At 44.1% G+C, this 258,120-nt stretch overlaps 1 protein-coding gene across 4 annotated transcripts; it reads left to right on the top strand.

The window, feature by feature from the left end:
• Positions 1 to 7,034: 7,034 nt before the first annotated feature.
• Positions 7,035 to 208,415, top strand: PALD1 (phosphatase domain containing paladin 1). 4 transcript variants are annotated; one of them, XM_030570349.1, is made up of 20 exons: positions 7,035 to 7,206; positions 79,837 to 80,031; positions 80,746 to 80,848; positions 81,724 to 81,903; positions 83,780 to 83,944; positions 84,740 to 84,900; positions 85,681 to 85,756; positions 94,266 to 94,417; positions 96,018 to 96,114; positions 97,549 to 97,653; positions 106,669 to 106,764; positions 107,528 to 107,662; positions 108,175 to 108,291; positions 108,429 to 108,608; positions 113,131 to 113,328; positions 115,178 to 115,318; positions 119,330 to 119,401; positions 124,794 to 124,934; positions 186,081 to 186,236; positions 207,652 to 208,415. In XM_030570349.1, the coding sequence occupies exons 1-20, from the start codon at positions 7,193 to 7,195 to the stop codon at positions 207,799 to 207,801; spliced, it is 2,634 nt and encodes an 877-aa protein (XP_030426209.1). In that variant the 5' UTR covers positions 7,035 to 7,192; the 3' UTR covers positions 207,802 to 208,415. The 4 variants fall into 4 exon arrangements, with proteins under 4 accessions (XP_030426209.1, XP_030426212.1, XP_030426211.1 ...); XM_030570352.1 differs by lacking the exon at positions 7,035 to 7,206 and adding an exon at positions 22,046 to 22,419; XM_030570351.1 differs by lacking the exon at positions 7,035 to 7,206 and adding an exon at positions 22,046 to 22,397.
• The last annotated feature ends 49,705 nt before the right edge of the window (positions 208,416 to 258,120 follow it).

Here is a 258,120-nt window from a genome sequence, read left to right on the forward strand (position 1 = left end):
CTAAGAAACCTTGAAGTTGTTTCTTGGTGTTCGGTAGAGGGCAGTTTTGAATAGTCTTTATGCGGGCTGGGTCCATCTGTCTTCCCTCTGGGGTTAACAGGAAGCCCAGATATCGGACCTTCTGTGAGACCCACTGAATCTTTTTAGGGTCTACCTTGTGGCCTCTGGTGTGTAGGTATAATAAAAGTGCCTTACCATCGATGCGGAGGGCAGCTTCTTCGCGATTACCTAATAGGATGTCATCTACGTATAGGACCAATGTGGATCCCTGCGGACTGGTGAAACCTTCCAAGTCGTGGCGGAGGCACTGGCTGAAAATCGTGGGGCTGTCTTTGTAGCCTTGAGGAAGTCGTTGCCAGACATAACTTTGTCCCTCCCAGGTGAAACCAAAGAGATACTGAGAGTCTGGGTGCACAGGAATGCTGAAAAAAGCTGATTTTAAGTCAATAACAGTGAACCACTCAGCATCCCAGGGGATTTGGCTGATGATAGTAGCTGGGTCAGGGACTACTGCATGAAGAGGGACCACATACTGATTAACAACTCGTAGATCCTGTACAAAGCGCCAACGAACAGGGTCTTCGTCCTTTTTAGGAGGCTTTTTGACAGGCAGTATAGGGGTGTTACAGGGAGTGCGCTGAGGGCGGACTAGCTTTTGTGCAATTAATCCCTCGATAATGGGGCGGATGCCCTCCTGGGCTTCCAGAGACAGGGGGTATTGAGGGACTGACGGGGGGGTTAAGGAAGGCTTCACCTGAATCCTTACGGGTTCTGCCGAAAGGAGCAGGCCAACATCAGTGTCAGAAATTCCCCAGAGGGTTGAAGGCAAGTCAGTGAGGTCAGGGGAGAGAGAGGGGGGTGTTTCCCAATTAGCCTGAGTAGGGGCCGAATCTCCTAACACTGTCATCAATAATCCTACCCCTTCAGGAGTGCAGGTTAAAGTAGCCTCAAGCTTACAGAGTAAATCCCGGCCCATCAAAGGGATCGGACAAGCTGGGGAAAAAAGAAAACGGTGAGGAAAACATTTATCAGCATAAACAACATTCAAAGGCAAAGTGAGTTCCAGAGACTGTGGGTTGCCCTCCACCCCAGTCGCAGTTTTAACCTCAGAGGATAGCCAGGGAGAGGGGGCATGATTTAAAAGAGAGAAAGTAGCCCTAGTATCAATGAGGAAAGAGACAGGCAGTCCCTGGACTGAAAGGGTTAAACGAGGCTCTTTGCTGGGAGGGGAGAAAGTGAGAAAGGAGCCGGCTAAAGACATTAAGGAAATAAGACCATCACATTGTTTGCCTTCGCCCCCGGAGTACCGTCATTGAGGAGGCTGAGTTTGCTGCAGCTGCTGCTGTTTCCCGTAGTTGATCCAGGCCTGGGGGATGGGCTGAGCTGGTGGTGCAGGGGTGTATTCCTCACTTGTATAAGCATCTGCGGATGCAACCAGACCCTCTGGGCGTCCCCAGGGGCATTCACGTTTAAAGTGACCAGGCTGTCCGCACTGAAAACAATTTCCTGATGGCTGGGGTCGCCAGGACCCTCTTCCTCGGGCACCCTGGAATCCCCTGCCACGGCCACGGCCTTTGCCTCGAATACCGCCGTGAAAAGCTAAAGCCATCAGCTTATATTCTTCCTTTTTCTCTCTACTTAACAACTGATCCACATCCGTATAAGTAGGATTATAACTTAAAAACAATCTTTCTAGAAGTTCTATGATCTTTCGGGGATTCTCCCCAAAAGACCCTGACAACTGTCCCCACTCTTTCAAGTCCCATTCTAGCCATCCTTTATATTCCACAATACTAGCATGTTGCAACCGTCCATCATTGCCCATATAAGGTTGATCATGCACCTGTAAAGGCATTTCTCTAACTATACTTTCCTCAGGGGGGGGGGCATGCACCCTGCCGTACCTGCTTGGACATAAGCCTAGTAACTACTCCTCCCGAGGTTTGCCCCTCCATTTCCTTCTCATCCTTCTGCACAAATTCCAATCTGGTATCCTGCAGATTCCCCTCTGCTACAAGGAGAGAGTCCCCCTGCGGAGGAATAGGGGCAGGTGCAGAGGGGACCAGCTGACGAGTCAAAACACGCCGTGGTCTACACCCTTCATCGAAATAACCTGGAGGGGGTTCACTCTCGGGAGAGTACCTGACTGCCATAATTTTTAAAGATTTCCACAGCTCTGCTGCTGTGTCCCAACAAAACCAGTAACATAACTGTCCCGGATGGTCTTTTTCGATCTGGCTCTTTACTCCTCTTAAGGCAGCCTGTTCGAAAGAGCCATACGAAGGCCACCTTATCTCCGGGTCGGCCAATACCGCGGTATACCCAGTCCAATTCCTTACACATAGTGTGTACAATTTCTTCCTAGACATTCCTGTCTGTACTGGGAGTTTCCCTTCGTTCCATAACTTATTTACAATCCCCAACGGACTCTCAAGAGGCACGCTAGTCCCTTGACCCATGGTGTCTGACAGGAGCCCTCCAACTGGCATTTACCCTGCTGTCCAATACACGACCTCTCAATATTGAATTGGCTGGGAGAAATCTCCTGTGGCGCCTTGCCAATTCATATATGAGTGGTCTGACCACTGGACAGAGGTACCGCACCAGAAGGTATCCCGGACGAGCCCCCAAATTGTTAGGTAATAAAGCAAGTCCTTACTCACCTCTCCAGCACCCGAGTTCGTGCGGGAGGCTATGGGCACACAATTCTGTCAGAGACCAGACACAAATGCGTTGATCAACGGGCTCACACTAACCCAAAAGCTTTAGAATAAGTGTGGCCCCTTTATTAGGGGTGAGCATCAATATTTATACACAGAAGTAAACAAAGTGATTAATAAAAGATAATGGTCATGCATAATCAATCAAGATTTTACAGGAAAAGCAAGTTTAACAAGTAAATGCATAGAGATAAAGGCTAATGGCTACTTGATAAAGGGGGTGTCATGAGTAGTTTGCAGGTCAGTGCTTTGTTCGATAAAGGGTTCAGAAAGGATTATGCAGAGACGGCCAGTCTGGGTGTGTTTTGGCTCCAAAGTTCACCAAAAGTTTAGACCCAACATCTGTATACAATGCTTTGGAATCTTTTAGGATGAAATATGTCATGTACATGTAAGAATTACATATACTTTTAGTTATAGATAAATATAGGGTGGGAGGGGAAATGCCATTCAAGAAATACATCTTGGAGTTTCACCTTTTCTGATGGATTTCTCTGGGCTTATGCTATGAAGTCCATAATTTTCCTGCTAGCAGGCAGCAACTAAGAGAAATTAGAGGCAAGATCACCACGCACTCCCATGAAGAAACCTACAGGAAGGGGCCACCTCTCAAGAGGGAGCGGTTTGGGCAGTTGTGGAGTGGGCAGAGGATGGTGCCTCCTAACACCATGAATCCTAAGGTTCCAGAGGGAAATGGAAAGATTCCCTGCTCCCCCTGCCCCATGCCCAATCCAGAGAGAGAAGAGACAGCTATGTGTGTGCATACTGTACCCGGACTCCTTCCACTAGCAGCATAACTCCTTCAGCAGCCATTCTGCTATTGATGGGGTACTCCTTGGTCCCCAACCTTTTTGTGGCCAGTAGCACATTCATGTTTTCAGAAGAGTGTGGCAGGCATCAACAATTTTTCAAGACTTATTTTGTATTTGTACATTAAATAATATGAAAAACATCATATTTAATATTCCTCCCACTCTGGGTTGAAATAACACATACGTTGTCTCTTACATGAACCACTCATTTTGGAGCAAAATGTTAAAAAAATAATAAATTTCAAAGCACAGGAAAACAGTAGTATCAGTGCAGGAAGAATACTCACATAAAGGCCTGGCTCCAGGCACCAGTGGAGCAAGCAGGTGCCTGTGTCAGCACATGCAACGAGGCAGCATTCGGTCCATTCTGCAGAGGCAGAGCGTTTTTTTGTTGGTTTTTTTTTTTGGAGGCAGTTCTGGGCAGTGCAGGGAGAAGACTGAGAGAAGCTGCGCAGCCTGCAACCCCAGAGTACTCTGTCCCCAGCAGACGAGGGGCCTGGCATCTTTCCCCTGCTGGGCACTAGGCAGGCCCCGCGCCTGCTGGGGACAGAGAACACCGGTGCCCGCAGCCCTGGAGTTCTCTGTTCCTGGCAACCGCAGGGCCGCGTCTTCTTTCCCCTGCTGAGCACTAGGTGGGCGCACATAAATGCCCCGGTGGGCACCATGGCACCCGCAGGCACCGCATTGGGGACCACCCGGTACTCCCACTGCAGCACAGCAGCAGCTTCTGAGGAAACACAGAGTAAATGCTGCTATAAGCAATTTTCTTTTTAGTCATAATTCTCTCTTTACTCCATGAGAGAGGAAAACACTCACACTCTCTAGTTATTAAGCTATTATTTCAATATTTGGGTGTTTCTGTTGCACTTGCTATTAATGTATATACTCCTCTCTGCTGTACAATACTTAAATGTCAGTAAAATAAATGATGATGTAAAGTACATAGTCAATAGCATGCTTTAGAAAGGAACAGCTGCTTACAGATTTTGGTCCAAGTCTCTTGGCAGCTCTAGACGGGTGGACCCTTGCACCAGTGACTTCATTTAAGACTGCATGGAGGCAGAGATCCATTTGAATGGATATTTTGCACTCCTGGGGCCTCCAACATTGTATGAGGGAAAAGGTATTAAAGGCATCTAGCAGAAATGAATATGTAGAAAATCAAGGCTCAGGACTCATATTTTGTCATTTGCATTTGCAATAAGAAAACTAAACAGAACAAGCCTGTTTCTTTACTACAAACTCACACTTTGGATAGTGCAGAATGGAAGAATATTGCAATATTTTCAAAATCTGTGAAAGATCTCTCAGGCAGAGTACATATGGAGAACAAAAAAGTACTGGTATTCATTAAAATTAAACTATGTGTATATCTAAGAAAGGACAAAATAATAATCTTCCTCTTCCATAAAGAATTTTAATAAAAATACTCTAGGTGTTTTTGTGCCACGAACAGTATTATATGGATTTTCACTGACTACATTCCTAGATACGTTTAATATCAATGAACGGTATGAAAATATGTAGAGAAATAGCTGATAAACCTATAGATTTGGCTCCATGGGTTTCATTTTAGAGTTTTTTGTTCCCTGACACACAGTCCTTCATAGGGGCCTTTGTTTTCAGTTTTAATTTTATTTAAATTTTCCTGGGAATGTATTGGTGTTTATTACTACAACAACAAAAGCAGGTGAAAATAGGTGGAAAAATATTAATAATTTATCCGGGTTTGTTTTGGTGCATGGAAGGATGGGGGGGGAAAGTCAGTAGATTAATACTTTGATGAATGGAATTCAATGCGGTTTGCTGTAAAACTAAAATGGAAATCAAAACAGAGTGCTACCTCTGAGTTTAAGAAAACAATATAGCTCTAATCCCCAAATACAATTTTTCATTTGAATAAACAGTTTACTGTTATAGATTTAAAATTATTAGCCTTTAAATATTTACATTTAATAATTGGGCCACACCATTTGCAGTGCATACACTAAATGTAATCCTTTTCTCCTGATTTTTTTTAATAATTCAAATACTTTCTTGTGTTCTGAAATGTATTCTGATACTGATTTTAATTTTCCTCCCATTTTAGTGTGTCAGATCTTCAAACCATTACCTGCTAACAGCTTGAAATGTGTACTTAGTGTTGAAGATCTATCTCTATCAGTGCAGGACTGTTAGCATACCTTCAGTACTTTGTGCAGTATAGTGCTAAGGGCCTCAAGTGATGAGACTTTCTGCCATTTCTTTTTGGGGGACTATTCCACCATCTTATTCATATTGCACTTAAGAACTTGAGCCTAAATTTATCTTTGCTTATTATCACCCCATTCCTCCTTGTTGTTTACAGCTCGAAAATGTACATAATAGCTTTCCCCCCAAGGAAGGCAAAACCACAGAGAATGCAGTTCACAAGGTATGTGCCAAACATAGAGCAACTTTGCCTTTATCTCATCCCTGCACCTTTGCTTGATGACATGTAGATTGTAAACTCTTTTGAGAAGAGGGGTGTTTTCTTTATGTATGTCTGTAAAGCAGCAAGCACATCTTTGGAACTACATATGTAAATAATAAGTATAATCAAATAATAGCACTTTTCAAAAGTAAACTATATGCCAGATTCTTGCTTGGCCCTTCCATGAGTGTACAATGGAGGCTGGGGGATGTGGGAGAGGGAGAGTACGAGCAGCTTTCCTCTCTCACAGGCTTCTGTAAGGACCAGGCAGAATTGTATCATCTGCACTCAGGAGAAATCAAGGGCTGTTCTCTTTTCCTTCCCCACCGGCACAGTGGCCCAAAGGAGGGGTGGGGGGCAATAGATATGATTCCAAAGGACCCCAGGGAAATTCATTAATATTCTGTGGCCTTTATTTAACTTAACGGGCCACTTTCAGGCTAAACACCCTATATTAGAAAAATAAATCTTCACAGTTATTACTAACACCTGAGCTAAAGGTGGTTTAGACTCCCAAAATAATAAACTAACAATTGTTCACTGCTTAATTGCTTTTGCACTTGTCTCATCTTAGACGACACAAACGGGATGCTGTGCATTTTCTGGTTCCCAAACAGCACCCGGCGGAACCACATTTGAGTGGAAAATATCGCAGGGGGTTGTTTGTCGGAATAATAAAAATATCATCACTAATAAAATAAATGATTATCAGGGAGAATACTAAACGGAATCATGCCATCACACATGGAAACATTTCCGTAGATAAGAACTTTGTGGTGCTTTTTGGTACTGGTGTTTCTCTTTCTTTTAAAAAACACTTTAATGTTGGGTCAGATAGAAGCGGATCGGGTCGGTTCACTTCTTTCCGTTGTAAAGAAGGAAAGAAGGGTGTGTGTGTAAAGGTGGTTGTAGAAGGAGGGGGTGGGCAGCGCTCTCCGCCCGGGTGCTGGAGTACAGCTGTTGCAGCTGTGGCTGGGAGGCGGCGCATGCTCGGGAGGCGGCTGGCGCCGGGGGCTGTCTCCCTGCGGTGTGGCACCCGCCTTGCAGAGCTCGGTTCCCCTCGGAAGGCAGGCGGTGAGAGCACCGCCGGGCGGCCGGCTCCCAGCACGCTGGGAAGAGGCCAGAAAGAAAGTTAATGAATCGGAGACAAAGGCTGCTGCAGCGTGCCCGGCTGGTGCGCTCTGCCCCCGGCCCGGTGAGTGCGGGGGATGCTGCCGCCCCGGTGAGTACCCAACGCGTCTCCGGGACGCCCCTTCGTGCTGCCGCTTCTTAGCGCACCGAGTGCCGGAGAGGAGCAGCAGCTGACCTGGGTTAGATGCACAAGCTTCCTAGAGCCCCGGAGAGGAGCGTCGTTGCTCTAGCTGCTGCACCGGGACCAGTGCCTCGTTCTTCCCTGGCTCTGCGACCGGTTGGGGGTTTCTCTCGCCGCCCCTGGGAGGAGGCAGGGTTGAGCAGCATGGGGTATTTGCGGGAGACTGGGTGGGCAGGGGGAGCTCTCGTAGGCAGCAGATTCCACGCTGCAAACTTTCCTCCAGCAAAAACCCAGCTTTGAGGAAGGTTCCTGTGTGTGTGCTCCTCCTATCGGGCAGTCTCTGGTATGCTCTCTTCCCCCTCCTGCAACACCACATCCTTCTGGTCAGACAGTGTGTTGATTGTCCTCTTTCTTGCCCCCTCAAAACGGTAATTCGATAGGGCCCTAGCTGGGTGATCATCTTCTTCCCCAAATTATTAAGTGTCAGTCTTGTTCCTTTCACATGTAATATTCTTTTCACTAAATATATTAGGAAAAATATTCCAAGCCTCTCTTGGGAATGGCTGATAAAATCAAACCACCCATACTTACTTTGAAACTTTTGCAGCAGAGGGAAATGAATCTGATTAGTGGGGTTGGCATTTGTGTTATATTTGGAGATACACGCAGGGGCACAACATTTTGCATTTAAGATCCTTTCTGAAAGAGTTACCTCTGCACCAGTCCCCAATGTGTATTCTTCCTTCCCATCACTCTACTGGACCAGAAGGATAGTTCAATTTTTGTGCCCCTTCAGTTGTTGGCCACTCAGTTATCAATGCCATCATGGACGTCAGTGATGTGTGGCAGAGTGTTTATGACAGGGGTGGGCAAACTACGGCCTACGAGTTGGATCCTGCCTGTGAGCTATTTTAAGCCAACCTATAAGCTCCGGCTGGGCAGGGCCGGCGCTTCCATTTAGGCGACCTAGGGCGCCAGGATTTGGGAGGATGGCAGGCTGCTCCGGTGGACCTGCCGCAGGCGTGCCTGCAGGGGGTCCGCTGGTCCCACGGCTCTGGTGGAGCATCTGCAGACACGCCTGCGGCAGGTCCACTGGAGCCGCGGGACCAGCGGACCCTCTGCAGGGACGCTTGCAGCAGGTCCACCGGAGCCGCGGGACCGGCAAGCGGCAGAGCGCCCCCCCACGGCGTGCCACCGTGCTTGGAGCAGCGAAATGGCTAGAGCCAGCCCTGTGCCTAGGGCATCAAAAACCCTGGCGCTGCTCCTGCTGCTGGGAAGCAGGGGCTGAGGCTTGCCCTGTTCTGGTGCTCCAGCCAAGGCAATGGGTCGGGGGCCACACCATGTGGCTCCTGGAAGCCGCGACATGGCCCCGCTCCAGCTCCCACATGCTCCAATGGGAGCTGCAGGGGTGATGCCTGTGGATGGAACAGTGTGCAGAGCTGCCTGGCCGAGCCTCTGCATAAGAGATGGAGAAGGGACATGACACTGCTTCTGGGAGCTACTTGAGGTAAGTGCCGCTTGGAGCCTGTACCCCGGAGCTTCTCCCCACGCCCTAACCCTCTGTCCCTCCCCTGATTCCCTTCCCGCTCTCCAAACTCCTTGATCTCAGCCTGGAAAGCCCTCCTGCACCCCAAACCTCTCATCTCCAACCCCACCCCAGAGCCCACACTCCCAACCAGAGTTCTCACTCCCTTCTGCACCCCAACCCCAATTTTGTGAGCATTCATGGCCTGCCATACAATTTCTATTCCCAGATGTGGCCCTCAGGCCAAAAAGTATGCCCACCCCTGGTTTATGATGTGCACTATTGTCCACTAGGAACTGGACCAATACCAGGTTTTTAAGGTGGTCTTACTGTTTCTGCTGGTCACTGGCCCACACTTAAGTGGCATATACAGTAGACAACTAGCTGGATACAGTCAGTAACTAAGAGCACCCAGAAACTTCTGACAGTGCATGAGGTTTCATCTTATTCTTGGTTCAAGCAGGATGTACAGTAAACATATTGCACTCTGAGGAGGGAGCAGGATCAGACAGTCTCATCCCTGCAAATAAAACTGGCACAGCCTCTTGTCATCTTGATACTACTACAACTTCCTCCTTTTTTGACTCCCAAGTCACTCCCTTCACACACACACATTCAGCTGCTAAGATTTTCTTCCTTGTCCATTACTCTGACCACTTCTCTTTCCTTTGAATTCCTCTGTTGGCATCCCATTTTCCACTGTCGCATTAAAGCATTGTGTCCTGAATCTACAAACCCCTTTAGTCTCTTAGGGTTAGATCCACAGATATATTGTGCTCTTACACACGGATTTCAATGGAAGTTATCCCTCCTGTTTTCTTCAGTAGAAGCACTTGTGCCACCATCCAGAAAGGCAGAGCACCACACTTAATCTTTGATTCTGGATTCTGCATGTGTTTAAACAGAGTTGTATTTAATGGTTAACATTATACATAATCCTTACACAGTTTTAGAACAAACCCTAAAATCTGATTATATTGATTTAAGAGGACACAGTCTAAAAATTGCTCATTTTGTTAATGACGTTCCCCTCCATCTTGAACACATTTCCACTGGTGTACTTACTGAATTATTGTACAATACATTTTCGGAGGAGAAATACCTATGTAAATATCTGAAGTGTGCTTTATGGGGAATGGCCTTACTTTAACTTTCCAACAGGGGTCACTATAGGGCAAACAACATTCATAGAGGTTATAGTGTAAAAACAACTATTGCAGACAAAGGCCTGAATAGAATATTTTTAAACAAGATTGCAAGTTAAAGCATTATGTTTTAAATTTATGAACTACAAGTTTTAAGTGGTGTAACAAAAAAGTTTAGAGAAACACTGTCAAGTGTATTCTATAATTTGTAACTGAAGCAAGCCTGGAAGTATCATGCACTGTGCTTCAATAACAACTTCAATATTATTAATGAAGTGGTTGTTTTCTGAGTTGTTTTGATGTTGAGAAATCTCTGTCATTGGAGGTTTTTAAGAACAGGTTAGATAAACATCTGTCAGAAATCATAATTATCACTTAGTCCTGTCTTGAGTGCAGGGGACTAGACTGGATGACCTATTGAGGTCCCTTCCAGTCGTACACTTCTATGAGTCTATGATATCTTTAGGAATGCTAGCTGGCATAGTAGTGTAGCCTTTTGGTGGCTTAGCACTTCTGGCTGTCAGGCACAGTTCTCAGAGGATTTAAATTTGTAATCTGAGAGTCCATGCACAGATGGATGTAATCTTAATCTGACCCCTAGTGGACACTTGTGCACATTGCAGAACCATCACTCCCTTTGTCATGACTATTAATCTATTTAGGGGAAAGCCAAATCTGAAATGGCAACAGGAGGAGGCTTTTCAGGTCAAGACTGATGTATGTTAGCAGAACTGTGTGGGTTCCTTGGAGAGGAAAGGCAATGGTCCTACTGATAAGTATTGAGGTGCCCTGGAAGTGCTCCCTGAGTGTGTGGAAACTGTCTTGATGTCTACACTAGCCCTGACTCTAGTCAATGCTTATTGGCCTCTTACTTTATATAGTAGTACAGGTCTGTCTCATCTTACACAGGGGTTCCATTCTGCGGTTAGCGCGTAAAGTGAAAACTGTGTATAGTCAAAATTACATTGAGTTGAATGGCGGGCAGAATCGCCCACACTACAGAAACAGTATTTAAATTGTTATTTTTCTCTTTTTTTTTCTTTTTTGCCAACCGCATAAAGCTGAAATCGCGCATGTTAAATGTGTGTAAGATGCGACAGACCTGTAAACTCAACAATCTCTCTAAGATGAACTGAGAGCACTCAAGCTGTCTCGCCTCACAGCTGCCTATGACTTCCTTGTAATCCACAGTCTGGAAGCCTTAGATTTCTCTGTAGAGATAGTGCTGTGCCTGGGCTGTTTTCATTATACATTTTGGCTAATAGAATTGATGGGATCAGCTGCCATAATTTCATACAGAGATACATGTCCCTTATGCAGTGGGCTAAATAGAGAATGGCAACTTCAGCCTTGAACTTCTGGCTTCTCTCCTTTTTCTGAAAGAAACTCCACCATGAATAAGCAAAGCCCCAATTACAAAACCATCTTTACTGCTCCTGATGGAAAAAAATCAATGTTCAAATTAAAGCAGGAGTCAAATGAATTTACATCAGCCATCTGAATCTGGAACTGCTCGTTGTTATTGAACAGTTAATATTTTGGAAAGTTCCTGAATGAATGTGATGCAATTACACATTCTTCTTGCTGTGAAAATGGCAGCTTTATGCTAAGACTACAGTACCACTTATGTCAGCAAAATTTATGTTGCTCATGGGTGTGAATATTCCACTGCTCTGAGTGACGTAAATTATGCCAGCGTAAGTGTTAGTTTGCACAGCCCTCTGTCGACGTGAGAGCTTCTCCTGTTGGCATAGAGCATCTTCACCACACGTGCTGTAGCAGTGCAGCTGTGCCGCTGCAGCACTCTAAGTGTAGACATGCCCTGTGTCAAATGATGAATAGCAGTTTAAGGAAACAGGTGCATGGTCTGAGAAGGAGAAACCTTTTGGAATGAGACCAAATGTATTATTTTGAAAGAGACAGTCCTTTGCATTCTTGATAGAGCTCCGACGACCCTGCTTACACTGCACCCTTGAGTTTTCATATTGCATCCCCTGTCACTCTGTTGTAGAATCTTTGTGGAATGTATTAATTCAGTTGTTCAAACAGACAGAGGAAACGTTGACTGGCTCCCTCAGCTGCTAGAAGCTTGGAATGTTGTTAGGTCCAGCTAGGGTGACCAGATGTCCTAATTTTATAGGGACAGTCCTGATTTTTGGGTCTTTTTCTTAATAGGCTCCTATTACCCCCCTACCCCGTCCTGATTTTTCACATTTGCTGTCTGGTCACACTAGTTCCAGTTCCTGCTGGCCTTGGGAATGGAAGATTGGGAATTGAACCCAAATCTGCTGCTTGGCCATGCAGTGCACTGGGGTTGTCTACAGGTAACTTACAGTCAGTGATGCCTCTGAAATACTCAAATCCACACACTTGTAGCATCATAGAGCTACTCATTGTGCATCTCATGCTGGCTGCAGGGAATTATGATCCTTGATTTATTGACTACTGCTCAGTTTCCTTGGAGTTGCTTGCTACTGCATGAGTCTGCTAAAAAGATGTACAAAATCCAGGACAAGCTGATCTTGTGGTCTTCAGCAATAAGCTATGTTGTCTGCATTCTATTCTTTTAAATTTAGTCTCCTTGTTCACTTTCTCCTCTCATGTTGAGGGCTGATATTGAGGATAAAGAGTTTCTGGGGCTACTGCAGTATTTATTATAAACCATGGAAATAACATGGATGGGTGATAGCCAGTCATTATATACCTGCCTCACCTGGATGAATTTCACTTCTGAAGTTTGTTGTTTTGGCAATGCCTTTGGCAGAATTTTACGCATTATCTATATGTTATCTTTTATAGCATTCAAGTCCTTTAAAGGAACATTATCAATATGAAAATCACATTTCCACCTGAAAATATTGTTCCTACAAGTTCTTGTTGTGAGTAGCCCCATAGATAATGAGGACAGAGCAGAACTGGAGAAAAAGTGTACATTTCTCTCTTCTCTGTGCATTTGGTGGCACACTGTTCCATTGAGGACTATGCAGTGCTCTGTGCACCGGCGTAGCGCTAATGTGCATGCTCCACTCCTCTGCAATTATGTTTTCAGCAGTAAGAGCATCAGCAAAGCTGGCCTTTCGGTGCAACTGTTAATCAAATAATAATAATAAAAAAAGTAGTAACACGCATTCCAGTAAAAAAAAGACAAAGTTATATTATGTAGAAAATAGTGTGGTGTGCACATCAGCATGATCAAATGGGTTGAGTCCAGGCATGTTTAATATTTAAGACTCCCCATTCTTAATAGTTTTGGATTCTATTGGACCCTTTATAATTTGCAGCTGCTTTAGTTATAGATAGGACTCCCTGCTCAGTCCTTGTCAATAATGGATTTTTATGGATTGGTTTTAAAATCATTGCCTAGAGGATTGAAGAATAATAACAAAACCTCGGGGGTTCAGAGGATGGGGGAAATATCAAATTCAAAATAGATGTTGCTAAATGGCAGATAAAACACACATTTGGTTTGCTGACTAAACCTTTTTATAGAACTTTAACTTCACATATCCCCTATCTTCCACTTTAAAATATTTGAATATGAAGATTTATTTTCATATATAAAGTTTATGCTCAGCTCTTCTCTTTTCTCAGCACTTGAGCTTCATAAATAGTATCATGGCACAAAATCTATGAGAGGAAAGCTCTGTTGCTAAGAAACAGTCTGGCAACAGACCCAATTTAAAAAAAACAGAGAGAAAAAAGGGAAAACACAAACACTCTCCCTCCTCCGCTAAAAGGAACTGGTTGAAAAAATTCTGAAATGTTAGCAAAAATTTTGGGAATGAACAAACAGGAAAAATGTTGGTGATATTCTTGCAATTTCTCTTCTTTCTCTACTCCCTGCCCATTTTTCAGCCAGCTATCGGATTTGTCATTTTTTTTTCTAAATTTGAAGGCAAAAGGGAAATATTGCAATTTCCCCTGTTTCTTTCTCAACCAATTCTACTGCTAAAGTTTCTCCAGGGATTGATATTTTCTATAGTGTAATAAACCAATGATCTATTTTGGTTAGCTCAGACTTTGCAAACTGGGTGTAAATTAGAAGGAGGAGAGCCAGTGACAACTCAACACTTTCTTGTGATTCTTAAAAAAGAAATGATGACAAATGATTTTGAAGCTGAAAGGCTAAAATGTCCAGTGTTTCTTCTTGGATTGTAAACTCTTGTGGGGGGCGGAGGACAACTTCTTGTTCTCTTTACAGCATCTAGCACAATAGGGTCCTTGGTCTATGATAGGGACTTCTAGATGCTACCACAACATAAGTAACAAATGAGAGAGAAGCACATTAGGTTTATTTTGGTTTTGCTCATTTTTTTACATTTATATTTTTTATGTTATCTTAACATTATGTGATCCTTGTTAAGACAGTGGAAATATAAATACAGGTGTGCGAGAGAGAGACATTATCACAAAGAGCTTTACAAACTGTAGAAATTTCCTTCCCCTTCTCCCTGAAAAGCAGTTAGATCTGGGATACAATGCAGCAGCTATTTAATGTGTATATTATTTATATACTATGTCTTTCTTCCTTTGAAACTTCTTCAAAATTCTATTGCATTCCTAGCAATCTGCTCTTGTTGTTATGCTGCTGTAGTTCCCACCAGCAGATTAAAATTTAATATTTTTCCTCACTTCTGTTACATTCTTACACCTTCCTGTTGGTAGTTTTCCCTGTTGCGCTTGCATGTAATGTACACCTTTGTTTACATCACAACTGAATTTGGCCTATACGTCTAATTCTTGTCCATCACTTATTTTTAAAAGGAGGATTGTAAATGTTTTGACTTATCAGTGAGTGTGTATTCCCTGTGGAGAACTTAATGAAAGCTCTTTTTTTTAAAATTATATCTTTCCTCTTTTTTCTTCTTGTTTGTTTCCCCATGGAAGCTCGGTTTAGAAGCAGCACTTGGTTTTGCAGGGGAGAATCTTGCTTTCTAATCCATTCTCTAACTGGGGCACTATACATCTGTGGGGTTCAATTTTTTTTTCTGAGGACCCAGATGAAGAAAATTGTTGATGCCTGTGACCCAACAGAGCTGGGGATGAGGGGTTTGGGGTGTGGAAGGGGCTCAGGGCTGGGGCAGAGGGTTGGGGTGTGGGGTGGGGCCAGGAATGAGGGGTTCAGGGTGTGGGAGTGAGCTCTGGGCTGGGGTGGGGGAGTGGGGTGCAGGAGGGGGTCAGGGCTCTGGGCTGGGTGTGCAGGCTTTGGGGTGGGGTCAGGTATGAGGGGTTTGGGGTGCAGGAAGGGGTTCTGGGTTTGTCGGGGGCTCAGGGCTGAGGCAGGGGATTGGGGTGTGGACTTATCTCCAGCGGTTCCCAGTCAGCTGCAGAGGCAGGCTTCCAAGCGGTTCTGTGCGGCTCTCACCTGCAGGCACCCCCCGCCCCCAGCTCCCATTGGCTGAGAACTGGCCACTGGGAGTGTGGAGTGGGTGCTTGGGGCGGGGGCAGCGTGCTGAGCCCTGTGGCCTCGCCTGCCTAGAAGCTGGACCCACTGCTGGCTGCTTCTGGGGTGCAGCACAGTGTTGGAACAGGTAGGCACTAGCCTGCCTTAGCTGGGCATCACTGCCGACGGGACTTTTAATGTACTAGGGTGCTTGGGTGCTGAGCAAGACAACCTAGTGCCTGACATGCCAACCTGAACTTTGAAAAACACTGCTATAGATGATTTGCCTCCAGTCATACAGAGGGTCAAAGGCCTGGCAGAGAATCCAGATTTGAACCCTGAGTTCTGTTAGCTCCATCCCTTTGCTTCTAAACAAGGCCACATGGTCTAATTGGCTTGACTGGAGTTGTTGTTATTGGCTTTGCTATGACAATGAAACTGTTGCTGTGGTCAATGTGCTCTTATGGCCCAGCAAGGAGTTTTCATCCCTGCTTAAAGTAAACCAATTCCTAGAGCAGCCGGCAAGGTAGAGAGTCTGGTTATTATCTAGTGGCCTTGGCACATGCATCATATTAACAAACTTTCAAGCCCTGTCTTCCAGCCTTACCATTTTCGGATTGCATCTGGGCTCCGTTTACATTCCTTTCCCTCACTCCTACTGACATCTAATGTGTTAATTCTATTTTTCTTTTCCTTTAGCCTGTGGTAGTCTATAAATATTTATTTGGCTTCTGCTGGGCAGCTGTAGTGTGAACTGACAGTGTCTTCAAAGGAGGCATAATATCCACAAAGGATATTCAGTATATTCTTAATTTGGAGGCTCTGAAATTACCCATAAAATTTCCTAAAATTAAAAATCTCTGACATGGTTGGGGCAGGGAGGGGGGGGAGAGAGAGAGAGAGAACTTTAAATTAGCACCATATGCTGATAGAATGGACCTCAGCATTTAATCATGTCTAGATCAATCTAGAAGATCTTGGGATTGGTTTTAGCTCTCTGTGCCCCAGTTTAAGAATGCTGCCCAGGAAATGTCAGTGTGCAGCAGCTACTCTGGATGATTTAGGAGCAGCAGTGATTGGCTTCAGAGGGAGCTGTGTCTTGTTCTTGTCTTTGTGACTGAGGATTTAAATCTGTGTGGTCAAGTAAAACTAAGCAGGATAATAGATGGGAATCCTTGTGTGTCTGATCTAGGATGACCAGACAGCAAGTATGAAAAATTGGGATGGGGTGGGGGGTAAAGGGCACCTATATAAGATAAAGCCCCCCAAAACTGGGACTGTCCGGATAAAATCGGGACATCTGGTCACCCTAGTCTGATATGAGCTGAAATGACCCTCTTCCGTCCCTTCAATTCTGGTTGAATTTTCTCTTTTCATCAGTCTGTACTCCAGCAAAAATTGGCTGCCTCGCTTGAGGTTTCTGATGAGGGACTGAGATGGAAACAGGTTTCAGAGTGGTAGCAGTGTTAGTCTGTATCAGCAAAAGGAATGAGGAGTATTTGTGGCACCTTAGAGCCTAACAAATTTATTTGGGCATAAGGTTTCGTGGGCTAAAACCCACTTCATCGGATGCATGCAGTGGAGAATACAGTAGGAAGATATATGTACACAGAGAACATGGAAAAATGGGTGTTGCCATACCAACTCTAACGAGACTAATCAATTAATGTGGGCTATTATCAGCAGGAGAAAAAAGACCTCTGTAGTGATAATCAGGATGGCCCATCCTGGATGCAAAGGCATTGTCTCCTCTGGCAGTTCTGATCTTACTCTAATTGTTTCCAAAGCTTTAAGAATGTTCATAGTACTTTCCATTTCCAGTAGTTGCGTCTTCTCTGGAGAACTCAAAGTGCTCTACAACAGCCTCACAACAGACCAGGGTGGATTGATTTAAATCAAAAATGATGTAAATCACTAATTTTAATTAGAATTTAAATCAGCTAGCAGGAAACCTCGATTTAAATTATTGACTTGAGTTGTGCTTGTACTTTTTAGTTATGAACCTAAAAGAGAGCTTAATTCTCATTAGTTGGTAACAGTTAAAACATGTTGATTTGCAACCAAAAAAGCCTTCACACTAAATTTGGTGCTTCTTTACACTAACCAAAAGGGTAAGTTATTTATACATATTTATTTAAGCAATTAAAAATTAAAAAAATAACCAATTTAAATACAAAACTAATTTTGATGTAAAAACCCCCCAGTTTTTAGCCATTCGTCACCAGTCCCATGCAGTGGATAAATAGCAGTATACCTATCTAACGGGGTTTAGTGACTTGTTCAGACTGATACCGTCTGTAAATGTCAGAGTCATGAACAAAAAGCAGAAGGTCCCAAGTCTTTTGATCTCATTATGAGATCATATTGTCTTTCGTAGGTCAGGATCATAAGAATAGATGGAGATGTGGAGTGTTTGAATACTTCACTTGCTGTTGTTCATTAGAAGAAACTCTGCCTGGCCATGCTGAGGTTCTTGTTGGTTAGTGCTCATTCCTATTTGTTGTCTCTTGCAGCACTGACCCTTCCTGCCTGTGGCTCACCAGTGTTTGCCATTACTGAAATAATATTTTTCCATTTAAGTGATGATGGTTATTATTTATATAACACCAGTGCTAGACACTTTACAGATAAGAAGACTAGATCATCAAGGTGTGAGGTACAGCCAGCAAGGATTAAACATCGTGCAAAATAAATGACTCAAATTCAAATCTTAAAGACATGTGGGGAGATAACTTTTATGTTTTTACATATGTTTGGGTAGTGGTCAACAATGTAATCAACCATCACTGTCTGTAGTGTATTCTGATCATTCAAAGATCAAAAGAACATCCTAGCATTTAAATGAAGTGTAAACACGGGATATCTCTGTATTCATCTGTTTTGAAATGTATAGCAAATCATCCGTGAATGGTGAAGGAATAGGTGATTATCTTATGTTAATTCGTATAGCTAAGTACCGGTGATAGACTGCCTTATGGATAAATTGCCTTAATTAATCTGTGTGAATAATTATAATGATGGATGCTTAGGAAATAAGTGCGTATTGTTCCCTGAGGGACTCCACTTGTCAAAGAAGACCTGAAATTGTATTAAAGATTCTTGGGTCCTGATCCTTTTAATCTCAGATCTGCGTAAGCTTCGTCAGGGGAAGTTTGAGTCGCAGGATGAGATCCCAGTTAAGCTGGTACACCCTAGATATAATATTGGACATGGACTTTAACCTATGAACTACATTCTAAAAGAAATCTTTGCAGCTACAAAGCTCACCATCTCTGCTATGAATCTGAACCTCAAGAATTGAACTCATATCTCTATGTATATTGATCTTTTAACCATACTCTTCTTTTGTTTTTTAATAAATTTTAGTTTACTTAATAAGAATTGGCTGCATGCGTGTATTTGGGTAAGATCTGGAATATCCATTAACCTGGGAGGTAATGTGGCTGATCCTTTGGGATTGGTAGAACCTTTTCCTTTATATGATAAAATCAGATTTTCAGAAATCTTCACTATATTTGATTTGGGTATCTGGATGGAGGCCTGAGGCTGGGTTACTTCAAGGGAACTGTGTTGTTGACTTCTGGACAACCAGTGAGGTAATAAAGAAGCTGTTTTATGCTGGCTTGGTAAATCTAAGTATTGAAAATATCCACCAGCTTTGGGGATTATCTGCCCCATTCTTTGCAGTTCACCCTAATTGTGTGACCTCAGCTGGCCCCCACTGGGACCCCGATCACACAGGGGCAGGAGTAAAAGCAAGAAGAAAACCCTAAATGAGAACAAACAAAACTTAAAGATTTTGTTTCTTTTGTGTGAATCAACTATAATTGGTGATAGTAAGCTGCAGCAAGGTACAAGTGGCATGGTGCTAGGACTTTGTAAGATACAGGGGAAAAACCTGGTTCCATAGGAATGTGACTTCCCTCTATTGTGCAAGATAGGGACAGCCTTGCTATTTGCCTTTCTATTAAATGGGAAGCATAGAGGAAGGAGAGCAGGGAAGCTAGAGTACTGCAGTTGGGCATGGTGAGGAGAGAAGAGATGGCTACCTGGCTCCTCTGTGCAAAGGTTCCCTAACACCATGCAGTATGCTCCCTGTATAGGCACACAGGAACTCAGGAGTTGTAGGGAATGTGTGTGTGTGTGTGTATGGTGATTGCCTTCAACCACTGAAATATTCTTTCAGTACAACTAAATCTAGTCCAGACAGAATCCTGAGGTTCTATCCACCTATTTTCACTTTGAGAGAACCATCACTCTGCTTCTCTTACAATATTTTTGCCCGTAGGTGGTGCTAGCCCATTGGAGGCCCATCCACAAACAACACATATTAAAAAAAAGGGAATGGTGCCCACTTTTGCTGCTTGGGGCCCTAAGCAATTTGCCTTCAGTCTGCTTATGCCTAGCTCTGGCTCTGTTTTTGCCTTTAGGCAACCACCATTGTAGCAGGTGAGCATTCTCCTTCCCACGCTGTAGCATCTTTTGATCAGCTAGCAGAAGCTGTTCACATAGCAGCTGTCAGTATTGACTCTGTAGAAGCAATGTATTGTGCACCCACCAAACCAGGGAGCGGGAGACTTAACATTGTATTGGAACCTAGGTTTCCTGCAGTCACCAACCATTGAGTTAGCTGATCTGAGACACTGGAGATACAAAGTGTGTGTGTAGTAGACTTCCAGGGTGTTGAAAGGAAAACAGAGAACTATGCAATGGTGAACAGATTAGTGAGCAATCGTCTCTATTTGCAGCCCTAAGTAACATACACAGCACCATTCAAAAATTGAGTTTGACCACAGGTTCCATCTTGGCATGAAGTGGACAGTACTAGTAGGAAATGGATCTCTAAATTTGATCCAAAATTATTTTTTTTGTTAATGTAGTCTCATTGAGTACAGTTACAATGTGCAAACTCAATGAAAAAAAGTGAGAGACTGTAGGGGGACTGCGTCCCTTTAGGGGTATTGCCCTATCCTGGACAAATAGCTCCTCCCTTTGAGAGAGAGTGGAGCACGCTGTATGGCTCATGCTTTGGCATTATTCATATAGTTTGTCATGTAAGTGAAGTATTATTGAATTGAAATGAATGTGTGTGGGTGTCTGGCTGGCTGGGGACACTAAAAACTACAAGGAAGCATAGAAACAAGGGGTAGGTGAGACATCCAGCAGGAAGGGATGTGGTTGCAGTGAATGATGCAGCGGAAGAGGGGCCTGATTTATCCTGGACCCTGTAAATCTCAGTTAGATGCATTTTGCGTTGAATTCATTGTAATAAAATGTCTTTCCTGGTTGCAGTAAATTGACTTTGTGGTCAAATGCCCTGGTATACATGAAAGGAGTTAGGGTGAAAAATGTAAATACTTAAAAAAAAGAAATTCACAGCTCCTATATGGGAGGAGTTCAGAGATCAACCAAGATCTGGGCCCTACTGTGCTTGATGCTATAGAAAGAATGAGAGTCAGTCCCTGCCCTGAGGAGCTAGCAGTAAAAATAGACAAGGGGTGGGGGAAAGGAATATAGCATACAAGTAGAGTGAACAGCATGGTGGTTTCCACAGAGCATGATAGTTCCATGATTGTTTACCTTTTTAAAAAGGTATGTATTTATCTATTTTTTAGGTGTCAATTTGTTAGAGGAAGATTAGATAAATGGGTAGGAAGGGAGGTGAGATGTTAAAGGACGAGAGGCATGGAGGGAAGGAAAGCAAGTGTGGAGGGTGGGTCAAGTGAGGCTGAAGTGAAGTCACTGTGTGGTGTAAAATTTATCCATGTGTGGTAAGCATGACACTTCTAGCTTCAGCAAATCGATCCAGCAGGACCTAAACAAATGCTCTAAAAGGTAATAAAAAGTGGCCAATTTGAAAGCTTCTAACTGTTAACGCCATCAATAAGCTCACTTCAGACATTCTGAGAAATTCCAGCTGTGCACATGTGTGCATTTGGGGAAGGAATAGTTTTGTTTTTCTAATACAATCACTGGGGTAGCTCCCCACTCAAAACAGCAATTTCACACTGTGAGGTTGAGACCAGTGCCTGGATTGTGTATGTCACGTGCTCTGATCACTGTCCTCTCATTTTTTATGCTTAAATGGGTAAGAAATTGCAGTTTGTAACTCAAGTGTGCAGCTGCCAGGTAGTGCCTTTGACATTGCAGGAGTGAAAAAATGTATGACCCTTTCCTCCCCTTTCCCTCTTTTTTACCATTCACAGAGTCTGGTTTTAGGCTGGACACACTGATCCTGCTCTGTCCACCCTGGGACTGCTGCTCTGGGCAAGTCATAGATTCCAAGCACTTGGAAGATCCAGATGGAGAGACAAATAACTATTGCTCCCCACCCCTGCTACCCTTGTTCTCTCCCCTTTCCAATCCAAGGGCAGCTGAGGGCCCCTTGAAATGGACAGTATAAAAAGAAGGTAACATCAAACAGCTTAAATATCAAACATTAACGGCTCTACACTTTAACTGAGACTAAAATCGCTCGACAGCTGTTCTTGTCAGTAAGGTGCAGTGCTGTCTTGCCCGGTAGATGGGGGTAGGGGTTGGGGTGGGAAGAAGACCTCCTGCCTTTGAGCCTTTCTTTCATCATTGCCTGCATTGAACATGGACTGCTGCAGCAGTCCCCATGTACTGCACTCATTTAGATTCTGTGCTGCTGTTGCCAGGAGTCCTAGGCCTTTGATTGGCAGAGAGAGGCCCACGGAGTTGGCCCTCTTTAAAGTCCGCCCCCACATCCTCCAGCTCACAGACAGTCAAGGCTGTTCTGCTCACAGAGTGAGAGAGCGGGCGAATGAGCCAGCGCCTGTTGCTTGGCTGGTGCTGTTTTTGCTGGCAGTGGATAGAGTTTGATCACTGACAACAAACTATTACAGATTTTTCTTCTCCTGCTGGCTCCTCGATCAGCCCAGAATGATGGGTTTAACTGCTTCGTCGCCATAGTAGCCCTCAATGGATTGTTCTGAGAAGTTATAAGGAGAGCGAGAGGATCTGTTTAAACCTGTGCGGGGAAACTGCTTTCTGAAGCTCTGAGCTTTACAGGATTTTTTGGTTTTTTTGCACCCCTCCAGCACAGCAAAGAGGAAACTGAATGACCTCCGGAGCTGCTAGAATCCAGGTACTGTAGCAGATCCATGCAGGTTCGTTTTCTCCTTTTGGATGAGTTCGAACCCCCTACCACCACCCATTGGGAATTTTGTGCATGTACTATTTTCTGTGATGCTGTTGTGCTACTTTCATAGAGATTAGTTGGGACTTAACTAGGTCTTGTTTGCCAACTTCAGATGGACTCGGCTTTCTTACTGTGTTTGGTCTTTGTCAACAAAATTCTCTCTCTCTCTCTCCCCTTACCTCTCCATTGTCCGTGGTATTATTTCTATAGGCTCTGATGATGGAATGTTTTTCTTCCTTGCTTTCTCAGCAAGGGTGAGCTATGCCAAGCACAGGGCTTCCATATCTTCTATCTTCACGTGTGAGACTGAGAAAGTTTTCCTGTCTTGTCTTTCTGAGATCTTAGTTATTCGTCTACTGCTTGTGGAAATATTTAGATTTCTGACCCTCTCTTTTGCAGGGGCAGGAAAGCACCCAGGTAACTAGTGCTTCTTTGAGAAGGTGGCCTAATAATACAATATAAGGCTCTAATGTCTGTCTTTGCCTGCACTGGGGACCATCAGGTTTATAATGTGCTTCTGCCTATGTAAAAAACAAAATGCTGCTGTGGAGACAGCAGACTTTACTCCTTGGAGTGAGGAGTGGAAAAGGAGTTCCCTCTGTTGCCCAAAAGTGACTTCCTGAATGTTTTACGGGGCAGCTTTGATAGGCTCTGAAGGGAAGTGTATCCTTTCCTTATTAGAAGGATAGTGGTGGCTATAATATGTGTCCTTGGGAATGGAGCAGAGAGATTAAAATCAGAATGATAGACAGTAGGGATCTGGGGAGAGGATCTTTACAGGTTTGAGATGCAGAAAACAAAAGTGTAGAAATTCAGAATTGACAGAAAGAGAGGTGTGTGTGTGTGTGTGTGTGTGTGTGTGTGTGTGTGTGTGTGTGTGTGTGTGTGTGTGTACACTTACGTAGCTAGTTGTATATGTTGATGAAAAATGCTGTGGAAATGTAAATTATTAATTATTCTGTGTTCCATTTACCTTTGATTACTTTTTAAAGTTTGTAAACATTTCAGTCTAAAACAGATGTTACGTTAGCATGTGTTTTTAGCTATATACACTGGTCTTTCTGTGGGCTGCAGTGTCCCTTGGGGGTAGATATACAACACAAGCTACCCAGTTTCATTCCTGGTACTGTACAATTGGTGAGGCCTGGCCTTCTCATAATTCAAGTCCTTCAGCCTGGTACAAGTTCTTTGTGCCTAAGGCACCTGTTACTTCCATTAATGTTAATAGAGCTGACATATGTGCAGATTGGCTAGAAAATAGATTCTTTTTATTTTCTGTTTACAGCATGAATTTAAGATACCTAAATCAAAGGGCTTGTCTTGGGCTTGATTTTTCAGGAGTGTTAAGCACCCACAACTGCAGTTGAAAGTCAGTGGGTGCTGTAGATGTTCAGCACTTCTGTGTTGATACTTTAAAGCAGTCGCGTGATAACAGTTGCATTACAGGATAGGAAATGTGGTTTTTCTTAACTTCTACAGTTGGCACACAGACATTCACCTATGTTTGCAGCACTGCACATCCATGTATACATGTGCTGGTCTCAAGGCTTCAGTTCTGTAAAAATTTATACTTTATAAAGTTGCTTTTAGGTCACAAACATCATGACCGCACTTTAGGAACTTTTGCCTTGGTGATGAAATTGTCTGTCTGTTCAGGCTGATTTCTTACATACTAAATTAAACGCAACCCAGCCAGTCCCCAGAAGAAAACTCTTCCCTGTACAGCAGACACTGTTGTAAATCTGCATGGTATTTAATGACACTATCCCTGGTCATAACTATGCTTTACAGAAGCCCACTCCAAATATGACCTGCTCTAACACACTTCTTGCAATAACACACGCACATACTTTTGCATTCCAGTGCTCCCAAGTCTACCAGTTTTTTTGTCCTCATCCAATGCAGCAAGAATTACCAGAAAATATTTTTAGCTTTTGAGGATGATGATAAGTTCCATCTGTCTGGACAAAAAATGTCCATGTGTTGGAGAGAGAAGGGGACTAGTCCCTCATGTAGGCTAAAAATGAGTGCTGCTGTTACCAAAAAAAGGGCATCAAATCAAAATATTATACTGTATGTGTATACATTTGACTTTCTCTTTCTTTAGCATGACATTGCCTTATATCTGCTTGATTTCAGTGAGAACATGCAGAAACCAGTTTGACTCTGTGATGTATAGACCTTCATTGCTGCACATCTTGTAAAATCAACACGTGCACAAATAGTTGATTTTTTTTTCTTTTTTTTAACAATGTATGTGATAGCATGGGCAACACGTCCACATTTCTGAGAGTAGAACCAGGCCTTTAGGAGGTTAGTGGTACAGGTGGTTGTGGTGCTGAAGCATCCTGCATGTTGAGTTAAGAATGGACCACTTTGTGATGTTAGTTGCCACGGATGTCTGTGACTGTAAGGTGAAGAAACAAAGTCAGCCATTGAAATTTATTCATGTCCAGTTTAATTTCATCATGCTGGCTTTGATTCCTCCCAGAGAGGTTCTTAACATTTAATGGGAATCAACCTGTGACCCTTGTTTGACTCTATAGAGCGTGGCATGCAGCTCTCTTTCTCTGCAGGTCTGCTGTTGGTAATAGTTTGCACTTCTCCAATGCCTCCCATCCATTAATATTAGAGCATTTTTCCAGCTCTAGTAAATTAAGCTTCACAATATCCCTAAGAGATGGAAGTAATATTAATGCTCATTTTGCAAAGGAGTAAATGAAGACTGAGAAAAATAGCTTGTTTTTTAACCCCAGCAAAGCCAGTGGGGGCTGTTGGTATTCAGAACTTCTGAAAAACCAGATCCTAAATAATATCTAGCTCTTAGTTAGTGTATTTTCTCCATAAAAGAGCTGTATGCATGTGTGTGTGTCAGTCATTATCCCCATGATTTGCTCAGGGTTGTGCAGGATGCCTGTTACAGAACCGGGAGTCACACCCAGATCTCCTGAGATTAGTTTGGTGCTTTAAAGGGACACCGTCAATATGAAATCGTGTCAGTTTTTAAAAACTGAAATATAGGTCCTACATCTCTCTTCCCCCCCCCCCCGACCCTTGCCAACTTTGTGGCTTTGGAATCACATGTTTTTGTTTTAAAGTAGTTTTTCTCTCTCCTGTTGCTGTGTGAAAACCTCACACAAAGAAAAGAGGAAACTCACCTTACAGGGGAAATGGTGAAAATGGCTATACACAAAGTACTGTCTCATGCACACAATAACACCAAGAAACAGAGAAAAATATTTTCTCCACTTGACCTTGTACTTGCACTTGTTTCAGCAGTAGCTAAGAAATTTCCAGACAGAAGTGTGCTATTAACCAGCATTCTTGCCTGACTCACACGAAGCAGTGCAGGAGTGCTCTGTGTACATCCATCCCGTCACAGAAATGAGAAGCTGCTGCAGGGCTGCCCCGAGGATTCAGGGGGCCTGGGGCAAAGCAATTTCGGGGGCCCCTTCCATTTAAAAAAAAAAGTTCCAATACTATAGATTACTATATTCTCATGGGCCCAGGGCCTGTAGGGCCCAGGGCCTGGGGCAAATTGCCCCACTTCCCCCCCCCCCGGGCAGCCCTGAGCTGCTGGAATCTCCCCTTACTTAAATAATGAAGAAAGATAGAGGAAGAAGAAAGAGAGGACACAATCCCCACTTCCTCCTGTCAAAATGGGTGGGGAGGAAGGCAAGAAAATTGGGGGGTATTAAACTTAGTGAAAGAAAGTTATAAAATAAACCAAATGTAGTGTTTTGATACTGTGATATAGCATCAGTTCCATACCTGTGGTGTGAAGAGAAAGTTAATTGCACTCAAGTCACAAAATGCCAGTCAAGACTGTATGCACAACCTTAATTCTGCCCCTTAATACATATGTATTACGTTAGTCTTTAGTTGTGCGATCACATACTATTTCTCAGAAATGCAATAGAATATTATATTAGTTTTTCTAGAACTCTAGGTACATATGTATGGCAGAGAGTCTTAAATTCATGTATGTGGAAAGGATATGGTAACTTATTGCACAACATATCACAGATTAAGCATAACACAGCAGGTGCACAGAAAGCTTTCTGGAGCGGGGAGAAACAAGGCTTGGCATGCAATTAGGAGTGCAGTTTGCAGTACTTTTGTACATGCTTCGTTATATAGCTGGAAACCACCAGAAGCTGCCACAAGTCGAATCTTGGAGCTGTTTTCTGTGGCAGCCTGTATGCAGTGGGACACCAGCATTTCAGAGGAGCATAACTGCAACTAGACTTGGCTGCAACTAGACTTATGCATCCCCTGATGTGTGAGGAACATGAGGCACTGAGGTACCCAAATGATTCTTACATGGAATGTCTCGTTTAACCAATCCCAAATTCCTCACAAAGGCAAATCTCCTATGGAAATCTTAAGTGATTTTCATTGGCGTCAAATCCTGCTTTTTTCATACATGCATGTAAGTCCCATTGAAATCAGATGGAATTAAGTGAACCCCTCTGAGGGACAGAATGGAGCATCCTGTATTAAAAGGGATATCGTGAACTCAGTCTTGGGGGACAGGGAGAAGAGGGCAGGGGGAGAACTGATTTATTTAAAAATAAATAAATTTTCCATAGAGCATGGTTTTATTGTTTTTATTTAAAGAATTAAAATGTTCAGAAGGCTTTTTCTGCCCCCAAACTGTGCTCATAAAGTTCTTCTGGGTACCCCTCTCCATTGTACATCCTCTGCCCCATCCCCCGCACCTCTTTCCTTTCTCTCTGTACACATGCCTGCTTGCTGCTGCTTCAGTTTCAGCTCTGGTGCTGCTGGTGGTGGTGGTGAACACCCTTTTGCAGAGCATGTGGCTTGGTGTGCAAAGGAGCACCTTCCAGTGTAGCGCGTGAGTCTGGCACCAACAAATCAGTGAAGTGTACACCAGATGTTATCTAATGCACAAAGTAAACAAATTGGGGGCAGGGGAACTTCAGGAAAATAACTTTGTTTTCAGTTATAAAGATCTTATGGGTAAATAAGAGGTACAAAGTTTTGGATGAAACTATAGTTTTTCAGGTTGAGGGTGTTCTTTTAATGCCCCTGGCTGTAGCCTGGGGTGGGAGTGACATGGTAGTGGGGAACCTTCCTCCAGGAAACTGTTGTCTAGGGATCTTGGACTATTCAGGCCTGGTCTGCATTTAAAATGTAAGTCAACATAACTACAGCACGTGGGTGTGAAAAATCCACGCAGGAGCATTATAGTATGCAAACCTAACACCTGGTGGGGATGCAGCTAGGTTGACAGAAGAATGCTTCCATTGACCTAGTTATCATCGATCGGAGAGGTGGAGTTCCTACAATGATTCAAAACCCCCTTCTGTTGCTGTAGTCTGCATCTATGTTACGAACTTACAATGGCAATAGATAGGGCACTGCTACAGCGCTTGAAGTGTGGAAATGGCCTCAGTCTCAGAGACATTCATGCAAAGTAATTTCACTGTTTTGAATACACCTAAACAACTTGTTATGAAAGTGCTGAGAGAGAGAGAGAGAGACACACACACACACACACACACACACACACACGGTCAGTTTTCATTGTCCCCCATATTGAATTCAAAGATGTGGAAGGGAGGAAAGGAAACTTTTTTGTTTTGCAAAAGGTGTGGCTTGTAAGAACCCGATTTTAAAACAACTGTCTCTTGTGTGCGCTGCAGCAATGTGGAAAGACCATGCGTGGCTTGTAAACTGATCCACCTTGTTGCTTTCAGAACTTTCTAATCAGGAGGGGAGATGGTGGTTAGCTATGAATAGAACAAAATCATAGCTTTCAGTTTCCAAATATGCATCTTCTCATACGCAGTGTGCTCTCTGAGCTGAATATTATGTACACAAACTTTTCATGTTGCCTTAGCTGGCACTTAGCACTTGGGTTTGCTTGGGTGTTTCCTCTTCTCTAGGTCAAAAACCCCACTCATTTTAATGGAGGGTTGTTCCTGTCATCTAGCTGCTTATTTTGGCCTGTGCTATTGGTCTCCATGTAGGAAGAACCAGGGCCATACTGTGGCATGATCTTCTGTAAAATGGTCTGCTTTATCCACAAAAGGAAACTAGTCTCTGTTGCTTTCCCTTGCCGGCTAGTGCAGTGTTGCTTTTGGAAGAGTAGGGATATTTGTTGTCATTCACTAATGATTGCTGTTAAGAAGTTAAGTAGCATTTTACTGGAGGAAATGTGTTTCACTTTGAGGACACCTGTAAAAGAGCAGAGAGACTGCTGCCAGGCACAGCAGGGGTTAAAGAAAACCTCAGGGCTCAGGTAGCCCCACCTCATTATACCTGCTGCCAAGCCTGGAGTGGGGAGAAAAGAAGGGAGCCTGGTTCAGTGAAGGGCTGACTGGCGAAGAGGCAGGAGCTATCTGTATGCTTGCTTGAAGGCACAGACTAGCAACCTACCTGCCAACGCAGCCACTGGAGGCAAGTGAGTCTTCCCCTGCCGAGGGGAACCTACAGATAAGCCCCAACTGTGGGGCAACTGAACTAAGCGGTACCATGCCCCAAACTGAAGGACTTGCATAGGGAGCGGGCCAGGAGAACAGGCCCTGAACCCCTTCCCCCCAACACACAGCTGTGAGAAAGCTCCATCTCCCCTGTTTAGGGGTTGAGCGACACAGGACTGTGGGCTAGGTCCTGAGGGAGGAGGAGGGGTCAGGTTCCCCCCATGGCCCCTGTAACCAAGGATCTAGCCACTAGGCTGCCTGGCTACTGAAGACCATATAGTGCTGCCATCTAAGTAATGATTGGGAGTGGTGGGTGCTTTGACCAGTGGCTTGCAAAATCTGCACATGCTCCCCAGCAGCTGCTGTCTTGGATTGCCTCTGACAAAAGGGAGTTCTTGGCAGCATAGCTAAACTGGTAGACATGCAGCTTTTTACATGATTCACTCTCCCAAAACCCTGATGGGATCCCATGGATTGGAAATATTATTGGGCCACAAATTCTGAAGGGGCAGTGGAATTTGGAGTTCCCATTATGGGGACTGGAAATAGATTTAAACTTTCTGAAGTTATGTTGGCAGGAAGAATGAACAAATGACTTGGTTTAAAGAAATGCAGATGGAGTTGGATGTTACAGGGTGTCATTTTTGACAGAAGGTTTTCTCTTTGGAGTCTAGACTATTTCTAGTGTCCTATCCTGGAGTTTTATATCCTTTCTTAGATGTCTTGGGATGGTAACACTCAAATGTGAATGCGTTGCATAAGCATGATGTGTGTGTCTTTAGATTTCATTCATAAAGTACTAAAAGCTTACCTCAAATATGGGGGCTTGCTCCTGCTCTCATTGAAGTAGTTGTTAGTAAAACATTCATTGACTTAATAGAGGCAAGATCAGGATTCCAAATGTCCGACATCTGTCTCCTTAAAAAAACAGTGAAGATGAGGTATGTGTGTCTGACCTAGCCCTTGCTGCTTTAGAATCCTGCAAAGTAGTATGAGTCTTTTAAAAACTTTCTCCTCAGAATACAAGACAATGGCTGGAGGATTTGATGGGCTGGAAAGACACTACATATTCTTGCAGCTTTTCTCATGAGACTACTGTATCTTTCAGCTGACTGGACAGTGAATATGAGACTTCTTTTCAATCTATCTGTTTACAGTTTCCTATTTAAAGGCAGATCCAACAATAAATATGTTGTGTAGGGAAAGTTGCTCTGTATCCAAAGGATTTAATACATAAAAAATACAGTAAAAGGACAAAAATAGTAGAGGCTTGCTTGCTCTTGCCCAAGCTTGTATAACATAAGTTGCACTGTTCAGGGAGCATGTGTCTGTTTGTTGCCTAACACAATGGAGCCCCAGTTGTGGTTGGGTCTGCTGAGTGCTGCCATTATTATAAATAAAAACAGTATCTTCAAATGTCTGTTGCACCAGTAATTTTTTTTTTATTGGTTTCAGGTGACTAGAATCCATTAAACAGCAAAGTCTGATAACTATCTGAAGACTGTTTGCCATAATATCTGGTCAAATTATGTTTGATATCTATAGTGGTCTGGTTGGTAGAATTCTGAACTGTTTCAGTGGATCAATTTGATATTTGCAGACATAAAGATTTAATTTAATCCTCCCATGATGCCTACAGGAAAAGAAGAGGGTCAGTGGTGTTTGATTATATATCTTTATTTAATTTCTTTCTCTCTCAAAAATTCCTTGGAACTATCAAGTTGTGTACACAGCTAGCCATTAGTAACTCTGTGATTTTGTAACTGTTGTCCTTATCTCTGTTCTCCTATTGTTTTTACATCTACCAGTTTTGTCTTGTCTTCATTTAATGTAGAAGTTCTTGCAGGCAAGGGCCAGTCTTCCTATGGGTCTGTACAGCGCCTAGCAAAATAAGACCCTGATTTTCATGGGGGTAGTCGGGCGCTACCATAATACCAATAGTAATAATTGTTGCACATTAATAGCTTGCTTCTATTGGATGTACCCTTCTCTAAGGGAGAGCTCCCAAGGATGTACAGCTACTTTTTTCTGACTTAATACAACAAAGCCCCGCAGAAATATTTTTGAAACCAGAACGACAACTGGACATCTGTCCAACATCAAATAGATTGCAGTTCATGTACCACTGTTGTTATTACTGCAGTGTACCAAGAAAAAACCCCCCAACCCATTAAGAGCAGCAGCCAAGTGTGGCTGGATACTGATAGTTGGGTACAGTTCACATGGGGGAAGACAATGGAAAGCAAAGTTCATTGGGGATGTTGCACTCTGTGGTTCTGAAGTGATTTTGAAAGAGACTGATTTATTTCCTGCAGACGAGAACTGGAGACAGACAGACTTACTGAGGCAAGCAAACTGTTATGAAAGCTGGTTTTCACTTGTCAAGGACCAGACAGTTTGTTTTGTCTCTAATGAAAACAATTTAGGATTTTGCATGTATTTTATTCCTTCCCCTCCCCACCCTCCTTAATAGTTAACATTGACCCTCCTATCCATGAATGGTATTCCTTTTGGCTTCTCAGAGCCCATTTTCATAGAATATTAGGGTTGGAAGGGACCTCAGGAGGTCATCTAGTCCAACCCCCTGCTCAAAGCAGGACCAATTCCCAGACAGATTTTTGCCCCAGATCCCTAAATGGCCCCCTCACGGATTGAACTTACAACTCACAACCCTGGGTTTAGCAGGCCAATGCTCAAACCACTGAGCTATCCCTCCCCCACTTCCTACATGGAGACCATTGAGTTGTTCCAATGGAACAGAGTTCCTGGGAGGCCATGGTTGTGGAGGGAAGGATGATTTTTCAGGTAGTTTTCTAAGCTCTGGGATATCAGAGCATTGATTACAGACTGGACTATGTATTTGATAGGAAACCAGAACAGAGGGTTTGAGAGGTAACATATTGGATCCTGATGTAGTGATGTGGTTGGAGAGGCACCATAGAAAGCAGACTTGGAAAATAACCTTTCTTTTCTTTCTTTCTTTCTTCAAATTGATCTTGTGTAGAGCTCAGGTGACCAGATGTTAAGGGGAAAATATTGGGACCTCTGCAGGGGGGACTTTTTTTTTTTTTTTTTTTAAAAACACCCATCCGGGAGTTCAGCGGCGATTCGACAGAGAGTCCTTCAGTCGTGGATGGTCTTCGGCGGTATTTCAGCGGCTGATAGTACCCGCTGTTGAAATACCGCTGAAGACTGTCTGCAACTAAAGGACTCTCCGCTGAATTGCTGCCGAAGACCAGGAAACAAAATATCAGAACAAATAGTGTCCCAACCGTATTCTAGTCGGGACTTGGGACAAACTCCTTAAAATCAGGACAGTCCTGTTTTTACTCTGACGTCTGGTCACCCTATGTAGAGTTGATTTTCATCCTGCATAATATTGTACAGCAAAACAATGTATGGTAGTTGCCAGTAGCCCTGAACATTGTGGATTTTCATCAGGTAGATAATCACTGTGGCAGATAAGATGCATCTGTGGAGTCCCCAGCAAAATCATTCAAATTATTAGGAATTTGTATCTGAATGTTTAATGTGCAGTAAAGATAAACAAGGAGCTAACAGACTGGTTTAATATGACCACTGGTGTTAGACAAGGTTGTATCTTGTCCCTCATCTTGTTTGTAGATGCTATTGACTTTATGTGACAGACTCTCAACATGATTACCAACACTGCCAGTCTGATGCCCTTCAATCTCTGCTAAGCAGTAGGTATTATCTATAAATCAAAGATGGAAATTATGAAAATTAATTTAGGTTCTCCATAGATTGAACTGTTTTGAAAACTAAATCTAAAGCACCACAGAAATGTTTCTATGTACATTTGGTTTATAATACCAATGGAAAAAGTGGGTTTTTAAAAGAAGCCAATTCCCTACCAGGCTGATAAAGGAGGTGCTGTTGTCATCATGAACAGGTCTGACTACCAAAAGGAGGCCGCCAGACAACTCTCCAATACCAAATTCTACAGGCCACTTCCCTCAGATCCCACTGAGGAATACACTAAGAAACTACAGCATCTACTCAGGATACTCCCTACACTAACACCAGAAGAAATCAACATACCCCTAGAGCCCCGACCAGGGTTATTCTATCTACTACCCAAGATCCACAAACCCGGAAATCCTGGACGCCCCATCATCTCGGGCATTGGCACTCTCACTGAAGGACTGTCTGGATATATGGACTCTCTACTCAGACCCTATGCCGCCAGCACTCCCAGCTATCTCCGTGACACCACTGATTTCCTGAGGAAACTACAATGCATTGGTCACTTCCCAGAAAACACCATCCTAGCCACCATGGATGTAGAGGCTCTCTACACAAACATCCCACATACAGATGGAATACAAGCTGTCAGGAACACTATCCCTGATGATGCCACAGCACAACTGACTGCTGAGCTCTGTGCCTTTATACTTACACACAACTATTTCAAATTTGATGACAATATATATCTCCAGATCAGTGGCACTGCTATGGGCACCCGCATGGCCCCACAATATGCCAATATCTTTATGGCCGACCTGGAACAACGCTTCCTCAGCTCTCGTCCACTCACGCCCCTTCTCTACCTACGCTACATTGATGACATCTTCATCATCTGGAACCATGGGAAGGAGACTCTGGAAAAATTCCACCATGATTTCAACAGCTTCCACCCCACCATCAGCCTCAGCCTGGACCAATCTACACGGGAGGTCCACTTTCTTGATACCACGGTGCAAATAAGTGATGGTCACATTAACACCACCCTATATCGAAAACCTACCGACCGCTATGCCTACCTTCATGCCTCCAGCTTCCATCCCGGACACATCACATGATCCATTGTCTACAGCCAAGCACTGAGGTACAACCGCATCTGCTCTAACCCCTCAGACAGAGACCAACACCTACAAAATCTCCAGCAAGCATTCTCAAAACTACAATACCCGCACGAGGAAATAAGGAAACAGATCAACAGAGCCAGACGTGTACCCAGAAGCCTCCTACTGCAAGACAAACCCAAGAAAGAAACCAACAGGACTCCACTGGCCATCACATACCGCCCCCAGCTAAAACCCCTCCAACGCATCATCAAGGATCTACAACCCATCCTGGACAATGATCCCACACTTTCACAGGCCTTGGGTGGCAGGCCAGTCCTTGCCCACAGACAACCTGCCAACCTGAAACATATTCTCACCAGTAACCGCACACCGCACCATAATAACTCTAGCTCAGGAACCAATCCATGCAACAAACCTCGATGCCAACTCTGCCCACATATCTACACCAGCGACACCATCACAGGACCTAACCAGATCAGCCACACCATCACTGGTTCATTCACCTGCACATCCACCAATGTAATATACGCCATCATATGCCAGCAATGCCCCTCTGCTATGTACATCGGCCAAACTGGACAGTCTCTACGGAAAAGGATAAATGGACACAAATCAGACATTAGGAATGGCAATATACAAAAACCTGTAGGAGAGCACTTCAACCTCCCTGGCCACACTATAGCAGACCTTAAGGTGGCCATCCTGCAGCAAAAAAACTTCAGGACCAGACTTCAAAGAGAAACTGCTGAGCTTCAGTTCATCTGCAAATTTGACACCATCAGCTCAGGACTGAACAAAGACTGTGAATGGCTTGCCAACTACAGAACCAGTTTCTCCTCTCTTGGTTTTCACACCTCAACTGCTAGAACAGGGCCTCATCCTCCCTGATTGAACTGACCTCGTTATCTCTAGCTTGCTTGCTAGCATATATATACCTGCCCCTGGATATTTCCACCACATGCATCTGAAGAAGTGGGTATTCACCCATGAAAGCTCATGCTCCAAAACGTCTGTTAGTCTATAAGGTGCCACAGGATTCTTTGCTGCTTCTACTAGACTCTGCAACTCAAGTACTGCAGCACTTTACTAGAAGCTGAGTGGCTAGAAATTGCGCAGTGTATTTTTACTGTGCAAATAAGCAAACAGTGTTAATGGCAGATAATTAAATTAGTGTCCTTTCTAAGCCTTGTTATAGAAAGAGGAGGGTCTGGAAGAAGAAAAGAGTTTTAAAAGACCAGTATGAAATTAGGTTTTATGTCATTTTATATTACCTCCTTTTTCATTGAAAAGTGGTAAAATGATGTTAGGGACTCTGATCTTATTAGTTGTCATTAGTGATGTTTTATTGATCTCTTTTCTTAAGAGTATGAAGTGGTTCAGCAACTAAAAGTAGGTCTTGCCCAAGTTCTGTTGCCAGGATATTCAAGTTTTGTTCCTAAAACATCTTTTTTTTTACCATATCTGGCATAGTGCCAGACCTTTGCTTAAAAAGGAAGATTTGGAATAGGCGATAAATGCTTTACAAAAGGGCAGCCTGGAAAAAGCATCTTAGTCAGAGGAGGTGCCTCTGATTATATATTGTCCAGAATGTGGCATACTCTGAATACTGGAGCACAAGGGTGAGATTCACCCCTTGTATGGAGGGGCCCAGGTTCTATGTAGGAAGAGTGAATTTCACTCATAAATCTCAAGATGGCTTTATGGGTACCGCCCCTGTTCTAATATCGCTGTGCTGATTTCCTGCTATACTTTGATGTCAATTCTGAATTTTTTTTACTAAAGTAAAGCACAGAGGAACTGTGGTCATGTGTACTTGATAGACCTTTTATTACCATATGTTGTTAGTTGTGCAGGGAAGTCTGAATCAACAAACCATTTTCAATATCTGAGATACAACTTCAGGTCTGATTCTGACCTCACTTAAACTGGTTTAATTTAAGAGTAATTCCTCTAAAATTAGTGGAGTTACGTAAATATAGCAGGAGAATCAAGCCCTTACCCTCTGAAACTATGTTTACACTAGCACTTTTGTCGATTGGGGGTGTGGAAAAAAACACCCCTCACACTGACATAAGTTTCACCGACAGAAGCACCGATGTGGACAGTCTCCCGCCGACATAGCTACCGCTGCTCGTTGGGGATGGTTTAATTATGCCGATGGCAGAGCTTTCTCCTGTTGGCATAGAGCAGCTACACGGGAGACCTTACACTGGTGCAGCTGCAGCGGTACAGTTGTGCTGCTATAGGGTGTGTAGTGTTGACATAGCCTGAGAGAGACGGCCTATAGTAATTGTGTCTATTGGGGACACTCTCATTACTCTGCTTTCTCTGTAGCATCTCATCAGTCACTGTTACATTAAGACTGTGCTAGAGAGAACCTGTTTGTTGTAGCCTTTGCTTTCAAAATTTTAGAAATGCTAGTGCTTTATTGGGCAGTGGTTTATGTATCTCCCTGGACAAAAGAAGCTGTGTGTGAACACATTCTGTTCTGGCTATCACCATGGCTATTGAAAAATGTCCTAATGTAACTTTTATTGCATGTATATAGACGTACATGCAATGTATGTGTGTATTTGTTGGTTTGCAATTGCTGGGTTGAAACTGATCAGGGGTGTTCCTGGAGCATTACCTTGCTTTAATCACTGTTAATAAAAAAGGACCAGCTGGCAGGTCAAGGTCCCTCTAGGTACTAGTGATAACAATTATTCTATAATAATGATTGATGCAATAATTATAATAATAGTAAAAACCCTTTTTCAGACAGGGGGTTATGTGCACATAACCTTACAGTTTTAACCCTTTCTGTAGTTTTTTTAGACCCTTCTTTAATTATGGTTCCTCATGGTAGTTTCTAGGCCTCATCTGTGCCCCCCTCCTTTTTGATACCCATCTTTCCTCATTAACAATAGTGGTGGCAGCAAAAAACAAAATGTCTTGCCTTGATTAGTCTATTGGGCTCCTCATACCCCATCCCGATGTATATGTCAGGGAATTGTAGGGTTATTACACTTCATATATTAGAAAATAAATAATACCATATCTATTGTTATCTCTAGATGCAGGCACAGCAAGCATAAAACTACAATTAAACCAGAACAAATTGACCAAATCTTAACTCAAAAGAATCCTTCCTCAAGCCATAATGAAAGTACAGCATGCATACCCTCCAGTCCACACTAAGGCAAAATCCTGAGTGAATAGGTAAGTTCTATAACAAGCGCAGACTCTGTGAGAACAAGTGGGAAGCAAATTCCTAAGCTGAGGGTCCTGTACTGAAAAAACCTATTCCTCCAGGGCCCAGAATTCAAATCTAGGATCTATAAATTAGAGCATTTCAGCTGATGTCCGTTGTTAACCTGAAATATGATCTCCAAGGTATCCAGAACTGAAACTAAATAGACTTTATTGATCAAAACCTACCCCTTGAATCGCATCCAGAAACAAATGTTTAATTTAGTGCAAACTGTGGAGCACATGTATGGTATATTTTGAGTGTGAAACACTAAGTAAGCAGGCTGCCACTTTCAGCATTAGCTGAAGTTTGAGTGGGCTTAAGTGTAACCCCATGTAGAGAGCATTAAATGAATCCATTGTGGAGTTGATAAAAGCATGGATAACTCTGAGGAAGTCAATATGCAGTAGAAGGGGTCACGGACTCCTCAACAAGCAAAGATGGGGAGAAATGTGTTCTTGGCTGGCGATGTTTCCTGGAAATCCAAGAGCAGGTACAGACACAGCAGGATCCTTATATTGTGAACCTTATTAATGCAAGGAGTTGATTCGCTGCAGTTGAGGGACCAGATATTGCTTCTCCAGATGTTGGCTGGGTGGAAGAAATCTTATCCACATTGAACTTTAACCAAGTAACAAGCCCAAATCTCAGCTAGGACACAGAAAGAAAAGGATATGTCTATGCTGCAATAAAGGCCCCTCAATATGGCCACTGCTGGCCCAGGTCAGATGACTCAGGCTTGTGAGGCTCAGGCTGCAGCACTATAAAATAGTTTAAGCATTCAGGCTTGGGCTGGAGCCTGGGCTTTGAGATCCTGCAAGGCATGGGAGGGTCTCAACGCCTGGGCTCCAGCCTGAGTCTGAGTGTCTAACACTGCTGTTTTTAGCCCTGTGAGCCAGAGTTGGCTGGTCTGGGCTCTGAGGTTGGGTCCCAGAGGTTTTTTTCATTGCAGTGTTTGCATACCCAAAGAAGTTATGCCACCTGGGTCTGATGAAAGAACACCTGCCATTTGTCTATCATCAAGAGGAGATCATCATCATCGAGACACACACCTTCTTTCTGAGGATGCTATATAATAGTAGAGCTGACTGAGTACAACCTTCTCAAAACAAAACGATTAGAATCAGACTGATGACCCTTAAGTCTGTAAGCATCAAGAGGTGATTTCTTGAGCATGGGCCTACCAGTCGCTTGCTTTTGTGGGGCTATCACCTTGTCCTCTTAAAGGAAGGCATCGTCAGTTTATATTGGGGTGAGCAAGCTTTTTGGTCCAAGGACCACATCTGGGTATGCAATTATATGGCGGGCCATGAATACTCATGAAATTGGGGTTGGAGTATAGGAGGGGGTGAGGGCTCTGGCTGGGGGTGCGGGCTCTGTGGTGGGTCCAGAAATGAGGAGGTCAGTGTATGGGAAGGGGCTCCAGGCTGCGGCAGGTGGCTGGGGTGGGGGTGTGGGCTATGGGGTGGGGCTGAAGATGAGGGTTTGGGGTGCAGGAGGGTGCTCCAGACTGGGACCCAAGGGATTCAGAGGCGGGAGGGGGATTGGGGCTGGGGCAGGGGGTTGGGGCATGAGAGGGGGTCAGGGGTGCAGGCTCTGGGTGGCACTTACCTCACGCAGCTCCCAGAAGCAGCGACATGTCCCCCATCTGGCTCCTATGCGGAGGCGTGGCCCAGCAGCTCTGCACACTGCCCCGTCCACAGGTGCTGCCCCTGCAGCTCCAATTGGCCATGGTTGCTGGCCAATGGGAGCTGCGGGGCAGCGCATGGGGCAGAGGCAGCGTGTGAAGCCTGTTGGCTGTCCCTGCGTGTAGGAGCTAGAGGAGGGACATACTGGTGCTTCCACAAGCTGCATGGAGTGGGGGAAACCCCTGACCCCGCTCCCCAACTGGAGTGCAGAACGGCACAAGCCCTGGATCCTGCTCCCTGGCGGGAGCTCAAGGGCCAGATTAAGATGTCTGAAGGGCTGGATGCGGCCCCTAGGCCATAGTTTGCCCACCCCTGGTTTATACCAATAAAGGTCCCAGTGTCCCTCTGCTAGATTAGGCCAGCTATGATTAGCATGACCCCAAATTATGTAGGTGACAGCCCAAATATTCCACAGCAGTTTAGAACCTCAGCGAGAGTGGCTGAAACTCAGGCTCTGCTTTTTCCCAGGCAAGGGTTTATCACCCTGGAGGTAGCCAAGCCATTCTGAATATGATAAATCTTGTCCTCAAAGCAAAGAGAAATCCATGCAATGGGAAAACTTTTCTTTGCTTGTGAATGATGGCAGGCAGGCTTTACAGGAGGTTGTGTCACTGTCGGGAAGACTGTGAGTCGTCTTAACAACGAACTGTTTTGCTTAGAGTAGGCTGAGAAAATAGTAATAAAAAATGACTGACTGAGCTCTATTTATAGTCCAGCTTCTATCACTGCTATCATCACTGAAGCTGCACCAGTGTTGAATGGTGGGTCCCATCTATTCTAGCATAGATAGCCTAAGATTTAGTGTACCCAGGATACATTATTAGTATTTAGTATGGTAATTTATTTGAATTATGGTAGCACCGAGACACTCCAAGCAAGGATCAGGGCCTCATTCTAGGCATTGTACATACAAACAAGACTGTGTCTGCTGGAGAGGGCTCACAATTTACATGTTTGACAACATAACAGGTGGACAAAATAGACATGGGTGCAGTGGGTATGAGGTAACCAAACAGAGTTTAGCAGAAAAACATTTTCCTTGCCCGTCTTCAACATGTTTTCTCTAAACACTCCACAGGAAATAATTTTGTGAAGCTTGGGCCAGGAATATAATGCAGGTGTCACGTTCTGGGATGCAATCCGGACTGGTGAGGAGTTGTGTCACTGCCTGCCCTGAATGCCCCAAGTGTGTCTGCTGCTGTGGTTCTCTTGTCTCATCACTCCCAGCCAGTATACAAGCCTGCACTGAGCATCTGTGTCTAGCTCTGACTCAGCTTTTCTGATTCCAGCAGTCTGCTTGTCACGTCCCAGCCACACTCTGATTATACCAGGCAAGATGACCCTAACACACTCCTCAATTTTCTCAAAACCTTGTGGTCCAAAGCTTGGAACACTCAGAAATAATAAGGTTTGTTTGCTCCTTTGAAGAGAGAGAGCCCAACAACTTGCCACATTAACTGCAGTTAAACATTCACTTTAAATCAAACACAGCACTGGTCAGTTTATATTAAAAGTAAAAAAGTTTATTAAGAAAAGGAGATAGGACTTTAAGTGAGTTCAAGTATAAAGGACAAAGTTATAAATGGTTACAAGCAAATCAAAGTGATAAATGCATCTAGTCGTAACCAAACAAGCTGCAGCCTTTGTTCAGAGTAGTTTTCTTACCACTCTTCCTTTCATCAGAGTGACTGAACAACCCCTCTGGTTGGGATCTGCCACAAAGTCCAAAGTGCTCAGTTCCTTTGTCGTCTTACGTGAAAGATAACTTGAGGTTCTTCACTCCTTTCATTGGTAGTCTAGTCCAGTGGCTCTCACCGTTTTCAAACTACTGTATCCCTTTCAGGAGTCTGCTTTGTCTTGTGTACCCCCAAATTTCACCTTATTTAAAAACGACTTGCTTACAAAATCTGGCACAAAAATACAGACATGTCACAGCACACTGTTACTGAAAAGTTGCTTACCTTCTCATTTTATAATTATATGGTAAAAATCAACTGGAATATAAATACTGTACTTACATTTAAGTGTATAGTATATAGACCAGTATAAATAAATCATTGTCTGTATGAAGTTTTAGTTTGTACTGACTTTGCTAGTGCTTTTTATGGGGACTGTTGTAAAACTTGGGAAATATCTAGTTGAGTTGATGTACTCTATGGAAGACCTCTGTGTGCTCCGAGGGGTACATGTATCCCTGGCTGAGAACCACTGGTCTAATCAACCTTTGAAATGGATTCTTCTGATTCTTACTCTACACAGTAAAGCTTGTTCAAGCTCTGAGGAAGGCAGCATGGAGTCTTGTGGTGAAGGAAGCTCCATGCTGATTTCTTCTCCTGTGGGTGTCTGCTAAAGTGCAAATTATTCTGTTTCCTGCAATGTCGTCCCTCTGCAGTGATGCTGAGTGGTTACCTCCTCCCCTTGTTAGCTTGATGGTCCTGTTTATCTTCTATGTAAATTGCACTCCCATTGTCTTCTCTTAATGTACCGTTTAGGTGGCACAAACATCTTCCTTCGTCTAGGGTGGGGTAACTTTAGGGCTTGTTTCCACTGGCACTTTACCGTGCTGCTACTTTCTCGCCAGCACTGTAAAGCGCCAGTGTAGACAGTGCACCAGTACCGGTAGCTACGTCCCTCGTGGAGGTGAGTTTTTTTTAGAGTGCTGTGCTGCGACTACACAAGCCACATTAAAGTGCTGCCGCAGTGTAGACTAACCCTTAGTTCTGCCTGGCAGGCACATTTTGGTAACAATTCCCAATATGTTTGTAATTTTGCATTTGCCCTCCGTACTTACAGCACACAATAAAATTAATAATCAGTATGTTGTTAGCTTTCCATTGAAATCTTGCATGATACCTGTTAGATACAGGTTATGACATTACTTGAGATACAGTGAACTGGTCAGGCCAGCTGACACTTACCACCAGATATCAGGGAGCCCTCTTGCCCTCTTTCATTGGGATGCTGTTAGGGTCACAACAGCATAAGTTGTTTGTTTTCTTTTGTTTTTGTTTTTTTAAACTGGGTTTTATTAAGTACAGGGCCTATTTGTGTCCTCCCAGAGGGAGCGGGAATCTAGGTGTAGCATATCCGTTTTGCAGTGCTGTTATGCTGCGCCACTGAAGAGACTGGAAAAATAATCAGCCATAGAGGATTCTCTTCTGTCAGAGGTGGAAAGGTATCTGTGAAGTCTTATAAGTGTTGCTGCTTGAACTTACTGGACAACATTGTAGCAGAGGACACACAGGCACTTGATAAATATACAAATAAAAAAAATATTTTAAAATCTAAATGGTTTCAGTTCACTTTTCATGGCGTTTGAAATACTAATAAACACTGAGAACATATGTAGTCTGCATCCAGAGTATTTAAATACACTAAAGCTACAGTAAAACAAGTACAAGCCTTTGTTTAGCTCTTGCCAGTGATTGTTCCTCTTGCATATACATAATGAAAGCGATTTGTTTATCGAGTTTTTCCAACTCTGCTTCCTATGCTGACATTAGGTATTGTTTGGTCAGTGTCTTCATCTGTAGCTGTCTCCATTAAATTACCAGCTCTCTCAGTGGAGGTAGGATATCAAGGTATAATGTAATTATTAAAGATGTTTGTGTGTAAATCCAATTCTTAATCAATAGATTAAATCTTAATAAATCCATAAACCCAATGTTAAGGTGGAACAGACCTATCTTAGATTGGGTGCTTTTGAGGTGACATGCAGGGAGCCTGAGTTTGAGTTCTGGTTTTGGGTGTGCTGGGGTGGGCCTGATGGTGGTGGTGAGTGAAGAGGATTGCTTGATTCCATTACTCATGAAGGACTGATAGCCATATGTATAAACCTTAATTTTACTATGTCCATAGCAACATTCATTTTAAAATTAACATAATAGCACTCAGTTGCTGCTACCATGGTAGTCAGTGCACATGCTTGGGAGCTGCTTGTGCAGTTAGCAGTCAGGAGATGTGGGTTCCGTTGCCAGTTCTGCCCCTGAATTGTAGGGCAAGTTCCTCCTCCTGTCCCTTTGGCTGTTTTGTCTAGTTAGGTTGTAAGTTCTGAGGCAAGGGCTGTTTACTATATGATTATCCTGCCATGAGGGCAGGGGACTGGACTCGATGACCTCTCGAGGTCCCTTCCAGTCCTAAAGTCTATGAATCTATACAGTGGGGTTCCAATCTTGGTGCATCCTGGGTGATACTGTAATACAAATAATAGTAATCACCCCGACCCTAGCGCAAACAGGGAGAATGCAAGGAGCCTTCTCCATCACCTGTGTAAGGGCCAGGGACAGTTGCAGCAACACTTGGGGTGTGCGTATGTGTGTGAGAGAGATGTTTCTGTTTTTGTTTTTGTTTTTTTTTAAACAAATGACTGCTTGACATGGTCAGTATTGACTGACTTTGGCATCTGTCCTCTTTACTTTGCTATGATGGTATCAGCAGTTTCAAGTGATTAACAAGTAAAGCGCAACATTCTCAAACAAGTATAGTTAGACGAGACTCAGTGTTTATTCTATAAATAAAATCCCTATTTCTAAAAGAGCTGTACAGTTCCTCTTCCCCCACCTCCTTTCTAGTTAATCCAGTTGCCACCCTTTATAAACAACCTGTTAAGTGGACATTTTTGTTATAACATCAGCTCTCTAGAGAACTGGTCTTATTGTGTTCTTTTGCGTGGTGGTTTTCCTGCAGTATTGTGTAGAGCATTTTAGAAAAATGGCCTAAAAATGAATGTACTTTATTCGGCCGCTGTGTTCATCAGTTGTTTTCAAGAAGGGCAGATTGAAGCCTCTCTTGAAGCCTGAAACTGAGCCATTCAAGAATCTTCAAGCTACTCCAACCCCTGAGGAACATGTCAGTGGAATAGAAGTGAAGATCAACACTGCAGTGCAGCCTGCATTCCTCTGTAAAACATTGTACTGGGCTGTCAAGACAGATATAAGTTCAGATATAAGAATCAGATATAAGATATAACTTTCAAGTGAAAGTTCAGATATAGGAATCCTTTTCGTGGTTCTGGAGAGTATTCTTATCACTGTAAGAGATGCTGGCCATTGTAGTGTTGATTTCTGAAAGGCACGAATAGTTCCTTTCTCATTTTTTTTAAGTATATGCTTTTAGTTTGTGTTTCAAAATTGCCAGCCCCTTATGACCATAAGTCTCTGACTTTTTGAAATAAAGTGAAATGTTTCCATTCAAAATTATTTAAAATAATCCTGTTCCTATAAACACTCATTATGGTTGGTTCCTTCCAGAAATGAGCCTCACCACTTGGGAAAAATGTGGAAATCCCCTACTTCCGTTTCCCACCTGATACTCCTTATCTACTGGAATTTAGTCAAACACTGTGTTATCCTGGGAAAAATAAGATCTATGGCTTGGTTGCTAGCAGCTGATATATATATTTATTTGACTTTTGCTAGTTTGTTTTCAGACACACAGTCAGTTCATGCCCTTGTATGTCATTAGCCAGGTAGGGTAAAATTCTAAAAGGAAAACTCCATGATCTTGAGGCTACAGAGTTTCCATTGCTTTGTGCTCTCAATGAGGCTGGGCACGTCCCCTCGTGTGGGGCAGGGTGGTGTGTCCCTTCAGACTCTCAGATATCCTAGCTTCTTTAGGGGAAACTTGCAATGCTCCTTGGTGTCCTGTTTTCATGGCAACTTGCCCCTCTTAGGTTTCAGGTCAGGATTAATTTCCATTGGTATTTCCTTGCAGATTTTCTGGGAATATTTACCACAGGTTTCTTCCCTTCATTCACCACAAAATGCATGGAAGGCTTAATGCACAAAGTATGCCTAGAGGGACTTCCATGAGGTGGAGGGAATGTGGAAGTTGAATACACTTAGTCGACTACTGTTCTCCAGACGTTTGCCTGTTTGAGTGGGTTTTTTGCTCCTTTCCTCCCCATCATGGTGCCTGTCACAAAACAACCATACAGCACAGTGCAACAAGGCTTCTCTGCTCAAGAGATTCTTGGAAATATTAAGGTTTCCGTCATTTTGAATTGAGAGAACTGTGGTGAGGAGGGAACTTGTGATGCCAGGGTTCATAGGAGGTCAGGATTAGGGGTGATCCTTGGCAGCTTCCACTTGTGCAATTTGTTCTGTGCACAAATAATGAGCTCAGCTTTCATGAGTCTTAAACTAACTTCAAATCAAGCAAAGTGCTGAATGTTCTCTGTGTAGGAAATGCATGCAGACCTGAAGTATTCCGGTCTGAAGTGATATGGTAACAAATGGTCCTAGGGAAGTTGGAAGAGTTGCTGGAGCTGTCACATGTTACTACAGCTGTCCTGCTACACAGGATGTCTCTTGGCTCTGATCGGCCTTAACTCCACAGCTATCAAGGGTTACTGTTCTGACTTAGGGGAAAAAAAGTCCTTTCCATCTTCCTGTTTTTCTCTTAAGGGCTGCATGCTTAATGTTCTGTCCCCTCCCTTTCCCACTTTTACAAAGCTTATCGCCACTGCTATAATGTTCCTTGGTTTCTGTCATCATTTAAATGGTTAAAGTCAAGATGTTAGTGCTGGTGAAAGGAGCCAAACTGATCGCTTTGATGAACCTTGGCTACAAAACAAACACAATAGGGACAATGCCTTCTTCCCTTACACTGTCCTTTCAGTGCGGTCCTGACATGGAGGGATTACATCAAGTGGTTATAGGAGAATTCACTCTGTTGTCATTCATGTCTCAGACTCCAGGATGGCCACTTCTGCCAACTGGTACTGACTGACGTGATCTTTTATAATGTGGCCATCAACCCACTAGAAACCATTGGGCTGAAATCATCAACTCATTTCACCTAAGTGACCGGGTATAAGATGCCAGCTACTTTCTCTTATTACTGATACAGTGCTCCAGTGGTAAAGGGCTCTGTATCCTATAACAAGTCTCTTCTGCTATCCAGTTTCCCTTTTTATAATCCTGGAGCCACATATGCACAGAGGAGAAATGACTGAGGTTTCTTAGTCTCATTTAATTGCTCTTTCCTGACTTTTTTTTTTTAATCCACCACAACCTTCTGCAGAGAAAGATGAGGGCAGCATGTCCACCAAAGGATCTTTATTTACAGTGACATGGGAAGAATATAATGCACAAGGTAGCAGATCTGGGTGTGTTTTGCCTTAGTTTAATATTAAAAGGATTCTGTGGTATAATGAAGGGAACAGGTCTAACAATTGTTAATAGCTGTAATTAAAGAGAGCAGGGTCCTGCTGTTTTTAGGTCCCTCCCCTCCTTTCACTCACTGATCTTACCCTACCATGTATTTATAAGCTGTTTGCCTAGCACTGTTCAGAGCAAGAAGTGCAGTGTGATGGCTGGGAATGCAAAGATAAGAAGCCATCCAAATCCCCTCTGCTGGAAAGAGGATACATTGTAGGTTTTAAGAGGCTGTTGCTTTGTGAAACAGGGTTAAAGAGGCGTGCATAGGATGCATAGGATGTTCAGTGGGAAATAACAGAGGACAGAATGCTTGATTAAGTAACTTCCTTCCAGGTTCAGTCCTCTGACTGCTACTGTCTTCCACAATAACATATTTCCGTTTTTACTGCCACACATTTCCCATCCCATTTGTTCCAATGGCCCAGTTCACAAGCAGATGTGTGCCTCTCAATTAACATATTGCCCTCTGACAGAAAATGTCTTTGTCCATTTGCGTGATCACTTCCTATCAAAGTAAGCCAGCACTTCCTGCTTGGGTATTTATTTATTTTTGGTTATTATTGCCTAGGCTGTCCTAGTAAGAGTACAGTATCTGCTGAGACTGGTGCTTATTTTCTCTTTAGTAGGCTGACCTCCAAAAGGGGCAAAGTTTAGAAAACCTTAAAGAGTGATGCAATTGCAATTTGTGGGCCTGTTTCTCATTTACCACTGCCAGAGAGGAGTAAAGGGGCCTTAGTGTAAATCTGAATCAGGGCCTTTGTGCTTTGATTTTATCTTAAATTAAAAATACTGGGAAGGACAGAGAGCACCTCTTTTCATCCATTCTCTACCAAACTTTTAGAACTTTGGAAGAAACCCTAGTATGTGAAGTAAGCCTTTGATATTTACTATTGTTTTGGTGAATATAGATGTTCAGGGTTTACCATTCCACCACCATGATTTGGTGGACTTAGCATAAAGTAGGAATCAGGAATCCTGTTTGTTTTTTTTAAATATTTATCATCTTTATTTTTATGCTGCTGGTATTATGACATGACCTGATTGACCTAGGATAAACTTGAAAAAAAGGTAATCAATGATATAAGGAACTGATTTGGAGAAGGCGGATTTGGCACTTAAATTTCAACCCAACCTAATTAATTTTTATTCTAGTTACATGATTACAAATAATTATTTTTTTTCTAATTTTGTTGAAAATAATTAATTTTGTTTCTAATCCAGTTCCACCGCTCAGTTAGGAACCAGTCCTTCAATCCGATTCTTGCAAAATCTGGGCCCACCTCTGCATCTTTTGAGCAAGTCACATAATCCCTGTCTCTTTCTCTATTTGTAAAACAGAGATGATTATTTACCTACCTACCTACTTACGTACATTAGGTGCTGTGTTGATTGATAGGTTAGTGTTTGTAGAACACATTGGAAACATAAAACACTAAAGTGCTGTGTATTATTTTTATATTTATCATCACCAAGATAATTAGAGTGGATTCTGTAAACCTTTTTTTCAATTTCCCTCTAAATACCTCTAGTCAAGCTGTATGCCACAAATCATTGAACTCCTGTCCTATTCCTAAACAGACTAAAGGCTTCATCATGTGAGGTGATTGTCACTCCCATCTTGATCCACTTAAGTACATGGGTAGTCCTGTTGATTTCAGTGGGACTACTGGTGCTTATTTGCTCTGCTGGATTGGGGCCAGACATGCTCAGCACCTGGCGGGATCGAGCCCTATATGATGATGCCAGGAATTAGAATACAGCAGCACTTCAAAGATACGAACACAAGAGTTATGGACTGACTGGTCAACTGGACACCATGTGAAACTGGAAGTAACCAATCAGGCAGCAGCGGGAGGGGGAGGCAGCAAGTACTGTACTGTGCCTGTATTGTGTCTTAAAGATAGGGCCATGTGGGCTATCTGTCCGCACCTGCACTCACAGGGCAGCCACTTACAGCAAGATGTTGGGGCTGCCAGCCCAAGGCTGCTGGAGACAGTAGAGCAGGAGCAATGCTGGGGTCTATGCAGCTTTTATCCCTCCCTGACCCCACCTGCTGTGTGGGGAGAACATGCTGTTTTTACCCCTCCTCCCCATGCCGGGATGGGGATATGGTGTTCACACACACTCCTCTGCCGGGAGGGAGGCAAGCTTGCAAACTCATGCTGTGGCTACGTAGGGAGCTCAGCTGCTGCTGAATCCTGCCCTGGAGTGTCAGCTGGAGCCTGAACTGCACTTTGTTCAGAGTTGTGACCTTTTCAGAGTTATGGACAACCTCTATTCCCAAGGTGTCTATAACTCTGAGGTTCTTCTGAATCGCTGTTACTTTGAACTCTGCACATGGTTGGGGAAGAGCTGTGATTCCAGGTTTGGAAGTGTCACAGGTGGAAAAGAGACACTTGCAGTATTGCTGCATGTATGCAAGGCCACATCAACATACTTAACACACACAAATGCACATTGCTAGTCTTTGTTCAGGAGAAAAGTGGGACTAGAATATCTGGGAGTGTTGTAGATTAAGAATGAAGTGCATTGGCACTGTTGAATGCAGTGGCAGGAAATCCCGCAAATTAGGACTGAAAGCAGTTTATAAGAAATAGCAGGAAAAAAACTATGAAATCCAACGTTGCTTGAACATCATCCCCTCACTGAGAATTCTGCATTTGAATAATTTAACTTTCTATGTAATAAGTTTTTAATGTGCTGATCTGGTGCCGTATGCAAGTGGGTCAGACTAGTGCTTTATGTACAGTACAACTGGAGATGTCAGTGGAGTAGGAACGAAGAGCTAACGTTTTGTTGTATGATACCGTACACAATGCTTTTCATGGAGGGCATTTGTTTGTTTATAGGAATTCTACGGACCTCACCACTGTAATGTTTGTGCAAATCCCAAGCTGAGTAAATGAGCATTGAGGCCTGCGACAGTGATGGGCAACAGCAGCTCAGCCAGCAATCTGATCACTGCAACTTCTATTACTTGCATTAATGCACACCTGACCTTGGGATCTTCTCCCAAGTGATAGCCTTTTAACTGCTCCACCCCATCCCAGTTCTAACAAACTCGTCAGCCCAGATGGTACAAAAGGCACCGGAAGTGCAAATGGAGAGGTGGGAAGAGAGAGGTGGATGATGGCAAGCAGAGTTAGAGCCATGAGAGAGATTCCTCTCCTTGCCTGAGAAGCTGAGGACTCCATCTTACTGTTGGTATGTGGTGGCATAGTCTGTAAAGGTGGTGAAGTACTCTGTAAATGAACTGCATGAGGTACTTTTACCTGAAGGTCTCTGAGCCATTTGTGGAGTTAGAAGGTAGGTAGGAGAGAGTCTGCCTTTTCCCCGATGTCCTGAATAACAACTTGCCATACTTCATAATTATGAGCAATGCTAACTATTACCAAGGGTCTTGACGACGTGCTACAGTACATCTGTAGATAGATGAGAGTTTAAAATATTTGATCAAAGATGCCCATTTACTACTAGGCTGTTCTTGGTTGTTTTGGGAGGTCACCCATCTGTGAAATAAGAGAGCCCTCCAGAGTAAAATCTAAAAGTTCTGTACTTCATGGTTCTGTATGCAGTGCATCTTACGAAATATATGCCTCTGACTCTGACAACTTGATGCATAATTATATTTTGAGTATTCAGTTAGATGGAAATGGGATACTGTATAAAACATATGGAGACTTACCATTGTTGAATTTTTATCTGTAGACATAGGTATAGTAGACATATCTGCAATGCAAAGCCAGTGACCTCAGTAGTGAACCAGGAACATGTCCCTTTCTCAACCCCACAAGTTCATTTATCTGTCTTCCCTGGAACAGAGATGTAAACTACTCATACTGTTCCCTTGTAAAGGGACACTGCCTATTTATTTTTTTTTAAACTGATGTCAGGGAGTGTGGGGGAGTCAGGGCTCTGCACCCCCCACTTCCTGCAGTTCACTGTGACTCTCAGCCAGCCAGTAAACCAGAAGGTTTATTAGAGAACAGGAACACAGTCCCAAGCAGGGCTTGTAGGTACAACCAAGACCTCTCAGCCAGGTCCCTCTGGGGGGGCAAGGATCTTAGACCCCAGATTTGGGGTTCCTCGCCTCTTCCCAGCCAGCCCAAAACTGAAACCAAAAACCACTCCAGCAGGCTCTCTCCCCCTCTCCCTTTGTCCAGTTTTGACTCCCCCACCCCCCTTGCTGGCTCTGGTTACATGTTCAAGTACCGTCCCTCACCGAAAGTCATCCCCTGCTCTCCCATCCCCCATGCAGACAGTACCAGTAAAACTAAATGACATTCCCAGGTCAATCCACCCCACTCCCTACTGCGTCACAATTGACTAATTAAAAAAAATTCTGACTGCTCTCTAAATGGGATGTTCTAATACAGGGGTCGGCAACCTTTCAGAAGTGATGTGCCGAGTCTTCATTTATTCACTGTAATTTAAGGTTTCACTTGCCAGTAATACATTTTAACGTTCTTAGAAGGTCTCTTTCTATAAGTCTATAATATATAACTAAACTATTGTTGTATGTAAAGTAAATAAGGTTTTTAAAATGTTTAAGAAGCTTCATTTAAAATTAAATTAAAATGCAGAGCCCCCCTCCGGACTGGTGGCCAGGACCTGGGCAGTGTGAGTGCCACTGAAAATCAGCTTGCGTGCCGCCTTCGGCACCCGTGCCATAGGGTGCCTACTCTTGTTCTAATATATTTTAAATAATTCCTTTTGAAATAATTTATAGTTTGTTAATAAGGGTTTTTTGCTCCTTTGTTGATGTTTGCAAGGGAGAAACTGACTATGGAGGGGAACAGTGCTGTCAAACACACAAAGTAAACAAACAAAGGTGTTTTTGTTTTGTTACTGAATTTAAGTTCTAGTAATCTCAGTTGTTCTTTGTGCCTTCTGTAGGCCCAGCATTTCCGCTCAGAAATGTGAATTTTTTTTTTCTTCCCCAAGTTGAAAATGTTCCTTTTAAATCTCAGTCTGGGATCCTGGAGCTGAGATGGTACTCTCTGCAGAATTGTTCTGTGGTATGAATTTTAAACTAGCTGGCATAATCAAATAGCATCAGACAAAGCCATTGACACATGTGCATAACAGAACCCAGTTCTGGTATATAACACTTTTAAGCAGGATAAGAGCCATACTTGGCTGATTGATTGGCTTGTGTGTGTGCACTCTGTCCTGTGTTGGGTCAGGTGTCTGATTAAACCTTGGGCAATAGTGTTGTGTAAAGATAGCTACAGAAGTAAAGGGAAAGCAAAGTCTGTATTGCTTATCTGCTGTCAGACCAAGAAATCTGCATGGGGATGCAAGGTGTGGGATTTGGTTGCTGAAAAGCCAGTGCATAAGATATGGCAATGTTGTATCGAGGGCTTCTGCTTTAAACTGATATTTGTAGTCAGCCTGGCAATCATGCTACCACATGTCCCCTGCTTTTTCCGGCCGGACAGGCTGACAGCACTGGGAGGCAGCCTTGCTTGTTGAGCCACCTTTGGTTGGTTGGTATGTGTCTGCAGTGTGTAGGGTGTTCGGCCTGGGTGGTAGATGGAGAAAGCGAGAAGGTAAAATATAAAAGTGTAAATGAGTTGGAGCTCAGAGATCCTGAATCCCCTGATATTAAAGGCTGATTAAATCCTAAACAAGTTCTGTTGTTGGTATTATTAGTTTAACAGCAGAGATCTCTGCTCCTAGTCAGGTTAAATTAGGAAATGGTGTCTGGTGGCAGCTGACCAGGAAAGTGTAGTGGAAATACTCAGAATGAAGTCCCCCACGCACCTAAATTGGTCCCTTTTGGCTGAACATTTATTCCCCTCTCACTCCACAAATCCTGCTCACCATACTCAAACATCAGTAGTCATAGTGACTTGTGTGGGATTAGTCACACGAGTTTAGGTGAGCAGGATTTCACTTTCTACCTATTGACCTAGATGACAACTAAAGGCATTTTAAAACTTAAGTGTTTCAAGATCAGTTAGTCTCTCACCTACACGCCCAAATGGATAAGAAAAGTGTTTTCTCCAGGACAGCAAATGAGCCTCAATAGACTTAGAGTTGGCCTTACCAAGGGAGACTTGGGGGGCCTTCCCAGAGCTCCAAAAAAATAGGAAGCACATTTCATGCATGCTGTATGTTACAGAGGGTACTCCTGAGGGGATACTGCACCAAAAAATTAAAAATTCTGTGCTAAAAATATAATTTTTTTGCGCACAATGTTTTATAATTCTGCAAATGTTATTTGTCAAATAAATGTGGAGGCTCCAGCATGGCATTGGGGAGCACAGGCCACTGGCTGCACAGAGGCGGGAGATCACTGTGCAGCTCTCCCTGGGACATGGACTCAGCAGTGAGGCTGAATCCAACCCTGACATAGTGCAAGGGCCGGGCCTTCCCCAGAAGCACTCCAGGGCTGGCCCCTCTGTGCCAGGTGTGGGCAGGCTCAATATGGCATCACCCAAGTGTGCAGGGGCTTAGTGTGGGGGAATCCAGATGTGGGTTGGGAGAGTTCTGTGTGGGCCAATCTGGATGTGGGCAGCTCAATGGGGGATCCGGGTGCCGGGGTGATTTGGATGTACAGGAGCTTGTTAAGGGATTCTGGGTGCAACAGTAATGGGACTCTGCAGAGAGGTCCAGGTGAAGGTGGTTGGGGCTCAGTGGTGGGGGCAGGGGAGGCTGGGTATGGCAGGGAATAGAGCTCAGCGGGGGGTATGTGTGTGCGAGGCTCAGTGGAGGGTCCAGATGCAGCTGGTTGGGGCTCAGTGGGGTAGGGATCTGGGTGTGGGTGGCTCATTGGGGTGGTGCATGGGGAGTAAGGCTCCTCAGGGAGGCGGTTCTGAGTTCAGAGGTGTGAAGCTCAGTTGGAGGATCTGAGTCTGAGCAGATCTGGACGCGCAGTGGTTGGGTGGATTGGGGAGCAGCTCCCTGTACAGGGATACCACCCCCTGCAGCTGAGGAGTGATGGGTGCAGGAAGCGAGGGGTGGGGGAAAGAGTTTGCAGAGCTTCCTTCAGCTGGGGGAGAAATCTGGGGGTGGCTATGACCCAGCCCCAGATGCCATGTAAGGAAAGAGGAAGTCCTGTCCTCCCCAGCCCAGTCTAGACTAGCAGCTGAGCTGGCGCAGGGTAGGAGCCACCAGCTGAGTCTTCCCCAGTCCCACCTGCTGCCTCACATTGGTTTACCTCTCTGCTAGTTGCCCTGGGCCCCTGAAACATATTGCTAGGGAGAGTCACATGACCACTCTTGTGGCTTCCCTTTGCTTCCCTGTCAGAAAGTCATTTTTCTGCAGGGAAGCAAAGGTATCTGTGGGGGACATAAATCATGTGCATGTGCAGTGGTGTAGAATTCCCCCAGGAATAAGAAGGATAAAGTGTGCTTCTGAAGTTTAGAATTATCATGCTAGCTATGGAGGTGGGTTATGAAAATCTGGCTTACACAGGCACTGTTTATCCATGTGTGGAACCAATTATGTTAGCAAACAAGGAAATTAAGGTGCTTCTGCCTCAGGAGAAAAAAGGGACGATAGCCCTCCAGTGTGGTGTTTGACAGGTATATCTGCTGTGACTCCCTGAGGAGCACTGTGGTAAGAAGCTAAAAAGGGCACCTGGGAACTCAGAAATTATGCAATCTTTGCATTTTTCTCTCAGTGCTTTTGCAGTTCCTGTTCAGGACAGGTGAAAATATTCTAAATAGGGAACAGATAACATTCATTTAAATCCAGAGCACGTTAATAGCTGAAAACTTAAAAGAAACGTGCCTAATTGTTTCCAAAATGTACAAAAATACACCTGTTCTCCAAGAGCATCCTCCTTTGAAGCCCTTCTGAAATAGTGCAGCTAAATCATGAGGAGCCCTGGCAAAGCTGCGTGACGGAAAGTTTGCATGGCTCCTGCCTATGGTATGATGAGGACCAATTAGTGCTGCGAGTCCTTTGTTTGAAGAGAATCCATATTGACTCTCATCTTTTAACATTCAAATCTCTCTAACTGTGCTATCTATAGCAACGCTTTTGTCATTTGTGTAGTCACTTCGCAGCATAAAGACTGAAATCTAATGGAGCCTGACTGAATCTTGTTGGTTACTGTAAATGTAGTAGCTTTATTCACAAAGCAAAACCTTAGCTAGTACATTGCTCCCAGAACTGGTTCAGATGACTCAATAGCACTACTTACTATGTTTGGTTTGGAACATCTCCCATTTGGTAGAGTTTATATGCTTTGTCGGAGGCATTGCACTTAAGACAGGAGAACCAAATGCTGGCTACTATTCACAAGAGTTCCTCCGGCTGTGCATGTTGGGATTGACTTTGGCCTCTGAATGGTTGGTTGTGTGCATATCTTCTGTGGCTAGAAAGTGAGAGAGGTCTCTGGGGAGAGGGCTTGGGGCAGAAGAAGAGAAGAAAAAAGGTGGGAAGACAGTGGTTCCTGCATTCAGGACTGGCCCTAGACCAAATGGTACCCCAGATGAGAAGCGTCTTCCCCCTCCCCCAATCTTCACATAGAGTCGGTCAGGGTGAAGATTTGGGAAAGGGTCTTACAACCAGAAAAGTGTGTGTGGGGGAGGTTAGGGGGTGGGGGGAGAACGAACAGAGACATACTTGTGTTGATTCCTCAGGCTCACAATGAGAAAGCCAGGCAAGTATACGCTTCCTTCTAATTAGTGCCGTCCTAGACAGATGCATCCTGCAGCTGCGGGGCTCTTCCTCCTCCCAGATAGACACACTGTCTATATTTAGTCCTTTTGTTAAGTCTGTCTTTGAATCGGTGCCAAGTTCCCTACTCTGGTGGAATGTAAATTCAAGATGTATGAATAATTGTGGTGCTGGACAGTGGGGGGAAAGGAGTGAGTCTGAAATATGTAGAGTTGGCAGAAAATTACCTTGTTGTCATTCTGTTTCTAGGGTCAGAGAAAAGAGATGCTGCTTTGGGATGCTGAGGGATTTTTTGTTTTGCCTGCTGAAGAAAATGGTCAGTGTTTTCGACTGGGAATCAGATTCAAGAATTCAGGTTCCTACATTTGGACCCCCAATTCACAGTTAAGATTGCCAGGTGTCTGGTTTTCAACTGGAACGCCCAATTGAAAAAGAACCCTGGCGGCTCTGGTCAGCATGGCTGACCAGGCTGCTAAAAGTCTGGTTGGCAGCGCAGCAGGGCTAAGGCAGGCTCCCTGCCCACCCTGGCTCCATGAGGCTCCTAGAAGCGGCTAGCATGTCCCAGCTCGTAGGCGCAGAGGACGGGGCTCTGCGCTCTGCTCCCACCCCGAGTGCTGGCTTCACAGCTCCCATTGGCTGGGAACCACGACCAGTGGAAGCTGTGGGGGCGGTGCATGCAGACGCGGGCAGCACACAGAGCCACCTGGCCACCAGCCTAGGAGCTAGGCATGCTGGCCACTTCCGGAGCTGCCTCAGGTAAGCACTGAGGGGCCAGAGCCTGCACCCTGAGCCCCCTCCCACACATCAACCCCCTGTCCCAGGTTGGAACTCCCTCCCACACTCAAACTCCCTCCCAGAGCCTGCATCCTACACCCTCTCCCACACCCCAACCCCCTCGCCCCATCCCGGAGCTCCCTTCTGCATGCCAAACCTCTCATCCCTGGCCTCACCCCAGAGCCTGCATCACCATACAGAGCCTGCACCCTAGTCCTCTGCCCCAGCCCAGTGAAAGTGAGTGATGGTGGGGAAGAACAATGGGGGATGGGGTGAGCAGGGGGTGGGAACTCGGAGAAAGGGTGGGGCAGGGGCGGAGTAAGAGTATTTGGTTTTGTGTGATTAGAAAGTTGAATACCTTAACCACAGCGCAATATGATTTATTGTATCCTTTAAACTCTGATACCATATGGTAAAAATAGATTTTTCCTGGAAGGTACAGGACAGTATTAGCATAGACATAGAATTAGATCCACAACCCAGCAGAAGTTGGAGGTTCCTCAAGATTATCTCAAGGATCTATAGCCAGGGTTTTGTGTCTGCTTCACATAATCTCTGAGCATTATAAAATATTTGTATTTGAAAATGTTTGTCAATCTAGGCAGGATTTTTTCCAAATTTTATTTAGCACAGAAGAGGTAGATTTTAAAAAACAAAACAGAACCCCCAACCCATTTAACGTAATGAAGAGTACATCAAAAGTGCAGATTCAGCAGTGTGTGTGTGTTGAGGGTAACACTGCATCTTGATGGCTCTTTTGTATTTTACAGTGAGGGTGGAAGAAATTGATGAAAAGATGTTTTATAAGAAAAATTCTTAATAGAAGCTTGATTTAGAAATAGCAGTGAATGCTTCTGTGAAGCCCTTCCTGGGATTTGCTGTGCAAATGGCATGTTTATTCCTTTAATTGTAAACAAGCAAACATTTTAGTCTTCTGCTCTTTTCTCTCATGTTTTTCTTCTGCTTTCTCTTGCTCTTTGTTTCTGCTTTTACTGTCACTCCCTCTTCCCTTGCTGCCGTCCCTTTTTTGTTTACAACCCCAGGACGCTTGTAGGAGAACTGCCTGCCTCTCTAGCCTGTAAGCCCTTGCTTTCTATGAAAAAGATGAAAGACCCCAGTCAGGCTTTCAGGGAATTCATTGCAGCATTCTTGAAGCAGGTTGGCCCTTTCTTACATCATCTTATTGCTTTGTGCCAAAGTAAATGTTTTGAACTTATAGCTCTGTTCTCAAATCAAGCCTGAGAGTGCCTGGTTTTCAGAGGCTCTAAGCCCCTGCAGTTCCCATAGACTTCATATGGGGTGATGGGCGTTCAGCATGTCTGTAAATTGGGCCTGGTACTGTGCCATGGCTTCTTTGCAGAGGACTGCAGTGCAGATGGGTGATTTTAATAGAGCACAGGTAGGCGTGCTTCATAGTTCATGTTGCCATCTATTTCTAGTCCGTTTTACCTTCCAGTAAAGTGCTTATTAATCACAGAAAATGATGACATCTCAGGGGGAGAGAATAAGAGAGACTTTCACCTGAAGCAAATGTTAGCTCAAACTGAGCCAATGGTTAATTTTCTCAGCTGGGCCTGGTTTCTGATCCCTCACTCGCCTGGCTGGGAGCATAGTGAAGAAAATACACTTAGCACCTAAGAAGAGTATTTCAAATCACTTGAGCAATCACAGCGGCCAGTTAATAACCGCAATACTAAATTACAGCACACAGTGGCATTGACAGGCCATGAAGGGACGTGTGATTAATCCTCATTTCTGGAAGGATGGTGGCTGCTGTGGTGGGAAACACAGGGGATCCTTGGGCCTATACAAGGGATATGGATAGTGGGAAGGGAAACCGCAGTCCCAATTGACACAAACAGACTTTGCTTTTGTTGGACTTTCCATTTAGAACGCAGGAATTAAAAGCTGGCAAACTGTTCGAGCCCACCTACCAGGAAAGCTGTACTGGACTGATTTATTGGAGTAAATGTACTCGAAGGGTACGTTTTAGCCATAGGCTATTGGGGAAAACAAAAATTAATTCTTGCCAGTCCTGCATAATTTTCTTATTTGTGGGGGATGAATGGAGACGTACACTTGCTATTAAACCTCACTGTGCTCCATGCAATACAATTTATTGTTCATTTAAATTCATAGCCTCATTTTAAATTTTAAGTAAACCACCTTGCAAGTTAAACTAGCCATTTTGGTTCAGTTAGGCATAACACCTCCAAAAATGTCAGGCCTTTCTACCTATGATCTGAAAATATTATTGTCCTCAGACCATGGTAGCTGATTGGTTGCTGGTGTCAAGAGGCTGCTCTGTGAGAAGGTGCTCAGATGCTATGACAATGAGCATGGACCAGAACTGACCTTGTGTGATTCCTAGAATCCCACTTTCTGGATGTGAAAGAACTGGGCGTTCCTCAAAAGCAGCACATCCAGCCCTTTGAGAGAGAGCAGAGAGGAGAGGTGCTTTGTGTTGCCCAAAAGTGAGCCATCCTGTTGATTACGGGGAGGAGTTGAGAGGCTACAGAGGGAATTGTATATGTTCCTCCTCATCTCAAAGAAAAGTGAGTGGGTGTGATACAAGGCCTTAAGCTTGCGGCCGATGGTAAGAATGGTCGGATTACCATGTTTCAGGTTCCCAAAAAGAGGACACTGCCAAAGGGGCGGGGATACAGTGATGGGTGCTGGAAGTGTGTGTACTGGGAGAGGGAATTTGTGGGTGTTGGAGGGGAAAGTTGGTGTGTGTGTGTATGTGCTGGAGGGAGGACCTGGGACCTCACTTGTTTCCTGTCTCAATGACTGCATGGCTGGTGCAGACCCAGGACACAGCGACAGCTAGCAGTCAGTGCTCCCACGGGGTGCTCCCCCTCCCCAGGACTGGGATCCAAGACTTGGGTGGGTGGGATCTGGCAGCTGTGAGGGACCAATCAGATGTGGATGCAGGGGAAGGGCCAATTGGGAAGTAGACCAATCGGGGCTCTTTCTGAGCGGCAACGTTTGCTCACAAAAATCTCGGACATTGCCTCTTATTTGAAAAATCTGCCTAGACAGAGGGTAGAGGATCTAAAAAGAGGCAATGTCTGGGGAAAGCTGGATGTAGGGTAACCCTAGTATGAGAACAGAGAAATCCTTGTGGGTTATGGAGGTAGTCAGGTGCCAGATATCCTTACAATAACTGCTTAGTGTCTTCACTTTTAAGAAAGCCAGAGAATGCTACACTGAAATCTCAGCAGAGCACTTTGATTCTTGGTTTTAAGTTCATACACTGTTTTCCTCCTCTTTTTTCATCAACCACAAGAACTACAGGCCACAGACACATTCCTGAGAATTGTTTCTTCCATAGCCATGGCTGGAGGAGAAACCATATTAGACATTTTCAGATCTCGTGATGCCCCTGGTATTACAGGAATCTATTCTAATTGTACACAGAAACAGTAAAATAATGCACCTTTTTGGGTAAGTGGAGAGAGGGAGTATGTGGCTGTAGACATTATAAACTGTTAGAACTGGCAGAATAATATGTCGGAGATTTGAATTTTGAGATAGTCTTTGACATTCCCTTCATATCCACCTCAGAGGGATATACCTTAATCAATTGCCAACTGTGAAGCTCTTTGAAGTCCTTGGGTGGAAAGTACAATAGCAGTGCTAGATGCTATTGTAGGCTGAGCATCTGACATCTATATAGTGTAGAATAGAGGAATGTCAGGATATGAGGGAAGAGAGTGGAATCTTGCTTCCCAGGCCTCAGTTCAGGCCCCAACGGTTCAGATTGTAGGGAATTTCTGTATACCATACACCCCTTGTGAGCAGGGTGCACTGCCATCACATTGTTCCCAGCTCCTGCCAGGAATTCTTTCAGCTTATCTTGGAAGAAAGAAATGTTACTCTGCTCCTCTTCTGTATCACAGCACTTAGTGAAGTGAAAGTGATGAGGAAGACTTGCCCAGAGACAGCGTTGGCACTGCACAGCATTCCAGCAAGAGAGAGGTTTTATCGCCTAGACTTCTAGTCACTGGAAAGAGACAAAGTGTTGGCAGGGCCATTATTTTAATAGGGGTATTTTGTGTCTGCGTCATTTCTGGTACATAAAGAGAAACCATAAATACTAGTTTGTACAAAGAAGGCAAAGCATGAAACTCAGCAAAACATTCAGGCTAATGATTAACTTGTGTATTTCTACAGTTTATTTCCCTCTCCCCCTACTCCCCACAAAATGATTTGCTTTTCTTCAGTGTAAACACAGGCTTTTAGTATGTTCTCCCAAACTGACAAAACTCTCTTCTCATGCAAATGTTTCTGTGTCTTTTGCATTTCTGATTACAAAGGCAAATATTCAGCACTCCAACAGTACGCCCTTCCAGTGTGGCTTGTTGTTTAGCCCTTGCAAGCTGGTGCATGTGGCTGGAAAATCCTATGTGGTGTGGTGATATATCTAATTGTAACAACTTTTCATAGCAATGGGCATGTATAATAATGCAAAGTTCCTGGTAGCTAGAGTCCACTGTAAAGAAACAGTCCTGTTTAAAGGAATCACTTTTTTTATACCTCATACTGAAACACAGACAAAAATAGCGAGCCCCTTTGAAACAAATGTTAGGTAAAATAATAACTTTATTATAAAGACTAAATTGCTGGGAGGAACTCATGCATTGGCTTATTACCACTGTTTTAAAAAAGGTTAAATATAGCAGCAGCCAGGGTTGGATTAAGGCAGTCCAGGGCTTTAGGCACTCTGACACAGGGCTTCCAGCAGCCCCATTGTATCCTGGGCCGTGGTGTTGTCTCGCATTTGGACTGACAGTGACAGAGGTCCCCTTTTCTTCAAGAGAGGCCAGGACAATGGAATGGGTCCCTCACTATTTACCCCAGTAGTAGAGCATATCCGCTTGGATGGATGAGGCCTGCTGCACTGTTACCCTGCCATACACACAGTGTGCTTGCTCTAGTGGGCCCATCAGGGCAGTGGGTGTTAACTTCAGCACCCCATTGAGATGAATGGGGCAGTTCTTTCTCTCAGAAACTGTCTCTGGTTGCCTGCAGACTCAGGTAAACAGTGCTGCATCACCTACACTTGGTCACATTTTCATGGTTTTCTTCACAACCATGAGAGGTGGAAACTCGCTTCTCATTGAAAGCTGAGATTCTGATGTACTCGTGTGACTGTAGGAGCAGAGGCTCTATGCATGGACCTATAATGCTATGCTCAGTTCAGCCCTGTATAAGCAGCTATTTGGGTAGGAGAGGTTCCGAGTGCAAACCATTCCAATGAACTAGTGCACAGCAGGTTATTCCATTTCTAGAGTGCCAGTTCAGGTTTGTGCCAAAATTCCTTAGTTACTTTAAGTTCACATGGCTTCACACCCCAGGAGTTTTTCCTTTCAACTTTCAAGTTCATTCAAAGTCAAACTGGCAATGACAACGCTCAAATGGAAACAGGAAGGCTAGATAAGTCCTGGTCGTTGCATATGCATTTTTGAGGGTTGGTTTGACTAGAAGACTTGTCAGGTGACCAGCTCTCTTGCTTTGGAACCAAAATGATGCCTCAACATTCCGAATTTAAAAATCTGTGCCTGTCCAAAGATTGCAAAAAGTTTTACTTTGAGCTTTGATGAATGATGTGTGCGTCAAAAAAGTTCAGCGTAAACCTGCAGGGCCTGTTTCCATTTTCAACCCCAGCCCTAGCTGAATTTTGCATAAATTCAGGATGCAGTATGGTAGTTTCAAATGGCTCTTAAATCCTTTCTGTTGCAAGTTTTTTTTCTTGTAAATGTCAAAGGTAATGAATACATTCAGGGTATGTCTACACTGCAATTAGATTCCCATGTCTGGTCCACACCAGTTGACGTAGGCTTCCTGTGCTCAGGCTAACGGGCTGTTTAATTGTGGTGTAGATATTTGGGGTCAGGCTGCAGCCTGAGCTCTGGGACTCTCCCACCTTGCAAGGTCCTAGAGATCAGGATGCAGCCTGAGCCCCAAGTATCTGCTCTGCAGTAAAACAGCCCTTTAGCCTGAACCCCACAGGCCTGAGTCAGCTGGGATGGACCAGCCGTGGGTTTTTAATTGCAGTATAGACACATTCTTAGAAGACAGAAGAGGTACTTTTTCATGGCTTTTAAAATATTTCCTCTCTACTCCCTTGGAAATTTGAAATCAAAATCTCTGTCCTGATTAAAAACTCCTCTATTGTATCTGCACACATTGGTAGAGCCCCACAAATCTGCAGATAGCCACAGACTGTGTTTGCGGATTCAATGCGGGTACACGTTTTGTATCTGCGCAGGGCTCTACGCATTGGTTACTTGTTGTTGGTTGAGTAGTGAGTGGCTGGTTGCTCCCACTTCTTTGGGGATAGGTGTGTGTGTGTGTGTGTGTGTGTTAAAGAGCTCTTTGGAGTGTGGGACAGCTCTGAGGCCTCTCACTATGCTTGGTCTGCTCTCACGATGAGGCTTGTAGCAAACTGGGAGAGGGAGGGCAAGATGCATGTGCATTCTGGTGTCATTGTGTAGGTGTTGTAAGTAGAGCTGGTCTGAAAAACTGTGAACATTTTTGTGTTGAATGTTTTTTGTCTTCCTTTTTGTTGAAATTGAAATCTTTCAGAATCTTTCACAATCAGTTCTTGTCCCAAGTGCAAGAGTCCTGCCAACCTTGGGTTTGCTGTGTTTGGGGCAGCAAGTCTAGGAACAAAACTGTTTTCAGAGTGGCTTTATAATTAAGCTAAAAGAGATTAAGACTTGCTCTGCTCTGTTACTCTGGTGTAAATGACTTTGGTTTCTGTTATGGTAGCTTACAAATAATTAAAAATACATTACATGTGTCTGACAAAGTGAGTATTCACCCATGAAAGCTTATGCTCCAATATATCTGTTAGTCTTCAAGGTGTCACAGGACCCATTGCTGTTTTTTTACAGATCCAGACTAACATGGCTACCCCTCTGATACCTTACAAATAATTGTTCACCAAAAAATAAGAAATCTCAGTTCTTGTGGGAGACTTATAAAGCATGCTGAGTTCTTATGTGCCCCCTATTGCCACTCTTCAACGCTTCTCTGAAAACTGTATCAAAAATGATTTTATTAATAAACCCAGTTGAGAGGGAAATTGAATGCTCCTGGTTAGAATGGGTGTGCGTTGGAGAGCAAGGAGGCAGAGGAGCTCCTTTGGGCTTGCCATGTTGCCCAGTGTGGTCTGGAAGGTTAGAGCAAATATCAGCTGTACTTTCAGAAACTGCTGAACGTGGTTTGACCCTCCTTTGAAGTTGTAGCCTTTCCTGACAACTACAGTCAGCCGGGGCAAATATCCTAGGAAAGACAAAGTGGAGTAGTCATTACGTTCCCCAGGGTCTTAATGGTGCTGGGATCAGGATACTGGACCAAATGGACTGCTGGCCTGATCTATTATGGCAATTCCAGTGTTTCATTGACAGGAATCTGGTTATTAAATCAGAATATTATAGCGCTCTTGACGTGTCATTGTTGGAGCATAATTTTGGGGGGAATGGTACATGGAGAGCATCTGTTTTCTATTGTAACCCTTCTGCCCCTCTGAGTTGGCAGCAACAAGGGCCGGGTTCAGTATCCAGGGGTTCCGTTTTTTACCACACCCCCCTGGGCACCTCTAGGAGGCAATACTTCCCCTCTCGCAAGCATGGAGTTTGAGCAAAATCCTTTTAATCAAGGAAGGAAACAATGCGGCATCCCATTGGAGAAACACCACAAACAGGATTATAACACAAACCGTAAACAAAAACCCACCTCCAAGTATGTTTGGCAATGTCCTTTCCCCCTTAGGATCTTAAGTCCAATCACCCCAAAGTCCAACAACCCAAAAGTCTGTGGTCAGTGCCACCCCCGGAATTCAAGAGTTTATCTGCAGAGTTTTACCCTCACAACCTGGGTGGAAACGGGGGGGACATCCACACAGGGTGTTAAGGGGCACCTTACGTGGGCCAGGGCCAACTGCTCCACCTCTCCATGGAGTTCTGCTGCAGCCTTCACCATGACCAGCTCCACCACACAAGCTGTCCCTGCAAACCACTTCACTCCACTCACTGTTCCATGGGCTGCACCAACACACTACAAACTGCTCTGCTCTGCCAGTTCCTTAACAATAGGTCTTCAGGCTCCCCCACTAGTTAACACAGCACTCCATGATCTCAATTCAGCTCTTTCAGCTCTTAGTAGGGAGGCCTGGTGTTGGTTCACCATTGGTCCAACATGAATTCAGCTCAGCAGTCTCTAGATGGACTCCTAATGAAATCAAAATTAGCTCTACTATTTAACAGTGGAGGAAGGAGGATGTGCAATTGGTGTTCCAGGCCCTCAAAAGGGCCCCTAGCATCAAGTACACACACCAGTCCCCAACCTCTCTCAATTCACTGGGTATTGGAACCTATGTCCCTTGTTTAGCAAGTGTCACTTATGTTATATTGAGACATCTCTGTCATAAAGCAGTCTCGTAGTTACTCATTCACATAATCAGTTGGCAACAGTTTATTTATCCTGCCCCAATAACAAAGAAATTGGGGAGCCCAGAGCTGTCAAAATAACCATCCCAGGCTGCATTGGGCTATGCTGGGCGTGCCCATGCAAATATCTGAGAATTCACACTTTCTGAAATTCTTTCCACACTTCCCATAATTCACCACCAGATGTCAGGGTAGAGCTCATCCTGACTCTGCTTACACTATAATATTAGACATGGGCCCCAGCTACAGTTGCATTCCTGAGCCAAACTGTCCCACAGGCTATGTCTACACTACAGCATAAAATCGAAATAACTAAAACCGGTTTTATAAAACCGATATTATAAAATCGATTTTATGCATCCACACTAGGGCATATTAATTCGGTGGTGTGCGTCCATGGTCCGAGGCTAGCATCGATTTCTGGAGCGGTGCACTGTGGGTAGCTACTGTAAAATGATGAGGCCAATAACTTGATTTCCGTCCACACTAACCCTAAATCGATATAGTAATATTGATTTTAGCGTTACTCCTCTCTTTGGGGAGGAGTACAGAAATCGATTTTAAGAGCCCTTAAAATCTATTTAAAGTGTGTTGTAGTGTGGACGGGTACAGCGTTAAATCGATTTAACGCTGTTTAAATCGATTTAACTGCGTAGTGTGGACCAGGCCTTAGTTCAAGAGTGTCTGAATCTATGGTTTTGATTCAGTACACTGCAGAGAGGGAGGGAGGGTCCAGATGTAAAATCAGAGGCTGGATTAAAATCTTTTCAGAATCTGGAAGTGTCCAGATGCAGGGTTTGCAGTCCAATTCTAGTATGTATGTATTAGTTATAAAAGAAGAAGAAAGACCCTAGAAAATGGCGAGATCCGCAGTCAAGTTCAGAATATTTATAGATAACAAAACTGAGTCTATAATGGGGGAGGGGAGAACCTATTTTCTCCCCTCTCTCTTACCCCGCCTATCCTTTTTTCTTGTTAATGACCTACAACAGAAGTTTATGCCTGTTTTGGGAGCTGTTTCTTGGCTATCCCCTCTCAGCACAGATAACATAAACACTTCCCTATTATGGGGGTTTTCTTCAGAGTTTTCGTGGCCACACAAGATGCCACTGTCAAGATGCAAGGCCTTGATAGTGACTAGAAAGTACTACATCTTCCCTTATTATAACCTCTTCTCCCTCCTGGTAGAGTTTTGTATGTTCTGTGCGTACGTATGCACTTGTGTGGTGGTGAGCAGCACTGAAATAGTTTATATTTCTTCCTTGATTTTCACTGTGCGTTCAATGTGGTTTTAAAGAACATTTCAAAATCTGTCAGTTTCTTTTTTCAGGCAATTCATTGTTGTTTGCTGCTGTGGTTGCTTTAAAAAAATACTCCTTGGTAGGTTTGCACTGAAATACCAAGATTTCTAGGGCCGGAATGGGGAGACATTTATAAGGACAGAAGGGACCATTGTGATAATCTATTTTGATCTCCTGCATAATGCAGGGCATAGGAATTCCCTGAATTAATTCCTGTTTTGGAAAAACATCAAAGATCTGCTCTATTTCAATCTTGATTTAAAACAGTAGCACCCTCCCGTACACATGCAAGTATAGGGCATTCAGTATTCCTTGGGGTCAGGGAGACCCTGCACCCAGAACATGCATATTTGCAGTGAAGATGGCAAAGTTGTCTGGGCATGTTGGATAATTGTAGTCCAGTGAGTTGTGTTTGCTGTTTGAAAAGCTCCGCTGAATCTGAATGAAACAAAATTTTGCAGAAAACAATTCTGGCTAAATGCTTTTCTCCTTCTGAAGTCCTTGAACTTTTAAAACCAGCTGAGGGCTGCTACAAATTTTGAAGTCTTTTTGATGTAAAATTTTTCTCTTTATGTTAATATGGGAGTGGTAGAGGCCAAGACAGTGAAGGCTCAAATTCTACTTCTACTATAGCCCCCATTTTTATTTTTTCAGTTGCCCAATACTTTCTCAAACAAACTTGGCATGGAGTTTAGCATCCTTGGACTCTTCCCAGAATTGACTTGTTCAGAAAGCATCAGTAAAATCAAAGTATTCATAAAGTGAGTGTGCGCGTGTGCACATATATACACTCCCTCCTAAAATTGTGTGTGTCTCAATTTCTTAATCAGTTTTTTTCAAGTTAGTTTGTTTCCATGTAGATGTGACAGGAAATTAGGTTTCTTATGGCTTCGAACATTGATGGCACACATGCATAGCAGACTGCACAGCTAGGCCTGGAGTGAGATCACTAGTTGTTGCTGTTGAGATGATGAAGTTCCAGAAGATTATTTCAATCAAAGAATAATCACCAGGAGCCAAGGTTTCTCAGAAGTAATTTATTTGTATGCAACTACCTTTAGTAATAAGGAGCAAGAGACAAGAATAGGGGGAAAAACTACTACAGAAAGTAAAATAGTCTCTAAATAGGACATTTTCCCAAAGTTTTCTGTGAAGTGTCAGCATCTGTGTAAGGACATCATGTTTCCCCAGGGGGACCTTTTCTGTAGATGCTCCTAGTGTCCATGTGCATAGATTTAAGTGGTTTTGGTTTCTTCCAGTCTGATTGATATGAAGAGAGGGCTTGCTGCTTTCAGCTGCCTTCCAGAGGTTTTGCCAGGTTGGTCCCAGGATATTAGAGAGGAAAGGTGGGTGAAGTAATGTCTTTTATTGGATCAACTTCTGATGGTGAGAGAGACAAGCTTTCAAGCTACGCACAGCTCTTCTTCAGGTCTGGGGGAAGTACTCAGAGGGTACATCTGCACTGAGATAAAACACCCACAACACCGAGTCTTATAGCCCAGGTCAGCTGACTTGGGATGCAGGGCTGTTTCATTGCTGTGTAGACTTCTGGACTCTGGGTGGGAGGGTCCCAGAGCTCGGACTCCAGCCTGAGTCTAGAATTCCACAAAGCACACTTTCAAAAGACAAGCCTAGACACTAAAAATTATGGTCGTAATACAGACACCAGATTTATGTCTTATTACAATAGTCTGTAACTCACTAACTCCCCTTTTTTGTCCATGACTGTAGAGGTATTAAAAGGCCACTTCACCTTGAATGGTCTCTTAAAATATGTGTTAACTGCTTATGCTAAAATATCTGTTCCACCTTGTATTTAGCTACGACGCTCCTGAGGCTAAGGGGTTGTCTACACTTGAAATGCTCTGTTGGCGTAGTGTAGACCCTATATGCAAGTGGGAGGGGTTCTCCCTTCGCCATAGGTAATCCACCTCCCTGAGTCCTGGTCTACACTACAAAGTTAGGTGGACATAAGCCACTTTGCGTCAACATGGTTGTCTGTGTCTGCACTTACATTTGTCTTCCATTGATGTAAGCATCCTGTTATACCAACCTCCCCGAGAGTTGAGCTGCATTGAGCCATGATTGATGTACTGTTAGTGTAAACATGGCGTTGCTTATGTCAACCTTAACAGTGCTCCAGCAGCTGGCCCACAATGCTAGACACTGACCGCTCTGGTCTCAGTTGTGAACTCCATTGTTCAGGGATCACAGAGACCAGAAGGCTCCCCTACTCTCTAAAGCACCACAGATTTTTGAAATGCCTTTTCCTGATTAGCTAGCTTGGTGAGCAAACCTAGCAGCTCTCCATTGTTGTGCACAAGTGCCCAGCTGACCATGCTGGCTACATGCTCCAGATGTGCTGTGGCTTGGAGTAGATGGGAGATATTGGATCTCCTGGGCCTGTGGGAAGAAGAGGCTGTGCACGCACAGCTATGGACCAGCTGTAGAAACATTGATATCCAAGAATAGATTTCATGGTGGATGCAAGAGAAGAGGTAGGACAAGGACCAGCAGCAGGGCCAGGTGAAGTGAAGGGAGGCCAACAGTCGATCCGGTACTGAGCAGCAGACCTGTTGCATTTACAAAGAGCTGCATACCGTACTTGGCGGTGACCCCACAACCACCCTGCATATCACCATGGAGCTTCCAAGGAGCCCAAGCCACAGGCCTTGGCCTGAAAAGAGAGGACGAGGAGAAGGATGGGAGGATGTGACTGAGGGGTCCAGCTAAGCCCCTTGCCAGGAGCTGTTTGAGACTCCACCCAGACAAGTCAGTCCTGACAGTGGAGCACAGATGAACCCAATGCAGGGAAGGATCCTTGGGTAAGTGTAAATGTATTTCCCATTACAGTGATGGCAACTTAACAAGACACAGCTATCCACTTTGCATTAGTTTACTTGTACTGGAAGTGGACAAGAGGTGGTAGTGTTATCTGCTTTTCATTCCTCCGTAGGTTTAGGTGGGGAAGGGCATGTGGAGCAGTTTGTTTATATACACAGAGATGTCCCTTGAATCCTCCTGAGAGATCTCAATGAAATTTTCATGGAGGTACTCTGCAGTCCTCTCTTGAAGGTTTCTAGTGACAGCAGCCTTATTTCTTCCTCAGCCGTAGAACACTTTACTTAGGCAGGCAGTATATGGGCATGGGTATCTTCGGGATGCCGGAAGCAGCTGTGCTCTCTCTGCCTTTGTTACCCTCAGGAGTGAGAAAGCAGCTAAAATCACCGCTCCCTGTGGAAAATAGTGCCAGTATTCAATGCCATTGACCTATATTCATAGTTTCATGCAACCGAGCTATTCCCTCCTCATTTCCCTCTGCCCCCCCATGGGTCATACTCACCATTGCTGGTGCTGTGAGTGGCGCCAGGCACAAGGACTTGGAAGCAGAAGTGTCAATAAGCACATCTTGTTTAAAAAGTTGGGGGAGGGGGCAAAGGAAAGCAGTTCAGAACCTTAAGTTTCGCTTGCCATTGTGACTGTACCAACAACAATAGTACCTCCTGTGTATTGTATCTGCAGCTGTTGCCATTGCATCCTGGAGGGGTTCCCCCTTCCACAGTTGCAGAGTGTCTGAGCCAGATAGAGGAGAAAGAAGAGGACTTGGGGTGACATGTTCAAGGGGATCCTGCAAGCCACTGCTGCATCAGACCGTGAGCACAGGGCCTCAGGGGTGAACATTGTAGACAGCCTGGCGAAGGAAGGAGTGGAGATGAAAAGCACCAGGACAAAATGGGGCTTCTCTAGCTGCAAATACAAGTGCTGCAGACTCTTGTGAATGTACAGATTTAACAAGCCCAGGCTCACCTCCCTTTTCAGTCCATTGTGGCACCTCCCTACGTCCCCTTCAGCATTCCATGTTGCGTCAGGGGCCACATCCCTACCCCCACCCGTGGGACATTAAGGACAACTACAGCTTCACATACACTGACCTGTGAAAGCCATTGCAGCTGTATGTGTAGCTAAAATGCATATGAATGTTCTTGCCTTTTGATAAATTCTGGTACATTAAAAACCTAAAATTAATAGATTTGCTTTTAAACTGCACAGATTTTTCTTTTCACTGGTTTGTTACTGAATACAATTCTATTATTTGAAACATAATTTGTCATTATTAGTTCACGTTATATACTGCAGGGTGCCTAGCAGTTCTGAAAGCACCCACATACTTGTTACTGTACAGTGTCACACAACTCATAGGATCAGTGAAAAACACACACAGTGTAGTAATCATAAATGTACAGCAAGTGCTGCAGAATTAATAGGCGCATTAACAGTATTATATTAATACATGTACACCAACCACCACACAATTCCTAACAGGCCCTGAAACAGCAGGGCTAGGCAGAGCACGTTATACCACAATGCATTACTGTAGCTCACAATTTAAGTGCTCCTTCAGCACCTCCTTGAGCCGTATACTTTGCGTCTGGCTCTTCAAACTCAGCAGACATCCGCTCCATTTCCATCCCCGCAGCAAGTTTCCCCCCATTGCTATGCAGATATTACGCAGGTCACAGCAGGCAGCTATAACCATTGGGATATTTTTTTTCCACTGAGATCCAATCTTGTGAGTGAACAATGCCAGCATCCTTTTGATCTACCAAAAGCACATTCAACTGTCAGTCTGCACCTGCTGAGCTGGTAGTTGAATCTTTCCTTGTTGCTGCTCAGGTGGCTAGCGAACGGCCTCCTGAGCTGGGGGAGCAAGGCATAGGCTGAGGCCCCAAGGATCACTGCTGGCATTTCAGCTTTGCCAGTGGTGATCCACCGGTCAAGGAATAAAAGACCCTGCTTGGAGCTTTCTGAAAAGTCCTGTGTTCTTAAAGATGTGAGCATCATGCTCCTTCCCTGACCAGCCCACAGTGATGTCAGTGAACCGTCCACGTTGATCCACAACCATAGAAAAGTAGCCCTTTCTGTTGATGTTGTCTGTGGCAAGGAGGTCGGCTGCCAAAAGGGGGATAAATGTGCCATCTGTTACTTTGCAGTTTGGGAACCCCACTGCTGCAAATCCATCCCCTGTATCCTGCACATTGCTGAGAGTCACAGTTCTGCATAGCAGGCCCTGCACACTTGCATGACAACAGCCTTGACAGTGGAGTTTCCAACTCCAAACTGATTTCCACTTCTTAGTGTATGTGCAACATGTCTCAGGTGGCACGTGACCAGGATTCATCACTGAATTTTGGTCCACTGGTTGGATCATTAGCTTTCCTGACCCATGCTGGATACAGAGGGGGAGTGCGACGTGAACGTTGATCCATGGCCCCCATTTCCCACTAGCTGGTAGCAATCCGGCATTGCAAGTTTCCATAGTGCGATTGCCACTTACTTCTCCACTGTCAGTGCAGTTCTCGTTTTGGTGTTTTTGTGCTGGACATCAGGGGTGAGCTCAGTACACGGATCCAGGATGTGGCCTTGTGCGTCCAAAAGTTCTGTAGCTTGTCATCCCAAGCTTGTATTATGATGCAATGCCACCAGTCAGTGCTTATTTCTCAGTCCCAGAAGTGGTGCTCCACCATCTGCAGCTGCAACATTGAACTGGTTCTCGCTATGTCCCACAGCAGTCTACCCGCCAAGAAATCATCATGTTCCCTGCTGATTTGGTTATTCTTGGAGCTCTACAAATAATGGAGGGTCAATGGTCCTATGCTTGCAATGCTTATGACAATAATGGAGCCTGCACAGCTCTGCCTGCTTCTGTCAGAGATGGCGAATAGCAAGGAGGGACATACGGGTTCATGGGATTTTTTAAAAAGGCGTGAAAAATTTGGGATATAGATGACATTGTGGGATGGAGACACACTGGGAAGCTGACCTTTTGTTCCCAGTCACCCCTGCATGACTCATTTTGGACCCACCAAGCATTGCCAAAACTTCCCAAAAGTGCACTGCATTGTGCATTGATGCAAGCACTTTTGGTGAGTATGCTCAGCGCCAAAACAAGGAGACAAGTATGCATACGCACAAGCGATATACTAATTATGGCAGCTTAATGCTGACTTAAACTTGCGATGACCAAAATTTGTAGTGTAGAAATGGCCTGAGAGGCAATAGCTAGGTTGATAGAAGAATTCTTCCATTGACCTAGTGTTGTCTATACCGGGGGGGAGGGGGTAAGTTGGCTTAACTGTGTCGGTCAGGGATGTGGATTTTTCAGACACCTGAGAGACATTACTATGCTGATGTAAATTTTCAGTGTAGACTAGCCTTATGTTTCCACTAGAAATGCTACAGCAGCAATGTTTCAGTATAGATACTCTCTAGACTCCTGACAGTTAATCCACCTCCCTGAGAGGCAGTAGTGAGGTCGACAGAAGAATTCTTCTTCTACCTAGTGCTGTGTACACGGGGGGTTGAGTCGGCTTAATAGGTCATTCAGGGAACCTAACTTTATAGTGTAGACCTGGCCTGAATACCTTTCCAGACCTGAAGAAGAGCTCTGTGTAGCACAAAACCCTGTCTCTTTCACCAACAGAAGTTGGTCCAATAAAAGATTTTTCCCTCATTCCCATTGCCTTTCCCAGAGGTTTTGTAAGTTGTTTTGGGGCTCACAGCCATACAGAAAATTCTCTGCCACCAGAAAGGAAATCTCCACAATAAACTTCTTCAGTCTCAAGCCAACCTCCTGTATTGAAAGTTATTCATCTTCGGACTGTTGACTCTTGTCTGCTAGCATAAAGATATTGTCCTGGCAGCCAAGCTCCCCCACCAGTGCCTCCACCACTGGCGGCCCCACTGATAAACTCCTCTCCCTCCCTAGTGCACCTCCTGCTTGCCATGATCAGCTGTTCCACGGCGTGCAGGAGGCACTGGGAAGGAGAGGGAGGAGCGAGGATGGGGCGCGCTTGAGGGAGGGGGTGGAACTGGGTGGGAAAGGGTGGAGTAGGGGCTGGAAGAGGGGGGTGGGAGTTTTAGGGGAAAGGGTCAGATGGCGGTGGAGTGTGGGGTTGAGCACCCCTGGGTGAATTGTTTCAGAAACAAACAAGCAAACAAACAAACAGAGCTTGCTTAGTTGAAACAAAAAAATTAATTTTGTCACATCTATGTTAATTCATAAGGGCGGATTGCAGAATGCAGTAGAAGACCCATCATAACTCACCCCTCAGTTACAAACAGTCCTTTTTCTTTCAACATCTGAAGGAAGAGACAGTTGAGGTTTTTGTGGTCCGGAAGTTGTCTTGCTTTAAGAAACGATTTCTTATCACTAAGTGCTCAAGTTCTCTTGATGTATCACTACTTCCTTCTAAGTGATCAGGAATTAGAAAAATATCTTAACATCGTGACTTACGATATATAGTTCTAAAGCTGCACAGTAGCATCATGTGCATCCAAACAGATTTGTTCTTAGAATTATTTATCTGCAGTGTAAAAAAAAAAAAAAAAAAAAAAAAAAGCTGCTTGTAGGGTTTTTTTTTTTTTCGTTTAAAGTCAAGGTGTTAAATACAACAGGAAAGAGTGACATTTCAAACTAGACATTGGAGAAGGATACTGGGCATCAGGAGTCCTGGGGTCTATTCCTTTTTCTGCCACTAAATTGCGGTGTGACCATAGGCAGGTCACTTCACCTGTCTGCCTCAGTTTGCCCATTTGCAACTCTGGGAGGTAGTTAATTCATTGAGATTTTTAAAGAGTGAGGAGATCTCCGATTTAAAGATGCTGTGTACACCAAATGAGTACCACTGTATACTTCTGGGTCTGAAACCTTGACAAGCTTCCCTTTAAGTCTAAGATGTAAACTACCAGGGTGGATTTCCTGATGTGATCTCTTCTGCAATGCCATGTTAGTAGTCAAAACTGTAACTCTGTTCAGTTCTTTCTGTATTGTTTTTGATGGGTATGAATCCTCTAGAATTCATCTCACTTCCCCTCCATCCCGAACCTGGCTCATACTTTTCTTCTATCTTCCATGCTGAGACCTCCAGTTACAACAGTCTTTTTTTTTTGGTTTGGTTGATAAGATCTAGGCATGGCCCCCTCCAGTGCCCATCAGTGACAGCCGACTTATTGTTCTAAAGGAGTCAAGTGATGCAAGATGCTCTTAGCTGGTGCCAATTCAGGGAAGGATCCTCCTGCTTAACTGTTTGCTTTTGCCTGGATTTTAGAGTGTTGGTCTTGTGAAGTAGGACAAATGGAGTTTCATAAGAGCACTAAATTGATGCAGTGTCAGAGCTCTGAACTGGATTTGATTCTTTGTACTATTCATTTTATGGGTGTGTCTTTGCCACAAACTCAAGGAGGAATCTTTGGCCAAAGCAGAATTTGAGGGAGAGGAGGAGGTAGGTCCTGCCACTGTTTTTCTATAGAGGTTGAATTACAGAGATGCTTTTATAGTGAAGGAGGGAAATCCCCGATGATAGTGGCTGTCTAGTAGCCAGCTGCTGGATGCATGACTGCAAACATCCGTCTTGTCTGGGTTCTGCTGCGTGGAAGGAAGCCAGCTGTGTGGAGCAGCTGGAACTTGTCACCAGCAGCATGTTTTCCTGTAGACTTGAGTGAGAGGGCTACAGGCGACTAAAGGGAAGCATTGCCTTTCCACTAAACCTCCGATGTTGCTCAAAATAATTCTCCCAGCTCAGTAGCTACAGCAGCTTTATTCCGCAGCAGGTAACTTACTGTAATTGTTTCACTCTTCTGTTCAGAGCCATGTTGCATGGTAAATTCTATCCATCGTGCCTAGATCCCATTTCAGTGTATCCCAACTAGTTGCTGCAGATTGTCCCTTGTCTTGTACCCTCTTAGGGTCTGATCCTTCTCCTTCTGAAGTCCTTGACAAAACTCCTATTGATTCAGTGGTGCAGGATCAGTCCCTGGAATTGTTTCCTTTCTTGTTTCAAAGGCTTGGATCTGACTGTGTTTAACTGCAGTGTTGCTTGGTGGTGGGGTGTTGTTTTTTTTTGTTTTTGTTTGGTTTTTTTGGTATGCTGTGGAGAAACATTACTAGATAATTATTATTTATTTCTTGTAGCATGCCTAAGTGGTATTTTACAAACATTGGAAGGCTGGATGCACCTCAACAGCAGTGTTGGAAACAATCCATGGATACAGCTGCTGCACGTGAGCCTGTGTTTAAAGGCGCCTGAGATGCCGGCACACGGCTGCTATATTTTCAGTACACGCAAATCTCCCAGTGATTAGCAATGATGGGAAGGTAAAAGGAAATGCTAATATTTTCCCATACTCTAATTAAACTTTTGTGCATTTTCTTTAATCTGTCAATATTGCCTATGGGGCAAGTCCAGGGGAGGAGAATGTGCATGGCTGAAGAGGCTGGGTTGGATTAGTAGAGACCTTCTGAAAAGGCTTTGACGAATCGGAGGATATGCACTACTTGCCTGGAGGTTGCCAGTAAGCCTGCAAAGAAGCCACTAGGCAATTCCATTAATGATGAGAACAGGAGCGTAACCAATAAAAATCTACCTCATCCCCACCCTCCTTGAAGAGAGCAATGCCACATGAATGTGAGCAGTCAGCTAGCTTGATGTCGTCTTCCCACTCCACACATATTCCAAATGTAGGCTGGAGCAAGAAAAATTGGCATTCCTTGAACAGAATGGAATAATCCCGAAGTCAAACAACAGTTGCACAATGTTTGCATCAAGATTTCCCAAAGAGACCAGAATTAATCATGAAGTAGTTAACAATCAATACACCACCTGTTATTTAAGCACCAAATCCATGTAAACAGCAGCCAAGACCACTTCAGATTACTTAACCACAGTATCCAGAGTAGACAGTATTTATATTTGCATAATGCTTAGTCACTTATCATCTACAAAGTCACAAATGCCAGTTGTAATCAGGGCAGCTGGGGTAGCAGTTGACCCAATCTGTTAGCAGGTGCTGAAAACCTTTAGGGAATGGCTGACTGACTTCTCCTGATTTATTGTGGTAGGTTTGGCTTGTTAATGCCATCCTGAATGTAAGTGAGATGGGAGTGGTTATAGAATAGAGGAACCTAGGATTTGAGACAGAGGAGTCTATAGGGAAGCCTTACGAACAACCAAGTTTATAAATAAAGGCAAACCCCAGGAAGGGAATGTTTGCATGAAATGAAATCCATATAGACTCTCTCCGGAACAGCTAGGGAGCTGCACCCGCTTATGCCTTAGTTTACTTTTCTCTCTCTCTCTCTCTATTCCATGCAGAACATGGGGCATTCAACATTGCCTCCCATCTTTGACAGTTTCTTGCTGCTGTCTTAGCTTCTTGTTGTCATGTTGTCTTAGCTTCATGTTGTTTGGTAGCATTCAGTTCCACTTCTGTTGTGTGCTTCCATCTATCTCATCACCTCTTGATCTGGGGATTCCAGTCCAGTGCCTGCATAATTATGTTATTTGGGTCTTTCTTCCATGTATGTCCTAGCCTTCTTCATTTTTGTTCTGTAATTTCCAGTCTTATCTGTTTTGTTTTCCTCCAGAGTTCCTTTTTTTGTGATCCCCCCCTCCCCCGACCATCTAATATTGAGAACTTCTCTAAGGCGGTTGTTTATGAAAACATGGTGTCTGGGTAGTAAGGTCTTAATAAGTCTCCGCGTTTCATATAGTAAGACTGACGTTTACAATGGTGTTAAATATTCAAAGGTCAGTTTGGAGGACAAATTTTGTTTCTCCAGATTGGCTTTAGAGTTAGGCAGGCATGTCTGGCTTTCACTATTCTGGATTTAATGCCTTCGTCTGTTCCTCCTGTTGTACTTACAATGCTGCCAAGATGGGAAATATCTGACCTCTTAGGTGTCAGTCCTAGAAAGTGTTATTGGTGTTTCTTGTTGTGTGCTAATTCTCATAGTTTTAGTTTCTCAGTCTGTCTTGTTTTTCAACCCTACTAATTGTGCGTAGGCCTGGATATATTTATTTTGGCTTGCATGACTCTGTGGATATAGGATAGCAAGTTGATGTCATCCGCGAAGTTAAGGTCTTCTAACTTCTGTGTGAAAGTCCATTGTATGCAACTTGGTTGTTCTGTGGTCTTTCTTATTACCAGGTCTGCTATCAGTAAAATGATTGTCTGTGACATAAGATATCCTTGTTGGACACCATTTAATAACCTGGAATGGCTTAGTCACTTCACTGTTGTAGATTACTTGGCCTGTTATATTTTCATAGATGCTCTGAATGATGTTCACAAAATTTCTGTTCTAAACTGTTTTATTCACTGTATCAAAAGTTTTTTTGAAACCTATAAAATTCGTGTAAATTTGTGGTTGCCATTCCATCAACAGTTCTGTGATATGTAGAGTTATTTGATCTATACATGACTTCTCCTGTCTGAACCCTACCTGTTCTTGTCATAACCTTAAACCTACTGCATTCTTTATTCTGTCTAGAATGATGCATGTAAAAACCTTACTTGGGATAGACAGCAATTGAATATCCCTTCGTTTTTGAACTGACTGCTATCTCCTTTCTTTTCGTTATATGACCCTTTCCCAACTCCTTTAGCATTTCTTCTTCTTCCCTCTCATCTTTTGTAAGATGACCATCAAAATGTCTATTGTTCTTTTCACGTCTGCCTTAAGAACCTCTGTTGGGATCTTATCTGCACCTGGTGCCTTTCCATTTTTTAATCATGCTTATACCAAGGGGAAAATAGCGTTCCTTGCCTTTAACTTCCACTGTCTTGAATTTGGATGAGAGACTGCTATATCCCTGACATTTTATTTACTGTCAGAAGTGAAAGTCACGCTGGCTGAAGTATTAGGCATGAAAATAAATGCTTGATTGTGGCTGGGGAGGCAGAATGGAGTTCTTAGCTCCAGGGAAACCAAGTCAGATGGAGGCTTAAAATGTCTTTACTACAAAGGCAACGTTACCTAACTACAGATGAGAAAGGTGTTTCAATTTGTATCAGCCACAATCAATATTCGGTGAACTAAGTCATGTTTTTTAAAAAACCTGAACATTTATATTAGGAGGCAGAATTACCATATTAGCTAGGCATCTTAACATAAAATAAAGAAACAAGGGCAGAAATTTTAATCAAACTTGGAAATGAGGTGAGAGGCTTAGAAAAAAATTCACTTGGATATTCAAAATAAATATTTATTAATAAAAACAACAAGGAGTCTGGTTTGTTTATTATATTTATTAATATTTACTCTTTAAAGCATCTTAAGTCTGGGGCAGGGACCTTGTCTGTAGAGTAATTAACACACTGGCACTGTACAAATAAACAATAATGCTAATCTTCCTTCTCAGAGGCAGAAGACACTGGGAGTACTTTGTGCTTTTTGCTACTGGGAAAGCCTCATATCATGTAATCGTGGCACCTGCTGGCTGATATGGGTGACATAAATTTAGATATTGAAGAATATATGACAGTGGATCCATGGTAGTTATTGTCCTATTCTGTTCACCTTGCCCTCCCTCCCCCAAATCTTAAAGCAAAATGTCCCTCTGGTAGGTTCTCTTGGTAGAATGGAGTTTAAAGGTGCATATTTTTCCCTCACCAGATGTCCCTATGTTAGCAGGTAGACAAAGGGAGTTCCCTACAACCCCTTCTAGCTAGGGGGATTCATAACAATAGGAGTGAAGAGTTTTATATGAAGGGGGAGGAAATAAGAACCTCAGGAAGGGGCTGATTTGATCTGAATTGCACCTCTTCTCCCATCACAGTTCCCATAACTTAACCAGGTTGAGGTGGGGTGCAGTCGTTCTGCTGGAGTATTGCCCAATGGCAACAGTGTAGAATGGGTGCTTCCTAGTACTGAAAAGTAATCGTCCATGAGAAAATAAAAGGAAAAAATATAGGCACCCAACCTTTCTGTAAAACCCACTGCTGAAGCACAACTATCTTCAGAGCTAGAATGTTTCCCTTATGGCCTGAGAGCCAGTGACAGCCAGCAGGGAGCGACTGAAGCATTTGTCCCTGTTCTTCCAGCCCGGTTCCTCAGCTGGAATACAGTCTGAGCCTTTGCAGCACGTCCCTTGGATCCTGTACTGCTCTCCCTGCAGCTTCCTCATATCCCTTGAAATTAGTCTGAGAGATCAGTATTTCTATCGAGGAAAAACAGTTTTCATTTTCCTCTTGCAAGCCTCTCACCTAATTTCCAGCCTCCATCACCATTAGTTTAGTCTCATGCTCTCTATTTAGTTATCACTGGAAAGATGCTCATGTGTATTTGTCTGCTGTGTTACTCCCAGGTGGTGGCTGAACTCAGTTCATCCCATCCTTCCTTCCCCCGACTCCTTTGAACTATGTTTAAAAATGAGGTGAAAACCAAGAGGAGCAATGTGGCTGCTGGGACTGAATACTAAGGATTGAGTAAGAGGCCAGGCCCTGTTCTGCGTCATATCCCTTTTTCTAAAGTTAAAAGGGTCTTGCTGTGAGGAAGAGCTCTCATTCCCCTCCAGAACTTTAGTGAGGACATTGGCAATATTTAGAGTGCCGTTCAGTACGTCTACACTGCAATTAGACACCCATTACTGGCCTGTGCCAACTGACTTGGGCTCCTGGGACTGGAGCTAAAGGACTGGTCTCTAGGACCCTGCAAGGCATGAAGGTCCCAGAGCTTGGGCTGCAGACCAGGCTGGAATGTCTACACTGCAATGAAACAGCCCCTTAGCCCGAGGCCTGTGAGCCCGAGTCAGCTGGCCTGGGCCAGCCACAGGTATCTAATTACAGTGTAGACATAACCTTTCATCAGTAGCTTTCAAAGCCCTGTGCAAAGGGGAAAGCAGATGGAGAAAGTGAGGCACACGGAAGCTGTGTTTTGCCCAAAGCCACTATAAGGGTACTTCTAAACAGTGAGTGACAGCCCGGGGCAGTGAGTCTTCAAACCTGAGTTGGCTGACTTGGGCTTGCAGAGCTCATGCTACAAACAGCTGTGTGGATGTCACAACTCGGGCTGGAGCTAAAGCTCTGAAGCCCATGGGCTTTCAGAAAGGAGGGGCTGGGCTTCAGAGCCCTAGCTGCCATGACTACACAGACATTTTTAGTGCAGTAACACAAGCCCTGCCTGCCCGAGCCTGTTGACCTAGGCTCTGAGACTCACTGCCCTGGGTTGCAGTTCACTGTGTAGACGTACCCTCTCCAACTCAATGGCAGAGTGAGGCATAGCACCTAGGTCTGCTGGGACAGCATGAGAGACTGCAGTGGCACATGCTTATGTATTCCTTGAACTGGAGGGACAGAGACCCCACCTTAAACCATGAGAGGGGAGTTCAGCCTACCTTTAAACAGCAAGATAGCTTAGCATTCATGACCAAGGGGACAATGTGTGTCCGTATTCTGAAATGCCAGATTAATTCCACATATTCTTTGGAGGCCATTATTACTTCTTTGCAGTTTTATTTTATGTTTTGAAAATTGGGAATAGATGAGTTAAACCTCCTGGGTTCAGTTTCATGTATCTCACTCACCAATGAAACATGGAGATGTGTGTGTTTGGTTGTCTGTCTGATGCCTGGTCAGAGTCCCTACAGGCTGTCATGCATCTGCTCAGGAGAGGCTGTAGTCCTGCAATAGCAGGGTTGGAATGAGGGATGGCCAGCCCCATGTTTGTTTGTGTGATCGGGGTGTTGCTGTGAGAGCTGAAGGATATAACTGAGGTGCACTGGCAGAGTGATGTGTGTGAACGGAGGTGGAATCTGCCCAGGCATCTGCCCACACTCTCTCTGGCTCTACTCACGCTTTCATGATTATTAAAACCAACCAATTATGTTTAACCTTTAAAGGGGGAGACATGGTCAACAATTGTCTGTACAGTGTCAGATCTGAGCCTGTTTAAGTGCAGCATCTGGTAATTCTGCAGTGATGTTTGGTTGGCGTTAAGTCCTCTTTGGATCAGCCCTAATGTTTTGTCTCCTTGTTTCTCCTCCCTTTCCTACTGCCTGTTCTCCTGGCTGTTTTATGAAGCTGCCTGTGGATTATGGGTACAACTGCCAGCACAGCTCAGCAAACAGTCTCAGCAGCTACATTTGAGAACGTTCACAGCAACGAGACCATGGAGGACCGCCACTCGCTTAGCATCCATTCCTGCCAGACGATTGGCCTCCACAACAACAAAGCCAAGTCCATCATCACCAACAAGGTGGCACCTGTTGTCATCACGTGAGTAGCTTCAGGCTGGAGTGTTTCTGTAAATCATGTAACCATCCGGAGTTTCTCTTCTGCTAACGTTCTAGGAACATTGCCCTACTGGTTTTGTTGAAGACTAGGAATTCTCCTCCTTTCATTCCCTCAACCTTCCCAACTCTCTGTGCTGAGAGAACAGACCTTCCCACAATTAATTTCCAGGAGAGAAGTAGTGAGTTCTACAGCCTGCCTCTGCCTCCTGCTTCCCCTGCAGGAACAGCCTTCAGGAGATCAGGTTCCTCTTTCCCTCCCCTCTCCTGCATCCCCAGATGAGCAGACTATTTGGTGGGTGCAGGATTCAGGACCATCCTTTTCCCCGACTCCACTTTCTCCACCCTGTCCCATAGGAGCAATCTGTCTCTGGCTTGTTGAAGCCTCTGCCAGTCATCTCTGTGCTGCCAGCAACTGTTCTGCCCCACAGCCTGTGTAGCATATCTGTGGTGGTGATTACCATGTATAGCACACAATTTAATTTTGGTCACATGATAACATTTCAACCAGTGGTCTTAGTTATAGACAATATATCTTACTAGAAGTTTACCAAGTGAATAGGATAGGGGCGGGTGGCTTTTTCACAGCATGTGTCCCTGAGCTTCAATCCCTTGACCTTCTTGGTCAATAAGCCCCATGCTGACTGGAGAAAAAGCCTTTGTCTTAAATGCTGTATGTTTTTATGTCTGGCTTTCACAGCTACAACTGCAAAGAGGAATTTCAGATTCATGACGACTTGCTGAAGGCCAACTACACAGTGGGGCGGATTTCAGAGACCACGTCGGAACACTACCTTGTACAGGTAGAAGCTGCTAACCCTGTTCTGCCATGGGCATGCTTTGTCACAGTATATCTAGAGCAAGCAAGTCATATTACCTGAGGTGAAAATTATACTGTGCATTGTATGAGCTAAGGGAAGGGTAACACAGCTGTGCAGATGCAGTGGGATTCATTTCACAAACCCTGCAAGCATTGTTATTGGGGGCAGGGAGTGAGGTTTCCTTGGAGGCTTTGGATCACCTAATTCGATCCCAGAAAGGGGTCCCTGTGCTTGTGGGGATGGAGGTGGGTAGCTGTTTGGGAATGGAGGAGGAAAGGGGAGAGAGAGAGAGGCAGCTGAGGTTAATGTGCTGTTATGTGAACAATTTCACCCCAGGCAGCTTTGCAGTCTCTCTGAGCAGGCAGGCTGATGTTTACAAACATGTGGAAACCTTCATTTCTAGGCTGTGTTCATGTGGGGTCTAAGCTTCATATGGGTATTTCACTCAGCTTTGAAATGGAATCAGACTTGCTGCTTCAATGTATAAACTAATCACCTTCACGGGAAAGACCTGAAGAAATTTTCCTTCATTGCACATTTGGCTAAGTGAATTCTGAAGTTGTTTTGCATTTCTTAGAACGAGCAGACGCTATGAGCTGGTAAGATGCTGTTTCTGCTTGCTGGTACTCTGCTTTCCCATTCTGCTATGTGCTTGTGATCAGGGATGATGGGGGTATGGGTATATTGAACATATGTCTAGGAAGAGTTTCTTTTGAGTGAAGTGGTTGAAATACACTTCTTGGTCATCTCTTGCCCCTCTGCTTCCTGCTCAGTTCTACGTAGATGCTTAGTTTTATACAAAATGCTTGTTAATTCACACTCAAATTGTTGTCTTTTCTCCACCACTTATTTTGCAGGGGAAATATTTTATGGTCAGAGATGTATACAGTAAATTAGATGTCTTGAACACTACAGGGAGTTGTGGAGCTCCAAATTTCCGACAGGCCAAAGAAGGGTACGAAGTGTTTGGAATGGGACAGCCCAGTCTGAATGGATTCAAGCAGGTGCTGCAGAAACTCCAGAACGATGGGCACAAGGTAGGGGCGTGTATGTGTGTGAGAGAGAAAACAAAATGCACAACTAGCTAGGTGATAAAAATTACGATGTTCCATATTACATGAGCTATTCACCTCTTAATGTGCATACATACTCCCATCCATCAGTGAGAATGGGAGTCACAAAATTTATTCCCAGGTACCAACTGAATCTTTGTAGAGTGAACTCAGATGCACTGAAAAGCTGTTTCTGATAAAGTAGAATGTAATCTTCAAATGGTTTAAAAGCCCTGTGAAGTATGTATAACGATTTTGCCTAGAGCAGGGGTTCTCAAACGGGGTCGTAAGATGCTTACATGGGGGTGGCAAGCTGTCAGCTCCAGAGGGCTGACAGCCCCAAGTCCCCATTAAATTAAACCCCCTTGTTTTTAATTTATAAGGGCGGGGGGGGGGTTGCACTCAGAGGCTTGCTGTGTGAAAGAGGTCACCAATATAAAACGTTTGAAAACCACTGGCCTAGAGTGAAAAAAATGCATTCTGTGAGTTTTCCACTGTATTTCTTAATGTGGCTCTTGTGAAGAGGAGTGTGACAAAGTTCCCAGGGTGCAGTCTGGACTGTGGGGCCACTCACCGCAGGCTGGTGGGACAGAGGGCTATCCCTCACACTGTGATCCTGTTGGCAAGCTACAAACGTCTGTCAGGTACTGCACTTACACAGACATCCGCAGGCAGGGACACACCTAACTGAGTTACATCAATGCTTGTCCTAGCCACTCTTGAGTGTGAATTAAACTGTTTGAGTTGTTTGGATGTAATGGCTCCTTTTAGAGTTCTGCAGCTCCTGATTTTCATTGATATATTGGGCCTGTGGGTAACTGTGGACAGTATGAAGTGAAAGGAGCTGTACAGTCTCCACAGGCTGCTGCTGTTGTGAGTACACTGTAGCTGTGAATTAAGTCAAAATATAAACAGCTCATTGCTGGTAAATTGTAGTTTTAGACAAAAACCTGTTGATGTGTGATATAACTACTTCCAGACAGCAGTGGAAGGGACCCAGGAACCTCACTCTGGGCGCTGGTGGATGGGGGATCCTAGAAGTGTAAGGCTCCTGTGGATGTTGTTAGCTGCAGTCCTCCTGTGGAATATCCCAGCTGGTAGCATTAGCCTTGAAAGAAGCTGCTCTGCTCACTTGGACGTGGATGGAAGTAGAGTGATGCTCTGCTGGTGTTGCCCCTTACTGATTTATTTTTAATCCTTCTTATTCCCCTTTTCCTGAGATGGGTAGCTGAGAAGCGCTGTCCGTGGCAATGAGAGTGGCATGAAAGAGAAGGTTTGCCTTCTACAATTCACACCAGTCATAAAATGGTTCTGCCTTAAGAGCTGTGACTGAAATAATTACCTATAAAAATAAGGCAGCCTTCCAAAATGTTATGCCCCTCACTCATCCAGGACAAACGCTTGATGATGATGACGATGATTATCATCTTCATCGTGGCACCAGGATGTAAGTAATGCAAATATTAGTGAATGTTAATGACACCTTTTTAAGGCTGTCATAAGCACATGTGGTGACGGGATTAAAACTCAAGGTCTTAAGTTCCTCCGAACACACAAAACAAATAATGAAAAATAACAATCATGTCTCTCTAATATCTTCCTTGCACTGTCCCCTTGTTGGACACGGAGACCTTCACTCCCTGAGCTTGACTGGGGAAAAAATTGCACAGCAGTATCTATCTGTCTAAGTTAGTATATCAGGCCTGCCACTATATGCCTCACAAGCTTTTAAAAACCAGAATAACAGTCTCTCTAGTCTAGTCTCTCCCTCTAGATGCTGAGCTCAGCTAGGCATTCATCAACCATTCACAAAGCTGGAGCAGTGGAGCATGTTGGCTGGCATGTACCTGTGTCTTTGCAGGAGTGCATCTTCTTCTGTGTTCGTGAGGAGCCTGTTCTGTTTCTACGCATGGAAAATGACTTTGTGCCCTACACGCCAAGAGGAAAGGAGAACTTGCATGAAAACCTGCACAACCTGAAGAGAGGGGTCAAAGTGGACGACATAGAACTTGCAATTCGGAAAGAGGTTATTGGGAGCCATAAGGAAGCTGTTCCACTGTATGAAATAGCAGGGCCTAGGATGTCTGTCAGTTTTGGTTTGGGGACTGGGGTGAACTGAGATGAGTGTTTGGCAGAGGATGGGGACAACTGATTGGAACCCTCTGATAATTCTGATACACTGTATTGTGGAGGAATTTTTCACTGTCCAGTGGGAAGTGACCCTTGGGAGGGGCCATGATTTTATATATAAACCCATATGTATATAAAAATCATTTATCAGTTTTACCTAGTGACTTTTAATGGTCAAGAAATAGAGGCTAAAACCTCACAGAATCTTACATTGCACTTTGTTCCTGACCTGAAAAATCCCTGCTCTGGGCCCTCACCCAGCTTTGCAAGTAAACCAAAGTCCTGACCCACAAGCATCCATGCTATTCCACCTTTGAACACCTGCACAGCTCTGCCATTGGGTCTCCACTTAGACCTGCAGCTGCTCTCATGCCTGCTACTTCAGTTCGAGGTCTGCACATAATTTTACCAATTCACCTCAATCCTTATGTGCAACATCCTCCTTCCTGTTCCGGTCCTGAGCCTCTTGTGAGCAGGCACTGTCTGTTGTGCCAGATTGTGTAGCATGAACAAACTTCTAGTGACCAATATGTTGAGCCCAGTCAATTTGTATGTTTCCTTTGTCTAAAACAGCACATGCTGTATATAAGAACTGCGATTCCCATGTGCTGCTGTGTTGGAGTTGAAAATGGGGATCAAACAGTAAAACAGTTTGTTTTAAACATGCTTCTGTTGCATTTGTTTACTGAAGATACATGATTTTGCTCAGCTGAGTGAGAACACATACTACATCTATAATGACATTGAACACTTCAAAGATGAGCCACACTCCGTGACCATCCAGCGTGAAGAGGACATCCATGTGATGGAGGAGGTGTACAAGAGGCCTGTCTTCCTGCTGCCATTTTACAGGTAATCCACAGACACATATGACATTCCTTGCCTTTAAATCACCCATGTAGTTTGGCAGCCTCTTCTTTGTCTTTTCTGCTCTTTCTTCTCTCTTCTTCTGCATGTTTATTCAAAAGAGTTTTATTTATGCCATGCCAAGGGAACCAATCAAAAATTCAATCTTATCAATATTTTCCCCAAAGTCCCAGAACTGTAACATAGACCGGGTGTTCTCATAAATGTACTTCTTGGTCATGCTCCCAATCTCTCAGAAGTCACAGATTCTGTAGTTTCAACATGTGTGCTTGGACTCTGGTTAGAGGAAAGGAAGGAAGAGCCCTTCTGTCCAGCTGGAGAGCAACACTGATGGGAAGTTCTGTCCAGGCCACCCTATTGGAAGAAGGGGAACTGTAATGCAGCCTCAAGGCTGAGAGGTGTGAAAGGAGGGAAGGAGACTCACAGAACCCCCAGCATGGATGTGCATTTCTCCTTCCCCCATAAAACCAGGCTGTTCTCCACCCAAAGGATGAATGGTAGAAGCACTCTACTTTTATAACCATGAAAGATCCCCCAAAACATGTTGATAATCCTCTTCTAAATTTAGAACCGCAGTGACAATTACTGAATGCGTCGTTCTTTTTACATCATTTCTTCTTTTAAGTGAGGCCCTCACACACATCAGAAAGCAGCATTTCCAGTTGTCTATGTTCTAGAACTTTAATAAAGTGGAAAATCTGCTTATTTTTGATGACTGGTGTTTTGCTCACATCCTGATGAATGTTGTTTCACTGTGTTTGGCAGGTACCATCGGCTGCCATTGCCTGTGGATGGGGCACCTCTAGAAGCACAGTTTGATGCTTTCACCAATTTCCTCAGGGTAAGGACTGCAGACTGTGGAACCTATAAGGTGTCTCACATTAGCAGTGTGGAGGCAGTTAGAGTTAAAATATCAGATTGCTGCTAGTCTTTCTGGTCATGCTAGCAGAAATCCCTTCACTAACTGCCATCTGCTTGTTCCTTATTTGCCCCCAGAGAAGCTACTTGGATCAGATGCAACATCTAATTTTTAGTGCGGTTCTTGTTTTATTTTATTTTTTTTTAAGCTAGGTTCCCTCCTGAGATAAAGCTGAAGGGGGAGGCAAATGACTTGGTGAAGGGCACATGATGGGCCAGTGGCTGAGCCTGGGTTAGGGCAAAGGTCTCCCTGAGGTCAAATGTGTTAAGCAGAAGCCCAATGGCCTGCTTAATGTGCACTTATTGAATGGGTTTAACGTTAATTGCCACAACTCCAGATCCGCATCCCAACCTGTTGGCAAGCATGTGTGTCTATTTTTAAACTTCTTTCGAAGCTTCTAGCTTTGTGGTAGCTGGCCAGAAATACAGTGCTGAACCCTTGTGGTTCAGGAAGGAGCACCTGTCATGATGAGCAACAGTATGGCACAGCTGGATCGAATCCAGTCCCAAAGTGGTTTCCGTAGTTACTGGTGGGATTGATCCAAGTTCTGACACACAAGTGCAGCATGTGAGAGATGCCAAGAGCACAGCGCTCTGGCTCTTTATCGCAAAGTTCTCAGGAGTGGTTGTTTGCCTCTGGAGCTCTTACAATGCTTAAAATAACTTGGGGTATGAAAATCATGTTTGAGATACTTTCCATTACTGATGCACATCTGGCTTGGATTCATAGTGGTCTTGTGGCTGTTCATTGGCCTCTGAATTGAGTTGGAGGCCTTGTTCTGTTCCTGGTTAACAATGGCCTGTGTTATATTTGGCACTATGGTGGGGGGAGTGATCCTTAGAGATGGTCTCTTCAAGTGAAGGTGAGGTATGTTGGTGGGACATTGCAGGGGAAGCTAGCTGGTATTGCTTGTGCTGTACCTGTTCCATGGATAAACTGAGGGATTGAGTCTTCAGGGCTGCTGTTCTGGCACTTCTCACCAGAGAACTCTCACACACAAATAACCACTCATCTTTTGCCAGGCCCAACCCCTGTGTGTGGCTATACAGAGCACTGGCCCCTAGGAAAAAGTGTATATTTTGTGTTAATTTCAAATAAGAATTTTTTATTTCAGTAGGATTTAAGGAGAGTGGAACAAAGCGTTTTTCTGGGAGCCAATGATAATGTCACTAATGCTTTCTTGTTACCAAAATCTGCTTAAGAGTGAGATTTTTTTTTTGTTGAGACTCGAATTGTCTCAATCCTAAATGATAAACAGTTGCTTTGAATTCATTTTGCTTCAGATGTAGTCATATGTTCTTACTCTGATGCAGTGTATTAGAAAAACTGCAACCTGTGTTTATCTTAGCTCCTTCCTGTTTGAGGTGCATGCTGAGGGCTTGTATTCTTCCAAAACTCCTGCTTCATGTTCTTTCACACATTCTCCTTTTTGCTCTGTCTTTTTTGGAGCTGGATGTAGCAGAGGGCATGCTCAACTTGTTGGAAACCTCACCGTTTTTGTATGCAGAGAGCTCTAAGTGCTTCTTGTTCCCATAAGACCAAATGAAATACAAAATTTATTTTCTCTTTTCCTCTACCACCTCCCACTCTGCCTTTTTTTTCTCCCTAGACCATTTACTTTAGCTATTAATTTCTCTGCTGTTTGTAATTTGGATAGAATGTCTCCAGATGTCTTGACCGAGGTATGGTAGCTTCTTTTGGACTAAAGCTCACTTAATCACTAACTCCGGCTTAATTCTCATCAGTCCTGTAAATTAGGAGCTGTTGTACTCAGTATGACATTCTGTATGGTGCAATCAAGACCAGTGAGGGGCTGTCTCACCCATGCCTGGCAAATTTGGGTGTCTCTCAATGCTTTCTATATCCCCCCTTGGCCACTCATAAACAGCATTCCAGCATGCAGGTAACACCCTCAGTGTCTGTGTATAGCTGCAGATTGCCAGCCACACATCAGACACACACTAGCTTCCACCTGCCTGGGTTACCACTTGTAGGGTGACCCGAACACACTCCCAGTCTCGGATTTTCCTCCAAATTGTGTGTATTGCACTGTCCAGCCTCACTTGGACAGTCCAGATATATTAGGTCCATTACCCCTCTAAAGATAGAACAGTTTGCCACCCTAAATGGAATTCTCCACCCAGTTCACAACCCTGGATTAGCCTTGATTAGAGAATAAAAAAAAGTATTTAACTACAAGAAGATAGGTTTTAAGTGAGAACAAATGTAAAGCATTAAAATCAGAAAAAGTTACAAGAGAAATACAGGGAAAATGCTTCCTACTACTAAAACTTAACAAATTAGACTTGGTTCAAGGTGAACTCCCTTACCACACGTTCCCAGTAACATTGCTGATTGAATTCTCAGGCAAGGATCTGCTTGCAAAGTCAAAAGGCTGTTTCTTTTGTTTTCTTAGGTGAAAGAGAGAGCGGGAGAGACTTTGGAGTGTTTTTGTCCCTCACTGGTTATAGTCCAGTCCCCCTTAGAATTGCATTTTCCTAACTTAGGTAAAGTTCATTCCCGGTGTGAAGTTGGAGTTATGGAGACTCGTGGTGAAAGAGATTTCATGCTGCTGTTTGCTAAGATGCAGATCTATTTGTTCCTTACCCCCCCAACCACCACCAAAGAATGGCTGCTTGATAGGTGGTTGCCCATCAACTTTGATGACACCTGGCTAGAGGCATCATCTTCTTTTGTCTTTGAGAAGCTGGTTTATCTAGGCTTGTTTGGTAAACAAACACATTTCAGACTTAATTTCAGTTTATGTTTAACTTTATATATAGTATTACGACATACATTTCAACATCATGTTATTGTTCAATGAATTATTAGGCTTCAAATGATATCTCACAAAGCATATCTTGTACAAAGATTATTACAATACTGTGTAGGATGTGAATAAAAGGGTGTATTCTGTCACACACTGTCAGACGAATCTAACCCTGAATCCTATTTCCAACAGTGGGCATTGGGGCAGATTAGGGCTTTGTGGGGCCTTGGGTCAGAGTCAGTGGGGGCCCCTCCCCAACTCCTTTCACCTGCAGCTCTCCCCACCCCTCCACTCCTGCCGGAGAGCAGGGTCGGAGTGTGGGGGCTTGCTCCACTCTGTCCGCCCGGTGCGGAGGAGTGCCAGGCAGGGAGGGGCAAGCCAGGTGTGGGGGGTGCCTATTTTTTTCAGGGCTCTCCAATTGGCTGGGGCTCCTGGGCATGGGCATTGGCTAATCCACCACTGGTGGGCACAGCTAGAGCTTCAGGGTGAGCATACGGACCTGGGCAATTTTGGAGTGATCCACCCCTGAAATCTCAGGGTTGACCTGAGGTCGGATCTCACTGAGAGCACATCATAATTCCATGGTAATGAGCAGCACAAAACAGATGAAGAATTGAGCGCTCTCATTTGCTTTAATTACTTCACAGGCTAATTAGAGAGTGTGAAGAGGCCGAAAGGCAGGAACAGGGATATGCAAGTTTCAAGACGGTTTGGGGAATTTGCTTTTTCTCTTCGGAAATGATTTTTGGTCCCAGTGAAGACATTCCCTACTTGAGACCCAGAGCACAAGATGACTACTTTACTTGGTAGAAATGCTATTTCTGCACTTCCAAGTTCAGCTGATTTACTTTGAGTGTATTTATTTTTTATTAATCTAATTTATAAAATGCACCTAATAATAACAATTCAATGTGCAGACATCAGCTGTGACGCAGAGAGGACCTAATTTCTGCAGCTTTTGTAATAATTAAAACAAACAAACAAACCCACCCCCCCAACATTCTCCCAAACAGCATCTATGACAAAAGGTTGAGAACTGAGATGGGCCTTATGCTCTGCCCTGAAAATCAGGAGACTTGTGCTAGAGGAGTTCCAAAGATCAACACTCTGACTTGCTTTGTTTTTGTTTTATGCTCATCATAGAGAGACTGTGACTGTCAGCGTGACTATGTCATAAAGCAGGGGCTAAGATAGGGAGGGGCGTGAATGCTCACATGCCCCTCCCCAGATGGCTGGTAGGGGGCACATTCCAGAGGGGGTGGAGAGTTACAGCTGTGCTCAGGTAGTGCCCTGCTCTGGTGAGTGTCTTTCTTGCAGTGATGGGGCAAAATTGGAGGCCTCAGGGGAGGGCTCAGGGAGGAAGTGGGGTGGCTGCTGAGGACACGGGGGATGATTGTGGGGATCATGGGCAGCATAGGCCAGGGCTGGGAGTCTGGTAGGGTGAGGTGGCAGTAGCAAGGAAACAGCCATGTGGCCTGGATGGATGGGAGACATCTGACTGAATCAAAGAGAAGCACTGAGCACCCCTCTGGCTTGTAGGAAAAGAGTGGAGTAGAGTCTGTGTACCTAGTGGTGGCTCAGGGGTGAATGCTTGCTCACTCCATTGTCATCCCAGAATCCATGTCAGAATTAAAATACTCTGGATTTCCTCCCTTACATGATCAATCCCTTAGGATTAAATATGGTAGGACCACAGTTCCCAGGGATTTTCTGTTCATGCCATCGTGTCTGCAGACAAGTGAACTTCATCTTGCTAAAGCCCCTACTATTGGGGTTAACAAGAGCAGCTCAAGGCCATGGGCCAGATGAGTTCTCTGGGATGGGGTGTAACTGCTTGAGCTCTCTGGTTGGATGCTCAAGTGGTTTGAACTGGGACTTTCTAACATGCCCAATGCCCCTTCCTTGTTTCCTTGGCCCTCTTCTGAACGGGCAGGTCTAAACTTGGAAAATAGGCAGTGTTTAAAAACGTGTTTGCGAACATGCTTGAATTATCACGTTTTTCAATACAATCTATTTCCTAGTCTAGACAGGAATGTCATATCCCCACATTCTAGTCTTCCCTCAGGTATAGGCTTTAAAGAGGGAAATTGCTCTATTGTATAGCAAGTAGGGCTATGGATGTGTTTTCCAGCAATGTGTCTTTTGGTTTTCATTATTCACCCTCTCTCCTAGCCTTGAGACAGAAGCAGTTGCTGACTCTCAGAGGAGCCACAAATCCCTCTCCTGTTTTTGCTGGGAGTGTGATTTGTATCTAGTGCTGCAAGAGCTGTACAGCATGTTTAGCTGATGGCCTCCTTTCACGTTATGCCCTTAGCAGCACGGTCCGAGGTGGCACCTTATTTCGTGTGTAAAGTCTTTTCATTGAAGAAGTTTGGATAGGTCAGATGGTTTTGTTTGCTTTAGCACTCTGGTTTCTGTAGGTCTACAGCGTATGCGCCCTATTCCTATAGTAGCATTTTGGTGGTCTTGCTATGTAACAAGAGAGCCACTTCCAGCTCACATTGGAAATACAGAAAGTAGCATTGATGGTAATGTTTTCACTGCAAAGAGTTTGCCAAGAAAGGACAAGGACAAAGTGGTGTTAGCTGCTCTCTCCCCAGGTGTGCAGAGATCCTGGGTCACCTTACTGCACCCACCCCGGCAGTAGCTGAGTGTTACATGGATGGATACATCAATATTATTTCTATTACAATACATGGATACTTAATAGGGGCTTATAAATTACAAGCTTTGAAAATACTGTATACAGAGTGGGGCATTAGACGGTATTAGATGGTTTGGAAGCTATGCATATTGTGTACAGTGGGTATTGGAAGGTATGCTATACTATATTGTATACAGTGAGGTATTGAAAGGTATAGAATATTTGTTGCACTTTAAAAGCTAGGGGTACAATTAATCTGTTGTAATTCCACTGACTCCAGTGAAATTACCCCAGGGGCAAAATTGGCCTGGTAGATTTAATTATTTTTCTGTACTGCGGCAAAAATATCATATGGCTTACATTGTTCCAGAAATCCTCAACAAACATTCAGTTAGTTATTGTTTGTTCCCTGCACTTTAGTGTAACAAAAACTAAAATGAAAAAAGAAATTGAAGGCTTAAACCATAAAGCAAGCAGGTCAAGTATAATTGAAGTGACTGAGCAACACAATAGGTGTCCAAAAATTGGGCTGCTAAGGAGAACCTGGTGTCTGGTGGAGAGATGCAATAGATCTGCTCTGCTCCCAAAGCCAAACAGAAAGTAGCAGGTCATTGGTGATAGAGAAGATAAACCTGGCCTAAGATGATCACACCACTATCTGTCCCTGGTATTACAGACCTAAGGGACAGCTCTCTGCTTGTGCATCCAGTGTGCTAATATAAATCATTTGTTATCTTAGTGTTTGGGAATGTGAACGAGGGATAGGACTTCACTCCAAACAGTGTTTTTATTCAAATAAAGATGGATGATTTTTCTATCAAAACCTCACTTGGTTTGGTTGTAATTATAATTACATATAATTATGCAGTTGTGTTGGGGTTATATTTATTCACAAGACTGATTCTGGCACTTTATTCTAAGGTAATAGTGAGCACACCAAAGAAGCAAATGACAGAATGCATAAGAATTTCTGAGAGTGCTCTTTTTTTTTCCCCTGCATCTGAAGAAGTGAGGTTTTTTATCCACAAAAGCTTCTGCCCAAATAAATCTGTTAGTCTTTAAGATGCCACCGGACTCCTTGTTGTTTCTGTGGATACAGACTAACACGGCTACTTCCTGATACATTTTTTAAAAAATAATTTCAAGTGTCAGCAACATACAAATTAGCCTTAATGCTAGCCATATACCAGGAAAACTTTCTTAAGATTTTTAATGCACGTGCGAGACATAGAATCTCAGTTCTTGTCATACGTAGCTCTCTTTTAGAACAGTCTCCATCTGCTATTTCATAGTATTGTAAAACATGACATCAAAAGTAGCGCTAGAAACCAACAACGCCTTTGTCTCATGAGTACCTGCCTTGAATCCTGCTGCATACCACCATAATCTTTAAATTGTGCCCTCTTGCTATCAGCAGTTACTAGTCGCCCATGTCGTAAAGGATTTTTCTACATTTCACAATTGACCATTACACGTACACTGCACTGGAATCCTGCCCAGAGTATCCTAAGCTCTTTTTTTTTTTAAGAGGCTACATTAGTTTGAAACTTTCCTAGCCAACCCATCTATCCCATTTGTTCCTCCTTTGCTTCCTTGCTCCTTTATAAGCTAAATCAAATTCCAAGGGGAGCTTCCTTCTGGGATTTGCCATGGAAATGTTTGGGAAACAGTTCATTGCCATTTACTTCAGTGAGGCCAGGATTTCACCCCTTAAGTTTAATAATGTGAGCATCAGTAGGAAGGGAGAAGCAGTGGGTGCCCAGTCAAATAGCATCAAAAGGGAGCAGTTCACATCTCATGGCAAAACTCTACCTCTGTCATTTAACATTTCTCTCAAAGCACATTTCTGTATTATGTGCCCGGCAAAGCCACTGATTTTGTTTTCTGATTTTCTTCAATGCAGTCTTAGGTATGTGTCTTATTTTTGGTGAAGTTACATGCTAGATAATACTTTGTCCAGCCTTGAGTGCAGGGGACTGGACTAGATGACCTCTCGAGGTCTCTTCCAGTTCTATGATTCTGTGTTCATAGATTTTGATGCCAGAAGGCACCATCCTATGTTTGTGAGCAGTCCTGATGCGCTGTCTCATTCCCTCATGGAAGTACTTGACCATGCAAAATAAGCAGCTAAAATGGCAAAACATCCTCTGTGGTTAACCTTGTGCCTTTCTATTTGTCATTCTGTGCTTTAGTGACTTCCCACCTGCTCAGATCCCATTTCAGGAATCCTCTGGTGATTGGTATTTGTCCCCAGATGTACTTTCAGGGAACAAATAGATCCTTTTTGGTCTCTACCATCCCAGTTTTCATCCACTCAGTTGCTGTCTGCAAAACTTGGCTTTTGAGCTCCTCTTTAATTCAAGCTCTGAGAGCTACAGAGTCCAGGAAGGTGACGTGGTCAAAGCACAAGACTGAGTCAGGCAATCTGAGGATACATCTATCTATGAGCAGGGAGGTGTGATTTCCAGCTCATGTAGATGTACCCACGCTAGCTGTGCTTAAGCTAGTGCCTAGAAATAGCCATGTCTGTGACGGCATGGGCTAGTCACCAGAATACAGTCCCCTGGGTATGTACTTGGGCAGATATTCCAAGAAGTTGCCTGTGTGGCTGCAGACATGCTGCTGATTTAGGCACTAACTCGAGCAGAACTGGCAGGGGTATGTCTATGCAAGCTGGGAATCCCACCTCCCAGCTTAAAAGTAGACATACCCTGAGTTCTGGTCCCAGCTCTGACACTGACCCACCCAGAGTGTGAGTGTGACCCAAGTCATTTAATTTCTGCATCCCCTTGTTTCCCTATGTGAAAATGATGACGATGATATTGAACTCCCTTTGTAATGATCTTTGAGATCTCGAGATGGAACTATGGAAGCACCAAGTAATATTATTTTAATGTTTGTCTTATAAATACTGAGCTGCGTACTGTAGTCTCCTTGCTGCTTGAATGTATTCACTGTGAAGCATTTTATGATGTTCTGTGTGAGAGATGATACATTTGTCTCTTTCTCATTTATAGGAGAGTCCAAACCTGCTACTGCTCCAGGACCCCAGCAGACTGCCTCCTGCTTTACTCTTCAGCTGTCAGACTGGCGTTGGCAGGACCAACCTCGCCATGGTCTTAGGCACTCTGGTGCTTTATCATCGCAAGGGGGCAGCACAGAAACAAGAGTAAGCATGCCTTCACCCCTCCCCTTTTAGATAGCTGGTGGAAAGAAATGGGGAGGAGAGTGCTGAGGGCTTCCTTTAGTACCAGAGCTTCTTAAATAATGAACTTGTATTTAAGAACAACCCTCGCGTGTTAATTGCTAAAGGTGCATGTATTGAGGGTGCTTTTTATAGGAAGGATTGAATTACTGTAGACATTTTCATCAATTCTTTTTAAAAAAATTTTTTTTGCAAGGGGCAGGGCCCTTTTCAAACCTTTGTGATTTTGATTGTGTGACAGTGTGAGGGCAGGTCTACACTCAGTGTTGCGGCTGCACAGGTGTAGCATTTTCGTGAAGACGCTCTGTGCCAACAGGATAGAGTTAACTCATCAGCGCAGTTAATCCACCCTTGCAAGATGCGGTAGCTACATCCACGGGAGAACCCTCCCACTGACATCGTGCTGTCTGCGTCGGTGCTTAGGTTGGTATAACTGTGTTGCTTGGGTGTGTGGGGATTTTTCACATCCCTGAGCGGTGTAGTTATACTGAAGTAATTCCATAGTGTAGACCTGGCTATAGTGTGATCTCTCCGAAAAGAGACAGGCTGACTACAAGCTCAGTTCAGCCACTGCACCACAGCTATTCCATTCCTGGTCTCTCTCCCGACATGACCTGCTCCAGAAGCCAGGCACAGTCTGTCTCATTCACTCTATCCACAGAGAGTGCACGAGGAGAGCTGGTGCTCTGGTCTCTGTATTAGAGACCGGAATGTGAGTAAAGGTATTGATGATTTCATTATATTCCCATTAAGTGTCATTTTGGGCGTGGGGCTCCCTTCATTAACATATTTGGGAGGGTAGAGAGCGTGCCCAGCAGTAGCACTCTTGTGGGGGTGTGGAGGGCTATTCCCAACAACATCACCTTCTGTCCAATGCCTCATTTACTCTTGTGTTCTAACCACTTATACATAACAGTGAATAGGAGCTCCCGGGCCATTTACAATACACTCCCCTCTCTTGGCCACTCCTGAGAAAGCCGCTTTAGGGTTGAACATCACCATACCCTTATCTGTAGCTTCCCCAGGAGCAGTTTCTCCTGTCTTTCTGAGGAAGGCTTTCAGACTCTGAGGCTATGCTATCTGTGTAGACTCTGACAGCTGTCTTCAAAATAGCCTAGGATGATTACCTGTCAACAGCACACATCCTGGAGGAAAACAAAAATGAAGACTATGGACCCCATGCTCATGGGAAAGGGATTCTAAATATACCTAATATAAAAATAGTACAATCAAATGGATGGATCATATCTCTTTAATCCAAAGACGTTTGAAATACAAAATGCAGTTGTTCTGGAATCAGAACTCTCTCTCTCTCTCTCAGCATTTCCCTATTTTCAACATAGAGCAAACTATTAGAACCTTTCAAAATGGAAGACACTTGTAAGCTCAGCTACTGTCCACTATCTTGCCTACTGGATACTAGGATGAATTATGTGAAACAGGATAGTTTCCTCTAAGATTTTAAACTGGCATAAATGTAAAAGAAAAGCAAAAGGAGGGACAGAAGAGATGAAGGTTACTGTAACTTCAAACTTACTCTGTTTCTTTCCTTCCTTATTTACAGCCTTCCACATCCTGCTAATACTTTGTCAAGGGACCGATTTCAGGTTATTCAGAACTTTATTGACATGGTACCAAAAGGCCAACAAATCGTTGAGGAGGTAAGTGTGTGTCTGTGGCTATGGTTACATATGTAGGTATATCTCATGCTGGTGGCCCTCAGGCAGGTATGCATCCCTTGTGTGAAAGGGATGCGTCCTGCAGCACAAAATCTTGGATTTCCCCCTGCATGTTTCCTATGTGTTCAGCTTCATAAAAAGATGTCAGCAACAATTAGGATTTAAAATTTACCTCTATTGAGTGGCCAGGGGCTCTGGTATAGTACTGAGTGTAAAACAATCCCATGGTGGGACACTTATGGCAAAGACAAAGGGGTCACTGATGACTTCAGCTGCCAGTCCCAGCACAATATGGATCTCCTGGAGTTTGAGATGCTTATGTCACTATTTCATCCTTTACTTGTGCTCTTTAGCTATAGACAACTAGTATCATGCGTTCCTCTTCAGACAATATGGGGCAGTGCTGTGTTATAGGTGCTATGTGGGGAGGAGTCTGCTGGCATTCCCTAGTTCCTCAGCCCCCTCATAGGCTTTATGCCAATGGTTTATTTCTTCTGTGTGGAAGTCAGGGCATAGCTTTCATCAGAGCCTATAAACATTTCTCCTTGAGGAACCACCTAATATTTCAGTAGACATCCATGTATCGCAACATGGTTTGTTGTGGACCCAGAGGTGGGAGTTAAGGTTTGTTGGCATGTCAAAGATTTGTTGCTTTAACTGTACCGGTACAGTTAGAACAGTACAACCCCCATAGTATCAGTATAAAAGTGTTTATACTGACATTGCTTGTTCAGTTTTGGGAACAGCAATAAGCTATACTAGTATAAGGCACCTCACCACCACCACCACCACCAGTGAGGTGGTGTGACAATACTAATGGGGTTGTGCTGCTCTAACTGTACCATGCTCTGACAGTGCTGGCAAAAATCACACCCCTAATTGACATAGCCAGTAAAACTTTCAAGGGTGGGCCAGGCCTTAGGCTATGTCTACACGAGGAGCGCTGTACCAGTGTAAGAATATGGGGATCGTATGCCAGCGAAACACTCCTAGTGTAAATGCAGCTTATGCCAGTAAAACTGCAGTTTTACTGTCATAGCTTATTCCTGCATGCCCCCCCCCAACCCCTTCTTGGGTGAAACAAGCTATACTAGCAAAAGTGCAGCTTTGCTGGTATAGCTGCGTCTGCATGAGCGGATTTTGCCTGCATGCTTGTCTGTCACAGATCACACCTCCTTGCAGCACTGACTGACATAGCAATGCTGGCAAAAGTCTGTAGTGTAGCCCTGGCCTTAGTCACAGTTTCTTTCTCATAAGGTCAGAAGTAGTGACCATGGATTAGAGCAAGGAATTGTGGGTTCTGATACAACTGTGGCCAATAAAAAGAATCTTGTTGACTTAAGTAGGAACAGCTGGGAGAGGGTGAAATCTCATCTCTTACCTTCAGTTACTGAATTCCCTTTTGATCTCTCCAAGGTGGACAGTGCCATTTCCTGCTGCTCTGAAATGCATGACATGAAGGAAGCCATCTATGAGTATAAGAAGAAATTGGAAGGGATTGGAGAAGATTACCAGATTCAGGTAATGGAGGGAGCCAAACTACAGAAACATGGTGCCTATTGAAGAGAATAATTCATATTTTGTTAACAAAAAACAAAAAATCTAGTACTAAGAGAATAGGCACTTTTTTGGGGTGAAATACAAATAGGATAGTGCAGGTGATGTACTTATTTTTAAAAAAATTGGAGTGAATTTTGTGCTGATGAAAATCACCAGATTGACAGCTCTCCTCGCTTCATTTAGCATTTTAAACAGTAGCTTGGTTATTTGCAGAAGAAGAATTTCCTGCCCTCTAATTTAGGAAGGGTGTCAGCTCGTCCAGTGGATATTGACCTCTCTGGGTGATATCTGTATCACACTCGTGTTCATGCTGACAGCTGTGCCTCTAGGAGCAAGGCCGGCTTTAGGAAGTGCGGGACCCAATTCGAACATTTTCGGCGGGGCCCTGGCAAGGATGACTTAAAAAAAAAAGGAAAAAAAACCCTTTCATTTCTTTCATATATTATTTACTTTCCATAACTGTATAAATAATAAAATTATAAATTATGTACATTGCATCATATATGCTGCTGTTTGGTTTTTAATGATTGCTGTTTCACATGTGTGAGTCCCAGCTGCTCCATGCCCACCTCATTGAAGCAGGTGTGCAGGGTTGCTGTCCTGGAACTGCAGGGCAGCAGTGGATATGGGGCTGGCTGGAGGCAGGGCAAGGGGTGCGGGGTTGGTTGGAGATAGGGGGTGTGTGGGGCGGGCTGGCTTCAGGCAGGGCCGCGAGGGGGTGCAGCAGGGGTTGGCAGGGCTGGAGACAGAGGCAGAGACTGGCTGGCTTCAGGCAGAGGGGTGCAGCAGGGGTTGGCTGGAGACAGGGCAGGGTGTGCAGGGCTGGTGCGGGCAGCAGTGTGTGTGGGGCTGGCTGGCTTTGGACAGGGCCACGGGTGGGTGGCAGGGGTTGACTGGAGACACGGCAGGGGGTTTGACAGGGACTGGCTGTGGGCACGGGGGGCAGAGCTGGCTGCAGGCAGGGGGAGCGGGGCTGGTGTGGGCAAGGCAGAGGGTGCAGCAGAGGCAGCTGGAGCCCCAGCCCTTTAAATAGCCCCCAAGCTCCCTGCTATCCCAGGGCTTTGGGGGCCATTTAAAGGGCCCCGAGCTCCCCAGCTTCTGCCCTGCCCTGGACCTTTTAAATAGCCGTGGGAGCCCTGGGGAATGCATGGGGGTGGTGGGGCTCTGGCGGCTATTTAAAGGACTGGGGTGGCAGAGGCAGGCAGCCGGAGCCCTGACCCTTTAAATAGCCCTCAGAGCCCCTCACTACCCCAGGACTCTGGAGACTGTTTAAAGGCCCGGAGCTCCAGCCGGGAGACCAGGGCATCGGGGCTTGCCGCGCTCTGGCTGGAGCTCCAGCCGGGAGAGCGGGGCCTCGGGGCTTACCGCGCTCTGGCTGGAGCTCCAGCCGGGAGAGCGGGGCCTCGGGGCTTACCGCGCTCTGGCTGGAGCTCCAGCCGGGAGAGCGGGGCCTCGGGGCTTGCCGCGCTCTGGCTGGAGCTCCAGCCGGGAGAGCGGGGCCTCGGGGCTTGCCGCGCTCTGGCTGGAGCTCCAGCCGGGAGAGCGGGGCCTCGGGGCTTGCCGCGCTCTGGCTGGAGCTCCAGCCGGGAGAGCGGGGCCTCGGGGCTTGCCGCGCTCTGGCTGGAGCTCCAGCCGGGAGAGCGGGGCTTGCCGCGCTCTGGCTGGAGCTCCAGCCGGGAGAGCGGGGCTTGCCGCGCTCCGGCCGGGACTCCAGCCGGGAAAGTGGGGATTGCCACGCTCCCACCTGCACTTTGCTCAAGGGAGTGGGACCACGAAAGACCTCTGAGCAGATCGCAGCCAGGGACCTGGGGTAAGTTTAAAAAAAAAAATGTCTATGGCGCGGGGCCCTCTTAGGTGTGGGGCCCGATTCCTGGGAATCAGGCGAATCGGCCTAAAGCCGGCCCTGTCTAGGAGTGAGAAGGACTGACAAATTTGTCTTTTGTAAACATCTACTTTTGCTTGTAAATTGAGCACCTATTTTTCCATGTAAACTGAATACCTATCATCTAGAAATTACTGATAGCTAATAAACATGGAAGCGTATGATTTTTATTACTAAGTTACTTTTTAGAGGAGAGCCAGGCTTTTAAATCCACACACAGGGTGGCTTAGGGGATAAAGGCACTAGACTGGGACTCAGGAGACCTGGATTCAGTTCCTTGCTCTACCATTGCCTTGCTGAGTGATCTTAGGCAAGTCACTTACCTTCCCTGTGCCTCATTTTCCCATCTGTAATGTGTGTAACAAAACTGACCTCTCTCATAGAGCACTTGGAAATCCTTGGATGAAAAGTGGTGTATGTGAACGAAGTGTTGTCGATTTCTAGTAATTCCGACAGACTATTTTATAGGAGTTCTTGGCAGTGTCATAGTGAGAGTTCTGTCCTTCAGCATGATTTGGGGGCAGGAGTGGCAGTGGTGGTGGAGCAGCTCTTACATCGGATTTCTGTCTTATTCTAGTTTACAAACAAAATACTACGGTTCCTTCAAAAAATGTGAATGAGAATACAGTGCTTGTGTTAACTTCTCCCACGTAGTTCTGGTAGTGCTTGTCTTTTTCCAATCCTGGAATTCTCTTGAGCAGAGGCTGCCACTTGTGCCAAATGGTGTGGCTCTTTTTGTAGTATGGGCATTTGAGACAACCATACTCATTTTACCTGTGGCCTTGGAGTCTTTAATGTACATCCCCTGATAGTGAACTTGTCATTTATAAGAAGCAATTTACAGGGTGAGTGAAGAATTGAAGAAGGATGGAAAGATGGAAATACTGTCATTTTTCCTTTTGAAGTCTCCTGTGCTTGAAGATATAAACAGGATGTACTGTGGAATTCAGGTGTAAACGAGACACTATAAACATGGATGATAGATGCTATTAGATTATGCTAAAGCCAGAAGACCGTTTCTTTGCCAAAGGTTTATGCTGAAAAGAGAAGGAATGTTCCTTTCTTCCAAGAGAACACTTTGGGAAGGAAAATTCTCATTCCTGCTGATGAGGTGTTGATGTAGTTGTCTGAGGTGAGGTATTGTGTCAAAATACACAGGTGTGATTTTTATTCCTGTCAAAAAGTGAGGTGCGTCTGAGGGAGGAGGATTTCATGACTTTATAATGTAAATGACATGCTCTTTACTTTATTTCCAGTTAATAACACTGACTTGCTTATGCCCTGAGGAAATAGTTGTGATTTCTTTATTGTTGCTGGGTTATCCTTAGCTGATGGGTGACTGCAGGAGTGGTTCCTTTTACAGTTGTGTGTTTGAAAGTTGTCAGGAGTACCTAAAGCCAGGGATGAGAGCTCCTGTTGTTGGTTGGATAGAGCATAATGAATCAATAATGTCGTAACAATAACAGTGTTCAGGATTAAGCTGCCACTCTGCTTGAACTCCTGCTGCTGCACCTCTGAAGACGAAGAATGGGATAAAGCTTTTTTTCTGCTTCCCTTCCAATCTTGGATGAAGTCAGAACTATAATATTATTTCATTAATTTGTTGTTGTACTGAATTTATGGGTGTGCTTTATAATTTACAGTATTCGGAATAAGCTGTTTCTGCTACCTTTTGATTGGGACTGATATCTTACCATCTCCTCCCACTCCAATGCAATTCTGAGTGAACCCTAGATAATGCAAATAAAAAGAAAAAGCATCCTATTTTTCCTCTTGCTGAAATATTCCGATCAATTGACAAGAAATGGGCAATGTTAGTACTTGCTGGAGGCAAATACCATGTGAGTGCACAATCAGAGCCATATAGCACCTTAGTGTAAAACCAGTGTTACTCCATTGACTTCAGAGGTGTTATTGCTGGTTTACACCAACATATGAGGAGACTCACCATCACATATACCACCACTTAAGACTTCCTCTCTTCAGCAAACTACATGTTCTATCCTTCTTGGGAAGGCTTTATAGAAGACTATCATTTTATAAGGCTGTCCCCTGAAGACCTTGGCTGCTACCTCTGTAGGATCACCTTCCTAGATGGGGTGGATAGAATAGGCTGTTTGTTTTCATTCTTCCCACCAAGGAGTAGGAGCTAGAACCTGACCGGGCAAGTAACCTCTCAAACCGCCAGGCCAAATGATTGGTAAAATGGAATCTGACTGTATCTAGTTGGGGTTCAGTTATCACTGAAACTACTGTCTGCCAGTCATCCCATTCTTGATCCAGTGGACAACCAAACTTGGCGGGAGGGTTAGCTCAGTGGTTTGAGCATTGGCCTGCTAAACCCAGGGTTGTGAGTTCAATCCTTGAGGGTGCCATTTAGGGATCTGGAACAAAGAGGCCCTAGGGAATTATAGGCAGACTAACTTTGATACCTCAAAAGATACCAGAACAAATGATTAAACAATCAGTTTGTAAGCACCTCAAGGATAATAGGGTGATTAAGCAATAGTCAGCATGGATTTGTGCAGAAAAAAATCATGCACACCAACTTAATTTCCTTCTCTGACAGTGTTACTGTCCTATTGGATGTGGGAAGCAGTAGACGTGATATATCTTGATTTTTAGTGAGGCATTCTTATAAGCAAACTAGGGAAATGTGGTCTAGATGAAAGTACTATGAGGTGGATGTGCAACTGGTTGAAAAAACATACTTAAAGAGTAGTTCTCAATGGTTTACTGTTAAACTGGGAGGATGTCTAGTGAGGTCCTGCAGGGGTCTGTTCTGGGTCTGGTACTTTTCAATATTTTCATTAATGACTTAGATAATGGTAGGGTATGCTTATATAGTTTGTGGATGACACCAAGCTGAGAGGGTCTTCAAGCACTTTGGAGAACAGTATTCAAATTCAAAATAACCTTGATAAATTGAGGAATTGGTCTAAAATCAACAAGATGAAATTCAATAAAGACAAGTGCAAAGTACTACAATTCGGAAGTTAAAATCAAATGCACAACTACAAAATAGGAAATAACTGGCTAGGTAGTCATACTGCTGAAAAGGATCCAGGAGGATAGTGGATCATGAATATAAGTCAACAATGTGACGCAGTTACAAAAAAGGCTAACGTTATTCTAAGGAGTATTAACAAGCGTCATATATAAAACATGGCAGGTAATTGTCACACTCTGCTTGGCAGTGGTGAGGCCTCAGCTGAACTATTGTGTCCCATTTTGGGCAGTACACTAAAAAAAAATGGACAAAGAGCAACAAAAATGATAAATGGTCTAGAGAACTTGATCTGTGAGAGAACGTTAAAAAAACTGGGCATGTTTAGTCTTGAGAAAAGAAAACTGAGGGGGGAACCTGATAAGTCTTGAAATATGTTAAGGGCTATCATAAAGAGAAGAGTGATCAATTGTTCTTCCTGTCCACTAGAGGTAGGACAAGAAGTAATGGCCTTAATCTGCAGCAGGGAAGATTGAGGTTAGATTTCAGGAAAAAGTTGCTAACTATAGTTAAGCTCTGGATTGGCTTCCAAGGGAGGCTGTGGAATCCCCATCGTTGGAGGTTTTTAAGAACAGGTTAGGCAAATGTAAGGATTCTGTCTCGGCATGGGGGGATGGACTAGCTGACCTCTTGAGGTCTCTTCCAGCCCCTTATTTCTATGATTCAGCAATAAAAGTGTTTGATGGCACTTTTGTAAGTCTTGTCAGGAATTCATGAAATCCTGGTTTCCTCCTCCCCACTCCCCTGCCATTGTTTTTAGGAGCATTTGGATTATTTCACTGCCCAAAGAGGAGTTGTACAGCACGAGTAGCCTATATCTCAGTGGGCATTCTCTGGTAATACATGGCATGTGTTCTTGGCCTACCAGTGAAGATGCCTCACAGTGCTGAATATGAGAGAGCAACAAGGTGAGGATCATCTTTCATTCATGTTTAAGCTGCAGGGCAGAGAGTTAGAAATCTCCCTCTGAGTCCTGAGTGTTGCTCCACTTTTTCATGCACTTTATATTCCCCAGCCTTAAGGCTTCATGTCCTTGCAACCATCCTTCCAGCAAGGGGTGACTGGATAGGACCCCCTTTGGAGTCTCTCAGTATCACTCCTTTGTGACCTTCCAGAGTCAGTATTGAGCCATGTGGTATGTCTCCATACCAAAGGGCTGAATGTGCTGCCTCTGAAGCTCTCCCAGCCTCTACTGGCCAGGCAGCAAGACAAGCATTGGGAATTGGTGCCTCAAGGGTTCAGCTTTGCTGATGAGGTCTCTCAGCCAGGCTGATTCAACAGTGATCAATTAGGGCTAAGTGTTCAGAAATATGGACCTGAACTGCCTGCACAAATATGTCCCATTGGATCTGCACAGATAGGCATTTATATGCAAAAGAACCTATTTGCATACACAGTTGCAGGAGTGTTCTTATAAGTTTCAGGCACAGTGTAGATATCACTTTATGAAAGTTTGGCTGTAGCTATATATCAAGTGCTTTCTTCTTCTGCTGTTTTAAAGAGAAAATGTTGACACATCCTGCTGACAGGTAGGCTTTGGAACTCAGAAACTGAAAGCTGGAATCTGAAGTGCTCCCGTTCACTATTACTTGGGATTGTGGTATTTGAAGGAGAACTTCTCTTCCTAGTTTTGGTCTTTGGCATGGGCATGAGGATGGGTTTTTTACCCCATGTGGGGGATACAGTTTTGTTTTTTAAAAGGGGAAGCTACATGAGACCCATACCAAGCCCCCACTGCAGTGATTTGCTGTGGAAAGAGATGGCTGGTATATATTGTTACTGACAATGGAAAATAAACCTTCAGGGATTGCTGTAAATTAAACAAGAGGAGTGTTTATTTGAAGTTCAAATGTAGCAATAACACTTTTAAACAATGGAAAGTCTCAAGGAAAATTTGCTTATTGGACATGAACTGCATTTGGGAGCAGAAGGGGAGGGAGGGAAGGAAAGAAACCAGAGAGAGAGAGAGAGATGGATGGTAGGAGATATTTGCATACATAGGTGTAGAACCAGATCTTCATCTTGTGAAAAACAATACATCTCCATTACAGTCAGTGGTGTTTCAGCATATGCTTAAGGGCTTTGCTGAACTGGGGTCTTACTGAATGAATTTTTATATGCCTGATCATTTTCTTGGGGCTTTTTGGCACACAGAGGAAATCTTTCTCTCACCCCCAAAAAGTTTGAGTTCCTGAAAGGTGCTAACTCTACAGAAATGAAGTCTGAAATCCTCTGTCCACAGAAAATAAGTATGGCACAGACAGCAGCAGAACATACTTCCATAAACCTCGCTGCCAATGTGCCTCAACTCCTGACCAGAAAGGGTCATGCCTATGGATGGAAAGGGGGGTGTTCACTCCTTACATCCCTGCTCAGACTGTTAGAATGGGTGTCAACTTGTGTCAAATTAAGCGTTGGCTTTTGTGATCTGGACACCTGTGAACAAAGAAATGGATTAAAACATCCTTTACATGGCAACAAGGTTCTGACATTACAAACCTGGTCTGGCTTTGCCCTGATGACCTACCAGTGACCTCTGTACACTTTGCTATCAATCCCCTGAGAAATCCAGTTTTGCTAAACTAGTCACCGGAGGCTGGGTCCAGGGTGTGTGTGTGTGTGTGTGTGTGTGTGTGTGTGTGTGTGTGTGTGTGTGTGTGTGTGTGTGTGTGTGTGTGTGTGTGTGTGAAAACAAAAACTTTTTGTGGTGTGTGTGTTAGGAGATTCACCTCAGAGCTAAAAATGTGGTAAAGAAAATTAAACAAAACAAATACCTGGGGAAAAATAACACTAATATTGATACTAGCATCAATGAAAACCTGGCATATTCCCACCATAACAGACTTTGTTTTGAGTTTCCAGCGTAAGCATGCTTCTCAGTCTCTTGATAAATGACAGAGGGCCGGATTTATCTCGTGGATAATATGTAAATATTCATGAATCAATTACATAATGTCAGAGATTTCCAAGTTACACTTGCCAAATCTTCCTTCCCTCCCTTAGTGTTACAGGGAAACCTCTTTATAAATACACAGCTAAATGTTAGAACATTTTCCATAACATCTTGGATCTGTATTTGCAGTGTAACTGCTTAGTGATCAAATATTTGTGACCTTCTGGGTGATCCTGGGGTGTCTGTGTGAAAAAACTTGACCTTCAGGTGCTCTAAGAAGGCATCTTATCTTAACAGTGCTATAACATGACCTTCAAGTTGTTTGGCTAACATGGGGTGCTCATGCTGTTTCCCTCCAACACTTGATTTTAACCTTTGATGATAGCACAGTTCAGACTCTTTGTCTTTAAGGCACCACAACAGTGTTTGTCCTCACTTAAGTCTACACATGCAATTCTAGTCACCTTCAAAGAAAGCAGATTTTATTGGCAAATTATCAGACAGAAGAGAGAAGCATTAAATAAAAATAAATTGGAAATAAACTCACCAAATACGATAGCAAACACCACTGGACAGCCTCCTTGCTTGCATTATAGTGTATGACATTGTTACCCCTGTGTCTCTCACTCACTTTTCATCAACCCATGCCCACAAGAAGATGTCAGTGTCTGGACTTGTTAGCTGCAAGCCATGTGCCCAGGAAGGTGTCAGGACTGGAGCTCGCCACAACCCCTCTTTTTTATAGCTGGTTTGAAAAGTTTTAAGTCACATATTAACATTTGGATATTGCATTGCCCCAGACCAAACGGAGGATAGCAAACCAGTTTGAATCCAGTTGGAAGGACTCCTGCTTTGTCCAGAGCCCAAGCTATGCAGGAACATGAAGCAATATGCTATTCAAGTGTCCTGTCCAACGTTGCATGCTTCACCATAAGTCTTAATCATTCTCAAATAGAGTCTCTGAGATAGGCTAGTGTTTGCATGTTACTGAGTTTTCTCTTCTAGACAAACAGCAACAAGTGTAAAGTGATCCCCCATCCTTGAAGGCAAACAGCTTACGGGGAGACACATTTCATAGACTCAAACTCTGCATTGGTCTTAGCGTTTGGGTCATGTTTAAAGTCTGCAGTTCATATTGAATGGGCTCTATCTCCTGTAGTCTGTCACAAATGCCATTGTTATGGTTTATTCTAGGGGAGCAGCACCAAAGAGTATTTCCTTCAAAGGACTTTGCAGAGCCTTGAGCGCTATTTCTACTTGATTGCTTTCAACTACTACCTTCATGAGCAGGTGAGTGTTCTCCCCACTCTCCTTGGGAAACCTGCTCCTACACTTCCTCATCCCACTACTTCATTTCAGTAGCTCCACTGTGGGTGGAAACAAACATGTATGCTGAGGGGCTGGATGCTGGAAAGCCCAGCTTCTGCCACTTTCCTGAAATTGATTTTGATCCCCTCATGGTGTCTTCAGATGCTCTTGGTTTTATTTTGGGGGTATAATTCTAATGGATTACTAGGAGTAAAATCCAGTTAGGAGCATGGGGTAATGGTAAAGGTAGCCCAGCCCCCTCTCCCACTACGTACTGTGTATATGGCACATGACGTTCCCTGAGAAAACCGTCCCCTTTCATCTCCCCGAGGAAGGAACCCCAGGCACCAGGTGGTGACTCAGTGAACTGGTGTATTAGCTTTTCACCTGTGGAGCATGGAATCAAATCTTGGCTAATTTTCAAGTGAAATTGGTTTGAAAACCTTTTCCTTGTCTCCCATTTATCCGCCTCACAAAACCATTGTAGAGTATGGTATCACTCTGAGTCTGAGGCTCTGGACTGGAATAGGAAGGCGAATATCAGGGTCAGGTTGTGCGAAGCTCTGAAATGGGATTTAACCCCCCCCCCCCCCGCACGGTGAGCTTTCAGCCCTCTTCTGAACTGCCTGTAAGGATTAACTGTAAGGCTGCTATTCCTGTAAGATGTATTTGTAGTACAGTGCTTGCATTTATCTGTTCCTGAACAAAGCATGTCTGTCTGTCTGTCTCTCTCCCTCCCTGATAGTACCCCCTGGCCTTTGCCCTCAACTTCAGCAGATGGAGGTGTGGGCACCCAGAGCTCTACAGGCTGCAGATGAACATGAACCTGTCAGAGCTCACAGTGACGGGGGAACTGATAACAAAGGGGACACGAGTGCTAGTGAGTGAGCTTCTTAAATCTTCTTGCAGATCTCACCCTTTGCAGGGCACAGGCAACACAATAGGCATGTGAGGCTTATTCAGCCTCTCTAGAACCACATACAGTATATCAGAGCCAAACGTTCTTCAGGGAACCGCCCCCCCCATGATTCCATAAGCTTACGCTGAAAATTCACTCTGATGGGGCCAAACCAGAGCCCTTGATCCATGTGCCCCTCAGCTTTGGAGTGTTTGAGATCTTGAGCCTGACTCTGTGACTTCGATCCCATCCCGAACCTTGTGTCAGACGTGCACATTGTAGTGGCCTGGGCAGTGTTTGAAGGGGAATGGGAGGCTCTTGGCGGAGGCGGTTGTTTTACCAGTGAGTGCTACTCTGAGCTGGAGAGTGATCAGCTGGGAGAGTCTGTCTGGAAAGACCTGTGATGGCAAAGGTGCCAGCTGAAAGAAGAGATTGGAAATGTGGTTTTCATCTGAACTGTGGCTCCAGCTTACTCTGATTTTGTTTTCCTGCAGGTGGCGGATGAACGTTTCTCCCCAGATGTGCTCAGCACTGGGAAGGAAATGAGGGTAGCCAACTTCCGGAGGGTCCCCAAGATGCCTGTGTATGGGATGGCACAGCCCAACTCCAAGGTAAGGACGCAGCGTGGTGGAGATTCTGACACGGGGAGGTGACCAGAGTGCAGGACTGAAACCTGGATTGTGCCCTGTGCAGGGCAGCTTGAAACATGTGTGTGCTGGGAGTTTCATTTTGTTTCCATATCCCATAGGCTATTGGAAGTGTGCTAAGCTACCTAACTGATGCAAAGAGGAAGTACTCCCACATCACCTGGATAAACCTCCGTGAAGAAGTGGTGCTGGAAGGGAATGAACAAATCTACACCCTCCGGGAACCTGGAAACCTGGAACAACAGATTACGGTGCCTGTTTCATCACCTGAACAACTAGAGGTGAACACTCAGCACCTTCTTCACCTTCTGCCTTTTCTGTTGTTGGTGGTAGTCTCTACTGCTGCTAGGGGCGCTTAATGCAGTGAAGCAGGCACTAGGAGGTGTCTTGGTGCTATTTTGGTCCTGTAACATTTTGCGTGAGCAACTTGTATTGCTTTATTTTCATTGGCATATATGTAACTGCCTAGTGGTTACAAAGCAAATACTACATGGTAGTAATACTTGAGTAACTAACACAAATTCTCTGAGAAAAGGTGGATGAGGTAATGTCTTTTATTGGACCAGCCTCTGTTGGAGAGAGAGACAAGGTTTCGAGCTTACATAGAGCTCTTCTTCAGGTCTGGGAAACTAAGGCCAGGTCTACACTGCAAATCTCTATCGGTATAACCACATCGCTCAGGGGTGTGGAAAATCCATGCCCCTGAGCGACCTAGTAATACTGACCTATCTCCCTGTGTAGACAGCGCTGTGTTGACAGGAGGGCTTCTCTCACCAAACACAGCTTCCACCTCTCAGGGAGAGGGATTAACTATGCTGAAAGGAGAAGCTCTCCCATCAGTGTAACAGTGTCTTCACTTAAGCTCCACCGTGACGCAGCTGCATCAGTATGAAGACCTGCCCTCACTCAGGCCTTATCTACACTACCAAGTTTTGTCACCAAAAACTGCCTTTTGGCAACAAAACAGCGAGAGCGTACACACTGCAATGCGACTTCTGTATGGAAAAATACTTGGTTTTCGCAGCAAAAAACTTCCACCCCTACGAGAGACTTTTTTCTTTTTCCCTCCTGTCATAGTATCTTTCCCCAATCTGAACCTTAGCATTCAAAAGTTGGGGTACCAGCATGAATTCCTCTAAGCTTAATTACCTGCTTAGATCTGATAAGCTGCCACCAATCAGGAATTCCAGTGCCTGATACACTCTGGTCCCCCCAAAACCTTCCCTGGGGACCCCCATGACCCAGACCCCCTGGAGCTTAACACAAGGAAAGTAAACTCCTTCCCTCACCCATGCCTCTCCTAGGATTTCCCTCCCTGGGTTACCCTGGAAGATTACTGTGATTCAAACTCCTTGAATCTTAAAACAGGGAGGAATGTCCCTTCCCCCCCTCCCCTTTCTCCCTCACCCAGAGGCAAAACCGATTCAAGCTCCGTGAATCTAAAACAAAGCGATTCCACCCTTCTCCCTCCCTGTTAAGTACAGGCTCAATTCCCTTGAGCCTCAACAAGGGGAAAAAATCAGACAGGTCTTAAAAGCAAAACTTTTAATAAAAGAAAAAAAGAATAAAGAAAATCACTGTAAATTCAAGATGGAATATTACAGGGTCTGTCAGCTTCTAGAAACTGGAGAAAAAGCCTCCTCCAGCAGAAATACAATTTAAAATACTTTCAGCCAAATACACATTAGACCTCTACCAGCCAGATACACATTTGCAAATAAAGAAAACCAATTAAAAAGACTAAACCACCTTTCTACTTGCACTTACTACTTGAATAGAAAATTAGAGCCTGTAGTACATCCAGTCACTCTCAGATCCGAGAGAGAACAAAGCCAAACCCAAAAAACACAAACAAAGGCTTCCCTCCACTGAGATTTGAAAGTATCTTGTTTCCTGATTGGTCCCCTGGTCAGGTGTTTGGTTCCCTGTTTGTTAACCCTTTACAGGTAAAAGAGACATAAACCTTAACTATCTGTTTGACACCTCCCTTAATTTTTGACAAAGAGCCAGTGTAGACACTGCTGTTTGTTTTGCCAACAGAACTGGCTTCCGCCAGTATCCCACAATGTCTGCCCTGATCATTCTGCTCAGTGTTTTGATCTCTGCTGCCCTGCAGGCATGCACCCTTTCCCTTTCAAAGCTCCAGGAAGTATCCAATGGCTGAGCGTGCTGCTCCGTTTGGGGAACAAAGAGCAAAATCATTGGAATGCTCCTGTTTCCCCCCCGCCACGAGGAACACAATAGCAGGCAGATTGCGGTTGTGGTGGAGGGGAGAGACTAGTGTGCTGCTCTGACATTCCTCAGCATGAAGAGCTCACAGAGCTGCTCAGGATGCTGCTCCTGGCAGCTGAGGAGGCTGTGGGAGAACTCGGAGGGAATCCCAAAATGCACAGGGATCAGCTCCGCCATCCCATGACGCTGCACTGTGGGATACATGCCCAGAGCGCATTGCTCACACTGTCGATGATGGCGCCCCCAATGTGGACATGATCTGTCAACAGAGGGAGCAAGTGTGAACACCTTTTGGTGATTTTTGTTTTGTTGACTTTTGGGTGTCAACATAAGTTTTGTCGAGAAAACTTGGTAGTGTAGACAAGGACTCAGTGTTGCTGCTAAATACAAGATTTGAACAGATTGTTTAGCATAAGTAGGTAACACATTTCAAGGATGCTTAATGGGGCACTTCATCTTGAATGGTCCCTTGAAATATGTGTTAACGCCTTATGCTGCAGCCACACCATGGTAAGGTACCAGTGTAGCTGCCCTTTGTCACTGGGCAATAAAATAAAACCACCCCCAACAAGTGGCAGTAGCTACGTCAATGAGAGCGGCTCCTGCTGACAAAGCACTGTCCGCACCGGTGCTCGTTGTCGTTAACACTGCTGTCATTCAGGAGCTGCTTTTTCACATCCCTGAGCAACAAAAGTTTTAATGGCGAAAGTGCCAGTGTAGATAAAGTCTCAGTTTCCCAGACCTGAAGAGCTCTGTGTGGCTCGAAAGCTTGTCTCTCTCACCAACAGAAGTTGGTTCAATAAAAGATATTACCTCACCCACATTGTCTGTCTAATATCCTGGGACTGACACAGCTACAACCCTGCATATCGCACAAATTCAGTAATTACTGTGTAACACGCTGAGTTCTCAGGATACATCAGAGTATTACTCTAATGAAGAATATAAGAAAAATAGGTAGTTAATTTTGTTACTTTGTAGTGCACGTATAAACTCAGTATTTAAAATACAGTTCTGTGTGGAATGGTTATTTTTCCCCTCTCAAATTGCTGTACCATTGGGGGTGGGATGAACAACAGTTTTCACTTTGCTGATAAACAAGTCAAAGTACCACCAGCCTTAATGTACACCAAGCTGAAGATAAGTTACCATCAGCAAATGAGATTTACATTGTCGTACTGGAGACTGCATTTAAAGATATTCCATCCATATGCTCCACAGTAGGGCATGGACCTGTGAGCCTCATCAGTCCCCTTCTCCCTCTCATCCCATTCCCAGCTGGTCACCTACCTGGGTTGCTGCTTATCACCCACCCCAGGGTGTTGTGCACTTGGTACAGAGAATTTCAATGTTTGGATACTGACCGAAGATTTTTCATCTTTCTTGATTCTTTTCTTTTTTTTCTTTCTGCCTGCCTGCCCAGCCACCCCACTCTCTCTCTTTCTCATGTTGGCAAATAAGAGAAGGGAGGAAGGAAAGCAGTCTCATGACAAATACAGTTTTGTGTGGCATAACGTATTTTATATCTGCTGTAACCCTGGGCGCGTTGGTTTGACACAAAAAGCATAGTTGTAATAAAATTATTAGTAGGCATTTATACAGCACCTAAATGTATATAATATTTTACAGAATGTGGAATAAAACTTGGCTCAAACCTGGAGAGTTTACGGGGTGGCTTGAAAGAACATGTAAATGATACACTTAGGCAAGGGAGAACAGAGATATTCTTGTCTGGGTCTTGAAAAGGGATAGCCAGGACAACTGAGAGGAGAAGGGTGGCCCTACCACAGTGGTCAGGTTGTGTGGTGGGATGGCAACGAGGCTGGTGCTGGATGTGTAGAGAAGGGAGTGTGGAGAGACTAGATTCATGAGTTAGGCAAGCCCATGAGAGGTTTTAAAATCAAGAGGGCAATTTTAACAGGATCTTGAAATGAATGAAGAGTCAGCAGAGGTGTACAAGCATGGGGCAGATATGGTTTTGTTTCTATGTACAAAACAGAAGGTGGGCAGTAGCATTTTGAACATGTGGGAGTTTGAAGTGTTGAAACTTGGGTTGGCCATACAGAACTTGAAGGAAGTTGTGTCAGGCAGCAATGAAGATGTGGATCAGGATTTCAACAGAGGCAGAGGCTCTGTACAAGCGATGTCGCAAAAGGGATTATGGGCACATTTGTATCCCTGGGAGATGAGAGGAAAAAGAGTCAAGGAGTCACCCCAAGAGATTAAGGACAGTAAAAAACCATGGAAGGTCTGAGTCCAGGTGGGCGATAGAAGCATTCCTACCTCACTGGCAGAGTCTTCGGGAGAGGTCCAGACCTGAAAAGCAGGGATTGTGGTAGATTAAGCTAAGGCATATTAGCAGAGCTGTGTGTGGGAAGTTTCCAAACTGTGGTCTTGCAATATGCCTGGCATTAGTCCCTCACTTCCCTGAGTCCTAAGTTCACCTACAAATTTATGGGGAAATAAAAATTTCCCTTTAGGGTGAAAAAGGAAGAAAGATTCTGAAAAATGATGTTATTTGTCCATACAATGAAAGGAGTCTTGTTCAGTTTCTTTGTCTCTCCCCTGCAGAAATTAGAGTCCACCTTGAAGAATGACTTGCTAAAGTCCCAGAAGTGGCTGGAGGTGTATCTAGAACAGGAGACGCAGATGAAGATATTTAAGAGTTGCCTGACCACACAGGAGATACTTAATCAGCACAAGAGCACATGCCAGGGATTGGTGTACAAACGAATCCCAATCCCAGACTTCTGTGCTCCCAAGGAGCAGGTAATGGAGGAGCTAAAAGATATTCCATAGTTTCAGCACCAGAACTCCCCTGAAGGGGCAGTGGTGAACGCCTTCAGTGAGAATCTCCTGGGTTTTCTCCCCCACCACTTTCAAAGGGTGGTGGGTGGATAGGTCAGCTCTTCTCTCTCTTTCTCCCTATGACCAAACTGATACTCACCCTCCTTCCCAGTTTGACTTTCTTTCCTGGTTCCCCCTCCAAATTGATATTCTCTCTTTTGCCCTAAATTGTCTCTCTCTCTCTCTCACTACTTCTTCCATTTCCCCCTGCAGTTGCTTTCCTCTCTTCTGGCTCCTCCCTTTCCTTCACCTTAAGGCACTGCAGCCTCTTTCCCTATAGGAGTGAGGAGCTGCTGCTGCGCTAGATATGTGGTCGCTGAATCTGACTGCTCCATTTCCTTTCTTTCTCTGTGTTTGTACTCAGGAGAAGTCAATGAGGCAAGTTACCAGACAGTCTCCTGTCTGCTCACCATAGACTCAGGGCTTGGTGGCTGACATTGCTTTTGAGGAAAAAAAAAGGCAGCATGATTGCAATCCCTAGCCTGTACTGTCTGGTACTATAACTCTGGGACAATCCTGGCCAGAACGAGATGCTCTGCAGCCCTGGGTTGCGTGTACTGCTTGTGTTCCTGTACAGTTTTATAGACTTGCAAAGAGGAGATTTGGGGTATGCTCCTTTAGGGATGTTATGCAGTTGCTTACAATGCTGAATCGTCTCCAGTATACCAGAAACGTCTCCTAGCCACAGGGTCACTGATCTGTGTTCTAGTAATTTGGCCCATGTGGGGATCACAGACGCTTTTGTCCATGAAATTTCATTTCTCTAGTTTTACAGGTCTGAATATGTTTATGGTAAGCATTGATAGAATCAAGACCACTTTGCAGTCATGTTTATTGTAAGTGCATTATTGCCATCTGCTGGTCTCAACCTGCAATTATAGATTTGCACCTACAGTTGTTAATCTCAGATTTTCCTTTGCATTTCTGTTTATCCTAGACATTTTATGTTGATGCAAAAGAAATTAAGAGAACTGTAATTAGCATTATCCTAGAGAGATTTCCTATTTGTATTTTCACTTGAGTGAAAATGATCACCTTGAGATAGCCATAGAGAGTTGTGTATTCTACAGCTGCAGAAGCTGGGGGATTTAAGACCAGTTAGTCTGGATTTGATATAATCACACACTATTCTTCCTTGGAAGGAGAAATTTAAGATCTATGTAGTAACACTGTAATGTAGATGGTGCCATAGACCCATTAGAAATGCATGAGAAAGACAGGGAACAGTTGCTTTTCAACACCTCAGGGGAAAAAAGTTGGCCAGACACACTAAAGACAGTGTTAATGGTCTCTATATGCAGGTGAATGCTGCTGGTTCACAACATATCAGGGTATAGGATTAAATGGAAGTCACACACAGACTCAGTGGTATCCCTCCTAAATCTGGACTAAAGTGTTCAAGTTCCACATTAGGAGTAAGGATTTTACCTAACTGCTGACACTCCCATGCACTGTGGCTGCTATTCAGATGCAAGTTAAAGATCCCATGGCACTTTCTGCAAGAAATAGGGGGTTATGCCTTTGCCTAGGCCAATATTCCGTCCCCCGTATGAGGTTGATTGCATCAAAGGCTATGGCATTTCACACACAATCACTGCACTCCCAGTGTGTATCTTCTTGCTTTGTAGCACCCTTTCGGTTACCTGGTAAGTGAAAGGCACTACAGAAAATCAGATACGGTTCAATTAATCCACAGGGGCGGCGGAACAGAATTAATGAGTCACACCCAGCAGGGAAAGTCCGTACTTAATTTTTTGTTGTTCATTTTTAGGATGTAGATCGGCTATTGGACGCGATGAAGAGTGCGCTAGCTGAGGACTCTCACACGGCCTTTGTGTTCAACTGCCATAGTGGCAAAGGGAGAACCACCACAGCCATGGTTATTGCGGTCCTCACGCTCTGGCATTTCAATGTAGGTATTAGCCCAGGGATGGGTCTCTTGTTCTAAGGAGGATTTGGAACAAAGGAAGCTCTGAGGAATGAATCCCTAAACACCAAGCCCTAACCCCGTGAGCAGTGAAAGAGGGTGTGACAGGTTGGATCACAAAACCTCCCTTTGGAGCTGCCAACCGATGTGCCAAGACTACTTCTGTCCCTATTTTCCCTGCCAGCTCAGGACTCCAGCACCCAGTCTTGCTGAACCAGACACTCCCATCTGCTCCAACACAGACCCAGGATCTGAATTACCTGCCCCAAAGCTGCAGGTTTAGCTGAAAACAGCTCACAGAAGTGTGCTTGTCTTTAGCCCTCAGATGCCCAACTCCCAATGGGGTCTAAACCCAAATAAATTCATTTTACCCTATATAAAGCTTACGCAGGGTAAACTCATAAATTGTTTGCCCTCTATAACAGTGATAGAGAGAGATGCACAGTTGTTTACTCCCCCGGGTATTAATACATACTCTGAGTTAATAAGTAAAAAGTGATTTTATTAAATACAGAAAGTCAGATTTAAGTGGTTCCCAGCAGTAAGAGACAGAACAAAGTAAGTCACCAAGCAAAATAAAATAAAACACGCAAATCTATGTCTAATCAAACTGAATACAGATAATCTCACCCTCAGAGATGCTTCTGTAAGTTTTTTCTCACACTGAACACCTTCCAGGCCTGGGCAAAATTCTTTCACCTGGTACAGCTCTTGTCCCAGCTCAGGTGATAGCTAGGGGATTCTTCATGGTGGCTCTTCCCTCTCCTTGTTCTCTTCCACTCCTTTATATATCTTTTGCATAAGGCGGGAATCCTTTTATCCCTCTCTGAGTTCCCACCCCCTCCTTCTCAATGGAAAGACACCAGGTTAAAGATGGATTCCAGTTCAGGTGACATGATCACATCTCACTGCAAGACTTCATTACCCACTTGCCAGCACACACGCATACAGGAAGACTTGCAGGTAAAACACAGCCATTTGAAGACAATGGTCCTAGTTAATGGGAGTCATCAAGATTCCAAACCACCATTAATGGCCCACACTTTACATAATTACAATAGGCCCTCAGAGTTGTTTCATATTTCTAGTTTCAGATACAAGAGTGGTACAATTATACAAATAGGATGATTACACTCAGGGTATGTCTACATCTACAATTTTGTAGCGCTGGTTGTTACAGCTGTATTAGTACAGCTGTATAGGGCCAGCGCTGCAGAGTGGCCACACTTACAGCAACCAGCGCTGCAAGTGGTGTTAGATGTGGCCACACTGCAGCGCTGTTGGGCGGCTTCAAGGGGGGTTCGGGGAACGCGAGAGCAAACTGCGGGAAAGCAGGTCTCCTTCCCCGGTTTTGCTCCAGTGTTCCCCGAACCCCCGAGCAAGCAGATCTCCTTCCCCGCGGTTTGCTCTCACGTTCCCCGAACCCCCGAGCAAGCAGATCTCCTTCCCCGCGGTTTGCTCTCGCGTTCCCCGAACCCCCCTGCAAACGGCGGGGAAGGAGACCTGCTTGCTCGGGGGTGCAGAGAAGGAGACCTACTTGCACGGGGGTTCGGGGAACGCGAGAGCAAACCGGGGAAGGAGACCTGCTTCCCCGCGGTTTGCTCTCGCGTTCCCCGAACCCCCCTGCAAACAGCTGGGAAGGAGACCCGCTTGGGGGGGGATTCGGAGAACACCAGAGCAAACCGCGGGGAAGGATACCTGCTTGATTACCAGAGAGGCTTCCTCAGGTATGCTGGGATACCTGCTTATTCCACGGAGGTCAAGAAAAGCGCTGGTAAGTGTCTACACTTGATTACCAGCGCTGGATCACCAGCGCTGGATCCTCTACACCTGAGACAAAACGGGAGTACGGCCAGCGCTGCAAACAGGGAGTTGCAGCGCTGGTGATGCCCTGCAGATGTGTACACCTCCTAAGTTGCAGCGCTGTAACCCCCTCACCAGCGCTGCAACTTTGTGATGTAGACAAGCCCTCAGATTGTAAGCTTTGTAATGATACCTTACAAGAGACCTTTTGCATGAAGCATATTCCAGTTACATTAGTCACTTATTATTAAATTTTGATAAAAGTTATAGACTGCACAACGTCACGGAGGGCTGTGCTGGAACCTCAGTAGGAGCCTCAGGGCTTGTCTACATCACAAAGTTGCAGCGCTGGTGAGGGGGTTACAGCGCTGCAACTTAGGAGGTGTACACATCTGCAGGGCATCACCAGCACTGCAACTCCCTGTTTGCAGCGCTGGCCGTACGCCCGTTTTGTCTCGGGTATAGAGGATCCAGCGCTGGTGATCAAGTGTAGACACTTACCAGCGCTTTTCTTGACCTCTGTGGAATAAGCAGGTATCCCAGCATACCTGAGGAAGCCTCTGGTAATCAAGCTGGTCTCCTTCCCCGGTTTGCTCTCGCGTTCCCTGAACCCCGAGCAAGCAGGTCTCCTTCCCTGCGGTTTGCAGGGTGGTTCGGGGAACGCGAGAGCAAACTGCGGCAAAGCTGGTCTCCTTCCCCGGTTTGCTCTTTCGTTCCCCGAACAAGCATGTCTCCTTCCCTGCGGTTTGCAGGGTGGTTCGGGGAACGCGAGAGCAAACTGCGGCAAAGCTGGTCTCCTTCCCCGGTTTGCTCTCGCGTTCCCCGAACCTCCGTGCAAGCAGGTCTCCTTCCCTGCGGTTTGCAGGGGGGTTCGGGGAACGCGAGAGCAAACCGCCGCGAAGCTGGTCTCCTTCCCCGGTTTGCTCTCGCGTTCCCCGAACCTCCGTGCAAGCAGGTCTCCTTCCCTGCGGTTTGCAGGGGGGTTCGGGGAACGCGAGAGCAAACCGCGGCGAAGCTGGTCTCCTTCCCCGGTTTGCTCTCGCGTTCCCCGAACCCCCCTTGAAGCCGCCCAACAGCGCTGCAGTGTGGCCACATCTAACACCACTTGCAGCGCTGGTTGCTGTAAGTGTGGCCACTCTGCAGCGCTGGCCCTATACAGCTGTACTAATACAGCTGTAACAACCAGCGCTGCAAAATTTTAGATGTAGACATACCCTTAGAGTGGAATAAGGCCTCTAATAAGATTTTTTAAACTATATTGCTGCTGAGCAAACCAAAGAGATTTCATTATTGCTGTGAGTGTGGCCACTGAAATGGTGGAACAGATTATCCACCAATTCTTGCTTCACTACATCACTTCCCGATTTGTCAAATCTGTTTCCTTGAGCTCTGCACTACTGGGCTAGTCCTAATAGTGGAGCTGGAGGTTATCAGCTGCATGAGTAGTGTCACCAAGCAGTTCTGCTGCAACTTGAAATGGCAACAGGGTTTTTTTCAACGAGAAATGTGGAACAGTGCTTTAAAATGACCTTAAGTGTGGCTTTGGATTGTGGAGACCAAGGACATCTCCCTATTATTAACCCTTTCTTATGTGTATGCCAGCAAAGAAGCTTAAGAACAACAGCTAGGATGTTGATGTTATTTTTTGCAATTCTTCAGCATCTTCCATCAAAGGCACTGTTGGGCTTTGTAAATATTAAGGAATTAAGTTGCATGCACCTCATGAACTAGTCTTGTTTTACAGAGCAGGAAACGGGGGCACAAAAGTTCAGTGACTTGTCTAAAGTAACTCAACGAGTCTGGGGCAAACCTGGGACAAAGGGCATTGGGGTGGGGGCTACCGGTTTGTGATCAGACATAAGTCAGGAAACTTGCCCATGCAGTCAGTGGAAGAACCAAGAATACAGGGCCAAGTCATTTAACTGCTGTTCGTCAGTGTCACCTTCTGTTAAAAGAAAAAAAGCATAAATAAGTGCTTTGAGAACCATAGTGAAAAAAGCTACATGTTACAAAGTATTATTTGTAAAGTCTGTGCCTCCTGAGGCGCAGTTCTTCCCTTAGACCACTGTATTCCCACATACGGTATTGTTAAGTGTTGCAGGAGTTCACCCAGGAAACTATTGCATGTGAGGGGGTGTAACTGGATAGCTTTTTAACTGCTCAACCTGGCTTAGCCTCTTCTTCTTGCTGCAGGGCATCCCTGAGATGAGTGAGGATGAAATTGTGAGTGTACCTGATGCCAAATACACCAAAGGAGAATTTGAGGTGAGTCCTTCTCCCATATTAATCTGCCTTTATTTCAGAGTGTCTTGTGAAATCTCCAGGGGCTGCGAATGTCCTGTTCCTTCAAACAGGCTCAGCATTTCAGCTATTTCATTCAGGGACTGAATTTCCCATTAAGTGATGGGGCCTATGGCCTTGTCTACACTACAAAGTTGCAGCCCTGGTGAGGGGGTTATAGCGCTGCAACTTAGGATGTGTACACACCTGCAGGGCATTACCAGCGCTGCAACTCCCTGTTTGCAGCGCTGGCCGTACACCCGGTCGTGCCTCGGGTGTAGAGGATCCAGCGCTGGATCACCAGCACTGGTCATCAGGTGTAGACACTCACCAGCGTTTTTGTTGACCTCCGTGGAATAAGCAGGTATCCCAGCATACCTGAGGAAGCCTCTCTGGTAATTAAGCAAACTCCACTGCCCTCCAAGCAGGTCTCCTTCCCCGCGGTGTGCTCTGGCGTTCCCCGACCCCCCCTCCAAGCAGGTCTCCTTCCCTGCAGTGTGCTCTGGCGTTCCCCGACCCCCCCTCCAAGCAGGTCTCCTTCCCCGCGGTGTGCTCTGGCGTTCCCCGACCCCCCCCTCCAATCAGGTCTCCTTCCCCGCGGTGTGCTCTGGCGTTCCCCGAACCCTCTCCAAACAGGTCTCCTTCCCCGCGGTGTGCTCTGGCGTTTCCCGACCCCCCCTCCAAGCAGGTCTCCTTCCCCGCGGTGTGCTCTGGCGTTCCCCGACCCCCCCTCCAAGCAGGTCTCCTTCCCCGCGGTTTGCTCTGGCGTTCCCCGACCCCCTCTCCAAGCAGGTATCCAGCCCCGGGGTGTGCTCTGGCGTTCCCCGACCCCCCCTCCAAGCAGGTCTCCTTCCCCGCGGTGTGCAACAGCGCTGCAGCATGGCCACATCTAACACCACTTGCAGCGCTGGTTGCTGTAAGTGTGGCCACTCTGCAGCGCTGGCCCTATACAGCTGTACCAACCAGTGCTGCAAAATTGTAGATGTAGACATACCCTATGTTTAGGATTCTGAAGCAGCCAGACTGGGGTTTATTCACATTGTGGTTAAAACTCTGATAGTAACAGCCCGGTTCAAGTCTGGGTCCTGGCTTTTGGGGGCTTTTCTGGGGCTCTGATATTAGGGTTAGTCTGCTCATGGTTCATATTTGGAGATAGGTCTTTTGCTTCTTTAAAAATCACACTGTGTGCAGAACAAGGCAAGAGGATGATGACAGTCTGTTAAAGATTAACACATTGTTAGGCTGGTCTCAGGAGGTGCTAAATGTCTGTTTTCATCAGCTACATCAAAGCAAAGACCAGGCATTAGCTTACAGGAGACATGTCTAAAGAGCACTCCATTTGTCCATCAGGTGCAGGCAATCTGAGTGTCAGATAAAATAGCTAGAATAATAAAGTTTTTTTCTTCTAAAAATAGGGCTCTCTTTCCACACCCTACCAGAGTGTAAATGTTAACAGCTGTGAGTTCAAGCCTCACTGACCCTCCCTCATCTGCTGATGGTGTGATTATGACCTTCTTTATTAACCCCAGCCTCTACTGTTTCCCTATTGTGAAATCACTCTGTTCTGTTCATTTTTATTTTCCAAAGGCAACAAACATTTCACCCAAGTGTCTGGCATTTTGCTTCTGAAAGAGGCTTATGAATACCACAGCGCTTGTGGCACTGTGGCAAGTCCACCTTTTGGCTGGTGACCTGCCGGTGTGCAGTACTGCAATGCCATCTGCTTACAGTGAAGTCAGATTAAGTTTCCACTGATCTGGAAGTGGAATGAAAGACCCTGATGGTTCCAATGCAATTTGCAATTCTGGTCATAATGAAATTTTCCTCAGGGAAACAACTTGATAATCTTACTTTTATTTTTTATAGTAAGATAAAGAGAGCTCTTATTGTATCCTGAACTAAAAATGACTCCAAACCCCAAATATCATCACCCCCAAATTTAGGTCAAGCTGTAGCAAGGTCAAGACTCACCAGTGCAGCGCCTCCTGCTTGTTGTCCTGGGAAATAGCTTGATTCCAGCCCGGAGCACCCTCTACAGGCCAGTGGCTTACCTGCCTCAGGGCCCCGTAACCCTCCCAGACCCCAGGGCCCTTTCCTTGGGTGCTGTCCCAGCAGTACCCCACCACACTGTCACCTTCCCCCTCCCCAGGGGAACCCCCAACCCTCTCACCCACCTTGCCTCAGTGGCTGCTGCCAGCCATCATCTAGCCCCCTTGCTCCACTGGCAAGGGGGTCAGACCAGCTGCCTCTGCCTAACTCAGGGCTGCACCTCTGCAACCCCAGTACCTGCTTTGGCCTTTCCCAAGGCCTGCACCCTGGGGGGTTGCCAGGCCAGAACTCCCCTTCCCCAGCACTACTCTATTCCCAGTACTCTGAGCTCCCAGGCAGCCAAGTTCTTCTCTCTCTCTAGAGCAAGAGAGAAACTGACTCAGTGCCTGGCTTACAGCCCTTTTATAGGTCCAGCTTTGGCCTGATTGGGGAGTGACCCCAGCTGTGGCTGCTTCCGCAATCAGCCTAGCCTTTTTCAGGAGCATGGCAACTTCCCCAGTACACAAGCTGTTGTCGAGGAGCAGTGGGCGCTGTCCGGGGTTCTCTGCTCGGTGTCCCCGTTAGGTTCCCTCCTTCTGACCCTTTGACCTCACTCCTGTCCCTGTTCTTTTATTAGTTGTCCCCCGCACTCAGTGGGTTCTGTGGCCCTGTGGTTCCTCCCCTTAGGCTGGGGGTGGATCCTTTAGCAGTGGGCGGGCTTCGCCCGCCCACTTCCCAGACACCCAATAGGTACACAAGCTGTTGTCGAGGAGCAGTGGGCACTGTCCGGGGTTCTCTGCTCGGTGTCCCCGTTAGGTTCCCTCCTTCTGACCCTTTGACCTCACTCCTGTCCCTGTTCTTTTATTAGTTGTCCCCCCCACTCAGTGGGTTCTGTGGCCCTGTGGTTCCTCCCCTTAGCCTGGGGGAGGATCCTTTAGCAGTGGGCGGGCTTTGCCCACCCACTTCCCAGACACCCAATAGGTACACAAGCTGCTGATCCCAAAAACCCAATAGATACATAAGCTGTTGCTGCTTCTGTACTGAAGCCATATCAGAGTAGCTGGTTTTGAGATGGAATTGGGTTTGCAGTTTTTTTTTTTTACAGAGAAACTCTTGAAGTGTGTCCTAACAAGTGTCTGCTTTGTTGAACCAAGAAAGAGAGGTGACCATGTGTGTTGAGGGAAGAAGAGTGGTCTGGGGGTAGCTGGTCACTGGGCCGGGACCTGGGTTAAATTTCCTGATTTGCCACAGACTCCCTAGGTGATCTTGGACAAGCCACAAAGTCTCTCTAAAGTCTGCAAAATGGGGGTGATAGAGTCATAGATTTTAAGGCCAGAAGAGACAATAAGGTCATCCAGTCTGATCACCTGGATACACAGGCCCTAGATTCTACCCAGTTACCTGTAAACTGAGCCCATTAACTGTTTAACCAAACATATCCCCCAGAAGGGCATCCAGGCTAGATTTGGAGAGAGAGAATCCACCCTTCTCTTGGAGATTGGGTAGTAATTCCCTACCTCACATGGGTGTGAGGAGGATAAATATGTTAAAGACAGGGAGGTGCTCAGATTCTATGGCAATGAGAGCCACATAAGTATCTAGGACAGACAGATACTTTGTAGCAACTGTCTGATAAGCTCTGAGGGGTTGTAGCCAGTCAGAGTTCATGGATCTACATATTATACAGTCACTGTACAGATGAGAGTCAGACACGGCTGTTTGGCAATATTCTCTGTCTGTGTTGTTGTAGCAGTTTATTAGCATTAATCCCGTCCTAATAGTACACACTGTTAAAATTTCAGTTGAATTGAGTGGGAGCAGGTCTGTCTGTCAGTGACTCTAAAAGGAATGAGTATGTAATCAGCACTTTGGGTTTCAAGGCAGAGATGATGGTTACTATGCTATTGGATAACAGCATGCGTATGTCTTTGTTCCTTAGGTGTTTCAGGAGTCTCTTTCGGTGGGGAGTCAGTGAAGACCCCCGATAATGTCACTCCCATCTTATATAGCTTTTGCATATGGCAGGAACCCTTTGTTTCAAAGCGTGGTTCCTAGGCCAATCAGTGGAAAAATACTGATATCCCAAGTTGGGAAACCAGCACCAGGTGACCTGGTCACATGTCCTTGTAGTGTAACACAGGCCATTACTTGGAAGCTGTTTGCAGGGCTTTCAGGAAGGCTCCCCAGGTGGGAGATAAGCTTCTCCTAGGGCCTACTGTTTTCCTAATGGCCCTTCCTCACCCAGCTATTCAGAATGAAAGCATCTTGTCTAGTGGGTGTTCTCAAGTTTAAACACATATTTGTAATACAGATATACAGTCAATATTCCTAACTTCAGATACAAAAATTGTACTTGCATTCAAAGAGAATAATCATATCAGCAAATCATAACCTTTCCAATGATATTCCACATGACCTATCTTGCATAAAACACATTATAACTCTGTCATAATCATATAATAATATCTCTATGAAGAATATTGGGTGCAGTGTCTCAATGGGCTCCTCCAGATTTAGAGAGTGCAGTCCAGCTTGTCTAAAGCTTTTCAGGGGCAAGCAATGTGTGGGAGTGGGGAATATAGTGAGGAAGCCCGAGCACTGGACTGGTGGAGATCACCAGCCTTAGTTTAACTAGGCGTTTATGCCAAAGGGAGCTTACTAAGGCAGTGCGGCTGTGTAGGGGACAGATTTTCTCCTACGCCAAGTTATGCTCAAGGTGGATGTGAGTGCATGTGTGCTATCAGAGTGCCAGTTGTGAATCCCTGATTTCTCTACTCTGCACAGCTCCGGCCATGGTCTTCGTTAGAGCAGCCTGAACAGCAGCTGGCAGTGGCAACCAAATGAGAATTGATGGAGTGCATTGAGGTTCTTGCCCACTGCAAGTGTCCTACAAAAGCATTAGGAGGGGGTGATGATGGAAGGGTGCTGTGCTATCCTGACACCAACTGAGAGCTCCCAGCATTCCCCTCTCTCTCATCCCACTCCAAAGAAATTCTGAGTTGGCCACTAGGTGGCCTCTTTGGTCTGCTTGTAAGGAACAAAGGGGCCAGACTGTGGGCGAGAATCTGGCCTTGCATGCTTTTGGGGTGATGGTGATTATTTGTATTACTGTAGTGCCTAGAAGCCCCAGTCACGGACCTGGACTCCACTGTACAAGGTGCTGTACAAACACATAACAGAAAGGTAATCCCTGTCCCAAAGATCTTACAATCTATGTATAATACAAGAGACAACAGGTGGCTGCAAGCAGATAGATTTGAGAGCACAACCTGGAATAGTCCTGTCTGTTTTATACTCCTCAAAGTGTGTAAGTTTTGGAATGAAATCAGTTGTTACTCTCATCTCCCAGGTGGTGATGAAGGTGGTGCAGCTTTTACCAGAGGGGCACAGAATGAAAAAGGAGGTAGATATGGCCCTGGATACTGTGAGTGAGACCATGACACCTATGCATTATCACCTGAGAGAAATCATCATATGCACCTACAGACAGGTGAGTGCAACCAGTCATTGTGCTTCCCAGATTAACTCTCTTCATTCCATATTTATTTTTTCACCCTCCTGTAAATGGGAAGTGCAGACACTTTGATTAGTGGCCTAGATATCTGCCCAGTTTCACTTGCTGTTTGGTATTTATAGTACAGGAGACTCCCGAGTCCTATTGTGCTTGGTGCTGTAGAAACACACACAAAGGCATGGTCCCTGCTCCAAAAAGTTTCTTAATATAGCACTATGGCTTCTTCAAGAGCCTGTGTGTCCTGTCAAAATGCTGTTTTGTTGCTTATTTATTACATCCAAGCTTTTTGGTGCGTTACTAGAGAGATCCCTGCAGCTCCTTCAGTTATGACGTGCTGGCACCCCTACTCTCTGCTTTTCATTTTTCTTCAGTGGCCAAAGCAATGTTGTAAAACCTGCTACAATGGTGCTATCACTTTACGGCCAAAACTCAGAGCTGCTTCTGTAACTCTGACCAGTGTCTGTTTATTGTCTTATTGTTAATATTTGAAAAAGAAAATCTGCTCTCAAAACGCAATGCTTACGCAGATGGTTTGAGCCTTAGGAAGTTTGAATCAAACCCTAATAAAAAGCAAAAGGATGACTTCCAGAGAGATACTTGATAAATGAGAAGGACTGATAGATGTACATATGACTCCAGGCATAATGGGACAGGTTGGCTTTTGATCACAAGTTCATTGATTATTTTGGGGGGGGATTAAATCAGTTGTATCATGGTACTGATTGTGTTCAATACAAAAAGGGCACTTCCTGCTTTCAGCCAGCAGGTGGCAAATGTGCTCTTTTCTGTCTGCATTCTGGTAATAGCGTTATGGTCACTTATTTATTCTATTCTTGAAGTTGAATAACTTGTCTTTTAATGCGGGGTCGTCGGTGTGGGGGGAAAGGAGGATGGGGGGGGGTTGGAGGGGTACCCAGGAGTTTCCCAATACCTACTGGAGACCTCTGATTTCCTTCTGTCTCTGCTTTTACATCTCGCTCTCTGAAGAACCTGTATGGCAGGCACCTGTCAAAGCCAAGTAGTACTCTGGACTCCCATCAGAGCCCATTCACACTACTCCCCTGCCAGTTTCAGTTTCCCGTAGTGTCATCTAGCTTCTGCCAATGATTTTCCATGAATAGTTCTGAATATTAACAGACTATTTCTTGCCATGAGCAATAGAGTGTGTGCACATGGGATTGCTGGCATGGGAATCTTAAGGCTGCTCAAGGAACATGCTCATAGGATACTGTATACTGTGTATTTTCATTGTAATTTCTGGAACTAGCATAGGAAATAGTCACAAAACTAAGATAACAAACCCAGCAGCTTCCATTTTCTCGTATGCAACTCCAAAGTGTATAAAGCTGAGGAGGCCAGTCTATAAAGGAGACATTGTCTGAACTGATACAACTTTAAAAATATTTACATTTTTTTTTAATAACCCTCTTGGGAAAATCTGACTCCCATTATCCCGACCCCTTAGCAAATGCCAAGGCCTGTGAGAGGGATGAAATTCAAACTTTGTTGCTAGTTGGTGCCTGAGCCACAGAACCGGAGAGGGCTGTGGCTCTCCTCAGTTCCATTGCACACTATACTAGCCCCTACTTGTGTGGTCTATCCTGAGAAGGAGAAAGGGGATAGCTGGCATCCTTTTGCAGCTGCACTGTAATTCAGCATCAGAACTGGAATGTCATTGAGGTTCTGCTCCCTTCCCTTGATAGAACAGTGCATTTCATGCTGGATGAGCATTCCCCTTACCCAGCTGGTTGAGTCGTACTCACTGGGCAGAAGATGCCAGCAGCTGGCCAATGCCTGGGTTGAGGGTTCAAATGTAAGGTTTTGTGGGGTAATGATGATGGATGGTAGAACAGTAAAATAAGAACCTTTTCAGTGTATACTTTAAAAAGCTATGGGGTTGTTTTTTATAATTCTCCTGGAACATATAAGCCAAAATGTGAAAGGAGATTTGCCAAGTTGGTTAGGCCCAAAATTCGACTTGCCTCAAAATGTTCTGACTTCTAAATATAACTTGAAAAAGTGAATCTTTGACTTTACAGCTGAGAACTATTTTAATGCACTATGTAGGACCAAAGCAAGAATCACAAGTTTTGCTCCTTCCACAGTTGACTCTACAGCAGCAATTAGCTAATAAATTCCAAGAAGCATGCTGATATAATCCAGAATGCTAGTGCATAAATACAAAAGTAAACATAAAAGGCATGTGAGGTTTAAGTTCCTTTAGAAACATGCTTGGGTGGTGCAGGAGAGCAGGCGAAGTAGGCACGTTTTGCCATATAGAAAAAGAGCAGAACTGACAGTGGAAGAAACGTGAACAACCTTGAAGTTTTTTTGCAATATATTTTTCAAAGTATTTGCTGATAGTGCTGTTTTTGGTTAGTGTGCCCAGGTTTGAAGTTCCTTTCCTTACTACAGTGCTGGTGCTCTGTGCTTTAGCTTTTAGTCTTGCAGCTTTTCCATATTAGCATGAAATGTAAATACAGGAAAGGGGACATAAGCTCTGTGTTCTTGCAGGTAGTCTTGTCGCATATCTAGTGAAAGAGTCTTCTTTCCAGTGACCTCAGATCAACCCTATTCCACGTGGTGTTTTTGAAAATGGAAAGCAGAAACCTCCCAAAAGAATAAGTGTGCCCTCATGGGCATTAAAATGAAACGGTCAGAGGGGTAAGGCCCCAAGTAGAGATTTAGTGTATTACATATTTCTTTAATTATAATTTAATATTGATGGAAATAGTCTCATGATTTAAAAAACAAAAATCAAATAAAGGTTGTTCAGAATGTGTTGATTGAAACATTCCCCTGCAGTGTTTGCAACTTAAGCTCTGCAGCAATGTGCTTGTGTAGGAGAACTGGAAAGTGAAACTTATTGGAAACAAACTCAGTTTGACTAGCTTCTAAGTTAGGTTAAATCAGAAAAGTAAACAAATAGCAAAGTGGTGAAAAATGAATTTTCATGATTATTTTTCCCTCCTATTTTTAATTGTCCACGGTACTGTTAGGATATGTCTCTGTGGTGTAGTGGTAAAAAAAAAAAAAAAAAAAAAAGTGGGTAAACTAACCTAAGCTAAACTCTGTATTCCCCATATGAGAAGCTACAGTACTGATATGTGGACCTTTGAGCTTGTAGTGTGATTCCCAGCTTGAGGAGATATACTCATGCTAGCTGTCATCAAGCTAGCATGGTAAAAACAGAGTGTAGCTGTGGCAGAGCAAGCAGTAGGAGGGGCTCACAGCCCTGAGTACAGGCCCATCAGAGAGGCTAGGTGTGCATTTGGGGTAGTTAGCTCCTCCTGCTGCTCGTGCTATCACAGCTACATTCAATTTTTAATGCATTAACTTGATGAGAGCTAGTGCAGGTGTATCTGCTGGAGCTGGGAATCAGATCTTCAGCTCAAAGTGTAGACATGCTCCAAAAAAAACACTGGTAAAGTCATTTAACACCCCCTCCTCCCCCCAAAAGAGACTGTCCATTCAAACACCTCATGCAAAAGATCATGTTAGTGAGGATCTCCCTCAAACCTCATTTGAACTAACCACCCTCCTGGTCCAAACTGGAGATGTGCTGCAATCAATGCATTTGCACTTTCAAATGGCAGTTGTTTCACACAAGGATCAGAGAAGGCTGAGACTGAGGCGGGAATGAAGTTTTCAGCCCTGCAATATGCTCTATTCATCAGAGTAAATGGGTTCCAAGCTGCAGAGGAAGAGCCCTGCCCTAGCCCAGTATAAAAACGCTATAGATATTTTGGTTTTGTCTTTTACATGAGTGTGAGTGCCCTTTAAATTACCTACCAAAAGCCAAACTGCAGTCTCTGAGCCCTCCCACAACATTGGCACAAAGCTCCCCTTCTCAGTTCTGCAGGTCAGTGAGAGGCTAAGGGGAAATACAAGTCCATGCTTCAAACCCTCAACCATTATTTGCTTAAAAAAAAAACCCCAAAAGGGATAAGTTGGTGCTATAGTTATCTCCACCCTTCTCTTGCTAAATCTGCTCTTACCAAAACCCTCAACCACAGGGATGTCAGGTCCCTTCCCTCTCCTTCTCCCCCCTCCCCCCATGTTCTTTCTAACTGGTATCAGAGATCTGATTGTAGCCAGATGTGGCCCCTTTGACCCTGTTAAAGTGCCTGCCACAGTCTCTGGATACAAAACAATGGGGCTTTATCCCTCCTCTTTCTCCTGGTCTCATGCACACAGCTTTCTCTCTGCAGCTGTCAGACTGATAGGTTTATTTAGCCGAGGCTCATGTTCTTACAACGATGGAGTTGCCTTCCATGCACACGTCTCCTCTCCACCCAATATCAACCTTACGTTTTCAGAGGGGCAGAGGGAGTTACAAGAACCATGGAAAGCCTGTTCTCTACTGAGAATGGGTGAAGCACTGACTGCATCTGTGGGAAAGGAAATGGGAGAAGAGGGGGAATATGTCAATTGAAAAGGACGTGGTTTACGTTATATATTTTAAACTATTCTAAAGGGCCCATATAAAACTAAGTGCTTTCCCAGGCATTAAAATCCCCAGTGATTAAACCAGAAGTGATGGCAATAATAATAGTAGCAGAAGCAGTAAAGTGCCCATAAGTCTGTAACCTACCAAGCAGCAATAACCCAAAGACTCTTAGTTACTTCAGATTGTTGGTTCTGAAGCACTGCATGCTGCTTTCTCCCTGATATCCCCATGTTAAGTGTAGGTAATTTGGCATTATTGGGTGGAGGGCTTACATATAAAAAATCCTCTATATTTTTACAGAGTTGCCAGGGATAGCAGAATGCACATGGTGAGTGTCTGCCCAAACATCCATTCCAGATCTAGTGGAGTTGGATGGTCCACTTGAGAAGCTGGATTTTTAACATGATTTCGAGGCTCTGAAAGAGTTTTGTCTGTACATTTTTAATAAATCAGCTCCAGGAGCTCAGGAGTTGTAATCAACCCTACAATAACAAACTAAGCACCTGTGCACTATGGAAAGCAAACAGATTTCAGTTGTAGGCATACAAGGGATTTTTATAAACAGTAAGTACTAAAATATTTTTAAGTTCTGAAATTTGTTCCAATGAACAATGTTACACAATGTCTTTGTCATAAACATCTTTCCACTAAAATACAAAACATGTTTTGCTGCTTATTTAAAGAGCACCAAAATTTAATCACCACACCCAAAAATCTATCACTGTCCCTCACTGTTTATCTGCCCCTGGATACATGCATTCGACCCCCATTGAATTGATGGGAGTTGTATTTATGTATTTGACTTGCATGATAGAGTGCACACATTCAGAATAGATGAGATACATGTTCAATGAATGGATATAATAAGAATGAAAAAATTACAGTGACATTGAAGTCTTCAGTCAAATGCAAGATTACATTACAAGATTACATACTCAGTCCTGCCTTGAGTGCAGGGGACTGGACTAGAATACTTCTTGAGGTCCCTTCCAGTCCTACACTTCTATGATTCCAAAGCTAGGGAAAAGTCCCTTTCCAATGACATGTTCTGACCCTCTGCTCCTGAGAGGCTGAGGCCTTCACCACTGACTCTACCTTCCAGATCACGTGTTTATTTTTAAAGGTCTTCCAGATACAGAAAAGTCTCCAAACTCCTTGAAGTGAGAATCAAGCCACTGTTTAAAATCCTGGTCCCCTGCTGGTCCCCATCAACAGATTGAGAGTGCTTGGTTAGTTTGGTGTGCAGAGATTCCGGGTGCCATCTGCTCTGTAGGCCAGCTCTGTCCTCCTGATGAGTCTGTGTGGCACTGAGAAGACATGAGTTCAAAGACGAGCTGAGGTCAGTTATTTTACACAAACTACTCTCAGCAGAAAGGGATTTAGTCTTGTTTTTCCTTTGCACTCAGGATACAAGGCTGCTTTTCCCTGATTTGATCTCAGATTTTTCATAAATCTAGTGGAGGAAAAAAAAGATTGTTCATTCCTTCTTGGTGTGCAACATGCCACATAAATCCACTCACCACGTGACTACGGCATTTATAAAACAGTTGACTGAGGCCACCAGACATTCTGCCTTATATGTGGAAGGGCATGGAAGAATTTAGGGATTTTAATTGTATCCATGGGGTCAATTACAGATGTGTTCTTCTTACTGCTTACCCGAACTATTGACGGGACACCTTTGTAGGATGACTCTCCTGAAAGGTGTCTAATAAGGAGATCTTAGAGTAAATGCATGTATGATAGAAAAATATTTTTTTCTTCCCTCCCCTCATTTTGTTTATAATTTTTTAATTCCTTCCATTGCGTGAAATGATGCCAAGATCAGTATTTACAGCTCAGAGCCTCTGAGAGGAGTTATTAAGGGGTTTATTTGGCTGGGACTCAACCTGCTGTTGAATTAGCCCCTCAGCAGGTGAATGAAATTTCCAGGTGGCACGTGACTAAGTATAAGCTTACTTCACTTCACCCTATTTTTATAACTGCAAGGGTGGAATTACTATTACTATTTGCATAGAAGCTTCACTCAGGTTTCAAAACACTACATAAAAGTAGGCGTTAAAATGAACAGTCTGTAGTACCTACTGGGTTTTAAGTAAAACTGCCATCAAATAGAAAGTTTTATTTAGAAAATACCCACAGCTTTTTGAATGCCAAGCTCTTCTTAAATTCCGTTGGGGTTGTCTTTGTGTACTGGATGGTTCAAAACCACCAGCCTTGTATTTCTGAAGTTCTCACAAGCCAAGGAAAGATTTTGCCAGTCAAGCTGACCTAGGTTGGAGCTACTTGTCCTAACCCTATTGGAAGCCTACTCAAAAATCCTGTTTTGCATTTTTACCAAAGCTATGGACCATTAAATTCAAGGCCTGGGATTTATCTAACTCTCTCTTTGCTCCTGTTCTTTACATCTAGGGTTCATTGTTATCAGCAGAGTCTGTTTAAATGTTGGTGCCATGCAAAGACACAATGCAGGCATAATTTAATGGATGGAATGGGACAGTATTTGCTTAAAGAAAAGGTGTCAACCAAAAGCCCATTTTGTTTCTTGCTTTTCTAAAAGGATATGGTGGATGGGAAATCTTCAGCCTTAGAAGGAAAACACCACAGTTTGAATATGTTTCTAAAGATTAATAAGCTTTTGTGTATTAATTACTGAAATGTAAACAGGTAAATTCCCCTCCTCCTCCTCCTCCTCCTTTTCCTGTATCTCAAGCAGAGCTGGGTGTGAGCTGCAAAGTTTTGATCAGTATTAAGACTCCTTTGGTTTACAGTGGTGACCAACCCAGGACTAGGAGACTATAAAGGTGGCATAAAGCATGCTCCTCCTCCCCCCGCCAGTTGTACTAAGAGCTTCTGGGCCTTATGTTTGGGGCACTGGGGCCTTATCCATGCTAGGAAAATTTCCGCACAGGATTAGACAACATGGTTCAAAAAACATTTATGCCCTACCTACACTACAGGTCCCCCATATTAGCACCAGTGGAGCAGCAATGGTGTAATAAAATGGTTCACATTTTTCTAGTGTACACAAGGTTCAGTGTGACACTTTTCTTCTCTGGTGATCAGCTATCCATCCAGTTGCTTTTTTGATTCCCTAAGCTGTTCCCTTTCACAGTGACATGAAACAGAGCAAACTCTATTAGGTGCTTGTGGGCTATGCCCTTTTGAGCAAATCCTTCCAATAGAAAGAATGAAACCTTGGCAGGACAATGCTGGGGCTGGAAAACCTCTTGTCTGTTTATGATCAGATGTTTTGAATGTTCTGACACTGCTTCCAAACAACAAATTCAAAATGCCATAAATAGCAGCAACAGTAATTAAATTATCTATATTACTGTGGTGAGGCTTACACATTGCTTTCATAAGAGAGACCTGGAGCTTTGCCCAATGTGGTGTCCAAATTTTACAGTTACTAATCAGGATTGTGGCATTGCTGTGCATTCCTTTATTCCTTCTGCCCACCAAGAGCCCATAATCCTCTTCTGCTGTGCAGACTGAAAGTACAGCATTCTACTCCTGGTATGTGAAAAAGAGATTGCACTTTGGTCCTCTCTTTGATAGAGCCCTGAGTTCACTGTGAGGCTGCTCTCCCTTGGCATTACCCTTATTTTCCTTTTCTTTATTTGTTTAAGATTTATTTGGTTGCTTTGTTCCATTTTCTGTTGGTTGGTTGGAGATTAGATAGCGGGAACAATTAGTGCGTATATTAGAGTGATTGATGCTCTATAAATACTTGAGAACTATTTTTCAGTGTCCAGATGTGTGCTAAGTGTTTTACAGGACAACTAGAATGACTGAGCTTATGAATGAATTATAGATGTGACAATATGAAACAGATTTTTTTTTAACTGGTTCATTTGCTGGAAGAAGGGCTTTACATTCATGGCTATTTGTAAGGATGGTTTGAGGTAGAGGGGCATGAGGTGGTGTTTGCAGAGAAAATATTCTTTTCCATGATAATTCACTGATATGTAACAAGTAGGGCCCTATGAAATTTACAGTCCATTTTTGTCAATTTAATGGCCAGAGGGTTTTAAAAGTAGTCAGTTTTACAATTTCAGATATTTACCTCAGAAATTTCATGGTGGTGTAATCATGGGTGTCCTGACCCAAAAGAGGATTGTGGGAGGTTTGCAAAGCTGTTGTAGGGGGGTCATGGGATTGCCACCCTCCCTTCTGTGCTGCCTTCAGAATGGGGCTCTGAAGGCAGCTTCCCTGGAGGTTCCCAGAGGTGGAAGTGGATCCGATCTCCCCCATACTGCTGGGAGCGCCCCAGTCAGGGACTGCTAGTCCCAGCCAATGGGAATTAAAACATGGGCCTACAGGGCCTGTGACTGGGGTCCTGGCCAATTTGGGGGCCCCTTATACCACCCTCACTTCTGCACTGCCTCTGGAGATGGGTCTGATCTCCCCACCAAGAGTGGCCATGCAGGGGAAGGACAAGTCCTGTCCCTCCCCACCCAGCCCTGACTAGCAGCTACGAGCCCCCGGCTAGGGCACTGCCAGCAAAATGGGAGATTGGATTTCACGAGGAAGGGCTTATTTCACAGACTGACACACATATTTCGTGGCTGTGAAATTGGTAGGTCCCTAGTTATGAACAGTAAAACAAGCCAGATCAATGGTTTACAGTCCAATCCTGAACCTGGAGAACTTGATGGCAAATCTCCAATTGACTCTGTTAACTTGCTAGATTAACACTGTTGGTAAGAGCTAATGTGAATGACTGCAGTTGAAGATGCAAGGTCACAGCAGTAACCCCCGCTGAATCACACTTGCTTGCCAGTGGCTGTTTCTATTGGGGTGCTGTGGTTGTGGGTTGGGTTCTATTTTTTCCACAGTACAGCTGCGATCAAATTATTGTTTTCAATTAACAACCAAGAACAATTGACTGGAAGAATAAAATATAATTACCCAATAATGTTCTCGGCTTCCTGTCAATTTGACTCTTGATTTATGTAACCCTCTGGGCTCCCAATCAAAAGCTAACAGTGCATGAGTTGGACTTGGACTGTTCAGTCCCACATGGACCTTACACATGTAGCTGTTTAAAATCACATTTGTAAAACGGGAACTGACATAAATGAAAGAAAGAGATTGAAGGATCCACATGCAACTTCTGTTTAGTTCTACTGCACTGTACCCGTTAGAGATACTTAAAAGTAAAAAATGGACTGCTCACTACTAAGTTATTTTATATTCTAGGGTTTTTCATATGGTAGCTGTATCTGGCTCCAGTGCAACCATAATTTAGACTGGAGTGAATCATTAAAGTGAGCGGGGTATTCTTTCTCTTTTGTATAGCAAGTTTCTTGTGTTCCCTTATTATGTCTGAACTTTAGTGAGTTGTAATTTCTTGCTGTACCATACTAATCTTTACTTGGATTAAGTTCATTGCCAACCTATGATGAACCCCATGTGAAATGAGTGAGAGACCAATGCAGTTTGATTTCTCATAAATGTGGATAGTGTGAACACTCAGCACTGACTCTGGGATAAAATAATCTGAAACTTACAAAAGTGCAATAAATGTTTGGTTGTGTTTAGTGAGGTGAATATTTGTATGATGTCCTCTCGTGTTCAGTTTTTGCCGTCCATTTTCAGGCAGCAGTGAGCACAAATGGAAAAGGCATATACATCCCTTCTGTATTTTATCTAATAGTTATACTGTACTCTGTGTTGGCCTCAGGTGTCCAGATGTTTGATTTGTATCCAGATGTTTCCAAAGTGGCAGATTGATTTGAAGCCCACATGCAATTGAAATGAATTTTTTATTGCTGCTGTATTGTTTTCCTGGATGAATGTTTGCAGAATTCTGCAATATTAGCTTTTTAAAACATACAATGGCAACACTGTAAAATATACAGATTCCAGAAGATGCTGCTCAACACAGACCAAACCACCGATATTGCTAAACACCAAGAACTTACCTAGCGACTTGCCTGTGTGTTGTGAGAAAGAGGATACTCAATTGCATAAGCACACGGAAGCATGGAATCTTATCTCCAAATTCGCTTCACTTGTGATCTCTCAGGTTCACAGCAGAGACTTGCCCAAATTAAAAAAATAAAATAAAATTCACACAGCCAGATTGTTCCCTGTGGAACCATGCACAGTGGGATCCTTTTACATGCAGCTCTGCCTGCTTCTGTGTGAACGGGGGGCTCAGCTGCCTCCAGGCAGGATCAGGGCCCCACGCTGCTGAATGCTGTGTGAACACACACAAAGACATGGTCCCTCTGCTGGGTTGCTTACATCCTCTGTTACCCCATTGAATTGGTCCCTCTCTGTAATACGGATGTATCTTTGAAAACTGGTCTAGTGAGGACTGAAGTCATCACTGGCCACTGCTGGTATGGCCCTTTTTGGTCATGCTGCCCACCTCAGAAACAAGTCCCTGCACATCGAGCTGTGAAGATTGGACTTGAGGTCAAAAGCAGTCACAGCCCTGCCAGGCAGTCATGCGCGGTTGCCCATGATTAACTTGGCTACACCAGATCAGTAAAAACCCTGTGGCACTCTTTGCTGCCTGGAATAAAGCCGTACAGTGTGGTCATGGACATTCAGTTCTGTGGACCTCTACAATCTAAGTGTATTGTTAGTGTTTCTTGAGAGGGATTGGCTTATGGCCTGTATCTCTCCTGGACCCTGACTGATAATTGCACACAGCAGGAGCACACGTTCATGCCTTTTGTATTAAGAGAAGCAGTATGTTGAAAGAACCAGTTTACAGGGAGGCTCCACCACTACCAGTTTGCGGTCCTCCCATTTGGCCTGGCAATAGCACCGAGGGTGTTTACCAAGCACATGTCGGTGGTAGCAGCTTACCTCAGGTGCCAGGGTATCCAGATCTGTCCGTACCTCGCGACCAGCTCGTCAAGGACAGCTCCAGGTCTCAAGTCCAAAGGGATGTTGTGGTTCTTAAAGCCACATGCCGCTCTCTGGACCTACTGGTAAATGAGAAAAAGTTGACGTTAGTGCCAGTGCAGGGGAGCGGTCCTCAACTTGACTTACAACAGAACATTCTTGCCTCTGGAAAGGTTACCACATTGACGAACCTCATCGCGGAAGTCTCTGTGTTCCCTCTGACTACAGCCAGGGTCTGTCTGCACCTGCTGGGCCACATGGCAGTGTGCACTTATGTGGTCCACCATGCCAGGCTCCAGATGCAGCCCCTGCAGCAATGGCTGGTGATGGTCTATTCCCAGTCCCAAGACCCCTTGGAAAAGGTCATTATCATCCCTCACCTGATACTTAACTTGCTGCGGTGGTCGACAGACTGCAGAGCAGTCGTGGAAGGGATTCCGTTGGACAACCCTCCCCACTCCGTAGAGTTGGTGTTGGACACTTTGGGCCTTGGCTGGGGGACACATATTGGCATCTTCCAGACTCAAGAGATGTGGTCCCTGGACGAAGCGCAGTTGCACATAAACATCAAAGAGCTCTGAGCAGTCTGGCTGGCTTGCAGAATCTGCTTGCCCCATTCGTTGAGCAGGGTGGTAGCAGTCCTGACAGACAATGCAGCTTCAATGTTCTATATCAACAGGCAAAGGGGAGTGCGCTTGTCAGCTCTCTGTCAGGAGGCGCTCTGTCTGTGGGACTTCTGCATCAGCCACGAGGTCCGTATGGAAGCTTGTGAGGAATATGCTGGCAGACCAGCTCAGCAGGGGTTTCTCCTCTCACCACAAGTGTCGCTCCATCCAGGGGTAGCCTGCATGATCTTCCAAAGATGGGGAACTCCCCAAGTGGGCCTGTTCGCTATCAGACAGAACAGGAAATGCCACCAGTTTTGTTCTCTGCAAGGTCTGAGCAAGGCTCCCTCTTTGATGCCTTTCTCCTGTCATGGTCAGGGAGCCTGATGTACACATTCCATCTGATTCCACTCATCAGCAGGGCCCTGGCAAAGATCAAGAGAGACAGGGCACAGGTTGTCGTGATCGCCCCAGCGTGGCCTTACCAGCACTGGTTCAGCACGCTCATGAGCCTGTCAGCAGCCCCTCCCTGGCCCCTGTCCAGCCGACCAGACCTGCTGTTACAGGGCCATGGTCAGCTCTTACACCCCAACCTCAGGTCCCTCCACCTTTCTGTGTGGATGCTGCATGGCTGAACCTGGAGGAGTGAACCTGTTCGGAAGGAATTCAACAGGTCCTCCTGGAAAGTAGGAAGCCCTCAACCAGACTGATTTACCTGGCCAAGTGGACAAGGTTTTCCTGCTGGGCATCTGAACAGGGCATCTCTCCCTTGCATTCCTCCATACAGACTGTCCTGGACTAACTGCTCCATTTGAGGAATGAGGGCCTGGCGCACTCTTCCATTAGAGTGCATCTCGCGGCTATCTCCACTTTTCACCCAGCTATCCAAGGACAGATGGTGTTTTCCCATGACATGAGAGTCAGATTCCCGAGAGGGCTGGAGAGACTCTTCCCACAGGTATGGGCTCCCATCCCGCAGTGGGATCTTAACTTGGTCCTCTCTAGGCTCACTGGCCTGCCCTTTGACCCGCTGAGTTCCTGCTCCTTTTCCCACCTGTTATGGAAGGTCACGTTCCTCATGGCAGTGATGTTGGCGAGACAGGTCTCTGAGATTAAAACCTTGACCTCAGAACCTTCGTACATGGTCTTCTACAAAGATAAGATTCAGTTGCGGCCCCACCTGGTCTTCCTGCCAAAGGTGGTCCCCACCTAATATGAACCAGGACATCATCTTCCTGGCGTTCTGTCCCAGACCTCACAAGGCCAGTGAAGAGAAGTGTCTTTACGCCCTGGACGTCTGGAGGGTCTTGTCTTTCTACTTAGAACGTACCAAGCCTTTCTGTAAATCAACTCAGCTCTTCATCCCTACAGCAGATAGGATGAAGAGTCATTTGGTGTCCTTGCAGAGGATCTCCAATTGGATTACCTCATAGATAAGGACCTGTTACCATTTGGCAGGGGTTCCACTGCCACTGATTGTCAGAGCCCTCTTGACAAGAGTACAGGCATCTTTGGTGGCCTTCCTGACAGAAATCCATATCCAGGATATCTGTAGAGCTGCAACATGGTCCTCTGTCCACACGTTTACCACTCATTATGCCATCGCTCAGCAGGCCAGGGATGATGTTAGGTTCGGCAGAGCTGTGCTACAATCTACACGTCCATGAACTCCTACCCTCCTCCAGTGGTACTGCTTTGGAGTCATCTAATATGGAATGGACATGAATAAGCACTCAAAGAAGAGAAGACAGTTACCTTTTCCGTAAGTGGTGTTCTTCAAGATGTGTTGCTCATGTCCATTCCATGACCCACCCTCCTTCCCCATTATCAGAGTTTCCAGCAAGAAGGAACTGAGAGTGGGGGAAGTCAGTTGCACCCCTTATACCACACCATGCTGGCACCAGTCCAGAGGGTGCCAGAGCTGGTCACCTATGAATACTGCTGAGGGAAAAACTTTCAGCACCGGTGCATGTGACGAGCACACACACACCAGTTATGGAAAAGGTAACTGTCTTTTTGAATCCCCTATGAACGCTTCTTCCCACCAAGAGTGGGAAGTGGAGATCATTATGTCTGATCTCAGGATCATCATCATCTCCTCTCCTTTAAACTTTCTCTCCCACACTTCTGTTCCTTATTACTCTTGAAGGGTCTCATCATCATTCATCTGATTGAGGAGGATAGTAGGGGCCTCTCTGAACAGTGAGATAAGGCAGCAGTTCTCAAGCAGGGGTCTGGGGCCCCATGGGGGGCCTTGAGAAGGTTTCAGTGGGTCTTCCAGGCAGGGTCTTGCTGAAGCCCAGGGCGGAAAGTTCAAGCCTTGCCATGTGAGTCAGAAGCTGAAGCTTGAGCAGGCAGACATTATATCTTGGCTTTGAATGTGCAATTTTAGTCTCTCTCTCTTCCTCTTTTTAAATAATTCTTTTGAAAAAGCTTTTGAGAGACCAGTTTAAGTATTAAATAAATTCTATCTCATGTCAGCAGTATCAGGTGTGAAGTTTACATAGAAGATCTATTGCTCTCAGGAGAGGCTGGCATCAACGTTTTATCTTGATAGCTGGTAACAAACTTGGGCTATACTTCATCTTAAGTACTTTAGCATGACAGATTGTGGGGGCCCACAGGTTGGAGGGAGAGTGAGGAAGGATCTTATAGATTCTGGTTCAGTAATGGCTTCTTGTTGTTTGTGTTAGCGAGAAGTGTAACCCTAGTATTTCAGAAAGAGGCAGGGTGATAGGTCATCTTCTAGCAAACCTAAAATGGTTTTAACAGGCTGAAAGAATGGTTAGACATGAAGACATAAAATGCATGTCCTGAATTTTTTGCAGCTGGCTAGGACATCCTGTTTTTTTTCTCCCAGAGTCTTATTAATTTTTAATAAATTGTAGTTCTTTCCCTTGGGATGTGTAGCTCTCTTCTCTTTTTTCTTGAAAGTTCATCCATTGTACTACTGAGCACCGCAGACAGGACCCTCTGAGCCAAATTCTGCTCTTACTTACACTGGTGTAAATCTGGAGTAACTCAGTTGATGTCAGTAGAGACTCTGGTTTTGCACCAGTGTAACCAAGAAGAGAATTTGGTCCTCAGAATTGTTAACAGTCCATAACCTGCCTTAAAGAAACCCTAACAGAATAATGTAGCTTTGTTTAAAAACATGAATTAAACTGTGTTTGATCCCAATTTATTTATTTTTTATTTATTCTAAACTAGAGGGGGAAAAAAGTGTCCATCCCAAGCTATGGGTGTCCTTGACAATCTCTTTGAAATACCCAATCTATACTTAAGTAAACAGATTCCCTATTAATAGAATATTTGTTTAGATATAATTACAAATATGTAAAGCTAAAACAAAATCATGGCTAATCAGTTCCTTGCCTGCCTCCATAGTTACGACAACATATTTCCCCTACCCCAGTTGATGACATCACTGGCATCCTGTTCCCTAGTCTGTTTTTGGTGTTAGTGATACAAATAAGGGATGGGGAGGGGAAACAACAAAGGATCCTGTGCTTAGGTCTTGGCTAATTAAACTCTTCATCTTTAATGGGATATTTCAGACTTCTCTGGGTCTTTGGAACCAGACTCTCTCTTTATTGTTGACCAGCACTTGTCATATATATTCATTTTTAGACTAGTTTTTTTCCTCTTCTCTGTCCTCCTCTTTCCCTCCCTTTGTATATGTTACGCTGCATAAACTTCATATCTTGTGTGTGTACATCAATCTCTATAGATATGAAGCCTTTTAGAGCACAGACATAGTGTACAGTTGCTTATTTATGAATATATATATTTTTCTTCTGCAATTCTCTTCCCCCTGGCTGAAGGGTGTGGAGAATTGTCTGATTTTCCTAATGCGTGTAAGGTTATTTTTCAGTCATTGGAACCAGTTTTTGTTGGAGGACCATTAGACAGCAACTTCAGTGACTTCTTTGCACTTCTTGCTGAAGCCTGGCAGTAATTACCAACACATGGGAGTTTCTGTGTGTATCCTGTTTCCTACCCAGCTACACCCAATTTACCTAACACCCAGATAGAAAAACAAGATAGGTACAGATAGTCAGAGAACTCAATGCACTATCACCCTCTAGAGATTTTCCTACTTTTATTAGTGTCCAATTTTTTTCCATGGCACTTTTATATTTCCAAATTCTCTTGTCATGATTGTTCTTGCTACCCCATATCTCTAATCTGGGATATTTCCATCTATTTTTGCACAGCCAAGGCAGAGGGACCAGGAGAAGACTACAAGGTTGCCAGAGAGTATGGGGGCTGCTTTGCATTGGCTGAGAGGACTAAGTAGGAGTACTCTATGCCACTAAACCTCTTTGGGCTATGCCAGTAAATCTGTAACTATGGGGAGATGGGAATGTTCTCTTACAATGTACTAATGCCTTTAAAAATTCTAGTAGCTTCCCCAAGTCTAGAACAAGGGTTCCAAAGCCTCTTGGCTTTGCTTTCAAAAGCCTATGCTGGGAATCACCCTGAATTCAGGATCCTTCAGGTTCTCATTAGTTTCTGCTCCTCTCTGTCATCCCCTGAAGTCAGTGTCTAAGCTGTACAACAGCTACAGTTATAAACTTCTTCTAAAGTGTTGGCTTTTTTAAGAGAGATTTTGAGATCAGGAGGAGCGGAAAATAAAACAAAATAAAAATCATCTATTCACCTTTAAAAATTGATTTTAAGTTTCCTCTTTGTTTTCTGCAGTGTTGTTGTAGCTGTGTTGGTCCCAGGAAACAAGGTGGGTGAGATGATGTTTTTTTACTGGACCAACTTCTGTTGGTCCAATAAAAGATATTACCTCTCCCACCATGTCTCTTTGTTTTCTGATTATTTCAGTTTGAGGAACAGCCTAAAGTCAGTGCAGGGGAAGAGCTCGACAGCTGTAGAATAGACTCTCCTTCAGCAAACAAGCACAGACCTTGAATGAATGAGAGAGGGGACCAAGAGGATTTGGAACTGAAAGAGCTCCCTTCATCAGCATCTTTTAGCAAACTTCTCCTGCAGCCAGTTCCCAGACCACAGCAACCACTGCCCTTTGAGCTCCCTTCCCTTCACTGCCCTTTGAGCTCCCTTCCCTTCACTGCCCTTTGAGCTCCCTTCCCTTCATCCTCTCTCTGCACACCTGAGCCACAGACACAACTCTGGGCAGCTCGTTAGGTTTCCCTTCTAGTGCTCTGTAAGTAAATGGGCTCCACAAATTTACGCTTTGGACTATGGCTACAGTGAAGGATGAGAGCAAACTGGCTTTTTATCTATGGAGGGCATCAGTCTCAAGCTAATATATCATTTTACTGGTCATGTGTCTAAACTTCTCTCCCTGGGGAAGGACAGGCTTTTCATTAAAGTGAGACACAACCAAAATGCCTCAGACCTCACATGTTCTGTCCAGCTTTAGCTCTGATAATCTAATCAGTGCCCCTCTAGTTGTGTTTTTCGACCCAAATTAATTTTTCCAACTCTGAACAAGTTAAAGGTGCACACTTACCTGCACATCAGTTATCACTCACCATACACCACACAGTTCTAGGCAGATAATCCATATGCCACTGTGCATTTCGATAGCTTTGTATGTAGGACCTCCCCTGAGGATGATATTTGATTTTTTTTTAATTACTCAGATCTGGAGGAACTGAGTTCAAAGCAAAACATCTGGGTAAAACGGCCGGAGGAGGGGTGAAGGGCTTTGTCCATAGAATATTTACTGCTGAGGATGACTTGATAGTGTTCCTTTAAGTGACTAAGTAACAGTTGGATTAATATGAACTCTCAGATGTTCCCTTGTGTAGGTCACTGCACTGGTGCTGGTGCTTGGACATCCTGCAGTGGCATTAAGTGTCATTGGGCCTCCCATGCTGGAAGGAGTCCATTTAAAGGTGAACCTAAGAGTGTTAATAACAGTATGGTCAGAGTTATGAAAGTTCTTGAGTTCAGCTCAAGATCTGGGTGTCACTTACAACCACAGGAGATATCTAAGAACTCTGTTTTTTCATTGCCTTTACTTCCTAACTCATAGACTCATAGACTCATAGGTCAGAAGGGACCAATCTGATCATCTAGTCTGACCTCCTGCACAAGGCAGGCCACAGAACCCCACCCATCCAATTTTATAACAACCCCTATCCCAGGATAGAGTTATTGAAATCTTCAAAATTGGTTTGAAGACCTCAAGCTGCAGAGAAACCACCAGCAAGTGACCCGTGCCCCACGCTGCAGGGGAAGGCGAAAAACCTCCAGGGCCACTGCCAATTTGCCCTGGAGGAAAATTCCTTCCCGACCCCAAATATGGCGATCAGCTAAACCCTGAGCATGTGGGCAAGACTCACCAGCCAGCACCCAAGAAGGAATTCTCTGCAGTAACTCAGTTCCCATACCATCCAACAACTCCCCGCAGATCATTGAGCAGACCTATCTGGTGGTAATCCAAGATCAATTGCCCAAATTACAATCCTATCATAACATCCCCTCCATATACTTATCAAGCTTTGTCTTAAAGCCAGGAAAGTCTTTTGCCCCCACTACTTCCCTCGGAAGGCTGTTCCAGAACTTCACTCCCCTAATGGTTAGAAACCTTCGTCTAATTTCAAGTCTAAACTTCCTAATATCCAGTTTATACCCATTCGTCCTCGTGCCTACATTAGTACTAAACTTAAATAATTCCTCTCCCTCTCTAACGTTAACCCCCCTGATATATTTATATAGAGCAAGCATATCCCCCCGCAGCCTTCTTTTGGCCAGGCTAAACAAGCCAAGCTCTTTGAGTCTCCTTTCATAAGGCAGTTTTTCCATTCCTCGGATCATCCTCGTAGCCCGTCTCTGAACCTGTTCCAGTTTGAATTCATCCTTTTTGAACATGGGACACCAGAACTGCACACAGTATTCCAGATGGGGTCTCACCAACGCCTTGTATAACGGTACTAACACCTCCTTATCCTTTCAGGAAATACCCCGCCTGATGCATCCCAAAATCGCATTTGCTTTTTTAACAGCCGTATCACATTGGCGACTCATAGTCATCCTGCTATCAACCAGCACCCCAAGGTCCTTCTCCTCCTCCGTCGCTTCCAACTGATGCTCCCCCAACGTATATCCAAAATTCTTATTATTAATTCCTAAATGCATAACCTTGCACTTTTCACTATTGTATTTCATCCTATTTCTATTACTCCAGTTTATAAGGTGGTTCAGATCTTCCTGAATAGTATCCCTGTCCTTCTCCGTATTAGCAATACCTCCCAGCTTCGTGTCATCCGCAAACTTAATTAGCACATTCCCGCTCTTTGTGCCAAGGTCAGTAATAAAAAGGTTAAATAAGATCGGTCCCAAAACCGATCCTTGAGGGACTCCACTAGTGACCTCCTTCCAGCCTGACAGTTCACCCTTCAATACGACCCTCTGGAGTCTCCCCTTTAACCAGTTCCTTATCCAACTTACAACTTTCGTATTCATTCCCATCTTTTCCAATTTGACTAACAGTTCCCCGTGCGGAACCGTGTCGAACGCCTTACTGAAATCTAGGTAAATTATATCTACCGCATTTCCTTTATCTAAGTAATCCGTCACCTTCTCAAAGAAGGAGATCAGATTGGTTTGGCACGATCTACCTTTACTAAATCCGTGTTGCAATTCGTCCCAATTGCCATTGACTTCTATGTCCTTGACTACTTTCTCCCTTAAGATTTTTTCCAAGACCTTGCATACTACAGACGTCAAGCTAACAGGCCTATAATTACCCGGATCACTTTTATTCCCTTTCTTAAAAATAGGAACTACATTAGCAATCCTCCAATCATACGGCACAACCCCGAGTTTACCGATTGCTTAAAAATTTCAGCTAACGGGCTCGCAATTTCACGCGCCAGTTCCTTTAATATCCTCGGATGGAGATTGTCCGGGCCCTCCGACTTCGTCCCATCGAGCTGTTCAAGTACGGCCTCTACCTCAGTTGCGGTAATATCCATTTCCATATCCACATTCCCGTTTATCATCCCTCCATCATCCCAAGGTTCACTAGTCTTATTAAAAACTGAAGCAAAGTACTTGTTTAGATGTTGGGCCATGCCTAGGTTATCCTTAATCTCCATTCCATCCTCTGTGTATAGCGGCCCCACTTCTTCTTTCTTTGTTTTCTTCTTATTTATGTGGCTGTAGAACCTTTTACTATTGGTTTTGATTCCCTTTGCAAGGTCCAGTTCAATGCGGCTTTTAGCCTTCCTCACTTTATCCCTACATGTTCTGACCTCACCAAGGTAGCTTTCCTTACTGATCCTGCCTTTCTTCCACTCTCTGTAAGCTGTCTGCTTTTGTCTAATCCCCTCTCTGAGTTGTTTGCTCATCCAGTTTGGCCTACGACTCCTGCCCATGTTTTTTTTCCCCTTTCTCGGGATGCAGGCTTCCGACAGTCTCCGCAGCTGTGACTTAAAGTAATTCCAGGCCTCCTCCGCATCCAAATCCACTAATTCCTCCGTCCAATCCACTTCCCTAACTAATTTCCTTAACTCTTTAAAATTAGCCCTCGAGAAGTCAAAAACCCTAATCCCAGATCTACATTTGTTTACCCTTCCATCTAGTTTGAACTGAATCAGCTCATGATCACTCGAACCAAGGTTGTCCCCCACCACCATTTCTTCTACGAGGTCCTCACTGCTCACCAACACCAAATCTAAAATGGCATCTCCTCTCGTAGGTACTTCAACTACTTGATGAAGAAATCCATCCGCTATCACATCCAGAAAAATCTGACCCCTATTATTCTTGCAAGTACTCGTCCTCCAGTCTATATCCGGGAAGTTGAAGTCCCCCATAATCACACATTTCCCCTTTGTGTTTACTTCATTAAAGACATTAAAGAGGTCTCTATCCATATCCCAATCAGATCCCGGCGGTCTGTAGCACACGCCAAGCACTATCTCAGGGGAAGCTCTAGTTGCTTTTTTACCCAATGTGATTTTCGCCCAGACAGACTCTGTCTTATCCATTCCATCGCTTCTTATTTCGCTACAGTTAATGTCATCATTGATGTACAAGGCTACTCCACCACCTTTGCCTTTCTTTCTGTCTTTCCTAAACAGCACATAGCCTTCAATGCCCGTGCTCCAGTCATGAGTGCTATTCCACCAGGTTTCAGTTATCCCTATAATATCCGGTTTTACTTCCTGCACCAGTAACTCCAGTTCCTCCATCTTGTTACCTAGACTCCTCGCATTAGTGTACAGACCTTTTAATTTTCGGCGTTTGGCATCAGTGACATTCTTTCCTCCGTCGTGCAGCGACCTTTTACCACCAGCATCACCCGTTACTCTGGTTTCTCCACTATTCCTCCTTGGATCAAATCTTGGGACCACAAGGGTATCCCCTCTCACTTTGTTTACTTTCCTCTCCAGGTTACATTCCGGCGTGGAGATCTCCCGAACATCTCCCAACCATCTCCCCCAACTTCCTAGTTTAAAGCTCTCTTGATGAGGTCGGCGAGCCTCCATCCTAGAATTCTATTTCCCTCCTTGCTTAGATGAAGTCCATCCTGAGCGAACAGTCGTCTATCCGTAAACGCTTCCCAGTGACCGTACATCCCAAAGCCCGCCTTATAACACCACTCCCTAAGCCATCTGTTGATCGCCATAATCTTGTCACTCCTTCGTCGCCCCGCTCTAGGAACCGGCAGAATCCCACTGAAGATCACCTGAGCCTCGATGTCTTTGAGCCTCTTCCCCAGTCTGGCATAGTCCTCCTTGATACAGTCCAGCGAGTAACTAGCCGTATCATTCGTTCCCACATGAAGGATAATCAACGGATTCTTTCCCGCTCCTGCTAAGATCGTATTCAGCCTCTGGTCCACATCCTGTATCTTAGCCCCTGGCAGACAGCACACCCTTCTGTTCTCCCGATCAGGTCTAGTTACAGGCCTATCCACTCTTCTCAGTAAAGAGTCTCCAATCACGTAAACTTGCCTTTTCCTGGCGACAGTGCGATTCTGCGGTCTATCCCCCACAGCAGGTGCTTGCATTTCCTCTTGATTTGTATTCGCCCTTACAGTCCTCCTAGGGCTCACACTTGGTGTCGCCTCCATCGACTCCTCCCCTCTTTCTGCAGGACTAGCTGCTCGCCTCTTCTTCCTCGCCCTTTGTCCTTCAGTAGCCTGCTGTGCTCCATCTTGATTTCCTAACTCAGCAAACCTGTTCCTGAGTTCTATTTCTCCATCGCTGGCCCGTCTTTTCCTCTGCCTGGTTCTCCTAGTCACATGCTTCCATCGTCCACTTTCCTCACCCAGCAGCCCCTCCTCAGAGTCCTTTGGTCCTGCTTCTATCTGTTTGTCTGAGCTTGTCCCCTGCTCCTCATCATGTCTGTGTTCCATCATCTGCTCAAATCCCCTTCTAAACTCAGCCAGAGTTTCCACTTGCATCTCCAGTCCTCTGACCTTTTCCTCCAGCAGCTCTATCAGGCGGCACTTCATGCAGATGAAACTCCTTTCAGGTGCTCCCTCTAGGACCATGTACATGCCGCAGCTACCGCATCCAGTCATCCTCAGCGTGTCTGCACCTGCTGCCTCCGCCTCCATTGTAGCACTCCAACTCTGTGCCTGGCAATCCACGCCTCACACCACTCTGCAGGCCACCAACAAGGGTTGGGCTGCTTGCAGACCCCTGCCTCTTCTCTGGTCTGCCTTCCTGGTTCCTCTGCCTGGGTCTCCCCTGTAACCTCCCCCTGGAAACTCCCACTGAAACTCACCTGTTAGCCGCTCTGTTCGCCGCCTCCTGTGCCGCTGCCTGAGAGCCTGGCTGCTTATATAGGACCCCTAATCAGGTAAGCCCCGCCCCCAACTCAGGGCTCAGCCTCACTCCCAGCACACAGCCCCTAGCAGCCTGCACACACACACACTCACACACAAACACTACAAACTACAAAATCCACAAAAACCTGCTCCTCCAACAGCACTCCCACTGAAACTCCCCTGTTAGCCGCTCTGTTCGCCGCCTCCTGTGCCGCTGCCTGAGTGCCTGGCTGCTTATATAGGACCCCTAATCAGGTAAGCCCCGCCCCCAACTCAGGGCTCAGCCTCACTCCCAGCACACAGCCCCTAGCAGCCTGCACACACACACACTCACACACAAACACTACAAACTACAAAATCCACAAAAACCTACTCCTCCAACAGCACTCCCACTGAAACTCCCCTGCTAGCCGCCCTGTTCGCCGCCTCCTGTGCCGCTGCCTGAGTGCCTGGCTGCCTATATAGGACCCCTAATCAGGTAAGCCCCGCCCCCAACTCAGGGCTCAGCCTCACTCCCAGCACACAGCCCCTAGCAGCCTGCACACACACACACTCACACACAAACACTACAAACCACAAAATCCACAAAAACCTGCTCCTCCAACAGCACCCCCACTGAAACTCCCCTGCTAGCCGCCCTGTTCGCCGCCTCCTGTGCCGCTGCAGCTGACCGCGCCGCTGCCTGAGTGCCCGGCTGCCCATATAGGACCCCTAATCAGGTAAGCCCCGCCCCCAACTCAGGGCTCAGCCTCACTCCCAGCACACAGCCCCTAGCAGCCTGCACACACACACACTCACACACAAACACTACAAACTACAAAATCCACAAAAACCTGCTCCTCCAACAGCACTCCCACTGAAACTCCCCTGTTAGCCGCTCTGTTCGCCGCCTCCTGTGCCGCTGCAGCTGACTTCTAGAGGTTGTTCATAGCTAATACCTATCTCACATCTTGTACTTTTCACCTGAAAATTTAAAATCACTTTCCAAGTGTTCACTAATTATTCCCATATCACTATTTATTTAATGTCATATTGCTGTCCTCATTTTAGAGGTAGAAAGAGATCAGTGACTTGCCCAGGGTCATTCAGTGACACAACTCAATGTTAGAACTGCAATTAGAATTTAGGAGTCCTGATTCTGTCTACTGCAGTAACTACCATGCAAGAATGGCTCCTTTATTAGCAATGCCATTTAATGGTTATAAGGAAACGTAGCATCCAGATAAGGTCTTGCTACAGTACATGACAGTGGGAACTAATTTTCAAACTTTTTTTTACATAAATGTAAATGTTTTGTTTTAATATGTAAACATATTGCAATTATAAATCTGCCTTGCTTATTTATGGGACACTTATGGGGCGCACTCACTATTAGAGCACCCCATTGCATCAGGGCTTGATGTTGCAGGTATCTTCAGTTCCAGTGCCTCTTCCAGGCCATCTGCCTCTGTCTTGGTCTTCCATAGCCCGGCCCTCTGGCCAAGTCACATTGAAGTTCATGCTCTTTCTGGGGTAACAAAAGGTCCAACTATAAGTCCCAAAACAAATACCCACACTAATAATTCTTGTGCCGCCTCAGTCTCCCCTGCTGTTTTCTGCTTCTTCAATTCTTCTCCTGCCCCTATAGAACTTCTCCTGTCGTCTTCTTCACAACAGGTTTTCTCCACTTTCCCCCTTCTTTGAGGGCTCTGACGGCTTTCTTTAAGGCTCTACGTGCTTCTTGCATGCATTGTCTCGGCACTTCTCCACAGGAGCCTTCCTGTTTGCTATTGGTCTCTTCAATTCCTTGTTCTCCTTCTGGAACACCAGCCCCAAGACTGCCTCCCTGGCCCCTTGTTCCAGAGGTCTAGAACAGGACTTAGTTCTATTCTTGTGGCTTAGCTCTCTTCTACAGCCAGTCTCAAACTGCTGGGCCTCCCCTCTTCTGAGTTCTCGATTTTGCATACAACATCCTACTTCATTTTCTCCTACAGCTGGGTCAGTCACTATAATTGTCTCCCTTGCAGATTCAGGTGCAGTCACTAATTATCCTTGATGTTGCTAGTTCAGGGGCAAGCCTGGTCCCAGCTTGTCTTAAAGGGCCTGCCAGGCCATTACAGACACCAGTCTCACAGTTTTCTCTACTGTAGATGCCACATAAACTCTGCCCATAGAATCATAGGACTGGAAGGGACCTCAAGAGGTCTTCTAGTTCAGTCCCCTGCACTCAAGGCAGGACTAAGTATTACCTCCATGCCTGACAGGTGTTTTTCTAACCTGTTCTTAAAAATTTCCAAAGCAAGAGATTCCACAGAATCCCTAGGCAACTTATTCCAGTGCTTAACCACCCTGACAGGAAGTTTTTCCTAATGTCCAACCTAAACTGCCCTTTTTGCAATTTAAGTCCATTGCTTCTTGTCCTATCCTCAGAGGTTAAAGAGAACAAAATTTTCTCCCTTCTCCTTGTAACAACCTTTTATGTACCTGAAAACTGTTATCATGTCTCCTCTCAATTTTCTCTTTTCCAGACTAAACAAACCCAGTTTTGTCAATCTTCTCTCATAGGTCATGTTTCCTAGACCATTAATCATTTTGGTTGCTCTTCTCTGGACTTTTTCCAATTTGTCCACATCTTTCCTGAAATGTGTCCCTCACAATTGGACACAATACTCCAGTTGAAGCTTAATCAGCATGGAGTAGAGCCGAAGAATTATTTATTGTCTTGCCTACAACACTCCTGCTAATATGTCCTGCTTCACTGATTTAGTATCTTAAGCAGTTTATTTTCAAATGTTTTTCAGTCCACTTCTAAGCTGCCTTTGTAGAGTGAAGCTTTGTTGGCGGGGTGATAGCAGCTAACTTTTTGCTCTTATTAAATCAGATTTCCCCCACAACTTCCAAAGGGTAAGAGTCATGTGGATTGTGGAGCTGGCTAAGTCTCATGCAGATTTTACTGCAAAGGCCTTTCTTCTAGATATGTCAGGGCCGAAACAGATCTCAGCAGTCATGCCTATTTCTCATGGTGACCAAGGCAAACAGCAGATTGTTAATCTTGATCCTTCTTTCCTGCCACTCGCTTTGGTACCACATCTGCAGGCAGTAAATTTTCAGAAAGTAAAGCTTTCCTCATCTAAGTGTCCCCAGGAGGCATCCAGTATCCTTTGATGGGTTACCCGGGAGTTTCCAATATGCATTTCAAGTTCTGTTGGCGCTTTTTCACTTGCAAACAAGTTTTTGTGCTTTTGGCATTTTCTGTGATTGTGGATGATGATGTCATTCTGTAAAGACATATATTTATTCTGACCCAGGATAGGAAAAGAAGGACAAAGAGATTTCTGGACACCCAGATGGTGCACTCATAGTTGATAGCATTTAATTTAGGTTAGATTGGTTCTCATCGCTGTCCTAGGTGATACGAGCATATGGTAGTGTAAGTGTGGGTACCCATCTAGTGCAGTTTGACCTGGCAGAACTTAAACCTGAGCCTTGTGCATGCTGAATTTCTCCCTTCCTCTGGCCTCATGCTGATGACAAACCTTACAGAACTCTTGGCATTTTCCAAAAGTGCTTCATGTTCCTACAGTTCCCTCCCTGCTTGGGGGGCTCTTTGGCAGCAATAGTGTCTCGAGTCTGTTGAGCTGAATGATATGCATTAATATTACGATCTGGCGTCTCCGTGACACAGTGAGATAATGTGCTGGCCTTTCACATTGGGAAGCCTGAGTTAACATCCCAATTCAGTCACAAGAACAACATGATAGGCTCATCCTGGTCCCTAGCGGACAACTGCCTAAAGCTGCTGCTCCATTTGGTGCACTCCCATGCAGACTGCGCTGGTGATAAAGGCTGTCTTCCCCATTGATCATCCTGCTGTGTTTGAAGTGATGATTGTGGTAGTGGTGGTTCTGATCAGAAGCTCTAAAATTATGCCTCAGAGTTCTGGAGCCTGGCTCTTGCTTAATAACCACCTTCACTGTTTTCATTACAGCATAAGCAATTCTCCTTTCTTAATCCCCTTTTTGCCAATTCAGGGAGCAAATATCTGAGGATATAAAAACAGTTTCATCTGATTTTTTTTCCTTTGCTGTGTTTTTGTACATTGCTAGTTCCCTTCTCTTGCCCATGTAGTACTCTTAGAGCAGGTAACAAAAGGCTGAGGAATTTGGAAATGTGTTATTGACTGACTTATATGGGGAAGTTAATAGAAGCAGCTTTGTGACAGGGATGGGTATGTGAAATCAGTACCTTACTGGTGCTGTTGACATGAGACTCTCTCTGCTGCTTTCTGTCATGGTAGTGCTGCAGTTGCAGTTAAACCAACTTGATAAAAACCTCTCATGTATCATTGTATTTTGCTTACACAGTGACCACTTTTATAAAACAAAATATGGTCATGGGGCTTCTGGCGGAGTAAATATTTCGCACTGGCCTGTAAAAGATCTGGGTTTCAAACCCATTCTCAGGGGCTAGGGGTACAGGGATTGACGTGTCTCCTAACAGCAGTGCCTCTGGATGATTACAGGACAGTCCTTAGCTCTTTGCTGTGAGTGACTGAAGGCTATAATGTGAGGCTTCAAGTGGGAGGGTGCAGGTTAAAACAAGGAAAAATAAGGGGATACTTAAGGCTTTGTTACAAATCTGGCACCCTTCCATTCAAACAGTAACATGGTCCTTTTATAGCGACTGGTTAGTAAGTAAGAAAAGCAGCTGTTTGACAGTATGAAGGTATTTCTGGTAAAGATACATTTTGCAGAAAAGTCTATGTATTCTTCATGCTCTTGCTCTCCTCCTCCCCTTCTAGCTTAGAGACATCTGAAGAGATTTAAAATGTCAAATTATTGTGTCTAAAACTAAAGTTGCAGCCTGGGAGGAGTTCTTGTTTGCCACCACTGAGCCCAAAGCCTCTGGTTGTGGCTGAGCCCAATCTCCTGGGAATGGAAACTTCAACAGACCCATCCTAGAAGCAGTTGGAGTGGTGCCTTTATACCAGAAGTGGGCAAACTATGGCCCGCAGGACCCTCCTGCCCAGCCCCTGAGCTGCTGGCCTGGGAGGCTAGCCTCCAGCACCTCCCCTGCTGTTCTCCCTCCCCTGCCGCCTCCGATCACTGAGCCGCCAGCGCAATGCTCTGGGTGACCAGGCAGTGCAGCTGCAGAGCCGCAGCCTGACCCAATGCTCTGTGTTGCGTGGTGGCGTGGCTGGCTCCAGCCGGGCGGCACAGCTGCCTGTCCTGGTGCTCTGGGCTGCGTGTCTGTAGCGCCGGCAGTGCGGTAAGGGGGCAGGGAGAAGGAGGGGTTGGATAGAGGGCAGGGGAGTTCGGGGTGGTGATCAGGGGGCGGGGGTGTGGGTAGGGGTCGAGGCGGTCAGGGGGTGGGGAACAGAGGTGTTGAATGGGGGCAGGAGTCCCAGGGGGCAGTCAGGAAGGAGAGGGGAGTTGGATGGGGCAGCGAAGGGCAGTCAGAGGCAGGGGTTCTGGGGGCAGTCAGGGGACAGGGAGCAGGGGTGGGAGTTGGATGGGGTAGGAGTCCCAGGGGCGAGAAGTATATGCGGGGGTCAGATGGGGGCAGGGGCCAGGCCATGCCACTTCTCGTTGTTTGGGGAGGCACAGCCTCCCCTAACCACCCTCCATACAATTTTGAAAACCTGATGCGGCCCTCAGACCAAAAAGCTTGCCCTCCCCTGCTCTATACGATATTATACTGCTGTGTTTCTAGATACACATGCATGATGTGAGACTATCAAGGTAGATCTGTCTCAGGTGCATTGTCAGACACAAGACCAAAGACTTTCAGCCTCCAAGAAGCATGTGTATATTTTTATGACTCACCCTCCCACCCCCTACACCTGCAGTTTAATAAACATGTAAAATAATAAGCGTGTGCTATGTGTGGTGGGGTGTTTTTTTTTGTTTTTTTTTTTTCAAATCTTCTCTTTTTAGTAGGGGCTTGTTGTTGAACAAAACATCTGATTTTTAAAATGATACAAAACCTTTTAGTGCGTTTGATATGATTTTAAAATAATTGAAAAATGACTGTAAAGCGCGAAAGGTCCGAGGAGGACCCCAGCACATTCACTGACTCTGCTGCCTACAGATAGTTAAGCCAGGGAGCTTTCTGTCTGTTCAAACCAGACATGACTCAAGATGAAAGAACTCTATGTAGAGAAATTTGAGGAAGTATTTTTTATGAACAGCTAGCTCTTTTCGTCAGTTGGCTTCAAAGCACAGTGAAAAGGAACTTCAGTATAATTCATTATCCCCATTTTACATATGGGCAAACTGAGGCACAGAGTGATTTGCCCAAGATCACCTAACAGGCCAGTACCAGAGCATGGAATAGAATCCATGTCTTCTAAGTCCCAATCCAGTGCTCTATCCACTAGACAACACTGTCCAATATTAAATTACTCATAAAATGACCATCTCCTTCCCCTTCCCCAAAGGCATTGCATTTATCGGCCATGCAGTGTGCACTCTGTGAATGAAGCAGCAAAGAGTCCTGTGTCACCTTATAGACTAACAGAAGTTTTGGAGCATGAGCATGATGCATCCGACGAAGTGGGTATTCACCCATGAAAGCTCATGCTCCAGAACTTCTGTTAGTCTATAAGGTGCCACAGGACTTTTTGCTGCTTTTACAGATCCAGACTAACATGGCTACCCCCCTGATCTGTGAATGAATAGTATCATAGAACCGGAAGGGACCTTGAGAGATCATCTAGCCAGTCCTCTGCACTCAAGGCAGGACTAAGTATTATCCAGACATGGGGTGAAAGAACTTTTTGGCCCAAGGCCGTGTCGGGAAATAAAAATTGGGTGGCAGGCCATGATTGCTCACAAAATTGGGCTTGGGGTGTGAGAGGGGGTGAGGATGAGGAGTTTGGGGGACCAAGGAGTTTGGAGGGCGGGAGGGAGATTCAGGCAGGGATGCAGGAAAAGGTGCAGGTACTGGCTGAGGGTATGGGGGTGGGGCTGGAGATGAGAGGTTTGGGGTGCAGGAGGGTGCTCCAGGTTGGGATTGTGGGATTTGGAGAGCAGGAGGGGGTTCAGGGCTGGGGCTGGGGGTTGGGGTGTGGGGAGAGGCTCAGGGGTACAAGCTCCGAGCAGCACTTATCTCAAGCAACTCCCAGAAGCAGTGGCATGTCCCTTCTCTGGCTCCTATGTGGAGGCTCAGCCAGGCAGCTCTGCACACTGCCCCATCTGCAGGCACTGTCCCCTGCAGCTCCCATTGGAGCATGTAGGAGCTGGAGCGGGACCATGCTGTGGCTTCCGGGAGCTGCATGCTGCAGCCCCTACCCTGCCCCTCGACCTAGCGCCCTGGCCGGAGTGGGGCCAAGCTGCGTATTACGGCTTGTGGGCCAGCTTAAAATGGTTCACAGGCTGTAGTTTGCCCACCCCTTATCTAGATCATCCCTGACAGGTGTTTGTCCTACCTGTTCTTAAAAATCCCCCATGATGGAGATTCCACAGTCTCCCTAGGCAGTTTATTCCAGCGCTTAACCACTCTGAGGGCTGTGCCAATGTCCTGTGGAGTTCTATGTGAGCACTGAGTTAGGACCAGTCACAAGATCATAAAAACTTTTACATCCGTTTTAAAACCTGCTTCTATTGAAGGGCCTCTGGAAAATGCAAAGTCCCAAGGCCTGTAGTGCCTTGAACTGGCCCTAGTTTATTGCATGTGGACTAGGAGCACCATTGCTGCCCTCCTATAGGGGGTGCACCTCTTTCTGTATTAATGGAAATTACGTCAGTAGCTGATGTGTATGGTATCATGGGAAGGGTCTAGCTCCTAGTGACTGAGACATAAACAGGCTCGAGAACATATCAGTCAAAATAGAAATTTTTCTCCTAGTGGAAAACCTTAAACTTACTGTCACCATCCAGAGCAACTGCACTTGCATTCCCCCTCTGTTGTGGTCCAGCAAGGGCATTAATTTCTAGGCTCCCAGCTCTTAGCCATCTACTTTCTTGGACAAAACCTGTTTCCCTCCCTCCTAACCAGAGTTTTCCCTGCACAGTTCCCTATCTACACTTCCCAGGGTTTGCATTAGTCTAAGATACTTTAATTTAGTAAGGTTTCTCCAGGGTATTGCAGGAAACTGCCATATCTGTCGGTGAATTTACAAGTAATCAGAGTTCACAAATTGTTCTTCCCCTGGTACCTCCCCAGTCACAGTTCAGAATGTTAGACCACCAGAAGAGCTCCAGTGTATGAACATGGGTTGGGAAGAGACCAAGTGAAGAGTGAAACAAGAACAGGACTGGGAGGAGTGGCTCCTGAAGGTGCTGTTTTTCTTGTCACTGTTACTGAGTGGTATTGGCTTCTTTGGGTATGTCTGCACTACTGCCGGATCCATGGGCAGTGATCGATCCAGCAGGGATTGATTTATTGCGTCTAGCCTAGATGCGATAAATCAACCCCCGAGCTCACTCCCATCAACTCCTGTACTCCGGCTCGGTGACAAGTGCAGGCAGAGTAGACGGGGGAGCAGCGGCAGCAGCAGTCGACTCACCGATGAAGACACCATGGTAAGCTGATCTAATTACGTCGACTTCAGCTACATTATTCATGTAGCTGAAGTTGCGTAACTTAGATCGATTATCCCCCTGTGCACCCCCCACTCCAGTCTAGACCAGGCCTTTGACTGTTCTAGATTTGCTAATCAAAGCTGTTGATGTGATGCTGCAATGGGCAAAGCTGAACTTAGGCATGTCCTTGTCATCAAAAACATTCTTCTGCAGAAGAGAATTTTTGTTGAACATCAGTGGTGGCTCAAGGGCTGGGATGGTTAGGAAGAGGGTAGGAAAGGGATGAGACATTAGGAAGAAATTTGGACTTGATAATGCTATGTGGGCTGTGAAGTGCCCTGTCAACGTTACTATTATGACAAGATCCCAGTTCTGCATGATAGAGGGATACATCAAAAAACGTTGGGTGCAGGTATGGCCCTGTGTTGGCTTCCCTGGGAAACAGGTACAGAATAAGTAAGTCTGTGTGTGTGATGTTTGTGTTCCTTTGATTTTTTCAGGAGTTGGTACTGTTGACAGATGTATGAAGTTCTGCCAAAGTAATATATTTCTGCTCAGGGATTTCCCTACAGCCCCCCTGAATTTCCCCAACACCACCCTCCTCCCCCACAGTTTTGTGAACTACACCGCTACCCTGATATAACGCGACCCGATATAACACGAATTTGGATATAACGTGGTAAAGCAGTGCTCTGGGGGGACAGGGCTGCACACTCCGGTGGATCAAAGCAAGTTCGATATAATGCGGTTTCACCTATAACGCAGTAAGATTTTTTTGGCTTCCGAGGACAGCGTTATATCGGGGTAGAGGTGTAGTTACATGCAGTATAGCCAATTTAGTGATTGTTTGGAAATTTGAATTGCAATTGAAACATTAATACGCATTTTAAAAGCATATAAAGTGTATGATAAAATATGTGTATCTGAAAAAGTATACTAGTATGAACATAGATTAGCTTCCTTATACAGCTGTTGCTTTTTATGACTGTCAGTGCATTCATTTCAGTGATGATGGCCAACCTAATAATTTCAAATGATGATTTGTAAGCAAAATCTAAATGAGCTCTCCCTGACAGCTAGCGATGAGCTAGGGGCTGTGAGGAAAGGCTTCAGGACCAGATTGTATTTACATTCACACCTAATCTACCTAGATATCCAGAAAACAGAGCTGTGTTGCCCAAGTGATAGATTTTGGCTGGGGTATCAAATCACTTGAATGGGGCGGGGGGAAGAATGAAATGTTGTTGTTGTACGAGTAAAGGGCAGTAGAACTGTACTTAGCCTGTGCTGATTGAGGGCATCAAGAGAGGGTGGGGACAGGTGTTTTGCTTGATGGTCTGCTTGAGTCACAAGTACTGTTTGACCTGTCCCTCTCCGCTGTCTAAAGACAGAGCTGATTAGGCTGCATACATAGTCTTTTGTTTTGTTAAGTGACCACTACCGCTGAAATCACTGAGCATCAGGTCTAAGTGCTTAGACCTGCTGTGGGACAGTGTTTCTGTGGAAGAGATGGCCCAGTCTGCACTAGCAGTGAGGTTCCCCCTCTGAGAGCTCAGCTGAAATCACTGAGCGCTGGGTAGAATCTCAAGAGACCAACTTGCAGAGGTCAGAGTGGCAAGCGGCAGCAGAAGGTTACAGCACAGGGCCATTGACCAGGACCAGCACTAGGGGTTTGAGGGCCCTAGGCGGACGGCAATTTCGCTGCCCCGCACACTGGTCCCGCGGCTCTGGTGGAGCTGCCGCAGTGGTGCCTGCGGAGGGTCTGGCGCTCTGCGGCTCTGGTGGAGCTGCCGCAGTGGTGCCTGCGGGAGGTTCATCGGAGCCGCGCGAGCAGCTGACCGTCCTCAGGCACGACTGCTGCAGCTCCACCGGAGCCGCGGGACCAGCGGACCCTCCGCAGGCACCACTGCGGCAGCTCCACTGGAGCTGCCTGCCGCCCCCTCCAGCAAAATGGTGCCCACCAATTATTCTGGTGCCCTAGGCTATTGCCTAGGCTGCCTAAATGGTAGCGCCGGCCCTGCCATTGACAACAGAGCGATGGAGTGAATGGTGGCAGAATGAACAACAGTGGCAAGAACGAACAGCAAGCAGCTGGAGGAACAAGCAAGGTGCCTTCTTGCCCCCCACCTTGGAGGTGAACTCATGTGAAAGCACCTCTGAGTCTCCACTGATCAAGGGCAGCACCAGTGAGTGTTAATGAATCATAGAATATCAGGGTTGGAAGGGACCTCAGGAGGTCATCTAGTCCAACCCCCTGCTCAAAGCAGGACCAATCCCCAGTTCCCTAAATGGCCCCCTCAAGGATTGAACTCACAACCCTGGGTTTAGCAGGCTAATGCTCAAACCACGGAGCAAGGCTTTTAAGAATGCTGGAGACACAACACACTTCATGCAAACAAACATGGTTGTGGTATCATACTTTCTATTTAAGCAAGGGATCGCACACACTACAAACTGGAGGCCAATGTTAAGCACATTGTCACATGTTCATCCTGAAGTTGAACACTGGTTCCGAACAAGACCAGCAAATGCTCACTACGGACGCTCCCCAACTTATGCAAACATTCAGTTCCAGAATGCCTTGCATAAGTCGAATTTTGCGTAAGTCAGGAACGTATACCCAACAATTATGCAAAAAAAACCCTTATGGAACTTTTCCCATAAGTGCGGATTTGCGTTAAGTCGGGTTTGCATAACCCAGGGAGCATCTGTATCTTTATGCAAGAAACTCAACTGACTGGCTAGAAGCATATGGTGCAACAGTGAAAGACTCAACAGTTGAAAAAGTGAAGAACTCTCTCACTACATTCAAAAAATTTGCATACGTGGGTGAAGAATGCACCGATGCAAATGGGCAGTAGATGCATTTCTAGATGTTCAAGTTATAGAAGACTTATCAGCTGCATCTGTGACAACCCATTTCTCAGAAGAGTTAAATGCTTATGAATTGGACCCCAAACAGATGGTTGCTTGTGCATTTGATGGAGTTGCAAACTTCTCTGGAAGATATAGTGGAGTACAAGTTTTGCTCAGAGAAAAGTGTAACCCTAATCTCTCCTATATACACTGCAGAGGCCATCTACTCCATCTAGCGCTAGTACGAGCTGCAGACTCTTCAAAAGACATTTAAAAAGCTATACATTTAATGTCTTCATTATTCAGCAAGAGTCCAAAAAGACTCTTATCTTGGAAAATATAGATATGCTGGGACTCAAGTTCAAAGTAGTCCAACCTGGAAAAACCCTCTGGCTTTCTCATGAGTGATTCTTGGCTGTTGTCTTAAAATTATTCCAGCCGTTATTACTGGCTTTGGAAAGTATCTACCAAGATAGGACAGATCTAAGTAGTGAGGCTGGTGGATTACTTTTGCTACTACGTTCAGAGAAGACTGTTGCTATTCTCTCTCTTGTAAGTCTACTGTTGAAACCACTTGGGTCATTAAACAATGCCATCCAGGCATCTGTTACAACAGTAGTAGATCTTTGTCCAGCAATAGAAGCTACATTTGGATCAATCAGAACTATCGATCCAGAAGTTGACTAATGAAGGCATTTATATTGAATCCTTAAGCGAGGAGGACAAGAAGTGTTTGTTAAGACAACTGAAAAAGTACACAGACTTGATTCTTAAAAATCTACAACAGCGACTTCTAGAGTCTACTTAACCTCTACGTAGCTTTTACAGATCCCTGTCCTATAAAACACCAACAGTTGAGTAGAGTGAGGTACTACCAGCAATGGGGTTGCCATGTGCTCAGGACAGAACAGGGAATTTGAACACAGAGTGGAATATCATACGATGAATGAAAGAAGATTTGACTTCAACTTGTTTTTTATCATCACTAGTGGCTTGACCTGATCTTTGTGCTAGGTTTCCTGGGATGAAAGAAGTAGGAATTCATCTCTTGCTACTCCCAGTCACAAGCTACAGTTGAGCGTTCTTTTTCATCATTGAATAGAATTTTGTGTTCTAAAAGAAGTTGCCTTCTGCCTGATCATGTGAATGAACAAATGAGCATATCAATTGAAGGAATGGAAATACCAGATACATGAGAAGCCACGAAAGATGAACACGTTGCATTCAAGAAGTTCATTAACAGAGTTGTGCAAAATTATAACACGAAAACAAGGATACAGATGTAGTGCTTCACAGAAGGCTTGTGTAGCCAACTTTTAATTTGTGTGATGGTTTTAAAACATGAGTTAAATCGAATAAAACGGTCATGAAATACTTTTCAGTTTTTACTATGGTGCCATTCAGCCCACTTCCGCCCTCACGGTCTCACCCCTCATCGGCTCTGTAAATTCGAAACCCACCCCACCCCACCCCCGCAAATTTCAATTCCTGGGGAAAACACTGCTCCTGCTTTTGTGTCTGAGCAGGATTTTGGTGGTGAAGCAGGCTCTTCAGTCATCTCACATGTTAAAATCAAATATAGTTCTGTCATGAACTTACTCTTAACTTGCTTTTTACTGATCTACTTACTGCATAAACACCGAATCATGAAGATGAGCTTATGGCCAACTCATTACATTAAACAAAAGAAACCCAAGTCATTTCAATCCTCTTCCTCTCTAGATATAAATGAAAATGTGAGAACTCTGATTGTCCATTTAATAAAGTGCCTGCAGTCTTTAATTTTTCTTTTTACTCTGCCATTCATAATTCCCTCTCAAGAGCTTGAAATAACTGAAATAACCAATTTTATCTGTTTCTTTTTGGTACATATTGATTCTATCCTATCAAACTTCCCTCTGTTTCCTATGGAACAAATGCCATGTGGGTTACTACTTGCTAGGCATCCGAACACTAGGAACAGGAGGTCTGATTTTTCTGAGACACCGAGCATTCACCACTTGCATTGGTGTGAATGTGGGAGCTGCAGACAGTTTATACAGCTGAAAATCAGGGCACAAGCAAATCAGAAGCTGTCCAGGATGAGATTTCTAATGTCATTGAATCTCACTGCAAAGTCTTTCATCTTAACAACCTCAAAATTAATCCAAAAAGTGGCCGTGTCTCCGTTCAGATTCCAGAAGCTTGGTGTGTCTGATGTAGGTAGAAAGTCAGGGGAGGATGGGGCTACTCCACTTAGAGAATATAGGTCACAAGTCAGTGACATTCATTCCTATCCTGAAGGGGGGTCTGGCCCTGAAGTGTGGGAATGTCTGAACATATAATCAACTTGGAGAGTATACTTAAGGGAGAGGATTAACTGCTAGTCACTGAGAAGAAAATGTGTATTCAAGGCATTACACTAATGGACATTGAATCAGGCGATGGTTTAGTGTTTAAAGAAACATATGGTCTCAGTAAACTTGCAAATTTTAAAGGAGAGGTTCTGTCTCAGGCCAGGCCATAGTCTTCTGCAGTTTATTTCTGCAAGGTATTCTTTGAGCTGCATTTAAAATCATCTCTGCAATGTAGGTACCTGCAGAGTAGTAAAAAGTCCCCTTCACTCTCCCCCCACCCCAGAGTACCAGGGTTAGGGGTGAAGTTGGTTACTGAGCATATTCCTACCCTAGCATTTGTACTCAGAGTACCTACATTGACAACCCAGCTTTGGTTACAAGAAGAAACAGGATTGGTGGTCTCAACCTAGTGCATGGCTATCTGCATTACAAAACTGTCACGCAGTTCAGCATGACCCTAGCATTAAGGTGAGATCCAGGAGGGACCCAAGACTGAAATAGCAGGAGTTACTGCAAGTGAAGTTAGAAGTGTATTTGGTAAACAGTTCATCTCAATTGATTAGACACTTCCAGTTGGTATGCATACTTCCACCTTTTCATGTTCTCTGTATGTATAAATATCTCCTGTCTGTGTGTTCCATTCTGTGCATCCGAAGAAGTGAGCTGTAGCCCACGAAAGCTTATACTGAAATAAATTTGTTAGTCTCTAAGATGCCACAAGTACTCCTGTTCTTTTAGTGTAGGAAAAGCCTTTTTTCTTATCCTAATTATTACTCCTTGCGTATTTTCACTCCAAAATATTGTTGTTTTTTAAAAGAGGGGTGGGACAAGAGAGGAGAGAGAAAACACTATAGGAGAGAGCAGTGTCTTTCCTAATAGATTTCTCCAAAAGAATTCTGTTGAGTAGTTTAAGGTTTGCCCTGACCTTGCTTTAAGAGGGTGAGGGAGATATCATCTAAATTCTTATTTTGTTGGTGTTGGTTTTGTTAAAGAACAACCAACGATGTCACCAGAAATTCAAACAAGATTGAAGTGCACTGGTTGGGGCCCGCCCCAGAAACTAGTTTAAGATCTCTAGCTGGCACAGCAGCAGTTTAATCACAAGCCTAATCCCCCGAATGGTGATAGTAGACAATACATGGGTTATTCAGTTGCATCCAAAAAAAATTTAAAAAATTAAAAGTACTTTCCATTTTAACTCCATTAAAAACAAAACATAAAGCATTGGTGGCTCACTACCCCAGGAACGCATGTTTAGTCAAAGGATTAGCTTTCTGGACTGAGATCTTGGGAGCATGGGGTAGGGAATACTGTCCTCAGAGACCCACAGTGCTCTCTAGTGCACTCTCAACAGAAGAGGCAGTATTGATTGATCCCAGCAGGAACTGTAGCCTGATCTCTGCAAATGGAGAGTCTCTGCCACAGAATTCTGTGGGATGATTTGAAAAGCTTATAGAAAGGATATCATTCTCCTTTAAATTCTGTAGGTTTTTAGAGTAATTTCTGTAGGACACTTAGGGCTTTTCCATAACTGTTTATAAAAAGATTAAAACTCCAAATGATGGATTGGAAACTCTGTTCCTTTACACAAAAAAGCAACCTTGTTTCAGTATATTCTCATCTGCCACACTGAATGAATGCCTGAATGTTCCTAGCCTCTCTAGTTCCATGGGACTCTTAGAGTGTGAAGTTACTCTTGTAGCACATGTAGGCCATAGTCAGTATATGATCTGCCACAGTCCCTTCATTTGTGCATTATGCATGGGATTAGAAGGCTGTTTTTCTTTTTCTAGCCACAGGGAAGTGCTTCCTGTTCTGAAACATGATCCACTTCCATTTAAAAACCAATCTGTAAACAGTGTTACTATTTTCAGTCACATATAACAGTGAAGAAGGCTCAGTCATGATTGTTAGCGTACCTTGGGATCTACGGCAAAAACTATATTCTCTCTCTGGCTGTAGGAAAGTGTGTCTTGTAGGGCTATCAGCTGATTTCTAGAGTCTCCTGCTTATTCATTGTACACATGATTGTATTCCATATCTTTTGGGAGGGAAAGAGAAAACATAGAAGTGTATTTTTTTTTACATTAAAAAAAGTGAATATTTATTATGATTGGAAGTGCAACACTAACACCATTGGCTTCTGTCAGTTATGGTTTGAACATTCCACTGTGCAAGTGTCTGATCATAGCTCTACTAATACTAGCCTGCAATACTTGTCCTTCTATTCCAGCCATGAGCCACCAGTCAGCACCACCTGTACCTTGACTTACAGCTGTACCTGGTAACCAGTCCTAGGTTACCATACAGCTTTGCAAATGCGCCTCTATTGACTTGACCTGCATAAACCTGTTCTTATTTCAGTCCTGGTTCTCACACACACAGTTGCTGTCTATCTTATTTCTAGGGTTGCCCTCATTTTAATGGGCCATTACACATCCCGCAAACCTCACCGTAAAAACGCCAACCAAAAAGACAATTCTGTCTCATTTTCCTGTCATTTCCAAAATGTACAAATGGTTGTAAAACCTCAGAAACAGAGAAGCCTCCAGCGTTCACATCTGCTTTTGTTTGCAAATTCCACACTTCCTATGTATTTCAAGACTTGCAGTAACCAGTGGGGAAAAGTGCAGTGCTATTGTCGGTGTTTGTGTTTTATGTATCCATTTACAGAGACATAACTGATGTCAATTTCCCTGTGGAAAACACTGTGGGAATAGGCTGATGTGAGGGGAGCAGAATACTTGCTTCCGGGGGAGAGGGAACTGGTGGTGGGTTTTCTTTTCCTGACAGGATTGTTGGTCATGGTGCTTGTGCATTTGTGGGAAGTCAGCTCTGTCATCGAAACCAAGTCTTTCTGGAATGTTTTTGCTGGCAGCCATGCAGTATATGTCAGGGAAGGTGCTGATATCTAGCGTAGTAAGTGGGCGATTAAACCAAGATGGAGTGTTCAAGGTCTTGGCAGCCTGATATTTTGTACAATATTCATTTCAACAAAATCCTTTCAAGTACTGAATATTTTTCAAGCAAAGGACACATGAATAAATACTTTGTAATGAATTAACTTCAAGTCTAAAGTGGCCTTTGAACCAGGCCATAGATAGAGCTTTCTGATTGACAGTCCGTGATCTCATACACATGTCACTAGTAATGCCCAGTAAATGCATACTCATTCTGTTATATAAAGTCCATTTCATAATGGTACTAAAATACTCTATGCTGTGCACTACATAGTAATAATTATTACACTTCTTGGGTGGTTAAAGTCATTTGGCCTCAGCCTCTTGCCTATAGCACTTCCAGAGACATGTTATAATCACCTGGAAATGTGCTGCCTGTTGTGTCCTATTGCTTAAGTAGTTGGGTGTCTCAGTTACAGGCGTTAGGAAAATATCTTCCCAGCATGTGTCATAAGTTGTTAGAATAATACAGCTCATAAAGGGGCAGCTCAGGGAAAGACGCTCATTTTTGGGGGCCATGTTTTGCTCTTCTGTGTCTTTCACTCTTCCCCAGTCCCTATCAGGAAGAACTATCTTCTTATAATCAGTTCAGTGCACCATAGGCAAAGACTAATAGCAGCAGGAGCTGCAGGAGAATGAATTTACAATCATGGGGCTGGTTGAGATGAACCAGTTTGTAAACTAAACAGATAACTATAAGTAGGGTTTGTGTTGTAACTACTCTTCTGCTTATCAGGGCTGCTACATGTGTGATGGACAAAGTCACTCCTGCCTCAGGAAGGTTAATTTCATATCCTCAGTTAAGTTATAACAGAATCTCTAGAAGCTTGACACAATGGGTCGGTTGTGGGAGAGCTCTGAGGGAAGATACAATTTTTCTGGCATTGCTAATCGTTAATAATCTCTACCTGCAAGTGTTTATTACTAGGGCCTTCAAGTGATTAAAAAAATTAATTGTGATTAATAGCGTGATTAAAAATATTAATCAGGATTCATCACATGATGAATTGCACTGTTAAACAATAATAGAATGCCGTTTATTTAAATAGATTTGGATATTTTCTACATTTTCAAATGTATTGATTTCAATTACAACACAGACTACTAACTGTACAGTGCTCACTTTATATTTTATTACAAATATTTGCACTGTAAAAACAAAAGATATAGTATTTTTGGATTCACCTAATACAAGTACTGTAGTGCAATCTCTTTATCATGAAAGTTGAACTTACAAATGTAGAATTATATACAAAAAAAAACTGCACTCAAAAATAAAACAATGTAAAACTTTAGAATCTACAAATCCGTTCAGTCCTACTTCTTGTTCTGCCAATCGCTCAAACAAGTTCATTTACATTTGCAGGAGATAATGCTGCCCGCTTCTTGTTTACAATGTCACCTGAAAGTAAGAACAGGCATTCACATGGCACTGGTGTAGCTGGTGTCACAATGTGCCAGATGCACTAAAGATTCATATGTCCCTTCATGCTTCAACCCCCATTCCAGAGGGTGTGCGTCCATGCGATGACGTTCTGCTTGATAACGATCCAAAGCAGTACGGACTGATGCACATTCATTTTCATAATCTGGGTCAGATGCCACTAGCACAGGGCCACCTCTGGGTATGGAAATTTTATGGCAGGCCATGAATGCTCACGAAATTGGGGTTGGGGTGCAGGAGGGGGAAAGGGCTCTGGCTGGGGGTGTGGGCTCTGGGGTGGGGCCATAAATGAGAAGTTCAGGGTGTGGGAGGGGCCTCCAGGCTGGAGCAGGGATGCGGGGAGGGCTCAGGAGTACAGACTCTGGGCCGTGCTTACCTCAAGCAGCTCCCGGAAGCAGTGGTATGTCCTCCTTCCAGCTCCTATGCTGGAGCGCAGCCAGGCAGCTCTGCACAATGCCCTGTCCACAGGTGCTGACCTGCACGGCCAGTGCCAGTGGAAGCTGTAGGGGCGGCACTTGAATTGGGGGCAGCGCACAGAACCCCCTGGCTGCCCCTATGCGTAGGAGCCAGAGGGAGGCACATGCTTCTGCCTCCGGGAGCCTCACGGAGCTGCGGCTCCTGACCCTGCTCCCCAGCAGGAGCTTGAGGTCCACATTAAGTTGGCTAGCAAGCCAGATGTGGCCTGCAGGCCATAGTTTGCCCACCCCTTCACTAGTAGGTTGATTTTTTTTTTTTTTTTGTGGTTTGGGTTCTGTAGTTTTCACATCAGAGTGTTGCTCTTTTAAGACTTCTGAAAGCATGTTCCACACCTCCTCCCTCTCAGATTTTGGAAGGCACTTCAGATTATTAAACCTTGGGTCGAGTGCTGTAGCTATCTTTAAAAATCTCACATCGGTACCTTCTTTGTGTTTTGTCGAACCTGCAGTGAAAGTACTCTTAAAATGATCAACATGTCATCATCATCCAAGACTGCTATAATATGAAATATATGGCAGAATGCAGGTAAAACAGAGCAGGAGATATGCAATTCTCCCCCAAGGAGTTAAGTCACAAATTTGATTAATGCTTTTTTTTTTTAAACGAGCATAATCAATGTGGAAGCATGTCCTCAGGAATGGTGGTCGAAGCATGAAGGGGCATATGAATGTTTAGCATATCTGGCATGTGAATGCCTTGCAATGCCGTCTACAAAATTGCCATGAGAATGCCTGTTCTCACTTTCAGGTGACATTATAAATAATAAGCAGGCAGAATTATCTCCTGTAAATGTAAACAAACTTGTTTGTCTGAGTGATTGGCTGAACAAGAAGTAGGATTGAGTGGATTTGTAGGCTCTAAAGTTTTACATTGTTTTGTTTGTCACTGCAGTTATGTAACAAACAAATCTACTTTGTAAGTTGCACTTCCATGATAAAGAGATTGCACTTTGTATAGGGTGAATTGAAAAATACTATTTTATTTATCATTTTTACAGTGCAAATATTTGTAGTAATACATAGTGAGCACTGTACACTTTGTATTCTGTGTTGTAACTGAAATCAATATATTTGAAAATGTAGAAAAACATCCACAAATATTTAATAAATTTCAATTGGCATTCTGTTGTTTAACAGTCTGATTAATCATGATTGATTTTTTTTGAGTTGATCGCGTGAGTTAACTGTGATTAATCGACAGCCCTATTTATTACTGAAATGGAAGTTGGGGACTACTGGAAAATATTTGTTTAACCAAACAATATTAGCCTTCAGTTTTCCCCACTAACTCAAAGGCTGGCTAGGTTTTCTCTTTTGCAGCTTTATGCTATTCCTCGATTTCATCCTGACAAAGAGCATGAGGAGGGGATTTTGACAGAATGGAGAAATATGATAGTGACTTTTGGGTCTAGAAACATTCAGCTTGGGGATGGAATATTTATTTCCCAAAAAGTGAATTAAATGATTTGAAAAGTAAAAGCAACTGCATAGCTTTAGGAGGAGAGCTGAGCGAATAATTCCCAGAAAGGAGTGATCTGATGGGTTGTGTGTCTTTTCTGCTTATGGAATATTTGTGAACAGGTGGTAACTTTCTTACATGTATTTGTTGTTTTGGAATTATTTGCCAATTTATTTTTTTTCTACTTTGACTTCCTTATTCCAAATGTATTTTGTTGTTTGGTTGTGATTTGTTAACATTTATTAATCAACAGCTCTATTTATTACTGAAATGGAGAGAGGGATAGCTCAGTGGTTTGAGCATTGGCCCACTAAACCCAGAGTTGTGAGTTCAACCCCTGAGGGGGCCATTTAGGGATCTGAGACAAAAAGTCTGTCTGGTGATTGGTCCTGCTTTGAGCAGGGGGTTGAACTAGATGACCTCCTGAGGTCCCTTCCAACTCTGATATTCTATGATTTTATGAAAATCACATTGCACACCAGCACAAGCTTGAACATCAGGTTTTTGTTATGAGTGCTTGCAGAAAGCCAGTTTAAATTTTGCATTGTGTGAGCATTCAGACATGAGTTTCAGAGATTCCCTTGCTGAGAGCAGATATACTAGTGGATCTGATTACATGAATATTTGTGGAAACAACGCAGAGGGCACAAATGGGTTTAAAAAAATCCTTCAAACGAATATTTGTGGAAACATTTGGGCTACATGCCATGGTGATTAGCAGCTTACAAATATCTAGATACAACAGAATAGGCTATTTGCCCAGCTCTATTTATGGCAGGCGATGCAGATTTGTACTCATACCAGAGAGTCAGTGAAGCTGCTGTTTTAGGGGATTATAAAGTGAAACTGAAATGACAAAAGGGTATGGGAGTTCTATGTCAGGAATACTTGCAGGATCAGGCCCTACGTTTTCCCAGAATGATAGTGAAAGTGTAACTAAAGCTTCTAGACTGCAACTTAAATCTCTCCCTTCCCCAGCAAACTTCTCTCCCCAAAACAGCCATTTTAGACCACCAGTCTGACCGGCTTTCTCCCCAGAGATCTCATTCTAGTAGGTAATGTGTCTCGAAGGCCAGGCCAAGTGTAATTAGAGCAGCTTTGGAATACTGTGAACTGTCATATAAAAATGATTCAGAGAAGAATTGCTTTCCAAAACCAGTTAACGCCTGGCTTAAAATAGATCTGACGGGTCATTCTTTTGGCTGCCAAAGCCAGCACAGAAATTCTTGTTCGTTTTTTTCCACCTCCACTGTTGTCACCACCATTCTCCTCTTCTTCGCCCAAGTTCCATTTATTTTATGGCAAGACACATTGCATTTTTCAGTGTGATATTAACTTTTTTCAGTGATATCCTCTAGTTTCCCAGACAACCAAACAGTTATACCATCAAGATCATGAGTTTTAAATACAAAATGTGAAGGGAGTAGGGGGTGGGGATAAATGCTCTCTCCCTCTGGCATTAGCAGAGCCAAGGAATCTGAATGTTCATCTCCGTGGGTTGGCTTGTAGAGGATGGTCTTCATTTAGAGATGAAGTGCCTACATATTCCAAATCTCGGAAATGGTAGCTATTATATTTCTGTTTGTCACACAGGGCAAAAGCCTGGAACTAGGGTGCAGCTGGACTGGTCAAGCTGCACACTAAAGCTGTCTCTGGGAGTAGATGAAAGGAGTTTTTACCACCTTCCCGTGCCAGCTGTGGAGTGGGAATGGAGCCACTCTGAATTCATTCTAGCCCTAGAACAGGCGTAATACCCTAACAGCCAATATTCGCCCCCTTTGCAGGGACGTTAGGACCAGTGGGTGTGCCAGCCATGATCCCCTTGCATGGTGGGGCACAGGGAGATGCTATACAGTAGAATTCTATTGTGCATATAATTACGGACTTCATATGTGCCCTGGGATCTACAAATCTTGCTCCTATCCCGTGGGAGAAATACACCAGACCCTACATAGCTGTAGATGAGGGGGCAAGGTCTGACACTACTGCATTTTCCTCTTCCTTGTGTGGATTCCCACAGAGAGCTGTAAAGCTTTCCTTGTAAATAAGTCAATCCAGGAGATAAGGGTCTGTGGTGACAATGTAGACAGAGCTGAAATCTCCAGAACCCCCTTGAGAAAGAATTAACTCTGTATAGCTCATTACAGACCATTACATATCTACAGTACAGTAGAACCTCACTAATTCAGCACACTTGAGAACTTGGGCAAAAATGGAGGTCTCTCCCTGCTTTGCAGCAAAGATACCAAGGGCTGTTTGACTTCCTAATGTTCAGAAAGATGAGGGTGAGAATAAATCCAATCTGGACTTTTAAACTAAGGTAACTTTTCAATAACCTTTTCATTCTGGGTATTTCCCTGTCTGGGATTTAGGTTCTGTGGAAGGTTTATACAGCTGTCTTGCATAGTCATCTTGATGTAAGTGAATTTCCACAGTACCAATGTCTGTATAGAGTCAGTAGCCCAAGGCTTATGCAAATGGATCGTGCTATACTAGGAACATTTGACCAAATTTTGTATCCAGTGACCATTGTCATCTAAGCATGCAGCTGAGTCTGCATACCAGCAGATGGATATCTTTCTGCTGTTATGTTTCCCATATCGCCTCCAAAGTGAAAATGGAGCTGAACTCACTGCAGCTGTTACTACAGATCTGAAGCTAATGTGGAAAGAATTAGCAATTATCCATGGTAAGTCTCATCATCCACAAAGTCAAAGATGTGTATAGTTTTTGGAAAAGGAGATGTGAAGAATATGCTTGCAGTAATGAAGAGTGAAGATAATACCAGTGCAAGGCTGCTGGGATCTAGTTCATTCAGTTTCACAAAAAACACAGGCTAAGGGACCAGACAATCACTGTGTACTGTTCTCTTCAGTGGAGATGCAAAGATCTGACTAATGTAATTGGACCATATTCTGTGCTTGCGTACATCCTGTGAAATCACAGTACTTGCACTAGATTGGATGGGGTGTGAGTAAAGGTAGAATTTGGCACATCATCTCTACAACTGGAAGACATAGAATGGATGCAACCAAAGGTGATTTCTTGTTTGTTTATCCCTGTAACAGGGTCAGCTGCCTTCCAAGCACCCTCGGGTGGCAAGGAGTGGCTCTGTGGTACATCCCTTCTTCCTGGGCTCCTCAGTAAATTTCACACAGGTTTCTTTCTGTGCATACACCCCTTACTAAAGTCTGGGTTTACTAATATCACAGTTGCAAACAAAACTAACACCCACAAGGTCCAATTAAATTCACTCTTTTAAGCAGGCCACTCTAAGCCCTACCTGTCTGGGGTCTTGTTCCCCTAATGTCTCAAACTTGCTTGTAGGAGTCTGTTAACGCTTTGCAGCTTGCCCTGCCAGCCTCCTTCTTTATAAGGCCTCTCCTTCAGCCCATTTGAGTATCAGGTAATTGGTCACAGAGACACTGGGCCCCACTCCCTCTTAAAGGTGCAGGTCAACCCATGACAAGGTCCTACTTACAATCAGAAATCTCACGACCAATCAGATTTTCATAGCCAACATCCTTGTCATCAGTCAGCACCAATCCCGCTAGTAGTACTTGCACAATTTTCCAGAAAGAAGGAGAAAACCTCAGCAAGCAGATAATTAGGGCACATGATACTTGGTAAGCATATGGAGAGAGAATGATGCAGTTAAGTAAAATTAAACTTAGCTTTAAGAGAAGATTGCTGGAAAAGCAGAAGTCAGTGTAGCTGTACCCTTTGCATGTTGAGACAGTCCCTAGAGATCGAAGGAAAATTCTTGGTGTTATTTTAAATGTGTGTGTGCAAGAGAGAGACTACATTATTGGTGGCCTTTCAGGATTGTGGATGTCTGGGAAGCTGTTTATACTTTCACCTAGGGTATGTCTACACTTACAGTTTTGCAGCGCGGGTAGTTACAGCTGTGTTAGTACAGCTGTATAGAGCCAGCGCTGCAGAGTGGCCACACTTACAGCAACCAGCGCTGCAGTGTGGCCACATTCACAGCACTTGCAGCGCTGTTTGGAGTGGTGCATTGTGGGCAGCTATCCCACAGAGCACCTCGTCCCATTTCGGCGCTGTGGCTTGTGGGAAGGGGAAGGAAGTGTGAGTGTCTTTCCGCTTCTTGTTCCAACGCCCCGTGGTGCTTTGCTACACATTCCTAGCAGTTTGGCGGCATTGTGATTGTACAACGCTTTTTCTGCGATTTTTGTTATAAATGCATCCTGAGCAGCTGACGACCTTATTGATGAATGTTGCCAGCACATCGCGCTTGGCAGTGGAGCTATTCCTTCAGCTGCAAAGTGAGCGTGACAGTGACAGTGAGAGTGAGAGTGACAGTGAGGAGTCAGACGATGATATTGAATCGCCTCACTGTGAAGACAGTAAATTGCTTGTGGCAGTAACAGATGTGCTCAGCTCCATGGACCGGCGCGTTTGGGCTCGGGAAACCAGCACTCAGTGGTGGGATCAAATCGTCCTGCAATCCTGGGATGATGAGCAGTGGCTGCAGAACTTTCGGATGAGAAAAGCCACTTTCATGGCACTGTGTGCTGAGCTCGCCCCTACCCTGCGGCGCAGGGATACGAGATTGAGAGCTGCCCTGCCAGTGGAGAAGCGGGTGGCTATTGCAGTCTGGAAGCTGGCAACTCCAGACTGCTTCAGATCGGTGGCGAACCAGTTTGGAGTGGGAAAGTCTATCGTTGGAATGGTGCTGATGCAAGTTTGCACAGCCATTAATCGCACCTTGCTAAGAAGAACCGTGACTCTTGGGAACGTGCAGGACATTGTGGATGGCTTTGCAGAAATGGGGTTCCCTAACTGTGGAGGGGCAATAGATGGGACGCATTTTCCTATTCTGTCACCACCCCACCTAGCATCAGAGTACATTAATCACAAGGGGTATTTCTCCGTGGTTCTGCAAGCGCTTGTGGATCACCGTGGGCATTTCACTGACATTTACTCAGGATGGCCTGGAAAGGTGCACGATGCACGCATCTTTAGGAACAGTTCCCTGTTCAGGAGGCTGAGGGCCGGGACTTTTTTCCCAGACTGCAAGATCACAGTAGGGGACGTCGAAATGCCCACTGTGATCCTTGGAGACCCCGCTTACCCCTTAATGCCCTGGCTCATGAAACCATATACAGGGAAGCTTGACAGGAGCAAGGACCGGTTCAACTACAGGCTGAGCCGGTGCAGAATGACTGTGGAGTGTGCTCTTGGCCGTTTGAAAGCCCGCTGGTGCTGTCTTTATGGGAAGCTAGATTTGGTGGAAAGCAGCATCACCGCTGTTATATCCGCGTGCTGTACCCTCCATAATATTTGTGAAGGGAAGGATGAAAGATTCAGTGAGGAATGGACCTCTGAGGTTCGACGCCTAGAGGATGAGTTTGCTCAGCCAGAGAGCAGGGCTAATAGGGAGGCCCAGGAAAGGGCTTCAAGGATTAGGGATGCTTTAAGGGAGCAATTTGATGCTGAGAGCCAACAGTAATGTTTGATGCATTTGATGTGCTTTGCTTTACCTCTGTGTATAATATTTACCACTTCCAGCAACAATATAACGTAGTGAAATAGAAAAAAAAAACTTTATTCAACATACAGTACATAACAGGCAAGGGAGTTGGGGTGGTGGACTGTACATTCACAGGTTTTAATATGTCCTATTTTGATCACTATTCAATATCTGCTGCACTTCAGGATTACTATGCTGCAGAATAATGGGGGTGGAGTGAACAGGCTAAGAATTATAGTTATCAGGGCTGGTAGGTGATCTTACAGGTGTTGGGGGCAGCTGGGGATAATAAGGAACTGGCTGCTGGAGAAAGTTGTTTTGTGGAAATACTGGAGAACAAGGAAGAGGGCTTTGGGAGGGCTGTGGGTTACCACGGTACATATTTGTCTGCATGGCTACAATAGACTCGAAAGACTCAATTTGGCGAGCCAGGAGGCTTATTATCTGCTTTGTGGTTTTTTTGGAAGACAATTCCTTTCTCCTGCTTTCTGTTTGCCTCCATTCATGTACACTCTTTCTCCATTCATGTACACTGCTTCTCCATTCATAGGTCTTCTCTCTCCATTCCTATGTCTTCCTACTTTCTCTGTTGTAGTGGCTCATAACAGATTTCATCAATTCCTCTTTTGATTTTCTAGGATTCCGTCTCAAGTTCTGCAACCTACGTGAGGCCGGTGAGCCGGTTGCAGTAGTCAAGGTCACTAGAAAAAAGAGAGAGAGAACCATGTAATACACAGAGGCTACATTGTTTATTATCACACGTTGAAGGACTTTTTAGACTTTTGGTAGCATCCTTCTCACATACCTCACATAACACAGAGAGGGCAGGCAAGCTAAGTCATGGCGAGCAATGGGGTGAGTGGTTTTGCCCCGATTTCCCCTTGGGGGTGGGAATTGACCAGTGGGTCACTGGGGTTTATCAGCAATAGGTACAGGAGGTAGCTGGTGTCCTGAAGAGGGGACAGTAGTGAACAGGAAGGTGGTGAGCTAGCTGCTTGGGGGGGAGGGGGTGTTCTTTGGTCCGCGTTCACACCGTCCTGCTGGTGAGGGGGGGGGAAGCAACGCGGTGCTGGATGCCTGCTTGGAGGGTGGGTGGGGAACACCGGAGCACACCGTGGTGATGGGTGCCTGCTTGGAGGGGGGGTGGGGAACACCGGAGCACACCGCGGTGATGGATTCCTGCTTGGAGGGGGGGTGGGGAACACAGGAGCACACCGCGGTGATGGATGCCTGCTTGGAGGGGGGGTGGGGAACACAGGAGCACACCGCGGTGATGGATGCCTGCTTGGAGGGGGGGGTGGGGAACACCGGAGCACACTGCGGTGCTGGATGCCTGCTTGGAGGGGGGGTGGGGAACACCGGAGCACACCGCGGTGCTGGATGCCTGCTTGGAGGGGGGGTGGGGAACACCGGAGCACACCGCGGTGCTGGATGCCTGCTTGGAGGGGGGGTGGGGAACACCGGAGCACACCACGGTGATGGATGCCTGCTTGGAGGGGGGGTGGGGAACACCGGAGCACACCGCGGTGATGGATGCCTGCTTGGAGGGGGGGTGGGGAACACCGGAGCACACCGCGGTGCTGGATGCCTGCTTGGACGGGGGGTGGGGAACACAGGAGCACACCGCGGTGCTGGATGCCTGCTTGGAGGGGGGGTGGGGAACACAGGAGCGCACCGCGTGGCTGCCTTCGTGCTGGGGGGGGGTTAAAAACAGAGCGTCATGGGCTGGGGAAACGCGAACCTGGCACCCTGCACTCAATTATCCCTAAACTCTCAACAGGGTTTCCTACTGCCAGACATATCACTGCTGTGTGTTACCTGGGAAGAGAGGGAGGGTCTTCTACAGGAATGTGGATACCGCCCTGGCCCCTATGCAGCTTGCCTGTGTGCAGCCATGGTCCCCCCGCCCCTCGCTGCACAGTGGATCGGACGAGTTAGCCTGACCAGGACAGGGACCACGGTGGCTCTCCCGATCAATTTGAGAAAGCAAATTGCAAACGCTCTTGCAGCAACATTTCAAGAGATTACCGAGGCAGATTACAGAGACGTGATAGAGCAAATCAATGGGCTATTCCACGTTTAGGCATGCATGCAGGCAGCCATAACCAAAATCCTCCTCTCCCAAAATATAAACATCTACTTACCCCGAGCACGATCCTCAGCTTCTTCCTCAACATCAAATTCCAGCTGCTGCGACTGGCTAGCCTCCTCCTGGCTTGAGAATAGCTCCTGGCTGCATGTGTACTGGGACTCCGGGGTGTCTCCCTCCACGCCAGTAGCCTCACTGTCGCCGTCCTCTACAATCTCCCCCACTTCTCCCTGCTCTGAACTCTCCATCGTGCTCTTAGAATTGGCAGTGGGTCACACCCAAGTATGGCATCCAGCTCCTTGTAAAAATGGCAGGTTGTGGGGGCAGCTCCTGAGCGGCGATTTCCCTCACGGGCTTTGCAGTAAGCACTCCTCAGCTCTTTAATTTTGACCCTGCACTGCAACGCGTCCCGTTCATGGCCCCTTCTCATCAAGGACTGCGATATCTGCCCATAGGTATCATAATTTCTCCTTCTGGAGCGCAGCTGTGTTTGCACAGCCTTCTCTCCCCAAACACTAATGAGGTCCTGCAGCTCTGCATTGGTCCATGCTGGGGCTCGTTTGGTGCGTGGAGGCATGGTCGCTGAGTGATTGATTAATTGCACTCCACACCTGGCTGAGCAAACAGGAAGAGGATTTTTAAAATTCCCGGGGCATTTAAAGGAGGGGTCAGGTGAGCCCAGGGCAGTGGAGTTTGCATGATTACCAGAGAGGCTTCTAAGGTATGCTGGGATACCTGCTTATGCCATGGAGGTCAATAAAAACACTGGTGAGTGTCTACACTTGCTGACTTGGTGATCCAGCGCTGGATCCTCTACACCCGAGGCTCGACCGGGTGTACGGCCAGTGCTGCAAACAGGGAGTTGCAGCGCTGGCCGTGCTGTGCAAGTGTGTACACATCCTAAGTTGCAGCGCTGTAACCCCCTCACCAGCGCTGCAACTCTGTAGTGTAGACAAGGCCCTAGTGAGATGATGCAGTGACCCTGGTGAACAGCAGGAGGATGGGGAGACTGAGCAGAACCCAGGAGGGGCTAGAGCTGAGCCCAGGGGAAGGGTAGGGCTTGAATAAAGGTCGAAGAACCTCTGGAGAGAAGGGCTGTACCCACCTTACAGCTGGGACAGAAGCCTTTTATTTTGTGGTGTTTGGACTAAGACACCTTGGCAACCAAACCATGCTGATGGCTGAGAGAGCCATCACAAACAAGGGTGAATGCAGCTCCACACTCAGCATGCTCTGGGACCAGGGCTGTCCTTAGGATTTATGGGGCCCTAGGCAGTATTATTAAACTGGTGCTCCTATGCCGGATGGCAGCCCAAGCTCACAGCCTGGTGGGGGAGTGGGAGGAGGGACTTGACAGCAAAGGATAATGAGATGCCCAGCCTGCCTCATGGTGGCAGAGAGTCACAGTTCCCCGCAGAGACTTCCATGCACTCTCCCTCATGCAGAATGGACATGAAGAAAGTACCTAATTAAAAGCACTAAAATTTGGGAATAAAAAATGTCAGTCACAGGTTTTTTGATATGCCCTGAAGTTTGTCAGAGATTTATTTGCAAAAACTTCATAGTAAGGGTGAGTCAGCTGTCCTGCTGAATACAACATTACATATCATGGAATACATGATGCAGCTCTTTTCTGTTTTACATTTTCTTCATCAGTATTTCTAAATTGAATTTATATTTTAAATGTACTCAAATCTTAAGCCAGCATTCCAGATTACTACATATTTAACTCACTGAAACAAAGACATTCTTTTAAATTAATCAGAGAGATTTAGTGTGTTCATAACAATGTTCATTACTTTTAGAAAAAGGGAACAGTAATTTACTTTGTGTGATCTCCATAACAAGAGACATGGTTATGAAATTTCACCAACTTTAAAAAAATATGTTTCCAAAGATTTTAGGTATAACAAGGATTTTGTCTTACTAAGGTACAGATTTTGCTGGAGGGCTCTTTTAAAACTAGTTTGTCAGATAGTCAGAAGTAAAGAAAGGGAACTCTTTGTCCAGCTATCTGGAAGGGAAGGACTGTTGTCCCTTTAAGGGCTCTCTTCAGTGGGGAGTGGGGGGAGAGGTGGTGAAGGGATGGACAGAAAGGACAGGAAGACTTGGAAGCACTTTTTTTTTTAACTATAGTAATTAAAATGTGTATTTTAGATAAGGGAGGTCTTTTGAAGGATTTATATAAAAAACTATGTGTGAATATCCACACATTTAAGCTTAAAGATGATTGTGCATCTAAAACTCTATGCAAGCATTTTTTAGAAATGTGATTTTATAATCTTCACCAGCTCACTAATGAAATATTTTTAAAGCAAATTTTAAACTAAGGTCCTGTAGACTGACATGTTCTGTGTAAATATTACATTAATGCACAACTGTTTTTGTCAGTAAAGTCAGAAACTGACAGTATAAAAATGTATTTGGGCATAAGCTTTCATGGACATCTGATGAAATGGGTTCTAGTCCACAAAAGCTTATGCCCAAATAATTCGTTAGTCTTTGAGGTGACACAAGGACTCGTCCTTGTTTTTGCTGATACAGACTAACAGGACTACCACTCTGAAACCTGTCAGTATATACCTTGGGGTTGGCAAACGCCTGTTAAATGGCTTTATTACCCCTTGAATGTCTCTTTAACAGTTTCAATGTTGTGCTAATAGGTCTGGCAGGCTGGAGATTTTTTCACTTTTAACTACTAGATTCCCTCCCAAGGAAGACTCACCAGGCTAGAGCAGCCATCTGTGGGAGCCTGCAGGAAGGGTCAAAACAGGGATAGGAAAACAAGAGGGTGGACACTAAGACCCAGTGGTGCCCCAAATTTTCAGGTGCCCTATGCAGCTGCCTATGTTGCCTATGCCTAAGGACGGCCCTATCGGGGACTGCACCCTGCTACAATATTGACATTGGTTGAGATTTTCAAACCTGCCTAGGGGATTTGGAGGCCCACACTGCATAGAGGATAATTGGGCCTCCAAATCCCCTAGTTAGCTTTGACAATTCCTAACTGCTGTCTTTTGTTATAGCTGTTTATACCATTTTTATTATGCACCTACTTATGGAGCATGTGACATTGCTTGTGTCAATCATTGTTAAATAAGAAGTTAATTTCTTATTTAGAAATATTGAACCTATTAAACTGAAATGTTTTTCTCTAAATGTTTTACCTGAGCTCATTGGAACTGTATTTCTTGTAATTGACCTGCTTCAGTGCCAGCGTCCATCGTTCTGCTATAGCTTGGTTTAGAATAAGATTTACTATGTGCTTATTGCCATGACTATTTTATATGATACATTCCTGCTCAGTACCTGAAATGATCATAACTTCAGGCCTCCCAAGCCTGCTTTCTGAAGCAGGAGACTCCTGCAAAGTAACATTTATCCTGCTGTCCCTCACGATAGCTCTGAGTTCCTGCCAAAGGGAGATTTGAAGTCCTGGCTCTGTGCTAGACTGCAGACATCACCAGACACCTGCTGTTCCCCCACTCTAGCCAAGGGTCTGAAGCTGTTTTGGCAAAGCCTGCTACTTTCTGGCATGCTTCTCATCACCAGCCTGCCCCGCTGTTCCAGATACCACTGCTCCTTACCTTGCCTCAAACACAAGGCCAGAGAGGAGGAGCCAGCCAGTGGTCACAGGAGCACTCCTCACTTTAACATGAGTACTCTTCTGATCAGTGCGCAGCTCAGGCCACGTGTTCCAGCTGGAACATGGAGCACTGAGAGTCTGTGGGAAAGGCGAGTACCAGCACTGGAGGGAAGGGATACTGACAAAAGCAGGGATGGCAGAAGACAGGGAGAAGTTACTGAGCAACGTAAGTGTGGGCAGAGACGTGATCAGAGAGAGAATTTGATTTGAAGGAGAGAAAAGAAGAAATCACTAGAGGTTAGAGGACAAATGGGGAAAAAATAACAAAGGAAGACCATTGGAAAAGAGGAAAGGTCTCTAGTCTAGAAAAAGGGAAGAGGATTAATTTTTTGGGGAAAAGAGACCGAAGAGAAAATGAAGGAGAAACCAGACAGAAGGGAGGAAGCTGAACACTGAATGAATTGAAGATAGTAATGGAGGAAGAGAATAAAGACATTTAAATTGGAAAGAAAAAGCAATAAAAGTAGACCACAACTTTTCTGTATTCTCCCCTCCACCCCAAGGTTTTTTAGTGTTCCCCTGGCAAACAGCCCACAGCTTCATACATTTTTGAGAAGAGGGATTACAAAATATCTTGGCTGTGGAGGTTTGTGTCCACTGCTTCCAAATCTTACAGTTGGTCATATATTTGTAAAATAACATACCATAGCAGGTGTGTGCAATTAGAAACAAGAGTTTTCCAGGTATGGATGATTGCTGATTTGCTAAGCAATAAATATTGACTTTCTCTTATCCAGCTGCACAGAATTTAATTCTAAACTGCATAATTCTATAGCATTTGAAAACTACATTTTGGGTACTCGTCTTATGCTTTTTTATGCTCTTATGCTGTTAATATTACTAGATGAAAGGCCATTCATCTAATAGACTATTTTAAAAAAATGACAAGTTTTTCAGATAACCAGTTTTGAATGGAAATGTAATTAAAAGCAAGATTGTCTTGTTGCCTTGAGTATTTAGCACTCCAGCTTCAAACATACTCTGGTCTTCTTGCTTCATTGTTTTCCTGTTACTGTTTTTCTCTAAAATATTAATAAATAAAAAGCCTTAAATTAAGGCAACTATTTTGTATCCTTACTTTAGAGATATGCTCTCCTAATATTCTTCTCAGCTACATATGCTTCTCAGTGTGTAAGTAGACTGTGGAACTCCTTGCCACAGGAGATTGTTGAAGCCATAAATTTAGCAAGATTCAAAGAGGGATTGGATATTTAGATGGCTAACAAGAATATTCAGTTATCACAATTAGTGATTAAACATGTTTGAAAGGGTGTTAAATCTCATGCTTCAGGGCTTAAGCCAGCCTCTAACTAGTAGACACTAGGGGTATGTCTACACTACGAAATTATGTCAATTTTATAGAAGTCGATTTTTAGAAATCGATTTTATACAATCGATTGCATATGTCCCCACTAAGCGCATTAAGTTGCTGGAGTGCATCCTCGCTACCGTGGCTAGCATCAACTTACGGAGCGATGCACTGTGGGTAGCTATTCCACAGTTCCTGCAGTCTCTGCCACCCATTGGAATTCTGGGTTAAGCTCCCAATGCCTGATGGGACAAAAACATTGTCACGGGTGGTTTGGGGTACATGTTGTCAGTGTCTCCTCCCTCCATGAAAACAATGGCAGACAATTGTTTTGCGCCTTTTTTCCACGCAGACTCCATATCGTGGCAAGCGTGCAACCCGCTCAGCTCAGCTCACTGACACTGCTGCTGTTGTGTCCTGGGTGCTGCTTGCAGCAGATGGTGCAGTAAGTCTGCAAACCATCGTCATACACTGCTTCCACTGCAACTCTGTTCTGCTGCTGTTGCCTCGATAGCGAATTTATCCATGTTTTCTGTCATGGGCTCCCGGGTACTTGTGTTCTCCCTGAGGAAATGTGTGTGGTGCTAACAGTCGCCCTCCACCACTTCTGCTGCAACTCTGCTGTCCTGCAGACACCATACCATGGCAAGCGTGGAGCCCGCCCAGCTCACTGCTGCTGCAGTGAGCATTGTAAACACCTTTCGCATTATCCTGCAGCATGTGCAGAACCTGCAAAAGCAGACGAGGAGGTGACGACAACGTGATCACGATAGCGATGAGGACGTGGACACAGACTTCTCTCAAAACACGAGCCCTGGCAATTTGAACATCATGGGACAGGTTCATGCTGTGGAATGCCGATTCTGGGTCCGGGAAACAAGCACAGACTCGTGAGACCACATAGTGTTGCAGGTCTGGGATGATTCCCAGTGGCTGCGAAACTTTTGCATGCATAAGGGCACTTTCATGGAACTTTGTGGCTTGCGTTCCCCTGCCCTGAAGTGCAAGAATACCAAGATGAGAGCAGCCCTCACAGTTGAGAAGCAAGTGGCGATAGCGCTCTGGAAGCTTGCAATGCCAGACAGCTACCGGTCAGTCAGGAATCAGTTTGGAGTGGGAAAATCTACTGTAGGGGCTGCTGTGATCAAGTAGCCAACACAATCACTGAGCTGCTGCTATCAAGGGTAGTGACTCTGGGAAATGTGCAGGTCATAGTGGATGGCTTTGCTGCAATGGATTACCTAACTGTGGTGGGGCAATAGATGGAACACATCTCCTTATCTTGGGACTGGACCACCTTGGCAGCTAGTATGTGAACCGCCAAGGATATTTTTCAATGGTGCTGCAAGCACTGGTGGATCACATGGGATGTTTCACCGACATCAACGTGGAATGGCTGGGAAAGGTGCATGACGCTTACATCTTCAGGAGCTCTGGTCTGTTTGAACAGCTGCAGGAAGGAACTTACTTCCCAGTCCAGAAAATTACCATTGGGAATGTTGAAATGCCTATAGTTATCCTTGGGGACTCAGCCTACACCTTAATGCCATGGCTCATGAAGCCATACACAGGCACCCTGGACAATAGTAAGGAGCAGTTCAACTATAGGCTGAGCAAGTGCAGAATGGTGGTAGAATGTGCATTTGGACATTTAAAAGCTCGCAGGCACAGTTTACTGACCAGGTCAGACCTCAGCGAAACAAATATTCCCACTGTTATTGCTGCTTGCTGTGTGCTCCACAATATCTGTGAGACTAAGGGGGAAATGTTTATGGCAGAGTGGGAGGTTGAGGCAAATCGCCTGGCTGCTGATTATATGCAACCAGACAGCAGGGCGATTAGAAGAGCACAGCCATGGCACCCTGCGCATCAGAGAAGCTTTGAAAACCAGTTTCACAACTGGCCAGGCTACAGTGTGACAGTTCTTTATTTCTCCTTGATGAAAACCCGCTTGTCAGGGAAGATCCTAGTCAGCCGAACGCAAGCAGCTCAGCATGAACGGGCCTCCCCCCACCGCGTGGCTAACAGTGGGGATGATTTATTTTCAGCCAAAGGCAAACAGCCAAAGCCTGGGCCCCTTCACTGCAAGGTTTTGTTCTACAATGATTCCAGACTACTTGCTACTGGCTTGGCGTGGTAAATTAATCATTAAACTCGCTTGCTTTTAACCCCTGTATTATATTTACAAAGGTACACTCACCAGAGGTTCCTTCTCCAGCTTCATGGTTCGGGAGCCAGCCTTGGGAGAGTATTGGCTCCAGGGTGATGAACAGTTCCTGGCTGCTAGGGAGAAGGGATTCTCCACCTGCCTGCTGTGCACTATCCTCAACCACCTCCTCCTCCTCATCTTCAAACTTCTCATCCCAGTTGCGTGATACTCCCCCCTTGCAGGTGTCCACGGACAGTGGTGGGGTAGTGGTAGGGGCCACCCCCAGAATTGCATGCAGCTCGTCATAGAACCGGCATGTATGGGGCTCTGACCCGAAGTGACCGTTTGCATCCTTTATTTTTTGGTAGGCTTGCCTCAGCTCCTTAACTTTCACATGGCACTGCTGTGTGTCCCTGTTGTAGCATCTGTCCATCATGCCCTTGGAGATTTTGGCAAATATATTGGCATTTCATCTTTTGGAAGTGAGCTCTGCATGCACAGATTCTTCTCCCCATACAGCAATTGGATCCAGTACCTCCCGTTCGGTCCATGCTGGAGATCTTGTGCAATTCTGGGACTCCATGGTCACCTGTGCTCAACTCTGCGTGGTCACCTGTGCTGATCAGCTCACCATGCTGGCCAAACAGGAAATGCAATTCAAAAGTTTGCAGGGCTTTTCCTGTCTACCTGGCCAGTGCATTTGAGTTGAGAGTGCTGTCCAGAGTGGTCACAATGGAACACTCTGGGATAGCTCCTGGAGGCCAATACCATTGAATTGCATCCACACTACCCCAAATTTGACCCAGCAAGGTTGATTTTAGCACTAAACCCCTCGCTGGAGAGGAGCACAGAAATTGATTTTAAGAGCCCTTTAAGTCGACAAAACAGGCTTAGTCGTGTGGACGGGTGCAGAGTTAAATCGACCTAATGCTGCTAAATTCGACCTAAACTCATAGTGTAAACCAGGACTTGGATGAAACCTAATGTGTATGTGTTGGGGAGTAGATCATCCCACATCTGCAGGGTTCTTACATCTTCCTCTGAAGCATCTGATTCTGGCCACTGTCAAGATACTGGACTAGATGGACCTCAGGTCTGATCCAGTCTCGCAGTTCCTAATATTGCCATTTTGGTTTGTTTTTTTCCCAGCACTCTAATGAGGAGATGCTATTTGCAGACCAGTTCTGGATTTTCTTTTAATAGTTTGACGTCTCTATCTCAAACTTCCTCTCAAGCTTGCTCATCAGCTGATTGACTGTTGTGCCACTTCTTGTTTTGATGCTGATGTAGTGGACCAGAGTGATAGGGAACATCATGCTTTGTCTGTCAGCCTTGACTTGCATTCATCTTGGAAATAATAGTAGTTTTATTTTTCTATTGATATAGATCTCTGTGTGGCTGTCACAAGCTCTAGACCCTTCTTGAGTTAGCTATTTTGAACGTAGAAGGAACTAGTGTCTACTTACAGTGTGGTATTCAAGGGGAACACAGGCAGAGTCTTTTGAGAGCTCAGCAAGAAATTGTGAATGAAAGAGCAGCCACCTGTAAATCCATGTTTCCCTTAGTCACTGCTGTGGTATAGTCAGATTAGGGACAGGAGGTGAGGAAGAGCCAACCCTCAGCTGCCTAGTAGCTATAGCCATTTAAAAATAGGACAGCCATAACAAAGACAGGGTATAGTTTGCAGACTGGTGAGGCAGGGAATGTCTATTCCTGGACCTTCTCTATATTACACGTGTGCCCACAAGCACTCACATAGCAATACCTTTTCTATTTTTGAGGGCTACATCTTAAAGAGGAACTCTTTATACAGTTGAAGCCACAGTTTAATGAAAGCTTGAATTGCCAAGCTAAACCAGGAATGATTTTCAAGTACGTACTTATTTTTGTCACCGGAAGGCGGCTGATTGGGCCTTTCTTCAGAAATACTCCATTCTAGGATGATTTCAAGGAGCACTAAGGTGTCCTAAAGGTCAAGACAGACTGAAGTCTCAAGCCATTAATGGAGCAGATATAAAGGGCCACAGACTCAGAAAGCAAAGGCTAATGTGCACTTGTAAAAACATTCCTGTACACCTGGGCCTATGTTTGCACACATAAATATGGAAACTAACTCAATGTGAGCAGGATTGGGGCTCACATTTCATAGTGTCCTTAAACTTTTTAAAGGTGGTTAGGCTATGCTGTCTTTTGTTCCCATGGACGCTTTTGAAGCCGCCCATGATTTAAACACAATGAATAGTTTTCTTTGTTTTATGCAGGGAGCAGAAAATTAGTTGTTGTTGTTGGTTTTTTTTGTGGGTGGCCTGCTCTGGGGTGAGGTGGGCTGGTTGACGTACAGGAAGACTAGGGCTTTGTGTATATTGAATCCACCTGAGACTGCTCCTCAACTTCATTTTTTGATACAAGTATTGTGCAATCACCTGTTATATTTATTGTTGCCAAGGAGACATAGTGTGATGCCTCTTTAAAAAAAGGAACAGCAAAATTCAAATGGGTTGACTCCTGCTTTGTGTCTTCCTGTCTTGGAGAGACATAACCCTTTAAGAGAGGAAAATCTGATCACAAAGTACTTGTTTTCAACTGCATAATAGCCTATCAAAAAATAGGCAAGCAGAACCAGGACAGGCACTCAATAGGGCAGCAAGGGAAGGGATATAGTACTTATTGAGCAGGGAGATTTGTCCAATAAGAACATAATAGCTGACCTGGTCAAGGAAAGCAAGGATTCTTCAACAGAGATTTGCAGGGATTTATACCAACATCATGTGGAAAGAGCAATGAGAAACAGTGAGAAAATCCTTGAACTGGTGATGCTGGATAGTAGGCCAGAACTGCTGTGCGTTATGATATGAACAGAATGTGTTCCGGAAAGTAAAATCTATCTGGTGTGCAATAGTGTTGAGGAAGAGCTTTAACAAAAAACATACATGGAAGAGCTTTAACAAAAAAAGTGAAACTAAAAATAAACTTCTCCCTCATTCTTGTAAACATTGGTTTGCCCTATGGTGGGAAGGTGAGGTTGAAGAGCCAGCTCCATTCTTCTTCCTGGGCGTTTGGAAACTGGGGATGATGTGTGGAAAGGCTCATGGTTTTATGCAACTTGTTCCCCAGTGTGATAGATTCTTTATGGCTTCACACCGCCCACCAAATTATGGGGACTTCTACTTGGAGAAAGCCTCACAGGATAGATACCAATGGATATTAAAAGGGGAATATCTCAACTGTAGGAATATTCTTAAAGAGGAAGGAGACTTTTTTGCAGTATGTCATTTGCTAATGGGAGAAGAACCCCTCAGTGATGGACTATTTTTAAAAAGTAGAGGGCATTCTGATCCTTGTGGAATTGCTGAACTGAAAGCATAAAATGTTATGATAAGCAGTGCCTTAAGTACAGGCTGAGATTCCAGTGACTAATTTTTCAAGGGTCCCCCAATAAACTAAAGTTAACTGTACTCTTCCCTTCCACAGAAATAGAAAGAACCATCCAATGTCATTTTGATGGTATTCGTTGCTCTTGACTGCTTTAGCCAGATGAAGAAATAATGTACTCTTATTTCTTATAGCTACCCTACCCTTCCTGCTTACCTCAGCTCAGAATTAGACCCATGGTATATAGATCTTTGTTTTCAGTGCATTCTTGTATGTGGTATTTGTTTGGAATCAATGATGGTGACTTTAAAGCATTCCAATTATATCATCCTTCATTTCAGGGGAAAACCGCCAAGGACGAGAAGGAAATGCGGACACTGCAACTGAGGAGCCTACAGTATTTGGAACGATACATCTGTCTGATCCTGTTCAATGCCTACCTGCATCTGGAGAAGAAGGACTCTTGGCAGAGGCCATTCAGTGTCTGGATGCGTGAGGTAAGAATTCTCCCAGCCCCCACAGTTAGCAGTTTGGAAGAGAAATCAACTGCACTGAGTGTATGTTAATGGGACCTATACTCAATCCTGAATTTGTATTGGTGAGGAAATGATGACTGGCTCCGGTAACTGATTTTTCTGATTACCAGTGAATTCATGACCAAAGTTTTCACCAAAGCAGTATTTCATAAACCTGTTCTTCTCTCATGTTTGCAATGGACCTCAGAAATGGCTCACTTTTGCATATTGGGTTTACATACTAGCTTATCCACAAATCAAATTCAGTTTCACTGAATGCTGAAAATTGTTGCCTAGAAGGGGACTGGCAATTTCTGAATATGGAAAAAGACCCACTTGACTTACTGTATAGACTAGGTGCAGACCAATAGAAGACTTCTTTCCAGTCCTTTCTCTCGGTCCACTTCAACCAAATAAAGAAGCCAAATGATATAATTTAAAACCTGTTTCAAATGTATTTCTAGTGACACAATTGCTTTATCAGATAGTATCAGTAATACACAATCCCAGCAAACAGCAGCACCTATTGGTCCTTATCTGGATAGAAATTGTTAATGTAAATGGAAAAACCTTTCAGACACATGGGAGGTAAGCTTCCTTGCTGAGCTAGTGAAGTGTATACTTGAAAAACTTCCATTAGAATATATGCCCCAGAGTGTGGGTGCTTAGCTGAATTTATCCAAACCTTTGGCCCCTTAGTGTTCACCGTTTCCCCACAATAGGCCCTGGTCAGCTGTGCCTTCCACTCCAGCTGCAGAAGTAGTCCTGCCATTGCAGGTGAGAAGGGGCAGGAATGATAGGGTGAGTGTAAGGATCTCCCCCAGTTTCCTCCCTCTAAGAAACTTTGTGTAAACCTCACAAACATGTATGTACTTTGGGTACATTCATTTCAAGGGATTGTGGTCCTGGTTTGGGCTGGACCTTGGGTGGGTTTTTTTTGTTTTGTTTTGTTTTTTGGGGGGAGAGGGAGCATTGTGTTTTTATTTTTAACTGAACCCTGCTTTGAGGTTCCAATGACTAGTACTACATATAATAAAGTAATCCTGCCATTTGTGATAAAATTACTACAAGAGCAACTCTTTATTTGTTACTTGTGTTTTTCACATTCATCCAGGGCTTCATTTCTACTTCCTCATTGTTGACAATTGCTCACAGCTATTAGCTCTTCACCTTGCCTCTACTCAGAGTTTTCACAGAAAGAAACACAGACCTCCTAGAAACTGTTCACTTGCAGTCACATGTTGCTGTAAATCCAGAATGGGTTGTTACGACTGCAGTCCTGGATTTACTCTCATGGAAAACAGCTGTTTTCTTCTTTTGAGCCATGGTTCACAGGATGTCCTGATTAGTATCTGAATGAGCACTTGTGTTATGATGTCCAATGCTGTGTCACACCATTTGCGTCTTCGTGTCTCGACGCAGTGTCCTGATAGGGTGATACAGTGTGATCATGTCCTCAGATAGCTTTTGGGCTCTGCAATTATCCTGTAGCATAGGCGCAAAGGGTTTGGGACTAGCCATGAAGCTGAGGATGGATAGTAACTCAAACACATGAGCCATGACCAAAGAAAAAGAACTCAAACCTTCTTGAAAGAGTTTTAGATATTTCAGCTGATGTATACAAGTCCCATTTCTTTTGACAATCTAGAATCCTGCTCTGAGCCTGAATGTTTGGTGTTGCTTAGTGTGCTGATAAGATAGCAAGTGGCCCTTTTATGGAAATTTCCTAATTTTAAATTGAATCTCCCAAGCACTGCTGCTGCCTCAATTTGACTCATTCAAACAGGAGGTTTAGGGCCTCCTAACTCTTTTGTCTTCAGTCATGTTTAAAACTACTGACTACCTATTTAAATAGCAACATTTTGGGCTGGAAGGAGACCTTGCAGCCCATCTAGTTCCTCCACCTATGTCTGCTTTGCTGCCCGGTAATTGCCCCCCACCCACCCACCCCATGCTGGTTTCACTTTCACTCCTGTTTTGAATGGTCCTAGTTACATCCTCTTTTCCTCCTTCTGTTTGCACCTGTCCTACATACTAAGTATTCCCGAACTCCCACAAGTTCCCACCTTTTTTAATCTACAGTTCATGCCCTATTTTTTGGAGTCACCCTGTGATGCATCCCAACCTGTGACGCATCCCACACTTCAATTTAAACCTGAATTAGATTAACTGAACCCTATTCATAGAATCATAGGATCATAGAATATCAGGGTTGAAGGGACCTCAGGAGGTCATCTAGTCCAACCCCCTGCTCAAAGCAGGACCAATTCCCAACTAAATCATCCCAGCCAGGGCTTTGTCAAGCCTGACCTTAAAAACCTCTAAGAAAGGAGATTCCACCACCTCCCTAGGTAACCCATTCCAGTGCTTCACCACTCTGAGTGAAAAAGTTTTTCCTAATATTCAACCTAAGTCTCCCCAGCTGCAACTTGAGACTGTTATTCCTTGTTCTGTCATCAGGTACCACTGAGAACAGTCTAGATCCATCCTCTTTGGAACCCCCTTTCAGGTAGTTGAAAGCAGCTATCAAATCCCACCTCATTCTTCTCTTCTGCAGACTAAACAATCCCAATTCCCTCAGCCTCTCCACATAAGTCATGTGCTTCAGCCCCCTAAGCATTTTTGTTGCCCTCCGCTGGACTCTTTCCAATTTTTCCACATCCTTCTTGTAGTGTGGGGCCCAAAACTGGACACAGTACTCCAGATGAGGTCTCACCAATGTCGAATAGAGGGGAATGATCATGTCCCTCGATCTGCTGGCATTTCCCTTATTATACAGCCCAAAATGCCGTTAGCCTTCTTGGCAACAAGGGCACACTGTTGACTCATATCCAGCTTCTCATCCACTGTAACCCCTAGGTCCTTTTATGCAGAATTGCTTCCTAGCCATTCGGTCCCTAGTTTGTAACAGTGAATGGGTTTCTTCTGTCCTAAGTGCAGGACTGTGCACTCAGGACCGGCTCCAGGCACCAGCTGAGCAAGCTCGTGCTTGGGGTGGCAGATTCTATGGGGTGGCATTCTACTCAAACCTAGGGCGGCACGGCCGCTTTTGTTGTTGTTGTTGTTGTTCACTGCTCTGGCTGCCCTGTAGGGGGCAGCAGCGTGGAGGAGAGCGCCCTGCAGCAAACTCGGCAGGGCAGCTTGCGTCATTCCCTCCCCACCAAGCGGAGCGGAGCCCTCCCGGCAGGTGGTGCTGCGGTTGGGGCCGCGTGGCGAGCACCCCACTGAAGCGCTGGCTGCCCCCTTCTCTCTCTCCCCCCGCTCCCTCCCCCTCCCCCTCCCCCCCATTATACTGGGCGCGCACTCTGCAGCACAGGGAGTCCTCTGGCTCCAGCCGCCCTGTAGGGTTTTTTGTTTTGTTTTTCCCCTGCTTTGCTGGCCATGCTGTTGTTTCTCCCCCCCGACTTTGCCGCTCCAGCTGTGCTGTGTTCCGCCCCCCTTTGCCACTCCAGTTGCACCGTGTCCCCCCCCCCCAGCTTTGCCACTCCAGTCACGCTGTGTTCCCTCTCTCTCGCTTTGCCGCTCCAGCCATGCCATGTCCTACACCGCCCCTGGCTTTGCCGCTCCAGCCACGTTGTTTTTTTTTTCCTGCTTTGCTGCTCTGGTGGCCCTGCCCCCCCCCCCTTTTTTTTTTTTCTGCTTGGGATGGCAAAAAAGCCAGAGCCGGCCCTGTCTGCACTTGTCCTTGTTGAACCTCTTCAGGTTTCTTTTGGCCCAGTCCTCTAATTTGCCTAGGTCCCTCTGTATCCTATCCCTACCCTCCAGCGTATCTACCACTCCTCCAAGTTTAGTGTCATCTGCATACTTGCTGAGAGTGCAGTCCAGGCCATCCTCCAGATCATTAATAAAGATATTGAACAAAACCGGCCCCAGGACTGACCCTTGGTGCACTCTGCTTGAAACCGGCTGCCAACTAGACATGGAGCCATTGATCACTACCCGTTGAGCCCGACGGTCTATCCAGCTTTCTATCTTATAGTCCATTCATCCAGCCCATACTTCTTTAACTTGCCAGCAAGAATACTGTGGGAGACCGCATCAAAAGCTTTGCTAAAGTCAAGGAATAACACATCCACTACTTTCCCCTCATCCACAGACCCAGTTACCTCCTCATAGAGGGCAATTAGGTTAGTCAGGCATGACTTGCCCTTGGTGAATCCATGCTGAATGTTCCTGATCACTTTCCTCTCCTCTCTAAGTGCTTCAGAATTGATTCCTTGAGGACCTGCTCCATGATTTTTCCAGGGACTGAGGTGAGGCTGACTGGCCTGTAGTTCCCCAGGTCCTCCTTCTCTCCATTTTTTAAAGGTGGGCACAATAGTAGCCTTTTTCCAGTCATCTGGGACCTCCCTCGTTCGCCATGAGTTTTCAAAGATAATGGCCGATGGCTCTGCAATCACATCCGCCAACTCCTTTAGCAACCTTGGATGCAACGCATCTGGCCCCATGGACTTGTGCTTGTCCAGTTTTTCTAAATAGTTCCAAACCACTTGTTTAGGGCTGGTCAGCTGGCACTGTTAGTATTGTTAGAAAAACGGAAGGCAATTATGGTTTAGCAGTGCATGGGTTCCCTGAAATTTCCCTTCTTTACTCCTCTCACCTTCACGCTGTAGCCAGTTCACTGTCCTTCTAGACAAATAGGAGAGAATGGCATTCATTTTAGTACCCATCAGCATCATGCTTTGATCAGTCAGAGGTCACTGCTGAATGATGCTAGTTACCCCCCTCCCTACCATCATCCAATCTGAGATGAAGTGCATCACAGCATTCGCAAGCTCAGATCTATGTGAGAAAGTTGCGCCAAATTATTGAAGGTGTGATTTTTTTTTAAACTGATTTAGTTAAACTGGTGCAAAAGGCTATGTGCATGTTCTTAGTTTGGTGTAAACCAGGCTTATTTTGGTTTAGCTTAAAATAGTTAGGAATCAGTTTAACTAAATCAAAACACATGTGCCTACACAGGGTTTTGCACAAGTTTAATTATATCACTTTTTAAAAAGACGTCTTCTGCATTCCCACGGTTTAACATCCTAGCACTGGTACTGTGAGATTTCTTGATGTTCATCACCAGTGCAAATTCCTGGCATCACTGGAACAATCAGTACAAGTGTAGAAATGTGAAAAACGGAAGCCATCTTTTCCAAACGGCCTGTGTGGATACCTGGAAAATTTGATCTCTTTGCTGCATGTAATGTTGTTGACAAATTAGAAAGTGTTCAGAAAAGAACTACAAGAATTATTTAAAGTTTAGAAAGACTGCCTTTCCAGTGAGACATGAAAGAAGCATCTCAGTCTATTTAGCTTAACAAAGAGATGGTAAAGTGATTTATTTGATCATGATCAATAAGTACTACATGTAGAAAAAATTTCTGATAGTAGAGGGTACTTTAATTTAACAGACAAAGGCATAACAAGTTCCACTGTCTTGAACTTAAAGCAAGACAAACTCAGACTAGAAATAAAACATGTGTTTTTAACAGTGAGGGTAGTTACCCATTAGAACAGCTTGCATAGGGATCTGGTTTGTTCTGTTCCTTAAATTTTTTAAATAAAGTTAGGGTGCTCTAGATCGACCAGAAGTTATGGGCTTAATGTAGGAATCTCTGGGTGAAATTCTATGGCCTGTGTTATGCAGGAGGTCAAATTTAGATTATCTTCATGTCTCTTCTGGCCTTAAATCTATGGATGAAATCCTGGCCCCATTGAAATCAATGGGAGTTTTGTCATTGGCTTCAATCAAGTCAGCATTTCATCCTGTGAATTACTGCCACTATGACATTGCTCCTTCCTCCTTGCCCAGTGCACAATTACCTTGGAAGAAAAATATTGTCTTTTTAAAGTAAAATAATGAGGATTTTTCTGTTTCTTTATTAACCTGTAGTTTTGCCATAGTACAAATCTAAAAGCAGTATCACCCATTGTACTGAAACATACAACTCCGAGCTCATGTATTTGTTTACATTGCAAAGTAGAGCCTCGATGGGGCTGGAATATACGAAAAAGGCTCCATTCAAAAATTCTCTGGGTGGTGTCAAATGAAAGTAAGTAACTAAGTGAAGGTGTCCAAGCTGAATGCATTAATGTTCACACCTAGACCAGCTCTTAAAAGGTGACCTGGGAAGGGAAAATATTGGGCTCATGCTCTCCTTGTTGAAGTACTGTATGATGAAAGTCTGAAAGCTTTTGTGTGTAGGAGGAGGGGGACTGAAGAAGATGGCAGGTTTCTGCTTTTTTAGCCAACCCGCCCCCCTCCCCGCCCCTGGTTTTGTTTAAGCCTTAGACATTTAGGCCTTGTCTACCCTCGCAGACTCTGATGGCTGAAGTCACATCACAAAAGTCAAGGGTGTGAAAAGTGAGCAATTGAGCAATTGAGAGGTGAAGGGAATTTTAGTCAGTGGTTAAAACTTTCACGAAAATTTTCTCAGTTGGGAGCTTTAAGTTACATTCCTGTGTCCGTATTTAGACACCTAAATAAGTGTATAGAATTTCAGTGGTGCTGGCCACATAACAGCTCCACTAGATCCATATGAACTGCTGAATGCTCAGCACCTTTTGGAAAATCTGGCCTCTGCTTTAGGTACTTAAATAACTGTAAGCCCCTACTTTCTTTTAAAATTTGACCTTTTAAAATTTTTTGTAACACCTATTTAGAATCAATGACTAGTGAACATTTTGGATAAAGGATGTCTTTTTGTTAGTGTCAGAAACTGCACTCTTTCCATTAGGTGTTTGAGCTTATAGCAACCATACTGTGAGGGCTAGACTACTTAAAACAGTGCAGCTGGGCAACTGTAGTGTTTCAGTGCAGACACTAACTATGCTGATGGGAGGGCTTCTCTTGTAAGCCTAGGTACTCTGCCTACCTGAGAACCAGTCTATTGGGGGTTGGGGAGATTAACAGCATGGCTTGGGGGTGTGGATTTTTCACACTGACCTAATTTCCTAGTATAGACCAGGCCTGAGACCCTAGAGGTCTCTCCAATGAGGGCGAGGCAGACTTGCAATCACTGACATTTCTGAAGTAAAAATCAAACAGAAAACAATTATTTAACCCTCCCTTCCCTGAAACAAACAGAAAGCTAGGCCCTCCCTCTCTACATCATAAAGATGTTAAACATGGATGCAAGCCCAAATTTTTTTTAAAAAGAGCACACTTTTGCAGATCACCTTGACTCCTAGTCAGAAGTGATTATTGCTGGTGAACCTTTTGAAGTTATGAAAACTGTCTTTGGAAGTAGGGAATGGACAATATAAATAATAAATTCACCCGCACTCCACAAACTTAGACCAAATCATGCTCTGTCTTTAGTGCTGGCACATTTGTTTCTGCATCTGAAATATCAGGGTCCCTCTTGGGAATGGTTATATTCCAGTGGTAATTGCCATGATTGAAATGGCTGCTGTCAGATGGGAACAGCTGAAGGTTATGCATATATTGTGAAGCCTGTGAATTCTGGACTCAGATTGCCCCCATCCTTCTCCCTTTTTCTTTCCTCCTTCTGCCCCTTAGCTGCCATGGTTTCCCTGCATGGGGGAGATTTTTGCAGGAATTTTCTTTTGTTCTTTCCAGCTGTCTCCGCACATTGAACTTCAGAACTTCTGGCTTCTGGGTTGCCATTGATGTGTTAATCTCAATCCGTGGTTTGGTCAGATGGACGTGCACAGAAGAGAAGGGAATTTTTGTGCATTCTTGATAGATTAGGGCTGATTTATCAGCTTTTGCAGCTTTGATGTTGTGCTTGCTCGTTTTTCTTTACTGAAGTGAGTTTAGCAACAGTAAGAAGAGAATTTGTTCAAATATGTACTGGAAAAAGTAGCCAAAGGGAGCTCCTCTCCCTGGAGTAATAATTGGACCACTTTTGCCATCCTTACCAAGGGGCAGGAGAGTGAAAATATCCCAAGTAATCTTGTGATGTTGATTTAATAATGTCACCACTAAATCAGCTGCTTTGCCTGTGAGGGTGCCGTGGGAGGGAAACTTGCTGCAGGTATATTTCTGCTACTGCTAGTCAAGTGCTTTTTGGACTAAGCTAAAGGAGACTGAGGGTACATCTACACTACAGGATAAATTCGAATTAGCTTAAACCGATTTTATAAAACAGATATTATAAAGTCGATTGTGCGCGTCCACACTAGGCACATTAATTCGGTGGTGTGCGTCTGTGGTCCGAGGCTAGCGTCGATTTCTGGAGCGGTGCACTGTGGGTAGCCACTGTAAAATAATGAGGCCAATAACATCGATTTGCGTCCACACTAACCCTAAATCGATATAGTAATATCGATTTTAGCGTTACTCCTCTCGTTTTGTAGGAGTACAGAAATCAATTTAAAGAGCCCTTTAAATCGATATAAAGAGCAGTGTAGTGTGGACGGGTGCAGCGTTAAATCAATTTAACGCTGTTAAAATCGGTTTAACAGCGTAGTGTGGACCAGGCCTCAGTGTATTTTGATGGTGGGAGGAGCTACTCACTAACTGGCTTTTGATTTTTAGCAAGGACTTCCGTGAGAAAGTTTGGGATGGATGCAGGCTAGGATGTGGGGCTAATTAAAGTGTTTGTCCCATAATGTATAATTGTATACATTTGCTTTCTGTGGCCATAATTGCAGAGATATTAGTTGTGCGGGACCATGTTATCTGACTCTTGGATCCGGCAAATCTGGAGTTTTCTGTGGTAGCACCACAGCATCCTGCATTAGTGGGCCACTTGGGAGCATCTTAAGCTATTTCTTTCAAGAGTTTGAGCAGATATCTGACAATCAGGTACAACTCTACAACAATCTAATATAGTGGGAACCCCTAAAGGTCAAAACTCGCTAACCTCAATTTCTCACCTTCATCTGTGGGGGGTCATGGCCACAGCTAGCATGGAGGGAGATTCAAGTCCCACCCTCCCAGGATAGTGTGGAAATATGGTGTGTATTGTATCTTAATTTAAAAGACCTGAGTACTGGATAGGAAGGAAGCTAAGGACCCATCTATCATACAAGTACAACCAGGTTTTTGCAAATATTCTGTGAACACTTTTATCTGTTAGGTGTGTTTGTAACCATTTGTGGCCCCACAACAGCATTTTTCACAACACAACCATGTATCATCTGAGTTTGTGTATCCACACCTACAACACTGATTAATGATGTTTGCACCTGTGCCTTCTGGGAAAATCTGAGCAGCTATCCTGTATTACCTCAAAATATGCATAAAGTGTTGTCAGCAGCACATGCAGCAGTGTGCTCTGGGATGTCCTGCCTAACTGCTTACACAGGCATAGGTATGGGGTCTCATTCACATGGCAAAACAGGTTACAGGAACACAAACGTACTGGCGTAGGCCCCTTGCAAGGGTGACATGTGGTGAGTTGCCATGGTTACAAACTGAGTAGAGACTAACTACTAACTCGTTACAAACATAGTTAAAAATTGTATTGCAGACAGAGCTTTAATCGTAACTTTGGGGTGATGGGGGTTGCAACACCCCTGTTTACCTCTTCAGATCATGGCTCTGTGTGTGTGTGTGTATATATGTGTGTGTGTATAAAAATGTTTGTAATATGAATTTTCATTTCTTCTGCATGCTTTTTCTGCTGCTTCTCTTTGCTGGCGTATACATGTGGCAAGTATCCTTAGAGGTTAATAGCTTTCTTGTCCTGGAAGTAGTTTTTCGATTAAGATGATTTTATCTTTTGTCTGCCAGGAGTTTTGTTAATGGAGCCTTGCTAGGGTAATTTTCTTTCAGTGCACAGCATAGGTGTACCACACTTCCCTCCCACCCATAAAATAACACATACTAAAAATCCCGAAACCCTCTCTCCCCAAATGTTACTGCTGAAAAGGAATCCCCGGTAGTTTGAAATGGTTTGGCTATTTGTACCTCTCTAAACAAACAGAACAGGAAACAATACAACTCTTCAAACAAGTCTGGGCTGGGTCAAGTCTCTAGGGGATGAGGTCATGTTGAGGAAATGAGGGAGATAGAGTGTAATCCATTAAACTGAAAGGACGCTTGTTGAGGCAGTGAGGCAGAGACAGGCTGCTTCTTTCTTTTTTTCCCCCCTTCCCCTTCTCTCTTTTTTTATGAGGTATTAAACTGCTCCTTGAAAGCATTCTCCTCCTCCTCATTATTCCCAGGCACAAAGGGCTTTTTGAGGCTTCTCCTTTATCAGCACTTTGGCATCTCTCATATCCAAGCAATCAACTCTTTCTGTGCAGCAGTCCTACTCATTTGACACAGGGAAGGTTTTGTAGATGCATGCGAAGGTTGGTTGAGTTGGTGCACTCTCCAGATCTCTCAATACAGAGATTAAACTTGTGTGTGTGGAGTGTAAGGGGATGGAGGGGTTAGCTGAACTGCACATTTGCAGAAGCTCTGCAGAGTTAGGCAGTCCAGGAAGTCCCAGTGCACCTAAACATAAAACTCAAACAACATTATTTCATTTGCCTAGAATTAAGATTACTCATGTGCAACACTTCAGTAACACAGTCAATGAAAATCAAGAAAATCACTGGTCAAGGCAACCTTTATTCATGTGCTTTAACCCTCCACAATCAAGGGAGCTCACTGTGGAAGTGAGGAGTCTGGGTGGGCGTTTGGGTGTTAAAGGCTCTTAGATGTCCCCCATCACTGTAGAATGGGCATGGATTAGCGTTCATGTCGTGCTCCCAGTCAGTACCTGGCCCGGGCCAGGGAAGCTGATGATCCAATCAGCGGACCAAATTTGGGGATGAATCCTGGTCACGTGCCACCTAAGGCATGTTGCGCATATGCTAAGAAGACTATAGAATCAGAGCACCTGTAATACCAACCTTGATTCATCCTCTGCACATGTAACAAATGCTCTGTTAACATCTTAAACTATCACATGATGCTCAAATCTTATATCTTAAACCCAAGTTAGAATTCTTTTCAAAAATGTAAATGATGGCTCCTAGCTGCAGGAGCTGAAAGGGAAGCAAACTCCATTCTGCTACCTTGGCCAGTTTAATCTTTTGGCATCCAGGTGATCAGACTTCCTGTGGCGATGTAGCATGATAGGATGTCATGAATTCTGCCAGCAAGCGTTAACTTGGACAAACTAAAAGGGTGGTGGGGAGAAATATGCTAAATATGAAGCAGCATATTTGTCAATTTTCTCCCTCCTCCACTGTTTTCTGTAGCAGACTGTTTTTCTCGCTTCACGCAGTTATACCCATTGCAGTGTGAACGTACCCCATTGCACTTCCCACCTGGGGAGTTTAATTTAAAGCTAAAAAGTTAAATATTCTGGCAAATTTCAGCCCTCTCCCATGTCTCGACCCTTCAAAGGCTTGATCTTAGAACTAACGGAATGCATACTGTACATGACACACATTAATTCTGAATGCTTCTCTGTAGTGAGGCCTAGTCTGAAATACCTGCCCCCTATACAAAGCCATAGGTTTGTTTCCTCTAAATGCACTTCTTTATAAAAGTCACTGTTCTATTTTTTTAAAGGACTTACTGGGTCCCAAAGACCCTTTTCATAAGCAGAATTCATTGTATAAGGAAGAATAAGCTTGATTTGAACAGCATAAACTCTGAGTCCGAAACTGCAAACCACAGGTTTAATTTCTCTAGGGAGAAACTACAAACTCTATTTCTTAAATGTCATTCATACATTTTATTTTTGTATATATGTGTGTGTATATGTACACTGAACTGTCTATAATGAGCCACACCAAAATCCTGGATCCAGACAGCCTGAACTTTGGAAAAGTTCTGATCTGGAAAGAAACATCATAAATAAATGATTTATTAATTTATTTGGATTTATACCAATCAGACATTAGAGAAACATACGTTCTCTGGTCTCTGCTTCATATTAACAACGCAAATACTACACCAGCAAAACTAAACCTAGCAACTTCCCCCAAACCAGAAAATAAAATAAAAACTAAAACTACCCAAGTCCCAGCCTTGAACACATCTTCCCCTCCTTGGAACCTGGGAAAAGAGATTAACTTTGCAGTATTCCCTAAAGGCCAACAGATTCAGGCTATATTGGTGTAATTGGTTCCCTGCGCCTTAAGGGGACAGTGGCCTGGAGCTGGTGAGCCCCATACAGTTAGCCCTGCTTGCCACATCCAGAATGGAGTGTGGGGTGTAATTAGTAGAACGAGCTGAGTGTGAAGGAGCTGATTCTCCTATGACAAGCAGCAGGAAGCTGCAGAGAGAGACAGGTGCCCTGGGAGAGAGACAAGAGTGAAGCTGGAGTGAGAGACTTCAGCAGAAGTTCGTGAAGGCAGGGACTGGCTACTGGGCAGGAGGAGGCTTAAGCGGGGGACTCTGAGAATATGTCTACACTGCAGTTAAACAGTCATGGCTGGCCCATGCTGGCTGACTCAGGCTCGCAGGGCTCAGGCTAAGGCATTGTTTAATTGTGGTGTAGATGTTCAGACTTGGAATGGAGCCAGAGGTGAAAGTAAGCTGGACTGGCCTGACTTCCCCAGGCTGGCAATTTAAAGGGCCTGGGGTTCCCTGCAGCGGCCAGAGTCTCGGGCCCTTTAAATTGTTGCCCAGCTTCCAGAGCCCCAGGGTAGCGGCAACAGGGCTCCATTTGCGATTTAAAGGGCCTGGAGCTCTGCTGCAGTAGTGGTGGCCAGAGCCCGAGGCCATTTAAATTGCCCCTGAGCCCCAGGTCTCCCTGCACCTCTGCAGCTGCCTCTCCAGCATAAGTCCTTTAACTTACTTTCACCCCTGACTGGAGCCCAGACTCAGGGACCCTCTGAGGGGGAAGGGTCCAAGAGCCCAGGCTCCAGCCTGAGACCAAAACATCTACATTTCAGTTAAACAGCCCCTTAGCCCGAGCTCTGCAAGCTTGAGTCTGCTTGCATGGGCCAACCATGGGTTTTTAATTGTAGTGTGGACATACCCTGAGAGTACATCTGCACTGCTATTTTTAGCCCCAGGATGTGATCCCTGTGAGCCCCGAGTCAGTTGACATGGGCTCTGAGACTCACGAGACTCGCTGCTGAGTTTGTTTTGTTTTTTCCCAGTGTATATGTACTCTTAGTCATTTGAGACAATCTAGGCAGGGTATGACCTGGGAGACCCCAGCAGGAAAGAGTGGAAGTGTGGACTTGGGGAAGCTTTGAGAACTTTATTTTGGGTCTGATTTTGTTATTTTAATAAATCCAGTCCCAAAGAGGAGTGTGGATGAACTAAGAAGAGTTGGTTTGATTTTAGGGGCCCTAAGCTGAATAGGGAAACTGAGGCAGGGTGCTTACAGAGTGAGTCCAGGCCACGAGAGGGTGCTTGGGAGGTGTCCAGCCTGTTTACAATTAGACTGGGATGTACTGAATTCTGAAGTTCAGAGCCATCCACAGAGAAAGCCCTGCTAGCTGTCCAACTTTATTAAACTAAAAGTGTTCCAGACTGAGCACCTCTAATTGTAATTATGGTGATAACCCGTTGGAAGAAAGACCTTATTGTTAGTGTACATGTATGCGTAGGGCTGTATACATTTATAAAATCTTCTCCATGCATCTGTGGTGCATCTCAATTGCACCTAGGCATCAAATACTAAAATAAAATTGAAGACGCAGTATCTGCAAGTGACACATACTCTTTGGCTGCTGTAAGTTAGAGTGACATTTAATTTTGGGCTTTGAATTACTCTTGAATATTGTGCAAAATATTGTTTTAGACATTAACATTGAAGGGAAACCGGGAAGACACTAAATTTGCACTTAAAGAGCCTCTGTACAGTGAAAAAGGATCTTCCAAGATTAAACAAACAACGAGGAGGCAAGTGAGGTGTATATGTGTGGTGTTCAGTTATTGAGTCATTCTGAGCAATGTAAGAAGGTAAAATAGAGTGGACAAAGGGAGGAGAGGGGGCTGGGACTCTCTTTCTCTCTCTTTTTTTTTTAATCTGTGCATTGAGATTAGCCTCTCTCTCTCATTTGTGTAGGTAGAAAGTGGGGAGTCTCTGGCTTGTGTGTTGTGGGAAAACCTCCTCCCCTCTCTGTCTCAATTAGCTCTGTTAATTCATATTGGCATGTTTGATCTTTTCGGAGAGAGATGAAAGGGGCATCTGCCAACTCTGGTTACAATCAGAGCCTGCCCAATCTCGATTGAAGGGACTGTGCTGGAAAAGGACATTCATCACTTTGAGGGGAGGGAGTGCCCTGCCCAAATCAGGGGTGTAGAATGCAAGGGGAGGAAGGAATGTTATCTGCGCTGCCTTACCCAACATTCTCTTTGAAAACAAAATCGGAGTTGAAACGTGCTCCGCTGTGTTCAGCCTGAAATAGCTGAGGGAAATGGCACCTCATTTATTTCCTTGTTTTCATTGTCAAACAGTGGGAGTGGGGAAGGAGAGGCAGCCTCAGTGCTTTTAGTGCCCTGAGCAAAACTGAATTACAGAGCTAGTCTTGTCCACCCTCTTTTCTCCCTCACGTGTGTGGTTACACATGAGAGAGTATGAAGCAACAGCTCTTTGCTACCCAAACGAAGCATTGGGATTCCACTTCAAAGTTGCCAGCAGAAGCCTCTTTGTGCTCTTAGAGCCTGTTTACACACACAAGTTGTACTTGTATCGTTAAAGCAGTACAACCCCCACTGTGGCTCTATCAGGAAAAGCTGCTTTTAGCTATTCTTGTACAGGTGGGGGAACAAGCTATACTGGTATAAACTGCATCCAGACAAAGGATTGCACCAGTATAAATCTAGTGGTATAAAATCACACCCCTAACCAAAACTGTACTATTGGTACAATTTTATAAAACTTATACCAGCGTAGCTATGTTGGTCAGAAATTATGCTGGTGTGTCTGTCTCCCCATAACGCTCCTGCCATCAGGAGTGTCTAAGCTTTTTCTGCCTTATACGTTCCTACATGGAAACTGGAGTCTGCACGCCATTTAATTCTCTGCCCTTGCATTTGCATAGAGGATTTCATTATTCCTAAACACCCTTAGTGGATGGGAGGGCCTTGTCTAGTCTGGAGTAGCTTGTCTAGCTTGTTCTATTTGCAAACTGAACTCACACATTTTGTGATTTTTTTTTATGGGTATGTCTACATCTACAATTTTGCAGCGCTGGTTGTTACAGCTGTATTAGTACAGCTGTATAGGGCCAGCGCTGCAGAGTGGCCACACTTAGAGCAACCAGCGCTGCAAGTGGTGTTAGATGTGGCCACGCTGCAGCGCTGTTGCACACCGCGGGGAAGGAGACCTGCTTGGAGGGGGGGTCGGGAAACGCCAGAGCACACCGCGGGGCTGGATACCTGCTTGGAGGGGGGGTCGGGGAACGCCAGAGCACACCGCGGGGCTGGATACCTGCTTGGAGGGGGGGTCGGGGAATGCCAGAGCACACCGCGGGGCTGGATACCTGCTTGGAGGGGGGGTCGGGGAACGCCAGAGCAAACCGCGGGGAAGGAGACCTGCTTGGAGGGGGGGTTGGGGAACGCCAGAGCAAACCGCGGGGAAGGAGACCTGCTTGGAGGGCAGTGGAGTTTGCTTAATTACCGGAGAGGCTTCCTCAGGTATGCTGGGATACCTGCTTATTCCACGGAGGTCAACAAAAACGCTGGTGAGTGTCTACATCTGATGACCGGCGCTAGTGATCCAGCGCTGGATCCTCTACACCCGAGACACGACCGGGTGTACGGCCAGCGCTGCAAACAGGGAGTTGCAGCGCTGGTAATGCCCTGCAGGTGTGTACACATCCTAAGTTGCAGCGCTGTAACCCCCTCACCAGCGCTGCAACTTTGTAGTGTAGACAAGGCCTGAACTAATATTTAACATTTCCCTTACCTTTGCTTCCTTTCCACTCTTAAGCAGCTCTAAAGTGAGAGGTTCAGGCTGTGTCCTGGGAATTCGTTTAGAATGTGGTTTGTTTTCCTGGCTCATAACGCCACCTGCATCATAATGCCACCTGCATTTCAGGCATCATAAAACGAGGGGGTTCAGCGCTCAGAGCTAGAGAGAACAGGGTGCACTAGCACCATGAGCCCCCTCACCACTTACAGCCACTAAAAATTCCACAGCACTTTTAAAGAGTAGTGTGTTAACCCTGGTGTCCTGGTCAGATTCCAGCCTGGGTCATTATACTTTTTGAGGCCTGATTCTCCTTTTACTTACACTAGTAAATGAAGTTACTAGTAAATGAAGAGGAGAAACAGGCCCTTCCTGTCTAAAGTCCTTCTGTCGTTTCAGTTGGATACAGTATTGCCCCCACTCCCCCTAAAATGTTAGGTAGCATCACTTAAATAGTGGCATGATTCCACACTAGAAGTGACTCTTCATAGAGGCAGGTGGATGGTCCTTGTATATTACCTCTGTAAAGTGCTTGAGATGTTTCTGAATGAAAAATGCTATATAAATATAAGCAAGGCCCTAAGTCCTATGCAGCAGGAAGGCAAGGATTCAGGAGTGTCTTCCCAAGCCTCCCCATCCCCGAGGCAGTGTAGCCAAGTACAGAACAGGCTGTACAGGATACCTTATTTTAGCATTTGATATTACATTAATGTTGCAGTACCCTTACATATTCAGTGTGTTGCTGGTTTTATTTTTATATTAATAATGTAAGATTGCATTGTGGAAATTATGGGGATGAGGAGGAAGCTGAGAGTTTTGGTAGCTGTGTAGGGGACAGATGGGGTGGGAGCTAGTAATATGGAGAAAGGTGCACTTCCTCTTTCTCTTTTGCCTTCTAGACAATTAGGGTGACCAGACAGCAAATGTGAAAAATCGGGACGGGGTTGTGGGGTAATAGGAACCTATATAAGAAAAAGATCCAAAAATTGGGACTGTCCCTATAAAATCGGGACGTCTGGTCACCCTATAGACAAGGGTGAAAGTCTCTTTAAATTTGGGGAGAGAGAACTAAATTCCTCATTTCCTACTCCAGCAGGCATCCATTGCATCCTGGCCTACTTTCTGCTTCTACTCCCAACAGTGGAGTAGTACAGACTATGTGTGAAATAGTTAACAATGATGACATATAAGGTACTTCATTAGGGTTCAAAGTGAGATGGATGGGAGGAGTTCGCACTTCCCAGACTTCTAGTTCCAAGCAATGAGCAGTTTCAGGCAGGTCTAACTGCATTGGTATATTCACTTTACGTTTTGCAGGCTTTCTTTGTGAGCATAGCAAGCAGAGACTAAATTTTTTAAAAACTAATGAAAGCTGAAATTCTGGAGCTAATTCAGAGAAAAAACTGCCCTGGGTCCAGAGTTAGCTGCACCTCAGTTCCCTTTCTGGTCTCTCTAATCACACCCTCAGGGGATAGGCCTCTGGCTCTGACCAGTTTTGCATGGAATTTTGCAGTTCTCCCTCTCTTAGGCTAGGCTTTGATCATGATATTTTGTGCACACCAATCGCTTATCACACCGCAAATCTGATTAGGTTCCAGGCATCTGCATTTCTTCCCTGTGGGAATCTGTGACCAGTGCTATTGAACAACAGCCTTCTTAAAGTATTTTTATTTAGTAGTTGGAACAAAGCATTAGAGAAACAAGAAAAGATTTTAAAACAACTGACAGCTGACGCACACATTTAGTCTCATTACAGGAATAGAACAGACCCAACTCACATTCTCTTAAACCACCAAGATCTCTCTGTGCATGTCTGTCTCGATCTCTCTCTCGCTCTGACTGGTTCCTTCTCACAGGTTCAACAAAGCGCCACCCTTCCCGTGTGGGGCCTGGGTCAAATTACCATAGTGCTGAATCATTCTTTTGTTTATGGGCCCAGGTGTGAAATATCCTGGTGCCTGACAGTCGGTTTTTCCAGTCAATTGAGCATGCAATAGGGCCTCTCTGGGAGAATGCCCTCTTGATGGCTGCTGCAGTGTTTGGACAGTTAGATCCATTCAGTCTCAATGGGTTGTAATCCCTAGCCTGATGCCTGCCTGTCTCCTGTGGGTCAGTGTGTTGGAACTGTCTGCTCCCCTTTGATAGTCTAACACACCATCTTAGAAGTCAAGCACATAGAGCACATTATGATCACAGACTGAAATGCACAATTGATAGACACTTCTGGCCATATATCATCACAGAAGGACAATTATATGACTGATTACATGGCCATGTAATCACATTATGCAGGAGGACCTGAATACAAGATGGTATGATCATCATCATTTTCAGCACCTTGGAGTACAATGAACCTACTGATAGGATTAAGAAGAAGGGTTCTAAAGTGATATTTATTGTCTAAACAGTAAGGAAACATCATGAAGGATTGACCTAATGCTGACTAATATTGAAATGAATTTTGGCCTGTTGAATTTTGGCAAAGGGGAAAGTTATGAAAAAGTCCTTATTTTATTCATGTGCAAATGAGTCCCCTCCACATTGTATAATAAAATGGCAGCTCCTCTGCTACACTCTTCAGTAAATCACTAATTAGGTGCAAGATTGGCTGCTAGCTTCCCCAGGCGGACAGCAGCTGGGTGGAGAGACAGAGGCAGATGAAGGGTGTGTGTGGAAGTGGAAGTTCTGAGAAAGGATAAGATCAAGTCACTCGGAGCATCCCGGTGCTAAAATAGAAACAGGCACTGAGGCAGGAGCTCAAACAAGCAGCTGTTTATTCACTGCAGCAGCTTTGTTAACTGAAACATACATTGGGCATGATTCTCCTCTTGCTGATATCAGTAAAGAGGGATAGAGGTAAACTTACCCATACAACCTTAACTTCAGCATGTCCTGACTGAGTGGTTCGCTTTGCACCCTTAACATTCTTTATTGTGTGGGATGGCATACAAAGCGCAGAATCCGGTTTATGTCTATATAACATCTTCAGCAAGAATTCTGATTTACCAAACATTTGAGACCTCTGGTCTTACTGGTTTGGTAGAAGACTTCTCCCTATGCCAACCCCTGTCTCTCACCGAACTGTGTGGGTCTCTAAACTGATAGCCTGTCTTTCTTAAGAAACACTTTGACACACGCTGGGTAACTTCCTATATGAGTCTTTGTCTTCCCGCTGAAACCAAATGACATTATGTGGATGTGGCTACATGGCAAACCCTGTCTATATTCACTCTTACAGCGCCTTTCTCTAAGTGGAAGCTTACCTGTTGTTTTTTCCTGAGTACAATAGCTGTAATGCTTTTGTTGCCTATGTAAGTGCTGAGAGCATCTGAAAATCTGTTTGTTTGTTTTTTAATCATTGTATAGGACCATGGATAAAAGGTGAACTATCCAATAGCTTTTTATTTGAAAGATGTTGACTATTTATCTAGTTGACAACCATGGGGTGATACATTGGTTATCTTCTATCCCCATGGATAATACAGAGTGCTTCTCCTAACGAAGAGGCTGTCATGCATTATCGGGCTGCAGGAGCTGTCTGTTCAGAGAGCCCAGGCATTAACAGAAAAGGAATTGATTGTAACAGGACTGTTTCCCTAGCATGCCCACAGCAAGGGCAGTGTATGTACGCTATTTAAATCTGTCTCCCTTCCACCCCGTTCACTTTACATATCCATGAGGGGGGATGGTTGAGGCTAAGTCTGAGGTACTTCAGGGGAGCGTGTGCCTGGCTTAGGGATAAAAGGAAGTCTTTGGGCTGAAGTGCTGTCAGTCCCTCTCTGCCCTTTCACAAGCACTACATTTTTAGCAAAAACAAGGCAACATTGTAACTTTTCCAGAACTCCGCCAAAGCTAACAAACCCTGAAAATGCTAACACAAACAGTTAAAAAGTGGCTTATAAAATGTTTAAGCACCAGATGTAGGAAAGTACGAGGTTTTATTTGTTACCATATGTATGACCATAGTTCAAGCTTTTGTTAGGTTAAGTATGCACTGGACCTGTCACAGCTCCTCCAACTACCCGCTCTGACAACAATCACATCTCCTTTTGGCTACCCAGACAGCTGTTGGAAAGTAATATGATAAAATACAAAATTTCCAATAAGTTTTTGGACTATATTGGGGACAACTTTTTGTTTGAGAAAGCGCCGGAAGTAACCAGGGGAACAGCCATTTTAGACTTGATTCTGACCAACAGCATGAAATCAGTTGTGAATCTGAAGGTGGAATACGGTGAAAGTGATCATGACATGATAGATTTCATAATTGTAAGGAAAGGAAGGAGTGAGAGCAGCAGAATAAGGACAATGGACTTATAAAAAACAACAGACATTAATGAGCTCAGAAAACTGGTAGGTAAGGTCCCATTGGGAAGAAAATATTAAGGGATAAAGGAGTTCAGTAGATCTGGCAGTTTCTGAAGCAAATAATATTAAAGGCAGAACTGCAAACTATCCTGATACGAAGAAAAGGTAGGAAGAATAGTAAGAGGCCAATAAGGCTCCATCAGGAGCACTTTAGTGAACTGAAAATCGAAAAGGAATCCTACCAAAAGTGAAACATGGATATATTGCTAAGGAGGAGTACAAAAGAGTAACACAAGCATATAGGGACAAAATCAGAAAGGCAAAGGCACAAGATGAATTACACCTAGAAAGGAATATAAAAGGCAATGAGAAGAGTTTATTTAAATATATTAGCAGCAAGAGAAAGTTGAAGAATGTATAGGTCCTTTACTTAGCAGGGAAGGAGAAGCTAATAACTGATGACATCAGGAAGGCTGAAGTGTTTAATGGCTGCTTTGCTTCAGTCTTTACTAAAAAAGGTTAATGGTGACCAAATACAACTAATATTAACAACAAGGGGGAAGGGACATAAGCCAAAGTAAGGAAAGAACAGGTTCAAGAATATTTAAATATGTTTGAAGTATTCCTGTTCACAGGGCCTGATGAAAATCACACTTGGGAATTTCAGAAATGAGCTGAAGCGATCTGGGAACCATTAGCAATTATCTTTGAGATGGGATGGGTGAGGCCCCAGAGGAGTGGAGAAGGGCAAACAAATTTCTACCCTTCATCCTGAAAAAAAGTAGATGTATTGTTTTGTTGGTGGCATTAATAGATATTGTATGACCCATACACCCAAAGGTTTGGCTTTTGGTGATTTGTTTGTTTCGGTTTTCGGTGGGGATTGTGCCAGGTTGGTGAACCATGCTGGTACTGCTGAAAGGAGCTGTTAGGAGACCGGAGGTGCTGCAGTGTTGTTAAAGATTCCTGTAATAGAAGCAAGTTTTGCGCAAAACAGAGGGAGAGAAAAATCTCGTTTTCTTTTTTCCCTTTCTTTCCCTAGAGATATGCAGAGCTGCAGCGGCGGACATCTGCTGCCTTCCCCCATTACTCACATCATTGTCCCTACCATTGGATAGAAAGCACATTTCTGTAAGAGTTTCCCTTCTTGTTTTGTGTGGTTTTCTTTTTAATCCTGTTCACTTACTCAGGGGGTTTTACATCAAGGGCAACAGGAATGTCATCCTGGTAAACTTCTGCGCTCAATACAATCCAGCCTGTATACTCAGAGGAATTTAAGACTCTTCCTTCTCCCTTTCCCTCTCCTTTGCTTTCAGGTGGCAGCCAAGGCTGGAGTTTATGAGATCCTGAATCAGCTGGGGTTTGCTGAGTTTGAGAACCTAGAAGACAAATCTCTCTCCAAGCTCCGCTATCGCTGGCAGGAACAGAGCCGTAGCCAACTTCCATTCCAAGGGGAGTTCATTTAGGACCCGACGCTGTGAGGCACCTTAGGAATTTCTACGTTTCTCCAGACTTGGCTGGTTCTCTTGCTTTTTATGGGCGGGGGGGTGGAGAATTTGCCTTAAGGAAAGACTTTGTTTCCAGAAAGATTGAAGGGGGACGGGACACACCTTAAACTGACTTTAAAAAACAAAAATTTATAGTGTTCTGTTAGACACAATAAAAAATATTGTAAATTAAATAACAGGTGTCTAATTGAAAACATTGTGTAACCTTTTAAAAATAGCTCTGAAATGTTTAAAACACAATCTTCTGAATTTAGTGAATGTATTAGCAGCAAGTGCCAAATTTTTCATGGCCTTCCTCACTTTCCCACTATAGCAGTGCAGTCTATGCACTATATATAGAGAGAGTCATATAAATGTAAAAGAATTTGCAGGCCAACTTGGGATTCATGAAGAATCCCAAAGGCACTAGAATGAGATCTGGATTTTTATGTTTGTGCATATTTATTACACTTTTTAAAATTAACTTTATTAACAAACTGGAGGTGTTTGAGTAAAATATAAGCCAGGGGTCGGCAACCTTTCAGAAGTGGTGTGCCGAGTCATCATTTATTCACTCTAATTTAAGGTTTCACGTGCCAGTAATACATTTTAACGTTTTTAGAAGATCTCTTTCTATAAGTCTATAATATATAACTAAACTATTGTTGTATGTAAAGTAAATAAGGTTTTTAAAATGTTTAAGAAGCTTCATTTAAAATTAAATTAAAATGCAGAGCCCCACCGGACTGGTGGCCAGGACACCCTGGCAGTGTGAGTGCCACTGGTTGCCTACCCCTCATATAAGCCACTAATTTCCCACAGCCCTGCTACAGTCAAAAGCCTTGTTTCCAGTGCCTGGACGCTTCTGCTGCAGTATGGCACCAAAGTTTCTGTTTAGCAAAAAGCCACATTTTGTGGATCCAGAAATAAAAGATGAAATCTTGGCCCAACTGAAATCAACAGGAATTTTGCCATTGAAATCAGGATTTCACACAATGTATCTAAAGCAATTAAATAAAACCGTCACAGAGGAAATAATAAAAAAGAAGGGATTGGAAAGATGGAAAAATAAAATGAATCAAGAGTGTTCAGGTACAGAATAAAGTCGCATTCCCACTGTCACATCTGAAGGAGAGGCTGGTTGCAGAAGGTTTGATGAGCAGAAATGAAATAGTCCAGGGCTAGCATGAATAGGATGACAGAATAAGATATGAAGTACAAATGCACAAGCATGCAGTCTGTCTCTTTCCGAATTGGCTGTCATCAGCTGCCAGCAGTTCAGAAGGTGCATACATCAGAAATTTAAAAAGTGAATTTTTTAAAAAAGTTAAAATACCAAGAGGTGTGTGTTTTATTTGGAATTGTTCCTATTGCTACTTCAAAATCCAAGCACCAAGGCTTCTGTTTACCAAGCAATTTATTTTTGGCTTCTTTCTGATGGAGCATTTTGTTTTGTTTACCTTTTATAATTGCAAAGCATCAGATCAAGTATTTTACATCTCCAGCAGGATATTTTCGGGTTTGAATTATTTGCTGGTGATATAACTGAATAGATAAATTGGTAACTTGCAAGAGGTAGTTGCTATTTCTTTTGTTACCTCTTAACAGCCATCTGACAGCATAAAATGTTTTCACTTCTCCTCATCCCCTATCGTAACTGAAAGGTGGTTATGTTGAAGTGACATAAAACCAAATTAAACTTGGTCATTGAAGGTAGTTTATAGCACCAGTATGCAGAGAACTTTGAAACAACCCTGTTCTTTATTGATTTCTGTTATAAACAGATGTATATCCATTTTTGTATTCAGTTCCTTTCCTTTCTTATAATGGAACATATACTGTATTTTTTGCAAAACTACTGTACAGCTGTATGCCTCCACTTTGTTTCTAAATTTTACGTGATCTTTTGGGTTTCTCCATGTGTGTTTATTTCATTAAGGTTAAAGATCTTTATGGGAAGAAGGGTGCCTAAATACCTTTCAGGATCTGTGCCTAAGTGTTCCCTGCTTCACCAAAACAGTTTTGCAAGAAATTCTTGTGACTAACCTGATAACTTCATGTTTTAGAGAGTGCTGCTAACAAATCTATCATATTACAGGTTTCCTGAAAGTTGTACCTTTAACATTTCTTGTAACTGGGCAAAGACCATGGCGTATCTCCAAATGGACATTTTGTTCCTTAAAGGTATGATGTCTGGGGTGAATTCTGGCTCCATTGAAGCCAGTGGCAAAACTCCCAGTGACTTCAGTGGAGCCATGATTTCACCCCTCATGTCCACATTTCCATAGGCCATGAACATTTGATTTATGATTTCAGAAAACCTCTCTCTTGTACAGAATCTTCCTTACTGGGCTTCAGCATTATTTTCCCTAGACTGTCATAAGGCAACAAAAATGGCTAAAAAGCAATAAACCTAAGTACTGGGTAAAGCAAATTCGGTCCCTTTACCTCTCATAACCAGTTCTAAGAGGTGTATTCAAAGCACCAAGCCTAGAAGAAATTGGAGACAGACTGTGCCTGCCCTTTCCTCAACGAGGACTTCATATAGATCCCTTCAGGTGTAAAAAGCTCTGGTAATTCAGTGGTTGATGCAACTGATGTTCTTTGACATCTCTTAATGAAATTAAAACTACTCTGAAAGGGGATTGTTATCTGGGATCTAGGTACCTGTATATGGGAAATTTCTGGGACCACATTTTCCTCTTGTGCAACTGAATAGAATGCAAACTCCTCTGAAGAATGGGTAAAGATGTATGATTCATTAACAAACTTTTGTTTTATTTTCAAAGGGAGCATTTCTCTTTTGACCTCGTCTTGGATATATTTGAATGCTACTTTTTAACCTATGGACCTGAATGACCCTACTGCATGCTTTTGAAATGTAATGTTTTGCTAAACCCCATCTTTGTCATATCATTTCCTCACCATGAAAATGGACGGAGTCAGGCAGGAAGTGGCTGAATCTAGAGGAGAAGAATGCTCTTTGAACTCATATGCTATATCTGAGTTACCACAGTGATGCAAAGAAAATACAAGCCTATTAAAATGGGAAGTGGCTCAATTTTGGAAAGTTTACCTTGGTGTGGCATGGGCTCATTAATTTGGCCTCACCAGCAGACATTTCCTCCCTGTAAGTACTGCTATATTTTACAAAAGTTTAAACTCCAGCTAGTCATAAATTATCCCCTCAAGCTGGCTATTGACTCTATTCCCTGTGAGCTACTGTCCATAGAACCAATCTACTGTACTTGGTTATAAGATGCTGGCGTAGCACATCTTTGGATGCAGTGTTGGGCCCTGCTAATGTTCCTGTTTTCCAGGGTTGCTGAGTGAATTCAAACCAGGATCGAGGAGTTTGGAAAGTCCACAAGACTGCCACCAACTTCTCCGCCATTCCCATTAGTCTGAATTTAAACTCCGCCTATTAGTGCTGGCTGAACAAAAAATAAAAAAATGTTCAAAGCAAAGAAGAACAAATCATTCACAAAAATGCCATGAAATAATAATCCCATTTTTTAATTAACGCCACTGCCTATGTTGACTGGTTTGTAGCCAATATAAATATTGCCAGGTGTTTCACAGTGGTTTATGTACAGCCTGCTAATCCGTATGAGAGATCTGTATTATTTTAAAATCCAGTCAGATATAAAGTGCTAAGTAACCGAAGTGCTGTTTGTATAGCTAGCTTTGTGTGGCAGCTAACACGTGATTCTTGCTCCCCCGGTTGTTTGACATCATACGTATTCAAGAGATGACCACTGCTTAGTGGGTGAGACATCCTGTGGGTGGCAAGCACCACAGAAGGTTGTCTGTTGAATTAAGTCATAATTTTCAGAGGAGCCGAGTGCCCACAACTCCTCTTAAAGTCCATATGAGCTGTAGGTGCTCAGCACTTCAGAAAATCAGGTCCTTTGAGTCCTTTGGGGATCTGCTCCAAATATTATGGTTGTAGTTGTGTGAAGGAGGAAGGGGTGGAGAGCTCACCTGCACTGGCCCTTCATTTGTGGAAAAGGCCAGATGACAGGGGACTTAGAATAAGACCAAAAGCAGTTCCCAGGTCTGGTCCTAATATTCCTCTTAAACATTCATTACTACCCTTCATTTCTACTGGCAAATCTGATGATTTTATTTTATTTATTTATTTTGTAGTCACTCAGCCTTGCCCTGGAGGGAGACCAGAGTCACTCGAGGTTGTGGGTACAGTAATGTCAAATTAGCCTTGAATACACAAAGTAGCAACTGGAACGTCTTTAATGTTACAGAATGTTCTGATTAGCTTGTAAAAAAATATTCATTTTATTACACCTCTTGCCATTGCACACATATGGAGAAAATACCCTTTTCCAGCTTTGTCAGTGTAGATTAGAAACTTGAACGGCATCACCTGGATTGCCATGTGAAAGGTCTCTTCCCACCACCCCATCTTTATATCATGTTGTTTTAAAGAGCAGCTCACACTTTGGGAAAACTCAAAAGAAAACAAAAGAAAAATCCAGGAAAATGGCCTTTAAAAAAAATAGGAATTTTGTGTGTGGAAAAATTGCCATTGTCAATGTTTTTCATTTTTATAAAAACGTAGTGCCTTTCTCAATATTTTGAATTTTTTATAGAAAACATAATAAAAATGTTGTTGAACTAGCTATTGAAATTATACACTTACTAGAAACTGGGTTTTCCGTAAATGGAAAAATTATTGTAAGCATTTTGATAGTGCTTTTGTTACGTTCTCAAATTCTAAAAGAAAACCTGACAAAATGTAATCTGCAACCTTGCCCCTATGATTCACTGGATAGCACTAACCTAGGCTACTTTACTGATCACATTCCTTGCCAATCTCCCTGCTTCTCCTTTAATTGAAAAGTAACTTTTTGTTTAGATTTCCCATTTGTTCAATCCAATTAAACGTCTGTGATTCTCTTACCTTTTGTCCGCTTTCATTTCTGGTCTCTTTGCAACAACCATTCCCAGCCCAGAGGATATTGCTGTACCAAACTGTCTTAGCGCTATTCATCATTCCCTTGGGCCACAAAGCATTCGTTATGGGCCATCTCCATAGCAGGTGTGTTATATTTCCATTCTCCTCTCTACAGTTCCAGCATTCTGTGATTCTTCTTTTCTGCCTTTGGTGTTTTTAGCCCCCTGTGTTTTTTACTGTTTAATATTTTTTCCTGCTAAACAGCTTTGAGTGACTATTAAATAGCAGATTTACTATAGGTATTTCTTAAGTGAGTAGTTCTTCCATGTTAGTGAAGAAATAGGTTAAAGCATTGGAGTTCAGGTTTTTTAGACTTCGATATGCACGTTTCCCCTAGTGTGTTTAATAGTATGAAGCCAAGACTGATTCGTATTATAAAATTGGCAACTTAATGCTGCTCAGAGGGGAACAGGCCTCACACATTCTTCCTCTTTGGAATTTACCCATCCCAGTGTACTTCTATTTTTGACTGCCTGCCAGGATATGATGTGCTTCATGTGGAGGGGAAGTCTTGGTAGGGTTTTAAAATTGGGAAATCCTAAATCTTCAATTTTCTGTGGCAAGAGTCAACTGTGAGAAGACAATTCTACTAAAAATTTGGGACCTCTTATTCGCTTTGGAAAAGCAGTACTTAAATAACTCAGCAATGAGAGCAAAATATCCATCCATCTTGTTTAGTACAGTCTGCTAATCTGTAGGACCTTTGTCTTGTTCCATTTGGTATGTGTGGGGTATTCACAGCTCACTAAACCTAATTGTACTGAATGTAGAGTCTGGATTTATAATGGTGTATGTGTGTGTGTGCATGTGTGAACTAAGATGTTTGGTACTCTTTCTAATGTCATTTCAAATTCATGCCATTCCAGGAGTGAACTCTGTAGCAGCCTTTTTGGGCCATATTTCTAAATATGGCCTCAAATTCTGTGTCAGCCAAAATGCTGAACTTGCTTTCACCCATGGTATTGGGATTCACACACTTAGCTCTGATTATTATTTGTATTATTGTAGTGCCATTTTTCTATCCCTTTTGCATGAACAAGTGCAGTTTTCAGGCTGAGGCTGGGGCACTATTACCAGAGATGACCATCACCCCTCATCCCCCTGAAAGATGTCAAAAGGGGGGCAGGGGCTGTATAGGCCCCTGAGCTGAAGCCTTTGGGTTAGCTCAGTGAGGTTTGAGGATATATGGGATTTTTTTTCTCTTCACAGATTGCAGAACATATTAGCACAGACAATGCTAATTATGGCCTTGGAGTTCTGTTCTGAAATAGTATGAACTGATTACCTAAAATAGCACTACTGGTTATATGTGGAATTCTTTCTCGCTGTTCCTTTAATTGCAACTCGAGGAATCTTTTTCTGAGACTGGCTCCACATGCCACTAGAAGGGCAGAAAGGAGGTGGGGAGATGTGGGGATACATGGACAAATGCATCATCTAGTAAAGGCTAAAGTTTGCTGTGTCCAATGCTCCCTGTCCACCACTCCCACACTATGGACAGGTGGAGTTGCAGGGGAATTTTGTCTCAGTGGGGCACAATTACTTCCTGGAGCAGCACAGCAATGACTCCCACCCTACTCAGGTATTGAGCCTAAAGGCTTAGTCTAGCTCTAAATTTGTAATACCCCATACACACCAGTTATTCCAGCAGGGGCTGAAGTTGTGAAAGGAGACGTGCTCTGGTTTCACATTGCCCATCACATGCTCCCTTAACAGGTACAGGTGTGGAGGCAGTTGAGCTGGCTGCAAAAATGTCAGGTACTCTCTAGTCAAATCTGTAATACAGCTTCTCAAAGGATGTTTCAAATGATTTTTTTTCCTGCAATAAAAAGTAGGGAAGATGACTGTGAATTCTGAGAATAGGATAGATATAGGGGAGGGGAAATCCTAGCCCTGCTGAGTGGGTGGACTCTTGCTCCAGTGGGCTTTGCGCAGGCACACACGTTCATTTGCAAGAGTGGGACTGCAGGAATTTGGCCTAAGACTGAACTTGGGATGGGATGGCCATAGCAGTTGTGGATTCCAGTATTTTCATGTGTATTTTTTTAAATAAATGATATCCATTACTCTTGCTATTCGGGGATTTTTGTGATTGGTGCATATGATGCCAAGCATCACTGAAAGCTAGAAAACGAAACCCTTTTGTTGGCTAGGAAGCTAGTAGAGATTAGGAGCTCACAACACCACCACACTGACAGAAAGGATCAGATCAGCTGACTCCTGGTAAGAACAGCAAAACTGGACTGGAAAAATCAGTGACCACAGGCTCTCATTTCTAGTAGTGCATCTGCCCAGAATTTGTGTATAGTATATGTGGGCCAGACAAGATGTCACAAAGGTGTGTGTTCAAGCTGCAGTGAGGGGTCTGAGACAGAACGATAGCAAATGGGCATGATATCTATTTCTTAAATGCAACATTTAAGAAGTACATTTGGGAAGTGTGGAGCAGGAAAAGGGGGTGGAGGTGGAGCAAAGTTTCTGTCTTGACAGATAAAACATTCAGATCAAGACAGGAATGATCTCCATCCTATAACATCTCAGTTTCTATGTGGTGCTGAAGATCCCACAAGTGTTAGGAAAGAGGGTGACATTCCTTAGGGGAGCTGTTTCCAAGTAATAGGATCTTTACTAACTACCTTGCACCAAACCAAACTGCTGTATCAGCAGAATATATGAAGCTGCGGGCGGGGAGGGTTAAGGATGATTGTGGTACAGTCATAATCCACCATCCCATTAGGGGTGGGTGATGGGTGTTGCTATGGGCAGAAGAACAAGAAAGCTTAGGGGAGGATTGTGGAGTAAGACTGAAAAAAGACAGATGGGACATTAAAGAAGGTGAGACTGCAATGCTTGTTTTGCTTTCTGTTTAACATATGTATATATAGTTGCAAGTTGTCTGGAGTAAATCCATTTAAAAATAACGAAGTATAAAGATGACCGCAACTTTCCAGTACACTTCAACCCTGACCTGCAACATTCCCTGCTGTTAAAGACTTGGGCCTTTCTGAGGAGCTTCTGCTGAGTGTGTGTTGCTGTGATTAAATGAGCAATGTGGAAAATGAAGATGAAGTCACCACCCCAGACACATTAGTCACCTGAGGTCAAAGGCTATTCCAATAATTAGTTCTCCTCCTCCTCCTCTTCCCTTTATTTGTTGAAATTCCTTGAAATTGTAGCCATCATCAGCAAGGAAGAGGTTTAAAAGATTTCTATGTCTGGAGCTGCATGAATGTTCTCTCTAGTTTATGCCACACCTCAAGGGAAATTGAAGATTCTTAATCCAAAGAAAATATCAGCAATTGAAAAGCATTCAGTCTGAGACAAGGAAAATATGGCTGTGTATATTAGGAACCTGTTATTAAAATATAGTTAATGAACAGAAAACTGACCTTGTTACTGTATCTTCAATGCACTGCTACAGACTGGCGAGGCAGCAGTTCTGCAGAAAAGGACCTAGGGGTTACAGTGGATGAGAAGCTGGTTGAGTCAACAGTGTGCCCTTGTTGCAACAAGGCTAACAGCATTTTGGGCTGTATAAGTAGGGGCATTGCCAGCAGATGAAGAGACGTGATCATTCCCCTCTATTCAACATTGCTGAGGCCTTATCTGGAGTACTGTGTCCAGTTTTGGGCCCCACACTACAAGAGGGATGTGGAAAAATTGGAAAGAGTCCAGCGGAGGGCAGCAAAAATGATTAGGGGGCTGGAACACATGACTTATGAGGAGAGGCTGAGGGAACTGGGATTGTTTAGTATGCGGAAGAGAAGAATGAGGGGGGATTTGATAGCTGCTTTCAACTACCTGAAAGGGGGTCCCAAAGAGGATGGATGTAGACTGTTCTCAGTGGTAGCAGATGACAGAACAAGGAGCAATGGTCTCAAGTTGCAGTGGGGGAGGTTTAGGTTGGATATTAGGAAAAACTTTTTCACTAGGAGGGTGGTGAAGCACTGGAATGGGTTACCTAGGGAGGTGGTGGAATCTCCTTCCTTAGAGGCTTGACAAAGCCCTGTCTGGGATGATTTAGTTGGGAATTGGTCCTGTTTTGAGCAGGGGGTTGGACTAGATGACCTCCTGAGGTCCCTTCCAACCCTGACATTCTGTGATGTTTGAAGGACCTCACTTGCTTTTCAGACGCCAGGCTGAGTTACAAAGATCCCAGCCTTGGACATTAGAAACAGAATAAGTCCTGCAGACACCGAGTCCATTTAAGGGACTCTAGGGGCCTTCTCCTCTCAGAAATGCTTGTAAGATAGAAACTTAAAATTGTACTATTTTCAGGCAGATGGTTGTTAAGTTGACCTTTTAACTGATAACTATTTAATTTAAACCCCAGGGACCTCAATTTTTTTGTTAGACTAAAAAAAGAACCCCAACCTATACCAACCCTATAGTTCTTTTTAAAATATCTGCTCACACAATTTAAAAAAAAATATTCTGATTTAGGTGATTATTCAGAGATTTCATTGTTCAATGTGCAGGTCCTGCCCTCCTAGTACTGTTTGGCTGGAAAATAGAAGTTTGCAGCATGAGCTGGCAAAAAAAAATCCTGTTTTGACTTGTAAATGGCGCATGTTTGATCTGGAAGGCAAAGGAAGTAGAATAAATATTGGACACTGAGATGTCATTTAGACTGAGTCACTTTTCTGACCCTCTCCCCCTTTTAACATAAAAGGGATGTGGAAATAATGACCTGAGGGGCAACCTCTCTTGGAGCTTTTTAAAGCTGAACTTTGAACATGAGAGACTCTAAATGCTGGTTTAAAAAGGAGGCAACAGATTTGCACGGAGGCCAGGGACTAGAGGAAGGAGATTTGAATGCAGCTGCTCACCTCAAGCAGAGGAAGCACCTCAGGGTGCAGCCAAACCCTTTCATTACCTCCTTCAAGTGTTTGCATCCCCCTACCCTTTGTATGGGTCAGCACCATCTCCTACTCCTGCTGAGACATGTGGATGCCTAAAGAAAATATTTAGTTCCAAGAGAGGTGATAACTGTTTAGGTTTTTGTTTTGTTTTTTGCCCTGAGTGACAATTATATCTGTCTGGAGAACCACTGCACTGCTGGGGACTTGTATGCTTGGCCACGCACACTGGGAAAGAAAATAATTTGTTGCATTAACAGGATGTAAGGCAGCGGCACTAGCATATTTTAGTCTTGGTTTTGCTCACTGAGTAAGAAACACCTGGAAATCGAAACTCAGTATGTGCTGCATACGTGTATATCTGATACTAAGTGTGATGATTTGGAACCACACTAACTTCTGCTCTTTTCCTGGAAGGGCTGTAATATCATGATCTGGACATATAATGTTTATATCTGGGGATGTTCTAGTCTAGCTCCATCTCGAAAGACACATGAAAAATTAGCCATCGTATGGAAACATAGGGCCCAGTCCTGTGAGGACTGAAAGTATATCCAGTGATGCAACTTAGGTGCCTAAATTCCAGAGTTAGGTGCCTAAGTGACCAGGGATGGCACCAATGTGATCCAGGAAATTCCCACCTAGCTGCTGCCTACCCCTATAGGTGCAGAGTGAGTTTAACTTTCTACAATAAAAGTCTCCTAGGTCCCTGAATTCTAGACTTTGGGGCATGTGCATTGTGGTTCCACTCTAAGCACCTGAGCACCCATCTACCACATAAGCCCCAGAGTGACTCTCAAACTGGGGGAAGATAGGCATTTGGCCACTTATGTTGTGGAACCCAATCTGGTGTAGGATAGAGTGGAGGAGGTGGTGGTGGTGCCCACCTTATAACTTAGCCCAGTGGTTAGAGCAGTGACCTGAGATGTGGGACACCCAGGTTCAATTTCCTCATCTCTACCAGAGAGGACAGAGGATTTGAACAGGGGTCTCCCAACACTCACGAAAGTGCTCTCACGCTGGGCAATGTGATATTCTAATATGGGCCTCCCTCAGAGTCTCCTGCTTAATCTGTTCTACTATGGATAAATCAAGAAAAGCTACGTCTACACTTATCACTGTACACAGTTACGTGTGTGGTGTTGTGCCATAACCTCCTTATTGACCACATAGCATATTCCTGAAGGAGAGTGCACAGTGTGAGAGCTAGCACACATGAGGTGTAGGTATGTATATACCTGCACTGTGGCATGGAAGGTTCTACAGTGCAGTGCGGACAGAGGCAAGGGGCATGTGCCAGGTCACAGGTATTGAAAGTTCTCCAGGGCCATTCCCACAATGCACTTCTCCTTTTGCTGCCTGACCTTTACCAAAGGTGTGGAGGCCCCATATCCCACCCCACAACCCCGGTTGTCGGTGGTAGTAGTGACCTGCACTGAGCACTTCTGTTCTCCTGTGAACTTTATTGATCAGCACAGGCGAGCATGGATCATGCTGCAAGAGCAGGCACCTGGTCTCCAGAGCACACCTGGGTGCTGATCAATGAGTGGTGAGAGTACACTACCCTCCAAGCCTTAGTCCAGAGCAGCAGGAACATACACATGTACCAGGACATTTCATGGAGGCTAGAAGAGACCAGCATTTCCTGGATTCTGTCCTAGTGCTGGGAGTGCATGAAGCACCTCAGGCTCTGTCCTGGATGGTAAAGGACTCTAATGGTCACTCTGGGAGGGGACCTAGCATATGCCAATGTTACAATACGCAGGACTGGGTGCTCTCCAGGACTGCAAGTACGTAGTGACTTACAACCCCCTCCTTAAACCTGCCAGCTTCCTTGTAAGATGGGAAGCCGATGAGGGACAGAGCATGGAGGCAGCAAGAACCTTGGATGGAGTCCTGGGAGACCCAGAGGAAGACAAGGCTATGATTCTGCACCTCTACCCAGCAAACCTAGTTAAGGAAACCCTCCCAGCCCTGAGGAGCCCTAGAAGGATCCCCAAGCTGCAGCAGGAACCATAGCCCAAGACTGGTAAGTTACAATATACCCCTACACTCCCTGGAAATATTCTCTCTTGCTCCCATAATATGTGTCTGAAGCCACCCCACCCCCTGCTCCACCATGACATGGTTCCTGCAAAAGACATGGCTGTAAATTGAGACTAAGGGTATGTCTACACGGCCAAAGAAAACCACTGCCAGCAAGTCTCAGAGCCTGCGACAACAGACTCGGGCTTGGGCTGTTTGGCTAAAAACAGCAGTGTATACATTCAAGTTGGAGCCTAGGCTCCAAGGCCCATCCCTCCTGCTAAGTTTCAGAACCCAGGCTCCAGCTCAAACATTTATGCTCCTATTTTTAGGCCTGCTCATGAGCCTCACAAGCTCGAGTCTGTTGACCCAGGTTCTGAGACTTGCTGCCACAGAGTGTTGTTATTTTTTTTCCCCGTGTGGATGTAGTGAAAGGGAGCTAACCCCCTTATCTTTATGAACATAATTCATCTTGGCTCAAGACAAGACTATTCCCTTACAAAAGTTTCCTCTATTAATGTCCTGATGCAGCACACATTGTACTGCCCTGGCGGTTGGTCTGTATCATCCGTTAGCTTCTGTCTTTTATACTTGGATTGGAAGCTCTTTGTGTCAGGGACTGTCTTTTTGTTCTATGTTTGTACAGTGCCTAGCACAATGAGGTCCAGATCCATGATTAGGGTGGTGGTAATACCAATAATAAATAACACTGGTCTACAATTTTTGTGAAGTCGTCTGCTTCAGAGATAAAATGTGATATTTATTATGTATTTTGATGTGCTGAATTCAAATATGACAATTAAAACAACTGATTGGCTACTGTTTCTAAGATATTTAAGTTTTTACATTTTACGTCTATGTATATTGTGTAGATAGTAGAGTTTTAATCATAAATTGTAAACCTAGGTCTTTTCATGTGTTTACGGTTGCTTTACATGATAATATTTCACCTTTTAAAGTGTTTATGTAACACTTTAAAAATCAGCAAAAGGGTTATATAAATAAAATTTATTATCAAACAAAAGGCAAAAAACTATTATGTACATAGTTTAGTCCTATTCACTATCTACTCGGCGCTTCTTGGCTTGTCTCTTGTATTCATTAAATGGAGCATCTCTTGTCACTGTCCAGCAATAGTCTGCAAGCATTGATGGGCTCCATTTGCCCTGATAGCCTGTCAGGAGATTCCATTGCTGTAGTCTGGAGCCCAACAGCTCTGCCTTACTCTTGGGTAGTTCCAAGTCCCTGACAAGGTCATTCAGTTCACCTTGTGTTATGAGGTGTGGTTCAGAGGAGGAGGATGGGAGAAAATGTGGGTCCTGTGACATTGATGGTTCAGGACCAGAAGTTTCATCTTCTTCCTCTTCCTCGTCTGACTCAAGTGGGAATGATTCTGGTGCATCAGGAACCGGCAGTCCTTCTATCCTGGGGTACTGGGCGTATAGCTGATGGAATGTTTGGATAATGCACAGTCCCCTTTTTCTTCTTTGACACACCTTTCCCAACTAGAGGCACCATGCAGAAGTAACAATTGCTGGTATGATCTGTTGGCTCTCTCCAAATCATTGGCACTGCAAAAGGCATAGATTTCCTTTTCCTGTTCAACCACTGGCGAAGATTTGTTGCACAAGTGTTGCAGCATATGTGTGGGGCCCATCTCTTGTCCTGATCTCCAATTTTGCAGCCAAAATAAAGGTGATAGGCTTTCTTAACCATAGTGGTTATACTGCGCTTTTGTGATGCAAAAATCACTTTACCACAAACATAGCAGAAGTTATCTGCACTGTTCACACAAGTACGAGGCATCTCTGCTCACTTTGGCTAAACAGAAATGTCCCTTTGCAAAATCAAACGCTGACAAATAAGAGAGCATGACACTGTATGATTTCTAGAGCTAATATAGGGCAATTTGTTCAGCAGAGTGATGTCAGCTTCGTTATGATTGCATCATCCATGACTTCTAGGAATAACATGATGCAATTCATATCATGTATGATGCAATACCAGCTTCAGATTGCATCATTCATTGTTTTGCCTAAAAAGCAAGTACTGTCTAAACCCAGTCACAGATTTATTCATAGATCCAGTTAAAAATGTATTTTAGTCATTTCTGGTTTAAATTGAGATCCCTTCCCTTTATAACTCACTTATCCTCTGCCATTCCCAAGTCAAGGGTCATATATACTGACCCAATAGCATATCTTGAAAACTAGAGCCAATCAACAATTTTAAGCATCATTTTCGTTCTCAGTGACCCAGAATTAGTAAAGTTGGACTACATTTATTTCAGAAGCATTTTGGCTGTAGAGCAGTGTAATCATAGTAATGTTCTGCAAACTCCCTAGGTGATGGCTTATGCTGAACAGAACTTTGCAGTCAGACTGAGGTGACCTTTCATACCTGTAGGACAGTGGGACTTTCTGCACACAACTGCCAATAGTATGGAGGAGAAGTGTGCATTGAGCTACCTCCTTATTGCTCAATACTTTGTAAGTGGTACTCTGGCAAAAAAAACAGTTTTACCAACCTCACAAGCAAGACCTTTCCCCTTCAGAGCTGCAGCCCCTTTTTGGACTGCTAACTAGAGAAGTTTCTTATTCTGTTATTGTTTAATAAGTTGGAGGGAAGAGTGCTCCTTTCCTCAGGGTTTTTTGGCACTCAGTGAAAAGGAGTTTTGGTGTTTTCACACCTGGCTTTCTCTAGGAGGTGGCAGCTCTTCATTCATTGTTTTAATGTGAGTTTAAGACATTTAAAGGGCAGGAAGAGTCCTGTCGCTGGAACTGCTCCTTGCCTCCCCATCTGATCTCATCCGGTACAGCTCAGAAGGGAACTGTGTTAGGGCTTGTCTCTACTTAAAATGCTACAGCTGCCATGCTGTAGCACTTCAGTGTAGATGCTGTCTATGCTGACAAGAGGGATTCTCTTGTCAGTGTAGATAATCCACTTCCCCAAGAGGCAGTAGCTAGGTTGATGGAAGTATTCTTCCATCGACTTATCATCGTCTACATGGGGATTTAGATCACTGAATTATGCTGCTCAGGGGTGGGGATTTTTCACACCCTTGACCAATGTAGGTAAACCAACCTAATTTTTTTGTGTAGAGAGCAAGAGAGAGAACTGGAAAGTGAAACATTGGGAGGTACTGATGGGTTGCTGTGACAGTTTAGATAACAGAAACCCCCTTGGGAGCTGCCATCTGATGTGCCAAGTCTACTACTGCCCCGCTTTCCCTGCCAGCTCAGGACCCCAGCACCCTGTCTTGCTGAGCCAGACACTCCCGTCTGCTCCAGCACAGATCCAGGGTCTGAATTACTTGCCTCACAACTGCAGACTTAACTTGAAAGCAGCTAACAGAAGTGTGCTTGTCTTTAAAATTCACATGCGCAACTCCCAATAGGGTCTAAAATCCAAATAAATCCCATAAATTGTTTGGCCTCTATAATACTGATAGAGAGATATGCACAGCTGTTTGCCCCCCACCGGTATTAACACATACTCTGAGTTAATTAATAAGTAAAAAGTGATTTTATTAAATACAGAAAGTAGGATTTAAGTGGTTCTAAGTAGTAACAGACCGAACAAAGTGAGTTACCAGGCAAAATAAAATAAAACACGCAAACCTAAGCCTAATCCAGTAATACAATTGATCACTGATAATATCTCACCCTGAAAGATGTTTCAATACATTTCTTTCACAGACTGGATGCCTTCCTAGTCTGGGCACAGTCCTTTCCCCTGGTACAGACTTTGTTCCAGCTCAGGTGGTAGCTAGGGTATTCTTCATGATGGCTCCTCATTTTGTTCTGATCCACCCATTTATATATCATTGCATAAGGCGGGAATCCTTTGTCCCTTTCTGGGTTCTGACTCCCTCCTTCTCAATGGAAAGACACCAGGTTAAAAATGGATTCCAGTTCAGGTGATATGACTTCATTACCCACTTGCCAACACACAGGAAGTCTTACAAGTAAAACAGAGCCATCTGCAGTCAATTGTCCTGGTTAATGGGAGCCATCAAGATTCCAAACCACCATTAATGGCCCACACTTTGCAATAATTACAGTAGGCCTCAGAGTTATATTTCATATTTCTTATTTCAGATACAAGAGTGGTACATTTATACAAATACAATGATCACACTAAGTATTTTATAAGCTTTGTAATGATACCTTACAAGAGACCTTTTGCATGAAGCATATTCCAGTTACATTAGCACATTTTCATAAAATCATATAGAGTGCAACGTCACAGTTGCCACTGATAAAATCTGTCCTGCAGATTAAAAAAGCTTTGGTTATAAACAATGAGTTATAAGGAGACCACCACTACCAGAGCTGCTGTCATTTAATATGGGGTCTGATCTCTTAGGTGGCTTCTGAGAACACCCACTGAATCAGGCTCCACAGGTGAGATAGGTGGGGAAATGCCTGGTTTGTGAATTCTGTACACGTGAGTTAGGAGCCAAGCAGCTTGGTGGTGTCAGGACTTAGGCAGCTGTGCGCATGCCCAACAGCAGAAATGTAGATGCCTAAAGCTACTGACACCATGAGAACAGGTTGGGGGTGGTGGATGCCTTATGGCAAATATCTAATATCAGATATTATATCTGTTATGTGTAATATAGGACGCATGATGGGAGTGGATAAAGGTTTTATCAGCATGAGTTTGCAATGACTTCATATGCCCTTAAGAGTGCAAGATTGAGCAACTTCACGGTCCTGCCCTACAAATTGTGCCAGACAGACCTCACAGCAAGCCAAGAAATGTGGTTCTCAACCAAATTGCTGAAGGAGAAACCAGTTATCTGCTTTCATGGGTACATGTGAGCTAACTGTGGCCTCCTGAGTCACTTATACAGGAAAAAGAGGAGGGGTTGGATGGGGGCGGCGGGGGTCCTGGAGGGCTGTCAGGGGACAGGGAGCAGGGGTGTGTGGGTGGGGCTGGAGTTCCAAGGGGGCTGTCAGGGAACGGGGGATTGGATGAGGCAGGGGTCCTGGGGGGGCTGTCAGGGAACGGGGAGGTTGGATGAGGCAGGAGTCCCGGGGGAGGCAGATAGGAGGTGGGGCCCGGCCCTCAACCCCCTCCCCCAACTGACCCTCAACCTCCTTCCCCCTCCCCTAACCGGCCCTCCATACAATTTACGAAACTCGATGCAGCCCTCAGGCCAAAAAGTTTGCCCACCCCTGGTCTAGATAATACTTAATCCTGCCTTGAGTGTAGAGGACTGGACTAGATGACCTCTCGATGTCCCTTCCAGTTCTATGATTCTATGAAAAGGCAAGCAATCCCCTTCGCACAGGAAAATCCAGAAGGCAATCTCTGCATGGTGTCCTGTAAACAGTTATTCCTGATTCTTTCCATTGGGTGATAAGTTTGGCAGGAGGTTCCCTTCTATTGAATGGGCTGCAGAGTGGCCTCCAAAGCCTACAGATCTTGAAGAATCTGCCAGAGATACGCAGCCCTCCGCACTGAGGCTGTCTGGTGGCTTCTGCACTTCCTTTGGGCCCCCAGCTCTGAATGCAGCTCTAATGGAGCCAGGCTGCCTGAGAGTCCCTTGCTGGAGATAGCTCCCCAGAAATGAATCAGCCATAGGCTGTATTAACTTTTGGGCAGAATCAGTGATAGTGACTACAGTAGTGATAATGAATTAGACTGCCCCTGGGCCGATTTTGAGAATTTAAAGGTGGGCCATTTGCGCTGAAGGCTGACAAAAAATTTTAAAATTTTTAGCTGCCAATAAAGAAAGACCTTGATTGCAACGTAAGTATTAGTGTTTCTATCTTTTAAAAAAGTTCATACATCAACATTGTTACTCATGTTTGTGGCAATCTCTAACGGGAGAGGTGATGGACGATCTCTGGCAAGCTTTGTGAAGAGTGGTTTGTAGGAGGTCAGATCAAAACGCATGCACTAATGACGATGCTCATCTGTTAGGCAATTGTGGTGTTGGTTTTTTATAATGTTCGTGGTAGAAAACCCAGGTCCACAGAGGTACGTTGATCCAAACATCATTAAAAGATAGAAGGCTAGATACTGGCTATTCTGTAACTGGTCAGCATATTGAGTCCAGAAATCATAAAGTCCCACTTCTCTGAATTTTTCCTTCAAGACATCTGAGCTCTGGAGCCTTACAATTTCTAATTGAGGGGCACCTTCATCAATTGAATCAAGAATGTTCTTTGCTTCAGAAGGACAAGGTCCATCGGCAGAGACAATAAACAGATCACAAACAAATAAAAGCAAATATTTTGGCATTTTAAAATTTTCACATTGTATTTTAAAATTTAGATCACATTGTTTAGGAATTCTTGCATTGTTTTCATCAAAGTTTCACCTGTAGCAACAACACACGTATTTGGCATTTTTTAAATCAGAAAGCAGTGTTGAAAAACAATCCTTGTGAATTACCTCCAATCTGCTCAGTGCCATGGAATCAGACACGGGGAACTTGCTTCACACCGTTCATAATATCATCTTTGTTTTTATTTCCAGCAAAAAGCTCATCCAGCATTTCCAGCATGCACTCCTTCACAAGCTCGGCTTCCAGGAAAGGTTCTTTCTGTTTAGCTAGTACCCACATTATCTGAAGAGAAGCAGCTGTTGCATTTTCCTTACAGTCTCTGATGTTGTGAGAATGACGTTTGAAGGGTGATAGCAAGACATCAGGTTTTTAATTTTGTCACGTGTTGCAAGACTGCCAGGGGGATAGGCCACGCTGAAGTTACTGTGCTCTGATTCAAAGTAGCGCCTCACCTTGATGACCTTACAGAAAGATACAGTGCCATGGCATATTAAACACAGAAGCTTTGTGTTTACAGGAGATGGCATAATAAAAAGGAAATCTGCTGTCCAGTTTGGATTAAAAGCTCAGTTTTCACTCTTTACTTTGCAACATTTATTCCCACTCGCATTAATTTTTGCTACATTTCTATCACTAATGAAAAAATGGGTGGTGCCCAGGGCCAGCCTTATGGAAAATGGTGCCCTGGGTGAACTTATATTTTGGCACCATTTTTTGAGTTCAGCCCAGCGGCACTGGAACAATTTTTTATAGTGGGGGTGCTGAAAGCCATGAACAAAACTGTAAACCCTACAAGCCTTGGAGTGCTGCTGCACCCAGCACCCTTAGTTCCAGCACCCCTGATTCGGCCCTGGGTAGTGGGGCTCCAGCTGTCATCCCTGGATGGTGGACTCTGGCTGTCAGCCCCATGTGGTAAATTTAATTATAAACCTTTATTAAGGTGAGCAGGCAGGCCACACACAAAGCCTTGTTGGGTCACATTTGGCCTGCAGGCTGCATATTGAGTATCACTGTGTTACAGGGTTCTCTACTGGTCTTGAGACAAGGACTTAATGGTGCTGAAGAGACACTCACCAACCCGCTAATTCCTTGTGAGAAGGGCCTGATCCATGCAGGGATCATCATACTCATTCATTGTTTGTAACTCTTCATAATGTAGCTGCAGAATAAAATCCCTTCCCCTGCCAGATTTTGTTCATTTTTTCTTTTTCGCTAATCGTTGATCTCCTCTCTAGTATTTCTAGTGTAGTGTGAAATGAACATGGCTTTATGGTGGTGTCAATGGTGGGAGAAAGCTTTTGAGAACTGAGTGCTAATGCAGAAATACTCGGGGGCATCAGAACAGTGGTTACTGAGCTTCAAAGAGAAAAAAAAATGTGCATTTGAACAGTGCATGTCTAAGAACAATGCATTGAGTTCTTATTCTGTGACTACATTCCTATGGTCAGAAACTCTTGAAGTTCTTGGTGCCACTACTCAGAATCTTTTGTAGGAAATGTGTGTGTAGCCAGCTGACTGTTTGATATGGGAGATGGTGTAAAAAGCAGCTTTGTTCTACTGAGACACACAAAAATGGTGTCAAATCTATTTAATGAAGAATTAAAGCTTCACGTAGGACTCTCATAGCCCACTGTGTGATATATTAGTTTAACTGGACTCCTTTCCTTCTCTCTGTTTCAACAACTCTCTACTCATTAGTTATCCTAATCATCAAGTGGAAAACTTTGGCTGCACTTTGTCATGTTTGGCCCGTGCAGTGACAGTGACAACAAAACTCAAGTCTGTAGCCCTCTCTAATGTAAAGACCTCCCCCATTATGTTGCTGAATTAGCCAGGGAGTGTGTCATTCTTGATGGCATCACTCTAAGGTTGTTTGTCAGGCTTATTGCTTCTGACTCACCCGCTATGACATACCGTCTCCTTCAACACAGAGGCAGTCAGCCCAATTGTCCAACTGCTTATAATAGCCTCTTCTTGCTGAGAGTGAGTTTAAACAATTGAAATGGAGAATAAATGCGTACACAAAGTAAAATGATTTGGGACTATACATTCTCCTTCTTAGCAGCGTTCGTAGTCTTGTCAAATGCTCCTGAATAAGATCTAACATTTCAAGATTCTATTTGGTGGCACTTATATCGATCCATGCAGCTGGGTGGATTTCTGCCTGCTGAAAGAGAATTATACTGGTGAGTAAAGATAAAATATATTTTCTGTTCTTTGGTGGTTGAAGTCACCAGTTTTGTGCCTTTCAGCTTCACTAGAGATGTGCAATAGAGTAATCGCTCCCAGCATGCCTGGATATTTTAGATGAAATACCTGGCATTTTAGTGATGTGGTCAAATGCTTATGTGAAATAGTCACTTGACCAGTTGACTGAACGTTTCCATATTATTATTATGTGCTATGAAGCCCTAGTCAACATTGGGTCCCCATTGTACTAGACACTGTACATACACATAGCGAGAGACAATCTCTGTCCCTAAGAGCTTACAATTTATATAGACCACACAGATGAAAGGTGAGAGGGAGAACAGAGGGATGAAATGATTTGTCTAAAGTCTTGCAGCAGGTCAGTGGCAGAGTTGGGAATAGACCTTAGATCTCCTGATTCTAGTATCTGCTGATGGAATTACTATCACAATTATCCCTCTCCAAAAAGGATTTTTTCGAGGGCAGTTGAAGAATGTCATCATTCACAAATGACACACTTCATCACATTCAACATTTCTGCAAATAAAATGGAACAGTTTTTTGTGAATTTCGGGAAAACTTGTTTGAAGCTGGCTCTGTCATTCCTCATCCACATTGCAGTGTGCATGTCTATTAAGGAAGGAAAATTTAGGGGCCTAATTAAAGCAGAAACCAGCTAAGTGAAGGAGAAAACATAACAGCAATGAAAATATTATTTGTGCAATTTTAAAATGAAAACAGGGAGTAGGAAAAGTTATGGTTAATTATATGGAGCTGTGTGCAGTACTGTAGAGTCAAGTGACTATTTCACTTTGTCATTTGACTAGATCACTAAAATGCCAGCTGTTTCATCTTAAACATCCAGGCATGCTGGTAGCGATTACTGTATTGCACACCTCTGGTGAAGCTGAAAGGCACAAAGCTAATGACTTCAATCACCAAGGAACTGAAATTTTATTTTATCTTTACTCACCAGTATCATTTTGTGCACTTCCAGATGCTGAGACTATGCTTTGCAGCAAACAAAATTCCACTCCCAGAGGCCAGATGTGGGATGCTGGATCCCTAATCCTAGAAGAAGTGTCAGGGAGACATATTCCTTTGACATCAGGGAGATATCCAACCAACTTCAGCAGGCTTGCTTCATGGTCATGTGTAGACCTCTGGTCACATGCAACAAAAAAGATGATGTGAGTTCTTCTAATTGAAGTGGTAAAAGGGGGGCATATATGAGTCTTACCTGCTCTGGTGCAGCAAAGACTGACTTGTGTGGGACTGATTATTGAATAACATGCTTGGATTATGATCTCCACCCCCACATCCTTTCCTCTTTCTCTGTCTTAGTTACCGTGTATGTGCAGGAATGTCTCAAGTAGAAATGCTTGGTACTGGAAATCTTTTTCTCGATGTTTGTATGCTGAGGCTAAGAAACATCATGGAAACTCTTAAAAACAGCACTTATGAGCGGATGGGAAACATTATTAATTCATTATTCATTATTTTCAGCATTGTGGCAACAGCATTGATGGAGATTTAGAGGTGAGAAGGGCACCACGGCCTCCTTAATAAATATTGCTCCAATGCTTTTGCCAGAGTAAATATCAATACAACAATGCATTTACAAGCTGCCACATTAGCGGGGACCTACCCATTAATAGTGGTCCTGAGTGTTTCACTTTTCCAAAGAAACTGGCTCATTATGTCTTATTCATCTCTCCCTAACTTACAAGGCATGTCATTCCCAAATATCACCTGGTTACCATGAGGGTTTGAAATTCCTGAATCTGGAGCATCAATGTAACAGATACCAACAAATACGTGTATAAAATGAGAATTAATGTTAAAGCAACATTAGGGTTCAAAATCAAGAGTTCAAAAGTGAGTACACTGAAAAGTTACACTAATTCATTCACAGAACCCTTGTTCCATTTGTTTTTACTGTATGTCAGAATCAATAAAGGCTTGATTTTTCTCAAAGGTGGTGAGTTCCCATTAACTTCAGCTGGAATCATGGCTGCTCAGAACTTCCAAAAATCAAGCCCCCACATACATTTAAGAAGTATATAGAACACTCCTCATGTACCAAGTTGCTGAGTTAATGAGGTGAGAGTTACTCCAACTTTTCCATTTCCCAGCTTCTGCATGCTTGATTTTTCAAGCTGAATGTTGCATTAACACTAGTTCTAGCCCCAAATAGTCTTCTATCTAATTAGGCAAGAGAGACAAAGAAAGTATTAGTATCCCCATTTCACAGGTGGGGAAACTGAGGCACAGAGGGACTGTGATTTGTTTAGGTCACACAGGAAATCTGTGGCAAAGCGAAAAGTTTGAACCCAGATCTCCTGAGTCCTAGTCTAGTGCCTTAACCATAATGCCATCCTCCTTCAGGAAGGATGGCCAGAGTCAGATATGACAGTGGTTCTCAATCAGGGGTACAAGTACTCCTGGGGGTATGCAGAAGTCTTCCGGGGTACATCAACTTATCTAGATATTTGCCTAGTTTTACAACAGGCTACATAAAAAGCACTAGCGAACTCAGTACAAACTAAAATTTCATGCAGATGACTTGTTTATACTGCTCTATATACTATACACTGAAACGCAAGTGCAATGTTATTATTTCAATTGATTTATTTTATAATTATATTGTAAAAATAAGAAAATAAGCACTTTTTAAGTAATAGTGTGCTGTGACATTTCAGTATTTTTATGTTTGATTTTGAAAGCAAGTTGTTTTTAAGTGAGGTAAAACTTGGGGATATGGAAGACAAATCAGACTCCTGAAAGGGGTACAGTAGTCTGGAAAGGTTGAGAGCCGCGGAGATGTGGGATCAAGTGCTGTTCCCAGCACAAAGCCTGAGAAGCCAGAAAAGAGAAATCCTTCTTGCCAGCTCAGAGTGGAAGCCTTAGAGGGACAGCAGCCCCTCACAATTATCTTTGCAGGGGAAATGACCAGAGGATCTGTACAATGCTTGATCTTTAAGCCCTTGCCCATCTTTCCTCTTTCCTGCACCCACAAAAGCAGCAGGTGCACTAGGGCGCAGGGAGCTTATTACTCTGGGGAAATTCTGAGCCACTGCACAATGCAGAATTTTACAGAAATTAATGTCCCCTCCCCCCAGCCCCAGAAACGGGGTGCAGTGCTGCTAGCCACTACTAAGGGCTGCTGAACCCAGCAGAGCTTTGTTCGCAAGTAGAAAACATTGACTGAGGGAGGGGGAGAAGGACCTGGAGGGTTCCTGGCAGCTGCAGTTTCCAGCATGCCCTGAAGGAAGGAGGCAGTGTGCCAAAAATTCCAGGCAAACCTGGGACCCAGCATCAGGCCGTTTCTCCCTCTGAATCCCTTGGCTCTTGGGGTAATAGGAATAGAGGTGTGAGTGTTTGGGATGGGGGAGGGTGTGGCTGGATTCTGGGGGGTAAGGAGGTGTGAGTGTCTGGGCTGTGGAAGGGCCCTGCAACTGGGCTCTGGGGAGAGGGGGTGTAAGTGTCTGGGCCAGGGGGGTCCCACAGCTGATTTCAGGGTCGGGGGAAAGGAGGTGTGAGTATCTGGTCCCTCAGCTGGGCTCTGGAGGAGTGAGGGCAGACAAACAGGAACTGGGCTGTCGTAGGGGTTTCTTTAACTCTCTACTCCTGGGGGAATTGTTGTGTGTGTCTGTATTGTTACAGACATACTTGCCAAAAGGTATTTTGAAATAAATAACCAAAATAATTGAAACTGGTGTGATTATATAGTGTTAATTTGACAAATAAATTTTGCAGAATTTTAAAATATTGTGTGCAGAATTTTTAATTTTTTTGGTGCAGAATTTCCCCAGGAGTAGCTTATGCAGAGCTTTGCTCCACAATGTGCAGGTTTCTGCACATTCTCTATAGCCTTGCAGAATCTTGCCTCTCTGCAACGAGTTCAGGAGCTGCCAGGGCCCCATGCCATCCACAGCGGAGGAGATATTTAGTCCATTGGATATTCTGTGTATTAAACACATTGGTACACCAAAAGGAAAGAGAGAGAGCAACAAGCTTCTGCTGCAGTAACCATTTATGCAAATCAACAGAGGTGACTGAGTTCTAGTTAGCAATACTAAGACTAGAGTTTGTGGGGGTTTAGATGCAGTTGTTTTCCTATTTTAACTGAACAGGTTCTGGCTGGATTGGGTTCGCCGCCAAGAAGTGGCTGGTTGTTTTAGCGGTGTGGTCTACATACCTCTGTTCTCAGAAGAACTGATTCTCCCTGCCACTGAAAGTGGTACTTCCTAGAATGATGGTTCATCAGCAGTCCATGTAAATGAACTGCCACTGTGGTGTAAATTTTAAGTGCTGCCTTCTAGGGCTGTTACTGTTAGGAATGATATAAAAAAGATAGTTCAATAAGATACGGAGGAGCTGTAATGTACAGGAAGATGCCTGATGTGTATTCAGTACATTTGTATTTCCCTAATTCATTTCATCAATGTACTGGTTAGCACTGAGAGTTCTGATATTTAATAAGGGAGGCATTGATTCTCCACTACTACTATGCACCTTGTGTCGTCATTTACCCTTATGCAAAGTGAGCGTAAAACACTACCAAATCAGAACAGTACCTGTTCGCCATTCACTTTTGTGCTCATTTGCTATGGGGTATATACTGTACAGAGTGCAAGACAGTGAAGAATTAGGACCTAAACATATTTGTAAATGTTTGGTCTGACAAAAGTTAGGAAACTTCCACTCATAGAGCAGTATCTTTTCTCCTGTTTGCAGCCTCATTTTGGGAGGCATTCATACGACAGCAAATTAGTAAAGCGGGTTTGTAAATTCCAAAATACTCTGCACTGTCATCATAGGAGTTTTTGAACAGTCTGCAAGACCAGCTCTGCTGTCATGAAAATAACAAATGATGCTTCTTTGGCTATGGATTGAGTGAATGTGACAACTACCATTTTTGTATTGCTCCACACAATACACTAATTTTGAACATTCACGTGTGACATTTGAATGAAACAGCTTTAATATTTTTTTACTTAAGTGTTGATTCAAAAGAAGGCTGCGGGGGGATATGCTTGCTCTATATAAATATATCGGGGGTTAATGTTAGGGAGGGAGAGGAATTATTTAAGTTTAGTACTAATGTAGGCACGAGGACGAATGGGTACAAACTGGATATTAGGAGGTTTAGACTTGAAATTAGATGAAGGTTTCTAACCATTAGGGGAGTGAAGTTCTGGAACAGCCTTCCGAGGGAAGTAGTGGGGGCAAAAGACTTATCTGGCTTTAAGACTAAGCTTGATAAGTATATGGAGGGGATGTTATGATAGGATAGTTTAATTTGGGCAATTGATCTTGGATTATCACCAGATAAGTCTGCTCAATGGTTTGCGGGGAGATGTTGGATGGGATGGGAACTGAGTTACTGCAGAGAATTCCTTCTTGGGTGCTGGCTGATGAGTCTTGCCCACATGCTCAGGGTTTAGCTTATCGCCATATTTGGGGTCAGGAAGGAATTTTCCTCCAGGGCGGATTGGCAGGGGCCCTGGAGGTTTTTCGCCTTCCCTTGCAGCGTGGGGCATGGGTCGCTTGCTGGTGGATTCTCTGCAGCCTGAGGTCTTCAAACCAATTCTGAGGATTTCAATAACTCAGTCCTGGGTTAGGGGTTGTTATAAAAGTGGACGGGTAGGGTTCTGTGGCCTGCCTTGTGCAGGAGGCCAGACTAGATGATCATATTGGTCCCTTCTGACCTATGAGTCTATGAGTCTAATATAATAACCTTGCATTTTGCTTTATTCATATTTTCTTTTAAAATGTCATGGACAGAATTACTACTCACGAAAAAGAGGAACAAACACAGTAGCAAAGAGGAGAGCCTGGAACAATGTAGGCTACTCTACATACGGCATCTCTGTTAATACAGTCCTAAACTGCAACATCCTCTGTTGATCCAGTTCTGGGTTTTGCACAGCTCAGTTCTGCCAAAAAACCTCAAACTCAGGGCTGGCTTTAGGCACTGGCAGTCTGAACACTTAATAATTGCATGAGTAGCTTGCCACTCATTGCAAAAATCATTGGGTCACCCTGATTTCACTAGCTCTGCCTTGTGTCCTGCAAGCCCTGCTTATCAGATAATTTTTAAAGCACCAAATGCACATGCTAACTTAATTTTACTCAAGAATATCTGCAATTCTGTTTATTTTCTGACATCAACAGTAGAAGAAAGGGTGGCAAATGTACGAAGTACCGTGAAGGCCAAATCAAGTGCCCAGTCCTCAGCTGTAGCTGAGTCAGTTGCTGGGAAGACGTGTTTGGTGTTAGAAGGAAAGGGAAGATAAGGCAGCATTCTCCTACTAAGGCTGAAGAGCCACTACACAGAGGATGAAGTAGCTTTTGTGGGCCCTTACTCCACCCTCCTGTGAGGGAGTATCTGGCCACTGGCAGAAATTCTGCTTTCTCCTCTGGCTCCCCCAGGTCCCATCTTCATCCAGCCCCTGTAGTTATTCATCAGGGACCTCGCACTGAGTAGCGCTCCATGCTATACAGGGGGCATGCAACCCTTCCTTTGCCTACCCACTAATAGAGGCTCACAGGTTTGGCAGCCATTTGAAGCTTGCCTCACCTTAAAGTTATAATTTAAACTGAATAAGAAATACAGGTGTATTGCAATTCCAAATACATCAGCTGGACTGTGGCATATAAAACTATGGAACTGATTATGGCTCTGTTTTCTCTATATTAAAACTTTCAGTTTCAAAGTAGTGTGTCTGCCAGCAGGGGCAGTAGACACTTTGCAAGCCAGAGTTCAGGCAGTGTTTTAGATCAGACACACACTTTCATTCAGATATTAGTTTAGTCATTTCTCTTCATCTAAAACAAGACATCCAGACTGAAAGTACACGGTTTCTTCTGTGCGTATGGAAAAATGAATCCTGGGCCAAATTCATCCCTGATGTAACTCCATTGTAGCCAATAAAGTAAAAATAGCTAGATATGATTTTGTCCTGTTACATTTAGACACAAAGTCAAATGCCTAAATTCTATTAAAAATATCTTTGCAAGTTTAAATTGGGGACCACACTCCGTATGCTTCCTACAGGCTTTTATTACTATTAGCAATTGTTTTTAGGCTCTGCATTGTAAAAGTGTGTGCAAATGCAGTTGTTTCCAGTCAGATGCTCAGTTTGTTTTTTACACGCACCTCTCTCTGAAAACGTAGCCACATTTCACAGTTGGGTTTCAAAGCAGAGCTGCAAGGAATGGAGCCCTATTAACTCTGCCAGTTCTCTTTTCTCATGAGGGGGAATAGAACTCCTTAGGAGTTAAAGAGTTAACATGGCTTAACGTTTTTCATAAACAGAGAGGAAAATATAGAGTGAAGCCAATATTCCACTGGCATATTGTACCCAGTTTCCCATTTAGGTTCTGTTTGTTAAATCACTGAAGTGAGCAGGCACACAATGTTTGCTGCTTTGTCTATATGAGGTATAAAATGACAGTTGACAGGAGCTAGTCCATTGATTTAATTCACAACACCTGCTATCTTGCCTTACAGATGTAATGGGACATTAGGGGTCACTAAAGTGAATGGGAGTCATGCAGCTAAAATTCCATGCATCTCTTTGGGAGCTTATGCCCCAGGTTTTGTTACCAGAATTTTACGTAAACCAATAGGCCTAACTGTGTGTTGCTATGGAAGTTTTGTACAGCTGTAGCTGACATATAGGGCTTAATTCCAGTTGGCTTTGACTGGCTACTACAAGAGGTTGAGTATCCTCCATTGCCACTGCCTTCTGTGGGAGTGGAAGATGCTTAGGACCTTCCAGTATCAGCTCCATAATAGCTGCCAAAGGAGACTGGAGACTGCATACTTTGCTCTTGGTTGCGATGCTTGCAGCTATCTTCCTTCAATAATTCCAAGAGGATCATATAGACAAAAAGCACCAACTTACCACACCCTTGTCTTGGATTTGGCTGCCCATCCCTAGTTAGTAAACACTTAAGTGGGACTTAAGCATGGGCTTAGATCTTTTGTTAACTAAGGGTCTCAGTGCTTTAAATTAAGCTTGTTGCAGTGGGAAGGACCAGAAGCAATGCTCCTCCCTTGAGAATATCTCTGATTTCTACCTTGGCCATATTTTAATCTTACTTCTGGCAAAAGCGAGAAAGAGGTACAATTTGGAGATCAGGATTTACATATTCCCTATGTATCTGAATGCTAGGCTGGAGATGGGATGAAGAGGAGGCCAAAAGCTTGCACTCGAGCTGACAGAAGTCATCACAAGGGCCACAGCTATTGAGCCGTACAAATGAAATAATTAAAACCATGCTGGGAATGCATGTGGTGCTGTAAAGCTGCCACAACTCACTCTGACATAATTGTTCTTTTAAAATAATAGTAATTCCCATGTTTTTATTGCTATGAAGCACCACTGTACACGAAACCCCCATTAAACTGTTGGCCCTCTGCAAAAAGAAAGCATCTGTGTTTCATTTAATAGCTAAAAAACAGTAATTAAGAAGCTTTTGTGGAGCCAGGTCTTGGAGAGCTTTAAAAAAAAATCCATTTATGCACAATACCATCCCTCTGAGCATCATAAACTTTTCTTTTTCCCTCATCTTGTCCTTCCAGCCCTGTCAGACCCTCAAGTGTAATTCATTTCTGTGCCAAATTGCTGGTTTCCATTTCAGGGTACAGGAGTGAACTCCTGAGAAAGCCCTGGATCAGAGCACAGGTATGCTATACACTGCTTGAGTTTATGTATGTGAGTGTGACACATATGTATGTATAAAATGGACGTTACGAAAGGAGGAATTTTGGACCATGAATATTTGGTATAATTGGAAGTGCATCAGACCCACTAGCTTAGTATTACAAAAATCTACCAGAAACACTTCTAAAAGAAACCATGTGTTCTGATAAATATTGTAATGCCAGATACCCATACTTCTCAGGCAGTAAAGGGCACTTGGGCATTCAACTTCCTGCCTCATAAGTAACTGCTATGACTGCATGCTATCTTGTGTGGTACATAGGCCCAGTTAATACACACATACAGAAAAAACTCAGAGGAAAGCTGAAGATGGTTGGAAAAATCTGAACTCAATGCTACAGAATTTCCACATTATGCTAGCAGAGATGGGAGGGGGATTGTCTATCTCAGATCTGGATATATAAGGTCTGGGTGGGAAATCTCCTGGTTATTAGAACATCCCTGGAGAACCAAGGCATCAGTGCAGAGGCCCTGACCCTCTGTGGTTCTCCCTGACACACCTTGTGATAGCCCTGGCCAGCCAGTCTGCACCTGGCCCAACCCTCCCACAACATGCAGGGAACAAAAAAAAACAACCATGTGATGAGGTGATTGATGATAATAAAGCTTAAATATCTATGAGCAAAGCCCTAGACTGAAATGCCTTTGTTCAAAAAGAAATACCTGCAGCAAACTAACACATTTTTCCACGAGCAGGTCACCATTTCCACAATCTGCTGGCAATAAATGGAGCTAAGTGCAAAGAATCAATTGGGTGCTCTGAAGCGCATGTCCACCTCTAGGTGGGACAAACTGTGTGTATGTTACCTAAGGCTGCTCTGCAGCTTGAACCATCGGGATCCTTTAAGCCTATAACCAGGATGCCTACTACTTAAGCAAGTGCTTCAGTTGCTTAGCCAAGCCAGTAGGAGCCATACTAAACTTTTCTCGACTGGTAATGTAGTCATTTTCTCATATATTGAAGCTTTCCTTGATAAGGAATAGTAAAGGAAAGGATACAATAAAACAAAATCTGCATGTGTTTCGTTTACAGAAAAACTATATGTCTGGACTGGTCTCTCTTTTAATCACCTTCTGTTTTAATTTTTTCTGGCTCCTAGAAACCTCAAATGCTGGTCGGAGGCTGGGCTCTTTTCAGCCAGCAAAAAGGACTTTACATACCTGTGTCTGCCTGATGTTCTTAGGCCAGCAAGGCTGTGAGCTCTCCAGTGGGCTGACACGCAGTCAAGTGCCCAGCACAGTATACCTAGCACCTGACATCTGCCACATGCTATTGCCAAAAGTAAATGTAAAAGTGGGTAGAGCCTGATTTCACTTTGGCTTTAACCAGGCCTCCCTTGTTGTGCCTACAGTTCTCAAGGTACAAATAGCTGTGGCTGTAAGTTTGCTCTACTGTATGAGTGCAGACATAATTTGTCATTTAGATGTTTAGCTACCTTATTACACCTGCATATCAGCTAGTAAGACAGATCAATGACAAATTATACCTGTTTCTCACATTTAATGTGCAAACATACGTTGTGGATGAGAGAATTTCCTGTCCATGAAGAATTAGCCTAGCTTTGGGGTGTTCCCTTTCTGAATTTCCCAAACCCTTTTGCAAATGAAAAAATAATTTTCACGGTTCAGAAACCAAACAGAAGACACTGAAGGACACAGTTAAATGAAATTCACTCTAAAATGCTAACTGAATTGGCAGGGATCATACTGGAATCATAACCATTATTTCTGAGACCTGCTGGGGGACAAATGAGGACCAAGAACAGCAGAAAAAGCAAATTTCTTAGGCTTAAGAGAGAGAAAAAGAGATGTGGAATTTACACGCCACTACATGGTAACTTTAGCAGGAGCTTGGTAGAAAATTAATAACCCAGTCACTGTGTACTGAGAGGAAAACATGGCAATAAATAGAAAGCCACATGATTTTGTCAAAAACATATGCCAAGTTAACTTTTTTATTTTAGAGGAAAAGAGTGCATTGAATGCCATAGCTCTTGATTATGTCTACTTAGGAAGGCATTTGCTGTCATTCCATGTGACATTTTCCTAGGGAAACTAGAGAAATGATGTAGACTTGGTAGAGTAACTATTAAATGGAAATAATTAGCTAAAATCCTAAACTAAGTTGCATCCAAAAAATTAGGTTGTGAGATGTTAATATCCAGTGGCAGGGTTTGCTTTTGTTGGTTTTTACATATAGAAAAGTAAACTGTTGTCAAGCACTGCCTAGAATCGGCACCACATTCTCTGATGTGCAGTAACTTATTTTGCTGGGGATCAGAGGGAGTGAGCTAGGAGTGTGACATACTCCACTAATCCCCAGCTGGTAGAATGGCCATTAGGCCAAGTTAGAGCAGCTCGGTGGTCCAGCAGCTGCTTTAATTTGTGCTGGAGGATGGGGCTTGGTCCTCTGCCATCCCCAGGATCAAGGGGAGGAGTAAGATAGCTCAGATCTACCCTTGCTTCTGGTCCCTGAGCTTTTGTTCAGCACAGCTGAGGATTGCATTCCCTTGTGAAATGCCCAAACTCATCCTGGTCCCAATGTCATTCAATCTGCCTATTCATTAATGTCTTGGAAAGATGGATTGGAGAGTATGTTAATCAAATTGGTGGCTGGCATGAATCTAGGAGGGATCTCAAATTCTTTAAAGGATAGAGTAGGATTAAAAATTCAGCTGGTGTTTATAAAATGGAGAACTGGGTCAATATAAATAAGTTGAGCGTCATGGAAGAGCTTTTCATGAGCAGGAGTGATAAAATGCACAGCTACAGACTAGAGAGTGCCCTAGAAAAGGAGCTGAAATCAAAATGGATAATACATTGGACAGGAAGCAATGGGAGGCTGCTGCTGCAAAAAAGGACACATGTTGCATTGGTGTTAGAGACTGGGCCATGGGTAGGGTTGCCAGATAGCAACTGTGAAAAAACAGAACAGAGGGTGGGGGATAATAGGCTCCTATATAAGAAAAAGTCCCCCAAAATTGGACTGTCCCTTTAAAAATGGGACATCTGGTCACCCTAGCCATGGGTGGTCTGTTCTAGTGGGTAAAGTGGGAGTTCAGCCTACTGGTCAGACCTGAGTCCAGGAATGCGCTGAGGGTCAGTGCCAGAGGGACAGAAGCCAAATGCCAGAGCTGAAGACAGGGTAAGCAGATTATAGGTCAGAGGCAGAGCCAAGGATCAGTACCGGCGAGGTGAAAATCGAATGCCAGAGCCAGAGCGTCAGCCAGAGTCGTAAGCCAGAGGTGGAGCCAAGGGTGAATACTGGAGAGACAGGAGCTGAAAGGGAACTGAGGCTGGAGCAGAATCTGGAACAGAAACTGGAGAAGAGCTGCAACAAAGCAGGAGCAGGGACTACTGCACCAAGGGGGCAAGTGCAGCTGCAGGCATGATTCGCATTGAGCAGCCAGAGCCAGCTGCCAGCCAGCTGCCCTCCCTGACCAATTAGGTGGTAAAGTCAATCAGGTAGTCTGCTGCAGGCCAGCTATGCTTGTTGGGTTGCCAGGAGACTGACTCTGCTGCAGGGCCTGATCCCTGACAATTGGTTTGAGAAGTATTGCATGTAAAACATACAAGGCAATTATTCTGCTCTACTTGGCTCTGATTAGCTCTACCCTGAAAAAAGACAGAAAAATTGGACAGAGTTCAGAGGAGAGAGAAGAGTTCTGGAAAGTCAGACCTATGGGGAAAAGTTAAGTGAATTGGACAAGTTGCACATAGAGAATAAAAGGTGGAGCGGAGACCTGGTAGCTATCTACACATTTTGTAAAGAGATGTTAAAAAGTGGACAGGAATTAATTACTCTCATTAGTAAACATGGACAGAACTAGAAGTAATGGGCTTGAACTGCAGGAGGGAAAGTGTATATTACGCCCTAGAAAAAACTTCATAGCTACCTGTATGAAAGCAATAACTGAGTGAACCAGGTTGCGAAAGGAAGATGACTGAAGATAGTGAAGGATAGAATTGAAATATATCCCAAGGGTGATTTATGAATAATAAAGATCTAAAGATTCCAGAAGACTGGAAAAGGGCAAATATAGTGCCCATCTATAAAAAGGGAAATAAAAACAACCCAGGAAACTACAGACCAGTTAGTTTAACTTCTGTGCCAGGGAAGATAACGGAGCAAGTAATTAAAGAAATCATCTGCAAACACTTGGAAGGTGGTAAAGTGATAGGGAATAGCCAGCACGGATTTGTAAAGAACAAATTGTGTCAAACCAATCTGATAGCTTTCTTTGATAGGATAATGAGCCTTGTGGATAAGGGAGAAGCGGTGGATGTGGTATACCTAGACTTTAGTAAGGCATTTGATACGGTCTCGCATGATATCCTTATCGATAAACTAGGCAAATACAATTTAGATGGGGCTACTATAAGGTGTGTGCATAACTGGCTGGATAACTGTATTCAGAGAGTAGTTATTAATGGCTCCCAATTCTGCTGGAAAGGTATGACAAGCAGGGTTCCGCAGGGGTCTGTTTTGGGACCGGCTCTGTTCAATATCTTCATCAATGACTTAGATGTTGGCATAGAAAGTACGCTTATTAAGTTTGCAGACGATACCAAACTGGGAGGGGTTGCAACTGCTTTGGAGTACAGGGTCAAAATTCAAAATGATCTGGACAAATTGGAGAAATGGTCTGAGGTAAACTGGATGAAGTTCAATAAAGACAAATGCAAAGTGCTCCACTTAGGAAGGAACAATCAGTTTCACACATACAGAATGGGAATAGACTGTCTAGGAAGGAGTATGGCAGAAAGAGATCTCGGGGTCATAGTGGACCATAAGCTAAATATGAGTCAACAGTGTGATACTGTTGCAAAAAAAGCAAACGTGATTCTGGGATGCATTAACAGGTGTGTTGTAAACAAGACACGAGAAGTCATTCTTCCGCTCTACTCTGGGCTGGTTAGGCCTCAACTGGAGTAGTGTGTCCAGTTCTCGGCATCGCATTTCAAGAAAGATGTGGAGAAATTGGAGATGGTCCAGAGAAGAGCAACAAGAATGATTAAAGGTCTTGAGAACATGACCTATGAAGGAAGGCTGAAGGAATTGGGTTTGTTTAATTTGGAAAAGAGAAGACTGAGAGGGGACATGATAGCAGTCTTGAGGTATCTAAAAGGGTGTCATCAGGAGGAGGGAGAAAACTTGTTCACCTTAGCCTCCAATGATAGAACAAGAAGCAATGGGCTTAAACTGCAGCAAGGGAGGTTTAGGTTGGACATTAGGAAAAACTTCCTAACTTTCAGGATGGTTAAACACTGGAATAAACTGCTTAGGGAGGTTGTGGTATCTTCATCTCTGGAGATATTTAAGAGTCGGTTAGATAAATGTCTATCAGGGATGGTCTAGACAGTATTTGATCCTGCCATGTGGGCAGGGGACTGGACTCAATGACCTCCCGAGGTCCCTTCCAGTCCTAGAGTCTATGAATCTATGAAAAGCTCTCCTGATGTTCCAGGATGAGGACCGTGGTTGAGCGCTCCCTTCCTCTGTCACAATGGAGCTTTCTACAGGAAGGACGCAGCTCACTGATGCAGGAAACAGAGCTTTCTGAGGCAATCTGTGACAACAAAATAAACTCCCCCAGGACTAAAGACCATCACAGACTTTATCATCTTTGCCTTTAAGTGCAAGGTCCACGCCTCAAACCTGGCCTTCTCTAAAATGAATGGGCCACGTGTACACTTAAAAAAAACCACAAGAACAAAACCCCACCAATACAAAATATTCCATTGCGCACACAATTCCCCACTGGGGAGAGGATGAAAGAAGAAAAAAAACACACATGACCAATGTTTGTCGTGTAATTTAATGCAGTTTTGGAAGGCACCTGATGAGTGGTGGAAGAGTCAGTTTTGAATAGAAATCAGTCCTGCTGATGCTTAGAATGATTGATATGACTCACCAGAGGTCGCTTCCAACCCCAATGATTTTATGAAATAAGGAAATACTATACCTGGACCAAGTTTCCATAGATAAATTTTTAAACATTGTAAAACCAGGATTGTACACTGGAAACACAGGTACAACCAGAGGTGCTGGAACAATTTGTATAGTGGAGGTGCTGACAGTTATTGAGCCAAACTGGAAACCCTGTATATCACTGAAACCTATTCAAGCTAGGGGGTGCTGCAGCACCCCCATAACCCCTAGTTCCAGCATCTACGGATGCAACTTTCATCAGCCTTGTTTTATTCTTTTCAGCCAACCAAAATAGGACTTAATTGTCAAAGCATCTTCCACAGTCCAGTGCAGAACACAATATTTCATTCTTGTCAATCCACAGTTGCAACTTCCATCCATCTATTTTTATCACCAAAGTGTGTCGCTGTTTAATTTGGTGAGACTAAAAGCACTGTCTGAAGCTAGACATAGTGTAGGCAGGTGCTATGCAAGCTTCTCTCGGATAAGGTCTGCCAAAGCATCTCATTCCTGACACGCTATACCCCCTGCTCTGTGCCCTCCTTGGACACTTTTCATTTCTACTCATGTACCCGAATTTTGACCTGTAGCACTTGCTATTGTTGATATTTATCTAATACTGTGTGTGTGGTATTTACAGAGTGTACCCATCACCATAGTATTTCAGACACAGATTTTTAAAGGTATTTAGTTGTTCTCAGGCTTGTAATGCCTAACTGATTTAGGAGCCTCGGTCTCATTTTCTGAAGATTTAGGCACTTAGGGAAAAAATCTGCCTAAATCTCTCTAAAAATGAGACTGAGGAGGCTCCTATCAGTTAGGCACTGCAACCCTGAGCAGCAATCGTTAAATACCTTTTAAAAATATAGGTCTATGTCCTAAGCAACCTTGCTGAGCAGTGTGACGGCTGTGGAGAGTTGGGTTAAGGATTTGTGATCTGGGCAGACATCTCCTGGGAACTATACAGAGACAGCCTGATTTATTTTACGGGTCACTTGTGGCAAATTTTAAGTCAGATCTTCAGAAGTTAATTTCTTGGCCTTAGTGGCTTTGGTGAGACCCTTCACAACAAAAGAAGTTAGGAGGGTGAGCCAGGAGAAATCCTGCTCCTCGCACACAAGAGTTGGTCTGCACTGTCACTTACCTTTTTTAGACTGTAGAATTTTTAAGTACTGAATTATCAGGTTAATCCTAGTCTGAAAACCAGGAAAATCTGTAATGTTTCCCTGCCACTTCCTATTTTCTTGGAGGTTACAGCCTTTGTAGTGATGTTATTTGTATTTTTGGTTTATGCACTTCAGTGTGGACTGAAGCTTGTAATAAAACCTCTGTGTGACTTTCTTATTTAATCTGAGGTTGTACAGACTGACTGAACTCCTCTGTGGTCTCTGCTGATCTGGAGTTCAATGTCAGCTTCAATCATCCTCTAGGTTTGATTTATAATTATAAAGAAAGAACCTTTTTGTTGTTGTTTAATTTACACTCTCTCACTTTCTTCCTCTCTCCTCCCCCCCACCCCGACTTCCTTTGTTCTTCTTTCAACAGTGTGTGATCTCCTACTGGTTGGTTGCTTTTTCTAAAGTCGAGAAGAACTTTTCGTTGACATGTGTCATGGTAAACATTTATCTGTGAAACTTTGCTTTCTTCTGAAACTATTAGTTATTCCTGCTTCAGATAAATGGTTCCTAGAAGGACACCTATTTTAACTCTATCCTTCTTTACTAGCTCCCTCATTAGCCAGTTACAGAAGAGGTTGGAAAGCATCCAAGCTTGTCAGTATAAATCCTTATGACCCTGTTTCATCAGCTCTGACCTTTCAATCAAGTTTCTGAGATTAGCTGGGGTTGCATTTGTTTCCACAACATGATTTAAGTCTCTGGCACATTTTACCCGTTTTTCAGCTCTACAGTTTCAATTATCAACTTTCCTATTTATCATTGTCTCTCCCCATCCCCACCCGTGGAAGGCATGAATTATGCAGTAGTTTGAGGGCATGGGCCTACATGCAACTTTTGTCCTACTTCCTGGCCTAAAACCCCCCAGGTTTGATCACACATCACCACCAAAGAAAATATCTTTCAGGAACTCTGAGGCACAAATGTAGCTGGAGCTTTGCAAGGAAAGACTTTTGTTGATTATTCTAAAAGTAGCTAAAAATAGATAACAATGTTGGTGAAAGGCAGGTTGTTTAAGTGCTGCTTTGGCCTTTGGTTCCTTTCTGCAGGACTCAGGCGATGTCTAATGGAAAGATACTAGACCACAAAGCCCAAGCACTCAAGGATCTAAGAGCTGTATTCAACAAGTTTGTCTTAAATAAAAAAAGACAATGAAATGAAGTTTAGGCTCAAACTTTGACTTCCTCTTTGTAGTAGATTAGCACTTTTTTGCCCAGAAATTAAAAAGTAGGGAAAATAAAATGACAAGTGGCCAAAATCATCCCCCTGTATCTCTAGACTAAAATTTTGGGGTAGACCACAGATAGAGATGCTAACGCTGACATATTTTCCATCAGAACCCCCAGCTGACCTTTCACGAGGCCCCAAATCTCGGGCTAGCAAGAGGGCAGACCAAGGTCAGGAGGGGGCAGAGATGGGGACCCATCCATTATTAATGCATCACCATTCTCATCTCAACAGTGCAGTAATTGAGGTAGAACGTTAATAAAGATTGAGCCAGTATTAATTCATTTGCACACATGCTCCGTGCTGTTGAGCAGCACCATGAATCAGGTGTGTTCTGGGGTCAGATGGGGAGTGAGAGCTGAGCTGTCATTGAGCCAGAGGTCTAGGGAAGGAGTGTAAAGGCACAGGGCCTCTGCTTGTCCTGGCCCTTCCTGCTCCCCCAAGATCTATGCAGCTCTTTGGAGTGCAGAGGCTGAACCCTCTGATCATTCCACAAGGGTGTCAGGATAAGCACCATTCTGGAGACAATCCAGAATGAACTCTGTGAGGGAAGCTCACTGATTTTTCCCGTGTCTGCATAGGGAACTGTATGGGCCATTGTATTTATAGGGCTCCCACAAACCCAATGTATCATGCTTCCTTTGCAGAGACATACAGTTAATAACTTCTATTACCAGGGGGTATTGACATCACTGACAATTTAACAAAGGACAAAATCCATTGAGAAAGAAATTGAATTTTGAGCTTCTAATAAAATTAGTGTAAGATCTGCGAAGGGCTCCTTCCACCTCAACACCACTGCACAAAGTCAGCTAAAAAAGGAGCAGGTGCTGTGCTGAGCCTCCCAGACAGAAGACAGGTGTTAAAATCATAGAAACATAGGTTGGGTGAAGGTCAGAAAGGGAAATAACAGGGGTAAATGAGTGCTAGAACAGCAATCCTAAGGACCAATCTAGAGCACCTGCAGTTCAGAGTTATAAGAAAGAGAGGACTCTTCCCTAGGAAAGAGCAGCACTGATTTCTATCGACCAGCACAAGAAGGAAATTCACCTCTGTAGGGTGACATGCATTCCATTCCATGGCAAGCCATTTGCTCACCGTGCCATATAGATGTCTGGATAGATGGATACTGGATTGGAGAAATACCGCTCAGATGAGACACTATGGTTTTAGACTGATGCTGTTGGGAGGCCAAAACTCCAAAAGAAAGAAAAAAGAAGAAAATATCTTCAGTATATTTTCACAGCCCATTTGAGTCTTTGGTCCTGCAGGTTAGTGTGGAGATGCTGGCAGTTTGGTGTGTGGCCTCAGGTCTGAAAGAGCAAGGTTAGTGCAGGTGAACCAGGTGCTGCATCAAAATAAAACGGGAAACTCAGGACTCCAGCAAGCATTTGGAGATCACCTCAGGGGAAGAAGGGGATGAAAACCTTTCAGTAATTGCAATTCAGCAGCCAAGTCTCATAATCATGGATCCAGTTATAGAAACACATGTGGTTAATAAATGACGGACATCCTCATAACCCCATTTAGTGGAAGATTTACTGTTCTCAGGAGGGATTTTCCTGTCATTTGCATATATTTCCTCAAGATCTCCCTGTAATAACTTGATTTCACAGTTTTTGGTTTATTGTTTCTAGTCAGCACCGTAGAATCTTTTACCAAAAGCAAAATGGCTTAATGTAACTATGGCTAAGAGCATCTCTATGACTTCATGGAAACAATGTGTTTGTGTTTTACTAGTGTTCTTGGAAGGGAAGAGGTTAGGGCTCTGTTCTTATATGACATAACTGTAGTTTCTACATCTAGCTGGCCTTGACTGCCCAGGGGAAATGGAGATTTTCACTTAGGCATTTTTGTAAAATGTATCAAAGTGACTTAGGAACCTTAGTCCCACTGAAAAGCAATAGGACATAAAAGTGGAATTTCACATCAGGGGTCACTAGTTACGTACAGAGTGTTCATTAATAATTCACATAGTATATACTGTATTAATAATCTGTCGATTTCTAACAGTGTCTTGAATAAAAGGTGCAGCAACGCAGAGGTGTTTAAGATGCTTTTGAAAATATGTGCAAGATGTTTGAAACTCTCATTAATGTCCACAATAGTTTTGGAGCCTCACAATAGGAACTTGGCCAGATTTTCAGAAGCACACACATATTTTTACAAGTGTCCCGATTCACATGTCTGCAAAATTGCCAGTGTTGGCATGCAGCTCCTGATTTGTGCACACAGATTGATATGTGCCTCTATATGTTAGAAACACACTAGAATTTGTGAGTATGCAAGTCAGGCCTGTGTATTTTTGAAGAAAAAGGCCTTTAAACCTTTGCTACCATTTTTTTTTTACCAGGGGTCAGTACGACCCTCTTGAAATTTGCTCAGTGTATCCCACATTCCACCTCTAAAACCCATATACCTCTTGAAAATGCTCATTTCTTTCATCTTAACAAGGGTTGCTCTTTCAAAATGCAGCATCTTGAAGACTCTGTTGGGAGCAACTTTTTAATATGACTCTTAAAATCCTTCATCACAGAGCTTGAATGCCGGCCATAGCATGTGTTGTGACCATGATGTCTTTGCAGGGAGCCCCAGATAAGCCTGCCCCTCATCTATTTTTCATCTCCGCCCTAAGTTGTGTAATGGCAATTTGCAGGACTGTTTTTACATGGCAATGCTGAGGCCTAAATGTCATTATATTGCATAGCGAAGAAACAAGTCAGGATGACAGAGCTTCACAACATTATAGTTATTTGCCCGATGGGGCTCCAGAAAAGGTGATCAGCCTACTCTGTACGTATGCTCTTCCCCAGAAATGCATTTATTTTACTTGCTCGATCTCCTTATTTTGGTACCACTTCTGCAGAAGTCTAGCGGTGTATCTGTCATTTACCTAAACCTTCAAACCGTTTCAGTGACTCCCACATTTTTGCTGCAGCCCCCAGATGCTTTTGATAATAGACTCAACTCCATATTCTGGCAGAGAGCAAGCCTTTTTAATGGGCTTGGGAGGGGTAAATTTGAAGACTACAAATGAGGGGGGGAAGAGTGGGATCTGGATTTTACAATATTTTAAGACAACTTGACAAGAATGTAATGTGCATTATAGAGATTAAAATTGCTTCAGCCAGGATGTGGCTCTGGAATTCTCTGGGGAGCTGTTTTCCTGGCTTGCTCTGTCCCTGTAAGGACTTTTCCATGACACATATGGGTTTCTCTGCTCATAGTTAACATGCTTTTTGTACTTGCTGTGTGTCGGGGGTTGGGGGGTTGTTCTGATGTTTTTTCTTGCATCAGGGATGCTTCCCTCTCACCACTCATGGTGCAGCAGTAAATATTTTCCATTTTAATCTAATCACAGCTCTGCACGTCTGAGGGATGAGGTCATGCTCATTCATGGAGAGACTGTCAGCAGCTTCTCTTCAGTCCCTAGAGGGGAGGCTTTCACTAGCTCTGTAAAGGCAGTTGAGGACCATGGACACTAGGTGATGCTCAGTAGTGTATACTGATGTTGAATGTCATCCTAACAACTAGTGCAACAATGCAGAGTTTAGGAACAAACTAAAATCATGTTAATCAACCAAACTTCCTCTCATATTGTGTGTGTGTGTGCGTGCGCGTATATAATGTCACATGTGGTGGCAATCCACTGAACAACTTCAGACAGTCACGTTCAAGAGAACACAAAACAACCTGCCGGAGACATATCTTCTTTTTCCATTCCCAAATTTAAAATTTTCTGCCAAAATCTCCCCTGCCCTGAGGTGCAGGATGGTCAATATTAAGCCTTGAAGCAGTCGACAGGCTGAAAGTCCAATATCTTTTACCACATCTGGTATGTAAGTGGGATCTTTATATCCTTGGAAAGAGAAAATTTGCAGCTTTCCAGTGGGAAATTAAACCTCATTTCTAGCCCTGGTGGGTCCCAAGATATTGGATTTTAAAATCATGATATTATGGGTAGACAAGCTATTTTAGCTAATGTGTAGAGATTTCTCTTCCTATGAGGCCTGCACAGTTGGACTCATGGTAACTAAGGCACTTGGAGGCAAAAAATAACCCCAACTAATTTTTTTAGAACTCCCTCCAATGTTACTAAAATAGCTCTTCTGTAACATGTGGCAGGTACAGAATGCATTATAGTGTGGTATAAAGGATATAATGGCATTCGTTTCGGATTAGCTCCACTTCACCACTTAGGCCTGGTCCACACTACGCTGTTAAACCGATTTTAACAGCGTTAAATCGATTTAACGCTGCACCCATCCACACTACACTGCTCTTTATATCGATTTAAAGGGCTCTTTAAATCGATTTCTGTACTTCTACAAAACGAGAGTAACGCTAAAATCGATATTACTATATCGATTTAGGGTTAGTGTGGACGCAAATCAACGTTATTGGCCTCATTCTTTTACAGTAGCTATCCACAGTGCACCGCTCCAGAAATCGACGCTAGCCTCGGACCACGGACGCACACCACTGAATTAATGTGCCTAGTGTGGACGCGCACAGTCGACTTTATACCTGTTTTATAAAATCGGTTTAAGCTAATTCGAATTTATCCTGTAGTGTAGATGTACCCTTAGTAATTCAGACGTTCCAAACACAGACCAAGTAAACCCGTATAGCGAACCACATGATCACATGCGGCATATAAAAGTCTGTGTATGCCTGTGCATATATGATTTTATAGCTATATATTTATTCACGGTTTTGACTAGAAAGGTGTTACAAAAAATAAATGTAATCCTGGGAACAAGAGCAGTGCTCAAAATGAGCGGGAACCAAGCATCTATACTTTTTTTTTTTGCCAACAGAAGCAGAGTGCCTCCAGACTAAAAGAGTTGCATACTTTTTTACTTGAACAAATGAAAATAATGTAAATATTGAAAGGACCAAATAAACAGCTACGGCAAATGAAATGAAAATGAGAGGGGAGAGAAATTGAATCTATTCTCTAATACTTAGTTCTGCTTTTCCTTGCCCACTCAGCACTGCAGAATTATAGGAGTTATCTACTTCTTTTTCCCCAAGCACTGAAGCTACACACTCCAGATTCCTCCTGCCATAATCCTTTTATGTTACTGTGGGTGTTTGCAGGCGCTGTAAAGGCCTCTTAGCTGGATGAAGGACAATTCCCACCTGATGTAGGCCCTGCAGAAGCCAGTCACAGGTGGTTTCACACAGGCCCCTTGCAAATCCCAGGATTGGAGGGGTGCTATGCTGCAGAGTAGCCCATAGCCAGCTTGGAGGAGGGTGTGTGGCTGTGTGCCATAATTAGTGCAACTCCCAGTAGCTCCAAATTACACCACCGGCTGCACTGGTCCCCGGAGCAGCCCTGAATAGGGAGGAGGTCTTAAAGTCAGCTTTGTTCCCCTTCCCCAAAGGCTGTACTTCTGGTGGTGGAGGGCAGATGCAGGCGTCAGCAAGCTGGAGGAAAGATTTCAGATGCAGATTTGTTGAAACTGGGGACATATCACTGCCACAACATGTTTACTAGACCAGGGGTGGCCAACCTGAGCCTGAGAAGGAGCCAGAATTTACCAATGTACATTGCCAAAAAGCCACAGTAAAACATCAGCAGCCCCCCATCAGCTCCCCCTCATCCCGCTCCGAGCGCCTCCCACCCACCAGCAGCTCTGCCAATCAGCATCTCCACCTCATTCCCCGCACCTCCCGATCATCTGTTTCCTGGTGTGCAGGAGGCTCTGGGGGAGTGGGGAGGAGTGAGGGCAGTGCAGGCTCAGGGGAGGGGCAGGAAGGGGTGGAGTGGGGGCAGAGCCGGGGGCAGAGCCAGGGGTTGAGCAGTGAGCTCTCCCCAGCACAGTGGAAAGTTGGCACCTGTAGCTCCAGCCCCCGAGTCGGCACCTATACAAGGAGCCGCATATTAACTTCTGAAGAGCGTCATGTGGCTCTGGAGCCACAGGCTGGCCACCCCCATACTAGACCATATCTCTCAGTACTTGACATTATGAGAAGTCTTTGGGGAAGCTAGGCTCTCTATAATTATAATTATTATGGCCTCTTAACTGTGTACAAGAAAGAAGCAATATAGGAGCCCGGGCCCAGGCTGGTCCTGGTACTAAATCTCCCAGAAAAATATCAGTCTCTGAGAGCTATAGAGATGTCATTGACATATCTGATGCAGAAGAGGAAGAAATGTGAGTTCTGACCCAGCCCTGCTGTTAGAGGAAGTGGAAACCAAGGAAAAGAGAGACCCCCCCCAAAAAAAAATCAAAGGAGAGGGGTTGAGTGGGGGAAAAGTCAAGAAAAATGTCTACTCTTAAAGTCAAAGACAAAAAGAAAAAGATTAAGCCTAAAAGTCAAAGAGAAGGGTCCAACCAGAAAAGGAGGACGGGAAAAGACCAAGCATAAAGCCAAAGAGATGAATAGAAAGGCCAAGCCAAAAAGAAGGCCAAGCTTCAAGTTAAGGAGGAAAAGAGCAAGCAAAAAGTGAAAGAAAGAAAGAAGCATAGGAAGCCAAGAGAGCCAGTGGAATAAGAAGCACGTTCTCAGCAAGTCCAGAAGTTCAGATAGTCACCCCCAGGGGTTCACAAACTTCATTGCACCACAACCCCCTTCTGAGAACAAAAATTACTACATGACCCCAGGAGCGGGGATTGAAGCCTGAACCTGCCCAAGCCCAGTTGCCCAGGGTAGGGAGCCAAACCCTGAGGGCTTCAGCCCTGGGTAGCAGGGCTCAGATTACAGGTCCCCCAATTATGGCTGACGCTGTTGGGTTTTGGCTTTGGCTCCAGGTGGTGGGGCTCGGGCTTTGGCTTCGGTCTCAGGCCCCAGCAAGTCTGATGCCAGCCTGGCAACCCCATTAAAATGGGGATGCAACCCACTTTGGGGTCCCAACCCACAGTTTGAGAACTGCTGGTCTACCCTGTCCTCCATCTACAGTTTATAGTTTGTCCATGTTGGACTTTCCAGTATTAATAAGTATTTCTGAAACTAAAAAGAGGGGAGATGTTCTCTAAGGCACTGAAGAAGCTGAGTGAAGGGGCCACTGCACCTGGATGTAATGTGATTGCTGATTATCTTTATCACTTCCAGGTTATTGGCAATCAGACACTTGTTTCTGTTGGAAGCACAGGCGCTTCTCTGTGTCCCTGGCTCCTGCCTGAACTACAGCATGGCATATTCAATTAAGGTATCTCACTTTTTTAGCAACTTTCTGCAAGGAAACTATTATGACACTGTACTAGTTATGAAAGAAAATTGTTAAATTCTCCCATTCCACTGCTACAGATATTTCTCCATATAACAACCAAAGGCAGATACAGGTGATGTGAAATTATTTTTTCAGAGCAAATTGCAATAATGTTGCAAAAAAGTAAAGAGGCACTGAGGAAAAAATGAATGAGCAAAGGGTAGAATTATTCACACACCACTGCTGTCTTTCCAATCCTTATAAAAGGTTAAAAGCAATTTTAAAATAAAACAACGTATTTTGTATTTTTAATGTTAATGATGTATATTTCTATGTAGAAGTATATCTTATCTTCCAATGAAATCCTTGCTGGATTATTTGGTTGTATCTGTAGAATGACTGTGTGACAATGTTATCTTACTACAGAATATTCTATTGTTGTTTTTAGATCTCAAACTTGCTACCCATATGCACTAGACTAGTTTTTTGTCCTTCTTTTTGAGAGAGTTAGCTGGGAGAGGAGATTTAAGGCTCCATAAAATAACTGTGATATTATTTTTGACTGTAACTGAATATGCCCTTTATGGAAAAGCCGCTGCTTTCACGTAAACCTGCAGCTTGGGGGCAAGTTATTCAGACCCTGGGTCTTTGTTGGAGCAGATGGGAGTGTCTGGCTCAGCAAGACAGGATGCTGGGGGTCCCGAGCTGGCAGGGAAAGCAGGAGCAGAGGTAGTCTTGGCACATTGGGTGGCAGCTCCCAAGAGGGTTTCTGTGATCCAACCCGTCACAAGGTCTCAAACTGGGGGTCGGGACCCCTCGGGGGGTCACAAGGTTATTACATGGGGCGGGGGGTCACGAGCTGTCAACCTCCACCCCAAACCCCTCCCTCCCTCCCCACAGTGTAGACCAGGCCTTATTCATCTCTTTTCCAAGATGAAAAGTCCCAGTCTTTAAGCATGGGCATACCAAGAATTTATATACTGTCTTACTATATATACCAGTGGCTCTCAAACTTTTTTACTGGTGACCCCTTTCACAAAGCAATCCTCTGAGTGTAACACCCTCTTATAAATTAAATACATTAAAAAGTGTTTAACGCCATTATAAATTCTGGAGGCAAAGCGGGGTTTGGGGTGGAGGTGAAAAAAGATAAGAATTTAAGAATGGCCATGCTGGGTTAGAACAATGATCCATCTATCCCATCATCCTGACTTCCAACAGTGGCCAATGTCAGATGCTTCAGACGGAATGAACAGAACAGGCAATTACCAAGTGATTCATTCCCTGTGACCACTCCCAGCTTCTGGCAGTTAGAGGTTTAGGGCATCCAGAGCATGGGGTTGCATCCCTGAGCAGCTTGGCTAATAGCAATTAATGGACCTATCCTCCATGAACTTCTCTAATTTGTTTTTGAACCTTTTGGCCTTCACATTTCCCTGCCAATGAGTTCCACAGGTTGACTGTGCGTTGTGTGAAGTACTTCCTTTGTTTGCTTTAAACCTGCTACTAATTTCATTGGATGACCCTGGTTCTTGTGTTATGTGAAGGAGTAAATAATACTTCCTTATTCACTTTCTCCACACCATTTATCATTGTATAGACCTCTATCATATTGGCCCTTAGGGTATGTCTACAGTACCCGATGGATTGGCAGGTAGTGATTGATCTACTGGGGATTGATTTATCACATCTAGTGCAGATGCGATAAATCGATCCCTGATCACTCTCCTGTCGACTTTTGTACTCCACCGTGGTGAGTACAAGTATTGTAGTGCAATCTCTTTATCATGAAAGTTGCATTTACAAATGTAGAGTTATGTACAAAAAAAACTGCATTAAAAAACAAAATAATGTAAAACTTTAGAGCCTGCAAGTCACTCAGTTCTACTTCTTGTTCAGCCAACTGCTCAGACAATCAAGTTTGTTTATGTTTGCAGGAGATAATGCTGCTCACTTCTTGTTTACAATGTCACCTGAAAGTGAGAACAGATGTTCACGTGGCATGATTGTAGCTGGTGTTGCAAGATATTTACAGGCCAGATGCGTTAAAGATTCATATGTCCCTTCATGCTTCAACCACCATTCCAGAGGACATGCGACCATGCTGATGACAGGTTCTGTTCGATAATGATCCAAAGCAGTGCAGACCAATGCATGTTCATTTTCATCAGCTGAGTCAGATGCCACCAGAAGAAGGCTGATTTTCTTTTATGATGGTTTCAGTTCTGTAGTTTCTGCATCAGAGTGTTGCTCTTTTAAGACTTCTGAAAGCATGCACCACACCTTGTCCCTCTCAGATTTTGGAAGGCACTTCAGATTCTTAAACCTTGCGTCGAGTGCTGTAGCTATCTTTAGAAATCTCACATTGGCACTTTCTTTTTGTTTTGTCAAATCTGTAGTGAAAGTGTTCTTAAAATGAACAACATGTGCTGGGTCATCATCCAAGACTGCTATAACATGAAATATATGGCAGAATACAGGTAAAACACAGAGGAGGAGACATACAATTCTACCCCAAGAGATCAATCACAAATTTAATTAATGCATTATGTTTTTAACGAGCATCATCAGCATGGAAGCATGTCCTCTGGATTGGTGGCCAAGGCATGAAGGGGCGAGCTAAGATCAAGCGTAGTATCTGGCACATAAATACCTTGCAATGCTGGCTACAGAAGTGCCATGCAAACATCTGTTCTCACTTTCAGGTGACATTATAAATAAGAAGTGGGCAGCATTATCTTCTCTAAATGTAAACAAACTTGTTTCTCTTAGCGATTGGCTAAACAAGAAGTAGGACTGAGAAGACTTGTAGGCTCTGAAGTTTTACATTGTTTTGTTTCTGAGTGCAGTTACCTAACAAAAAAAATCTACGTTTGCAAGCTGCTTTTTCACTACAAAGAGATTGCACTACAGTACTTGTATGAGGTGAATTGAAAAATACTATTCCTTTTATCATTTTTATAGTGCAAAAATTTGTAATAAAATCATATAAAGTGAGCACCATACACTTTGTATTCTGTGTTGTAATTTAAATCAATATATTTGAAAATTTAGAAAAACATCAAAATATTTAATAAATTTCAATTGGTAGTCTATTGTTGAATAGTGTGTTTAAAATGGCGATTAAACATGCTTAATTTTTTTGAGTTAATTGCATGAGTTAACTGTGATTAATTGACAGCCCTAGTAAATATTCATGGCAACCCTTATGAATAGGATTATATCGTTTGTATTTATTTATTTGTTATAGGTCTCTAATCCATGGGACACCAGCTGAGGTGCACCAGCAGGACTGTAAGCCATTAGTGGGCCTGTGTTCTAGATGGATCTAGACATCACCTGTTCTGTAATCATATGGTGCCAGATTCCTGATGGGGATCTTTACAGTGAACATAGATGATGAGTGAAGCCTCTTTTTTGTATTAGAATTTGTTGAAATGCTGTTTAACTTTAAGGAGAATATTTGTTCTGGGTTAGTCAAGCGAAGATTTAATGAAAGTAATGCACTTACTACTTCCCTAGGATCTCTCTTACGCTACTTCTTTCCCCTTCTTTTCCTACTTTCTCTTCTTGCCCAGAAGAGTTTGTGAATAAGCCCTGAGAAAGGCTAGGTCTGATGGTCTGATAGTTTCTGCTAGTTCATGGTGTTTATATTTCTAAGCTCTTTGTCCTTATTCTTGTTTGGCAAGGAATCGTGGAACATTTTTTTTCCCGTTTCAACTCATGCTAAACTGAAAAGAATAATTTATTTTAAAGTTCTAATCACAAATTAAAGTTTATAAAGCAAAAAAACAAAGCAAAAAGCTATCTCCGTAAATCTTATTCTTAAAGAGCCACTGATGACTCTTAGGCAACTTATGCACAGATGTAGTTAGAAGCCATTCTGCTAGTGTCGTTTGTATTTCTCTGAATATGGGAACTGAGGTCCTTATGATAACTTCCATTTCTGCTGCATACCTCTCACCTGAAGACAGAATTCTCCATTCAGTGGATGTGGAAATTATCAGATGAAAGATGTTTTATGGCTTCAGCTGGGGAATATGCAACAGAAGATGTAATTTGAAGAAACAAGATCCTAGTCTTATGCAAATATCCCTAAAAAAAGAAGAGGGAATTTCTGAAAAATAAACACAACTGTTTCTAAACAAAATATTTTTCAAAGTTTCCCCTGAGGCACAAGATGCTCTTTAAGGGATTCAAATAATTTGGTTTGGCTTAGCCCATTGGGCTTATTTGATCAGGATCCACCTTTGGTATGTCACAATTTTGCCAGAACGGACTAATGTGCACAGACCAGTACCAAAATGAAATTAAAATTATGAATGATTTTACAAGGCAGTTGTGAAGAATCACAATGATGGGACTTCGACTTCTGTGTCTTTGTTTAGAGTGTTATGCATTCTTAGTGTGCAGCATTCTCTCTCTGCACCATATATGGAAATATTATATATCAATAATATTTGCATTTCTGCATCTCTTTACATACAGGCTGAATCAAAAGCACTTCACAAAGTAAAGCATTAGATGCTGGCAAAGCACCAACTGAATAGGCAAACAGAACAGTCCTTACGCACTTCACCTACACACTTTTCTGCTGCAATCCAAATGGTGCCAATGCTTACAAAGCTTCTCTGATTTTTTTTCTGTAAAAGACCCATTGAACTCAAAGGGGTGCTCACATGCTTAAAGTTAAGCACATGCTTAGGTGCACTGCTGTATTTGGATCTTAAATTTTTCTTTGCATTTCTCTAATTTTTTACCAATTTTGCCATTTTTCTTTAGGTTCTCATTCAATTTTCAAACATAATGTAATGATTAGTGCAAAAGGCACCTGCTCAAATAGATGGTGCCACATCTTAGTGTTAAATTGTGTTGTTATGTTGTTGTATTTGATCAGGTGTGTGTGTGTGTGTCGGGGAGGGGGGGTAGAGGTTAGCAGGAAGTTCCATCCTCTCTGTGTGTGCTGGAGATGGTACTTGCAGTGTTAAAATAAATCGCTTTGATTGTATAAGCGAGTGTCACACTATCAGATCAGCAAAACTTCTTTTTGGCTAAAACTGTGGACTGGCAACCATAGGAAAGAAAAAATACTTTTGTCCCAGGTGGGAGGTCTGTTTTGTGTTAAAGTGAGTGGGGGTGTGATTTCCAGAGCGGATGTCCAATTAGTGGCCATTTAATTAAATCTGGCTTCCAGAACTCCGTGCATTAGATGAGGGATTTTCCTTGCTGGCCTCAGTGCATCCCTCTACAGAGCCCCCTGGCACAGAAGAAAAAGGGAAACAGCTGCCATGCCTAGCTTCAGTATAGATGAAGACCCAAAGTCAGGGTGGAAAACCAGAAGTAGCTCATCAGATCCACTCCTCGAGCTTCCAGATGGACACCCCTTTTTCTCAGTCCCTCGTAGAATTATAGAAATTGAGGGCTGAAAGGGACCTTGAGAAGTCATTGAGTCCAACCTCCTGTGCTGAGGCAGGACCAAGTAAACCTATAGCATCCCTGACTGGTGTTTGTTAAACCAGTTCTTAAAATCCTCCAATGACAGGGATTCCACAACCTCCCTCGGAAGCCTATTCCAGAGCTTAACTAGCCTTATAGTTAGAAATCTTTTCCTAATATGTAATCTCAATCTCCCTTGCTGCAGATTAAACCCATGACTTCTTGTCCTACCTTCAGTGGACATGAAGAATAATTGATCACCGTCCTATTTGTAATAGCTC

This window comes from Gopherus evgoodei, chromosome 7, assembly GCF_007399415.2.
Source record: "Gopherus evgoodei ecotype Sinaloan lineage chromosome 7, rGopEvg1_v1.p, whole genome shotgun sequence".
NCBI lineage: Eukaryota > Metazoa > Chordata > Testudines > Testudinidae > Gopherus > Gopherus evgoodei.

Coding starts and splice junctions, on each gene's coding strand:
- PALD1 (XM_030570349.1), top strand. Junction 113,329..115,177: donor TCTGTGCTCCCAAGGAGCAG/GTAATGGAGGAG, acceptor GTTCATTTTTAG/GATGTAGATCGGCTATTGGA. Junction 124,935..186,080: donor TCATATGCACCTACAGACAG/GTGAGTGCAACC, acceptor CCTTCATTTCAG/GGGAAAACCGCCAAGGACGA.